Here is a 254,073-nt window from a genome sequence, read left to right on the forward strand (position 1 = left end):
TGCTGTTTTCTATTAGTGCTTTTGAAATTGTCACACTTTTATCATGGTACCTTCGCATTTTTTGTTCTCTCGATGTCAAAAGAGCAAATTCGTTTGGCACATTAAGTTTTTTTTTTTATATCTTTATATATATCTTTTTATATATAAAGCAATATCTACCTATGAAATCATAATGATGAAATTGGAATTTTAATAATCTCTAGCTTAGTTAGTCTCTAGAAAGTTTGTTTATTCATTCTTGTTATTGAATCATCTGATTGATAGTGTTATATATCAGGTTAAGACTAAAAACCAATTACTTACTTATTAACAGTAGGCTACACCCCTTTACCTGTACTAAAGATATGTTTCACTTATACCTTAGTTCAAAATTAGTTTAATGATATATTTATAGAAGGGTTAAAACAAAATTAACCATGAAATAAGTTTGTTATTATGGTTAATATAATATTAAGGCAAATATGAATCTAATTCAAGATGTTGAAAGTTTTTGTAAGAACATACATTGCATAAAACTTAGGTCCTATCCACTTTATCTAGACATTATAAGTGGAGACAATAACGAAAGCATAACCGCACCTACGGGAACAAATCAACAAGAAAAAAGCGGGAGACAACGTCGTACGAAATTGCTCGCGAATAAATGCATCGCTGGAACAATAAAATCTATCAAGAATCATATTATTGTGTTGCTATACAAAATGATTGTCAAGAGCGACGGTGGCGGGGGCGGGGCCTGTCTCACCACGCCCACCGCGACGCGATAAGGTCGGAATCAGTATGCCGAGCCGAGAGATTTTAGGCTTTAGCTTACAGAGAGCCGGTCTCTACCGAACCGAGTGTGCGATCGCCTTAATACACACGCGCGCCCCGTGCCGGCCGCACGTAGCGTTCGAACATTCCATTTTCAAAGTTCCAGTGACGGTTATGTTTTTGACGTTTCGGTTGTAATTCCAAATTCGAAATGGAAGTCAGTGCGATGCCGCCGATGCCGCTGGACTTTTCGATGGTGAGAAGCGGTGGCAATTCGCCGGGCGGGCTCCGGGACGGCTCGCCACGACCGGTCTCCAACAGCGCTTTCAGAGTCGTCACCCCGAAAGGTAAGTCCTAATATAAATTATTAATAACAACCTTATCTTACTAACCTAAGGAACCTAAACATAATCTGTTTAGCTGAGTGGGTTTCCAATTAGAATCTCTACAAGTCGCTTTTACTTTACTAAACTTTTAAAACTAATTAATAACTGTTAAGTAACTTTACCTATATGTCTTATCTACTAATCTAATGATGTAACTTCCGTTAACATCCACCAAATTGATTAATGATGATGGAGAAAGATCTGAAAGTAAAATATATAACTCTGCTTATTACTAACTTTTGTTTAAGCTTTGAAATTGATATCATAAACTTTTTATTCTTTTGATAAAATCATAATAGCCTTCTTTAGTTATGTAGTTGCTACATTAATATATTTCATATTCAAATTTTTATAATCAGAATGGAATAAGTTAAGTAGCGGCAACGCTGGTTAGAAATACATTCCTCAAGGAATATTGGTAATTTGAAATAATTTTATGCGATTTTATGTTTCACTTGCTTCTAAATAATAGATCATAATGAAATGCGTTTCCATCATTGCGTATTTTTTAATTACGACCCAAAAGAACTTGGTAAGTAAATTGACAGAGGAACAATTGTTTCTTTTTGTGGTACATAACTGTGAGCGCCATCTTGATCCTGAGGACAATGTTCAATGTTTATGTATTAATTAATTTAATTTTCTCTAAATTCATAAAATTATTATCTGTCAAGGTTAAGCATTCGATTCTTATCAATAAATAGGACCTGTCTAATATCTAGATACCTGAAAGTAAAAGACTCCCGGTTGAAAGAATATGAATTACCGCTGTTGCTGTATTCTGAATCACCTACAAAAATGGTTCAAATTCTTGTTTTCGCGGACCAAACTTAGCCAAAGTTTCGCATTAAACTATTTTGTTATGTAAATATTACAACATACATTATTTATGCTAAATTCTGTATAGCGAAAAGCTAAAAAGCTCCCTAATACGATGTAGCTTTTTCTTTTTAAAAGCTTTTTGTTTGTTATTATTCGGACCATAATAAAAAAAGTATTAAGTTCTACGTAATATGATTTTAAAAATTAGACTCTTAAGAAAGATAAAGTAAAATGTGCTCTAATTTGAAAATCTCACGAGATATGGTTATTTATAATCTTTATGTATTAGAGCTGCTATTATACCTTATTATTAAAATGAATATAAATGTAAATTTTAAATACATAGCTAAAAAATTAACAATTAGTGAAACTCATTTTTAGAGTTCATTAAATACGTTTTGAAAACTTTTGAAAGTTTACAGACGGACACTGGGACAGGTGAAAGTAAATAAAAGCCTGCATAGCGAGTTTTCGTTCACTAGTCTAATTGCATTAAAAAAATTAAAAACAAAAATAGGCGGTAGAAATCTTTCTGACTGTATAACGATTTCTTAAAGAAGTAGTAACCCTGAGTATATATTTTGTAATTATTTATTAAATCACACTAAATGAGTATATCATACATATATGAATTAAAAAGAATAATCGATATTACTGATATTGATTAATCATTCTAATTATCAATATTAGTAATATTGATGTGATAACAATGCAATGCGAAACGACTAGGAACGATTTCAGAGATGAGTTACAGGCAATGATGGTCGAGAGTGATCACCAAAACCTTAAATAGGTAAAAGCCTTCTTCAACTTCTGGATATAATATTTATCAATAACTAGAGGAAGTCAGGCGTATATTTTATCAAAGTACTTTATTTTTTTCATATGTTACGGTATATAGAACTAGCAGACGCAGCCGCCCATGGACATCTATAATGAACATCAGTTATGAATGTATTCCTGTCTGAGATCGGCCACAGATTCGCCGCTACCTCTGAGCACTAAGCTGGAACGCCTCGGAAAAGTATGTCTCTCTTACCACACCCTTCAAACCAGAACATAGCAGCGCTTAGCACTGCTGTTTTAGAGATAAATAGATGTAGCGGTGGTGCCGCCGAAGTCGAATCACAAAGACTTCTACTATCTTCAAACTTTGTTGACTGCGACCTTTTTTATAGACCACTGTTAGGCGCGTGTATCTCTTTATAATAGAAGATATAGTTGAGGTATAGTCTACCACGGTGCTCCAGTGCGGCTTTATTGCAAAAAATATATTAAAAATTATATTTATTATCCACGACGGTACGGGGACGGTATATGCGTTTGGGGCGAGAGGATGTTTATTGGTAAACCTATGTTAGCATTTATTTACAAAAAGGTCATTAAATGTATTTCGTTTCGTTGTTTTATAGTAACGTAAATTAATTTAGAAATATTTTATTTCTATGCTTATTTTTATTTATGTCGAAATTTAAAATATTGATGGCAGGCGACGGATTTTCTTGTATTTCTTGTTAAGTTCATATCCCTATGAGTTTAATACCTAGTTATTGCCACATCTACATCTTCGAGAACCAAATAGGTACATAGGGAAGTGCTATGAAAACGAATACTCAGTTGTTAATGTGCGACTCTCTGACAGATCTAAAAACCTATACGAAAGCTTATAAGAAAGTCGCTTTTTTTATATAGCACATTAATCAGCTTAATTGGTAAAATTAAAAGGTGGTGAGACACAAAATAAAAAAGCAGTGGTAGCCTAGTGGTTAAGAAACTCGGCCTCGTGATCGAAAGCCCGAGGTTCAAATCCTACGCGCACGCACCTCTGATTTTTCAAAGTTATGTGCGTATTAGAAATTAATTATCACTTGCTTAAACGCTGAAGGAAAGCACCATGAGGAAACCTGCATACCTGAGAAATCTTAAAAAAAAATGGTTTCCAAAAATAAATTCGCACTTGGGCCGCGCGGTGGACTATGGCTTAATCCTTCTTATTCTGTAAGGAGACCCGTGCCCAGCATGGGGACAGTAAAGGGTTGATGACGAGACACATCTATTTCTGTTTCGATTGAAGAGTGTGTAACTGTGTATGCCGGCTAATTTACATAAAAAGCAACCATCTTAGATCTCTCGAGGGGCAACATATAAATCTCCTATTTTGTATGTAGGTGGTTATAGATGTCAATGGGCGGCCGTGGTCACTTACCCACACATGGACTGCATGCCCGTTTGCTATTAATCTTATAACATTAATATAACAAGAAATACTCCAGTTAATGATGTTTCTCTTTGTAGTACTTTTTTTCTTGTAGGTCTTTTAGTTCTGACTTTTAGGATATTGTTACACAATTATTTTATCGGTTAGATTGATATTACCGCGAAATTTTATTATTTTTAGGATGAAACCGTATTTTATTCAGCCTAGCCGAGCCTCCCCATTCAGAATTCGTCTTAAAACCAATCGTAAATAACGGTATGCCGTTCAAATTCGGTAGCAAGTTCTATATCTGATTGTTCAAAGGAGTCGTTAGGACCTATCCCAACCCAGACACGGAATTGTACAAAGGAAGCTGTATCGATGCGAAATGCATCTGAAATATTAATTTTCAATTTCCACCTCGGTCTGATGAGCGCCATTTTTACGTTTCAACCCTTTCGTGCGGTCGATTTCGACTTATTAATGATTCCTTTGATTTTGAATTTACTGGCATTAGAACTGGGAATATGTGGTAAAAGAAATGTAATTACCCAATTCCGGAGGGTAATGTTCTTCGAGCGTCATTCTTTGAACACCTTGCAGCCTAAACGGGATATAATACTAGATATAAAAAACCCTTATTTTTTAACCGTTGAAGCAAGTAATTAATTACTTAGAAATAATTAATTATGGCTAATATCAACGTACTTAATTTTAAGAATACTTATTACAACATATATATTAAAGTGCCTACAATACAGTTTAAAAATACTTTCTTAAACTTTTTTGGTTAATATTCCAAAAGCTCAATTAACGTAGCTACAAAAATTGGCAAAAAGGGCAACACGCCCTTCCGAACTGAATACAATATCACATAATAAACCACCATGCGGCTTCGAACCCCACACAATTTACAATGCAACAGACCCCATATTCAATAAAAGTAGAAAATATTATAAACAGATTACCATAGAATAATACAGATACCTAATTTAAATTAAATACCTGTGTTTGTTATTTTTTTATATAATATAGGAGTAGCAGACGAGCATGCAGTCCACCTGATGGTAAGTGGCTACTGCCGCCCATGGACATTTATTATCAACCCCAGATAGGATTAGATATTCCTACCTGAGGTCGGGCACAGATGCGCCGCTACCCCTGAGGGCCAAGCTGGAACGCCTCGGAAAATTCTGTTTCCCTTACCACACCCTTCAAAACGGAACACTGCTGTTATTAGGTAGAAATAGGTGTGGAGGTGGTGTCGCCGGAGTCGAACCACGAAGGGTTCTACCACCTTCTAAATAATGAAAAAAAGGCTTACTACATTATGGTGTCGCAAACCCATTAGTCACTGTCCAAATGCTGGGCCTATTCTGCTCATAAAAAAGATTAGGCTATAGTCTACCGCGCTTGCCAATCGCGTATACCAATATGCAAACTTTAATTAAAGTTTAGAAATTAATTATAACTTGCTAAAACGGTGAAGGAAAACATCGTGAGGAAACCTGCATACCTGAAAAAAATATAAAAAAAAATCTCAAAGGTATGTGAAGTCTATTAATACGCACTTGTCCAGCGCGGTGGACTATGGCCTAATCCTTCTCATTCTGAGAGGAGACCCGTACCCAGCAGTGGGACAGTAATGGGTTGATGAAGTTTACCGGTAAAACTTCACATACCTTAGATAACATACTCAACTACATTTAACACAACTACAATTAACTTAACGAATAAACGTATATTAAAAAGATTTAAAAAACGAGCATCTTGGTATTCTTCTCAGAAAACTCTTGCATTTGATATCCATATCGAGGGGGGTAATAAAATAGTAGGCCCGCCATCATGGCACTACCACCATATTGGATTTAAAATAATTAAGCTAAACTGCGTAGGAAACTGGTTTAAAATTCAGTTGCAAGATCTAACCCACACATATATACTAACAATAATAATGACGTAATAAAAGCTTGTAATTATAAAATATTTAACAGATATAATTATATAAATAGGTACTGTATTATATCAATCTCTATATACTTCGTGAATATCGTACTGTTACCTAAACTGTTAGTTAAAATATTTAGGCAGCTACTAGCTTCCTTGATTCCGAGAAACGAACAATAGAACCTATTTTCCTTTATACTATATCAGTAGGTAACCTATTAGCTATATATAGAGGCACAAAAGCTTGGATTATTAAATTATTTTTTAAGTAAATTGACTTTGCTGCCTTGTTAAATTCCTTGATACTATGTTTCCTAATCAATGAAAAGAAGCTTTAAAGCTTATTTAATAAAAAATATACGTATATCTGTAGTATGTATACTGTTTGCGTTATTAAATATGACTTAAAAATAGAGCAACACTGACAGAGTTTTATTTCATCATTATTGGCCGTTATAGACATAGTTTTCATTTTGAAGTTCGTTAGCAGAGCTAGTCACACTGAAGTCTCTATCAGAAGTGTATCAGAAATGAGTTGCTAATTACTCATAGTGTATTCGATTACAGCGAATCCCTAGTCTACATCCAAAACAAAATCATAGACAGATTACTGCTAACAATTAATACAAGAGAAACGAATGTAATCCCGATAATAATTTCTCCGAAGCCGAGACATCTGATCCCGCTCATAATCCGATTTGTCGGATCGAACTGGCCGTTATTGAATTTGCCCATTATTTCTGTACGCGACTGTCCCGAGGACATTGATTTTTAATGGAATTGCATGCGTGAAGAAAAAACAGACTACTTACTGTTTTTTGGATGTTGGTTATATTTGGCATCAGTACAGGCTTTTTTATTTTATTGCAATACTAATTGAAATAGATTTGGGGCTTGTTATTTCAAATTGTGGGTGTAATTTAATTACACCCAGAAGTTGGTTTGTAGAGAAAATATAACAGCTATCTCAAATAAATTAAATTTTAAAATTGCGTGATTTCTTTACAGAAATATGATTTATTGTAATTCTTTCCAAACTACAAAAGCTAAATATTCAAAATACGAAAGCATGTCATAAATATACCGTTTTTTCAATTTAAAAATATAATTATTATTAAGCTTGTAGGAACCAAGCGTTTTCAGACCTGCCCATGAATGCCTCTTTATTTAAATCTTAAGATAATTATCGCACATGAAAATATATTATTAGGATTCGATAGGTAAAAAACAGTAATTTAGTCCATCCTCTCACATCTGTCTGTATCTCTGATTTGGTCATGCGATCAGTCATCATGGATAGAAATTAAATTTAGTCGTTCGAGGGTCATTCATTTGGTATATTACAGGCATTTTTTGACACCGTGCATAATAATAATATTCCAATAGGTGCATTTTATGAAAATAGATGGTACTATAACCATCAATAGATAAGAAATAAAAGAAACTGGTTAATTACAGTCAATGTGACTACTAAGATATTATTGTATTCTCTTTTGCTGGTAGACACATTTACCATTTTTATTTCCCATAACTTCCCCCTTTTATAAAAATTTTCATTAGCGCCAGGAGTTTTCACTTTTACTCGTAAATGAATATACTTATTATTATATACCAAGCAAATATTAATTAATATCTCAATTTAACCTGTTAACTTTTTGGATTACCCATTTTTAAATACTCAGTGAAATTTTCGTATACTGTAGGATCGTTTCGAATTAATATATTAAAATAAACATAATCTTTACCCATTTCCTTTGGTCTCATTTACCTCTTACTATTTCCATTTTCATCATCGAAAACTGCTCTAATTCCTGCTCATTCTACCTCTGATTTGGCCGGAGCCATCCATCATCACGGATGGAAATCCAATTTGTCGCCGGCAACTAGACGTCGCACCCCTAACCGAATTACGCCGACACGCGCCGCCACGATTAGTGGCTAACCGATTTATTCCTACCGGCGCTTTGTCGCGCAACTGTTCCAATGATCTTTTGTGGTGGATTTATTAAGGTACTAGTGATAGATAAAAGTTGTTGATCAGCATCAATTGCACTAACATGTTTATTTTAGACCTTACATAACAGTAAACATTGCGTATTTTCAAATAAAATGGAAAATCAAGAAAAACGTGAAGCAATAAAATTATAATAATTAAATACATTATTTAACATATGTTAATTTATAACTTTAGGAGTTAGTAATGTATCATTTATTATTGATGTAAATTATATATACCTATTTACCAATGCACTTAAAGTGGTTGGCAATATTAAGGTATTAGTATTAGTATTGGCTTTGGTAGCAAAACGCCGAAGTACCCAAAATATCTATTGAGCAATAGGTTTAATAAGCAAATTGCCTTCGTTACATGAAATAATAATTCTACACGTTAGCTTTTCTATGTTCCTTTCCTGCATCTTCAAACCAGAACACAACTTAACACTGCTGTCACGTAGATAGGGATGATCCGCCTACGTTGACAGGCGAAAAAGGTGGTAGAATCCTTTGTGGTTCGACTCCGGCACCACCGCTACATCTATTCCGGCCTCATACCAGCTGTGTTAAACAATGGTGTGTTTTGGTTTGAAGGGTATGGTAAGGGAGACCTACTTTTCCGAGGCATTCGAGCTCCTCAGGGGTAGCGGCGCATCTGTGGCCGACCTCAGATAGGAATATCTGAGATAACATGGGCGGCAGTAGACTCTTACCATCAGGTGGACTGCATGCTCGTCTGTTACATGTTAAATGTATATTATAAAAAAGGCGAAGTACGAAGTATTCTTCCGTGTGAATGAATGATTATAGTTTCGTATTCCCAATCCCAACTTGCCCAAGCCAGACGAACACATGTCGCCGTGACAAAACGAAGACAATCGTCCTTGGCTACATCCGACATCCGATTCTCACACTCCGCGAGATAAATCTCCATTTTAATTATATCATCGCCACCCGCGAATGTTTTTGCTTGACTGAGATCTGCGAATCTGATATTTGAAATTAACAGAGTATTAAATGTTAATTTTAAGCTAGAGTTAACTTGTACGAGCCAGGCTTAGTCCTCAGGAGTAGAAACACGTGTTCATATACTCGTATGTCACATGTCGCCCTGGGACACCTGTAGTCAACTTTGTGTGGTAAGGGAAACATTTTTTTTATAATATAGGAGTAGCAGACGAGCATGCAGTCCACCTGATGGCAAGTGGCTACTGCCGCCCATGGACATCTGTAATCAATCCCAGATATTCTACCGGACTAGATATTCCTACCTAAGATAGGCCACAGATGCGCCGCAACCCATGAGGACTAAGGTGGAACGCCTTAAAAAAGTATGTCTCCCTTACCACACCCTTCAAAATGGACACAGCAGTGCCTAAGACTGCTATTATTAGGCAGAAATAGGTGTGGCGGTGGTGCCGCCGGAGTCGAACCACAGTCGTCAAGTACTGTATTTCTCGTCTGCTATTCCAATATTATATATCAACTATATAGGGTTTCTATCTAAAGTCGATCACAAATTCATTGTCACTCCCTAACTAAGGTGGTATTTCGTATGTAAATAAGACGGCATCCACTCCTCTCCATCAAAATGTAAAAATAACTTTTACTAGAAGATGATGGTACACCTCCCCGATGATGGTGCACATCTTTGTAATTTGGGTGTTTCTGTTTACGTAATTCAGCAGTATCCAGTCCTTCTTCGCTTCAACCTTCATTAGAATTATCTAAAAATCCGAGTCACAATCAACTAATCATGCCCTCCGACCACAGCTTCAAAGGGCCCATTAATAATGAATTTGGGCAGTAAATCGCCTTTATACGACGAAGGGATTTGGCGGGCCGCCACGTGTGCTCCATTAGCCTAATAGCCGCTGGAATCTTTGGCTTTACCAACGCTATTGAACTTTTGCTAAACGGACGAGTCAGAAATCATTAATTTCGAAAAGTAATTTTAAAATACTCGAAACTGCTATTTTCTGAAATAATTATGTATATGCGTTATGCTGATGAGATCTTCCAATAATAACACATTGCTATTAGGTTGGCGATTTTATGATTCACTGATTTATTTTGAATTTTACTGGTTCATATTTTACGGGATTTTAAGGAATTAAAAAGGATTGAGATCTAAGGATTCTCGAAGGCATTTTTCAGCCTGAAGTATATGCGGTTATGGACTCGATCGCAGATATATCATATTAAGTCCTTACTGAGTCCTGTAAATTATATTTAAGTTCGACTGAACTGTAGCATTTTCTACAAATAAGAGTAGCTTACACAAAAGAATAGCTTACTTATATAAGTAAGCTATTACTTATATAAGTAAGCTTACTTATATAAGTAAGCTATTCTTTTAAATTGCATGAAGTCATATTAAATCCAAATCGTTATTTAATAAAAAAAAAACTGCTTTTCATCGCCACACCTACAATATAATATACGGTATTTAAGATCTATTCCAGAAATTTTATCCTATTCTCTCCGATCGGCATATCTATAGACTTCATAGTAAATACCTACATGCCCATTTTAAAACAATGCTCCAAGTCAGACACGTCACCGACTACATGACCCGGCGACTAAATCTTAACCCTATTAGAATCTTCCTGTCCACGAATTGTGTTGTGAAATGAGCGGTGCCTTCAAACGGCGGCGCTCGTGTGACCAATGACTCGGGCATGGTGAATCATTACTGCCAATGAAATTGATTGGAACTATCTCGTAATAGGCCCGAGTCTTTTTGCTACGTTGACAACGTTCTTGGTTTGCGATCAAAGTTCGATGCTGAAACTTAAATTGATTTTAGAAACGATTGGTTATTAAATTGAATGGTATATCTATTTGTGTCAGTTATCACAATTGGGTTGTATTTGTATTTAATAACACCACTTTATGTACTAAGAACTCGTTTCTATAAGAATGAGAAGAGTAAGATATAATCCGAGGAAATAACGAAAAGTAGGTTTGGTTTACTTATCAAAGAAAAAGGTCCCGGTTTTTTGAAAATGTTTTACTCTACCACAACGAATTCAATAAGTTAAATTTTAAATATATAATCAAAAGCTTTAGTTTGTTTAAAAAACAATTTATATAATCGATTAATTTAAAAGTACTGTCAGGTTCATTTTTAAAATCGACAATACCTCGATTTACCTATTTGGATTCATGTAAACCTATACAGTACTCCGAATGGCAAAACCATTAAGCGTCAGTTTTATGGAAAAAGTACTAAAATGTCACTGTTTGATCAAGATATGATCTTTACGTATGTTCGGACGAATGTAGGCAATTCTGTGCGTGTTATGACTTTGACCTCAATTCGCATTACAGTCTCACGGGATTTGGTTTCAGATATGATTTCATGAATCGAACACTTGCACATGAAGCCTAATTAGCATAATATCTGAGTGGGCTTATTAATATCTCGATTTCTATCATATCAAATAGTTATCGAATATTTTGACGGATTGACTCTCAGTCTGACTCTTTTCTCAAATTTTCATTCACCTTATATACGAAAATGTCTAAGTATTCGTTAGTTATGCACCTTTAAACAGCTCCGTGTAAGCCGAAATATTTTATCAATCGAGCTAGATATTAAGTTCTTTTAAATAAATGTCTGTTTACGGGTGCAACAATAAAATTACGTTAATACCTTACGTAAATATTTTGACATAAATAACAAACGAGCTTATGGAAGTAACTTCATGAATATAGAAATTTATTAAGTTTATTTATTATTTTAATATTCGGACGACATCCAATGCAGTGCAGACCGTCAATTTACATTAGCGGAACGCTCCGCCAAATACTAACAAACATAGAGCAAAATTTTAGAACCATTGGTTCTCTTATAAAAATACTCAGACAAACAATTGCGTCCAATTGAGATTCTGCCCTGAGAAAACATTCAATCTCGCACAATTAACACCTCTTAACCCGTTCCGCCGTTCGCACGACAATCAACCCGAACTGCAGCTCAATTTAATTGTTGTGCTGAAGTTTTGAGGGATTTCCGCTTTCAACAAAAATAACCCTAGGATTGGGTAGAATAATCCCTAACAAAGCGTGTTATCGTGTTATTCGAACGAGGTAATAGATTGCAACGGCCTCTAGTATTTCCAATGGACGTTGACAGTGTTGTGGAGATATCATGAGATATCAACTTGGACTTCGTGCCTGTTGTAAATGCATTGGAAATTTTGCTTAACTGCGCACTTGATTTAACTGCGGACTTACCACCACAACTGTAGCTGCCTTATTGCAATGTTAAACGCAGACTATGTTAAAGTTTAAGGTGTGATAAGGAAGAAACATTCTAATTCTAGAAAGGTGGTAGGGCCATTTAAGCATGAAGTAATTCTTCTATTCCGTGAAAGGGTATAAACGAAGGCTGACTTAAGTATAAGACGTCTCAGTCCTCAAAAATTATATCTTTTTGGATAAAAAGTGAGTTACTTAGTACGGACTTAAGGATTTAAGTCCGTACTAAGTAACTCAATATCTTCGTTAATTCTCACAGAATCAATCCATATATCCATTGGACTTTGCTCAGCTGAAATCGTTTTCGCCAAGACCACCTGATTCACTGACATCAAATTCACACAGCGCATTGATGAACCACGATTTAATTTACAACTAGATCTCTTAGATCAATTAGAGTAGCAGATGACAAACATCGCTATGACTAAGAACATGCGTAGGAGGCGTGAATCCGTGGGAACTGGCCCACGGGCAGAGCTGTGACTTGCGCTTGATTAGACGTAGGCTAGACGTTTAGAGGTTTGTTGATGATGTACTGATTTGTGCTGAAATGTTCGGCCTAAAAACTGTTTTGGCTTTAAATAGACACAAAAAGAATGTACTTATCTCAACGATAGATTTCAAAATGTCGATAGTCGATTCGAATGATGCGATCAATTCTAATGTCATTGAAGCTTTTCTAATTGTCTTAATTGACGTTACGAATTTTGAAGAAAATTAATTTTTGAATAAAACCAACTATAATTTGAATTAATATACATTCGAATCATAATTTTACGATATCAAATTGTTTTAACAACTTTTGGGTACAATTTTTTAAACACAATGGTAATTAAAATGCTTGGTAATGGTAATTAAAATGTGCATTGCAACACACATCACACATACATTGTCCAATCTTATCAAAACCTATCCAACAACTAGTTCAGGATTACATAATACGTCCCTAGGTATTTATCTTCATATGACTTGAAATACCAACATTCAAATATACATTTAACAACGTATTCATTTATCACAATTCATTCGCTTCTGTACGTAACACCAACGTCCGAGCCACCACGGCTATATCGAGGAATATTAATTAGAGTCAGCAATCAACAACTTCCTCTATTAGCACGATTGTGTTCACAGAAGAGATTAGGAACATTAATTAAAGCAACTTTGTTATGGAAAAAATATGATCCCAAGTCAGGAAGGAGCGACCTTAGTTAACCCCAAGTCGCGTATTTAGCGAATAAAAAATGGAGCGTTGTTCCAACAAAACACATCACTGTTACGGAACAGATAAAGATTCCTTGGTAGACTGCATGTCACCGATGATAAGAGAATAATGTCATCAGTCTTGACTCGGGAACTCGGAGGCCAATCTCGGCCTTATTATAAAAGCGTATGGCATGTAATAGGATAAAGTACTTAGGACCAGATGTCCGTATCTGTGTTACCTCCCTTAAGCATCTTACTGCGCCCATTAATTTTCATGGTCGATCGTCGTAATTATTCATCGTGTATTAACATTAATCCAAATAGGATTTGATAAATCGTATCTTTGTGGACAATACAAAAATGTGACCCTAAATCATAACAAAATAGTAGATGATGTAGTAACTATATTAAAGATAACTATGGAAATATATAAAAATATGTATCTACTTATAAATAATCACAAGAGATTTATGATTTTAGCAATATAAAAGATGTGACTTAAATCGATAACGCTTCATTTCTTTGAAAGGTAAGAGAATAAATATACTTAAACAATATAAAAAATAAGCACTTCCAAGCCAAATTAATAGGTAAGAGATGAATCATGCAACTTCGATGATATCTTTAACATAAAAATTCTGTTATAAATCAAAAGAATTATAGTGAAACAGCGGTCAGTACCAAACTTTAGCTTCCGTTGCATTTAGATTGTCCACAGTCAGTGTGTGCCCAATAATAATGCGCTGTGCGACCAGCGACCACCCAGCCTCGTGTAATTAGATACTTGGATTAGAAAACGGAATGTGGAGCTCTTGCAATTGAGTGCAACTCGTGAAGACGACGCTTGCATTGCAGAACAGAACCCCTTGTTAAAACACGCTACAATCATTGCTCTTGATGGAGAATAATACACTTTTGCTTAATTTACTTGATTTTGGATATCCATAAATGAACGAGTTTCTTGCAATTTTTAAATTCTAAAAATTCCTGGATTGTTGATGCCAATCCTCGCTTTTTCAGCATTCTTGGGTTTTTATAAGCGCATTGACTGTGGCCAATAATACAGCTCTGTGAGCGACCACCCGGCTTCGCGTAATAGGACACCGGGATTAGGAAACTGAATCTGTAGAGACAACTTTTGCATTTAGTTCTACAATTTTTTGGGAAATATTTTGTGTTACCATCGCAAAATACCGAACTAAATGTTTAGGGTGGGTTGCATCATGTAACTTTAACATTTACAGAAGCGTAACCAACCGTCACATCCATGTTTAAAAAAATTATTAGTTACACCATTTTAACTGAGGTTGAAATTACGTCATAACTAATACTTAACTTTAACCGCTCGAATTCGATCGGTTAAGTTACTGTATTTGTCAACTTCCCTATCTGTCAATGTCCACTAAAAAATGCGGTGACAGCGACACAAATGACGTTAATGAATAATCAATTGATGCAACACAGAATTTTTACATTCCATCGCTACCCTCAAAATTACCGTTATATTTAACTTTAACGCAAACTTTAACCGGACTTTCGTTGCTACCCACCCTTAGTATAGGAAATATTTTATAGCTTTATTGCAAATCTCTGTTAAAAATTTGACAATTTTAATTTAATTTATTTTCTACCTGTTACACTTTATGTACCAGATGTTACGCAACTGATTTATGTAGCCAACTGGTTTGAGGAATTTTATGTAGCTTAACAACCTCATTATTATAATTCCGATCTGTTATTAGTAGGCAGCTCCATACCATCTGCGTTCTTTAAAACGATTTGAACTACACTACCTAGTACTAACTACTGGTCATTGCTGCGATCATAGGATTTGAACATCTACACAAATGACAATAAGATATATTTTATTGCATAGTCCTTGTGTTTCTTGAGATTATCTCATTCTTCATGCATCAGCTAATAATAAATTGAACGATGAATGGTTCGGTTCCATTGATGGCGATGAAGGCTCGATTGTCTGATGACAACTAGAGTTAATTGAGGTTGAGCGGTCGCTTTGATACAGATAAGAGTGTGTTGGTGGCATTTCCTTTAACGGAAGCTTTATTTGATTGTTACGTTTTTCTTACACAATCATGTTATTTGTACGTTTAATAGAGAATATTGAGCGTATATTAAATAAGGTTTACGTTTTACTTTAAATTAAGGGATGTAACATGCGAGCAACAGTGAGCTACAGTTCATGTCGGTTAACCATCGCCGACTATCATTGACGGCCGTAGATTAGGGTCGTTTTCGGCGACCTTCAATGGTCGTTCGTCAGTCGCTGACGACAAGCAGCAATGGTCGGCGGCAGTCGTTGACGGTCGCTGAGGATCGCTCTCCTATCCTATAATTATGGGTATGATATTGACTTTTTTTTCGAATTTATAAAAGCCCTCGGTTCTGGATCTAGGTGAAATGTATGGTATCGAAAGGTTCCATCACATCCTATGGTACAATATCAGCATATTTCTATTGTCATCAAATAACACTAAGATATGGCGAATATTACATAATCAAAAAGCAGTTTTTGTAAAAAAAAATCTTAGAATATTTAAAAGCTATCGTTCGGGAAATTCCGTGTTTATCAAAATTTAAAAATAGACGGTTTTGTACATTTTGGCTAAAGTAATCTAAAATTAGAGTATGGACATTCCAACATAAATCATTAGGTTTGATAACATTTTGTATTTTTGTTAACCGCATAACATTATACAGTTTTCCTTACTGTATCAATAGTTTATATTTCATAATGCAAAATAATAACTCGAGTGACGAAATTATGTTAATAATTAGGTACATAAAATTTAATTAAGTGTTACGAGATTAAAAATATTTTTTACTGTGGTTTTTGGTATTTTATTATGACGCAAAACAATGTTTTATTACAAATGTTATTGCTTGTAGTAATATTATATTTTTCATATAGATAATATAGGAGTAGCGGACGAGCATGCGCAGTCCACTTGATGGTAAAGTGGCTACTGCCGCCTTTGGGCATATGTAATCTACCCTAGACAAGATTAGATTCCTATCTGAGTTTGACCACAGATGCGCCACTACCCTTAGGACTAAGCTGTAATGAATGTAATATCTACTTGATCTCATACTATATTATCGTCATCTTATGTATAAAATTCTCGTATCACAATGTTAGTTACCGTACTCCTCCGAAACGGCTTTACCGATTTTCACCAAGTTTTATATGCATATTCAGTAGGTCTGAGAATCGGCTACTATCTATTTTGCACATCCTTAAGTGATAAGGATTGTTCACCCTTAACATTTTAATATTTATGTGGCAACACAACGTTTGCCGGGTCAGCTAGTATTATCTAAATGTATATCATTTAGATAATACTAGCTGATTTATAACTTTAAACAAGCGTTACCTATTATAGTACGGGAAACACTAAACAATGGTGATACATTTCGTACAAATGTAAATACAACGATAGACTCGTCCACAATTTTGTGGGTCAAGGCAGCCGTTTCCGGCAACTTCCGCGGTTTCAGCGAAATGTGTTCATTCCCACCGAGCTGCTTTAATTAGCTTTTCAACTTTAGTTTTGGTCGTGTAACTCATGTTTCGAGTTTGGTCTAGTTCGTGAATTTATATCTGGTATCTCGTATATTGGTCCGTTTCGTGCATATATAAGTGCACGTTTGGTCTATTACTGTTAGACCTATTAGTTCACACATTTTATGCTGATATGATATTAGTTAAACATATTGCAGTAATTTATTGAATAATCGTAAGCTTTTGACTTTGAAGTATTTAAACGCATCTGAAAAAAAATTAAGGATCGTAATACCTCGATCATTTTCTAAATTAAGTACAGTCACAGTATTAACACTAATATGATCTTTAAATTAGGGCCTTCTAAGTCAGTTTGTAGGTTTCAGACTTATCTGAAACCTACAAACAAATCATATACTTATATATGATTTGTTTTAAAATAATATTAGTTTTGATGTCATCAAGGTTTTAAAAATAATATTATTTTCATCAAAGAGTCAAGTCAGGTTATCTTCCGCAACTCTACTAGAAAGCTTTATAGTTATATGGTATGTCTTCATAAGCTTAACCAAACAGTCTTAACTTGGACGACGTTTTTATTTTATAAGCTTGATTTTATTGCTATTTAGATTTTAATTTCAAATTTTAGGTTATATTTAGTTTAGATAATATGTATTCGATTTTTTTTATTATTGTACAAATAAATAAAGTTATTTGTCGAGTAAAAGCAAAACAAACAGTCTCGAATGGTAAAAACATTGCAATAGTCTAAACTCATTCGTACTTCAGTCGCCGCGGGAAGCCGGACATTGTCTATTGCGGAGGGCACAGGGCGCCCCGACCGGCGCCTCCTTGATCGACTGTCTTCATAAGACCTCATTATTTTATTGATCTTATTATTTCAATGTCGTTACGGTATTTGCTAACTCAGTTATAGTGTAGTGTGAAGTTATTTCAGTAAATGTGATAGTATCAATTAATGTTACGTATCAAAACGGAAATACCAGAAAATTCTACGCTACTAATGTTAATTACTACTTACAACTACAGTTGATTTAATGTTAGGTCATCAGGTCAATTAATAATTTTCTATGAGCGGAAATGACGTAAAATACCAACATACCCACCCATTATTATAAAAACCCAACTTCCTAAACACAATTAATTGAAAAAGGAAAACCATTAAGTAAAAATATGAATGTACAATTTTTGGTAATTTTTACGCAATTTATATTTGCTTCCAAAAACATTCCCTAAATAACGAGTTTTGATGCCTTTAATGAGAATAAGTAAGCTAAATGCTCGAGATTATGAGTATCAGATGATCGTCTGAACAGGAGACAACAGTTAAGCTTGAGAAATTTATGGCGGGATATGGACCCATTCTAAAGTCCTCTAGACCTCATTTCAATTTGGGCTCAGAGGATCCAGCACGCGACACTCGTAATACAGTGCAAGATATTGGATACGGCGACTTAACAATTTATTTCACACTTCCTATTTAAGATTATTGACAGACTTATTCGACTTACGAAAATTTATCGATTACATCAAAATATATTCCATTACTAAGCTGTTATAATGTATAGAGAAAATGACATATTTCACCGTTCGTTTACCGTTTTCTTACATTGGACTAAATGTATAAAACAAAACAAAATAAAGTTCTCTATACTGTCATTATTGATGATTAAAATATACCGCAACATAAACTTCATTGCTCTATTTCCGTACTTCACTGGGTTAACTATCATTGGTATCTAATAGCTTTCCATCAATCCGTATTATAACAGCGTGAACTTTACTTCCGGGCTCCCCTGTTAAGTGACTGGTCATCAACAGTGTACTAAGAGACTCATGATCAGCAGTGAAGCATACTGAGCAATAGCTATCGCCCACCGCCCTTACCTTGCACCACAAAGCAGCACAGGAAGCTATGATACAATTGGCGTTGTCAGCGACAAATTAGCGCTGCGCCCGCGCCCGGACGCCGGTCATTGATTCTTAAGCGTTGGCGCCATTCGGCCGAATGTTCCAACTTTTATCCATTGTCGTGACTCACGCACTTTTTTCATCCTCACTGACTCACAGATGCATTCAATTGAAAAGGTCGGTGTGTGAAGGCTTTTCTATAAATATGACTATTGTGATATTTAGATTCGTTGGTTCACTATTTCCTAGTTTTCTGTGAGCATTTTATATATATGTTTAAAAGCAGTTAAACGATGACGTGGTCTAATCTCTTCAGTTTGGATCTCAGGTGTAGTAAGATACGTTACTACTATGACCGAATTATCTTATTTTCAGTTGTTTATGACCAAACATCCATCCATCCATTCATCCATGACCATGTCTACTTACGATGAATGCGCAAAGAAATAGAATTAGTAAACATGCACATAGTCCAATTTGCTAATTCTATTTCATAGAAATCCTCTTTAGAGTGTCAGTCCTACAAATGAAAGTCATGTTGTGAATGCAATCATTGAATTTTACTTGTCCTAGATAAGACACAAATTATCTTAAGCGAAAGTGATAAGGTAGAAGTAAACTTAAATTTTGTCTCTGATGCATGAACCTTGATTAATTTATTAGTCACTTCACCTCTTAGAAACCCTGATGCACACGTAGTGGTTAGACTCTAAAATTGTTTCTCAATAAACAGTTATCAGTGAATAGGAGACCTAATCTAAATAATTATGATTTATTTAAATAGATGACAGTCGGTGATTCAAAGCACAAAGGTCAAGTGGAACTTCGCACCTTCGTTCCTACATCCTTAGTCATTCCCTTATTACGTGGTCGTATTACAACTTTGCTTGAGTTGAGATGACGATGATACGCTTTACTAATAGTTTCGTTAGTCAGCCTAGTTTTGTGAATTTTCAGTGTAATTCAATGCATCTGTTCATTGTCCAGCAGAGGAACAATAAAGGCTGAAGTGTTCATTGATTTAATTTGAATTATTTTTTTTCCATCAATATTTCATTATTTATTCATAATATCAATGTTTATTTATAAGATCTGTTTCCTTATAAAAATGAATGAAATTTTGAGGAGCAAGTATAGCCTATATACATTTTGGTTTAATTTTTGGGTTCATAAAATATTCCAACTTAATCCTTATATTACTTTGATTCAAGTCTTCAGAGTTCAGAGCTTCTACCAAATTTTGGACTCCATTTCTACTTTCACGACAAAAATTCAAAATAAGAAGCTCATAAGCATAAGACAAGTAAAGGTCACGGATCCCCATCCGAAGTACAAGTGGTCATTGAAGACAGGATAAGGACGATAAGAGGCAAGGACAATCAGTGCCGTCCGAAGGAAGAGAGCGATTCGGTGGCGCCACGGCGTCGTGACAACCGTAATGTGGATATATTAGATGCTTGTGCGGTGCTGACAATTGTTTAAAATGATTTTAGTAGGCCTTTGGCTGTGTGCTGAGATATAACTGGAGTTGGAATCGGATATCCAAATTGGTTACTCTCGCTTTGTTTGGTCGACAGGAGGTTTTACTAGGAACTATTAGATTAATTTAATATGGTCATGTCAGTAAAATATAGAATTTAGTTAATCACAATTTAAGAAATGTTATTTATTTTTTGTGAAACATCTCTGTTTCATTCATTTGTCAAAATAATGTTTTGATAATTTGTTACTTAACATCTTTTTGGTACTTATATATTTGTGAACGTTACATGCATTGTACATTGCCTACCTATAATCTTCTGAAACGAAGTTTTGGTTGTGTACTTAAAATACGTTAAATTAAACATCAAAGGACTTGCTTTGTAAAAAGTTTAACATCTTGGAAGGTGGTAGAACCCTTTGTGGTTCGACTCCGGCGGCACCACCGCCACACCTATTTCTACCTAATAACAGCAGTGTTAGGCGCTGCTGTGTTCCGTTTTGAAGAGTGTGGTAAGGCAGACAGACTTTTCCGAGGCGTTCCAGCTTAGTCCTCAGGGGTAGCGGCGCATCTGTGGTCGACCTTAGGTAGAAATATCTAATCCTGAAGAAATTATCCAATATCCATCAAATATGACACCCATCGAATGAAAAAGCCACGCAATTATAGAATTAAAAATGAAACACCAATACATTCCCCGCCGTTTCGCAACGGAACCATTTATCGTACAAATCTAATGACAAATTTCAATTTGTCTGACAGTACACTATCAAATAAACATGGTATTACACGCAATTATTTCTGATAAATGTAATTATACGGACATTATCTTGTATCGCATAGCAGTGATTACTCAAATTCGTTCGGATAAATGTACTTATCGAACAAAATTTTCACTAAAATCAATTTGGCTCGTGTACATTAATTGTTACTAGAATTTTATTTACACATCAAGCATCTATGGATCCTACAAGTACTATAACATCCATGGGTAAGAGTAATTTAATAATTAATTAATTAATATTTTATAAATGACGACCCGCGTGGCGGAGCGGTCACCACACACCATACAGTCTGACTCGCAGTGGGTCCCGGGTTCGATCCCCGGCTAGAAAGATATCTTAATGATGAATTTAGGTTACTGTTTCTCTCTCTGGATCTTTGTGTATTTGTGTGCGATACAGGGAATCCTCGTGTGGGGCTGTGAGTGTAAAAAGCGTTTTATTTATTTTATTTTATTATCTAATAGCAATCAAGTTATCATCAAAAATATAAATATTTTAATTAATTAAAAGGTTTAACTTACGATTTTGAAAGGGAACGAGACTCGGTGAAATACCTGTGGACCAATAGAATAAACCTGTGAGACAACCATTCAAACTTCATGAACTGTTTTACGTAGCACGGACGGACGGACTCCTCGTTCAAGAGGCCGAGTTTCTTCACCCGGCTATCACGGCTGCTTGATGCATTGTTACTAGCGTAACGGCAATGTATACCTACAGCGAACTAAAATTATGGTACTGTTGCCGAAAATGTGAGGTCCCCTTAGTTGTGTAGAATCAATTGTTTTCTTCATTATCTTTTTTATTGCACAAAACTGACTTACCACTAAAATATTTCCGGTACTTAAGAGATATGATAACAGAAGGGCACACCGAAATTAATTTACAACCGAATTTAATATAGGTAGGTACTTATTACTACATTTGAAGCCACAGATTATAAAAAAATAGATAAACAGACAACAAAGCAAACACGAACTTGAATAAGCTTCACAAAATATACAAAAAAATCTCATTTTTGCGAATATTTAAAAAAAAACAAATGTCACCGATTGTATACATCTTCTACAATTATTAGTTAAGGACCAGTATTTTATCATTGTGAAGTGTTTATTAGTAGTTTTTATTTTTTTCAAATCAATTTTTTTCCATTACAGATTTCCATAAGTAAGGAAATCACATTATCTGTCCATTTATTCCTTACGATTTTTCAGAATTATTTTGTTTGTTCCCAGGTGTAACAGCCAGCGAGGCACTCCGTAGTAGCCTCTGTCAGTCTCTATGGGGTGCGTCCACTGCTCGGTCTGAGCCACGGCTGGCATCTCCACCACCGACGCAGACACTCGACTCTTACCCTGTCCGAGGTAAGTAATAAAGCAGTGCCAAACATGCATATTCTTCCATACATTAATCTATTATCTTTCATCATTGTCTTTATACTACTGGACATAGGTCTACCTTAACAAGAGGATTTTGTCGTAGTCACTATTTATGTATATTGTATAGTGATGATCGCAGTAGGTAAATGAAGACATCTCAAGTAGAGATGTTAAAAAATAATCGATTTTTATTTTAATCGATTATTTTCTTATAATCGATTTTTACAGCAATATTAATCGCAATCGCAATAGCAATTTTTTATAAACCGATTATATAAATTACGCGCTTAAATCTATTTTTAGAAACAGTTCGTATCTATGCAACGGATGAAAAATTGCGAATTAAGTTCAGACGTAAAATTTGATTAAATTAAAACGGTGCCATGCCGGTGCCGATGTAATTTTTTTAATCGATTTATAAAAAAATGATTAATATTACTGTAAAAATCAATTATAAGAAAATAATAATCGTTTAAAATAAAAATCGATTATTTTTTTACATCTCTAGGCTCAAGACATCTAAGGAAGCGGTACCTGCTATTTAGACCATTATTTTTTTCTTATCTGATAGAAAACTATTTTATCTGATAACAATTAGTACTTACTACAAAATACTTGTAATCCTATAATGTAATTATATATTTCACCATCTTTTGTTGGATTTCAAAATAATAATTGAACCTTCTATAAACTTTCAGTAATAAAGTCTGACTTAGGCCAGCGCATTCACTCAATTTACGGTGCTATGTAAGTTTGTACTGGTTTCATTATCTGTATTCGTAATCACACCTGCGGCGTTTGTATTTGTATCAGTTTCGATGCCAACTTTGTATGTGTTAATACGATTAAATTACGAAGTACACATAGAAGTTCTTGAAAATGACTTGACTTGAAATACAAACATAGTTACATTTTTGATTATAATTTGTTTTTTGTCCGTTTGTTATCTAAGATACGTAAGGATTTCCTTCGGAATTCTAAATAACATAGGCAGTTTAACGACTAGAAAATAAATAGAATACATAAATTTCTCAAAGATTTATCAAGTGAATTTGAATTTTGAAGTCTAATACGAGTAGATATCATAGTACGATGATACTAAGATGTAAAGTTTTGGTTAAAAAGTGGCACCTTGTGAAACTTCTTCTAGACGTACGATCTGGCGATGTTTCAAAATTGTAGGACAAAAACAAATTCGTTACCTATGCCCTTAATGACTTATTTAAAACCCAAGCTTTCTCTATAACAACACACTATCGCGCAAATAAAACAGCCTATCCAGTGGGCGTTGTCGAACGCTGTAATGAAAACGAAAATCTCATAAACACCTACGTTCGCGTACAGTGCACGTAGCACAAAATTCCAATAACGGCGGGTTACCAAATCCCACGGCTACAGATTTCGGGTTGACATATCTTATCGCTCGACAGCGCCTATCGTTGGCGAAATTACGTTTGTTTTATGACTCTGATTTGTCGGCGAAGGCGACAAAGCGCTATCGCTTCATATCGACAGTTTAAACGCTCGCTCCGTGTTATGATGGCTGTAATTCATGTATCGAACACGAATTTTGTTATCGATAAGCGAGTACGGTTAGAATAACATGTTTTGCGTGAAATGGTTTTTCCTGTTTTAGGATACGTGAATAAAAATAGTAATTTAATATGTTCCTCTTACTAGAGTCAAAAGATTATAATAACCTGTTAAATATGAATGGCTAATCATAACTTAATTAAGGTGACTAGTATCAACAGATTTGAAAACCACCACCGCTGAGATTTGCAATGTTAATCTCAATTATACTAGTTTGTAGTTTGAAACACAGTAACTTAATGAAGCCTCTACCTCAACACTCCTTAACTTAAGTTAAGGAAGGTTGTGTTGAGGTTAACCTAAACATAGGACATTCGTATCTTTCTTTAATGGATCTTCTAAATTGTTTATCAAAAGGTACGTCAGAACGAATCCATTTTTCTTTTGCTAACCCTCCGACGCTTTCGTCTTGTGTCGTAAATCCGATTTGGACATGTGTACCCTGGAAAACAAACATTAGCTCGAGATAACGTTTTGTGTAATAACTGTTTGAAATGTATGGATTGTCTACCTTCGGGCAACTTCCAGGAATGTAATCCGGGACCAATGTATCAACAAATACTATCAAACTACATCTATCTATATTTTCGGATATTTGTTTTGATCTTGTTTTTGTCAGTAGATAGAGATCTACTTATTTATTAACAATAACAAAGAAGTCTGAAAACAATAGACGATTAAAATTTTCAATCCCTATTTGAGTTTTAACATTGTTTTCAAGTAGTGCAATAACAAAGTGTAACAATATCACGTACATGCAAGAATAATTTATCATCATCATTAAGTACAAAGTTCAAAGCGAAGAAATTACATTAATTGCCACCTCAAATACGTATACAAAGGCAACGTAACCGAGCACCCTCGAAACATGTCCAACAAACATTTGTTCCAAGCGAAGGTGACCACAATGCGCGATCAATCAAAGGGTACATTCGTGCATGGCAAGACTGTCAATATTTGCCAAGCGGCGGTCACGACACCACTGTTTACGCTATTATTCACGGCTCTATTTGACCAGGTCCGGCCAAGAGGGGCCAAGTCATATGCTTGTGTTTAAGCTTCGCGTGACTTACCACAGTGACAATTGAATTTTGCCGACCTTTGAATTTTTTATGATTTCGTGATTGTTCAGATAAGGATACTTTTTTAATTCTATGTTAGTGATTGGGTTGTTGATGTCTAATTTAAAATTTTCTATTGCCTCTTATTGTCTGGTATTCAACGTTGGTGATTAGTTTCTTGCTATCTAATTTCAATTTTTTGTTTTGTATTTGAATTTTTAGCGAGCAATTCCTAAGTAAGCTAATAAAAACCATATCGCGAAAAAAACGCCAGTCATCTTATGTGGCTAAAATGAGGCCAATTAAAATTAATCCAGAGAACAATTCTACCCAGACAGGATTTTATTTCAGACATAAATATAATTTTACAAATGAACAAAAAACTGCTTACATTTGGGTCTTTTACAAGCTCGTAAAGTCTTATTTATACAATTTTATTATAAATGAAACATTCTTGAATGCTTTATCACGGAGAGATCGAATCATATGAGACCTTAATCTGTGATATTGCATAAATAAAGAAAAAATATAAATATGAACTGATAGAAAATAAACAGATGCTCTTCATTTATTACGGCCACAGAAGTTGAACCATAAAACTAGGAAAGGTTATTTATGCAAAGATTATTTATGCGAATATCAAGAACCTGTGAATCGACTTCTCATGTGAAATTCGGGATCTCCAAAAAAAATTTGAATCTCACGTCTCAACTCATTAAAGAAACCTAGCAAACGGATTACAAATCTTGTCAACGGCTGGCAATCGTGAAGCCGAATTTAATCTCAAAGGCGCCGCGTGCGACATTTCGTCACTGTTTATAATCGCACAGTTAACTCGGAAACCAGGAAACGTTGTACTTCCAAACACAATCTTATTTCGTAGAACTAGAGGTTAATGATGCCGAAATGGTACTTCTTGATGAACAACCGTAAGTTGGTTAACAACAAACATAAGCATGCTATTGTTTCAGCAAATAATTCGTAGAATTTCGAGGAGAAATCGGGGCACACACAAAGGCGCCGCCCGAGATAATGTAGGATCCCCATGACCTCTGATTAGGTTAAAGTACGGTAACTAATTAAAAATTACTGCGTTCAAATTTGTAATCAGTACCGCTTCATTGATTATTTATTGGTTTGTTGTTAACGTTTATTATGAAATGATATAAAATGGAAGTGCATAGAGCAAACATACAATTTTTAAGGGTCATGTTATAAATAAAAATAAAGTAGTAAGCCAGTTTGCATCTGATGGTAAAATCTTAGGCTTGTGGTGCCATTACAGTTGAAGTATTGAAGGTATCACTGCCTTCAAAATCTGGCGAAATGAAAAAGTATTTAAAAGGAGATGTATTGGTTATGGCGTAGATTTATGATTCTCTAGATCATTTCAATAATAAACAAGAATAATATTTATCACGTTCACCATTCACTCACTTTGACGTGTAAATCCCAGTGATTGGTTTCATTGTCAAATTTTATCGAAAGAAAGTTAATACGTACTGTGACGTCATTTGACACCTGTAGTCGTATACATCACTTAGATTTGGATTTCCAAATTGGCACTGCGCAATCAATTTTCACTTTACAATCTCATTGTCACCTGTCAATCAAATCAGAGAAGGAATGCAGAAGAGAAAACTCTCATGTCGAGTGCATTATCAAGTATCAATGCGTTCCTTTCAAGATTTAAGGACCGACAAGATACGTTATCTTATACAAGTGACGTACTATAAGTGTCCGAAATCGAGCGTTAGGCGTGGTTACCCTAATCCCCCGATATCGTTGCCCTCAGATGTTGCCGCGTAAGCCCTGATTTATCATATTTATCTAAGAGAACGTACTGTCAATGTTAATGCACGCTTGAGACGGATGTAACGAAATGAGATTATGCTACGTAGGTCTAGATTTATTTAGTTCTGGAATCTACGTAACCGGTCGAAGCATTCACTTCCTTAACAGCAGTAGGGCTAATGTATTCTAGTTGGTTGAATGTTTCGGAGCGTTTCATTGTAGTTCTAACTGAGGTGGAACGCCTCCGTCGAACTATGTTGGGCAGTCTTGCTCCTATTTCCTCACGCCCTTGTAATTTCGAGATCGGAAGAGTGACAATTAAGGTGGACTGTTTGTTACTTCTATTGCTTGGAAAATAAACATTTTTCAATAACTTTGTTATTTATTTCTAGAATTTATCAATATTACTAATAAAAATTAAGTATTAGTATGATATTTATCTATTGGTAGGTTTTGTTTTTCTTTATACTATTACAAGTACTATTTCAAAATGTCACATACATTGCGAAAACTTTTCTATGCAGATATTGCAGACCATCTACATCATGTGCCGTTTTTGAAACTTCAAATCTTAACCCTCCAACGCGAACGGTACAAATATGCCCCACGCGTTATTAAAACTGAAATCAGTCACGCTCCCCATATATTCGGGTCATTATTTTACATTTTATTGGGACCTCTAATCCTGATTAACGATTGTATCGTGACTTCGCATCTTTACAACATCGTGTAATAATCTGGTGCTCTCATAATATCAATTGGTATTTAATTTTGTTCTACACTACATTCCTTTAAGTAATAATGTTTGAAATATAATGGTAGTCAGTAATATTGTTTTGAATAAATTATGTTTTTTATTTGTAGATAAATCTTATAATATGTTCCCCAATTATAAATATACTTTATGGCAATATTTTTATGTTTATTTGGGAAATAAAAAAGTCATGTTTTTATTGAAGGTTACGCTAGAATTGACACATTTCTGGCTATATATTCTATAGCAGGTTCACTATCGTTCGACTGATACCTACTTACGAATTAAAAAAATCGATATAACAGTTCACCACGCAGTTCAGGTAGGAGTTAGCTTAGTCTCTTTAAGTAATATTATGGAAAACTTACATATCCAAACCGACCTTAACAATTTTATAGAGTAGATAAAAGTTTGCTTGGTGGTAAGGTCTCTTCGTGGGATCTGCCTGGCTAGCTACCACCCTCAGGCCGGAGTCTACCGCTAATAACGACTCGTCGTGTTTCGGTAGTGCGCCTGGGAGCCAGTTCATCCCTTTATCCCCCCTTCCCATCCTCTTGTGGTGCTTCCGACGGCGTACCTCTCGGGTCCGGTAGGTCTCTTTAAGCGTCGTTGCTCCCGGGGGCGTGGTGTATTGGCGCGGGGGCCAGGGAGACCCGGTGAAACGGTTGTCCGCTGGCCGCCCGCCGGTTAGTTGGGGACCCGAACCCGGGTAACACCGTCAACCTCTGGCCCGGGAGGCTGTCCCGCCAACCGGCGAAAAATCCCGTGGCACGATTACCCTGCCGGAGTAAGAGACCGGAGTGGAGCCGGGTAGTCGTGCACGGGGGGGACCGGGGGCCCTTCCGTCCCCCGCGCCAGCATCCCACAGTACCTCTGTGAACACGCCGCTACGAGACCCGCACTTTGTCCCGTGAGGCGGCGACGGAGCACCGCAAATCCTTTCTAATTCCTACGCTCTTCAAAAACCACCATGAAACGGCAGCTAAAAAGGAAAAAGTTATGCACAGCGGCGACCTCCTCCACACTTACTGTGGACATGTGCAACATCAGGGGGCTCCATTCCAATCTGGATGCCGTCCATCACCACCTTGAGACGGCAAAGCCGGCTTTCCTCTTTTTGACGGAGACGCAGATATCGCCCTCGGGCGACACCTCGTATTTAGATTACCCCGGCTATAGTTTAGAACATGCCTTTAGGCGTCGAGCCGGGGTATGTGTGTATGTTCGGGGCGATATCTGCTGCCGCCGTCTCAGCTGCCTTGAAGACAAGGACCTATCTCTGTTGTGGGTGCGCGTAGATATTGGGGGGCAAACCCGCGTCTACGCGTGCCTATATAGGTCCTATAGCGGAGATGAAGAGACAACTCGATTATTCGAGCACGTCCAGTGGGCGACTGACAGAATGCTGCAGCAGTGTCCTTCGGCGGAGTTGGTGATTCTGGGTGACTTTAATGGCCACCACATTGAGTGGCTGGGCTCCCGAACCACTGACTTTGCCGGAAGAACTGCGTATGAGTTCTCCTTGGCATATGGGCTCTCCCAGGTCGTACCCGGTCATACTAGGGTACCTGATATAGAGACCCATACTGCGTCTTTGCTAGATCTTCTGCTGACCAACCGTCCCGAGGACTACCAAGTGATGGTCAAGGCTCCCCTTGGATCTTCTGACCATTGCTTGGTAAGTTCTTCTGTGCCCTTGTCGCGTCCCACGGGGGCTCGACCTCCGGGGAAGCGACAAGTTTGGCACTACAGGTCAGCAGATTGGGACGCGTTCCGGGAATTCCTGGCCTCGTACCCGTGGAGGCAGCTGTGCTTCGTCTCGGGTGATCCTAGCACGTGCGCTGACTCTGTAGCCGACGTAATACGGCAGGGTATGGAATGCTTCATTCCAAACTCTGTCGTGTCCGTCGGTGGACGGAGTCAGCCCTGGTTTGATGGGTCTTGCGCTAAGGCATCACGTCATAAGCAAGAGGCCTACCAAGCATGGGCGTCAGCGCACGCATGCAAGGATCCGAAGACCTCCGAGCTACGAACCGCCCTTAACGCTACCTCCCGATCAGCAAAGAAGCATATGGCCAAGGCGAAGTCTAGGCACGTTGGCAGAATTGGCGAGCGATTACTTGGTTACCCCTCCGGGAGTCGAGCCTTTTGGTCGCTAGCCAAAGCTGTTGAAGGTAATTTCTGTCGCTCCTCACTACCGCCCCTGCGAAAATCAGATGATTCTCTGGCCCATACGGCAAAGGGAAAAGCCGATCTTCTGGGCACTCTCTTTGCCTCAAACTCGACTCTCGATGACATGGGGGCCACACCGCCGACCATCCCGCGGTGTGAGAGTTCTATGCCTAATATACGCTTTACGCAGAAAGCTGTCAGGCGAGCTCTATTGTCCCTTGATGTCAAGAAGTCGAGTGGGCCGGATGAAATCCCCGCGGTGGTGCTGAAGACGTGCGCTCCCGAATTGACTCCCATCTTAACGCGCTTATTCTCGCTTTCCTATACCACAGGACAAGTACCGTCTTCGTGGAAGGTAGCCCTCGTTCACCCGATTCCCAAAAAGGGTGACCGCAGTGACCCGGCTAATTACAGGCCTATAGCGATCACCTCCCTGCTCTCAAAGGTTATGGAGCGTATTGTTAATACCCAGCTCCTGAGGTACCTCGAGGATCACCGGCTGATCAGCGATCACCAATACGGTTTCCGCAAGGGCCGTTCAGCTGGTGATCTTTTGGTGTATCTCGCACACCGATGGGCGCAAGCCATTGAGAGTAATGGTGAGGCTTTGGCAGTTAGCCTAGACATCGCTAAGGCCTTTGACCGGGTCTGGCACAGGGCCCTTCTCGCGAAGCTTCCATCTTACGGTCTTCCCGAGAGGCTGTGCACATGGGTAGCCAGTTTTCTGTCTGAGCGGCAAATCAAAGTCGTAGTAGACGGGTGCTGCTCAGACACGAAGCATGTTAACGCTGGCGTGCCCCAGGGCTCTGTCCTCTCTCCCACGCTATTCATTCTGCATATCAATGACATGTTGCAAAAAACTAGCAGCATTCATTGCTATGCAGATGATAGTACGGGAGATGCTGTGTATACAGGCCGTGCAAACACCTCTCGGACTCTCGTGGAGGAAAGCAGAATCCGACTTGTGTCTGAAATCGAAGACTCTCTGGAGCAGGTCTCGACATGGGGTCGACTTAACCTTGTTGAGTTTAACCCCACGAAGACACAAGTCTGCGCGTTTACCGCTAAAAAAACCCCATTCGTCATAGCGCCACGGTTCCAAGGTATTCCACTCACCATTGATAAAAGTGTGGGGATCCTGGGAGTTGACATATCGTGTGACGTGCAGTTCCGGGGTCATTTGGACGTTAAGGCCAAGTTGGCATCAAGAAAGCTGGGCGTCCTGAACAGAGCGAAGCAGTACTTCACTGCGGGGCAACTCCTTCTGTTGTATAAGGCTCAAGTGAGACCTCACATGGAGTACTGCTCCCATCTCTGGGCAGGGGCGCCCCAATACCAACTTAACCCACTTGACTCCGTGCAAAAACGCGCGATCCGAATCGTCAACGACCCCAGGACCTCCGATCGGTTAGAACCTTTAAGCTTGCGGAGGGACATAGGTTCCCTCTGTGTGTTCTACCGGCTTTACAATGGTGAGTGCTCCGAGGAACTATTTGACCTGATGCCTACGTCACCATTCCTCCATCGCACCACTCGCCGAAGGATGAAGTTCCATCCACACCAACTGGACCCGTGGCGGTCCTCCACAGTTCGGTTTGCACGGACATTCTTGCCACGAACGTGCAAGATGTGGAATGAACTTCCTCCTGAGGTATTCCCAGAGCGCTATGACATGGGGCTCTTCAAAAAAGGTGCAAAAAGAGCTCTCCTTCAAAGCCGGCGATGCATTGGCGACTCCTCTGGTGTTGCAAATGTTCATAGGCGACGTTGACTACTTTCCATCAGGTAGCACGTCTGCTTTATCGTTAGGCTCAAACATATAAAAAAAAAAAAAAAAAAAAAAAAAAGTAGATAAAAATCATAATCCCAAATCACCAAAATAACTGACGAAATTACAAAACGAACGCGTATAAATCAAATATTATCATTCGCTTTTAATGTCTTTTATCAGGAGTTATAATTTCATTAATCCTTTTTATCGGCAGGGATTATCCAAATCATGATCGTAAATGACGAAAATATGCCCGAAATGATATGTGCTGGCTCAAATGTGGCAGTAAACGTGTTGTTAGGATTTATTCGACACTTACAAATTCAATTTGGTGGTGCCATTTTTCCTTAAACGGGAGAAACGTTGTTATTAATGAATGAAACTAGTTTATATTATAAGTAGTTTCAGTTCGGCGCGTGTAAAAAATACATATTTTTAGTTTTATGCTCCATCCACATGCTTGGCATTTGCCGTAAATATTAAAACTCTACAGACACACAAACGTGTGGATACGCCGCAAGCGATTACAATTATGTAATTGCGTAACACACTTGTATTAATACACTTTGATTTGCAAAAAAAAACGATACTCCATTGGATTGGCTACAACCACTTGCAGACCTAGACAAGCCACGTCAAACTTTCTATGGGTACGGCTGAGAGTACTCTCAGGGTACGGACGCATCAATGCGTTTTCAGGAACCTTTTAATTGTTTTTAGTTAAATAACCATATATGGTTAAAAACGCTCCAAATTTACTAAAGAGGGAACAGACTTTTTTTATGTTTTAATGCCATAGTCCTAACCATAGTATCACAATAAAGTTAAACACAATGCTAAAATATAACGAAACTATTTTAGGTGTTTGTTTAATAAACACTTTTGTACTTAAAATTTTGAAGTTAAAAGTATAATCATTGTCAAAATACAAAACATTATTCTAATGGTAAAATTCATTTCCGAGAAATAAATTATGTATGAACAATGTACATAATACATTTTTCGTCATTCAAAACTAGATTAGCGGCAATGGTTTGTAAACTTGTAACTATCATGAAGCACAATAAAAAATCATTAAACATTATCGCAAACCTCGGGTCTAATCGCGCTGGATTTTTCACCACTAATCCATTTTACGAGGCATTAAAGTAATCAAAGTTATGTTGAAGGTCTAAGAAGGAGATTAGTATGAAATTATATCGATTACTTATCCAAATGTTGAGCCATTTATCTTTATGGCTTCGTTCGTGTTGTGACGTAACGAAAAAATATTTATTCACGTTTTATTGTTATGTAATCGTAAATAAAACAATAAATAAGCGACTTAATCTTTATTACAAAATACGCAGTAGACGAAAACGTGATGATAATTCTTAAAAACTTAAATGCATTTTGCTTCAATCATAGATAAGTGTAATATCTCACCGCCTTGTAATTGAAAGAAGCCATGGCTTAAGTGGCTGACAATTCTGACAGCTGTTTAATGGTTGTCATGGTGTAATTTACGCGGAATAATGCCGACATGCACAGTTAAGTGGTGCAAAAACACGAAATTGAAGAAAAAGTACGGAAAATATAGTTTCATTCGTAAATCATCTAAAAACTACATTTTTTTTATATTTTTCAAACACGAAAGTAGATGACAGTGACAATTTCAATTGTCAAAACTGGTTACATTTTCTTGTTAGGAGTGCGTAATCTTTACTAATCTATGGCTTCAATATGACATCCGTGTGAAAGTTATTTCACAATCATTGGTAATCACGAATTTATAACATGAAAAAGTATACTAGTAATTGTTTACATGATGCGAAAAAGTGTGCTATAATAATATAAATTATGTTTGAGTTATGTTATTTGATGCTATAGATTAAGAATATATATTTCTAGTAAATATTTATAATTAACAATCAAATAATGATTATTTATTACCTGCTCTTTACAACGTCTTAATAAATGCCAATGGCAATAGTATCATATTTCGGATTTCGACTCTACATTATCTTTATTCAACTTTGATTATCAATTTTTTCAAAGTACACTGAGGTGTTAAATGAGTTTGCTTAGAAATTTATCAATTAACCAATTTTATCGCCAATTTGTGATGATCTCATCTATGGTCTTTGGGATTTACATAAACTACGTTTCTTATATAATACTACCTCGCAACCCATTTCAGCCCAACCAGATTGGAAGCTCAGACAATAAGTACAAAACGCTCATAAATTTGCAACTACACTTACCCAAACGGTAATTGTGGGCACTGCACGGCAACCGGCGTATTTCTAATTTGTTAAAAGCACTCGGAAAAACAACAATCTGAATGCATTGGTGCAATTTGCCGCGCCTCTTATAATTAAAATTGCATTAGCACTGCAAATAGGCGGATAATGCCGCTAATGCGTCTGCTAGAAAAATGCAAACGTAATTGAGCTAAAGCCTAACTTGATAATGACTTGTTAGGCGAATGGTCGAAAAAAGCCTGAATATAGCGTGTAAACTCAAAAGGCATGTTATTAGGTTTATTAAAGCTAGCAGACACGCTGTTTTTTGTTTGTTCTTTTATTATATTAAATCTAACGATAAAGCAGACAGGATACTTGACGAAAAAAAAATTTCCACCAGAGGAATCACTAGTATTGCCGGCTCTATTGGAGAGCCTTTTGTCATACCTCTGTCAATTGCAATGATTAAAATAAAGTATCAAGATATTATTATATTTTTAATAAATACGATTAAAATATGTGGTTTTTACCGTATTACATAATATTCACCACTCAGTTTATCATGAAATCACTTTTTTCTTCAAATACTCTTTATATGCCACAAGGACTTTTAAAGTAATAAAAGGTCTAATAAATTAATGGAGCACTTTTAACAAGAGGTAGGCACTTAAATGCATATAACATGCATACTCGACGTAACTTTAGTAATTGAGGGCAAAGGGCGTAACTTGATAACGACTTGGTGGGCGAATGTTGGAAAAAAGACCTGAAAATATACAGGACTGTCATGTTTACGGACTAAAAATGGCAAACAAATGTGGTTAGGTTTACTTTTTAACATTATTAGGTTTTTTGAGGTATAATTTGATTGTTTTGTGGTGGATAGAGGATTATGCTTTGATGTTATAGAATGATGTCATATTATTTTGTTAGACAAATAATACCAAAGGATAATGATTTAAGCTCTTTAAAATTTTAATGTTGCGTCCATACGGAAATTCGGACATCTTAAATATAGAAAATATAGTTTTTTTTCTTATTAGAAATAGTTTGACTATGATCCAAATGTATCAAAATATTTTTATTGTATTCCAAAATGTAATTGAAGCATGGCCTGCGTAATCAAAACTGTAAATTACCGATATTATCTAATCACAAAACGGGCACAATGGGCACAATAATATCTGTCTTTATATTTCACCCCATTACCCTGAATAGAGTCCTATTGAAGGCCATGAATTCAAGCATACTGTCGGGGCGGAACAATGAATCTAAATAACCATTAATATGTAATAAATACTATGGGGTAATAAAACCGTGTAGGGAGCAAACAAACAAGTGCACAGTTCAACCCCAAAGCGCTGAGCGTTAGAGGTCCATGCGTGAAAATTTCGTAGGGGACAGAAACGAAGTCACTCCGACTTTTGCCGATAAAGCCCGATTGGTTCCGCTCCAAATGCCGACAGCTGCTGCATTTCAGATATAGGGGTCGCTCTTCATTAGTGTAACTTGTCTCGTCTCGAGATGGATGTTTGTTTTTGGACAGCGTGAGTTTTGTGCTGATGGTTTCTTGATGATCTATGAACTTTATTTATTAGGAGGGACGTGTGACGTGGCCGTTTTGTCATACTTAAACTTTGACACAGTGAATTAGAAGGTGTTGAAGATGTCACTTCTTCTAATATCAATCATAATTACAATAGTATACCTACTTGTGATACTATAACAATTTTTTGTGTACTTGTCTGTGTCTGTGATCTGAATCATTTCAATTCTTTTTCTTTTTGTTAATCATAGACTAAAATACCATGAATGAATGTATTCAAAAGTAATCTCGTTCTAGAACAAATAATAGCCTTTCCCATTCAAACCCCAGCGGGCAAATATTGTAACCTCGCAAAAGCAACAATACATCAAGGGCCGAACAAAACGAATTGAGTCGAGCGCAGTAGTTTCGTTTAGTCGCGCCCGCGGATTAGTGAATTGTAAAAAAGCCGGGGGTCGGTCGGACCCGACGTGTTAATTACTAGGGTTGGGCCGGAGGGTTAGAACAGATGAAAGTCAATTTGCTCCAGCGACATGATACGGCTCATTTCATCGGCGCGACAAGTGAGGCACCTGCGCTTTTTCTCTGCCCGGGGGCGTTTGAATGTCCTTTGTGCTTTCAACAAACAATCGCGAATTGCATTGCCCTTTTGTAAGGCCTATTTTAAAGTTTGTAAAGGACTATTCCTAGCTAAGCAAGTGTAACATTTGCTTATTGTCGCTTATTGCGGTAGAACTTGTTGTAATATAATAAACATTGTCGTATCCACAATCAACTTCACAAAGGTTTAAATTAGTAATTAACGGAAATAATAAATTTGACTTTAATAAGGTCATACTTATCAGCGCTGAATGAGTACCTAAAATTCCTTTACATGATCTAAATACGTGTTTTCTTTCAGATGAAATCAAGTTTGGCATCAACCGTTTGATGTCCGAAAGAACAGACGAAGAAGAAGAAGAACCCCACCAAAATGAGACAAGACACGAGGGAGTGTCTCCAACTTCTCGATGTGGAAGTCCATGTTGGGCACCATCGCCCCAATCACCGCGATCAGTCCGCTCCACATCTCCTGAACTTGAAGTGGACTCCCCACCGTCTTCTCCACGAAGACCTCCAGATACCTCGCCTCCATTAAAGCGATCGGAAGCCTTTTCCGTCAGCGCCCTCCTAAGACCAGACGCTCCAAGAGTGCAGCCACAAAGACCCTTCTTGTACCCACCGCTTCCATTCGCGGAGTTCCTGAGAGATGCTAGCAGCCTTGGCCTTCCAGGATGGGGCGGCTACAGTAACTTGTATCTTCACGCTGTCCAAGCTGCAGGTCCAGAGCTATTAAGATTGCGTGCAGCTGTGCTTGGTGCACCGAGTCCTCTATCCAGGCCGTTGCCTATAGGAGACGTGTACTCCTGCGTCAAGTGCGAGAAGATGTTCAGTACGCCTCATGGCTTGGAAGTGCATGCCAGACGATCTCATAACGGCAAGCGCCCGTTTGCTTGCGAACTGTGTAGCAAAACCTTTGGACATGAAATCAGCCTCAGTCAACACAGGTGAGTAACCAAAAATTTTTTTTCACAATTCTATGTTAGGTAAATTTTTCGTAAGGTAAGGTTTTTGTAAATAATTCCTGGAAATCCGATACAGTTTACCTACCCATGGATACTGTAGATCAACGCAATCAAGAGTAAAACTGTAATCAAACGAAATGTTATTTATATCCGTTTGGAATACTGTTTCCACCTATTGGAGCCGAAATTAAATGCTTCATGATTATTAACACTCTTTATCGCCATTCCCATTTAATGTTTTTTCGTAGTATATGAGTAGATACATTATCGCCCATTACGGAAATATTGACAAAATCCATCGAATATTCTAACGTTTTAAAAATCTTGTGATGTGCTTTACAACAGTCAAAGTGGAAAACTCCTATTTTTCTCAAAAAAATCATTGGCCGTGGAACAAAAGCAGATACAGATATATTGTTACATATTTATTTTTTACCCCCTTGTAATCCCAACCCTCCTTTCAGGGCGGTCCACAGCGTGGAGAAGGTCTTCGAGTGCAAGCAGTGCGGGAAGACCTTTAAGCGGTCCAGCACGCTCTCCACACACCTCCTCATCCACTCTGACACCAGGCCGTACCCTTGCCAGTACTGCGGGAAGAGGTTCCACCAGAAGTCTGATATGAAGAAGCATACTTACATCCACACTGGTAAGTACTTTTGAAATGCATTTTGGTTTACATGGACGTTTTAAAGCTATTTGAATTGTGACGTTTGCTTGTGGCGACCCAACAGCCACTAAATTGTATCTCATAACAGCAATAGTATGCGTCGGAAAGGTGTAAGAACAGCAGATATAATAGTCTAATGCGTTCAATCCTAGTCCTGATATTAATGAAAGGCAAAGTAAAGCACGTGTGATTGATTTCTGTTAGTATCAACGTTAGTAGAGTAGTACAAACGTGTTATACATAGTAAGCACTTAATTCATTTTATCTGAATTTCAAGTTATAAGTTAAATTGTAAGATTACTTAAGTAAGTTAAAAATAATCCTATAACAATTATTCCCTAAAATGATATTCAATAACTCATTATTGTATAATCAACAAAGTTGAACATTCGCAAACTCTCACCACAACAACAGCTTAATTGCGAAGATTCTGGAGATAGCTAGCCGCAGCGTCGGCTATAACTCAAAACAAACTGCTTTAGCCATTTAGGAGGCCACATAATTCAAAACCACTGTCAAAACATCTTAAATACAGCCACGGTAAGACACTTGCGCCAGTAGCAGCGAATAAGCGATAAGCGAACATTAACGATACTATTAACAATAGGTATATATTTCAAGGCTTTATTTCACAATAACAATAAACATATTATGACCAATATCTATTTAATATCTATATTGGTCATGATGATATTGGTGATCATGTTTTATCAGAGTATATCTATACTCTGATAAAACATGATCTTTGTATTTCCTGTTGTATACTTAGTGAGGTGTAGGATGTTAAAAAGGAAAAATATGTTAAGTAAGTAAATCTTAATTATACTCTAGGATTCTCTATTGGAGATCCTATTGAGTATAATTAATGAATTACTTTAAAACCAAAAAACGGACTGCTTAGAAATATAAGTTACTCCCATAATTTAAAAGAATCTAACGGCAAATCACAATATATTATGTTAAAACTCTGCAAGTCCACAAAATATGCTAGTAAGTGAGACATACATAGCCTGTAACATACATACAAACATTCGAAAAAAATTATGCATAAAAAAACTCGCTACTTACAAACTTACACTTGCTATACGCTATAGCTATTAGTTTTTCCTTACGCCTCAGACAGGTTTTCATTAAAACACTTATTAGTTTAACGCTTCGCTCGCTTCACGCCGCCACTCAGACAAGCGCTAAGAGGTCGTATAATTCAAAATGACTGTCAAAACATCTTGGGCCCCTCTCAGCGTAATTAATGCACATTAACACCTAAGACGGGGTAGGTGTTTCGTTAATGGGGCGGTTTGTGGCGCGTTATAACTTTATAAGGGCGGTTATGGTATTCATATGGATGTTAACGTTCTTTACTACTATAACTATACTAGACTAGACAGTTTTACACTTCTTGTAAGATTTAGTTTATTTTTGTTAATCCTACAAGTGATAGGGTTGTAATGTAAAAATGTGGTGTTGCTATACTGATCTGTCACGCAGACGTCCGGGTTTGATGCTCGGTCAGTCAAATGTTTAAGTTGTTTAGATTTATTTGCTGGGTCTGTGCGCGAAACATATATTTATCTTTATATGTATTCATGATACCCTGACACAGCGAATCGTAGGATAACGCTTCAATTGTAAAGTGGCTTTTAACTTAAAAAAATAAACGTGTCCTTTAAAACGTAGAAGACACAAACTTCAAAAGCACAAATAAAATAGACTCCCAACCTAAAGGCGCGTAATATAAATGAGAAAGGGTATAACACACCGACCGCAATCACAAGAGCGCTTAAGGGTTAACAGCGGCGGTCGGAAGGACCGACGAATCTTATCCGGCGAGTTAAGTGTTAGTGAGACTACAAGGCGACCGCACCATCTTATATTCATGAAGAACCCGTCTCTACCAATGTAGAGTATGTACACGGGGTTCTTTTATGCACTTGCTATATCTCTAAACGATATTTTTTATTTTCAAATATGGTACAACTCATTCGCGACTTGATCGGTCAATTGACCACCTGCCACTGTTCCGCCTTACCACAATGTAGCGCTACTGTACTTTGCTTTAAAAGGCGTAAAGCAGATTCTATTTTCGCTGTATTTTCGATTAAGCATATAACTCTGAAGGAACACATCGTGAGAAAATCTCCATATCTAAGATTTAAAAGGCTTGTAAACTACCAATTCGCATTTAGCATCGTATCTAGATTTTTAGATCCGCCGACTTTTTATCCGCCGGCGTAAAAGCTCAAACCTCAGGGATGGCACATCTGTGATCGACCTCAGTTAGGAATACTTAATCTTACCTGGGGTTCATTTCAGATGTCCACGGGCGGCAGTAGCCACTTACCATCAGGTGGAGTGCTCGTCTGCTACTCCTATTATAAAAAAATGAATCAATTTTCATAAAAAAAAAAAAACATTGTAAGTATACTCTTAACAGGAACAAGATAATTCCCAAAAGACAAAAGTCGATGCGAAACTTCAGACAATACGCTTCAGGTTAACCATTTACTTAAGGTGTCGAATGAATAATTTATTCAGACCCTTGTTCCGTTGATAATGACATCGGTTGATAGGGAGAGACTTATTGCCGGGAAGGTATAAACTTCGCCCGATAAATTGCTGTCAGCTATTAAATAACTTCGAAACCAATATTTTAGGGTAGTTGCTAAGGTTTTAGCACTATTTGGCTGTCAGCAATTTAGGTACTATGTAGCATCATTATCAATCTATTCCTGTTTAGAGCTAAAGTTAGTAAGATTTAAATAGAAAAGGAGCAAGCAGGTCACCTGATGGTATGTGGTCACTGTCACCTATGAGCATCTGTAACCAACTCCATATAGAACTGGCATTCTGCTTGAAACTGATCGCAATTGCTACTCTTAGGTACTAAGGATCTCGCCTCATATATAAGTCGGCCGGCATCTACTCTCTTCCACCAATAGACTGATAGTTTGAGAAAACAACTTCTATGTACGATGTAATATTATCTTGTTTGGATGATGATAGAAAATAAAATATGCTAAGTTATTTCACTAGACTTATTTCAAAATTTCCTTAACGTAAATAGCAAAATCCTCCAATTAATAAGCATGTTGGACGGTAATAAAAAATATGTTCAAGTTTTTTTAAATATAGCATTAGATAGGATTACACATTCCTACCTTACCACGCCCTTCAAACCAGAACACAGTAGCGTTTAACACTGCTGTTATGAGGCAGATATAGGTGTGGCGGTGACGCCGCCGAAGTCGAACAACAAAGGGTTCACCACCTCTCAACGATAAAGTGATAACTTATATTATATAAAACAAAAAATATTATAGTAACAACACCTACCTACTGGGCCATCAAAGAATCAAAACCGTTTACAAATATCCACAATACAAAATCTTTCTAGATAACAAGATATTTCAGGCTCCAAAAACCGTTCAACCTATCGGGATACCTACTAAACTCCCCAGTTCATTTAAAACGAGGGCGGGGGTTCTATCGTCCGTGATTCAGACGCATAGATTCGCCGTTTTCATTGCTTTTACAGTACGTAAGAAAGGGACAGCATAAGAATTGGCGATGAGAGTGACAAAGACGTATATTTAAGGGTTGGGTTAGTTATTGAGGCACATGTTTCTGTAATAGACGAACGTACCTAGCGATGGGAAATGGATGATTGTTACAAGTGAAAAGGTTTAAGGGATAACGGGTCTTGTTCAATGGATTACGAGTACAACATACAATACAACATTTGTTTTATATAGGAAAAACCTTAAAAAATTAAAATTTGAAATTGTAAATGGATGAAATTAATTAAACTGTAAATGTGATTATTTTTAATTGTATTAATGAACCACAAATAATTTGTAATATACAAAATTCTGTAACATTAAATTGAGTTTATTTTCCACGTAGGATTCAATTATAAAATGTATTTACGTCATTTATTTAATTAAGATCTTTTTTATGAAATATATGACATTAAAGTATTTTTAATTACATGCATTAGCAAAGTTCTTAATTTAAATACAGTACATATTTTTATTGGAACGCGTTACTTGGGTGTCTATTATTTTATATACTACTATACTATACTATACAACTTATAAGCAACAATATCAGATAGTGGAATAATATAGAGGGTGTGTTTTTTTTTCAAATTGAACTCGTTCGATTTCCGGCTAAGGAAAAAGATATTTTAAAAACTAATGATGCAGTTTTAGTTTTTATCAAAATCCTTTCAGCATTTTTCGCTAATCCTTATAGTTTCGGATTTGGCCCTGAAGGCCTATTTGAAACATTTATTCTGTATAACGAGTACCGACGGCACGAAATTTTTAATTTCATTTTTGCCGATATTTCCCATATATACACTAAACTAACTCTACATAATGATGAAATACATAACCGCAGAATTCTGTTAGCTAACTCTGTTCGTAACCACAGACAGACCACACCTGATCAACCCCACCCTCCCCATCCACGTGTAAATTATTAACAATATCAACTTGGCGAATAGTTACCCGAACAGCATTTTAATCAGTGTCCCAACTTCTTGATTAATGTGCCCCAAGACAATTTATCGTCGAAATTTTATTTATAATTGCGCTAGCTAAATTAAATGGCGGGCGATTAGTCAATGTCAAGACGTAGGACCGCGACCCACGATTTGTCACCTCTCCTGAACCAGTTTAATTCGACGCTAATTGAGCCCGGAAGTTTGTTACCCCTGAACTTCGACAGCATACCTGTTGTTAGTACGGCAATTTTCAACTTAGTAGTTAGTGTAGTTTCGAATTCGAGTAATTAATTCAAGTTTAAAGCGAATTATTCATACTATTCTAATGCAATTACGTCTACAAGTTGGTTATTAGTTTTGTAATTAATTTATCGAATGGACACAGAATCTACCTTTACGTACTACGAAGTAAATAGGACCGATGGACGTACCTTGGTACACCCCAACAAGATAAGACAGAAATAAAAATAATCTTCCGTTTAAAAATTCACCGTTGCAATTCAGAGGGAAAAGAAAAATAAAATTAAAAATTAAAAACGTGTACAATCATCTAAACGCCGCACCTCGTCTCGCTTTATGAATGTTTGATTTGCAGAATGTTTCGTTAAGGTATTTTTTAAAAACTTCCTTCTCTTAATTAGTCAGGGAATAAACAAGTGGCACATTAGCTCTCGGAATAATTACAACGGCTGTATTTCGACCTCCGTTTGCTTTATTTTTTATCTGCATTACTTCCCTTCTGCGGTTTGCGGTGAAGAATTTAGAAGCATTTACGAAATTGGTTTGCATTGTAATGCAATTATGTGGTTATTATGAAGCCGTCATGATCTACCATTCTGTTTCAAGAATTATTTTCTTTTACAGCTTGCAATAGACCTATCTAATCAATTACCATCTCTATTAAGTAATAGTTCATTGAGTAAGTACTTAACTTTTGAGTTGTACAATTATTATGTTTAGCCAAGAAATAATTTGCATTGGAAAAAGATTTCAAAGAACCAAATTAAAAGTATAAAACAGTTCATAATTGCGATTCCCGGGCCAAATGTTTCTAACTTTCCTTTCTGAGGCCCTCTGATTACTTTTTAAAAGGCTTTCCCGACTTAAACGTTACAAAGAGACATCCCGAGTTCTTTAAGTCGACTTGTAATTGCGTGATTTCGTCTGCCAAGCGCCGTTTGTTTTGGGAATGGTAGAATAATGGAAATAGGACGTAAAAAACTTGATTTACAGTTTCCAATTTGCGTAAGCGTTCTAATTTTTAAGTAACTAGACTTACAAAAACAGAAACAAAAACAAAACCTTATAAAACGCGTAACGTGAAAGAAAATGTTTATTAATCATTTGTTATCTGTAAATGTCTTTACTCAGAATAAAGTAAAGCAATCGCAGGAAACGACGAAAAACAAATATAAAACTTGGTGTCCAATCTCTCAAAACCAATTCTTCGTACAAGATTCCAGTCTTAAAGTATTCCGTCCACACAACCTAAGGGGTGGAAATCTAAGCGGTCCATAAGGAACCCCTTGGAACCCCCGTCCGAGCAAGTGGTGGGGGGCGGGTGTCTCTCCCGGGGGAACTGAATCAAGGAGTGCTACGTGCCTCGAGTTTAATTAAGGACTCTAGAGAGTCTTGAGATACTTCGATTTTAGTGGCGTTTTCTTTTAATTCTTTAAACACACCCTTATAGACTTGGATTGCTATTGTTGGAGTATTTTTTTGGAAATTGTCCTCTTTGTGGAATAATCGTTATTACCTTTTGTGTCAATTGTAGTATGCCTTTTTTCTTTCGCTTTTATGTGATTGTTTTATATGAACGTAAAGTTATGTGAGTATGTAAGACATTTATCCAAGAAACTAAGTGCAAGTGCACTCTGTGTATACACATATGTTCGAACAAACGAACTTGATATTTTGCGGACAGTTAGGTACTCAATGTTTCATAGGGGTTAAATTATAAAAATGGAAACAAGGAAGCCTTAAAAATGCGATATCAAAAAAGCTGAGATCTGTTAACAACATAACAAACAAAGAGAGACGTCGCTCCAACAGATTTCTTTATATTTTCTGCGATACACGTAACCTGATCCCGAATCTCACTGGGGATGATAACGGAGAAATCAGATTCAAGATTTTTTCTCACGCGAAAAAAGTGACAACTGAATTTGTATGCCGGGTGGCTGTCCGCTTCACTCCCATACAATATTAGAAGGACCCGAGAGAGAGGGCTAATTAAATTAATGTCCTCAGCCCTCCTTTTCCCGCGTTTCGTTTCCAGTAATTCGACACCTGCATTGTTTCCACTTAGAGACTCGGTGTTATGTTGCTCCTTGCTTTGTGAGTCAGGAGTAATTTCCACGAGACAATCTTTCACTTAACCGTAATCAGGATCTAGAGGAGGCCTTTAAATCAATAAACTGGTGCCTAACACGTATGCGCTTCCTTACAGTTTAACAGAATTGTAGCAACTACCAGATGAAGCTTCATTTTTGTGAGATTACCATATTATGTTTAACATACATCATCATTAACAAATTTAATCATTTTTAATTTTGTAATAATGTTACTGACAGTTTCTTTAAATAACTTTTCAATGAACAAAACCTATTGTAGTTATTTATATGTATAGTTTATTTATAGTTTCATATTTAAAGGACGAAGATTGATTGAGTAGATTATCTTCACATAATATTTTTAAATAAATCCAGTTTCTGTATTTAGCTCTATATCTATCAAATTGTTATTGTCTTTTTTTTTCGTTGGGTATGTACAGTGTACACCGCATCCGTTTAACTTCAAGCAGTGTCTTTTGAGAGGCAACTTTTGCTTCGCTCATCCACCTTTTTATCGCCTAAACTCAATCGATCACCCTTACGAGTGATACCACTTAACTTCCAACTGGAGTAACCCATGTGCAACCGGAGAGTGCCGCGTGGCCGACGCACGCGCCACCTAATTCAATAAACACATTATCGCGATTAGCTACTGAGCCCCCCGTCGTGCCGGAATGACCCGAGCTCCCCCGAACGTCCCCGAGCGTCCACGAAGCGCTCCCGATGGAATACTGTCAGATTTCCTCGCTATTCGCTGATATTAATCATTAGTTCTTTATTCAAATTGACCATTGGGGTCGGGATTGGGGTAGCAGGTATGTTAAAATCTTCTTCGTTACCTACACAGGTGGTAAGTAGAATTAATCTACTATCATTTTGCAGTAGTAAGGCCCATATATTTAGATTTTGTCAAGATTTTTTTCTTACCTTTAACTAAATACCTAAGTGATAATTTTTATACCTTCAGAACTTTCAATTTTACATATTAGCGATACCTTTACACCAATTCAGAAAAACCATATTATAGATATCAGCATCTCATCTAAATGCCTATTTAATAATTACAAATTCCAGAAACTTCCTTTAATACGTTTAATGCAGATAAGAAGATAATTGTTCATTCATAAAACAAAGTTGCGTATTTTTATCTTGAAGTACATTTCCGATGTGCATTATAGTAGAATAAATTAACATTTTTGTAGCAATAAGTAAATATTTGTTATTATAAGATTTTATCATTTTCGGTAAATTATGAGCAGTTGTTCACCTATTATAGTCTCACTGTGCACAGGGTTTTTCTATGAATTTACCTTAAAATCTGTTAAAGTCATATTCTAGTATTAGACATACTTTCGAGAACATGATTGGAAAAATTCGACATTATGTTTATACTTAATTTACATTTTTTTTAAATTCTCAAATGCATGTCTAAGATATTAATGGTAGACTAACACAAATAGGATGTCAAATTACATTCCATACGTATATTCCAGAATTCCAGAATCGAACCAGACTACAAGCCACTGGAATATCACTACTTAATTGTTTATCATTATTATTAACTTCATCAACACTGTCTGTCTGTATAAATACATCAATTGATGCAATCATTGTCTCACGGTCGCCACGCGGCGCACACGTGGCGGTGGGCTTTTTTATTTTTAATCCCCAATCATGGGTTTAAAATCTTCTGTGATAATACTCATTAACTAGATTGCTTTTTAACTAACTTAGTATTGAGCGGGAGTGGTATTTTTTAACATCATAATGGTATTAGTGGTCTTTGACCTTTTCAACAATTCTTTATTTCTTATTATTCTTTGCTTTTATTACTTTTCTATTTTTTGAAAATAATAGATATGTATGCCATAAGCATATTAGTTAGACGATAAAAATATTAAAATGTGGTATATGGATGTATTTATCATAACTTAATAACAAGTTAAATGTAATGCTGTCCAGTTATTTAGGTAAATTTATTTTTGTTGTTATTACCATAATACTCGTAGGTATTGTGTAACTGCATAAAGAAATGTATAATATTTTTATTAAAATGAAAAACGGCAGCTTTACTTGCCGTATATCCTGAAATATTTCTAAATCCGTTACAATATAACATTCGTTCAAATTTTTTGCATAAACAAACCCCAACTTTTATTTATGGATTTCAACTATTGCGTTGCGAGTGGATTTTCATAACAACGTTCGAACGTTCACACACGTTCATTTTCAAAACAAACCGCGCGTTCGATAATCAAATTACCGTGTTTTGATTGGCCGGCGCTCGCCGCGCGCGCTCTCCGAGTGTTTTGATTCGACGGCGCGACAATGGCGCCAGTTGTCAAGTGTTTTCTCAAACCGTCACTTTACTCGCACAAACATACCTTCTACTGCATTTGGACTGCATGTTCTTTATCCCATAGACAGTAAGACCGAAATTTCGTTGAAAATATTATTCTCGGTGATAATCTAACTTGGGAACTCCATGCAGGTCAGATGTGAAGCGGTGCAGTAAGTGTAAGGATAACACCGCCAAATGTACTCGCATTTGTTAGAATCACACGAAATCTAGTTAGCAAGCTGGTGCTAAAAAGTATGTCATGTGCGATGGGTAATGTAAACCGGTCAACTAAGAACAGAAGATGGTGTAATTTTTAAAATTTGGGAACACTTCATACGAATGCATGAGATGCAGTATTAAAAGCATGGTTAGTTTGCAATGTTTGAGAAAATTGTGCGAACATTTGAAGTTGAATATATGATTGAAAAAGTACATTTAAATACTTTATGTAAGCCATGTTACTCTTGTCAAACCTTTTATATATCATTTAACATTATCGGCATTTTATCGCTATGAAAACTTAGACAAAGGTCTTCTTTATACTCTCATTAAAGCAATGACCACAATGTTTCAGATCCACTAAAAACCTACCAAACAAGGTCCGCTAGCTTTCACCCTTTAAACTCCTAGAAACGGTAAACCGGAATTTTATCTCCAGTAAAAACCTAGATATTCCAACGCCCGTCCAGTCCGTTCGTTTCGGTGCTGGCAGGATATAAACGGTTAAAGAGATTTGCCGGTACCTCTGTCACGTTCCGTACGTGCGGCGGCAGATTTGCGGGCCGATGACCTTTGTCTGCAGGTATGAATACCTACACCTACTTTTGTGATTCAAGCTATATGTATGAACGTTTTAAATGTGAAGTGCCTTGCCCATACTTTCGTATTATTTAATAATTGGTTATATCCCATACACGCTGTTATTTTATAGGTAGTTGTTTTCACATTTGGTGTGCAGAATTGATTAGAAATTGGGTCGATTGGAACATCATGGAAAGGGCCTTATAAAGCAGATTTTCCCGGTGTAAATAAATACTTAAATTTCATTAAATATATAATACAGATATATATGATACAGAGGAAATTGAATATTCTAGAATATTCTTAACTTATTCGGATAGTGTCGCTTATAAGGATCACATAGAAAGCAATGTTATATGACAAACTTGCTGTATAAACATTAAATTTTAATAAGGTACTAAAATTCTAACATGTGCAGTGAAAAGGGTTGCATCAAGAGAATAATGTATGTATTATTGAAATCGGTGCTCTATCCATTAAATATTTTCGTCATAAACGCCACCTATCTGTCAGCCTAATCCCGCTTACAAGCGATTACACAGTCCGAATCTATTTCCGAAATGTATGCAAAGCTTGGCTGTCTCGTGTAACCGCGCCCTAATACGCGTCATGTTAGATTTATAACATTTATCTGAACGCAATATACTTTATAACATACGGCCACGATATTGAAAAAATAATTTAATAAAAATATTTAGTATTTTTTTTATTTTCATAATTTGTTTGGAAATGCATTAAAATAAATATATCAAAAATCAGAAATGCGTTACGTTTTATTAAATTGAATCGATTTGTTTAAAATATGTATTATCAAGTTTTGCCGATATAGATATTAATCTCTATCTAGATAGGTCTCTGATTTAAACAAATAAATTAAGTCATTCAGTCTAAAATAATTAAACACCACTAAATGCGTTACACGGGTGCAACTGAATTACGAAAGATTGTTATATATATTTGTATTTATAGATTTCCTTATGTTCTCACGTAAGTGACCTGTGATTTTTTAGAATAAATCTCTGTCTCTTAAACTAAAAACAATACGAAAGATCGAATGAAATAAAATTGTATTTTTTATATATACCATATACAATTGTAATGTTTCAATTCAAATCTAGAAACATATCGTAGTTGCGAAGTTGTTTAGCATCAACTTTACGAAAAGTTTCGCTTTAAACTTTAGACGTCGTACGACACACGACAAGTCGTCATGTCTAAACAGCCCCTAATATTGGCATTATCCGTAATCCGACAGAACGATCGCCCAACCCTTGCTCGCTGGAGTACCAATTTATATTGTCATCTTTAGTTTTATTGGATTCGATGCGTAATGGATAATAACCCGACGTTCGTGGTGTTATGTGTCACAAAATTGAATATTGTTTTATAGAAGGGTGTGTGATGGTTTTTCATCTTTAGAGCTTTGTTTATATTTTGAAGAAACTTAAAATATATTTAGGAAAAAATAAAAGAAAGATAAAATTTAATGACAGCCAAAATAAATAGAAAGGGAAATAAATTCAGTTCCTAAAAAAGAAATAGATAAAAATAGATAGGTAAATCGCATAAATATGTATCTACAAATATAATGTAGTAATACATTTTCACGCTGGCCCTGGCAAAAAGTACATAAACATTTATGTAACGGTAGCTTTATGAGAAATAAAACTGGAAACCTAACTCCCAAACATTGTAACCGGCAATGATTTCCACGCTAACATTTCTGAGCTCCTAAACCGGCCATTCAGATTGAGAATGGCTCCGGAATACCGGGACAAAACTAAGAGCATCAATTGTCACCGAGCAATAAGGGAGGTGACTAGCATTCCGCGCGTACCGCTTCCCAGTACTGCTTTGGGGACTGCGAAAGCTGTGGAGTCGAAAGAAAGTTTGACGACCCGCCACCCAAATGACTGCTTTCAACTGTTTACAATGTGATCAAAATTTATATTAAGTCGCATTGATCGGAACTGACTTGAATTGTACCCACCATACCGGTCTGACGCGCAAATGGTTCCGGGTTCGATAATGGCCGAACAAACATCTGAAGGATTATTTTGGATATCTGGAGTCTGGGTGCTTGCATATTTGTCATTATATGTGTCCATGTCTCCCACAACACAGGGAATTCTATTTATTTATGCACACAAAATATAATATATATTAGAGCTTATATTTTTTCTGTTGTGGGGCTGTAAATTTAGAAAGCGTTTTAATGCCCTCCATTATTCAAGTACTATCACTGACATTTTTTCCTGCTATTTATAACATTGAAACGAGGCGTTTCAACATAGTCATCAAAGGTACCCACGCATTTTGGAATTCACAAACAAGCAACTTAAAAGAAATTGTTTCAAAATTGAGAAACGTTATCCGTCGTCTATCTATTAGATATTGTCCTATTGCTGAGCACGGGTGTCCTCTCAAAGAGGGATTAGGCCATATTATATAACGCTGGCCAAATGCGAATTGTTCGACAACACGTTATGATTATTCATTATATCAGTTACACGTCAACCTTACATACCATTTTTATTTAAAAAAAACACGTCCAAAATTTCTTAGAATTTTTGTGCCAAAATCTTGCCTACTCCACCCTTAGTCCGAGTAATGTGCAAACGGCCGAAAATCCCGAATTCCCGTAACGGTCACAGTACATCGCAATAAGCGCAGTGACGGGAACATTCCCGGACTGTCCCGGAAGCAATCTGCCGCATTTCGTGCCCAGTGCCTTACGACCACTGACACTTGATTATGGGAAATAATTACGACTGGTGACCAGTACGTTAATTACGTTTAATCCATTGTTAATATTCAATCAGCCCAATTTTTGCTTAGGTACCAAAGATCAAAATTTGAAAATTGCTTGTAGGTGGTTGTCCAATAGTGATATTTGAAAACAGAACATTGGATTATTATAAACGGGCGTAAGTCAGCATGAACAAAATTTTATTTCGTAACACATACATAGATTGCTTTAACCAAGCATGACCAAAACCCTTACAATCATATTTACGAAAACTTTGCTTTAATGTCACTTCGCATAGTGTTATACCGATAGGTACGAGTAAAACTTACAAAGTTGTATGCTTAGGTAGGCAGCAATTAATTATCAATTTCTGAAATGGTGAAGGACAACTTCGTGAGGAAATCTATCTCACTTGGAAGAGACATAATCAGTAAGACAATAAGGTTGGCGACAAGAACGTATATTTTCATGAATTATAGTGTTTCAATATATACTGGTAGTTTTCTAAAAGTATTTAAATCCGAGGCTAACATTTCGCGTACATAAATTCACTAACTAGCATCTTAACAATTACCCAACCCAAAAACTAACAGTTGGGAGCACCGAAATTTACGGTCGGTAAAGCATTTTTCCGCAAGACCGAAGATTCCCGGCGAATTCTCCCGATCCCTCGGCTCCCTCCCGTGGAATTAACGAATTTGTCAAGTGTCAACGTGCGAGGGTCTTATTAGTTTTTCTAAGGAGGCCCGATGATTATTTTCACCGTGACCTGGACATACGAGTAGATGTTAGAACGTAACTGGGTTGGACACTCAATCTTAGATCGCAAAAACCTTTTTTCAAATAGAAAATATAGTTACGTATAAAACATGAAAAATATCGTAATAATAATACTAGCGACAAATCAAACTAATTCTCGTATTTTAAAATTGATTGCTTATCAACAAGAAACTTTAAAAAAGAGAGATTTATGAATAAGCTTACAAATAAGGAGGTACATATTTATTTTAATCGTTGACATTTTTTTATGAGAATCCATTTCTACGAAATAGCTTTATGTTATAAGCAATTTCTACTCAGAACAAAAGGACATACCTATCCTGTAAGAGCTATAAAAAGACAATACAAAGCTAATGCCGACCACCAAATATTTCGAATGCCAAAACTGTTCGTAAGTCCCAACGTAACCAAAATTTTAAACATAAAACGCATGAAAAATTCTATGGACACATCACGTAGAGCGGCCATATCATTTGATATACGATGGCTGGAGACGGACATATGTATAGTAGCCAACTCGATAAATCTTCCGTCTAAGTGGCATTTATACACAACACATATCTCTCCCGAGTAAGCAGCAAATCGTAAACGTCTGCAAAGCTCGCCGACCCGAACGTTTTGTGACCCTCCGCGAAAATCGTAAAGATACGGATAATCAAAGGAAAGAATGGAGGAAAGAAAGAAAGACGGGTAAGAAAGGTAAAGGGAGTTAAATGTAACGCTGCAAATGTTGATGTGATGGAAAGCTAAAAACAAATGAATATGTTCATCATCATCAACCCATTACTGTCCCACTGCTGGGCACGGGCCTCCTCTCATAATGAGAAGGATTAGGCCATAGTCCACCGCGCTGGCCAAGTGGGTATTGGTAGACTTCACATACCTTTGAAAACTTTTTTTAAGAATTCTCAGGTACGCAGGTTTTCTCACGATGTTTTCCTTCACCGTTTAAGCAAGTGATAATTAATTTCTAATACGCACATAACTTTGGAAAATCAGAGGTGTGTGCCTGGAATTTGAACCACTGACCCCTAAATCGAGAGGCCGAGTTTCTTAACCACTAGGCTATCATTGCTATATATATTAAAAATATCAATAGAAGAAATAAGTGATCATTCATAAAAAGTCAACAAAGTACCAATCTACATACTTATTAGTAAAAGCAAATCGATAGATTTTTGTTATTAAATCAAATGTCACTGTTAATCTAATTAAGCTAGTCATCATCAATTATCCAATCTTATCTAATTAATCTCATTAAAATATGAAGAAAGTAAGTTATGTAGTACTGTACTAATCATAGATTAGTAAAGATTACTCGCTCCTAACAAGAAAATGTAACCTTTTTACAATTGTCACTGTCAATTATATTCGTGTTTGAAAAATATTAAAAAAAATTAGTTATTAGATCATTTACGAATGAAACGCACTTTTTCTTCGATTTCGTGTCTTAACTGTGCATGTCGGCATTATTCCGCGTAAATTACACTATGACAGCCATTAAACGGCTGACAGAACTGTCAGAATTGTCAGCCGTTTATGTATTTAATGGCTTCCTTCAATTACATGGCGGTGAGATATCTATACTTATCTATGGTACTAAAGTAGAGTAAAATAATATCTTTTCAATATTAAATGTATTAAGTACTACCGTACTAAGGAAAACAAAATATTCTTCATTGGATTTAAAACTTGCGATACGGGTATCTTAAATTTGATCCATATTTTAGGAATACACGTTTGAAGGAAATGTTAGGTATTATCGAACTGTACTTTATTTACACGCATGATAATAATGACATAACAAAAATTTTATTATTGAGATATGAAATCACCTCTTTCCTATTCAGCTGACGAAATAGGCTTTACGTTAAGCCAATCACTCTTTTTTGATGGGTATATATCTCTTTCTTGAATCATATTGAGGAATATCTATGTTTATGATTAGGAGTATCTATATATCATCTTATATATGGAACTAGCAAATGAACCAACAGTGCATCTAAAGGAAAAAAGGCTACTGCCGCTCATGAACGTCTGTAATCAAATCTAAATAATATGGGAGTCGCAGCTGAGGTCGGCAAAATATGCGTAAATAAGTTTCCTTTAATGTGGTGTGCCATTCAAACCAAAATACAGTTGGGCTTAACACTGCTGTTATAAAATAGAAATAAGTATTGCGATGGTGCCTAAGGAGTCGAATTACAGAGTTCTACCATCTTCAGATATCATCTATAGTCCTTGATATATCTTATTTTATTTAATTCTATTTTCAACAATATCTTCATGCTTTGCAATATCACATTTACCAAGAAGCATTTTAATTTCGCAAACATCTTGTGAAGCAGTTTCTTGAGCAAAGAAACTACACAATTCATTTTTGTTATCCGATGGAGCTGTTTGCCAACCTCTCCAGTCAAGATTGCGCGTGGTACCAATTTTCCATTAAATTCGAGCGTATTATGATAGCAACAGACAAGATTGAATCGTTGTTCCGTTGGTTTACGTTAGAGGTCTTGGTTTGTTTACGGAGCTGAGTTCGCGAGATTGTCTTTTATAGAATTCCTGAGAGTTTCCCGAGTGTTGCTTACAAATAGTTGTTGAATGCGGCTAGTTTGTTACAGAGTAAGATAATTCAAACACTTATAAACGGTTTATTTGCTTTAAGTACTTGACATGCTATATTTCGTTTTGTAGAATCCAATCTAAAAAATCTCAGTCGTTTTCCTTAATATTTTAATTAGATATGGTAAATATACGAACTGACAATTTAACCCTCACAGCTCCATACTACGACTTTCTGTGTCGCCGATGCTGAAGATGTATACAAAATATATATAAAGAAATAATCAGATTTAGACGTTTAAATAAGTGTCTACCTGTTCGAGGATCGAACTCGGAATTCTGTTTGTCACATCGGGATGGTGACGTACGTGGTTACAAAATCAGACATTTTGTCTCGACAAGCCTTATAATCACCTACGTCTCCAATTCAAGATACACGTTACAAACTAAACCAATCTAGCGACAACAATTCGAAAATCAATAACGCGGGCATTTTTCACGTTGAAAATAAATCGAGGATCCGAGTGGACTATACCGGCACGTATATACGTGGTCCGCCCCCACCCGTCGGGGGCAAGACACGGCTCGTAAACCGGGATGCCGGGATTCTGGGAAATCCGCACTTCACTACCGTAAGAATCACGCCACCTCGCATGTGGATTTGTTGAAACGTATATGTGTTTGTGAGCCCTCAGACGCGGTTTCATATCGTGCTTTTATCTCGTCTATTTTGTTTAGATTGCAAGCTTTGAAGGTTTTGAACATGGTAACGCTCGGTTCGTTCGATAGTACCACTATACAGATTTTACTGCTGGCCTTGGGATGAAAGGCGCATTTTTACTCCTGTAGGCTGAGAAAATCGCAAAAAACTTACCACAGAAGACAGTAGCACTAAATTGCTGTTATAACTTCGAAATAGATATACCAAACCAATTTCAAAGCGTTCTACCATCTTAAAATATTGTTTTTATTTCGTGGTCAGGAAAACAATGAGAATAAGCCTGTATAATGTTTTGGAGATCTCTGAGTGTCTTCCACATTGTTCCTATGTTAGTTTTAGTAACCTATATACCTATAACTCTCCTTTTTGACAATTCCATAGGATACACGCCCAGCAGGCGGACGATAGGGTGATATTATAGTTCATAACAAAAAATAAATTTACAAACCGGTTCAACTTATACCGTATATTAAGTATTAAGTTCACCGGTTGTGATTGAATGTATCCGGGCAAGCGATAACCGTAAATCCCGGATGTGTACCGGGTATAGAGAGCAGGGCCGGATGGATATTTCAAAATTGTTTTGAAAAATTACTAGGAGTAGTATTTTTGTACTTACCACAATTGGTAATCTCGTTATTTATCTGGCAAAGTTACGAATTACTATAGTTAAATGTTTTAAAATTTGCAGAACAGCTAAAGATAATCCTTTAAAATGCTCCTGTATTTTTAAGCTAATACAGAATTCATGCAATTCGTTCATTCAAATCACAACATATAAAGTTTCACTCATAATATGAGGGAATAAAGTTAAGTTAGTCAAGGTAGAGTAGGTGGGTAGGTAGGTAGTCACTTAATTTATAATTTGAAAAAAAAATCAAACATATACCTACTAATTACTTTTTATGAGAAATTATGCGAAATACTCACTTCAGTTAAATTACGACGTAATCAAAGAAACTTCCCAAACTATTACAACTACTAACAATAACAAAATAATTACAAACAGGGCCACCGTTAAACTATCCATCCAATATCACAGATTGTCGTCGAAATCATTACCGCCCATTATCGGGGCAGTAAACTCGAGATTCGCAATAAAACAGACATTAATATAATTAAATTATCGCCAAATCCGTCCCTGGGCACCTCATCTGCACAGTATCACAGAGACGGATTTTTATGGCGACGTTCTTTAGCTGCTCGTGAATTAAATATACGGCGTACCCAACTTAAAGTGCTTCCGTGGTAAGATTTCGCGAAATATGGCGCTGCGGAGCCCGCTAGATGTATTTATGTTTGTGCAGGTGTTAGGGTATTAGCACAGGTTAAAACGGTGTAAATGCTCAAGCTTTTGGGTACTTATAAATTGAAGGTTTGTTACTAACTAATAATGGAACGAAATTATAAAAATGATTTTATGATATTAAGGATTTTAAAATCAATAACTAGACAGTCATTCATCGCTGTAGGACAATCGAGACAACCATTGAAGACATTTATGTAGTAAATATACTCTCGAAAATACTCTACCGAACTCGACCGAACTCTACCATACTCTACTATAGGTACTTCGCCATACTCTACCGTACTCTAAAGTAAGACTACTCTCAATAAACTCCAAGACCCATATTTATGGACTTTAAAAAAAGCGATCATTTTACAGTCCCATAACTTGAAGCAAAAGGAAAATCAAGACACGTTTCTAAACCAGGGGGTAGAGAAGCCATAACAATAATTTAGGCGACTACCGCGTAAATAATGTAGAGGCTTATAAAAAACGGGAGACGGGGGAGGTAGACCCAGGGCATTTACATGCTCATTGATAATTCACTTCACTCGGTCACAGAGACAAAGCGCGGATCGATTTGCTTTGGAGCATTTCACGTATGGTCACATTGGTCAACCATTTTTACAGTTAAACCTACAGTTAAATCGTGGGTGTTATAGTTACAGACGAATACACGAGTACACAGACGAATAAAAAAATATGGGCTATATAGAAATCTACATTAAGATATCTGTCTGGCCGGAGGTCGAACCTGGAACCCTGTGTCTGACAGACATTTATAGTGATCGTTCGGATATACCTATGTTAATAATTTTAATAAATCAATAAATGTAATAAAAATACAAACTCTCATTTTATACGTTTGCATACTTAAGCTATACATTTTTATATAGAGGACTAGTTTTTGCCCGCGGCTTCGCCCGCGTTTAAAAGAAATTAATATGACATAGGTACTAACAAACATAAAACTGAAAATTCGTAGCTTCATTGGAATGGCAGTGGCGCCATCTGGCGAAAATTGGTCGTACCAACTCTTTAACCTTCGTGGGCTCATGGACAACAACTTTACTAAAGATCATCACTTGCTCAAATGCATAGTTTACGATTAAATTCTTAATAATATCGATTAAAATAATCGATGTTTTTGTTCCAAAAGATCGATTCTCCGATTAATCGATCTTAGATCACCATCCCTACTTCCCATGGGATTTCCGGGATAAAAACTATCCTATGTCCTTTCTCAGGTCTCAAACTATCTTTGTACAAAATTTCATTAAAATCGGTTCAGTGGTTTAGGCGTGAAGAAGAGACAACCAGACAGACAGACAGACAGACAGAGTTACTTTCGGATTTATAATATTAGTAAGGATATGCATAGATACCTACGCTTGTTCGTGATATTATGTAGGTACACACAGTTTGTCTGCAGACTACGTAAGTGCAGTCAACGCTAATGACTGCACTTTTAATCCTGCACCTGCGTTTCGGTAAGTGCAGTGTGGCGCGGGATTTTGTAAACGTCTCCTAGAAAGTTATGTTATGTTAGTGTAGTGTGGACGTTCTCGCAAATTCTCAAGTGCACAGCCATATTTAGGATATAATATACATTGAAGGTGGTATAACCCTCAGTTTGACTTTTGCGACACCATCGCGACCACTATTTTTGCATAATAACAGCAGTAGTAAGGGAGACATACTTTTCAGAGGCATTCCAGCTTAGTCCTCAGAAATGCAGCGCATCTGTGGCCGACCTCAGGTAAAAAACTAATATTCTAAAGTTTATTATAGATGTGCATGGACGGCAGTAGCTACTACCATGAGGTGGACTGCATACTCGTCTGTTATTCCTACATTATAAAAAAAAATGAAAAAAAATATGTAGGTACATACCTAATTGTCCCTGTAGTTCCGGGACTAGAATAGGGCTACGGTATCCCCTGCCTGTCGTAAGAGGCGACTAAAAGGGGGCTTCCGGGGTTGCCGGCGGCAAGAGTGGAAGCTCGAACCGTTCAGTGAGCAAACCCGGGAAGGACGGCGGCATGTGTGGTCGCATGCCGTCGTAAACACCAGGTGTGCGGGAGGAGCGTAAAGTGCTCCCCCCAGGGCAGAGCCCGACCAGGGGCATCGCGCTCGGAGGACTCCGGTTGTGTTCCATTGGAGATCCGGGAGTTCTCCACCAAGCGCTGAGGATGGCCACCGGGGGGGTTTTAGTGCGGTAAAAATCCCACATAACCCGGCGTCGCTCCCACGTCGTCGGGTACCTTTTGAAGGTTTCCCCCTCGAAAACAAAAAAAAGGTACATACCTAATATAGATTTTTAGATACGTAATGTGTCCTTAACATTTTAGTAAGTTATTTAAATTTAGGTTAACTTAGTAAGTTGCACTAATCATCTTCAGAAATACTTTTAGAATATTACTAAATCAATTTTCCCGTCTTCATCTCACCCAATTTCTCAACGCTTACTAAAATCTAAGCCCCTAATAGGTCGTAAGGCGAAAAGCGAGCCGGATTACGAGAGAATATAAAAAATCTGTGAAACACTGAAACTGTAACTGAAACATCTAGTTTATACCCCATAACGCGGTAATGGCCTGTAGGATGAAACGGGAGCGGATTCAGCTCTTAACATTAGATATAAATAAAGATATACATATAAATATAGACTTAAATATCGATATCTGTGTTATTGGATGTATTTAACTTTAGAAAGAGGCAGACAGGGTGCCCTAAAAAACAACTGAAACGATTTTACCGAAGTTTTGTACCGAATACAACCCTATTTTTATTTTTACGAAATATTTTTTTTACAAAAAAGTCTAGTACAAAAAGCATAGTTATATTTAAACATAGATTTGTAAAAGTAAAAGCTATCTACACACCATTTCCAAATTAATAAGAATACTATAATATGATAAACTACACAACATTATATATTACAGTAGAAATACTAAATATTTCACCTTATCTATCTACATAAACTTCAACATTAATCAATCTAGCCACAATCAATAAACAGTCGATCTTCAACTCAGCGATCCCTCGGCACCCTTAAGCACCTAGGGGGGCCCTTAAACAATTAACGCCTCCCCACGACAATATCACCCCGTAATTACGCACTGAAGAGGAGAGACGCGAAGATTTTACGTACTCTCGAGTGATTTAGGTACCCGCGTTGTGGTACTTATTGTAACCCTAAAGATCCAGGTTCGGTGCTGGGTAAGGCTGAATTTGTTGATATTCTTTATATCTGGTATGAAACTAATGATAAATAGTTTATTATATGCTATAATAAACTAAACAAGTAACCAAAAACAATAAATATTTATGAAAGGTATCCCAAGAGGCTACGAGAAACCAAAAATAATTTAATCCATACTCTAACTCTATGTGCATTACACAATCAAACTGAAGACAATTTTACAAAACATTTCAGTTATTTATTTCAAAACAAAATGCACCCATGCACCCATGACTTATTCAACTTATTCAGTTCAAATCGATTAAACATTTCAAAACATTGTCCCCACAGAGATTCTGATAATAATCACAAACATAACTCTACCTTTGCACTAAATAACAATACAAATGGCTCACAAAATATAAAAAAGAATACACCTCAAAACACAGTCCCCGCGGGGCGCCTTAATAATTACACCCGCAGCCCAACCCTACGTCTTCCGTAATTACGCCGTAAAACGAGTGAAGATTTTACGCACTTAGTGATTTTACGCAACTCCGCGAAAGCTTTCAGTTTGTTAACGTCGACGCTTTGTTTACGTACTTTAGTAAATAAAAACGGTAAATAAAATTTACACGTAGTTTGCGTAGAAATATGTGTACTAGGTAATACTATTTACAATATTCAGCAACTAAAATTTACATTGCTTCTCCAGAAATCGAACCTGGATCTGATAATTCACGGCCTACGTAGCTACGAAGTAGCTACAGACGCGCTACGCAAGCAGCTAAACATCAAACTTTAAAATTAATACTTACCTTAAGTTTTAAGAATCTTATGTAAGGTAGAAAGTTACTTAGATATTCAACTAATATACAAGTTAGGCTCCACTAGATTTACAAGTTTGTAATATCAGACATTGCCAGGCTTACTTTAGTAAAACATCCTTTTACAAGTCCCAAAACGATCCGACTCTACATCATTACGTTTACTGCCGAAAGGGAGCATAAACAGGAATCGCAATCGGGAAGAGCATCTTCCAAAAATCTGCCCGAAGATGGGAGCCTGCTAACGAGCCCGGCCAACTCTGATTTCCAATTCAAAGGAAAATTGCGATCCATAACCCGGGGTGGGGGTGTTGGAGTGGGGGCCCCCCTCCCGTTGCTATGCGACGCGGGGAGGAGCTCCCGCAATCACGGCCCAATGGCACGACGGATATAAATTGGTCTCGCGTCGCGACACTGACGCGGGAGGGAGACGGACGGTGCCTCTCTTTCGCTAATGAAGTCGCCACTCCACGGACCCCATGATTGACGCAGTACGGGCCCTTTTTCGAAATGCTATACCTAATTGTTAGGTATCGGTGCCTTGCTGTGATTTGCTCGCGCCACTGCCGTATTATTGGCCGTGTTTTCCTGCCACAGTCGAGATTAGCGAGTAGGTACGACCGTAATTAAATAAATTTGTAACAGTATAGATTATTACGATTATTTACGCGTAGTTTGCCGCAGCTTAATTAATTTTGGGAATAATTAACAAACCCGTAAAATTGTGACAAACAACACCCAATCTAAGGTACCTACTAAATTAGACGCTTAATTAGGCAAATATGTGTGTTATTGAAATCAGTTTATCTTCACTGAAATAAAATAAGGTCGAAATTTTTTGAAACACTTATATTTTTTGAAGGTCTCTTGTAAAATGTTTGTAGGTAGGTATTTTTGTGTATAAAAATAAAATCATTCAAAATTTGGTATGAACTCCAAAAATAATCTTAGTAGAAACTGCTTTATCTGAAGGACAATAGCTATGTAATAAATATTATCCACCATTATTAAAGAACTACTTATATGGTATGTATAGTTTATCTGAATAAATTTCGTCTAGCTAAACCTATTTATACAGCATAGTTCGTTATTACAAAAACTGTCCATCCACTATCCCAGATAATTGAAAAATGCCAGCGTCGACAATCGCACAGCTCCAACATATTAAATTCCTCAGTCAGAATCACGCTACATAAACTAGCGGAGCTTTTCGAATACGTACGTGATATAGCGTCCGGCGCTGGTCCGGCATTATGATGCGGCGCGGACTTCGCAGAGATTACGCAACCGTATATGTAGGTATATACGTGTATATGGACTTGTCCCTCCAAGAAATACGTATTCATCGAAAATGTACTCTTTCAAATAATGTTCTTTATTTAAATGCAGAGCCATCATCGCACCATCACCGTACCCATTTACAGCACAAAGCAGTACTGCGTTTTGATATAAATAGAATCCCGGCTTACTTACATATGAGGCAATCATCTTACTACTTAAGAGTGGCAACGTTCCTATGTGTAATGGGCTTCACGAAGAAATATTTGTCCTACTACTGGGCTCGTGTCTCCTCTCAGAATTAAAAATACAGTGCCGGACAAATGCGAATTGATAGACTTCACAGACTTTTGAAAACGTTTTTAAGATCTATTAGGTCTATTAGGTGATCATTTGCTTTAACGGTGACAAAAAATCCTAAAGCTAGTGGTAATAAATTTCATACAAACGCGCTTACGATAAATATATCCGAATGCGTCTACTGTTCTAATATAATCCAATAATACATTTATTTTACCAGGAAAGACAGCAAGGAAAAAGGGCTGCAAATTAATTATAAACAGACAATAGCATATAAATAACAAACCAAGAAAAAATCATAAACAATCCGTAATTTCAATCACAATACAGGTACTACCGCAATGATGTTTAAATCTGTTAATTATAATTATACATTGCGGTGACGGCAGTTACGTGTCTTGTTTTTGGTAACTACGTAGAGGCTTAAATGAATAAGATAATACATATAAATATTACATAATAGTGGTCTCATATAATGCATACAGGATAAAGTCCATAGCCGTGACCTAGTGTGGTTTGATGTCTCATGCAGCCTAATAAAATGCCATGAAACCCATTTGACTTATGTAGTCAACCTCAAATAAGATTAGAGTCCTATCTAAGATAGGCCACTATTTATTTATGTCTACCTAATAGCAGTGTTAAACGCTAGGCTAATGTTATGTTTGCAATTATTACACGAAACGATAAATAACTTTCGGCCTATGTGTCTGTTTCAACCGATATGAGAAATATATTTACGAAAGGACCAAATAATACTCGTACTTATACACCCAAAGTGTAGGATTCGTGTATAAAAATTAAAAATCCGTACCTTCCCGGGGATAGCTCGCTAGCTATAAATTTGTGAAGTCCGGCAAGTTCGCGGCTCGCATCTCAATGCGGACCGAACTTTGCAGAGATTACGCCGACGTGTGTTACGATATCCCGGGTAGGGCTGCCTTACAGTTAGGAGTTACGGATTTTTTAGGATTGCCTCTAGAGTAATGGTTGCATATTTAATTATGGTTCCCACGAAAGATACGATTGTTTCTTTAGTTAAGGTTGGCACCAAAGTAACAGTTGGTTCTTTGGTTACGGTGACCAACAGAATTACAGTTAATTTCTTAGTTAGGGTTGACTCTAAAGATACGGTATATATCGTACATATTTATGTCGTATAAATGATAATTCAATAATTTTCTTTGCTATAATTTGGATATTATATTCGATACTATATTTTATCTTGGAGCTCATTCCAACATTTTGACACATTTATTTTCGTCGTCTAATATTACAATAACAAAACATATTCAAAATTTTAATTCACAAGTTGCCAACCCTAACTCGTTCCATCCTCGCACATGTCGGTCGACCGATACGCGGACCGGCGAATGGATTATAGGCACTCAAATCTGCTCGAACCTTTATTGATGAAATGTAATGAGCAGTTATTAACATGGCTGCAATTTTACGGTTCACTGCTGGGCACGGGTTTCTTTACACGGGTGTCTTTACATAACCGAAGCCTGGAATATATTTTATCAGTTAAGCCCAATGCGAATCGGTGGAAAATGGTATAGGTTATTAGCCAACTTATATTGGAAGTATAAACAAGCCGTCCAATAATAAGTGGCTAGTGCCATCCTTGGTAACATTTTTCTACCTATGATCGGCCCCGGATGTGTTGCTGCCCCTAAGGTCTGATTGAAACGGCTCGAATAAGCATGTCTCCCTTATATACGTGTGCAGTCTTCGGAGTCAAACCACAAAGCGTTTCATTTTCAAACTTTGATTAACAGTAGGTAATCTTTTTGTCCACAGGTGAAAAACCACACAAATGCCAAGTATGCGGCAAAGCGTTTAGCCAAAGCTCGAACCTGATCACGCACTCACGCAAGCACACCGGCTTCAAGCCGTTCGCATGCGAGTTGTGCGGCCGGGCGTTCCAGCGGAAGGTGGACCTGCGGCGGCACAGGGAAACTCAGCATGCGGACATGCGCGCCGCGCAGCATATGCCACCGCATACAGACGTGCATAGCGTGCATGCGCCAGAGATGCATGTGCCGGAGCATCGGATAGGTAAGCCGTCAGTTTTCGCTATACCAAGTTACCAACAAGTCGCTATATAGGTACCAGTTTAGAGTTTGACTTTTGCCACGAGGAAGTTAAATTTTGTTTGAGCAGTAAAGCAAAAGATCGTGTTACCTTTGGTGGTAAACAGGCAGTGAGGTTTCTTTTAAGCAAACTCTTTAAACCAGAACACAGGAGCGCGGAGGAGTTTAGGACAGAAATTCGTACGACAATGCCGCCGTAATAGTCGCTACCGTCTTTAAAACTAGAAAAGTAGGACCAATCTCTTCTATTCTGCCGTTTATGAGCTTAAATATCTTAAAGACTGACTCGTGACCGGTATAATTTAGTACTCAGTTTATAGTTGTAGATTTAAAGTTCTAATCCCCTTGCAGATCTCCGCCCGCCTCACCCAGATCTTCGCCCGCAGCCGGACTTCAGGAGCATGGGTACAGTGCCCCTGCAGCCGCTGCCCTCCTGAACCTCGACCGCCTGGCCCACCAGCTGGCGTCAAGGCAGTTACAACTGAACCTCTCAGTGAAAGACAACCAAAGACAGTAGTGTATGTGTCAGTGAAACCGTAGTCAGGAAAATCAAATAGTTGAGCAACTTTTGCATATTTTACCAAAGTGAATTTTACGTGTATGTTTTTTTTCATACTCTACTTCAATATAGATTTTTTAATTATTGAAAATATTGATAACTTAAACGGGCGTAACTAAATACTTACAAGATCTTTAAGAAATGTTGATTTTGCTTCATTGGTATCTAGTTTTTCAATTTCAATTTTTATTTTTTGCTCTATAATAAATTAAATGTTCTAAGCTGCTGTAGATTATGAAAAAAACATAACGAAATTTCCATTCACAGATTTTTTCATTCGTAATTAATCATTACATTATTAATTAAAACGCAATAAATTACCTTTACACCCTAAGTGATACACATCTGTATATACATTATATTATGAACGTATGTCAAGTGGAATATCATTAATTATATTAAACATCACTAAAAGTTACCCAGTTTCATAACATTAGATAATATTAGCTTAATTTACCGTAGTTAAGTACCTACCTATGTGAACTCTGTATCAAAGATGTTAAAAATTATTTAGTTGATTTTGTTATGTAAATCAAGTTTTTGATCTCAAGGTAAAGACGTTTTTGTAACTGTAATTATAAGCTTCAAATTACGAAACCAATATTACAATTTACCAAAAGAGTTTAACCAAATGTAAGGTAATGTAAGGTATATGCACCTGATTATGTCCCCAAAAATAATTTTTATTTTTAGGTTTTAAACAGCCCAGACTGACTGTAAGTCATTCCAAAACATAGTTATTTTAGGGTTATTTCGGTATGAAAATACAATTCCAATATTAAATTTAATTTTAAAATGTTTTGATATAGTACAAAAATCATTCCTATTTATGTTTGTGCAAATATTTACAATGTTGTTTTGTTTTAAATTATCTATTCATTTTGTAAAACTACCAAAAATATACTGAAGAAAAAAAGATACATTTTATCTAATTAAATTTAGACACTAAAACACTACATTTGTCACAAATTAAATTCAAGTTTTTTTTTTAATTTTTACAATATTAACTTAATTTCAAAATGGGCTACAAGCTGCAAATCCATTTTTATTATTATACCCTATTTTTAATTTACCTAGCCAAATGATTACGTTACCGGTTAGTCAAAATATTCTAACACGAGATTAAAACGAATACTCTAGTAATATAAGAAATTAAAAATAGCTTAAGATTCTCGTTTAATAACTTGTATATCACATTGTTTATGACTAATTATATAAGTACTTTCCAAAGAAAAATGTTTGAATGTTAACAATAGTAACCCGTCATTGCCATCACTGTCATTCGGGAAAAATGACATATCATAAATATGATTTAGAAAAATTTAGGATTTAAATTTGGAATAAGGCCGCTGTATATATTAATAATAAACTGTTAGTACATCACTTAAAAATAAGGAATAATATAATTATCCCGTAATTTTAAATAGTTTTGTATCCCACTGCTGGACATGGGTCTCTTCCTATAACTAGGAAAAACTTGAATGGTTTCATTATCACAAATAGAGGTTTTATTTTACTTACTAAATAAATTATGTACAAATAGTAAAGATAGGTACGGTGTCCGTCAGAGCTGAGCTTGACTAAACAGCACAAACATGTAGACTAAAATTAGTCAACGGCACTTTTTTGTCATAAGTGTTCATATAAATGTATCAAACACAGTGACACGTAAACGATGACATAGTGAACAGAGAGATCAACATGCGTCTGTCACACCTTAACATAACATGACATTAATATATTCAAACACTTTTTTATAAAAAAAATCTACTTTAATACTATTAGATCTTAATATTTAAAAAATATTAATCGACACAGATATCGGCCTTGTCGCATGCCGCGTGTCTGTGTCGCATGACGCGCGGTAGAGTCTTATATCGCGCGCCAGTGTCGCATGCCGCGGTCCGCTGTCGCATGACGCGCGCCAGTGCCGCATGTCGCGAGCCACTGTCGCATGTCGTGCGTCTCTTTAATATAACAGTCGTATGTCGATTTCATCACGTCGCGGTCGCGTATCACCCTAGGTTAATTATATTAAAGTCATAAGCCACCACACACAAATAACTTCATTAAATGTGAAATCCCTTATGCCAAAGATATATAGCGAAATGTAAATAGAAACATTACTTATCCCAAATATCGTCTGACAATGTAATTTTTACCATCAAAATTATGATTAAAATGTTATGTAAATATTTTTCGTGAAATTACAAAGTCAAATTATGTATACCCACTTAGAAATTGCAAAAAATAGACAATGTTATAATTAAAATTAAGAGTATACTCTTACTTACTAAAAATATGAACATTATTATTATATACTAGTTGTAAAATAATAATAATTTTCATATTTTTTAAGATTTTTCTGATTATTCTAATAATATAATTAATGTAATGTAAGTATGTAAAATATTTAATTGTATTTCGAACACTTATATCACGATTTTTAAAATTTAGAACAATGTTATGTAATTGTAAATAATGTAATATATTTTGTTAATAAATTAATTATTATCGTATAAACGACCCCAAAGACAAACGTGCAATCCTAACGATGTAACAATTATAAATTTTATTAATATTTAAGCACTTCAATAAATGATGATGTATAAAATAACTGTTGTTTTATTCACGCAAATACATTTAACCCCATTAAAATACAAGACAAAATTAATTACTTGCATATGATCAATTACCTAAAGAGCTCTTTGTGATTTTATTGAAGTTATAAAAACACCTACTTCTACTTGTTAGTAGTACTTTGTATATAAAGATAGCAGCAAGGGAGCATGCAATCCAGTGTTTTCAAACAACCAAAAAGGTCTCAGATCTCCTTAATAAGCGGAAGTTAGCTATCAGTTTAATATGCCTTCCGAAGCATAGAAATTCCTTTGAAATTTAGCCATTAGCGGTCACTCAGCTAACTCCAACACCTCCGTGCACGACACATAGAACATTTTAGATCAGTAAAAATCTGCATATGCTACAAGACGCTGCGCGCTTTGATCCTTATTTTTTAAATCACCTATGAACATTATCAACACCAAAAGAGTCGCCAATGTATTACTAGTTAGGGAAGAGAGCTCTATTTGCACCTTGTTTCAATAACTTCATGTTCATTCCATACTAAGGCACTTTCGAAACTAAAACAATGATGTTTTTATATATCATTATATATATTAGAAATATCAATACTACTTTAATAGTTCTGTTACTAATTACATACGTAACTTAACGCGGAACCCGAAAATTGGACCTACACTAATAGAGTAGAGCAGAAGATCGAAAAAGTGATCACATTATTTTTCTCATCCCTACAATTTTGTCAATATTGATTGAAACCGAACATAAAATCATTATTATGCTGATGAGACAACACGATCTCTCCATAATCCAATTCCGCCGGTACACGAGTGCTGTGAACTTGAGTGACTCCTCAGGTTACATGGGGTTCTGTTGATTAATTGTAATGTACAAGACGTAGCTGGTACTTACAATCGGTACAGTAAATTATACTTCACTTACAATGTTTCTGATACATAGAGATTAGCATAGGTGCGTAAAGACCATATTAGGTCTTTTTAGACTCGGCCAGATATATGGGATAAAAAGATATGGGTGAATTATCTGTTGGGCTTTAATCGTTAAGATGGTGTCTGTAAATTAAAAATAAAGGTTCGAATCACATTTTGAACTTATATCCGTTTTTTTTACAGGTAGCTTACTTTGACATCGTTAGGTACTTGTTATAAAATATATATATATATATATTTTTAATTTGGGTTAGTGTTACATTAATACCTTAAAATCAGATATTATTTTTTACGTACCTACCACATTGTAACGCATTTTCTGGTAAAATAGAATTCCTGAACCAATCAATAAAACCCCAGCGATTTGATGAAGTCTAAAAAAAGAATTAATCCACTAACTTGATTCCAGTTGCAGGCTTGTTTGTTCGCGATGTTTGCAGGGTTATGATCGATTGGTCATTAACCTAATAGCTGATCTATTTCCAAATGATACGATATGATCGATGTAGGGTTGTCACTAAAAGGAAAATTTAAAATAGTCTACGTAACTAAATAATTAATATAACATTCAAAAAACTCAACTGATAAAAAATATAGGCTGTGTTACTCCAAGTTAGACTCCTGATATGTTAAAATCCGTCAAATCGTTAGAGCGACAAGAAATACGCATAAAGAACGAGACATACATACAAACATAATGCTCGAAAAACATTAGCTTCCTCGGGCGGAAAAAAAAAATATTGTATTTGATATCACAGTTTACATTATAAGTAAAGATTCACTGTTATGTTAATAAGTATTGAATTTAAAAATACTGCGATTTTTAATAAACCAGATTTCATAGCTTTCAAGTTAAACCCTTTTGAAAAAAATGTAGCGTCGTATAGTAGTCGTGACACATAAATATCAATTCTTAAGGTGGTATGTGTTGTGGACGATCTTTTGGTCTAACCTAACGTTAAGTGTATGTAACATAGTACCTATATCAAAATTATACACACAATTCCACAGCATACCAATATACCTTAGAAACAGAATTAAACGGCCAATTTTGTCTAAAAAAGTGCTACTATAAGATAAGTAGGTACTTCGATAACTTAATCGAACTAAAGTCGTTTCGGGAAGTGGCAACCCTAAGTAAGGTATTTACGACCGTAAACTTTGGCGTGGACAATTAAAAATATTGAACATCGGTAGAAGTGCAAACGCAAATTAGATTGGCCGTGGAATTTCCCACTAAATACCTATTAGTTCTACTAACTTTTTTATAATATAGCATGCAGTCCACTTGATGGTAAGCTACTGCTACCCACGGACATATGTAATCCACCCCAGGTAGGATTAGATATTACTACCTGAGATCGGCCACAGATGCGCCGCTACCCCTGCGGACTAAGCTGGAACACCTCGGAAAAGTATGTCTCCTTTACCACACCCTTCAAATCGGAACGCAGCAGCGTTTAACACTACTATATAGGTGTGGCGGTGGTGCCGCCGGAATCGAACCAGGAAGGGTTCTACCTTAAAAACTACCCATTGATTACATTATGTGAGAAGCCGATTTATAATTTTGTACTACCACATGTCAAACATTAATTATCATATGGCTGTAATAAATATACCTGTAATCAGGAAAACTGATGAGGATTTTATCGATTCTAAGTTTCTACCAAAATATACCATATTTACAGACTAAAAGCAAAGAAGGGAAAATATTCGAACTAAATGGTTATGGTGCTCTACTTAGTAAATATACGAAAACGTTACACTTTCTCACACTAAGATTTTCTGTGCCATATGTCACGAACACACATACGAATACAAGAACACCCAGATACGGAACTAAAAACTAATAAGACATTAAACCATTAATAATTGACTGGATGAGAATCGAACCTGAAACCACAAAGAACAGGAACAAAAAACGTTGAAAAGTAATAAACTATCCTAATAACTTCCTTACAATAACATGATACCACCTTTTTTATTAAGGTATTCTAGTCTCCATAACTCGTATAGCGAAACATTGTTAGATTTGGAGAAACGCGGGAAGGTCCGGTCCTAAGGGACCGCGGTGGACCCTAAACGCCTGTTAGCACGCAGTAGGACCAACTGGACCGCATTTGGGGCACGCAATTGTTTGCGACAGATAAAGGTGTTTTCTCTTTATTTTGTGTAATATTACAAATTATTTACTTTTGTAAAGTGCAATATTACTAATTTTGATTTAAATAAAATGGAATTGTTAGATTTGGAGAAAAGCGGGAATGTCCGGTTCTTTAAGACCGCGGTAGACTTTAAATGCTTGTTAGCTCGTGTTAGCTCGCAGTAGGATCGACTGGACCGCATTTGGGGCACGCAATTGTTTGCGACTGATAAAGTTGTTTTTTCGTTTAATAGCACATTTTTTTTAATTGTATCGTCTTCATTCCATTAATGTCCCATTCCCTCAGAGTGAGATATGAAGTGCGAGTAGTGAAATATTATAAACTGTACGTATATTCTTTTTTTTTTATAATATAAGAGTAGCAGACGAGCATGCAGTCCACCTGATGGTAAGTGGCTACTGCCGCCCATGGACATCTGTAATAAACCCCAGATAGGATTAGATATTCCTACCTGAGGTCGGCCACAGATGCGCCGCTACCCCTGAGGACTAAGCTGGAATGCCTCGGAAAAGTCTTTCTCCCTTACCACACCCTTCAAACCGGAACACAGCAGCACCTAACACTGCAGTTATTAGGTAGAAATAGGTGTGGCGGTGGTGCCGCCGGAGTCGAACCACAAAGGGTTCTACCACCTACAATTCAATTAATTGAAGTGTGTGAAGAAAGCGCTTTCTTAATAGCTGATATTCAAAATGAAATTGATATAATTAATTTAATGGGAAATATTCGCAGCACCTCATAGACAACTGTAATACACTCTTAAAATTCTACCTGAAGTCGGCCACCATTGTGGCATAACAAAGACATCACAAAGGTTTATACTTCCAGTTACCATAAACTTGAAACAAGCTAACCATTTGGTGAATGCCATTGGCTAATGAGCCAATTGCATTTTATTATTCGTAAGAAAAAAATGTTTTTGTCTATGCAAGTAAAGCTACATTACGTCACATTTAGATATTTATTTATTTTATTTAATTATAGATATTTTTGGACATTTTTAAGAAACATATAACATCGAGTTAGTTACTCAGGTGATTATGTTCCCTATGGCAGGGTTTACTAAAAAGAATAGAAAACACAAAAAAAATGAGTTGATAAAAGAATAGTCTGAGCGACAGGTTCCACCGAGATTTGAACTCGGATCGCTGGATTCAAAGTCCAGAGTGCTAACCATTACACCATGGAACCGATGAAGAGTATTTCTTTAACTGTGAATACTTATTCATTAATAATTTGTAGGATATTTAAACAGCTGCAGAATATAATTGGACAATCTGTAGTAGAATATGAAGTTCTTAATTAAAGTTATCCTATATATAGGCATTGTAAATTAGATCGACAAAGTGAAAACTAAATTAACACTGAAAATAAAGAAGTAGTGAGAATAAGAGTAGTATCCAAGGTATACTTTGTACTTATAACTATTAGATTACTATATAATAATAAATAATGGATCACGATATATTATCTAAAATTAAAAGCCTTATGTAAAATTAAAAGCCGCGGGGGCCCTCTTTATCGATGTTAAATGTTGAGAACAACAGGGAAATGGGTATTCAATTTACACCGATAGAAGTGGCAAATACCATTAAGCAAATGACTAGAGGTAAATCCCCAGGTCATGATGGTCTCAGCTTTGAGCATCTACAATACGCAGGACCACATATGTCCAGGGTGTTAGCCATGTTGTATAACGCCTGTATGAGCCATAGTTTTATGCCTAGCGAGATGATGAGAACGATAGTTGTGCCGATTGCCAAAAATAAAACCGGTGATTTAGCTGATAAGGCCAACTATCGGCCCATATCGTTAGCTACGGTCATCTCCAAGGTGTTTGACAGCATGCTTAACTCACATCTGGATAAATACATCATTCCACATGACAACCAATTTGGATTTCGAACAGGATTGTCCACAGAAAGTGCGGTGTTGAGTCTTAAGCATGCTGTCACATACTATTCTAGGCGCAAGACTCCAATCTATACCTGTTTCCTGGACCTGTCCAGAGCCTTTGACCTGGTTTCATACGATATACTGTGGAAGAAGTTAGAAGAAGTGAATATACCGCCAGATCTTGTAAACATATTAAAATATTGGTATGGAAACCAGGTCAACAACGTTCGATGGGCAGGTGCATTATCGCGTCCGTATGGGTTGGAGTGCGGGGTGAGGCAGGGGGGGTTAAGCTCACCTACTCTCTTTAACCTGTATGTGAACGGGCTGATCGGCGAGCTCAGCAGCACCAGGGTCGGCTGCTACATTGATGATGTTTGTGTAAATAACCTAAGTTATGCAGACGACATGGTTCTGCTGAGTGCGTCGATTTGTGGCCTCAGAAGGTTGCTGGACATATGTGAGGCTTATGTGGGGAGGCATGGTCTGACCTATAATGTAAAAAAGAGTGTCGTGATGGTCTTTGAGGCCGATGGGAAAACGCCAAACCAAGTACCTCCCGTATTTCTCAATGGTACACAACTGGAGAGAGTGTACCAATTTAAATATCTCGGGCACATGTTGACCCCGGACCTCAAAGACAACGCCGATATAGAGAGGGAACGGAGGGCGCTGTCGATCAGGGCTAATATGCTCGCTCGCAGGTTTGCGCGCTGCTCGAAAAATGTTAAAATAACGTTGTGTAGAGCCTTCTACACCTGCAGCCTGTGGGCCGCGTATAGTCTAAAGTCGTACGGCGCCCTCCGTGTCCAATATAACAATGCGTTCAGGGTGCTGATGAAGCTGCCCCGATTTTGTAGCGCGTCAGGGATGTTCGCAGAGGCGCGAGTCGACTGCTTTTATGCGACTATGCGCAAAAGATGTGGATCCCTTGTGCGCAGACTGCGGGGCGGTACCAACAGCATCCTGAACATGATTGAAAGCGGATTAGACTGCCGATACGTGGGTCATTGCTGTGCCATTTCTAATGGAATGGCATAGCAATGAGAAATCATTGCTATGCCATTCCATTGTGAAAACAATATGTTACACTATAAGTTTTAGATTAAGTACTAACATAGGATAAGTCTATAATGTAATACTAACACATATGAGTCCTGTGGCTTGAAATAAAAAAGTTATTATTATTATTATTATGTGGTAAAAAGAACTCAACACTGAAGACAAAATATTCAATGTCTGATTATTGGCACTTTGGCAAACAAAATTAGTACCAAAAAATACAGGTTCCACCGAGATTTGAACTCGGATCGCTGGATTCAAAGTCCAGAGTGCTAACCATTACACCATGGAACCGTTAAACATGTTTTCTTTAACTATGGTTATAACGGAGAATATGTGAACAACTGCTCTATATTACGCCGTCTGTTCTTAATTAAAGAATTTCATAAACTTATTAAATATTTTCTTTTAATTTATGTGACAGATAACATATCGTTCAAAGTACTTGGTACTTAGTGTCCTTAGAAATTTGGTTCACAGATCCACTCTACTAAAAATTGACTTATGTTGCTCAAAATTAAATACATACTTGAAATATTACAATATTATTTATGACATTAAATAATCAAGTAAAATAAAATTATAATTAAATTAATTACCGCAATATTCGGTAAAAATTTTGAGTGCTTCCTACAATCTTAAGTTTTTCTATTTTATAAACACATAGATTCTGTTTCTTTTTATTTCTTTTATATTTAAATTGAACAGGTGTTTATTTATTCCATATATCCATATTTAAAGAAATAATATTCATCGGTTCCATGGTGTAATGGTTAGCACTCTGGACTTTGAATCCAGCGATCCGAGTTCAAATCTCGGTGGAACCTATATTTTTGGTGATTTTGCCAGACTACCATAATTGAGACTGTAGACAGTCGTCCCTTGAGTGAAGAGTAATTTTTGCCATATAACTGATAAGAACTTTAATTTCCAATATTATTTATATCTTAACATATTTTCAAAATATAAATATTTTACTATAAGACAGAATATGCATCGGTGAATTCGAAGACGAATTAGACATTTATAGACAGACAGACATAGCTCTCATAAATGGCAAGCTAAAGTGGCTATGCTCCGACCACATCACTTGGAGCACTTGAAGCGATAGAAAAAAAGATTATTCGCTGGGTTCTAACAAAAAGAGTCACCCTTAACTAAATGGAGTAACGGAATGAGTGAAAGACGTTGGATTAAAAACACACGGAAGCGATTGGAGTATCGCCAATTTGGGGAACCCTATGTCCAGCAGCAAACCTCAAAAAGCTGATAAATGGACAACTCTAGTCAGCAAACACCATCACAACGGATATTCAAATGTGCATAACAATGAATCATATAAAGTTTCTAAACAAAAAGACAGGTTCCACCGAGATTTGAACTCGGATCGCTGGATTCAGAGTCCAGAGTGCTAACCATTACACCATGGAACCGATGAGCATTGCTTCTAAACATCATCTTCATATTTACCGTATAAAGAAAAAAAACTCGTTTCCGTTAAAAAATCGACGTATATATTTTGCGATTTTAAGTTTATGCACGATGGTAAACTGTGCCGACATTTATATTATAGTGCAAGTTCATAATATAATTAAAGACAACGAAAGTTTTGTGATTTCTCTGCTGTTAATATTATTCGGGAGGTTTCTGGACATTTACTTTTAATTTGACATCATTCTTATTTGCAAATAACTAGAGTCTCTCATAAATAGCAAAGTATCAAACATTAGATAACTATATATTTCATAACTATTCTTTATTACAAAATAATCCATGTTCCTACATAATTGATGACCTACAAAATTGACGAAAATTGTTTGTTTCACTCACCGCTTTGTATGATTTTCTCAACTGAAACAAAAAAATATTGTTAGATTTTGGAAGTAAGTCGGGATAGAGACCGTACTCTCCTGGGAGAGTGGACGCTAAACGCTTGTTAGCACGCACTACAGGGCCGCATTTGGTGCTAACTACTTACATATATTGTTTTATTGTAGTAATATGTCACAAATAATAAATGTAACATAAAAGAAGATAATAATCATTTAAGTATAATTGTTACGGTTGCTTCTACACTCTAATAATAAAGATATTGACCATATTATAACCAAAATTAAAACATTTATTTCCCGTGTCCATAACATCTGATTTAAGTTTTAATATTTAAATTGAGCGATATTTTTCTGAAATGGTTTTAATTTTATCAACATAAAAACTAAGGTTCCACCGAGATTTGAACTCGGATCGCTGGATTCAAAGTCCAGAGTGCTAACCATTACACCATGGAACCGTTGTTTCTTAAGTCTATATTATACAATACGTTAAGACATAGTCGCAAATGTATTGTTTGAATATTATTTAACTTGGAATAATCGCCTTTATTAAAAAAGTGACAGCAACTAAATGCTGCTTATTAAGAATTAAACGCAACTATTTATGTTACAAGAAAAAGCTCCAGTTCCAGTCCCTAGCTAAAATTGGCGCAAATTTATAATTAAAAATCATAATAATATACAATAGTATTTTTCACAAAATATGATATTAAAACAATAAAAACAACAAAGTCACAGCAACAAGAAAAATCTCCAAGTCCGATCCCCAATCAGACGTATCTACAATTCTACATAATAATAATTAGAATAGAACAATAAATAGAATCACGCTCATTTTCTTCCAAAATACAAACATAAAAAACCTGTCACCATGAAACAACAACAACAAAAAAATCAGCTCCAAATCCGGTCCCCGGGCAGAATCGCCGCGCATATATAATTCAGAACGTCCGCGCGCGTCTCGGACGCAATCAGTATTGTGAATAATGTATGCGGACGATGATTGCAAATCGCCCCGCGATTGCGAGAATCGCGTTATAGGATTTGTGACGTCGTTTTTGAGTAGAAATTATTTTTGTAACGTGTTTTTTGGACTTACATTTTTTAATTATTTTTATGATATAAATATGTTATTAATATTTTCGGATATTATATGCTGGTTACACTCATAATAAAAAGTAATACTAAAGTCATTACTAAATACATAGTGGACAACAATTGTGTGTATACTTTCACAAAATATTTTTACGGTTAACTATCATTATAATATTATGTATATTCCGTATAATAAACTAGTTGATATTACTTAAAACTATAAAATACCGGCGTACTAAGATTAGAAATACCATACTACCAAAGACTACCATAGAAGATAGGTATGATGTGTTATAGAGTTTCTATCGCCGCTTTAAAAAAATCTATAAACAAAACACCATTCTAAGTTGTATGATTGGTATTTGTATTAAAATATTAATGTATTATTTAAATATTTTGATTTAGATGTTTTTAATAAAAATATGATCAGTACAGTAATACTATTCGTATTATAATGTTAAAATTTCCCATACGATTATTACTTAACATGTTCTCAAAGCAGCTTACAGCTCGTCTGCCTTTCACTTTCGTAATCGTGTGAAAACAACCTTACGTCTTGACGTCACTTAGTGAAAGGCTCATCGGCTGTCGTGGATATTAATTTAGGATACACAGATGTACGGTTCCATGGTGTAATGGTTAGCACTCTGGACTTTGAATCCAGCGATCCGAGTTCAAATCTCGGTGGAACCTATATTTTTACCTGTTGCTTTGGCAATAAGTAGAAAATACAGGTAATCCTTTACAAATGAAAAAGTAATACCTAAATTTTGGTACTATACAAAAGAAAGTAGGTTACTTTGTAAAGTAACAAAGTTTATTACAAAAATACGCGTCACTTTATTATATACATATACACCTTTTACAATTTATAATTATTTTTATTTTTAACATTAATAATAAATAATTTATAATATTAGTATAATTTTTATATAAAAGTAATATTTTTATATCAACTTTTAATAAAAATAAATTTAAACACAAATTAAAAATATATTTCATAGGATTTTTTTATTTATTTGAAAATAATATAATACATGTATGGTACCTGAGGCTAAAAAATGTTTAACAATTATGATATACAGTATTTCCCGGATAAAGTTGTAGTTCTACGAAATTGTTTCTTGAAAATTTCATATTTTAATAAATATTTTATAATAGTTTGCTCCTATTTTGAGTACTTCTAAAACTCTCTCAATTATTCATTGTCAAATACAGAAAATATACCTGAGGGTTGCGGTCATATTAACGTAGTTTTTTTAAATTACCAGAATTAGCAGTTTATCGATATAAATAAGCAGATAATTAATAACATATAGTAAAATACAGGTTCCACCGAGATTTGAACTCGGATCGCTGGATTCAAAGTCCAGAGTGCTAACCATTACACCATGGAACCGATGTTTAATAATAAGAAATTGCATATTATATTTTGTAAATTATATAAGATTAATACAATTATATAACATTACAAAATACAATACTATGTCACAAAAAGTACAAAGATATACGCTTTATATGCCAATAGCTGCACACTTAGATACTCTATCGTGGATGTCATTGACACTATGTGTGGCCGATACGTAAAATATACCGTACGCCTATAAAATATACGTTAAATTTGCGGTAATATTTAAATCATTAATCATAATTATCAGAATTAACTGACCTGCCCAACTACCTAAATATACCTAATTAAGCAGGTAATTAATAATGTCATAATAATAAAAGACAGGTTCCACCGAGATTTGAACTCGGATCGCTGGATTCAAAGTCCAGAGTGCTAACCATTACACCATGGAACCGATGACAAATTATAATAAATTTAATATTATGTTTTGTAAATTATTTAAGAATAATATAGTTATCTATGTCACCAAAAACAAAAGAAATGCGCTTTTTATGCCTATAGCCGCACACTTAGATACCCTATCTTGGGTATCATTGACACACACAAATCTATACGTAAACTATACCTTACGCATATAAGATATACCTACCTATGTACGTTAAATTTGCGGTTGTATTCAAATTATTTATCTTAATTATCAGAATAAACTGTCTTAACTATCTATCTAATTATAATTCAGTGGGTAATTAATAATATCATAATAGGTAACAAAAGACAGGTTCCACCGAGATTTGAACTCGGATCGCTGGATTCAAAGTCCAGAGTGCTAACCATTACACCATGGAACCGTTGACGAAAAGAAAACAATTGGCGCAGGTATCTTATTTTAAATTTACAATAATTTTAATTAGCTTTACCTAGAGAGAAACAAAGGCATTTTCTAAAATTGAAGCATTATATTAGGTTACTTGGTATCGTGGGTGTTTATTAACCAATATTTAGTCTGGGAACAAAAATATAAAAGCATGGTTTCCATATTTTGTTGGCCGGCAAACAAGCTAGGTAGAAACACTCAGGTTCGAAAGCGGGAGGCCCTACACCTTTTTCTATTGTGAAGCAGCTCGAGTGAGTTTGATATGAAGCTACTCGTACCATGTCAGTCCGCAGGAGAACTCGGCAGAACGTCTGTTTTATATGCAGTTGGTTATATATGGTCCTGGGTGTCTGAGGTTACAATAAGGTGGGCTGAATGATAATTTGCTATTTCAATATAAAAATCGAACCTTAAAGAAAAACAATAATAACTTAATTACAACAAGCTGAACACACTATATGTAACAAGTGTTCCAAATCTGTCAGTGTTATTAAATAAACAATGTTCTTAATTAAATCGTATTGTTCTCAGTAAATAAGATTTATGGAGCTCATATTCATGTAGAAAATACTAAAACGGTAACATATTTATTTTCATCTATAGATAGATTTACCTGCGACTTTGTACGCGGTCAAAGGTTTTGAAGTGAAATCATCTTTAGCGTCGTTCTGCACTTTTTGTGATGGGTATAAATGTTAAACTAGTTCCGGGACCAGAATAAGGCTACGGTATCCCCTAACTGTTGTAAGAGGCGACTAAAAAGGGTTGCGGGCGGCAAGAGAGGGAGCTCGAATAGCCTGGCCAGCGACCCTGGGAAGGACAACGATATGTGTGGTCGCATATCGTCGTGTACACCGGACGGTGTGGTGATTTAATCTCACCTGTGCGGAGCAAGACTTGGCATTGCGCTAAGAGGACTCCGGTTGCGTTCCTTTGGAGTTCCCGGAGTTCTCTACGCAGCGCTGAGGACGGCTACAATGGGGCGGTAGAATCCCACATAACCCCGTGCCGCTCCCACGGTACCGGGTACCTTTTGAAGGTGGGAAACCTTCAAAAGGTACCCGGTACCTCGAGAAGAAGAAAAAAAAAGGACATGTGACCTGATAGAAAATTCGTAAGATTGTCACGTTTATGTACGATAGCGCAACAAATGAATATTGTTTACCACATAAATTATAGTACTTTTATAGTGACAAAGCAATTCGTGAAAATTAATCCTAACCATTCAAGAATATCACAAATGCATAACGTTAACATTCAAGTTTTCTCATCTGCCGGCACTCCCGGAGTGCAACCCGTTGATTTTTATATATCTCTCATGAATGGTATTTTTTTCGGGATGAAAGGTACCCTATGTAGTTTCCAGAATCCCTAACCGGAATGTATGTACAAAATTTCATGACAATCGGTTATGTAAAGGCGTGAAAGTGTAACAAACGAACAAACAAATTGACATTCGCATACAACTCGGCGTAATATGCATAGTTTCTACAATTCTGCCACCATTCACTCTAACGATGCATATTATGTGCTTAAAAATGTTTTTATTGTATTGAAACAAGGATAATAAATTTATCTATAATAAATAAATAATAAATAATAGTGATAATAAATGATTTTATCTTTTTTACACTTGATTTTATATATCGTAAATTAGAAATAATTTGTATATATTTTAGCAATGATAATTTATTATGTGTTAATATTAGTGCAATAATATTTTGATTTTTATAATATATCATGTACCAAGTCAATCAAATGGTAAAATAAAATAAAATAAAAATAAAAAAAAATAAAAATCCATGGAAATCTGTAATTATCTGGGCTTAGAGTCCTACCTGTGGTCGGCCACATATACGTTGGTACCCTCAGTGGTAGCAACGAATCTACTAAGTTAAAATTCCGATGTCGAATTAAATAAGTATGACTCCCTTACCACAAAATTATGTAAAATGGCGTCAAGAACACAATTACTGCAATTACCTATTTATGATTTTGAGAACAACAGGGAAATGGGTATTCAATTTACACCGATAGAAGTGATAAATACCATTAAGCAAATGACTAGAGGTAAATCCCCAGGTCATGATGGTCTCAGCTTTGAGCATCTACAATACGCAGGAACACATATGTCCAGGGTGTTTGCCATGTTGTATAACGCCTGTATGAGCCATAGTTTTATGCCTAGCGAGATGATGAGAACGATAGTTGTGCCGATGGCCAAAAATAAAACCGGTGATTTAGCTGATAAGGCCAACTATCGGCCCATATCGTTAGCTACGGTCATCTCCAAGGTGTTTGACAGCATGCTTAACTCACATCTGGATAAATACATCATTCCACATGACAACCAATTTGGATTTCGAACAGGATTGTCTACAGAAAGTGCGGTGTTGAGTCTTAAGCATGCTGTCACATACTATTCTAGGCGCAAGACTCCAATCTATGCCTGTTTCCTGGACCTGTCCAGAGCCTTTGACCTGGTTTCATACGATATACTGTGGAAGAAGTTAGAAGAAGTGAATATACCGCCAGATCTTGTAAACATCTTAAAGTATTGGTATGGAAACCAGGTCAACAACGTTCGATGGGAAGGTGCATTACGCGTCCGTATGGGTTGGAGTGCGGGGTGAGGCAGGGGGGGTTAAGCTCACCTACTCTCTTTAACCTGTACGTGAACGGGCTGATCGGCGAGCTCAGCAGCACCAGGGTCGGCTGCTACATTGATGATGTTTGTGTAAATAACCTAAGTTATGCAGACGACATGGTTCTGCTGAGTGCTTCGATTTGTGGCCTCAGAAGGTTGCTGGACATATGTGAGGCTTATGTGGGGAGGTATGGTCTGACCTATAATGTAAAAAAGAGTGTCGTGATGGTCTTTGAGGCCGATGGGAAAACGCCAAAACAAGTACCTCCCGTATTTCTCAATGGTACACAACTGGAGAGAGTGTACCAATTTAAATATCTCGGGCACATGTTGACCCCGGACCTCAAAGACAACGCCGATATTGAGAGGGAACGGAGGGCGCTGTCGATCAGGGCTAATATGCTCGCTCGCAGGTTTGCGCGCTGCTCGAAAAATGTTAAAATAACGTTGTTTAGAGCCTTCTACACCTGCAGCCTGTGGGCCGCGTATAGTCTAAAGTCGTTCGGCGCCCTCCGTGTCCAATATAACAATGCGTTCAGGGTGCTGATGAAGCTGCCCCGATTTTGTAGCGCGTCAGGGATGTTCGCAGAGGCGCGAGTCGACTGCTTTTATGCGACTATGCGCAAAAGATGTGGATCCCTTGTGCGCAGACTGCGGGGCGGTACCAACAGCATCCTGAACATGATTGAAAGCAGATTAGACTGCCGATACGTGGGTCATTGCTGTGCCATTTCTAATGGAATGGCATAGCAATGATTTCACAATATGTTACACTATAAGTTTTAGATTAAGTACTAACATAAGTCTATAATGTAATACTAACACATATACTCATATGTAGCCTGTGGCTTGAAATAAAAAAGTTATTATTATTATTATTATTATGTAGTAAAAAGAACTCGACACTGAAGACAAAATATTCACTGTCTGATTATTGGCACTTTGGCAAACAAAATTAGTACCAAAAAATACAGGTTCCACCGAGATTTGAACTCGGATCGCTGGATTCAAAGTCCAGAGTGCTAACCATTACACCATGGAACCGTTAAACATGTTTTCTTTAACTATGGTTATAACGGAGAATATGTAAACAACTGCTCTATATTACGCCGTCTGTTCTTAATTAAAGAATTTCATAAACTTATTAAATATTTTCTTTTAATTTATGTAACAGATAACATATCTTTCAAAGTACTTGGTGCTTAGTGTCCTTAGAAATTTGGTTCACAGATCCACTCTACTACAAATTGACTTATGTTACTCAAAATTAAATACATACTTGAAATATTACAATATTATTTATGACATTAAATAATCAAGTAAAATAAAATTACAATTAAATTAATTACCGCAATATTCGGTAAAAATTTTGAGTGCTTCCTACAATCTTAAGTTTTTCTATTTTATAAACACATAGCTTCCGTTTCTTTTTATTTCTTTTATATTTAAATTGAACAGGTGTTTATTTATTCCATATATCCATATTTAAAGAAATAATATCCATCGGTTCCATGGTGTAATGGTTAGCACTCTGGACTTTGAATCCAGCGATCCGAGTTCAAATCTCGGTGGAACCTATATTTTTGGTGATTTTGCCAGACTACCATAATTGAGACTGTAGACAGTCGTCCCTTGAGTGAAGAGTAATTTTTGCCATATAACTGATAAGAACTTTAATTTCCAATATTATTTATATCTTAGCATATTCTCAAAATATAAATATTTTACTATAAGACAGAATATGCATCGGTGAAATCGAAGACGAATTAGACATTTATAGACAGACAGACATAGCTCTCTTAAATGGCAAGCTAAAGTGGCTATGCTCCGACCACATCACTTGGAGCACTTGAAGCGATAGAAAAAAAGATTATTTGCTGGGTTCTAACAAAAAGAGTCACCCTTGACTAAATGGAGTAACGGAATGAGTGAAAGACGTTGGATTAAAAACACACGGAAGCGATTGGAGTATCGCCAATTTGGGGAACCCTATGTCCAGCAGCAAACCTCAAAAAGCTGATAAATGGACAACTCTAGTCAGCAAACACCATCACAACGGATATTCAAATGTGCATAACAATGAATCATATAAAGTTTCTAAGCAAAAAGACAGGTTCCACCGAGATTTGAACTCGGATCGCTGGATTCAGAGTCCAGAGTGCTAACCATTACACCATGGAACCGATGAGCATTGCTTCTAAACTTCATCTTCATATTTACCGTATAAAGAAAAAAAAACTCGTTTCCGTTAAAAAATCGACGTCTATATTTCGCGATTTTAAGTTTATGCACGATGGTAAACTGTGCCGACATTTATATTATAGTGCAAGTTCATAATCTAATTAAAGACAACGAAAGTTTTGTGATTTCTCTGCTGTTAATATTATCCGGGAGGTTTCTGGACATTTACTTTTAATTTGACATTTCATTCTTATTTGCAAATAACTAGAGTCTCTCATAAATAGCAAAGTATCAAACATTAGATAACTATATATTTCATAACTATTCTTTATTACAAAATAATCCATGTTCCTACATAATTGATGACCTACAAAATTGACGAAAATTGTTTGTTTCACTCACCGCTTTGTATGATTTTCTCAACTGAAACAAAAAAATATTGTTAGATTTTGGAAGTAAGTCGGGATAGAGACCGTACTCTCCTGGGAGAGTGGACGCTAAACGCTTGTTAGCACGCACTACAGGGCCGCATTTGGTGCTAACTACTTACATATATTGTTTTAATGTAGTAATATGTCACAAATAATAAATGTAACATAAAAGAAAATAATAATCATTTGAGTATAATTGTTACGGTTGCTTCTACACTCTAATAATAAAGATATTGACCATATTATAACCAAAATTAAAACATTTATTTCCCGTGTCCATAACATCTGATTTAAGTTTTAATATTTAAATTGAGCGATATTTTTCTGAAATGGTTTTAATTTTATCAACATAAAAACTAAGGTTCCACCGAGATTTTAACTCGGATCGCTGGATTCAAAGTCCAGAGTGCTAACCATTACACCATGGAACCGTTGTTTCTTAAGTCTATATTATACAATACGTTAAGACATAGTCGCAAATGTATTGTTTGAATATTATTAAACTTGGAATAATCGCCTTTATTAAAAAAGTGACAGCAACTAAATGCTGCTTATTAAGAATTAAACGCAACTATTTATGTTCCAAGAAAAAGCTCCAGTTCCAGTCCCTAGCTAAAATTGGCGCAAATTCATAATTAAAAATCATAATAATATAAAATAGCATTTTTCACAAAATATGATATTAAAAAAATAAAAACAACAAAGTCACAGCAACAAGAAAAATCTCCAAGTCCGATCCCCAATCAGACGTATCTACAATTCTACATACTACTACATACATAATAATTAGAATAGAACAATAAATAGAATCACGCTCATTTTCTTCCAAAATACAAACATAAAAAACCTGTCACCATGAAACAACAACAACAAAAAAATCAGCTCCAAATCCGGTCCCCGGGCAGAATCGCCGCGCATATATAATTCAGAACGTCCGCGCGTCTCGGACGCAATCAGTATTGTGAATAATGTATGCGGACGATGATTGCGAATCGCCCCGCGATTGCGAGAATCGCGTTATAGGATTTGTGACGTCGTTTTTGAGTAGAAATTATTTTTGTAACGTGTTTTTTGGACTTACATTTTTTAATTATTTTTATGATATAAATATGTTATTAATATTTTCGGATATTATATGCTGGTTACACTCATAATATAAAGTAGGTACTACAAAAGTCATTACTAAATACATCGTGGACAAAAATTGTGTGTGTACATTCACGAAATGTTTTTAAGGTTAACTATCATTATATTATGTATATTCCTTACAATAAACTAGTTGATATTACTTAAAACTAGACTTAGTAATAAAAATAGGCATAAAACACTGTATAAAATACCGGCGTACTAAGATTAGAAATACCATACTACCAAAGACTACCATAGAAGATAGGTGTAGGAATCTTTATCCCTTTCTTAATAAAATATAAAACCTTGTCTATGCCATCATCCTTGTCTACGTCCTTTTTTCCCTTGTGTAAAATCTCCGTCTGTCAACCCACACATTGTGAACGCAAGAGAAAGTTTTGGACCTCATCAATCAACATCAAATACTTTCATGGAATGAAGAAAGGGTCGACCCTTGGAATTAACGAAGACAAGATAACAGGTGAGTGCGGGTTCCTTTCCTTCCATAATCAATGGTCCTTCGCGCCTAGGATTCCTATTTATTTTGGGGTTATTTTTGCAAGCCATGATATCTGCATAACATTAATTGAATTATTGCACATGATATCAAAACAATAATTATAACATTTAGTGTGGTCCATATAATATGGTATTACGGAATTTTCATTGTTCTCGAAACTGTCGATTCATTCATTTCCGTTTATAACATTGAGTTCCAAACTCCGCATCCGGTTAGGGTTGTAGCCACAGAGAGTATCAGGTTCAGGTCAAGTTTATTGAAATCATTCATTATCTATTACAAAAGTTGTTTATAGGTCAAGTTCATTCATTCAATTACTTATTCTATTTCCGGGGAAACCGGAGATAAAGACATCACTAGTGCAAACGTTGAGTTCTAGAAAAGTTTGCAAAAATTTTGCAAGTTGAATTGAATCGACTCGAATCAAAGTTAAAGGTGCGTGCAATACAAAGTTATAGTGCTATTTGTGATAAATATCGTAATAATAAGTGGTGATTAACAATATTTCGGGAAAATGAGTAACCATTTTCAAATAGAACATAGACTTGCAATCAGTTCTTTACGGGACATTAATGTCGTTGCTAATGACCCCGTGCTTAGTAAAACCAGACAGTTTTCGATTCGGTATCGTGATATTGAAAATATTAAAAGAAATTTCTTGAAATCACACGTTAAAATAGAGGATAAGAAGCCCAAGGATTTTGACCCAGAGATTCATAAAGAGATATATGATGACTTTATGAAGACCTACTATAATATAAAGGTAATTTATTCGGAGATATACGGACACGAGGAGTGTTCCTCACCTAAGTCCCAAGATCCTAGTCCTAAATTCGATATGTGTGGTCATAATGAGTTTTCATTGCCAAAATTGAAGTTGCCTAACTTTGACGGTCAAGTTACAAAGTTTCAAAGTTTTTTATCTGTATTTAACAGTTTAGTTCATTGTAATAATAGATTAAATTCCATTCAAAAAATGCACCATTTGATTAGTTGCTTGACTAGTGATGCAGAGGGTCTTATTAAACATTTACCTATTACTGAGGAAAATTATCAAATTGCCTATGATCTTTTATTATGTCGTTATGATAACAAACGTCTTATTGCTGACACACATCTTGATAATATCATGAGTCTTCCGAATATTGCAAGTAGATCAAACTCAAATTTGCGTTCGTTTGTTGATAATCTCAAGGAAAATATTAGAGCATTAGAAGCACTTGGCATGCCAGTTTCTGAATGGAGTTTTATTATTCTCCATATCCTCTTAAAAAAAATGGATATTGAGTTAAGAAATTCTTTCGAACTCCAACACGGTAATTGTGATATACCTGACTTTTCAGACTTATTGAGTTTTCTCGAATCACGTTGTAAGGCTCTAGAGGCTTCCAAATTACAGTTAAAATTTAACACTTCTAATAATCATCAAACTCAAAGGTCAAGGCAAGTCTTTGCTACAAGCTTGGAACCTAATCAATGCAAGTGTTGTACAGAACAGTTCCATAATTTGTATAGCTGTGATAAATTTTTGAATATGTCTATCGTTGCGCGCAGAGAATTTGTTAGATTGAACAGGCTATGTTATAACTGCCTCCGACCACATTTAAGTCGTTTTTGCAAATCTAAGTCTTCATGTAAGGAATGTGGCGGACTTCATCATACCTTATTGCATGATAATAGTTTGAGGAATGCATATAATACCAAGAGTGCTGCTGTCATACAGTCTTGTGAAGGTGATAATGAGGAGTTGCCAGAGGTTAACGAAAGTAATGAAGTGTCTGCTCTGAGCTCCACATTCCATGATAAACATATCAAAGACAAAAGAAATATTGTGTTGTTGGCTACAGCTATTGTACATATCCAGGATCGACATGGAAACTGGATAGAAGGTCGAGCATTAATTGATCCAGGTTCAGAGGCTACTTTTATTACTGAATCTTGTGTTCGCCGTCTTAATTTGAGTATAAGTCATGATAATACATTTGTAACAGGGTTAGGAGGAAGGTCCTCTAATCAGGCGCAAGGAAAGGTGGATTGTGTATTAAAGTCTCGTCATGAATACTCTCCTATAGTTACAACAAAGGCTTTAATATTACAACAACTTACAAAAAATCTACCATCACGCTCTGTGTCAAAGGATGTAGTTAAACATTTTGCAAACTATCAATTGGCAGACCCCACATTCCACATAAAGGGAAAAATTGATATTCTTATTGGAAGTGACCTTTATGATTCAATTTTATTAAATGATGCAGTAGTCAAGTCGTCTTTACCATTCCCTGGTGCAATAAAAACTATATTTGGGTGGGTACTGATTGGGAAAACTATTTCTGATGGAGAAGAATCTGCTCCAATATCTAGTTTTCATGTCTCTTGCGAATGTGGCCATAATATTTCTGACACTTTACAAAAATTTTGGGAATCAGAGGAACCTCCAGGTAGCACCACATTAAATAGTTCAGAAGACATACACTGTGAAAACCACTTTAAGGATACATACTTGAGAGATTCTACTGGTAGATTCGTGGTCCGTCTTCCCTTTAAGTTGGATCCAATCAAATTAGGAAATTCATATGATTCAGCCTTAAAAAGATTTTATGCTCTGGAAAGGAGACTCAGTCGAAATGCTACATTAAAGTCTATGTATTCAGATTTTCTAAAAGAATATCAAGAGTTAGGGCACATGTCTCTGGTTAAAACTCCATCGTTGGATAGTGGTTATACCATTCCTCATCATGGTATACTTAAGGATTCTAGTAGTACAACAAAACTCAGAGTAGTTTTCGATGCTAGCATGGTAACTGACAATGGAATTTCCTTGAATCATATTTTATATGCTGGACCAAAACTTCAACACAATATTTCAGATATAATTTTGCGTTTTAGAATTCATGAGGTTGTGTTCATTTGTGATATCAAACAGATGTACCGACAGATTGTATTACATCCAGATGATCGTAGGTTTCAACGTATATTTTGGCGTGATCATATTGGGGAGCCAGTACATGAATACGAATTAAATACGGTTACATATGGCATAACTTCTGCGCCGTTCTTAGCAATGCGTGCACTTCATCAATTAGCTTTAGATGGGGCCGTAGATTTTCCGCAGGTAAGCGAAGTATTGCTGAAGGATATATTTGTGGATGACATTGTAACGGGTCAGTCAGATTTAAATGCAGCGCAGGAACTAAAACTTCAACTTATTAATTTGCTTAAATTAGGAGGATTTGAATTAAGAAAATGGTGCAGTAACAATAATGATTTGTTAAGGGATTTGCCTCAAGAACATTTTGAGATTTCTCTCAATGGTGATTCCAGTACTGATTTTACTGTCAAGGTCTTAGGAATTAAATGGAGTTCTTCTAGTGATAACTTTCTCTATAATGCTGATCTGCAAGGAAATTCGCTGACAAAACGGGCATTATTATCCAATATATCAAAAATATATGATCCCTGTGGCTGGTTATCACCAGTAACGTTTACAGCAAAGTCTATGATGCAACGTCTCTGGATTTTACATATTGGTTGGGATGAGATACCTCCTGAGGACTTTATTAAGGAATGGCGGGAATTTTCAGAACAGTTTAGTTTGTTGCAGAGGGTGACCATTCCCAGACATGTCTATCCAAAGGGAAACACTGATTGTCAGTTACATGCATTTAGTGATGCTAGTGAACGGGGATATTCAGCAGTAGTTTATTTAAGAGTTGTTAATGCTGATCAACAAGTGAAGTTGCATTTATTGATTGCAAAATCTAAAGTTGCACCCATAAAAAAAAGACTCACCATTCCTAGATTAGAGCTAAATGGTGCATTATTGGCAGCAAAATTAGTCCATTATGTTAAGAATGTTATATCTGTTGCAATTTCTTCTACAACAATTTGGTGTGATTCTACTATTGTACTGGCTTGGCTTCAAAGGTCGCCTCATACACTTCGAATGTATGAAGGCAATAGGGTGTCTCAAATTCATGAATTAGTAGAACCACAAGTTTGGCGTTATGTCCCATCAGCCAAGAACCCAGCTGATGCTTCTTGTCGAGGGCTCCTACCCAAAGAGCTTGTAAATCATCACCTTTGGTGGGGTCCAGACTGGCTGCAAGACAATCATCATACGTGGCCAGCTCCGCGTGGTGCCACCACAACTGATTGTGATGATGATAAGGAAATTATAAGTTGCCATAGCACCCAAAATACTATTGCAGAATCAGAAAACTTATTATACCGTTATAATTCCTTAAATAAGCTTTTGCATGTTACGGCTTTATACAGACGCTTTATACATAATTGCAAGAATGTGACGAACAAAATCCTTGGCCCTCCCAATGGTGATGAATTAAAGCAGGCCCAACATTTATGGATTAAATTTGTTCAAGGTCAATTGTTTCAGAGGGAAATATTATCACTCAGACAAAATCAGTATTGTAATACTAGTCTAAATCGTTTGGCACTGTTCATAGATTCAGATGGCTTATTGAGAGTTGGTGGTAGGTTGAAAAATTCTCACCTGGACTTTGGCTCTAAACACCCCATTTTATTACCTCGATCACATCATTTGACAAATTTAATAGTAGACTGTTTTCACATTCGGTACCTGCATGTGGGTCCTAATACGCTCCATTCTATATTACGTCATCAGTTTTGGATATTAAATGGAAAACAGACTGTACGAAGCAGAACTTATAAATGCCTTACCTGTTTCCGATGTAATCCTCGAGTAGTAGCACCGTTCATGGGTGAATTACCAGACACAAGAGTAACACCTTCACGTCCATTTTCAATAGTAGGGGTTGATTTTGCTGGGCCAATACAAACTAAGTCCAGTAGTTTACGTTCAGCAAAATTTCAAAAGAGTTATCTCTGCATATTTGTATGCTTTAGTACTAAAGCAGTTCATCTCGAAATTGTTTCTGATCTCTCTACTAGTGCATTTTTGGCGGCCCTTGATAGATTTGTTGCAAGACGAGGTATATGTCATGATATGTACACTGATAATGGCACTAATTTTAGGGGTGCAAACAGTCACTTTCGAGAGTTGTATAGTATTTTATCAAAGTCCAATGGTGGCTTGACATCCCAATTAACTGAACGTAAGATAAATTGGCATTTCTCACCAGCTGCTGCTCCACATTTTAATGGAATATCTGAAGCAGTAGTAAAATCTGCAAAATATCACCTAAAGCGAGTTATTGGTCACCAATGTTTAACGTTCGAAGAATTATATACTTTATTTTGTAGGATTGAAGCTATTCTTAATTCTCGGCCACTTTGCCCACTTTCCAGTGACCCAAATGATCTCACAACATTGACCCCTGGTCATTTTCTTATAGGCACACCTCTTGTGTCAGTGCCTGAGTATAATCGCATTGATGATAAGATAGGATTACTTTCTCGCTGGCAATTGCTGCAAAAACTAGCACAAAGCTTTTGGAAACATTGGTCTAAGAATTATCTACATACATTGCAACAACGGCAAAAGTGGTTTAAGTGCACTGATAATTTGAAACTTAATGATTTAATTCTCATCAAAGAAGATGACGTTCCTCCACTGAGTTGGAAGCTGGGTAGGATTGTCAAGCTACATCCTGGGCAGGATAACATAGTCAGAGCTGTCACCATTAAAACTTCCAAAGGTCTTATTCAAAGACCTGCACTCAAGGTCTGTGTCTTACCCTTGCAAGAATAATAGAATCACTTTGTTGTCAATACTATTTCTAATTTTCTTTAATGTTTTTTTGTTAAATATCAAACCATATTTTCTAAAAATTCAATTTTTTCAATTCTTTCAATTAATCTTTCTGCTCTTTTCTATTGTTATTCATGGCTTTTGGAAGATCAGCCTTTTGCTGTCTTCGAGGGGGGTATATGTAGGAATCTTTATCCCTTTCTTAATAAAATATAAAACCTTGTCTATGCCATCATCCTTGTCTACGTCCTTTTTTCCCTTGTGTAAAATCTCCGTCTGTCAACCCACACATTGTGAACGCAAGAGAAAGTTTTGGACCTCATCAATCAACATCAAATACTTTCATGGAATGAAGAAAGGGTCGACCCTTGGAATTAACGAAGACAAGATAACAGGTGAGTGCGGGTTCCTTTCCTTCCATAATCAATAGGTATTATGTGTTATAAAGTTTATATCGCCGCTTTAATAATCTCCATAAACAAAACACCATTCTAAGTTGTATGATTGGTCTTTGTATTCGAATTAATCTGCTTGATTTTTTTTTTATTTCGATGTTCTTCGTAAAAATATAATTCGTGCAGTAATAGTATCGGCATAGTAATGTTAAAAGTTCCCATACGATTATTACTTACTTAACATGTTCTCAAAGCAGCTCACAGCTCGTCTGCCTTTCACTTTCGTAATCGTGTGAAAACAACCTTACGTCTTGACGTCACTTAGTGAAAGGCTCATCGGCTGTCGTGGATATTAATTTAGGATACACAGATGTACGGTTCCATGGTGTAATGGTTAGCACTCTGGACTTTGAATCCAGCGATCCGAGTTCAAATCTCGGTGGAACCTATATTTTGTACCTGTTGCTTCCGCAACAAGTAGAAAATACAGGTAATCGTTTACAAATAAAAAACTAATACCTAAATTTTGGTACTATACAAAATAAAGTAGGTTACTTTGTAAAGTGAAAAAGTTTATTACAAAAATACGCGTCAGTTACCTGTTACAATTTATAATTATTTTTATTTTTAACATTAATAATAATTTATAATATCAATATATTTTTTTTACCTAAACGTAATATTTTTATATCAAGTTTTAATAAATTTAAACACAAATTAAAAAAATATTTAATAGGATTTTTTTTACTTATTTGAAAATAATATACTACATGTATGGTACTTGAGGGTAAAAAATGTATAAAAATTATGATATACAGTGTTTCCCGGATAAAGTTGTAGTTCTACGAACATTTAATATTTTTAATTAATATTTTATAATAGTTTGCCCATATTTTAATTACTTCTAAAACTCTCTCAATTAATCATTGTCAAATACAGAAAATATACCTGAGGGTTGCGGTCTTATTAACGTAGTTTATTTTAATTACCAGAACTGACAGTTTATCGATATAATTAAGCAGGCAATTAATAACGTCATAATAGTAAAAGACAGGTTCCTCCGAGATTTGAACTCGGATCGCTGGATTCAAAGTCCAGAGTGCTAACCATTACACCATGGAACCGATGTTTAATAATAAGAAATTGCATATTATATTTTGTAAATTATATAAGTATAATATAGTTATCTATGTCACCAAAAGTACAAAGATATACGCTTTATGCCAATAGCCGCACACTTAGATGCTCCATCGTGGATGTCATTGACACACACACATGCCGATAAGTAAAATATTCCTTACGCCTATAAAGTATACGTTAAATTCGCGGTCATATTTAAATCATTAATCTTAATTATCAGAACTAACTAACCTGCCCAACTACCTAATTATACCTAATAAAGCAGGTAATTAATAATGTCATAATAATAAAAGACAGGTTCCACCGAGATTTGAACTCGGATCGCTGGATTCAAAGTCCAGAGTGCTAACCATTACACCATGGAACCGATGACTAATGATAACAAATTGCATATTATATTTTGTAAATTATTTAAGAATGATTTAGTTATCAATGTCACCAGAAGTACAAAGGAACATGCTTTTTACGCCCATATCCCCACACTTAGAGACCTACTCTATCGTGGGTGTCAATGACACACATATAAGCCGATACGTAAAATATACCTTACGCCAATAAAACATACGATAAATGTGCGCTCATAGTTAAATTATTTATCTTAATTATCACAACTATCTGACCTAACCAACTTCCTAATTATACCTAATTAAGCAGGTAATTAATAATGTCATATTAATAAAAGACAGGTTCCACCGAGATTTGAACTCGGATCGCTGGATTCAAAGTCCAGAGTGCTAACCATTACACCATGGAACCGATGACAAATGATAACAAATTGCATATTATGTTTTGTAAATTATTTAAGATAATATAGTTATCTATGTTTTTTTTGTTTACGAGGGGGAAACCTTCAAAAGGTACCCCATGCCGTCGGAGCGGCACGGTGGTCCTCGGCACTGCGTAGAGGACTCCGGGATCTCCAGACGAACGCATCCGGAGTCTACTTAGCGCGTTGCCCCGTCGGGCTCCGCCCCGGCGAGCGCGACGCTCGCCACACCGTCTGGTGGACACGTCGATATGCGAACACACATACGAGTACCGCCGTCCTTCTCGGGGTCGCTGGCTGGGCGATTCCTATGGAGTTGGTTACGTATGGCCCTGGATGGCTGAGGTTACAAAAAAGTGGACTGCATGGTCATTTGCTATTTCAATAATAAAAAATCGAACCATAAAGAAAAACAATCATAACTTAATTACAACAAGCTAAATACACTACTTGCATGTAACAGGTGTTCCAAATCTGTCGATGTTATTAAATAAACAATGTTTTTAATTAATTCGTATTGTTCTAAATAATTAAGATTTCAGGTGCACATACTCATGTAGAACATTTCTAAAGCGGTACCAAATTTATATTCATCTATAAATATGGTATACATAATAGCTTTACCCGCTACTTCGTACTCGTTCAGAGGTTTTGTAGTGAAAACTTCTTTAGCGGCGTTATTCATTTTTGGTGATGGGTAAAAAATGTTAAATTCGTGCGACCAGATCGAAAATTCGTAATGGTAGAAGATCCCGATATAAGACGACCTTCACCGAGCTGCATAATTGATGAAACGTTTTTTATATCAAATTAAATATGTCAAAAAGTATATTGAAAGTGGCTTGACTAAAAAAAATCAGTCAATTTGCAATATACTTTTTGAAATATTTAAGTTGATATAAAAGAGTTTCATCCATTAAGCAGCTCAGTGAAGGTCGTCTTATATCGGGATCTTAGTCCATAAGATTGTCATGTTTGTACACGATCGAACAATCCTTATCCTTACTTCCTTACTAATATTATAAATCCGAAAGTAACTGTCTGTCTGTCTGTCTGGTTGTCTCTTCTTCACGCCCAAACTACTGAATGAATGGTTTAGGCGTGAAAAAGAGACAACCAGACAGACAGACAGAGTTACTTTCGGATTTATAATATTAAGTAAGGAGTAAGGATTAAGTGGTAAGTACCTATTGCCGTCCATGGACCCTTGTAATTCTGGATAAATCTGGGCTTAGGAGTCCTACTTCAGGCCGATCACATATATATTGGTACCCTCAATGGTAGCAATGAATCTACTAAGTTAAAATTCCGATATTTAATGAAATAAGTATGACTCCCTTACCACAAAATTATGTAAAATGGCGTCAAGAACAAAATTACTTCAATTATGTATTTGAAATTTTTATAGCAACGATCACTGCATATCATTTCAGAAGTCTTAAGCAAGGAGTTTATAACATAATATTTTTTCACCTTTAAAGTATGCGAAAGCAAATTAATTTCTAAATAGCAAATACTCAAAAAATATAACACCTAGGATTTGAACCGTGAACCCAACATGACATCGGAATTCTACCACTAACCCATCCCTTCCTACCTCGTTCCAAAACAATAAAATAAAGTAGATTCGAGTGGAAGGCTTGATAATCCACAAGTCGTTGGCAATTTCATCACGAGAGTATCACTTACCGATCACCCCATCTCTCCACCCTTCCGGAACGCAGCGTCCCGATCTTTATTCAAATTGTATCCACTGTCGCCGCGTTCTATAGGGTTGCGCGTTCAAATTTTATTTTGCAGCCCTTCTAATACCGGCGATTCGCATTTGGAAATTGCATCGATGTCGAATTAAGTTTCGATGATTTGCGTTGGGTTACCGGTGTCGGTTATTTCTCCACTGGTGGGCACGGGATTCCTCTCAGAGTGAGGGTTTTAGGTCATAGTCCACTACGCTCGTTAAGTGCAAAATGGTAGACTTCACACACCCTTGAAAACTTTTATTAAAAGTAACATGTCTGCTGGGCCCTTTTGGTAGGTTATTCAATTTAAGGATGGTAGAATCTGGTGGCTTGAATATGGCAACATCACTGAATATACTTCCGCTTTTAACAGCAGTGTGGCCCGACTGTATTTTGGTTTGAAGTGTGGCAAGGCAGAAACGTAGAATTGTTCCAATTTAGACCTCATTTAAGTCTAAGTCTAAGTCTAGGTATGTACCTAGACTTAGGCTTAGACTTAAAGATTACACACATCTCATAAAATAAAGGAAACAATATTCAGTCATACAATATTTGAGTTAAAAAAAATACGATTATATTATAAAACAGATAGACTAATTTGTGTGTTCGTTTTTTCATCCTCTAGAGCTCGTAATAGCTTTTATACAAAAAAAATTAGTTATAATGTTGATTTACTTCACTACAAAAGTATATTTAAAAAAATATGATCATTTATTAAAAACAGTTAAATACAATACTGAGATAAATCCAAATGTATATAACTCAAAGGTGACTGACTGACATAGTGATCTATCAACGCACAGCCCAAACCACTGGACGGATCGGGCTGAAATTTGGCATACAATTAGATGTTATGACGTAGGCATCCGCTAAGAAAGGATTTTGATCAATTCTACCCCACAGGGGATAAAATAGGGGATGAAAGTTTGTAAAAATCTTCTTAGTTAATAATATTACTTCGTAACGCGAGCGATGCCGCGGGCAAAAGCTCGTTTAAAAATAAATGTTACAAAAAATTTTGCAAAAAGATCGACAGCCCTATCTGTCGCACCTGCTTTACGACTCCACATAGAAGAACCAACCGTGACACACAGACACAGGGGCGATAATCCTGTAACGACACCAAGTCTCAATTCCGAACCAAGAATATATGATTATGGATAGAAATTCTTATTCCACTCAAAATAACATCCGTTTCCTCTTAGCACAGCTTCTTGGTAACTTGCCGTGCGGTTTTAGCCTTACTGTACACACATTACGGGTGAAATTCCGTTGGCATGACTATGTCTTGGTAAGCAAATGGAGGTATCCTTTGTATCAACGCTAAAAGCCAAGAGACGTGATCTTCTAACTAAAATGCAACTAACTTTTGAAGTGTAGTGACAATCAAAACTTTTATTTTTTATTTTTGTGGAGGGTAACGTTTCTTGAACATATAGACGCTCAAACGGTTTGAGGGATTTTAACATGTGAGGTGTCGTTGGAGTCATAAACTGCGTGACATAGGCTTTTATTACCCTTTAAAGTCTCTATTGATAGCATAATTGTATCGGTTGTGGTCAGCTTTCACTTACCTCGCAAGATATTCGGGTCCATCCTGCTCTTCCAGCCCATAGTCATCTTGTCTTCACTTGCCTTAAAACTCACCACCAAAACATAATAGGTAAATGGCTTCTAGGGCCTACATCAACTACACAATTCAAATAAAATATCTGCCTTTAGTCTTTCTACACACTTATGTTATTTTGATTACACTACTGTTATTTTAATTTATACCACCAATAATAAGCAAACGACTTCCGTATAACAGTAAATTGCAACTAACCTCCCTCATCTCCCTTCCTGCACACAACAACACAACCACGAATTCACTAAACATTGTGCTGAAAAAAACGCTTTCTACACTCACATGCCCACACTAAGACGAATACACAAAAACACAGACCCAAAACAGGCATCCAAATTCATAATTCAGATGTATGTCTAGCCGGGAATCGAACCGGGAATCCTTTGCTAATCACACAAGTACCGCACCACCACGTGCATCGTCGCATTGTAAAATAGTACTGACCTACAGAAAAAAAATACCCATCATAATAAGCCAAAATATTAAGATGCAAGAGGGTAGATCACTAATAAAGATGATGATAGCTCACTGTAACCACAGATTAAGAAATAGTTACTACGTAACTGTAACACTGTAATAATAAGTATACCAAGTCAAACACCTATATAGTCTATAATATATATCTACACTATGATATAAAATACATAATATGTTTACTTTTAGTATTTATACTTCATCTAACTCTAATCACTAATATAACTTTTATAATAGATTTATTTTTTATTATTCCTATTAGTGATCGAGGTATTTGTACGATATTTTTATAATAATTATTATTAGTGAGTTAATAATCAAACATAATTTGTTACTGGAGCATCAAATAAACAGCGAGATAAATCGTAATTTTAATCGAATTGAAAATTTATTTATTTTGGAAATTATTTTTATTTTCTTTTACTCCCAGTATTAACTCCTCTCTTTCCTATCCCGCTTAGTTTCATGCAATATTTTGATACATGCGAACAATCCACCGAATAACTTGCCGATTATTGACAAGTACTTAAACGCTGCAGACAGGTAATTTTGAACAGATAATTGACAGGACTGGTGTATAATAAATTCGGCCATCCTGAAATAATTACAACTTAATACAATAATACAAAAGTTTATTTTTAATTCAGTGTCTACACTCATATTAAGAATTATATTAGAACTGATTAAATCTAAAGTCTGTATTGTGAGCTGGTAGAATAACAAAACATATAGTAGCAACACTGAGTTGCTTGAATACAGAAACCCAACCAATCAGAGGCCGTTACGTCACCAATAAGTCAATATTATTGGCGCAATGTGTTTGCGCGGGAAAAGTGACTTTTATGCAACCGGCTCCGTTTTATACGGACACATAATTTTAGTTCGCTTTGTTTTTTCTTATTTTCATGATAAATACTAGATGCAAAGAATATTTTGGGTTTAGAAAGTGTTTTTTTTTTGTATAAGTACAACATTGTAACCTAACCTAACGATAAAAACTTTATCCTTCATACTGATCTTCTTTTTCATTCATATTCTACATTCGATGCACACTTTAGCAATCCCATGCATGCATTCATAATAATATGTGCAATGTGCATTGTGTATGACTTCATGCTTCTTTATGCAGTTGGTAATCTCGATTTGATTAATTTTAAACTTTGGACTACTTACCAACTTATGCTTTAATAAATATAATTCTTATTTTCCTCTCTGCAAAACAAATAATAATTGTGTTTTTTTCTTTAGTAGGGTTGTCAATAGATTAGCAATGCGATAAAAGGTTTTTGATTGAAATGTGAAACTAAACTGAGACAGCTTTGTACTCGCCTTTAAAAATGTGTCTCAGTTACAATGATTTCAACTTTTCTGTTGAGGACGACACTTCTCTATTTTCAATCCTGTTTTCTAAGAATGTGCCATTCGCTACGCGGACCACTTCTAGTAGTGCTGCGGGCCGCCTGTGGTATATTGGGTCAGAAACGCTGACCTAGACATTATAAAAGCATATGCACGTCCATTCATTATTATATAATTATAAATCATTTGCACAAGTTAGTGTTATAAGACATTAAATTTGCATTGCAACTCGGATCTAAAATAATCCTTACAATTTTTCCAAAGATAATTACATTGTTAAACAGTTTTCCAGGTCTTACGACATTACTACAGTTTTGGTTTACATCGTATGTGTCATTTTCGTTTGACGTTATTGATGAGTGACGTCAACAACGCCTTCAATCGATCATAGCCTCATATCAGTGCTACCAACATCAAGCATTTTCCGTCGCACCAACTTCATGTCGCTGACCGTCGCAATAGAAGCTTCACTGTGATTGCTGCTAGCGCCGCCTTCAGTCGACTTGTAATCTTTACCCGAGACGTTACGCCTTTTTTGGGCGTTCTGCTATTGCTCAGAACTAAAGCCAGTCTTACAGTATTATTCGTGTTTGTCAATCGAAATATTAAATTTATTCCTTTATGTTCGGAGGTCATCTCACGGTTTTTCAATTTTTATTAGTTTGTTGCACATATTCTGTTTATTTAAAGCGATCTATAGTCTGGAAATAAATCTAAATCAAGTAGTGTTAATATCAATTTGTAAGTTGAGCATCAACCATTCAAGCAGTGCTGTAAAAATGGCTCCAGATAAGAAAAAACCCACAGATATAGACGAGGTTATCATCCAAACATACTTAAATAGCTTCAAAAATAACTCAGTGGAAGAGACAGAAACAACAAATACGGAAATGAATGTAGTTGGGCATGACAAAGCAGAAGCGGACGTTGCCACATTCGTTGATAATGAAAGGCGTTATTATTACCAACCAGCTGGTGATACTCAAAATTTTGCCGCATTGGCTGTTGCCGAAAATACAGAGAAAATGAGACAAGAAGACGCACACATGCTACTTGGTGGAAAGGAGTTCCATACAGTCCCGTTAGTACCGACTGAAACAGGTGAGTGTAAACTAAGCTATGTTAGCGTAGTACAGGAGGAAACAAAGACTGTTGTTAATATTAATAAAGAGGTAGAACAGCAGCAGGATAAGGTGAATAATGTAATAACATTCAATGAAAAAGACGCTACCATTGAGAAAAAAGAGAAACCACAACGCAAATCTAAAAAGGACAATAGTCAAAAAATTATAATAGAAAATAATAAAAAAGTCAAACCAAAACTTACATGCAAAATCTGCACTTATACATGTCAAAAAAGATCCACCCTGCAACGCCATATGACAAACCATGACGAAAGGCCTTACAAATGCAGCATATGTGAGCACACTTTCAAAACCCATGTATCATTGCAGAATCATGTTAATGTGCACAATGGTGTCAAACCATACGTTTGCGAGTATTGCAACAGCCCATTTACAACTCCAGGAGTACTGGCAAGACACGTACGTTACAAGCATACGTTCGAGAAGCCCCACAAGTGTAACGAGTGCGATTATGCAACAGTCGAGCTGTGCAAGCTACGACGCCATAGATTGAATCACACCGGGGAACGTCCATATCATTGCCCGCATTGTACGTACGCGTCAATCGACACATTTAAGCTGAAGCGGCATATGCGCATACACACGGGTGAAAAACCCTACGAGTGTGATGAGTGCAACATGCGCTTCACACAATCCACTTCGCTCAAATCGCATAAACTTAGGCATAGTATGACAGACAAGCCAGTGTTTTCTTGCGAACTGTGTCCTGCAACATGTAGCCGTAAAGCTGATTTGCGCATACATGTTCAAAGTCTGCACTTTTCCGACAAGCCCCTGGAATGCAAGCGTTGCGGAGAAACATTCCCTGATCGGTATACTTGGAAGATGCACAATAAGACCCACGAAGGTGAAAAGTGTTATAAATGCGACTTTTGTTCTTATACATCAACAGCGCTCCGTCATCTTCACTCGCATATGCTGATACATTCTGGTGAAAAAGCATTCTCTTGCGATTAATGCCAGCAATCGCTCCATCGTCGTCACAATCTATACCATAATCCGGGCTATATACCAATATCGCCAAAAGTAATTACAGAAAATTCTAATGAGAAAGATAGCAACACAAATATAATTATTTAAAAATGGACAACGAAATTGAATTGAAATACGGAGAGATGCTGACGGTGGTCAAAAACAGCAACGAACAGTATGTAGTCCTCGAGATCTGCTGCACTACAAAATGGTAAGGAAGAACAACAAGAACAAGTTATGAAATATACGATGACAAGAAGGAACTGAATAATGAAGGATAAGAAAGGTATTCTAATTGTATCCCGGATAAGACTCGGCTGATGGAATTTTGTTAGAATTAAAACTTGATGTCTGTTTTAACTTATTTTCTTTTAATTAGCCCCGTTTCCATAGAACACACTTCTCCATCTCCTATATGGCTTCACACACTCAACATTCCTTTCGATACATTACTCTAACATTTCTTTAGCACCTGAATACATTTTCAAAACAATATGTACTCTAATTACGATGAAATATAGAACAAACTGTAGAACATGATATAACAAATATAATCTCAATAAATTGTCTCAAACAAAACTAAACAACATTGTATTAAAAAAAACTTTCTAATAATATGATCGACTTCAATAATCACTACAGAGTGTAAAATAATTGATTAGAATAACTGTTGGTGGGATATAAATAATCATAAACATAAAAATAGAATTTTAATCTTCCACACAAACATAATTTCAAAGTACAACGTAAACATAAACCTTAATCTTAATCTTATTGAGGAATAATTGAAGGTGTTAGAACCCTTCCTGCTTCGACTCCGACGGCACCACCGCCACACCTATTTCTGCCTCATAACAGCAATATTAAGCACTGATGTGTTCCGGTTTGAAGGGTGTGGTAAAGGAGATATACTTTTCCGAGGCGTACCACCTTAGTCCTCAGGGGTAGCAGCGCATCTATGGCTAACTTCAGGTAGGAATATTCGATCCTATCTGGCGTTGATTACAGATGTCCCATATAATAAAAAAATCCAAAACCTTAGCGAGATCATAAATATAACGGTAAATATAATTTTAAATTTACACCTAAACACAAAAGTAAACGAAGATGTAAACCAAAACCTAAATGTAAGCTTAAGCTTAAATCGTAACCTAAGCGTAAAATAAAATATCCACCACCTCTCCTTACAACAACATAAGCGCTGAAAATGTACTGAAATATTTCCGGCCCATAGTTCAAAGCAGCAGCAGCACGGAAGCAGTGCAAAGGAGTATCCTTTCCAATTAAAAACAAAAAACTATTTGATTACTAAAGTTATTATATAGATAGATGGATATACTTTGGCAAAGGGAGATCTCCCGCCGGGCTAGGCGATCCCGGGGAGATGCCCGGAGAGCGGCCGTGCTCAATAGTGTCAGGTCGTTTCGTAGCTTGTATATATATATGATGTTGAAGAAACTTCGATAGCGTGATTTAGAATATATGTGGCGCCATATCTTGACGAGTAGCGGAAAGTCGCCACGATACAATTTTAGGCATAGATTTCCCTTCAGTGTGTCAGGACCGATCTCCTGAAGATGGGACCCCCAGCAAAACTGTCCGTTCGCACAAGTTGCTCAACGCGGTGGATTATGGCCTACTCTGAGAGGAAACCTGTGCAGCAGTTGCACAGCATGTGACTGACGGCGTGAAACTAGCTGCGTATAATGGCGTTTGAATATATCAGTCGGTTGGAGTATCGCGTCCGCGAAATCACTATACACAAAGAATAGATAAATAATATATTTTCTTTGGGAAGTCATTTAATCTATTTTGACGGGATGTTCACTGACATTTACATAGTTGATTTTATAAGGAGTCACTTAGGTGACTGTTTAACAAGCTTTTATTAGCTTGGGTTGTATGTATGTATGTATGTATGTATGTATGTATGTATGTATATATCTATTATGTATGCATGTATGTATGTATGTATCTAACTATGTAACGGAATCTTAGAACCCGATTTCTATCCACTTTGAACGTTCAGTTTAATTCAAAATTTTCAAGAATTATCAAAAACCGATGACAAACCACGATTTTAATAATATTGTACCATTGTCCTCATTATATTGTCCGTGTTTTTTTAGTTTTTTAAACTATATTTATATGTTAGAAAAATCACAAAGTAGGGGCTGCGAAAAAAAATAAAAATTGCTAGAAATTTTAAGGTTTATAACGCGGATGAAACCGCGAGGCACAAGCTCGTAGTAAATAAACAGACTTAGGTACTTGTCAGCTATATCTCTTCCTTCTACTCCCCAAGTCAACCTACGTACTTTGACGAAAAGGGGTGTTTTGTCAAAGCCCTTAAGAGAGACATCGAAAAAAGCGTTAACTCCGCAAATTACGTATCTCGCGTACATATTGAGTTGACGTCCTTATAAATCGACTTACATACGGTTGGTTCATTGAAAAAACCGTCACGACGCGAATGAGATGAAATTCCGCGTGGCACTCATCTGTTCAACTTTTAGAATCGACGTTTTTTCCGCGGAAAATAAGGCTGGTTATACGCGCAACGTTTTAATGCGAAAAAATTAAACATAAGTAATTTATTTCTCTCGTTCGTAGCAATATAGTAATAGCAAAGGTTGCAGATTCATACAGTCCATGTGAATAAATAGTCACTGTCGACATTAATTCAACCAGAAGTCGATTCAAAATAGGATTGAAGTTCTAGCTGAGCTTGATCACAGATGCATTTCTTCCGTAAGAACTAAGTACACTAAGAATCTCTTGCAGATCCAATTTCAAAAGGATAGCAGCCCTTAACACGCTATCACTTACTATATGAAATTTTTTGCGACTATGATGCCCTAGAGCCAAACAACAGAGATTTAAATTTAAATTAAACTGATTAGAGAAAACTGCAAAAGCATCCGTTGTAAATCCTGATATAATTTCAGATTAATATACGCCACCAAATTTCAATCATTATAATTTATATTCTTTCTCGGATTTTATGATAAAAAAAACTGTCTGTGTTCCAAATTAATATTTCTAGTAGTTTCGACGTTTTTTAACCGTCGAGTGTGTACACAGCCTTCGTAACGTAACGACAGTCGCAAAGTTATCGCTGAATTTACATAAAGATCGGCGGAGTCAGAGGCATTGGAATCGAGTTAGGGTTGCTTTAAACTGTCGCTTGGTTGACGCCCGGGCGATGGAGTTTCGCAACTTCGTAGTAGTAATGTGCGAGTTCTATATTATTTATCGATATTGAAACTTGAAATTCGAGTAATTTGTGTTGTCAGTGTTGATTTATCGAGTGAGTGCATTTAGTATTTTATTTTGACCCGAAAGTTCAACATTATGTTTGGTATTTCGCTGTGATAAAATTATATTTTATTTTTTGTTTAGATCTTGAATTCAATACATGTCGATATTCGAGAAACTCATATACGAACATAAGTTATTTAAATTTACCATGACAAACTAATATGTCGAAGAACTTAACCACTATGGTTAACTCTATTGAAACTAGCGTCGAGTAGTCAAAGGCTGAAGTAGCACCCACATGTAGGTAAAAGGAATAGAATGCGTCTTCTGACCATGTGGACTCATGGTCGGACAATGAATGACCGTTAGATGCTGACACAGAATCCATCTAACAGAAGCCTAATTTAGAAGTGGACAAAGGGTTTTCGATTGTAAAGAAAGTAAATGAAATTATTACACATCTACATACCATATTAAATAATTATATATTATGCTTATTTATGCTATACAGATTCAATGTAGAATCAACGTTTCTGTTAGGCAATTCTTTGGTCCATTCCATCTTAGACCTCAAGAGCAGCAGGACTATATTTTTGAATAAAAATATTTATCGATATCGGTACCTATATAGAGGGTCTTGCTTACGTCCGCCAAGTTGTCCAAGAAGCGTATCGAGTTACCTCTCGCTAGACCAATTTGATCCGGGAGCCGGGAACAAAAAGTTAAGCTTCTAAGTAACAATAATGTCTGTTTGTTAACTTGAAGGAAGATAGCCGTTGATAAGATACCTGCGTCTGTGAAGATTAACTTGGCATCAGCCTTTTTATGTTAAGAGAATGAAAAGTGGTAGTCCCAGTATGGTGAGACTAGGGAGGTGCCACCGCCCAGCTAGCGACCCCGGGAAGGACGGCGGTATGTGTTTTCGCATACCGTCATTCAGTCAGTCATACATTCCAACCCAGATAGATTTACGTATTCCTACCTGAAATCGGCCCCAGATACGCTGTTAGGGTAACAACTGAGGACTAAGCTGGAACGCCTCGGAAAAGTATGTCTCCCTTACCACACCCTTCAAACCGGAACACAGCTGTGCCCAACACTGCTGTTATGAGGCAGAAATAGGTGTGGCGGTGGTGCTGCCGGAGTCGAACCACAATTCTACCACCTTTTTATTTTAGATACATCATAATATGCTATAACTCTTTAACCTAAAAATCATGTTAGAAATCAAAACAGCTTACTTTGCGTGTACATACGAAAATGTAACACAGCTCTTGAGCTAATCGCGCGATTGAGCTATTACAATAACGGTAGCCATAACGCAATATCTCGATATCTACATAACAGCTCTCCTGTCGACACCTATTGTGTTGACGTTGGCATTTCCACTGAAACGGAGTGGGTATAAGAGAATTATATACTACTCGTAGCTACGACTACATAGAGCCTCCGCGACTCTACGTCGACTTCTTTAACTTTTACAAATTATAATGATTTTGTGTTATGATGCTCATTACAGTAATCTGTAGTTATTTATTATTGTCATCACCCTGACACCCTTTGACATTTTGTGGGACAGTTATTCCGCGACATTAAAGTTTAATAAACAATACAAATTAATTAAAAAAGTAGCTAATATCTACTCACATGTTTTAAATTCAATCAGTTGTTATGTGATGTTGTTTTAAAAGAGTTTAAAAGACCTTAATCAATTTCATGAACATTTAAGCAAACAAAAAATGAAAATATAAAAATATAACCCATTTCCATAAATATAGGTACTTTAATTAAACAATTCAAATACGAATAAACAGCGACAAAAATGAAAAATGTATATAAAAACAAATAATTGTAAGTATTGTAATTGTTTAATTGTAAATAATTGTAAAATATTGTAACAGAAAATCGACTCTGAACATGATCATAGTAATATTTAATTGTACCTGGAATAGATAAACAATTAGGCGTCTGGACACGAAAAAAAATTAAATATACCTAGTATAAGGAGACAACTCAAAATCGATCACGCCGATTTGATTTAGGGAATCGTCTCATCACGTCCATGGAATACCGATCCGCGACTGAGTTATATCAATTTAATCGTTCGCATTGAAATTCTAAAGGCGCCGCGACGAATCAATTACTGGGGGTCTTCAGGGGGTCGTCAGGGGGTTTCTGAGCATTCAAATAACGCCCTCCGCCCACCGCTGATAGAATTGTTATTGAAGAATGTGCGTGTGATAGAATGCCAGCCAATAAACTTGTACTAGTGCTCGTTCGAGCGCTCGAAGTGAAGTTGTCATGTTATTCATAACATTATCTAATTTCATTTATTTGTCGACTTATAAAAGTGAAAAATAATTGCAAAAACTATGTTAATTGACTTGGATATTTAAGTATCTTATAACTTATTACACCACGAGCCTTCAATGTGGATTGAAAAAGCGGGTGAACACGAAAATGAGGTTCAAACTTTGAACCAAAATTTTATTTCCAATATATAAATGAAATATATGTTTTTACACTTAATTTTCCTTATTAAACCTACTAAGATTTTCAATTATTAACGTGAAATATGAATTGTGGCAAAATCCAAAATTTCTAAATATGTTTTCATAGACAGTATTTTTTTTTGGAGGCACCAAATATGAAAAATACATCATATTATAAATAGCCACTTAATACCGAGTGTTTCTGAATAAAAATTCCAATAGATGACATTCGCTATGAAAAGTGATTACTGGTATAAAAGTCGAACACATAGGGTTTTATGCGCGATCATAAATACGACAAACCTTAGTATATTTACGACCAGCAATTTGATACTAAGTGATAGGACGATAAAATTTATTTCATCTTCACGTCAAACGCAATATTCTAATACGTGTTTCAGATATTAATATATATAACACTTTGGGTAAGCAAATAGGTTAGTACCTACGTAAGATAATATTGATTTATTCATTTCAATAATGCCAAAATTCACAGCTTGCAGGTGAACTCTTCGATTTCGACTGTAGAGGGTCTACAAGTCGACACCTGCTTTAAAAATTTTGTTTTTTATATTGATTGCAGAGTATGGTCTTGGTGTGTACCTAGAGGCGCTAATATAAGACATTCGTTTATCCTCGAGACCAACAACGTATAATTTAACCTTTCAAAGGACTCCTGTACCCTTACCATGAGTTTTTACGTTTCGACAAATATGACTGTTTTGGTATTTCTTAACGTATTTGCCCATACTATTTCCAATCAGCGCCCCTAGCGGATTATATCAGAACTTGGATGTACTGTCTTGATTAGAGTTAGTTACAGAAGTCTATAGAAGTTTCTACTTATCAGCTACATTAGCATTAAACCTGATACCCGTGACCTAATGGAACTCTAATAGATGCAGACAAAAAAAAACCTAAAGGGCAAATCATCCCACTTTTACCCTTTTATGCGACAGCCGTAAAAAAATGATTTTCGTGAAAGCCTTTCAAACTAGAAAACGCGTAAACCGGTCCATCTCTCCACTAGATCAGGGTCCATAATTGTCTCCTCTGGCAGGTATGAAAAATTCAAAATGGCGAACGAAAGGCGCACCCCCGAGAATCAAGATACGCATCTTACGGCGGCACAAAATTATGCAAAAAGGTTTGCTGGTCAAAAAAAACTCGAAGGGCATTTTACGATACTGCCACATCAATATTTTATGTGACACCTCTCTCGCTATATAAAATCAATCATTCCGCCTGTCTCTTTACATTCAGACGGGGTACCGTGTCATCATATTTTTATCTCGTATGTAATGCTAATGCTGAATTCTGACGATTTTCCCTATAACTTGTACGATCTGTGTTATATTAGCATAATTCGCTTTAGTGTTGCGAAACGTTTTTCTTGAAAAAATAGTAAAATAGCTTTGAATTGTGGGTTTGCTCATGATATCTTATTATTATAATTTATTTTATTAGTAGTTACTTAAAAGTAATGGTTAATTAATGCTGCTGGCCACAGCAATGCCTCAACTAAGCAATGATATCCTAGTCTTAAGAAAAGACTTGTTGGATTCATCTCCATTAAAAAATCGTTTTAGTAGACGTTAACCATAGCCGATTACGGTCTGGTAAAAAATTACCGGAGTAAAAATAATAAACTCAAAAACGGTCAAAAAACTTCGTAAAAGGTAATGTTTTTGAGCGTACGTACGTATCTATATATACGTAGATACATATACAGATACGTACGTACGTATGTACGTACATACGTATAAGACACATAGCTATGTGACTTTCATTCTTTGGCACGCTCTGCTTCACGGATTTTAACATAATGAGGTGGATTTGGAAAAATTGTGAAACTTACGTAGGCTATATTAAAGCAGTCAGTTTTTGATTTATAATATTTTCCTAGTACATTTCACAAACAAATCATATTGTCATCAAAATAACGATCCTCGTTTACGGTAACGTCGACTGCCTATTACCACACTACAAAACGCTATCAACAAAATCACACACCACATCGCATGACCGTGTATCGTAAGACCCATCCCTTGGGTATAGACCCATTTATTATTCCACCTAACAATAGTTAGTACTGGACTCTATACGAATTTCCATGCATATAAGTAGGTATACGTTTATCATAGGTATAAAAAATATTTTAGCTTTAGATGGCCTTTGATATACTCTTGTATTGAAAAATATATTCTTGTGGATCTTTTATGGTAACTTTCTATATATCACTGCTATGCACGTGTCTCCAAAGAAAGCCTGCTGCATTTTGATAGATACAGAGTTACGGATTGGTGGAGGAAGGCACTGGTTAGTGGACGACACGTGTCGGATATTTTTAAACATGTATGGTGTTAGATATAATTTTAATAATACTATGAAATGAAAACCACCAAGACAGATTTTCTTTCAGCCACTAGCAGTCACCCATTCACCTGCCAACCGAGACTAACGTTCCTTAACTTTATTGCGCTCTTGAGTTTTTGCTAATATTTTTAAACAGGAGTTAAATATGTTGGAATGCCCTTTATAATCAGAGTATACGAACGCCTAACTCTCAGACTTGACGGAAAATGGACAGAAATGTATAGCCCCTTTTTAATATTCGATGTGAAGGTGGTAGAACCCTTTGTGGTTCGACTCCGGCGGCACCACCGCCATACCTATTTCTACCTAATAACAGCAGTGTTAGGCGCTGTTGTGTTCCGTTTTGAAGGGTGTGGTAAAGGAGACAGACTTTTCCGCGGCGTTCCAGCTTAGTCCTCAGGGGTAGCGGCCCACCTCAGGTAGGAATATCTAATCCTATCTGGGGTTGATTACAGGTGTCCATGGGCGGCAGTAGCCACTTACTATCAGGTGAACAGCATGCTCGTCTGCTACTCGTATATTATAAAAAAAATTCGATGTATCAAATTTCTACCTAACAAAGATCAAAATTTGACAATATTTAGTAGTAGTTAGTTTTTTTCAATTAACATTAGGTGGCAACACATTTACGACTTCAATTAAATAAAAGAAAATATTTATTGCCGTTCTCAGCATCGCGTGCTCAGAGCCATCTAGCGGAAAACGAAGATTTACAGAGACAAGCATACAGTTGCTCTGCAATTAACCACATTGATTTGTTACAAACGATATAGGACTTTATAGCCTATTAAAATGCAGTTACCGTAGATCATATAGGTGGTCAGGTAATTATGGTGAATATTTTAGGGCTAATGCGAATAAGACTTCGAAAACAATTGCTTTATCGAAGAATAAAACAATATTGGAGCTATTATCTAGGTTTTAGAAGTAGTAAAAAGCACAATATATAATTATATGCTATTTTAATATTGAAATAGTGCAGTCCGCATGCTCATTTCCGAACTTATGGTTGAACTGCATGGATATTGCCGCCATTAACATAAGTAATCAACCCCAAATAAGATTGAACTCCAGGCAACCTATACGTTGCTACTCCTAATGACTTCGTTGGAATGCCTCGAAAACGTCATCATCATCATCAACCCATTACTGTCCCACTGCTGGGCTCGAGTCTCCTCTCAGAATGAGAAAGATTAGGCCATAGTCCACCGCCTGGCCAAGTGCGTATTGGTATACTTCACATACCTTTGAGATTTTTTTTTCGAAAACGTGTGTCTTCCTTACCACGCACTCTATTATTAGGCGGCAAAAGGTATTTAAATCTGGGGTCGAATCACAAAGGATTCTACTACCTTCAAATGCTACTCATGGACATCAGTAATATTACAAACCTAAGAATATTTGATAACGTTACTGAATAAATATTCCGCAAGAAATCTTGATGGGTGCAAGTGCAGTGATATGTTTATCAGGCGCTGTTCACCTTAATTTTATAAAACAATTTTCTTCGTTTTTATAGCCTAAATCCGTCTCATATTGAAAGGAAACCCGCGCAGATTGACAGTAAAGGGTTGTTGACAACGACGATAACGACAATGAAGTACGGAATACAGTATCTAAGTAGGTAGGTACCTAAATTTTTCAGTGTTCATAGAATCGATCTGATAGATGAGCGAGTTACTACATTAAAGACTATATATCCTTAAAGATATATTTACTAGCATTAGGTTCATAGCTTCTTAAACATTTCCGACCTTACCGATAGAAACCAATTCGTATAATGGCGCAACGTAACGACTAGCGACAAATAAAACTGAATTTACATCGCATTACCGTACGATAGAGCGATACATGTCGCACGACGCCCGCGGGTGTCGTCAAACTCGATATCGACGATAATTATCGAAAGGTTATCGCTTTAAGAAACGTTTTTATTGCAAACGACACGAGGACGATACGATTTGTCGTGCCACGATTAGTCACATAATTTACTAAGTGATGCCTTTGTCTTTGCTTACAAACTTTAGTTGCTTTTGATTTATCCAAACTTTAAATGTTATAAAACTGTCTGTGAGAAAAATATAAATATACTGTATTACCATCGTATTTGGTCAAAACAAATGCTGCTTTTTTTTAAATCTTTTCTATATTTTATCTTGCGTGAATAAAAATTTAAAAGAATAATTTTATGACTTACGTAGATAAAATACCTATGGTTTCAACTTTGAGTGAGTATATAAATCCAAGTGTCATATAAGGTAGAACTGACCAAAATATGGGGAGTTAATAATGTAACGCTCATCAATTAAAAAATATGTCGTATCGTACAGTATAAATGTTCCAGCTTGAACATAGGCAGTGGTCGTAAACATTTGTTACCGTGGGCCATACGGTTTAGTGGCACTTTGCATGGTACAGTTGCATCCAGTATGTCATCGTCTTGCACGATCTCTAATCTATTCTATCTATTTATCGTGACATCTATACCATCAGTTATTTAAAATCATTACTTTTGTTTAATTTTAATTTTGTGTCAAAAACTTATCTAAGTACTTAGATTTTATTCTTTAGAAATCAAATATAATGATAAAATATCTCAAAATCTTAATTTAATGTTTCACACATATTTATCACTGTTTCTTTATTCTAATTAATCTGACACACCTGAACAAATGTTGATAGTATATTGCTGCAAAAGTTTCTAAGGTACTAAGGTAATTAATTTATCATTTAATTTAAAGGCGTAGGAAAATATATCGAGTAAGGACTGTTAAAAAATCATACTTAAATGTATTAAATCTACTATTCCGCACTTGATAACCTATTGAACTAAAACTTAAGCCTTTCTTACCTTGCAAGGAGGTCCAGGTCCAGCAGTGGGACAGAAATGAGTTAATGACGATGAATCGAAAAAGACGCACAGGGGTGTTAGAAAGCAAAATTACGACCAATACACAAACAGACCAACATTTTACGTTTCATTTGGCAAACAACACCAATATGTGATCAAACCACCCCGGTTCTAAATAATCTCGTTATTAAGAACGCACAATGAGCAACGACAAATAAATAAAAATTCACTCAATGGACTTGCGCGACTCCATTGTTCTTTGAATAGACACTATTGAAAGTCCAAAATGACGTAAGCTCTAAAAATACCAACCAAAACTAAAACTTAATTCAAAACGCTAAAGATACAATATTGATTGAGCGAACTCTACGCGATTTTAACCGAGTATTTTGTCTCTACTACGAGCTCTATCACTTAAAATTTAACCTTACCTTAACATAATTGAGTGCAAATTCCATCATAATTGTTCAGCAGGGGTTAGACCGGGGGCTTGCAAAGCCGTAGGCCTATTTGTGTCGGTTTCACACTTACAACAATAGTGTCATGATTCGTGATCCGGGATTATCCGGGACAAGCCCGGGATTAGGTCGCGTTGCGGCAAACAAATAGACGAGAATGGATGACGGAACAAGTGTTACCGCAAGTGTCACTAATGACGTTCAAATTTCAAATTTAGAATTATTTTCGGCCAGTGATTACTTTATAAACAAAGATAATAAATATACTAATTTTGATGAAATTTTAATAATTTTAATTTTAAAATATGTGCTATAAAAATAAAGAAATAAAATGCTGAAAAGTGTACATTAAATAAAACAAATTATTTATTAAATAAATTATTGGAAATTACATTAAACATAATCATTTTCATCAATTTAAAAATGAAATTTAAAAATCTGTATAATCTGTACAGCAAAAGAAACTGACATACGAGTAAAGCAATTAAACATACATGGTCAACATTGTAACACCTTCAAGTGTTCACTATCTTAATTGTTTCTACACCCCATTTGAGAAACCACTTAAGAATGACCTCTCTTCATATATGAAAGACAGTGGCACAACAGTAAATCGAAATTATGAAGATTTACCTTCATATTCATATATCATATTCATCCATAAACAGTTTATAAACCGTTTGAATGAATCGGATTATAAAAAGAATTTTCTTTAACTTTTTATTTTCTGATTCTTAAAACTGATAACTGTAGTGTCTAGTCCAGACAAATAAAACATTAATCTACTTAACATTATTGCTACTTGGTTAATATGAAGATATATTCAAAAATATGTAATAATTTCTGATTAACATAAGAATATTCGATTAAGCAAATTTCATTTTAAGCGCCAGATTTCTTTTTATTAATAATTTATGTGTATGATGCTGCAGACGAAGACACGTTAATAGAAAAATCCATGAAAAAAGTAAGATTGTCACCGCGTCCCGATGGACGCGGTGACAAACTTACTTTTTTAATTATATTGAACTTCTATTTTGATATCTTTTTGATTATATCATTGTAGTATATATTTTTTTCTCTTTCCAGTAAATTATTTTTAAGTTGAGTTTCTTACCTACCTACTCGCGTTTTTTGTTTTTATAGTAATTTGTTTATTTGGCCATATTTATACATACATTATTGACGCATCTTACATAGTGACGATAGGTTTTTTTTCAATATAATATAGGAATAGCAGACGTGCAGTCCACCTGATGGTAAATGGTTACTGTCACCCATGGACATATACAATCAAGCCCAGGTATGATTAGATATTTCTACCTAAGGTCGACCACAGATGCGCCGCTACTCCTGAGGACTAAGCTGGAACGCCTCGGAAAAGTATGTCTCCCCTACCACACCCTGCAAACCAGAACACAGGAGCGCTAGACACTACTGTTAATAGGCAGAAATAGGTGGAGTGGTGCCGCCGGAGTTGAACCTCAAAGGGTTCTACATTATCTGGTTATATCAATGTGTCCTACACTAATTAATCAACCTGTACTCGCGTGACAGTCGGATTATGCTATTGTATCGGCTTTAAACGCGTTTGTTAGAGCTAGATATTAATTAAGCTATGGGTTATGGGTTTACGTGGCTATTAACGTGACGTGTGTTCTAATGGTTAACAGAAATGTGTAATCATTGTCGTGGGAGTTTATGGGAACGGAAACATTTTTTCTTTTTTTTTTTTGAGAAATTTATTTAAATGAATATTATTTTGCACGTTATTTTTTTATTTCACACAAATGTAGACATATTAAGTTAAATCACATACTAGCATAATAATTAGTAGAATTGGCATAAGTAAAATATTTCAGTAAAGTTATTAAAGAATATTTACTTATCCCTGAGTTACATCGTGGACTCGGTAGGCTGGGCATAGGAATCCGAGATCTACCCTAAGCAGTCGTATTAAGTAATAAAAGTAAATGTATGTCCTATTTTGGTACTTTTTGATTATGCATGGCTCTATGTATAGAATCCACATTCCACACCCCTAAAGATGATCCTACTTGGGAGGTATAAATGAAAATCAGTATATACTTCATGTCAAGTCACCAATCTTTCTCATTGTTGGTGGCGGATGCCCAAAGATTGATCTAAACTCTGGCTGAGTGAATGTGACACGAGTGTCATTTGTCGTACAAAAGCACACATAGTCACTAACACACACATCTACAAGGAAAATCTCAACAGAAACCCCGAGCAAATTAGTAACAAATCACCAAGAGGCTCGGCATCAGCCCAAGGAAACCGACAAACAAATCCCATTCTATTTACTCCAAAAAGAACCCAGAATAAATTCGCATCGCCGATTTTCCATTACTGCCTGTCTGCTGAAACCGCTAACGATCCCAGCGTCCTCTGCCCCGTCTCTTTTTAACTCGTTACGTAAATATACATCCGTCCCTTTCGCACTCTAGTGTGAAATCAGTCCGACAAATTAAATCCCGCCTCAGATTATTACATAGCTCAGTGACTGTTCATAAATAACCCGTAGGGAGGAACGCAGCGAAAATGTACTGAAAGCGCCCGTTTCGAGCAGCAATTTGAATTTAGAATAGAATTTTTATTATGCTAGCGGAAATTGTTTTACAAAGCACCTTTCGCAATAAAACGTTTAAAGTAACTGTTTTATTTCTATGTTTTAAAAAGTATCACTTAAAGTCAATTTTAACAGAATTTTGTGTGGAGTCGATTGAATATAGGGTTAGAATATACCACAATAGGTTAGGGTCTTCTAAGCCGTTTAAAACAGAACACAGTAAGTCGTCCAAATAACACCACGGCAGAAACAGGGTTGACTTTTTTAAAAATAGAATAATACTTAACATTGTGTTTCATCATATCTTTGTCATCTATTTCAATGGAAATTAAAAAAGTGAGGACTATTAATCGGTAACTATACGATTAGGTAACAGGTACGTCACGATACTCATGATAACCTTTAACCTTTGATACAATCTAGTATAACCTTTACCCTTGACAACTTTTCGGTTCTGAAAATTGCATATAGGAATTGTCAATATATTTTTGCTCAGTTAAAAAAAAACAATATATTTACTGACACTGAGTTGATAAAAATTACTATACGCAAGTCGCAGTGAAGCAGTGATATCCTAGTGGTTAAGAAACTCGGCCTCTCGATCGAGGGGTCCCAGGTTCAAATCCCAGGCACGCACCTCTAATTTTTCAAAGTTATGTGCGTATTAGAAATTAATTATCACTTGCTAAACGGTGATGGAAAACATCGTGAGGAAACCTGCATGCCTAAGAGATTAAAAAAAATTATCTCAAATGTATGTGAAGTCTACCAATACGCACTACGCCAGCGCGGTGGACTAAGGCGTACTCCTTCTCATTCTGAGAGGAGACCCGTACCCAGCAGTGGGACAGTAATGGGTTGTTGATGATGAAGATGATACGCAAGTAGCAGCAGATGTGGAAGTTACTACTCGCACGTCGGAACGGTCACCATACCTAATCCAGAACATAAATCTAAATTCATTATTTAATTACTTGCCTAATCGAGAATTGAAACCGGAACCCTCTTACAGTTCAGACCGGCTGCCTGGCCGGGAATTGAATCCAGAACCCTTTGCAGACTGGTATTATGGTCAGAATGTCTGTTCCACTTTGTCGTCAAGTTATAACATTAGATATCTGGATATCATGTAGGATCGACCGTTTCCAAAACAACTACCTATAAAAAATAGACTCCGAATTTGCCCATTCGTGATATTCGAGAGCCCCACATTGGGGCGGATTGGGGCTCCGGGGCGTGCATACCGGGGCGACGCGACGACGCGCAGTTATATTATGTCCGTGATTTATTGCATCGAATTCTCGCCGGTAATTAGTGCGTGCCCCGTCCCGGTGGCACGGAAGCTTAATCGGGGGTTAACTTTATTAAACAATTAACAATGGTTAACTTTTAATACATCGTGTAGAAGTGAATGCTGTAGTTTTTTGTAACTAATTACACTTATTTTCAAAAGTACTAGTATGTTTTGGCGTAAAGTTGTATACGATAGAGATTTTCCTATATACCTACGTAAGTTCTAACTTATTACGAACAGAAGGCTATGCTTCTTAAATAAATATAAATAAATAATTTTAAATATTAAGTTTATAATTTTATGCATTAAAAACACACAAAATTGTTGTGTGTGAATTTTGGATTTCCATTGATTGTTTGCCTTAAATAATACCTCTGACTGACTACTAGGTATTCGTGTGACTGAAACATAAAGTTCAACGACGTCGTCAATCCATTATTATCCCACAACCTAACTAAACACGGGTCTCCTCTCTGAATAATTAAATACAAGGTGTTTCTGGGATCTATACATCAGAGCCCATAATTGAGAGGTGGAGTTACAATCATCACGCTATTACTGCTTTTGAATTATCTGTACATCTTTATTCAAATAGAACAGCTGTTTTTTTCACGCTTATCTTTACATCATTATTCGCCATCATTGAACTCTTGACCATGTACCGGCTTGTCAAACATAGACAACTGTGTCACGCTGATTAAACACCCGTTTAACAATAACAAACCATAATCAGTGAAACCGGACCCCAGATTACCGGATTGAGTTTAATCGGACGCCGGAACGCCATCAATAACAGAGTGCGTTAATTGAACTCCTAGTTGCCGGGTATATTTCAAATATCCGGGCTCCGGTTAAAGCGACGTGCATTAATCTACTGCGGTTCAGCTGATTGTGGAACTATTAAAAGGTAGAACTACTTATCACTTCAAGTCATCACTTACTGAAGTTGATAGAAGCATTTAAGTTTACACTTCGGTGGTACCACCGCTACCTGTATTTCTGAACTAAAATATCAGTGTTAAACGCTGCCCTGTTATTGTAAAAAGAGAAGAAGTTAGCAAGACGTGTATGACTAGACAGTCCATTTTAGTTATCAGGAATAACAAAGCATGATTGTATAGCCGACCTCAACAACCTATCTGCAAGGACTACATGCTCATTTGCTACTTTATCATAAAACACACACGTTTCGATATCAAAAATAGTTTTTACCTAGGTATCTTTATAATTGTTAGATTAGGGGCATCTGTTCCAAATTAATTAGTTGCATGTTATGTCAAATTAACATAGAATTTTATTATACTAGTCCTCATGTGTGGAGCTTCCCAAAATAACTATAACTAGTAGATTAAACAAAATTATGGCATGGGCTGAGGGTAGTCCGTTTTACGGTTTATTATGTCGCAGCGCGTTACCCTCCCTATATATTAACATATGTTTCTAGTATTATAAGAACTTGTTTTTTTATGTTTATGTTTTGTTTTACTTCTTATTTTTTTTAGTCATGTGTGTGCTGCTATGTATTCCTTGAATAAAAACATATTATTATTGTTATTCCAACATTTTCGTCTCTACCTTAACGGAATATTAAAATAAAATGGGTGTTAGTATTTTAAACAATATTTTACTTAACCGTTGATGTGCTATGTACTACTTGAAAACATTTCATTATATCCATTACCTCTTGGGAAATTGGCAACGGAGGCTGTCACTGCGAGATGAAGCTCTCCAATACATCGCCGCCAAATCTTAATCCAATACACCGCGACAGCGAATGATTTATACAGCCAGCGATCTGCTGATCAATGCCGCTAAAATACTGCATGCTGTGGTCTAAAGACCATTAGGTATAGCATAGCATACAGCATTAACTAATATAAAAAAATAAAATAAAAAATAATTACTTTATTTCAGGCAATTAAGGATCCATAATATGTGTTAGTAACAGATTACTTAGAAGCTATGTTAGTATTATAAAAGCCACTTGTAGTCTGTAGGTATGGAATTGGGTTAATCACGCTGATGGTCCGGGGTTTGAGACCAGGTATGCATTTAAAATTTTCGTTATGCGCATTAGATTTTAATTAATATATCGTGAGAATATCTTCATCGCCTACATGACTGGTGGTGGTGGAGCAGTGGTAGTGGGTGATTGATACAAATATGGTAAAAGTGAAAAGGTACTTATGAAATGGTTCATCGTGGTTCTTGGGAGAATTATTTTACATTTAAAATTTTATGTTAATAAATAGGTTTCTTTTTTATTTAGACTTTAATTCAAAAGCCTGTATTGATTTAATACTTATAAGAGAAATTCAATATAACTTAACCTATATAACTTAACTTACAACTTACATATAAACTTCAAATGTCAATTCATACACTCGAGATTTGTTATCGATCAACAAAATAGCGCACTAGCTAGCACGCTGTTCCGCCGCCCACACTAGTCACAAGCAACATTTTAGCGCCCCAGCGTTAGCAATACACTCTCCGTGTACACCTGAGCGCAATCACATTATGCCGCGCTCCGACGACTAAAGGATTTTTATCCCATCCTCGATATTGGTTCGATGTGTATGTTACACATGTTGCAAGGTTTTGTATATCATAGATCATAGAAAACGTCATCTACACCCATAACTTCATGTTAAGATTCGCTGCATACGAAGTGTCGCAGTCGAATCTCCTCCTCCTCCTTAACGCTTAACCTCCGAATTTGATTCAAAGACAAAAGAAGAATAAACAGAAATAGAAGATAGATTTTCTTATGATGCCAAGCAGGAAATATTATTAAAATGTTTATAAAAATATATACATTTTCATAAAACAAATATTTTCATAAAAAGACAGAACGCGAATCGATTTTCATTTTCTCTGCCTGTAATAATGTGTTATTTCTACCTAATAACAGCAGTGTTAGGCGCTGCTGTGTTTCGTTTTGAAGGGTGTGGTAAGGGAGACAGACATTTCCGAGGCGTTCCACCTTAATCCTCAGGGGTAGCGGCGCATCTGGGGCCGACCTTAGGTAGGAATATCTAATCCTATCTGGGATTGATTACAGATCTGGTGGATTATCTATATACCTATTTAAACTTTAATCACATACCTACAAATCAAGCGAAGTTAGAAAATTAAACCAGTAAAACCAAACCAAGTAATAGAAGTTTTTGTAAATTACCAAAATAAAACAAAACCCAATTAGTTTTATTAAAACAAAACTCATAAACAAAAAGCTAAAGAAAAACGCAAAAATTCGAGAAAGGGGAGTCAACTGTCCAAACCCTTTGCCAATTCATTGTGCGAAAAAAGACAGAAAATAATGGCAAGAAACAGTCAGGTCCGACGATCATTTGTCGTTCAGCGGGTAGATTACGTTTGAAATGAAAAGTGGGTAGTTTGGAAACTTTTTTCATCGTACTCTCGGTGTCTCGGTCGTAAATACTTGTCGGGGGTAGGATGACCATGTTCGACTTAAATTTTGGGCTATGTAGTCCTTTACCGTCTTACTAATATTGAAAAAATAGTATGTAGGTATTATCATCAACCCATTACTGTCCCACAGCTGGGCTCTCCTCTCATAATGAGAAGGATTAGGCCATAGTCCACCGCGCTGGCCAAGTGCGTATTGGTAAACTTCACATACCTTTGAGATTAATTTTTTTACAAATCTTTCAGGTATGCAGGTTTCCTCACGATGTTTTCCTTCACCGTTTAGCAAGTGATGATTATTTTCTAATACGCACATAACTTAGAAAAATCAGAGGTGCGTGCCTGGGATTTGAACCTCGGACCCCTCAATCGAGAGGCCGAGTTTGTTAACCACTAGGCTATCACTGTTCTCACTGGGCTATAACTGTATATAGTTAAATGACAAGTAACATAAATCGTAAAAAGTAACTAACTGCTGGGTAGGCCACAGTCCATAACTAAGTCAGTGCCAGTAACTAAGTAAGCCTTATGCCATAAGTCAGAATTGGTACACTTTACACACGTATGAGATTTTCAAAAACTCTCAAGTGTTTAGGTTGCGTCACGTTGTTTTACTTCAGCGTTAAGATGGAAATAATTAATTTCCAATTCTCACATAAGTGTAAACAATCAAAGTTGCCGGAATTTCCCACCACGCGCATCCCGAAACTTAGGTATGAACCGTATAGGTGTTAGGGCAGAACATACTCAATTTCTAACGTCATTATTAAAAAAATAAATTATAATAAGAAAGCTTTTTTACCTTTTCACAGACAATATAAAAAACGAATTTAGATTTCTGTTCTCATTTTAGATATTTATTAAAATAAACAAGTAAATTAGGGTCCATTTAACACTATTTTCATGGGGAACCTATTTTGAAGGGACGAAGATAGCTCGCGACAACCCTTGACTGATTTGCATTGCTGACAGCGCCACCCTATTGCGTTGCGGCGTTATTATGAACTGACACAAGATACTCGTGGCGCCCTCTGTACTGTATCCTGCTGTAAATTCAGGTATATAGAGATTTACAATGTCAAAGCTTTAAAATTCCTTATTTAAGTAGGCACTTTGTATTGTAAGGAATTTTTCAAGGATTATTTCCACAAATATAGATAAACATAAAATTGTTTCACTTCTATAGACTATTAAGTTTTTTTTTTTTTTTTTTTTTTATAATATAGGAGTAGCAGACGAGCATGCAGTCCACCTGATGGTAAGTGGCTACTGCCGCCCATGGACATCTGTAATCAACCCCAGATAGGATTAGATATTCCTACCTGATGTCGGCCACAGATGCGCCGCTACCCCTGAGGACTAAGCTGGAACGCCTCGGAAAAGTATGTCTCCCTTACCACACCCTTCAAACCGGAACACAGCAGCACCTAACACTGCTGTTATTAGGTAGAAATAGGTGTGGCGGTGGTGCCGCCGGAGTCGAACCACAAAGGGTTCTACCACCTTCAAACTGCGAACATGGAAGTAATGGTAAGTAAGTACATGGTTAAATAATAAATGGAAACGAGTATACAATACGGGTGCCACTGTTGCCCATGGAGATCTGCAATAAATACCAAACAAGATAGACGATCTACCTGAGGTCCGCCATAGATGCTCTAATTCTAACGACAGCATATCTATGCCTTACCAACGTATCTACGTTATTCAAACCAAAACACAGCAACACCTTACAATATTGACATAATGTAGAGACAGGTGAGACGGAGGTCGCGGTGTCCCTGTAGTTCCGAGACCAGAAAAGGGCTACGGTATCCCCGGCCTGTCGTAAGATGCGACTAAAACGGGGCTTCCGGGGTTGCGGGTGGCAAGAGTGGGAGCTCGAACGGCCCGGCCAGCAACCCCGAGAAGGACGGCGGTATGTGTGGTCGCATACCGCCGTGAACACCAGATGGTGTGGTGAGCGTCAAGCTTACCTGGGCGGAGCCCGACGGGGCTACGCGTCAAGAGGACTCCGGTTGCGTTCCGTTGAGGATCCTGGAGTCCTCTACACAGCGCCGAGGACGGCCACCGGGGGGTTTTAGTGCGGTAAAAATCCCACATAACCCTGTGCCGCTCCCACGGCACCGGGAACCTTTTGAAGGTTTCCCCCTCGTTAAAAAAAAAGGTGAGACGGTGGTGGCTATGGATTTAAATCGATGACTACATTTTAACGTCTAATAAATTTACTTAGAATGCCTTGCCGTAACTGCACTGAGATCTTAAATAAATAAATAAATACATTTACCTATTAAGCCCTAAGCACCCCGCGCAAACCAAACACAATTCGTTTTTTCACCGACAGTTGGTGAACAAACGATTTGTCCCCCGTCGCCTATATTGCGACAAGACGAATGGTTTGTTGAACAAGTCGCTACATAAAATATTCACATCGAATGAGATCTGTGTTTTGAAATAGTTTTACCGTTGTTTTACAATGTTTTTTTTCATATACTAACAGATTATGCGTGCGGTTTCAAATAACTTTGAGCAGTGTGTTATTAGTGTTACTTTTATTGCTTAACGAGCTTTGTTAGTTTCTATGTATACCTGTTTGGAACATATCTTGCACTTAAACCTTAACAGGTAAAGATTATCATCCCTACTAGTAGCAATCGAGCATGCAGTCCACTTGATGGTAAATGACTACTGCCCATGCAAAAACGAACTACAGATAGTTTCCAGTTAGACTCCTACGTGAGTTCGGCCTCAGGTGCTTTGCTACCCCTGAGGTAATCCTCCCACATAACCCTTATTAGTTAAAAAGCCTCGGGTGAGTATGTCTTCCTTACCACACCGTTCAAACCAGAACACAACAGCGCTAAACATTGTTGTTATTAGGCAGAAATAGGCGTGGCGGAGTCTCCGGAATCAAACAACGGGTTTTACCGCCCTCTTTCATGTAAATGGATACGGATCTTTCGATTCCGATTGCAAATATAATGCTGTTGGAATTCCCGGCATATGTAATTCCCCTCTCATTTAGGTAACCTATTGCATTCTGGGTCAATGAATGTTTTATTGAGTCAGAATTGTCAGAACAGTGTCCTATCTTGCAACAGAACTATGTCAAGGTATCATCTTTCAACTTGAGCGTACTTTTCCTCAAATAAGTGGTAGGTAATAAACTAGTATTATGTACTTGAGAAGTGACAGTTCTGTGGTATAGGTACTTTTATAATATACCTCCTCTTCGTCACCGTCTCTTACGAAAGAGAAATTAGTTGTAATAAAAAGAATTGCGTAATTGTGGAGTTAAACTTTTATGCGAGGTCCGGGACGCACTTGACCACCTTTTGATGCTTTCTCTCAACTATTTTAGTCAGCTGTAGTTATCATTTTGATATCTTGTAACATGTAGAGCAAATCCCGTAATTAATAATCAATCTATTCTATTTAACGATCAAATTTTAACAATACGACTAGTTTGAAGAAATTGACAAATGTAAAGAATAATTTGATAGATGATAATAATTAATAACGGGTAATAGTGAATTACTTTTACAGGTGAAAGGTAGAAAGTGATTGTAACTATCACTACAGCAGACAAGCGGTTCCATGGTGTAATGGTTAGCACTCTGGACTCTGAATCCAGCGATCCGAGTTCAAATCTCGGTGGAACCTGCATTTTTATGTTTTAATTCTTCTATTATCTACAGAAATATTATAAAAGTTTGAAAATTAAATAGATTTTATATAAACAATTAATATATATTTTTATAATAGTCGTTGTTAAGCTGACTTGCATGGTTATGAAAATTACTGTATAATATAAAACGAATAATATAAATATTCTTAAATCATAGAAAATTTAGTAGGTTTTGTATTTACAAATATAAGGTAATAGAATAATAAAACATACTAGGTACCACTTCGCAACATTTCTTTCATATTAGTAGAAGTATGTGGAAGAGATATCTAGGCTTCTTATAAATCTTGAGGAGTTAATTATAAGATTCCATATAAAGCTGGAAAACATAGGGGTCTAGGCGATTTTGAAAGACTACCATAGCAGCGAATGATTAGACCTTAGAAAAATATTTTACTACAAAACAAGGTTTTTGTTTTGATTTTGTATTTGCAAAATAGGTTTTACGTAAAATTTTCAAAATACTTCGTTTTTAATGTATTTTATACTAAATTTAATACAGATTTTCCGCCATTAGTTATACCACTTTTTAGTTGTATTACATATATTATATTTTTTCTTTTTTTTTGTAACAAAAATGGCATTACCTGAAACAAAACATAAATACGCGTGGATAATGAGACAAGTGTCTCATAGTCCTACGGTGACACAATTTACGTTTCAGATCCCAGCATCCATTACCTGTATCTTTATCTCCGGCGCAGGGCACTCCTCGGGTATTGGTGAGAAACAATATTTTATACCGGCCGCTAAGCGGTCGCCTAAATGTATGCAGCGCATGTGAGCATCGATCTGATGTAAACGGTGTTATGTTGTAGAGACTTGTCTGACGATTTTCTTTTTCACATTTATTATTTAATTAATAAGAACGGTTAAGCGAGTTTACTAAGTAATGAATAAATAATAAATTAAACTAATAAAAATGAACACTATTAAACTAACGTAGAATAAGGTTTAAAAATAAAAATTAATTATAGACTAATCTGCAACTTAAACTCAATTTGCTTTATCCTATTGGAGCGCGTATTTTACTATGGAGGGATAGGAGAATCAGAATCTCTAAGCTAAACCCGATAGGCCTACTATAAATGTATAATTATTTAAAAAAAAATGGTCGATAAGTACAAATTGAATCTAGAATTTACAATGCAAAAATACTTGCATCTCACATAGATAGATCAGTAGTAATAAATATACTTAATCTAGTATTTAAAAATTACATATACTTTTCAAATTATGAGCTATTAATTTTCTCGATATTTTTTTATAAATTTAAATGCTAATAAGATAAGATGCTTAACAATGAACTCCAAATAAGATTAAGTCTAACCTGAAATCAGCAACAGACGCGTTGCTTCCATTAGGAGGAAATCATTACACCCCATATAACTGGAACGTAAAGACTTTACCACACGTTTAAAATTTAAAAAAAAAACAATAGTGCAGATATATGATAACATCATAACATGTGGCGATAATACAGCCGCTGTCCATTCCCGAAATATTACAACACCTTTAAAAGTAACTAGATATAAAATTCTTAAGCCAAATGTACCTATATCTTAAGATAAATATCAAAAAACTATATCGTCTGTACCACCCATCTTTCTGGGCATCACATTAAATATTGACAAAATAAAATGTAGAATACGGACGCGTTATGGCGACTTCGGCTAACCGCCAAGGAGCCATTCCATTTTCGAATGTTTCCCAATAAATATCTTATCGGGTTACAATGAGGGATAAACAGGGAACGCTTGGGACCGCTGCGCCACTCTCCAAATATTAAGTATGCTTCGACCGCGACGATGTTTGTCTATAAATATTTTTATGATTTTAAATTTTTATGATTTTTGCATAGATTAGTAAAGATCGCTCACTCTTAACAAGAATATGTACCCATTTTTGAGAATTGAAATAGTTGCGTAAAAAAGTTTTGCCACGTCTCCGTGCTGAAATGTCCCAAAAATATTTGTAATAATTTTTTATTTATTATGTAAATTACGCAGTATTAGTTATTTATTCGTAAATTTTCTGTAAAAATGTTTTAATTTGTCAAGAATTCACAAAAATAACTTACTAATAAGCCGTTTGTGGCTTCATTCAAATTCAAGGCGGCGAAGTATCTTTACTAATCTATGGATTTTTGTAAAGTGTCTATTAAGATAGACGTGACTCTCGATTCTTATTAAAGTTAATTTATTTAATTATCTTTGGAAAGAATCACATTAAAAAAAATGCAATGGTTTGTGATTCGGTAGGTACAGATTAAAATATAACATCATTTTTTTTAAATATTTTTACATAAATATTTTTTTTATAATTGTAATGTACAAACAACATTTTAAACTTATATTATGTTTAATACCTTTATCGATGTCCGAAGTTTTAAATAAAATATTGGGTTACTTTTTTGTTGGTTGTAACTCTTGTAACTTATGTTGTCTGTTACTATTTTGACATCTATCAAATTATGAAGACGTAGGTGTCCGATTAGAATTTTGCTTATGCCGTTCTTTTAGGTTTCACCCATCTTTCTGTCCTATACTAGAAGTGCTGGTACTTTTAAATTGAAATAATATATTGAAAATTTCACATAGGTAATATAGATAAATCGGATATTATGCGCCTTTTGCAAGACATCCTAATAATAATAATGAAACACTGAAAGGTTAATAATAAGCGGCGCTTGAAGATAAGGCTTTTTAAACTTGGTGTGTGAATCTTCGATGAAGCAACTTGCTTCATTTTCATCTCTTTGATTAAAACAATAATTAATAATAAAACCGGCCAAGTGTAGCTCAATATTACACTAAAAATTATGCTATTATAGATAATAAAACATTGAAAAACAATGAAACAGAGGCAAAGGGAAAATAATTGTTTTTAAAGTTTTATTAAAAAGAAATTAAGAAAAATAACATTACAATTATAACAATAATTATTCCCAAAAGAAAAGTGATAAAAAGCAAAAAGACAGGTTCCACCGAGATTTGAACTCGGATCGCTGGATTCAGAGTCCAGAGTGCTAACCATTACACCATGGAACCGTTCGCGTTGGAGTGTCAAAAATATCGTATCTATTTGTAGGGAAGCTCTTGGCAAACGTTTAATGTCGTGTTTAATTTTATATTTTTTGGCACATTAATACATTCTTTTTTTTTTTATTCGCTTATTAAAAACAATATGTAAGTAGCTAATGTATTAATTTAAGAAAGAACAATTCAAATGAGACTTATCTCTTTCATAAAAATAATTTATTGTTTAGATACCTAATAAATATGATGACGACATTATGAATTTATATGTAAAATAAAAAAAAAAAACATTAATATATTTGTGCCCGAAAAATTAAAAGAAGCCGTTGTAAACGTTAATTAGATAGCACTTGGGTAGGTAGGTAAATTACACAAGTAAAAATATGATGAATATTTAAAATTTCACCTGCATCAAATAAATAGGATCATCATACTGTAGCTAGAGCAGCTATTGGTCTGATACAGAAATTGCATTAAAATCAAAAAGTCACGCGACATCCACCAGTGATTTTGAATTGCAGCCTATTGAATTAACCCATTTTCGACCCCAAACTAGTAATAATGTTATTTAAAAAACACCCAATTTACGTCACTCAACCGTCAAACCCCGCCTAAATTAACCCCAAACAGGTGAAAACCCCGATAACCTAGTAAGGCAAGGCGGTCTCCAGGGCATACTAAACTTTAATGAAAAAGCATCAAATTTCCTAATTGACGAGAGCGTGCCACCGTGCCTTGCCTTCGGGGAGTCACAATTTATTAATCAGAAATAATAATTCACAGGTAATGGGGATGTGCGGTGGACAGATAAGCATCGCACTCGCAATCGGAAGGGTTAAGCTCAGTGCCACTGACACTGATCAAACGTGACTTAATGCGTTGTCAAGGTAAACAAACGTCAAGTCATGATTAATAATATTGTTTACGATAACGTTTAAAGTAGTATAGTAATGTCAAAAGGTCTGGATACGATTTACAATAATAACTCATATCCACGCATATTAATTATCTATCCGTATATCTACTCATATTTATCGACACGCGAAAAGCAACGATAATATAATGAACGGCTAGATATACATATTACATACACGAGATGCAGGGGTCAATCTACAGGCCGGTACAAACCTAATTATGATTTATTTATTACTGGTTTTGAGCGTGACCTTGTTGCAATTCAGTCTGTGCTAATAAAAATGATTGTGTAAAACATCTGTTATGAATTCAATACTTTTTATTACACCTGTAAATCAATGTATATAAAGATATAGAAGTCTGTGTATTTTGACGCACCGGAACTATTCCCTAACCTATATAGGTAATGAACCTATATAGGTTCATGTCACTTTTCAGTACCAAATGTTGATTTATCTATCTATTCGTCTCGGATATGATTTGTCAAACCATAAGTTAAGCTCTGTTTAAGTTGTGCCAGCGGGCCATTTGGATTTAAAACACGCTACAGGTCCCAGAGCGCATCAACTACTGCCTGCGAAAGAGTTGGAGGTTTTTTAATTAAACTAATCAGTTAATTCGTATAGGTGCGCCGTTACGCCTCTGTCTAGGTAGTAATTAATGAGCTTTTCAGTTAAAACCTTTGAGTATTGAATAGACTATTACTACTTGTTATTGTTCAGAGTTGCTGTTGATTTTCTAGCGTATATTTGGATTTTCAAATACCTGCGTGATATAGAATATAGATCTAGCCAGATATATATTGTAGGTGGCAGAACCCCTTGTGGTTTGACTCTGATTACAGCAGTGTTGGGAGTTGAGAGTATGGGAAACATACTTTTTAGAGGCATTCCAACTTAGTCATTGATTGATTGACTTGGATTGATTACATATCAACACAGAACAGCAGAAGCTAACTAACTACTAAAAAGACAGCGGATTGATCGACCGATAGAGTAAAATTTTCTTTTTTAGAATTCGAAGTCATTAGATTTTTATTAGCTATATATTTATATAAAAACAGATTTAATAGCAAAATATAGAAAAAAAAACAATAAAGAATATATTATTATATGGAAATAGCATTTTACAAATTATAAAATTTATAATTTTTTATTAGGTAAGATTGTAAATTAATAAAAATTAAGCGGCCTCTCGGAACAATTAATAAAAAAAAACTTGAAAAATCCTACTTAATTAAATAAAATATAGAAAAAACACAATAGCATTAAAATAATAATCATTTAAAGTAAAATAAAATATAACAAAAAAAATCCCGACCTGCTGTTAGATCAAGGTTCCACCGAGATTTGAACTCGGATCGCTGGATTCAAAGTCCAGAGTGCTAACCATTACACCATGGAACCGATATCGCTTCTTGTGAAATTTCTGTACTAAAACTACAGTATATTTAACATCTTATAATTTTATTGAGTTCTATACTATAACATAGTATATTTGTAAAATAATATTGCTTTTCGTAAAATTTAAATCACACAAGCTCTATATTATATTAATTCGCATTATCTGACATTTCACAAACAAGACCACCGCATTTTAAAAACTTTTTTAAGGAAATACCTAATGACCAAAAATTATATTATTTTATAATTATGTAGATACAAGTATTAAGATGTTTATGAGTAAATTAATTATTATACTGCTTAAAATATTATGATACCGATTTTAAAGAAAAAAAAATGATATTCTGGATAGTTAATGTAACTTGACTAATAATGTTCAAATAATAAAGATACATCATCATCATCAACCTATTACTGTCCCACTGCTGGGCACGGGTCTCCTCTCTCTGAATGAGAAGGAATAGGCCATAGGCCACGCCGACCAACTGCGATTTGGTGGGCTTCACATACTTTTAAAAACTTTTTTTTTAAGATTCTCAGGTATGCAGGTTTCCTCGCGATGTTTTCCTTCACTGTTTAAGCAAGTGATATTTATGTAATGATTGAAACTACTTCGCAACAATCCCCTAAATATATATATATAAGCCCGGGCTGTATATATATATATATATATATATATATATATATATATATATATATATATATATATATACCATGCAGTATGTAAAAATATAAAATATATACCATCATACATATTTGTAGCTTGTAGTTTTAATTTAATTAATAGCATGAATTCCGCAAAGTAACGCCTGATACAATTAACTAAGTGATAATTAACTTTTGATACGCTCATAACTTTCAAAAATCAGAGGTGCCCGGGATTAGAACCTCGGACCCCTGGATCAAGAGGCCGAGTTTCTTAACCTCTGGGTTATCATTGCTTTTTGACCGCTAGAGCCGTTAACGGGAATAAACTCCTAAATATCTTTCCTACGTAATAATCACTTCATCAAATAAATACAGATCGATTATGTATGCGTAATGTTTTTAGATAAGTGGGCATTTATTTTATCAGCTTCTTAATTATGTCATACTTATTACTAATATTATTACTTTAGAAGTAAACAACGTAACATAACATTATCTGACATGATAATCATGGTATATATAAGTCATTTAATAGGTATATTACCTTTGACATTGAATCTAAAATTATGTTAGGTACTTTTTATAATCTAACGATAATTACATGTTTACGTATTAAGTAACAGCTAACGATAATGTACACCACTTGATATTAATTAATACTCATGATAATATAATAATCGACTTTGCGTCATATTCATAATATATCTTATATATATAAAATTCTCGTGTCACAATGTTAGTTAACGTACTCCTCCGAAACGGCGTTACCGATTTTCACCAAATTTTATATGCTACCTAGCTAGCCGACCTCAGATAGGAATCCTATCTGGGATCGATTACAGATGTCCATGGGCGGCAGTAGCCACTTACCAGCGGACTGCATGGTAGTCTGCTTTTCCTGTATTATAAAAAAAAGAATTCCTACTTGAGGTTGACCACAATCGCTTTATTACCCCTAGGGACTATGTTGGAACCCTTTCCAATATAAGTCTTAAGTACCTAATGTTTATACACAAAGCCTACTAGGATTTCTTAAATAAAACTATTGTAGAAAACATTTGTATTTGTTAGAAACTCCGGCAAAGAATTTTGCTTATCAGACATAAATTTACTTTTTAAGAGAAAACTGCAGTCAATGTACATTTGTGAACAATTATATTACCAGATTAGTTTATTAACAGTTTTCAGGGGATAAAAATAAGGGTAATAAAATATAAGTATATATAATATAAGTATACAATATTTCTGCAATTTTATATATACGTTTTAATAAATATTTGCTCATTTTATTTCTTTGCCTGTGTGTATGATTACGTATTATTGTGTGAGATTCTATAATGAACGTCGCTTACTCACTGTTTTGTTAACTTTTATCTTTTTCTTTTATCTGTTACGATGATCGACAGGTGGATAACACTATCTGACTTCCGCTGTGTTCAGTTTAGCGCCAGAAGATAGGTCGAAATTGTTTTCAGTGGTGAAATATATTTTTATTATGTCATATGATGTAAGTCTATTTATAAGTAGTAATGGACCAACCGACACCTGATTGTAATGAGTTACTGTCGTTCCGTCCCTTGTATCTCTGTGTGGCGACTTCTCACTACTCGTCAAGAGATGGCGCAACAAGTATTCTGAATCACGCTATCGAAGTTTCCTAAATATGTTGCATATATACAAGCTCCGAACTGAGACTGTTGGAGCACGGCCGCTCTCCGGGCATGATCACCTAGCCCGGCGGGAGATCTCCCTTTGACAAATCTGTTTACAATCTGCCTATGTTAAGGGTGGTCTCCCCCCTTTTACATGCACCAGTTTAGTTTCCAAATTTATGTACCTTGTAAATTTATGTACACCTGTAGTGTATGAGAAGTAATATGAAGGTTCTGTTGTTTCACGTGTACACGCCGCGAGCAATGGTATGGTGTGAGCAGGGCATGATCCCCCTCACTCTCCTGGAAGCTACGGTGTAAAACTGACGTGCGTGCGGTGTGTACAGCAATGAGCCGATATTCTAACAAGAGGTGAAACACAAACAGTACAGTACCTATGTGTATATGAGAAAATTAATGATCACTTGGTTTAATGTTGAAGGTAATATAATATACGTTACCTTACGTTTCAAACGTACCATAACGTTTTCAAAGAAGTTTTCTTATATAGGCATTAGGCATGCGACCACAATCTCACGAACCGGATGCGGTGAAGGTAGCAGGAATGCCTAGAAAATGGTTATTGCCCTATGCCTTCATTTGCCTTGAACAATTCTAGCTAATAATCGCCAGGAAATAGACTAGTAAAGTTAAATTCTTAGGTACGAGTAGTATTGATAAGAAAGGAAAAAACATTGCTTTGTCCAATGAGAGGGAGTATCTACCATACAAGATTGGTATGCCTGATGTCTAAGTAGATACGTTTAAAGTCAATCAAACCAAACTAACCTACCTAACCAAGCAGTGACTAAAGCCCGGGCTGTCAGTAAGGGGACCAAGTTTCGTATTAAAATTAATTATCACTTAATTAAACGAAGAAGGAAAACATCGTTAGAACATCAGCGCACCTGATTCTTACCTGATCTGTGGCGCTTTTTAAAATACATATTCTTGAATATGTAAGAATTATACTAAAACCAATTCGCAATCAATGTGGACTATGGGTCAGAGAAAATACCTATGTCCAGAATTGAACAGTACCCAATGGATAACGAACCCGCACTTAATTAGCTTTTTCATTGGTAATGGTTTTTAATATCAGAAGTTAGTAGAGCCTTTTTCTGCACCAGTTTCTGACTACGCAATGTTAAGCGCTGCTGTGTTCTGATTGAAAACTGTACGAGATACACAAATACCTATACCAGGGGTTCCCAAAGTGTGCGCCGCGGCGCCCTGGTGCGCCGTAGAAAGTAAAGAGGGGCGCCGTGAGTCGATCCTCTAATTATTGTACACCACAAATATTGGCGTTTTGGTTCACGTTGATTTGACTGAATAAATATCGTATTTAATTTTTGTTTTTTCTCAAGTCTTTCTTGTTGTTTTCTGTTTAAAGTATCTTATAATAACATATTGTACAATTTTAATATTGTGGTGCTTTAATTTTCGTTTAGATCAACCTAACGTAACTACTATTATTGTACCTATTTCTTTCGACTGTCTTCTTCAAATAATTAGCTAGGACAGGGCGCCGTGAAAAAATATTTAACTTGTAACTGCGCCGCGGGTTACAAAAGATTGGGAACCCCTGACCTATACTGTTCTGATTAAAGACTATTCATTATTAAGTAATAGACATACAATTATACTAGGCGGTCCCACTTTGTCCTTAGGCGTATATATTTTCTAACTAGGTGGAACTCCAATTCTATCCGGAGTTTATTACAATTGTTTTTGGATGGTATTGGCCACTGACACTCATGATTATTTGCTTCTATATTAAATAGATATCTGTTAAACAGTGACTTATTTACTAGCCACATGGTCATCTAAATTACAAAGATTAGATTATAAGATCGCGTAACATACATTTCTCATTGCACTGTTAGCAGGGGATTTCCACTCAAACGGATGTAATTTTTCTGTTATGTACCTACTGGTATTGTTAACTTTGTTTTTGAAGAGTAATTACTGTATATGACTGGTCAGAGTTTCGTATATAATGATGAAACAGTAGGTACCATTATATCATCAGTGTCGTCTATCTCTTTTGTATCTATTGGTTAAAAAGGTTAAAACATTACGAAGTACCAGCCTAAGGTGATGTAAAAATAGAATCGTTATTCCTAAGAAGAAAAGTTATAAAAATTAATGTCTTCCAAAATTTTGATCTATTTTCATGATAACTTTGAACATTTTGCTTCTACAATAAACGTTTAGGAAGAAATTTGTAGATAGTTCAATTTGAGTCTAATTGTTCTTATATGTTTTCTGTGGGACTAATACCACAGTAGAAATATGGATATATCCATATTTGTACTGTGCTAATACTTTGTTTTATAGAGCGCGAAAACGACCCCTTTTTCAAAATGGCGAGGGGATAAGAATTGCGACTCCACAAACTAGGACTTGGCGTCGCAGGAACCCTCCTTGACATCCAAAAATAAAAAAATGTATGTAAAATAAAAATCGGAAAGGTCTTAAGGATTCAAAACGGATTAAGGATTCAAAATTCTCTAATCAGTAGACTAAATCTAAGTAGACTTTGAAAATATCTATTACCGAAAAGATCTCTATCAGATAAGATGCATGGTCATTTAGAACATACATTAAATAAAAAATTCCCTGAAAACGACAATGGGGATTCCATAATAACGAATCATCCATTACCCATCAATACAGTTGACGTATGTATTTCGAGATGTTCTATGCCATGCCACACGATACTATCCCTTTGCACTCATGTTTTAAGGGCAAAAATTGCTTGGTTGTTCGTAATAGAATTGTTATTCAGAGCAATCAGTGCTCTACTTGAGCCAATCTAATCTGAATCATGTTAGCGTTTTGAAGTTTCCTCTCTAGATTGAGTCATGTTCAGGTAAAAAACACATTTTTCGAATTTAAGCGTGAAATCTACATAAACATGTCATTTATAATTTTTCGGATAAAAATTATATATTTGTTGCCGCGGATATCGCCCATCTTCGACTCCAAATCGGCAAAAGACCTAAGAATTGTATATCTATTTTTTAAATAAGTATTAACCTTTTTACTAAACCACTATTTATAAATAGTAGAAGATGAGGATTAGAAACAACATCCACCCATCCGCTCAACGGATAAAAAGTGTCTTCATCCCCTATTACACATATATTAAAACAACAATTTGTCTAATTTTAGTATGTGCTCTACTATTTTATAGAAAATACAGGTAATTTGTCGATAAAATTAACCACACTTTACAATACAGGTGACCAGACACCCTGTATACACGTACCTACATTCAAAAAAAAAATCCTTTGTGGTTTGACTCCGGCGGCACCACTGCCACACTTATTTCTGCCTCATAATAGCAGTGTGTTGCTGTGTTCTGGTTTGAAGGGTGTGGTAAGGGAGACATACTTTTCCGAGGCGGACCAGCTTAGTCGGCAGTAATTAGGGGTAGCAACATATCTGTGCCCGACCTCAGGTAGGAATATATAAACGTATCTGGGGTTGATTACAGATGTCCATGGGCGGCAGTAGTCACTTACCATCAGGGGAATTGCATGCTCGTCTGCTACTCCTATAATATCATTACATAAAATAATGTTATACAGCAGTTGGGTAAAAATATAAAAACCGTGTAAGTAATCTTTATCAGCAAATATTTTGTCAGTTCGTTTGCTTTATTAGTCATGCTTTTAACATTTCACTATGAGGCCGTAGTATGACGATTGCGTATCAAATATGTCAATATTTGTCATGACGAATACCTTATGAACGAATTTTACAGTTTAACATTATTATTTCCAAGAATATCATGAAGAATAAATAATTTTGTAGATTATATCATATTTGTCATAGCTAACATTGAACTTTTTGGTTTGTTTTTTACTGATTTACATATTAAATTATGTCATAGTACCCACTTATTTTAAATTACTATTTAGTATGGTAGGAGTGACTTTCAATTGCATAGCTATAGAGAGTAGCCGTAAAAAATCATTTCAGGAATTTCCCAGAAACGTTTAAACATGTTATTTAAAACCCTGTATAAAAAAGTGTATCATAAAACTAGTGATTATTTGACGGACAAAATTGGGTGGTCTGAAGTAGCTCCAAAGGTAAGGTGATATGGTGGTGGTGATATGTGTTTTTTTAATATGTATTTTATCGAGTTTCTTTGCCGCTTCTCCATAACGGAGAAGCGTCACGACACGTCACGTCAAGCGTTCTTCACCATGCGAAGTGGTGGTAATAAAAAATCTGCTTTGATATTTTCATTTCATGAAGATTAATTTTGCTATTACTACCATATACCAGCATAAAGTAGTAGAAGTTCTTCGTGATCAAAGCTTCATTATTTCGAGTACTTGCGTTTCGGTAGAAGAGTGTGAAAGCGGGCTGACTTGCGTATGAGGCGACGAAGTGGCAACGCGTCTGTAATCGACTCCAGGAATCTGATATGAAGATGAATACAGATGTTCACAAGTGGCAGTAAACACTTATCATTAAGTGGACATATCCTTCCATCAAAACGCAGAACTTCTCGTTAAAAATGGGATCTTTTTATAATATAGGATTTGATATTCCTAGCTGAGGTCACTCACATATGCGCCGCTGCCCCTGAGGACTGGCTGGAAAGCCTCAGAAAAGTTTATCTCCCTTATCACACCCTTCAAACCAGACCAAAGCACGGCTTAACGCTGCTGTTATGAGTCAGAATAGCTGTGGCGGTGGTGCTGCCAGGGTCGAACCATAAAGGGTTCTACCACCTTCAAAAGTCCGTCTATTAGGGGTGCCTCCCCGAACCATACTAACTTAATACCTTTATGTAGGTACATGTTTAGATGCATAATTAAGAGCAGCACGTTTGTTTGTCCTGTCAGTTTACGGTGTAATTGAACAAATGTGTTAACCATGACTTCAAATTGGACCCAGTCACGAACGTAACCGATAGACGTAAGTGGAGCCGATAATAACAGCGTATCTTTGGCCAGAGAATTAGCAAATGGACATCCAATCTAAATTGGATCTATGGAATAGAAAATGGGTCGGTTTTTTAGCTTTTATAGGTAACATAATTAGTAGTTATGAAGAATTGTATGAGAAGCTATATTGAGTTATATTCATGGGTCAAAAATGTGAATGACAATAATACTTCATCTAAATGTTAATAATTTGGAGCACCTACTCCGTATTACGAGTACCAATCCTTAATGGAACTAAAAACGTTAAACTAACTACTTAAAATAATACTTTATTTTATAAAATTTCTAGAGAGTACCAAAAAACACGAAAATATATGTCAATATTTCTTCGGAATATTCTCGATGTACTATTTGATTCCTGACACATTTAATTGACCACAGATCCAATGCAGAGAGTTTGAGGTCATAATAATTATAAATGAGACTCAATTGTGGAAGTGTGGCCGCCACGCCCACGCCTCCGTCTGACTTTTTATTACTCGAAGCATCAAATATGCAGTGCACCTGGTGTTAAGTACTCATAAGATAGGACTCACCAACTGTAAACCAGTGTAATGCAGTATAATAATTCAATACATGACGTTGCTGTCATATTATGAAATGATATAAAAAGCATGAAGGTAGCGCCACTGCAGTCACTCTGCAAAGAGTTCCAACTACATATAATTCAGGTTCAGCGATTATGGCAATAACATTTTACTCCTAATGTCCCCAATAATGAAAAGTAAACAGCATAAATGTTTTCAGAACTTATTGATTGCTTCAAAAGGTTATGTTGTATTTTCATATTGTCGGTTTAATGACCCAAGTGTTTATATCCTCTGTGTTGCTGTAAATATAGACAGGAAAATTAAATTCGCAAATTTTCTGCCGATTTCAGAGAATGATTCAATCGAATGCACAAATTTATAATGAACTAGCTGACCCGGCAAACGTTGTGTTGCCATATAAATTAAAAAAAAAATTTAGGGTTGTAGGTACTACCCCTAACATTTAGGGGGATGAAAAATAGATGTTGGCCGATTCTCATAGATACCGGATCAGCACAATCGGTCAAGCCGTTTCGGAGGAGTATGGCAACGAAAACTGTGACACGAGAATTTTATATATTAGATATAGCTACCTACTGTCTTTGTACAGGTATTTCAAATTTTGACTGTCTGTAAAAGTATTTACAGAAAAGTATGTTGTGGAAAGTGATGGTGACTATTTTATCATAAACATAGGTCTTTTACTGCAATTATTTTCTAATTATACCATTTTTAATTATTTTTATCAAATAATTACATGGGTTATCTTATCTTAGTATCTATAAGGTTTGATTAATTGGTAATTACACCTATTGTCTAATTAATATTGACAAATTTCAGTTCATATTAATGTAATATATATACTGTATATTATTATAGTAATTGTTTAATGCAAATTTGTACTCCTAAATTAAAATTAATTCCATTGTTGAGTTGGCATTCCTGAAATATCTATGTAGATAAAATAAAGTGTGTAGGGTGTGTTTATGAAAGGTATGTATTTACTATGGATAGAAAGGGATGATTGGATCTAATTATTTGGATCCAATTCCATTTTGATTATTTATACGAATTTGTGATAAGTGCTCTTAGTATATTTAAAGTCCTCGAAAAGTTAAATCAATAATGCATTATCATGTCGGATTTAATTAATGTAATTTTTAAAATTATTGTTACTAAAACCAATTGTAATGTAAGTACACAAAATACTTTTCTTCAACTATTCCAAATTCCACATTAACAATACCTCTTTGTTCGTTGTTTGATATTGATTGAATATTTATTAGATAACAGAATCACAGACATTATATAAATATGCTAATGATATTAATATATTCGGGTGATTTAAATTTCCGACTAAAACCAGTTTTATAATAGTAACCGGACATCACCGTTAGGGGACTTTACCTGGCAGCGGTCAACTTGCTAGTTAAACATTGAATCTTATTGCACTAGAATAAGAATTAGTATTGACAAAGTGACGGATGTATAGAGAAAGAATGTGTTCATCAAAGCAATTTAATGGCACAAAAAAATCATATCCGCAAAGTTCATCAACCGCGGGCTCCACAATATGAAAGCGTCCGTAGAACCGGATTGGCACATTCTCTTCTCAGAAGAGATTCACAGCACAACACTATTCTTCACCATTGTTCCTCAACGCATCACGAAGGTGAAGATGGAGTCGATGACGTCATCCAGCTCCTTGCTGAACGGCGACAGCTGGGCTTCGTACGACGGCATCGGCTTCTCCTTGCCGTCCACTTGGAGGTGGCAGTTCGGTCCAACCAGCGTCACTCTGTCGCCTTTCCAGCGCTTGGTGACTGTGACGAGACCTCCACTACCGACAAAGTTGATCGAACCGTAGTTATCTTTCACTTCCACGCGGCAATCGTTGCCTATCACTTCGATGTCTCCCTGATTGTTCGTCACTCGAACGATACAATTGTTCCCAATGACTTTCAGGCGGGTTTGGTTTGTCTCCATGGTCACCCTCTTCTTGTTGCCGAGAACTGAGTATTTCTTCATTTTGATTTTTATTTTTATAAATATTTCAGATTATTCAAGGCGCGTGTAGCTTCAGCGAGCGTTAGCGTGAGAATGGTTTGAACTTAGAACACGGCTGGTATATAAGCCGCCCGGTGCGCACGCGACGCGATAAGGAATCCCCTCGCGATGCGTCACTCATTCATTCAAGCGCCGAAGCAATAGCTGTGATTTCGTTTTACACGGAAATTAAGCTTCGTCTATTATAGTTATTCCCCCGAATTTGACAGAGGTGAATTACTCTTTAATGGCCTTTATAAAACCCTTGTTATGATTGCGAGAAACAGGTTTTCCGCCATATTTGTTTTGATGTTTTATAATATTTGCAGTTTTGTAAACACTTGATATTGCATATTCAGTTATCACATATTTGTATCACGTTTCTGAGAATTTATTAATTCATTGTTTATAATAATAGTATAATCAACTGATATAGGTTGTGAATGGTTTTATAACGGAAACTTTAACAGCGGGGTTTAACCGAATGGATAGAAAGCCGAGAAAGGTTCAAGTTAATAGTTTTTTCATGTCTTATACTAGATTTTAACCGTGACTTCGTTCTTATAGTTATAAATTACGTGAGTGGTTGTCATGTGGCCAGTTAAAGTAAATAAGATTGTAAAAATCATTCTACTAATCAAAATCATTCTACATGAAAAAATACTTAGATATGCCCAGCTTGATCGGTTAAACGGTTTTGAAGTTTAACTGTTTCATAAGTTAGTACCAATATATACTGCTTACACTGGAATAATGATCGTAAAACATCATATAATCTAGAATTAGTAAGTAGACAGGTATATGTAGGTACCGTTTGAAAAAAATAGGGCTATAGAATTATACTCCGGGCTTCATCAAGATTTAATAAAAAACTTTTAATTGACGATAATTTACTTTTCTTAGGCCCGCGCCAGACATAGCACAGACATTTGAACACTTATTTGAACACATGTAAAGCACAGGTATTTGAGTATTTGTTCAAAGCTTGTTTCAAATGTCTGGCGCCGGGGTCACATGTGTTCAAATGATTCTGCTATGTCTGGCACCGGCCTTAGAACAATTTATTACCAATTGGTACTAAGTCCTGTACACTTTTTAACTTATGTATCGTGAACTGCAAATGTGTTCCTACCTAAATCTAAACCGTATAATGATGCTTCGCAAAAAACAAAGCATTTTAAAATATGTTTGTGTATTTTAAATGTGTTTCAAAGGACAATTGCTTTTAAATTAGCTTTAAATTGACGGAAGAATGTCATTAGTTGTATGTTATGTAAATGTCGTCATTATAAATATTATAATTATTTTTTCGTATCTTATTGTTCGCGTCTGAGTGACAATTATTATACTTTAGAACAGAATCATCTTCATTATTGTTTTACTGTGAAAATACGTAAGCATTATTTTTAATGAAGACGTATTAGAATATGGTCACATGTTTTAATGATGCAGGAAAACAGTGTAAGGAAACTTCTTGTAATAACATTCTTAGCTCATTATTAATTATCTATCTATCTTATGTTTTGCCTACAAAACTTTGTCATTTGGTAGAGTCACAAACACAATAGATTATAGTTAATTTCACAGAGTTCAACAAATATATAATTATGCGTAATTGGGACCTAAATATCGCTATTACGTACTTTATCTAAACAAATATAAAATATATGCCTACTTATGAAGATAAGAAGAGATATTTAGATATAGTTGAAAGTAACCATAGTCTAAAATAATGAAATATGGTCTCTACCGCTAGAGTCAGGATAACAATAAGGCAATAACCTCTTTTTAGAAAACTTTGATAGTAGTGATACAAAATTTCCTTTTTGGTAGAGCTATTCGTGGTTCGGTGTACCAGTACACCGACATACTGACAAATTGCTGCATCGTAACAGTGGTGTAAGTTGCTGTGTAGTACAGCTTTAATGGTGTGATAATACTCGTAGTGGTAATACTAGTGGTTGGTGTGATACTAATACCAGACCCAACTACCCTCAGGGATAGTAACGTATATGTAGCCAATCTTAGGTAGGAATCTAATCTTATCTGGAGTTGATTACAGATGTCCATGGGCGGCAGTAGCGACTAACCATGTCTACTGCTCCTATAATATAAAAACCCACTTAAAAGACGGACAACACGCTCATATGTAACTTTAAGTTCATATAGGTATACTATGTATAACGATATACATAATATATTGTTTAATTCCACAACTTCCTTTAATTAAATACAATCCGTCACGCATTTTTCCTCTTATTTATTCTCGTGTAGAACGGTAAATAACTCTAAATGGGAAGAACACATTACTCAGTAGTTATTTAACATAATGTAATGTGACTGACAAATTTGGATTGACAGGAAATAAATATAATTTGCATAATGTATTAGTTTAACGCCCGTTATTAATAAGTAATCTATCGAACGTCTGTCCACTGACAATCGACATTTGTTATTTTTAAAGGCAGTTGTCTCATTTTTATTAGTTATAAGTTCTTATTGTCTAAAAATAAAAGTGGTTTCATAGGTAGTAGGGCTCCCCACGACGGGCACAAGAGGTTCGAATGATGTTCTGAATGATTTTTCACAGAAATAATTACTAGGACTAAGTTGGAACGCCTCGGATAAATATGTCTCCTTTGCCACTTCCTTCAACACGGAACACACCTGCGCTTAACAGTGCTGTTATTAGGTGTTAGGTGGAAATGGGTATGGCGCTTCCTCCGGAGTCGAACCACAAAGGTTTCTGCCACCTTCAAACGTACATAAATGATTTCTAGAATATATTATATTAATATCATCTATTATCCAAATGCCCGGTCATCTGTGGTTAATAAACTCATAAAAATACCATAAACCGATAGTGTAAATAGTGATAAACCATATAACAAATATAGAGTCATAAATATTTAAATTATATAAAACATCAACATGAATGTATAAATTACATTTAAATGTTTAGACTGCTGATGAAAATAATCCATAATGTACCTATACCCACTATAATAATTATATTTATGAATCTATATCTTATATATAAAATTCTCGTGTCACTAGATTAGTTACGGTAACTAGACTCCTCCGAGACGGCTTTACCGATTTTCACCAAATTTTATATGCATATTCAGTAGGTCTGAGAATCGGCTACTATCTATTTTTCATACCCCTAAGTGATAAGGGTCGTTGACCCTTAACATTTTTTTATTTATATGGCAACACAACGGTTGCCGGGTCAGCTAGTACATAAAATGTTCATTATAATCAATATTACTTGTATCTATCTGTGTTCAAACATGAAGCAATAATCATCTAAACAATTATAATCGGAGTTATTGCACCAGACCGGAATTATTACAATAAGGATAAAATAAACACGCCCACAATTTAGACGAATCCAACGACACCTCATGTTAAAATGCGTCAAGCCACTAGGGCTACAGGGGCCCCACTACCATCTCTTAAAACAACATTATTTTAATCATACATTAAAATTTCGTACCACGACCTCGTTAAAGTAGGATCGTTTTTGTAATATACAATAAGCAATTTTGAATGATGTGGTCGAAATTATCCATTCTTTTTTTTGGCAGTAAATTTATTTTTTAAGCGAATTATGACAATTTCAAATGGTTTATACAATGGATAAGCGAAAATGAATAAGAGTTTAAGTTTACATCGCTCAACAGGAATAAAACAAAACTGTTTTAAGGAGGTCGCGGTACGAAACAAAATAATGTTGATGCAATATTGAAAGAAACCTTTCTCGAACTATGATTGTTTTTAAAAGATGGTGGTAGGGCCCCAGGACTCTTCAAAGAATGAGACATACAAAAGTACATACGTTAAAAACATTATCCATCATAATCCGGTAAAGAATGTTTTATATAAAAACCTCTTCTACAACAGTTATATAAATACAATATTAGAATGTAAACACGGATACAGTTATAACATCGTGTTAAAGACCTTGTGTTCAAGTCTCTAGGATATGGGCGTACCTATTATGTAATGTGCGCTCCAAAAACAGTGTTGCTATTTAAAAATAAAAATCCCCGAATTAAGGCCGGCTGTGACTGACCTTTGAAAGTGTTAAGTAACCGTGATTAAGTCATTTTAACTCCATTCACAAGTTCAGAATGTTTGGTATTATAACTTGAGTTTGTATGACTATTGTTTCTATTTTCTTATGGTACTGTACAGAGTAAATTCGAGTAAAATGTTGACAGACTAAAAAAGTTACATTTTATAATTTATCTAGCGATATACAAACCCAATTTAGATAAAAGATTACATCCTCTTATAATTGGGATAATCGTAATTAACTGCATCATGAAGGAGAATAAGCCATCAATCATCTTTGGGAAAGACTTAGGCTCCACCATGCAGGCCAAGCACTTTGGAGTTAACACCTATGAGAACTTCTTTAAGAACTCTCAGACAGGTCCAATATTTCCTTTATCTTTGAGACAGGTATATTTCTTTTAACTCACAGGCTTGTACATGTCTTTTACCTCTAACGCATGTACCTACATTTCTTTAACTTTCATACATATTATGCATTTCTTGAATTTTTTAGACATTTACTTATTCAATACATTTTCTTATATCGCATAAGCATCGATCGTATCGCATCAATTTATCAAGGCTCTAAGAATAAATACTCATAATACGATATCTTAACAGGCTTGTAAACTAAGCAATCTCGTTCACCTTTGTTTTTCCTCATTCGAATATATTTCCTCGGCTACTTCCTATTCTTATCAATTTCCTACTATTGTATCTACTTAAATATTTTCTTGGAAATAGCAATGCGTGAGCAATGAAAGATTAGGCACACGTGTAATTTGGTAAATTGTATTACACTGTTTGATATCAATGGTTGATTCATTTTTGTGTCAACATCAAAATGCATTAGCTACCCGTTTTAAAATTGATAATTTTACTTTCTGTACTCATAGCCTACTTATATTTTTTTATACATATTTTGCAATGTTAAAGATATTACAACTACGCCTCCTCTTAACGTAAAGCAGTTCTTCCCTTACAGTGGAATTCCCTTCCCCTCATTGTGAATGTCAGTCGACTTATAATGCATCTGTTATTCTTTCCTTTACTACTTCCATCTATTTACTCCAAATATTAATGGGCGGGTGCACGCCCAGATCAGAAATATATTTTTTTTATTTACATTTTTGCCTGACCAAATCTAAACAATCTTTTGCATATAGGCTAACTGCAGTAGTCATAATTTATTATAATAACATCGACCAATACCCTATTGTTGGTTTTTCCTTGTAATTAAAACGATTATAATATATTTTAAACTACTTCCTTCCTCAATACTTGTTTAGATAGTTCCTGTTATAATCAGATTACTAATATTTCTTTTATCTTTTCAGCGTAACAAACATTAAGTAGTAGTAGTATGCCAATAATCCGAAATTCGAAGGCATGTACCTCTGCTTTTAATTTTTTCATAACATTGAACTAGCAAGCTTTTTGCTCAGATCATCTGATGATATGTGGCTACTCTCGTCCACGGACGTCTGATAAGGTAAGAGTCCTAATTGAGATCGACTTTGCTACTCCTCAGTATACAATTGGAACGCCTCGGAAAATAATATCTCCCATCAAACCAGAACAGCTCTAATATTAGACAGAAATATGTGTGGCAGTGACATTTGCAGGCCCAAGAAATCTATAAAATTCTTAAAGTACAAGAAATCCACGTCACAGCGTTGCAAACTACATAAGTCCTACTCATTTCAAGAGAAAATATCCAGCAGGTGACAGTAGGGATTATTTAATTTTCAGAAATCTTGCTCTACTTCTTAAATAGCATTGTCACTAAATCTGCGTCAACATTGGTTACACATAAACACACATTACGTATCAAAATTATGCTGAAGTTTTGATATCAGACACGTAATATCGTTTTACCCTAACGTGACATTTTTGTAAGACCATGATTCATGATTCACAAGCAACTCTTACCAAATTGATATAATCGGTCGACGAAAGGTGAGTCATATGCACACATAGTTGCGCAGACGCATGGGCTGGTTATTTGGGCAAAGATTAAAGAATTGGTGGGACAGTAGAACCTGCCATCATGTGCCTAATAAAATAAACATTTCTTAATAGTATTTTAATACGATTTTTTGGGTAACAAATATAAAGAAAGATTTGGTAAGATGTATATTGAAGGCATTAAAAATACGTAAACCTGCAAAACCACATCTAATTCTGCTTTATAATTGCAACATTATGTATTGTTGTTTTCTAATTTAAAGAGTGTACAGGACCACACCTATTTCTTGTAATGGCAATGTTAACTGTTGTGTAGGTACCTACTAATTTGAAGACACTTAAGTACATGAAGCATATTAGTCCTATAGGGTTAGGCGATAGCCATGCGTCTGGCTGACCTCAAGTAGTATTTAAATTTAGTTTGGGTTAGGTTGATTACAGGGACAGTATTTACTCACTGTCTGGATAGTATGCGTGACTGCATGTCTGCATAAGTATTTGACCGCATACGTCTACAAAAAAAATATTACTAAAACCGTTCACCCTACGAGTAACCTAGTCTCGTCTGTTCTATTTCTAGTCATTGAGCGTGGCGAATTGAATGAAATGCGCGTCCGTTCGTGCTGAGGAAAAAAGTCGTGACTCATGCGTAGGCGCAGACCCGTTCCTCAAAGTAAAAAGAGGAAACTCGGGTCCCGAGAAAACTGTTTTTATTTGTGGGATGCCGCAATAGATAGGATACCATTTATGTAACATAGTAATTACCTGATCCAAATTTGGTTTGAACGTTCTAGGTTCTTAGTCATCAGGTGTATTTAGAACTTTAATTTATTAAGAAAACAAGCTTGAAGTTTGTTGCATAATAAATGATTACTGTTTTAAAGTTAAATATCTGTCCTTCCTTCCTTCAGTCGTTCACTCACAGCTGAGCATCGTGATGACCAGCCTCGGTCTTTTTTCGTACGAGCTCCCGCCAATTGTGGCGGTCGGTGGCATAGTGCAAGGCGTCGTTAGCCTTGGCATCCAGTTGCTCGAATATCTTATCCGACCTCTCCAGGCCCCGCTCCCTAGGTCTCTTGCCTTCGACCTTTCCAGTTATGATTAGTTTCTCCAAGTTGTAGTTGTCAAAGATCTGTAAGCAACGCCAAATAGCACTTTCTTTACCTTACAACGCCAAAATATCAGAACCGGCTAATTTACATATGGCGACCATTTTAGTCCTCAGGATATCAACGCATTTATCGGCTTCAGGTAGAACACTTCTTATATATAAAGTTGGTCACAGATGACCATGGACAGCAGTATCTTGCCATCAGGCAAACTACATACTCGTTTGGTACTACAACCATATCAAAAGAAACACATCAGCATTTGACGCTACTTAACAATGTTTTAATAAACTTAATAACTAGTAAGTAATTCACAATAAGTGACATTAATCATACATGTAATGAGTAATCTTTATGTTGATTAATCTGATATATATTTTGCTTAATGATGATAATATAATTAGTAATCAAGAATGCCCTGCTGATACAGCAATGTTGTTCTCACTGTAGATGCATATTATAGAAATAACGGTCGTTATTAAAAATCAATCTATCCAATGTCTTGTCTCTCAAAGATCGAGATTTGATAATAGGTTCCTACTAGAAATTGTTATTTTCAAAATCTGGTAGGGAAAACAGATAGATTGACTATTAATGACGAGTGTGTTAGACAGATCGTTTTTAAGCCTTAAGTATATTATTTTAAGGTAACTCTACTTACTTGTTACATAAAGTTATGTTAGTAAAATTTAAGAACTTTGAAAAGTTGAAGAAATAATATGGCTCATGGTGCAGTTCTCCGTTTCCGTTGAAAGAGGCAGATGTACCTACGTACCTGGCGACCATGTTAGTCCTCGGGAGTAGTAGCACATTAATGGTCGGCTTCATATAGAACGCTTCTTCTATGGAGTTGGTCACTGGGAGTCCATAAGCGGCAGTGACCATTTCCATCATGCAGACTGAAAGAACGTTTAGTAATTCGCATAAAAATTAAGCAGTATCAAGCGCCACCGTGTTCCTATTTCAAGGGTATTGTAAAGAACTAAAATGAAGCGTGACTTATAAATCAATCATAATTATTATGAATCTTTAGGCTCATTAATACGCTTTTTTTAAGACTTATCTTTACACTTGATTACATATGTCCATTGAGAAGTGACCACGTATAATAATTAGTACGAGCGCATACTCTTTGTTAAGTTTTGTGTACAGGAAAATGTGTGCGAAGAAATGGTCTAAAAATAAAAGATCAAGAAACACAATTTAGTTTTTATCGGAAAAGTATTCGTGTTTTATTCGGATAAGCATGACAGTATGCGGAAATTTAGATTTTCGGCAAACGAAATTGGGTGACACAACTAAAATAAACAGTTTGTTCTGTTACTCGCGGATAAAAATATCTACAGAGTCATAGATCGCTTTATATTTATTTTTTCTTTTCGAACGTAGTTACTAATACTTTCGGAATATCAATGACTAGTCTTCCACGCTTTTCTTACTAAACGTTTAGGGGACCTGTTTTATGTCCCATTGCTGGGAATTGGGCTATGCACATTACTAGTTAAAGGCTTTTTTAAAGATAAATGTAGCAAATGAGCATAGGTCATCTCTAATCAAGCCCAGATAGGATTAGATATTCATACCTGAGGTCGACCACAGTTGCGCCGCTACACCTGTGGACTAAGCTGGAACACCTCGGAAAAGTATGTCTTCCTTGCCACACCCTTTAAACTAGAACACAGCAGCGCTTAATACTGCTGTTAATAGGCAGAAATACGTCTGGTAGTGGTGCCACCGGAGTTGAACTATGGAGAATTCTACCATCTTTTAACCCCAGATAATATTGAGAGCCCCTGTGGTCGGCCATAGATGCTTAACCCGTTAGGATTATGTCAAACGCCTCTGACAAGTATTATCTCCCTGACCATACCCCCAAACAGAAACTTACTACACCTTAACACTTTTATTATTAGGCAGAAGGTATGGCGGTGTTGTTCCGGAGTCGAATCATATAGGGTGTCCCAACTAAGAATAGGAGGACACGGGGTTACGTGGGATTTTTAACGCGCTAAAACCCCCCCGGTGGACATCCTCACCGCTGCGAAGAAGACTCCGGGATCTCCAACGGACCGCAACCGGAGTCCTCTGAACGTGTTGCACCATCAGGCTCCGCCCAAGTGAGTCCAGGCGCTCTCCACACCGTCTGGTGTTTACGGTATGCGACCTACCGCATGCCGCCGACATACCGCCGCCCTTCCCGGGGTCGCTTGCTGGACGGTTCGAGCTCCCACTCCTAACGTCCGCAACCCCGGAAGCCCCATTTTAGTCGCCTGCTACGACAGGCAAGTGATACCGTAGATACCGTCTTGATACTACAGGGACAAAGAATATGAGTCCTACCAACATCGATCTCACACGGGTTATTACCTCACCTAGTCTCCTTTGCAGTTGCAGACAATAATGCGTTCATGATAAGTAGTAATATAATACGAGTATATTCCTAATAATTATTTCTTGTCCACAACTTTATATTCGTAGTCACCATATAAATTACGTACTCGTATATGTATAGGTAAATAACCTATACAGTTATTTCTGCCAGTTGTATTGACTGGTATACAAGTGACTGTTTATGTATTAAGTACATTACAACATTCAATGTTTATATCCTAGGTATTTTATCAGGGTTACCTATGTATTAATTGCCTATTATCTAACTCTACATTGTAACGGTAAAAACCCCTATAAATGATGAAACTACTAAATTAGCAACCTTAAATATAAACAGATGTTCATAATGTAATAAGTAACTTTCAAAGGCGCTAGTACCGTTGGTAAATCAGTCACCACTTAGGGTCCGTTCACACAGACCGGCTCGGAGAGAGCAAATTTTTATCACGTTGGAAACAGAGTTTTGAGTACCTACTTGTATTAAGGTTTATTTTTGCATGAATCTCTTATTCCTGTTACGCTCTGCTGTTTAGAAAGAATGATCTTTATTCATCGAAGTCTCCCTACTCTATTTCTTGTTCCAGATATCCATGAGCCGCAAACTACTTACCAAATACGAGTATTAGGTAAATTGCATACGTACCTATTTTCTACTACATTTCCATAAAAGCAAAAAAAAAATTCACAAATCTAAGCTGTTTACAATCACCTGTTAAATAATAGGCAGATACGCTTTAACTACCTATTTTGTTTAATTTTACAACATTTAGGTATTATACTTATGTCTAGACGTCGATGACACCTTTTGATTAAAGGACATTTGAAATCAAAATATAATTTAAACTCTGCGCCATTTTATTTAGTTTCAAATTGGATCGATTTCACTAACATACTTGAATGTTATTGGTGACTTTGAAGAGGTGGTAAAGTTCTGATAAATGTTAGGTTCTTTCCGGGCTTCAATAACCCTTCATCATAATCATTGGAGGATAAGACAAGTTATCACTCATTTAATCATGTCTCACTGCATGTGATAAATTACCTGGTAACTTCCTTGATATAAAGATAATAGGGTCAAGATATAGGGTTATAAGTGGTATTTAAACAAAGATCCTTATTGTGATACTCATTGTGATATTTGCCAGAGTAGTCATCGTCAATTCATTATGGTCTCACTGCTGGGTCCACTAGGTCTCGGATTAAGCATTTAACCGCACGGACCAAGTGAAAATTGTTAAACTTACACACTTTGAGATTTCTTTCATAAAAAGTTTCAGGTTTGTTAGATTCCTTATGATGTTTTTCTTCGTCGTTAGCAAGTGATAATTAATGTTCAATTCGAATCTAGGGTCATCGGCTAAAAGGACGAGTTTTAACCACTAGGCTATAAAAGTTTCGGCAAAGTAGAGCTAGCCCGAAAAACTGAAAATGAACTTGACAGTTTGACATTAACATATTGAATAAAGCAAAAAATATTTTAATAAACTGTCCGTCGCCACCTTACATCTTGTTTCGATGTATTAGGTAGTAAACAGATTGTCCTTGTAGTTCCGGGACTAGAATAGGGCTACGGTATCCCCTGAATTACCCTGCCTGTCGTAAGAGGCGACTAAAAGGGGGCTTCCGGGGTTGCGGGCGGCAAGAGAGGGAGCTCGAACCGTCCAGTTAGCCACCCCGGGAAGGATGGCGGTATGTGTGGTCGCATATCGTCGTAATCCCCAGATGTTGTGGGAGGAGCGAAAGCTCCCCCAGGGCAGAGCCCAAACGGGACATCACGCTTGGAGGACTCCGGTTCTGTTCCGTCGGAAATCCCGGAGTTCTCCAACAAGAACTGAGGACGGCCACATTGGGTTTAGTGCGGTAAAAATTCCACATAACCCGGCGTCGCTCCCACGTTGTCGGGTACCTGTTGAAAATTTCCCCCTCGAAAAGAAAAAAAAGGTAGTAAACAGCTGGACACCCAAAATATATTATACATAACAGCAGCGTAAACATAACAGTTGGTCCCTACCTACACAAATTCGAAAAAGTTGGTTCTTCATACTATGTTAAATCGCGAAGCGATCTCCTTACCAAGAGTAAAACAAATGAAGCTAAGATTACCATCATAACATAGTTCTACCATGGTTCTACCTACTACCTTATTTTAGAAGTATCTTCCTTGATGACTTAGAAAAAAAACTGAATTAATTATAGAAATTGCTTAAGACTGAAAATAAAAAAGAATTTAAATGCGTAGATTCCGATGAGACAGTAAATAATGCCTACAAGATAAGGGCGAGACGTCTGCCGTTACTTTAGGTAGGTACCTACCAAAAGAGGTCTTACTGATCCACGGGGAGTCCCCGAATTTTTAAAAATACATTTTATTGCAAAAAATTGATTGCATGGAAATTCTTTGTTTACGTAATGCCACAGATTATACCTACTATCAATGTTTAAGTTAGACGCCTCTGTCAGATCAATTAAAGGCTGATTTGTACACCTTTTGAGTTATCATGAGTATGAGTATGTCTTGCTGTGCTCAGGGTTAGGTAGGGCAAGGGAGATACTAACTACACATGAGAAGTATATCTTACCGCCTTAGCTAACTAAGTAACTACATTTATAAATAGTGATTGGCGGTTTGGCAATTATCTCGAAGACGCATCGTGTTTTAGCAACTTGATGGGGTGCGATCGCGATATCGTAAACATGCAATTTAACAATTCATCTGCATCGTGCCTTCCCGTTCAGTTTCGTCCCGCTGTCCAAAGCGTTTGAAACTAGATACGACAAGCACTGTGCGGGGTTGTAGCTTCATGACTGCTAGCTTCTAAGAAGCAGTTAACCCGTCAGTCGTCGATACTACCAAAAGCACGTATGCTCGTATGCAGAAACGCTTCAGTGGACAACGCCCGGCAAAACTCCAAATCTGTTTATGGTTGATTATGTTCATGAAAAGCTGTTCCTAATCATCAGATAGATTATATTATACAGGTACTAATTTGGTATAAAGTTAAGCAATGTCTAGCGCGGTCGTCACTAGTAACTAGATTTCACGCGTTCTTCCTTTCTTCAGAATTTGCTTTGAACGGTCCTTAATGTAAACATCATAATAGTAGTCAAGTTCGAAGCGACTATGGGCTTATGGGTACTAAAACATTTACCACTTTACCGACATCAATTAACCACCAACCCGTTCTTACCTTCCTACACCAATCCACATTGAAGCAGCACATGTTTCAGGTTTGCCTCAGTTGTGAGTGAACCATACCCAGCAGTGAGTCATAGTAAACCAAATCAAAACAAAGCATTCGGGCGTGGCAAACGTGCAAATCACATATTACTTCATTCAGTATGACGTTCGATGTTAAAAGTGACTTATCAAAGGAATTCCCTCAAGATAATAAAGGAATCAGATAAGAGATAATAATCGAAAGGTTATGAATGTAAATTAATGACTCAGAATTAGGAGAGCCATAAGTTAAATAAATAATCCAGGACAAATAGAGAAAGGTAAAGATATCTGAAGTGCAAATAAATGAAAGAAATGCCTATTCTTAGGAAAGTAAAATCGAATGGACCTCAATTAGATATGTAATGCAAGCCTGGGACACAAAAGGTTGCCTAATAAAGTTAAAAATTCAGTAAAGGAGGATCTTTTTAAATTTATTCGCCATGCTATTTTACTAGTTATACTTAATGCTTGCGTACACTTAATAACAAACAATTATTATAAAAAGGAAAACCGGTTCCTTTAAAATAAATTATTTACTGAAAAGGGATGTAATGTAACCTATGTCATTCCCACAATTCAGACGAATCCACCGACAACTCATATGTTAAAATCCGTCAATCAATTTACGCTGTAGGTACAAGACAACACACATACGTGGCAAGAAAGAATCAATACATGGGTATAGGTAACCTACCCACATACATTGGAAAAACATTATCTACCCTCCTCGGTCGGGTAAATTCTTGTTGTGTACTATTTTTATCGCCATTGGATTAATTTTACTTCATAATCCATTCCAAAGCTTTGCATAATTTATCGGTTCGAGTTTTCCGTTAAATTGCACCGAGGGTCATTAAGGAAGCAACACAACAAGAACAAGGAAACTGTTATTATTTTGCGTGTCCAGATAATAGAAAGAACCTACGGATAATTAGAGGAATTTGTCGTAAGTGGCCTTATCGGGCCTACTTGACAATACTTGTCCTTATCTCTTGACGCACATAATGTCGTAATTATTGATTGTATATTTTAACATTGCGTTTAAGTAACGTACCTTTGTTTTTGTTATCGTTAGTAACAAAATATTTTTTGCATAAATCTTTTGTCCTAAGAACTTTTTTGTGGTTCGACTACATTTACAATAATATGAATGCTAAAAAACCTAGCCAAAAATATCTTATGTAAAAGGAAAAAGCAGTGATAATCAGACGACAGTGGTTAAAACTACGTCTCTCGATCAACGGGTCTGAAGATCAAATCCCAAGCATGCATCAAAGTTATATGCATATTCGAATTTAATTATCACTTGACGGTGAAAGAAAACATCGTTAGGAAACCATACCTGAGAAATCTTAAAAAAAAAGTTACTTTAGCTACATGCATTTGCCTTATCCTTCTCATTTATATATATCCTTATCATACATTATCCTTCTCATCCTATCCTCTCATCCTCTGAGAGGAGACCCGTGCCCAGCAGTAGGGCAGTGATTGGTTGACGACAACTACCAACGCCTTTCTCAATCCTTAAAACATAGCACACAAACAAATCATAGCACAAAAATTTCATACAGAATTATATTATAAGTTACTCTTAAAACACGTTTTCAAGTGCTTAGACACCATAAATTGCACGTGAGTTTAAGAAGTTGTAAAAATTGCATACACAGAAATCTTTATATTACTATAGTGATTTTATTTGTATGATAAGATATAATTTTATCGTTCATTATAAAATACGAGTACAAGGAGTTTACTACCTTGACTTAAAATATTAAATTTCAAGACCGTCTCGGCACTTGAAGGGCATTTTAAGGTTATTAGTCAAATCAAATGAAATCAAATCACGTTTCACCATTTCTTAGATATTTACGTAAATAAATGAAAAACATAATCACGGTATAAAATTGTATTTAATAATATCATAAGACCACGACTAGATAACCTATGAGCTAAATACAGCCAATTCTTGTAAATGCTATACGATTTTAAAACTCTACAATGTTTAAACATACATTACGTTTACTCCTTAAAAATAATTACATAGTTATGACTATTACTATATTCTAAAGAATGTAGTAAAATCCACTGTAAAAACAAGTTAATTGATTCATAAAGAATGTTTCTAATACTCACACACGGTAGAGAATGAAAAAAAATGGTTTTACCATAATTATTGGAGCTTGTTTTTCAGTAGTAATATTAAAATGCATCAAATAAGTGAGATTCCATATCCCTCCAAAAGGATTCAAAATAAAGATCAATAAGAACATAAATTAAAAATAACTTGCAAAAATACATAAAACACGTCTTTATATGAAATGATATTAAAAATATCGAAAATTACGTTCATTATATTATAATTCTGAAAAATTAATTAGTGAAATTCTATCTATATCAGATAATATTTGTATAAATTGACTACTAAACTAAACTTTGAAAATCACGGTTTTATCCATATATCGTGAAAACTCTCTTACAGAAAAAATATAAAGTATGTGCGACGTTACTTATGTGCAAATTCACGACCTGTGTTATCCTTATAGTTATAGTTAAAATATTCTAGTTTAAAATAATGACACAATTTACACATTTCATATTTAGACAAAAATGTAATGATCATAACAAAAGTTAATAATGGCTATAAATTTAAAACTTAATAAAATACCTAAGTATATTTTTAAACAATGTATATTATTAATTGACTAATGAAAGCCTCAAAGAAGAGATTCTAAAACGTAGATTTTTTTGAACTAAAATTCTGATTGTTTAATAATTCAATATAACCTTTACTGAACATAATCTTACTTTACAATTCATAGCCAAAAACCATATTTAAATATATGATTCATTATTTAATAAAAGTAATTGTGAAGTTAAGTTATCATTATTTTAGGATAATCTTTTCTTATCACTGGTTGAATATGTTTTCTAAAATCTCTCTTATAAAGAGGCAGTTCGTTTAAAATTAGCTAAAATTTGCTATTAGTCGCTAAGTTAAAAATAATTATCTACTGTAACTGTTTTTAAATATGTGTTCAATTTTTCTCATTTCAAAATTTGCAAGGACGTTCTGGACTATTCTATTGCTTAATTGGCACGTTTCATATTTCACAGTGAACACATTGGTTTTATGCTTACTTACTTGTACGCTATGTGAGACCTATCTTGTGCGATTATTTTGAAGATAGGCATACTTGCTTATAAATATAGACGTTGTCTAAGTAACTATTGTTAGAAATGTTGACAAGATATCATAATCAATACGCTAATTTCTCTCCTGTTATTATAAATACAATTTGGTTTAAATTATTTGCAGCAATGTTGACTTACTGAATAACTTATTACGATAATATTTTTACCATTTTCTGTAGCGAAATTTAACATTATTGAACAAAACGCCATTGTCAGTCTGAATATTTGGAAAATATGCGTGCTGTTGAAGTATTTATAAAACAGAACTGTATTTATAAAACAATATATTAACTGTTCCTTGTTTAGACAATTGGCGTTCAGTTGTGGTACATACTTCACTTGTCTCACATTTAATTCGGTAATTTTTGGCGCAGATTTCATAAAAATTATTTCGTAAGACGATGAGGTAAATGCCTCTATTCTTAATCATAAACTCATTGACAATGCTTGTTATTCTAACTTAGTGTCTGTATATAACAAACCACTATAAACCTTTATAAACCTTATGAGAATACCAATTAATCCAAATAGGGTAGTAGGTAGTCGTCAACAATGCTCACATTCATATGCCAATTGAAATGGTTTATCCCGGGCACAGTAACCACGTGCAAACGACCACTGTCGTCCAATGTCTTCAGGCCGATTTTGTCCTCAGTGTAAATGTCTTGTCCCTTCATTTCTACGATGGTTTCATTCGCGTTGTAGTACCCGAATTGGCTGAAAAGTTAAATAAATTGTTATTAATATCTGCAACATCGTTTGGAGCAACTTGCTACGGTATTTAAAGGGCCAAACTAAGTGGATTAGTTAACTTTTAAGAACCGCTATATTTTTATTACAGCCACTAAGAAAACGCAAATAAAGATTTCTCAAAAATTCAATTCTTCAAGTCTAAGATGATCAAATTGGTCAATTTTTAAATTACGACAGGGATTGATTTTGAAGCAACTATTTTTGTGATATTATATTATGTAACGGGTACTCACGATATGCGTATATTAAAATTTATATGGTGAGTACCAGTTACATAATAAAATGTCTCAATTCCGCCATAATTTTAGTCTAAAATCATAAATTTTTGTGATGTTTGTACTGTCAAAATATTTGTAGAATATTGCTGGTAGGGCTCATAAGTTTTATAAATAAACAAAACCATATCTAAAATTTACATTTCTAAATATTCCATTGACGCAATCCTAGATTAGATTATATAAAATTACCTAAACTGATGACATACATTGAGTAATTATTTGACAACTTTCTTATAGTTCGGGTTAATACCCAAAATCGTCCAAAATAATGATTGTATTACATATTGGTAAAAAGATAACATACATATCATATATTATCAACATGATATCTTTTTATAAATATGCGTAATTAGCTAATGCACAAGATTAGGAATTAAACAATAAAAGATAGAAATCTCGTTTGCATTATATTTTTATATATAACAGATAACTTGATAATAGCCGGATATATTTTTATTGTGTAATGTGAACATCGACTACACGCCTTCGGGTTGTTTGATTGATGTTTAAGTTTTAATAACATATTTGTTAGGAGTAAAATACCACAGTATGTAGTAACTATTCCTTTTAAAATTATTTTCAAAGAAACAGCACAAAATATGTTATTCCATACTGCAAGCAACCTAACAGAAAAAAAAACATTTCTCCTAAGGCCAAAAATAATAATCATAAACACAAATTTTAAATAAACATATTTAGTACCACGATAGAAGTCACGTCACGGTAGCCAATAGTTTTCTTCTTACCTGCTTTGCCACGGCGTAATAACATTGTCGTCAGGTCCGCCGATCAGCACCAGTCTCTTGAGCCGAAGTAAGTTGGACTTGAAATCATCGGACTTTGCTGAACTGGAAATAAATAAGAAAATATTAGCCCATTTTTAGTGCTTTGCAAACATAAAAAATGAAATCAGCGCCAAAACGTGATTTGGATATAACGCCATCTAGTGGACCTATACGAATCTATTAGCGACATCTATGCAACATCTATCAAACACAATAGCATATTTTTATATTTTTTAATAGATGACTCTGGAGTCCTGTTAAAAGGAATTCCTGGATATTTACATTAAATTAATTCGATATAGTTATAATGACAAGTTTACAATATTTTTCTTTTCTTTTTTATGCGCGCGTAGGCAGTATAATTATAAACTAAAACAAATATTTCAATTAAATTATACATAGAAATTAATATTTAAACATTTAATAAATTAATAAATTTATTAAATTATATGAAAAGGAAATGTAGTAGTATTAGAAAAAAATGTAATAGTATCTTTTAGTGTATAGTCTGTTATTTTAAATTTTAACGCTAGCTTGTATGTTCTTTTAGAACATTTTTATTAAAAAAAAATTAAAACTACGCATTTTTTCATAAAAGAAATATTTCGTACTTTGTAAACAAAAAAGAAAATAAATTTAGCTGAAAATTTACAAAAAGGCAGGTTCCACCGAGATTTGAACTCGGATCGCTGGATTCAGAGTCCAGAGTGCTAACCATTACACCATGGAACCGCTTGGACGTAGTAGCGAAATTATGTTATTCATTCAAGTCTGACGCATTCATATGAAAATATATTTTTTTAAAATTCAATGCACAAGTTTATATATACGTGGTTTTGAATTTTGTACAGAAATGTATGATCCTTAATTATGTAGCAACATTTTCTTCGCTGTGTTTTAGAAAATGCTCTTATGAAACTGAACTACTAGTTCCATTCTACAACTGAAAGTATACTGCTAGACAGGCCTATCAGAAAGGGGCGTTGTGTTGTCACCCTATTTTATTGTAGTAAATAATTGCAAAAGATCATTCATTATACAAGAAGATACTGCTGACCATGTCCTAGTACAGTGTTCCGTAAACATTTTGTGTTCAAGGTGCATCTAGAAAATCTAAAAATACACCACAAATTAAACATTACTTTTTAAGTAATATTAATCAACATTTATTGCAACCAAAGAATTAGATGAACGAAACAAAACGCCTCGCTCGTGCGCTCGCGTGATTTGTGTAGGTATTGTACTTACCCCTACTTACTAATATAATTTTATAAGATAACCTTATTTTTCCGCGGCACACCAACTAATGATCACGGTACACCAGTGTGCCGCGATAAACACTTTGCGGAACACTGCCCTAGTATATACCCTTAGCATAGAGTAGTACTAATCTATGGCTCTTAGTCACCTCAGGGAGTGGTGCAAAGAGTAGGTTCATACCTTATTACATATACAATTTGGTGCTTACCTTAAATGATTATTGATGTAAGGTAAGAAAACACTGTATGATTCATATAGGGTTTGGTGGTATGGGTCATTCCAGTAATTCCCCACAGATGTATGCTGTCCTACTCTTGAGTACAGGAACTCATATGCTGTATCCTTGACTAACCCTGGAAAGACGACGTGGAGGAATCCAGCTGAAATCAGAATTTAAATATTGTTTAATTTACTATAATGAAAAATAATTTATTATTTAAATACTTAAAGTATAAGTATTTATGCTATATTTTATTAAAGCAATTTTACAAGCCTTATTTAAGTAAGTCTTAAGTTACAAAATTTTATTTGTTATTTCATATACCTACAATATATGTATATTATATTATACATTGAATATTTTTTTCAAACACAAACCTAATGTACACTATAAAATACAGCAAGATATAAAACATTTTACATTTGCAATGTACAAATTAAGTTACATGGAAGATCATATTGTCACTGCAAAGACAAAAACACTAACATGCAAAGGAACCGCTTAGCATTTTAGTATTTTTCTTTGCAGTGATGATATTAATTTATAAAAGAAAAATCAAGTATTATTAATTATATTATCAGAGTCTGCCTGTCAGACAATTGTTAAGTATATCGTGATATTACACCTTTTTAAACTGTTTTTAAGTATGGAGTATTTTTTGGAGTATGATGCTGATATTACCTCCATACTGGCCAGCTTGTGGTGAACTCAGTGATATAAATGTACTGACAGAGACATTGGAAAAGGTTTGCACTATGCCTCTAGCCACTAATCCACCTTGCGAGTAACCTGGAATGGATTTGTTTGAATTATTAGAAGAATAGTCACATCTGTGATTTTTTTAACATGAAATAAGTATAAATACAATAACAAAAATACCTATAAATTACATATTAACAATTATTTTATAAATAATCCTTTGTATTGATACATACCTATTTAGTATAATTATAATAAGAAATAGTATAATTTGATGAGGAGTACTGTATCTGTATTCAAAAGTTTTTGTTGAAAATCTTGAAATCAGGGTAACCTTAACTGTAGCGTGTGGGAAAATTTAAAAACAATGCTTTGAATGTATGGAATAATTACATTTATGAAATTATTTTGGACTATGTAAATACACATTGTGTTTACATAGTTTGTGTTGTCTGGTTCTGTGTGTGTACTGCCAAGTTCTACTAACTACTACTCACCAAAATTAATTAATTTATCTACTTCATTTCATACTGTATTACTATACACTATTTGTTAATTACGAAAATAATGTGACAATACTAACTTTGATTCTAATAATTTAATAAATAAGCACAAGCTAACAAAGGAATTGTTTTTAATTGAATTAAATTAATTAATATGCATGTCATTTATCTTAATGGTAATACCCTATGTATGTTAGTCACAACTGTTTACAATGACTTATTACTCAATACAAAGTATATATGAACCATAGCTCCTTTGTTGTCAATCCATTAATGTTTCAAATGACATCATAGAGAGTTAGAGGGAAGGTGGTAATTGGTACATTTCAAACACGTTGAGAACTTTTAAGGCCTTTTTAACTTTTAAAGAATTATAAGGCCTATAAGTTTAACTACCACAGCAGGTGATCATTAATTATATAATACATACACAAAACGTAAAAAAAAAACCAAGGGTAAGATAGGCAGAGTTATTCTGATAGTTTCTTGGATGTGGACCCTTAGAAAAGGGTGTCTATCACAATTATTACTTTAGTTTCATCAACCATTACAATACAATAAATGAATACCTTGGCAAGAAGGTCCCATCTTCACACATTCCCTAAATTGATTAATTTTAAATTAAGTATATACACAAAGTTACTTACCAATTAAATTAATACCATCTGGATATTTGCTAGAAATGTTTGCCACATCAGTGCCTATTTCTAGGACCTGATGCCACAAGGTCTCCAAGCTTGACCAGCCTTCAAATCTGTTCACATTGTAAACTATTGTGCCTGGATGTTTCTGGAATAGCATGGATGAGGATTAAGGAACTTATAGTTACAACAAATGAGATATTTCATATGTTACACTTTAGTGAAGTACTTATATTTTATGCATGAATTGAAATTTAAAAAAAACCTGGATATAATTTAATGTAAACAAGGTAACTATCATACTTTTAAATGATAATAAGAAAGCATTTCTTCATAAGAAAAAATATTTAACTAGATTTTATTTTTAAATTAGAGTATAGAGACATAAATGTTAAGATTATATGTAAAATAAACGTATTCCTTAAAAACATTGGCGAAAACTGTAATTACCTCATAACAATAAAAACTAATTAATTGAACATTGAACAATTAAAATTAATGAATTATGTAAACCTAGGAACAAAGTTCAGTCTTAATTATAAATGTTTTTGCGATCTAATTCTTAAAAAATATATATCTACCTCTTGAATCCTATGGCTGATCATTTCCATACTGCCACTCCCCGTCATAATACCATGAATTAAAACTACCGGTTTATAACATAAACCGTAACTTACGAATAATGTAAGAGCAAATATAACAATATTGAACGACATTTTCACCATGATTACGAATTTACGAACAAAGAACTTTGGTTTATACACGACGTTTGTGAATAAAACGCAATTTAATACTGACTGCTTGGTTTCATCATTTCAAACACGCTAGGGTGATTAACGTCATTGATATCGATTCAATAACAAGAGATATGGCCATTAAAATGCAAACATTATAAACAGATGGATTGTTGTCATTGAAAAATGAAAATACCAAACAATAAATTCATTGTCATTAGTCATGTCATGAACAGCTGGACAGGGATGCGTTCAGTGTCTACGCTCAAGGACCAATGTGAGCATTATTATAAAAATGTTAATTAAAATAAATAAACAACTAAAATTAATGGATGAGAAAATCCTTATATCCATATAATACATTGAAAATTGAAATTGCGTCCAACGGCTCACCTTAACACTTTTTTGAGTTTTGTACATCTTTTTACATTTCATTATTGGTCGCAAATTCTAAGCCTCAAATAAATGTGCAAAATTATTTTCTACACACTATGCCTACACAATGTATTATAAAAAATAATATTAAAATAGCAATATCAATATTACAATATTGATTTTAAAACTTTGACAAATTGACATTGGCAATATTGGCATTTGGCATTGTAAAATGTAAATAAAATCTGTCATTTACACGTGAGCTTAATAGGTCCCGGGAAGTATGGATGGAAGTATTCAGTAAATAAAGATAATACAATACGCCGAAGATAATAAATCTTAGCATACGTTCCCGCTAAACCAATAAAGTAAGTTGATTCGATCTATTATATAGTATTATGAGAATATTCAAGGCTCGATCGCGAATAGGTTATGAAGAAACATTATTGCATTGAGATTATTTCAAATTTCAGGTGTTAATACTGTGACTGCGCCACCATGGCAGCTACATCACTAGCTGAACAGCTTCAAAAGTTGTCCGTACCGCAGACATCTATTTACAAGGATGACAAGAAACGAGCGTCGCTACTCTTTGATCCTAAGGAAGCAGCCCTAAAGGATCGAGACACGTTCTACGAGATCGGTATAAGCGGGCTGACGGAATTAATAGCTCTTTATGAAGGCTTTCGGGTGTTTGAAGATACCTTGTACAGTGTTTCTTCCAAGGACTTTGAAAGGGCTGTCCAAAGCAAGGAAGTGAATAAGAATCTTGACCAGACTATCGAAAAATTTCTCCTACAATTATCACCATATTTCCTCCTTCAATCAGCTCACAAAGCATTAGAATGGCTGGTCAATAGATATCACATACATGAGTACAATCAGGACGCTATTATGGCTTTAATACTGCCTTATCATGAGACTAAAATATTCATCAGGTTCATACAACTGTTTAATATTAAGTCCAATTCCAACAGGTGGAATTGGCTTCGTTCAGTCCAAAAAAATGGTATTCCTTTAACTAAACAGGTACTACATAATCAGTGTGTCTCAAACACATCCACTCTGCAATTTATTGCTGATGCAACAATAAAATATATTAATGAGTTTGGCGAGCGAGCTACACAACTGAATACCGTTTTTGCATTCTTATGCTCCACAGCAATTGGTACTATAAGTACTAGTAAACGTGTTACAGAGTCAATCATCAGTGTCCTTTTACCGACTGTCGTGAAGGGGCTTGAATCAACGATCATTGATTTTCGATCATCTGCTTATGTCATACTTGGATTTCTTGTAACGAAGACAACAATAAAATACAAGACATTACAGGATATTATTGATGTTATTTTATCCACTGAATTTGATCTAACACATGACTCTGTGTTACTCATTAACTTGATTTACACAAATCAAACCCATCTCAAAAAGATGACGGATAGTATTCTGGATAATATCACGGTTTCTGTCATGAATACAATTTGTATGCATCTGAAGAAGTTAGTAGAATGCAAAATCAGTATACAGGCATTCGTAATGGCGTTCCTGTCTGGAGTTTTGCCACTCATTCAGAAAGATATGGAGGAGTTTAGAAAGTTCTCCCAATTCCCGGAAATATTAATTGATGAGGTTGATTTGAAGAACCAACAACCTGAAAAAGTTATCAAGTGAGTATAATTTGTTACCTATTTCTACCTAATAACAGCAGTGTTAGGCGTTGCTGTGTTCCGATTTGAAGGGTGTGGTAAGGGAGACAGACTTTTCTGAGCCGTTCCAGCTTAGTCCTCAGGGGTAGCGGCGCATCTGTGGCCGACCTCAAGGTAGGAATATCTAATCCTATCTGGGATTGAGTACAGATGTCCATGGGCGGCAGTAGCCACTTACCATCAGGTGGACTGCATGCGCATCTGCTACTCCTATATTATAAAAAAAAAACAATTTTTTATATAACACAAGTAGGAAAGAAGCATAGCAGTCCTAATCCTAAGTGGCCGCTGATGCCTATTGACATCATAGCTGTAATCAACCTCCGATAATATTAGTCTTACCTGAAGTTGGCCACAGATGTGTTGCTAATTCTAGTGATTAAGTTGGATCCCTTCAAAATAAAATACAATTATATGCAACCAATGTGTATGAAGTCCACACAATGTTACTTCGCATCAAATTTACATCTCAAGCCGAGATATTTTAAATACAGATGATTAAATAAAGGTGCAAGCTTAAAAGTTTGTTTTACAGAATAGATAATCATGGACTGTGAAAGTTTCATCTTATTATGGAAATAAAAGCAAATGTGTAACATATTGACATTTTATAATACTGATGAAGGGATAAAATAAATAATGTTTAAAATTGCATGTAACAGAATTATCTTTTTCTTTTTTCAGATGCATTTTAAATGCATTTCAACACCAAAAAGAAAATAATGCTGATGACAACGGAAGCGATGTAGAAATAATAGAGGATGTTGATGTTGACAGTAGAATTTTACATTGGTACTCAACATTCTTACGAAATGTGGAGCACAAATACCCTGAAGCATTTGACAAGGTGGTGAAGCATGAAATGAGTTCAGATAGCAAAATAAATAACAAGAGAAGGACACAACTTTCAAAAATTCTTGGCTTCAAACCTTCAGTTGCACATAAAATAGGAGGCACATACCTTTTCGAAAACCTAAATCATGTGAACCCAGAATTGCGTGTGGAAGCTGTAAATTACATTGCAAAAGAATTCCAATCATTGAAAGCAGAAAATATAGATTTTGTGAAAGATTCAATAGTAAACAGATTTAATGATGAAAATATTAATGTAGTAATTGCAGCTTTGGAAATCCCAAATGAATATCTTACCGAAGTTATGAATGAAATAGATTTGGCGAATGCTTTTACAACCATTGTGTCTAAAGGTGCAAAGAAATGGAAGCCTGTTATTGAGAAAGTCATCAGCAAATTTTGCTCACTTGAATGTTTACCTGTCAATCATGAAACAATTATGGCAATAGTACCACTTCTGTTTCCTAATGATTCAACATCCGCTGACATTACTTGGCAAATAATAACTTCACCTTGGGGTAAGAAGTTTGGACTCCTAAATAATATAACTGATTTAAATAAATCAATGCAAGATAATCCAGAAGTGTTAAAACAGAAGATATTTAAAATTTTGTTCATTGATCGAAAATTCACTTTTAGTGATAAATTGGATATAAACTTAGTGAACAAAGAAAGCACACTTGATCTATTTATGTACATACTTCTTAAATCTTGCTCATTTAAACAGGCTTCAACAGAGGAAATTATTAATGTATTAGACATACTTTTAGAATCTGTTGTGAATAGAGACATAGTATCTAGTACTGAAAATTCTAAATTTTCTGGAGACATTGTTGTAGAGTTTATTAAAGTTTCGAGAAGAAATAAAATATTGTTTGAAATAATGGAATACATCTGGTCTAGAATAGTAGAAGATATTAATGTTAAAGAAATAACAAAACCTTGGTGCAATGTTTGTGCTACAGTGGAAACTGTTCTCATCAGGAGATTATATGAGATATTTATAACTGGATGCGGTATTATTACGTATTCCGATAATTACGCTAAACTACTTCAGACACTTTTAGATAAATCCTTCAACTCGACAGAAGAGAAATTTAATTTCGTCGCTAACATTGCTTTTGGACATATTTTGTATGCAAATGATCCGAAAGATATTATAAATCCAGAGTTGCAAGTAAGAAGCCTAAAGTTACTTTCAAACTTCTTTGTAGTTCAAGAAAATGCGACATGGGCATATGATTCTGATGTTCTAATTACAACTTTACTTTTTGACTTAAATCATCCTATTACTCTTATTCGACAGTGTACTATAGATTTGATAGCAATTATATTAAGAGAAGACCCTGACGATAAAAAGTTTATATATGTAAAGTTACTGAAAGAATTGATGTCCCACAAGGAAGAATTGTTGTTGGATCATGAACAGTTGCCTCAAGTTCTTAAAACGATTTTGACAGACCAAACACCAGGAAACAAGTTGTTTCGAAAAAATTGTCTTCTACGACTCACTAGAATAATGATTTCGGATTCATCATACATAAATGCAGCATTAGCTAGACTTTTAGCTCATATCAACAATGCAAATACGTTTTCTCATGTATTACCATCACTCAATAGCCTTGTAAACAAGTTAAAGCAAAATGAAGCTAACAAAAAATTTGTATTTGATATTTATGAATCAAATCTAATGAAATCTGTGCTCGGTCTGATAAATGAAACTACTGTGACAACCTTCACAAAAGATCAAATTTGGAATTCAATCGAAATTGCCTTAAAGGAGTATAGGGAATGTGTTGTGCAAGAAGATCAATCACTGACTAGTCCCTGTGTGCTAGTAATGAAGGAAATTGAGGAAAATGTTTTCGCAAAAGTCCCTGAAGAAAGACGCAAAGATTTGGTTTATCTTGTAACTTCTGCTGGTGCTTTTAGTAATAATCCTGCTATATCGAGTGTAGCGTCTAAAACAATGAAGAAAATTCATATCAATTTCGATCACTTTAAGCCTATTTTGGAAAAAATGCTTAACGTCATGGACCCTGTTGCCAATGTGACTAAGAAAAAGAAATCCACTATGTCAATGATTTCTCATCAACTGGCTGAAACTGACGAATGGCAATTAGGTGTAATCCTATTGGAATATGTTCAAAACAAGAAGAGAATGTCAGTGGATAACTCGTTTGTAAATATCCTATTCCAACTTTTGAATAAATGTTTAAGATTTGAAGAGCAGTCTTATGTTGAATACACAAAACAACTTATTCTGTCATCGCTTTGGTATTATTGTAAGAAATTCGTTGATGATAAAGATAAAGAGCAACTTAAGTCATTGAAAAGCATGTTCGATGTGGAGACAGTTGTACAGTGCATTAGAGGTACTCAGAATCCCCAAACTCAACACCATGCACTAATTTTACTTTCGCATGCTGCATATATGTTACCAGAGCAAGTCCTTCATCATACCATGGAAATATTTACGTTTATGGGCTCTTCAGTTCTACGCCACGACGACGCATACAGTTTTCAGATAATTACAAAAATAATTGAAACTCTTATTCCAATATTAGTGAAATTGGACAAAAGTATTGAAGATTACACAGAAAAAGAACTCCAACAGCTACAAAAACGAGTAGTTCCGGTTTTGCGTATATTTGCCGATGTCGTTCTTCATGTACCCGAGCATAGAAGATTACCATTATACAAGAAGCTTATTGAAACTCTGGGCCCAAGCCAATTCCTCTGGGTTTTCCTTGCTTTGTTGCTCGAAACACATGTTGCTCATTTCAACGAAAGCAAAAAGAAAGATAAATCACAACAAAGAACACTAGCTGATCAAGAATCACCAATCAATCGACTTGATTTCGGTCAAAGTATTTTACTGGAATTTGCGCCTGAAATATGCCTAGAGAACTTCATAAAATTAATGACTTATATTAAATCTCTGCCCTTACAAAAAGATGAAGATGAAATGGAAACAGATGTAGATCCTGGCGATATATTCAGCGTAAATGGACACACAGCTATTCAGTTGAGACATTATAAATACGTTATAATTACGTTTATGAATACTTGCCTAGCATCTTCAAGATTTATCCAACATAGCAGTCAGGCCACTGATATTAAGACGATGGAGAACCATTATAAAACATTCATTATCAATATCTTGACTTATATTCAAAGCATTTCTAAAATCAGCGATGAGAAAACTGCTAAGTATTGGCGTGTCATGATGCATCACAGTTATGATTTGTTAGATCACACGAACAATTTGCTTTCTGCTCCGATGTTCCTGTCTGTAGTGAGAGGATTGATGAAACATACTCTACAAACTGTACGAAGGAAGTCTATGGAGTTATTGAATTCTAAAATACAGTTTAGTTCAGAATTATTCAATGACATAGATTTGGAATTACTTTTCTCATTGTTACCTGTACTATTGGATATTGTTAAGACTGTTGAAACTAATGATGAAAATCTTAATGAAAGTGCCGCGCAGGAACAGGAATTGAATCAACAAACAGCATTACTATCTTTAAAACTACTTACCAGAATGTTAGCTTCAGAAAATCCAGAACCATTCAAACCTGTTTTAGAAGCAGTTACCGATTACACTTGCAATCAAAATATTAGTGGAAATGTCATGGCTTCGATTGTTCTTTGTTTAGCTGAATTATGTGGAAACTTAAAGGCTCATGCATTAGCTAGCCTGCGGAAATTCATGCCAGCTCTAATCAAAGTATTGAAGAAACAGCGTAAAGCAGACACTCCCGAATTGGTTCTATTAAGTACTGTGACGGCAATATCCAAGATAGTGGAAAGTTTGCCGCTTTTCCTTAGTCCGTATCTCCAGAAAATTTTATACGAGTACTCAATTTTGCTAGCCAAATGGCAGAATTACGACCAAGAGTGCAGCAAAGTGTCAGCCATCGTGACTAAACTCACCCACATTAAGAAGAAGATTGCTGGATCCATACCGCCTAGAGTTTTGATACCAGTAACTAATGAAACTCATCAACTACTTATCGAGAAAGAGAATTATGATGCCATTGGCCCAGTAATGTCACTTCTGGCCGATAGCTTTGCTAATGTCACTACAGCCGACTTTAATGCTTTGCAACAAGATTTGACAACATTCTTCTTATCAGCTCTGCAACTAAGAAGTGATGCTGTTGAGAAGAACATCAACGAAAACGTAATAGACAGAGCTGAAGATGAAATAGTCAATGCTTTAGTATGTCTTGTTCTGAAATTATCTGAAACCAATTTTAGACCATTCTATTTCAAGATTTATGATTGGGCTATCAGAACAAATGTTGAAGGACATAAGGACAGGACTATAACATTCTATAGGTATGTATATCATCTGAATACCAAGTTTTCTAATTTATTACGTATTTTATTATGTATTACTTATTATATTAATTTTTTACATTTTCAGATTGAGTAGTGCAATCGCAAACAAACTTAAAGGTCTCTTTGTACTATTCGCGGGACATTTCATCAAGAATGCAGCTGAATTACTTGACGCTTGCAACACTAGTAAAACCGAGAACCTCTATTTTGATTCGGAGGCCAAATGCTTATCCCTCATCAACTACATATTGAAAACACTGCATGTCGTTTTCCTTTATGACAGTCAAAGTTTCTTAAACAAGGACAGATTTGAAACATTAATGCAGCCAGTTGTTGATCAACTCGAGAACCCACTTGGTGGTATCGCGACCCTTAAAACGAGGGCAGAGGGGACAATAATTCCTTGCGTATCACAATTCGCGGTGGCTACGGACGACGATTCCCTGTGGAAGCTTCTTAATTATCAGATATTGTTGAAGTCTCGGCACAACGATCCTGAAATAAGGTAAACATGTTAAATTTTGTTTTTAATGCAATTTTACACAATAGGTTTTTCTGAAACAACTAAAATGTGGTAAATACTTCGCTGCATATATTTTATTTATTCCTACATGTTTTTGTATTGTATGTTTTTGGTCTTTCAAAATCGAAAATTATGGAGTCAATATAAATTGCGTTGCAATTAAATAATAAGTATATAATGTGTATTTAAATGACATGATTTCATAGAAACAAAATATCTACAAAATGCCTACAAAAATATTTTTAATTTTCATTTTTAGATTAATAGCTGTTGACTGCTTGGTATCCATGGCATCGCAACTCGGCAGCAACTGGTTACCTCTTCTAGCAGAGAGTGTACCGTTCCTTGCAGAACTTCTAGAAGATGGTGATCAGAAGATAGAGACTGCTACTAAGGATGCTATTAGGAAACTCGAGCAGATACTAGGGGAGCCGTTGGAGAAATATTTCTAGAAATCAAAGTTATTTTAGGGAATTATACATTTTGTATTCATTGGTATATTAATAAATAAAACTAATATTAAATTTGAATTTATTAGTATCTACCCTAAAAACTTCTCAAGACGTGGATTAATAATAAGTAAGGTTTGTATATTAATACAAGAAGTCTACGTAATGTTTAGGTTGCTGCATTTAATAGTTTTCTACTTTCAAATGTCCTGGACATATATTACAAGAGATAATTATAGATGTTTTATCACACCCTTCAAACCGACGTAATATCAAACAACCTTGCTCCGTGTTTGTACTGATTTTACTACGATTTTATTAGCTTGATCTGTATGCACAGAACACTTTTTTTGGCTACGAGGGAAACCTTCAAAAGCTACCAGACGACGTGGAAGCGACGCCCGGTTATGTGGATTTTTTACTGCACTAAAACCCCCCGGTGGCCGTCCTTAGCGCTTGGTGGAGAACTCCGGGATCTCCGGTGGTACACAACCGGAGTCCTCCGAGCGCCATGCCCTATACTCCTAGTATGTATCTAGATATGTAACGGAATTGAACTCAATTATGCCCACTTTGAACGGTCAGTTTAATTCAAAACTATGAATAATTATCAAAAACCAATGACAATAAACGACTTCATATTAACCTAATAAAAATCATACCTCTATGCCTAGACTACTGAATAATCTACATCTCACTATCGTTCTACGAGGCTTTGTTCGCTTCCACATTGTGTGTACCTACATATGAAAGCCTTATCAGCTTCGTGGATGGATGAAATTCAATTCCACAGAGCCTGCGGACGACTCGGGAACATATCCGGTTTACAATGGAGCCGGCTTGATGATGTGAGTTGATTAAAATACATTTTAAATTAAACCTAAATGAGCCTTAAAGAAGAAAATTTGTCATGTTACGAGTAAGTGAAAGATGTAAAAGGTTACGTAGGTAAGTAGCTACCTACCTACGTACCTACTTATTGCTTTTTTACTAATAGGTACCAAAACATTTTTAACACGCTTTTATTAGCTTGGGTTGTATGTATTGTATGTAACTAACAAGTAACGGAATCTTTGAACCGATTTCTATTCACTTTGAAAGTTCACTTTAATTCAAAATTTTGAAGAATTATTAAAAACCGATGACAATACACGATTTTAATAATTTTGTATCATTTTCCTTATCAACATCCTCAGCATTAACGATTTTCGGGGCGAGATTGTTCAAGCGCCTTAGAGAAAGTCCATCGCAAAGTTACTACATTGCAACAATTATTTCTTTTTAGTTTCAATAACTGTTATAGCGTATTTTTTAGTTTTGAAAATAATAATGTTATTTCCCTATAACTCAAATGTTCCGAAATATATCTATAATGCCCTCTTGTAAAATGATTTTTAAGATTCCGTACACAAAGTGTAAAACGAAACCCTCCGCTGTCTGTTCGTGTGTCACAGGGCTTTATCTCTTAAACCGTAATAGATAGACGCTTGATTTTTTACAAACGATGCATAATGGTGGTCGCTGTAACAACAAATACTAAAAATTAATAAAATAAATATAGTCCAAAAAACTAAAAAACACGCTTTTATGATAAAATCAACAGGCGTGGAGTGCTCCACTTAGGGGCCGTTCAAGTATTACGTAACGCAATTTTTGAAGAATTTTGACCCCCCCTCCCCCCCTTGTAACGCACCGTAACGTTTTTCTATACCCCCCCCCCCTCTCTAAACGTTACGTAACACTCAAGTGTCCATTTTTACCCTAAACTCGCTAAATAGTTATGTTATAGTTTTTATCCTTGGGCGTGTTCAGCCGAACTAGGTCTCCCGAGTATTCTAAGTTAGTTTAAGTATAGTCAAAGCATACATACTGCTATACTGTACTATACTTAGTCTAACTCAGAATACTCAGGACTTAGTTCGGCTGAACCCACTCATTCAAGGGATTCCCCGTAAAACTTAAATGAAAAGGGTTGCCAATTTAGGAGTTTTAATTCTCTATTTTTTTATTAAAAAATGTTACGTAACGTGTATTAAGAAAGACCCCCTCCCGCCCCTGTAACGCACGTAACGTTTTACAAGACCCCCCCTCCCCCCCAAATTGCGTTACGTAATACTTGAACGCCCCCTTATCAATTTTCGAAAAGCACCCCACACTTTTTTCACAATTATACAATTTACTGTTCCTTAATTGATTCCTAGATTGAAAATTATTTTCTACTTGTTAGTTAATTTTATCATAAAAGCGTGTTTTTTAGTTTTTTGAACTATATTTATTTCTAATAGGTACCACAAAATTTAGTTTTTATTTTGTGTAGGTACTTACATGTCATCATGAGGCATAGGCTACATTTTTAAGTACCTGACTAGGTAGGGTTAATAGGGTTTTTTGTTTTTACAATCATTCTCTATTTATTCAAGTGTAGGTGTCTATAGGTAGGCATTTATCCCTTATTTCGATTTAATACAAATGTATTGACGGCTATTCATAATTAAAAACAGTCAATTTCCCAAAAAGGAAATTTTTGAAATTCGCCTAAAAGATAATGTAACATTAGTTTATTTTAATTAGTTAAATGCATTAATAAAAAAATATATCAAATACTAGTACGCCCATATCTACTTAGTGTGTCAGTATATAAACTATCCTTAAAATTTCAGGTTCATTAGAAATCTTAAATTACTTCAAACTACGTAGGTAGGTACTTATATTTACTCTCGAAACAAAAATAATCCCTTTTCTTTTAAAACTCACTTAAAATGTCTGAGAAGATTACTGGAGCTTCGGATATCTCGATTTCTTTTTCTTTTCAATTAAGCACATCGAAGCCGGGTTTAACTGCGCTTCAATTCGATCTTCGTTTACCGATCGTCGGTTTTGTCTTGAAGAAACTTTATTCAATTTTTATTTCGTAGATAATAGCTGTGGTTATAAAGATAGGTCTCTAGGTTTGTGGTCTCTACGCTTTTTAAGACTATCGTATAACATTCTAGGATCCGTTGTCAACTTAGCAAAATATAATTTCATAGTTATGGCCGGAACTGAAATCGAGACTTCAAGCATGGCAAACTGGTATGATGACTATTGATCAGAAATACTTTTGGGCGTGTAGATTTAGAATGTCTCATAATTAATTTATTTTGGCTACATTAATTTAAAGTCATTGGATACAAATTCAAAATATGATCAATACTTAGTATACCTATCAGGTCTGTCGTTGCAAATACTCCCTCCAATGCATACCATATATGTAGTACATATAATTTGAAATCTCAGACATTATGGTTTTTAATTTAAGTACTTGTTATAGTAGGTACATTTATTTTATGAAGTCTACGTTTTTCTACTGTGCATATCTCGTAATATAATCGTTACTCGCTAGCAGTGAAGTGTCACCCTAAAGTAGAGAGAGGCGGTTCTTTTCAGACATCAGACTGCGGAATATTTCAACATCCCTCTTCCAGACCACGGCAGTATTTCAACCCCTTTTCAGAATTTGCAGTGCATTCACGCCTGGAGTGGCTCTCGACAGGTGACAAAAGGTAGTGGATTCAGCTTCGTTGATTTTCAACGACAATTCAAACAGATATTGGATCTGCAGCTCCATTTGAATTTTGTCTATGCAAGAAACTTAAGCCTAAGTACACTCATGGAGAGTTCTGCAGCGAGAAGAGATTTCAATAGTTAGTTTTTTTCTCACTTAACGTTTTTTGAATTATAGGCATTTCTTTGTTTATTTTTCAAATTTCAAACAGTAATTAGCGTAGAAATTCATTGATGAATTAATAATTTTTTTAAAGCAATGAGTGGGTTCGCTTATTTAAAATAACTAGGCAAGTACCAATTTTTAAAATTTTTGAGTAGGTAAGTAGAAAATAGGCTGAGAGAGACAAAACACGAATAATAATAAGGAGGTGCTTACAAAAGGTACTTTTCTTATTCGTTGGTACGATATCCTCAAAACAATAGCTGACAGAAATTTCAGATATAGGTAAGTACGTAGGTATAAATATAAAGACCCATTCCTTTGTTTGTAAGTATTATTTAATAAAAAAGGAATTTTAATCTATTCTCTCACTAAAGGGTAAATTCTTATATCTTAATTTTTGCACGCAATTTATTGGATGCTATAATTACTATACCTATAGGTACTTGGTTCTATTTTAAGGGAAAATATTTTACGTACCTATTCCTTATTGGAAGATAAAAAAGGCTTTCAAATATAATAAAAGGTTGTTCAAAATAACACTGATTTAAATAAAAAATTAAACCTTTTGCATCTATATATAAAAAAATATGTCGATCATATGGCTAAGTAATTGTTATCGTTATTGCTAAGTCATCGTTGATAATGAACACCTATTTAAATCGATTGAGTTGATTTTATTTCAATTGTCCCAGACATGCCATTATAATTACACCTGAGTACCAATGATATGTACCATGTATGCTGAGTATCTACCTATAATTTTTGACACAGGTATGTAAATGTCGTAGATTTTTTAAACAGAAAAATATTTTTATACGTTACTCTGGACGCAAAAGCTTAATAAATACCTATATTACAGTCCAAGGCAGATTAAATATGTGTCTATTACTATTTAATAATCGCTAAAAGACGTCATCATCATTTTTCGCGATGCCGCGACCTATCGACATGATTCAAATACCATTGTATTCGGCTAGTCGAGTATTTCTTAACCAATTTAAATTTCCTTTTTTTAATATGAAAGGGTGATTCATTGCTGTACTCTCGTATCTTTACATAATGATTATCTGATGATTCGAACTTTGAGTTATGGGGTGAAACTTATCATGAGTTACCCCTGTTTTTTACATATTTTATGATAACTCACCTTCTGCCCACCCAATTCTCATGATACTTACAATAAACATTGCATTTTTGCTTCGTGAGGTGGTTTATTTGATGAACATTATCATCACATATTTTCATATAACCTGCCAATAGTCATATATTTATGTTTGTGACTGTACCTACGCATACAATGCAAATCTGGCCGATTATGTTAATTATTATAAAAGAAAAATTAAAATAAGTCGTTACGTTTAGTTCATGGATTCAAAGCTTGGAGTAAAAATTAATATATCATCCTGCGTCATTTAAGGCTCCCTCAGACAGACTGCAACTTTGCAGTCGATATTAACACACACACACACATTTTGTGTGCGGTAGATACCGATTGCATGCGGCGACTGCATTGCATATAGTGTAGAACAAAGTATCCGACAACATGCAGTCCAAAACAGATTGCATGCAGCTGTTAACATAATAAATCAAATGCAAAAATGCGGTCCGTCTGAAGGAGGCCTTACAAGCGCAAATATAATTCGTCATTAAAATCCGCATCGTCCGTCATTTTCACGGATATTTTTATGGCCCACAAAGTTACTCACATCATCGTAAACCCATTACAATCCCACTGCTGGGGACGAGCCACCTCTCTAAACAGTGTTTTAAGCCACTGTCCACTGCTTGCTTGCTAAGTGCAAATTGGTAGTCTTCACACAAATTTTAGTGTAAAATGTCCTTGGAAACAATATTTAAAGAGGATTTGTCTTCCATTTTTTGGTCTGAGATTTTCAAATAAGTTTCAATTCGATTCCTCGTAAAATTGCATGTCTTCGAAGTTCGCCGTCCACTCGTGCTAGCGCTCAAAGTATTATAGACTTGGGTCTTAATCTTACTCGTTACAAATGAAGGAAGTTTAAGAAGGAAAGAATGGACGATGAATCTTTTGTTTACTCTTCAACAAAGTAATGTTGATCAAATGTTATCCACGTAAGAACTCAAATGTAACAATAAAATTTGGACCGCTCGTTTTATGTGTCTTTTGAAACTCGAAATGAAAGATAAGGATTTTATATGAAATATTAAAGTAATATACAAATGAATAATTACGTACTGACATAAATTTATACATAACATACAAAGTATTTATCTATGTATATAATGTACTTAAGATTTATAAAGCCAGCATCGTTAACTCACGAAATAATAAACTAGGTCAGATTGTTCCTTGTCCCTGTAGTTCCGGGACTAGAATAGGGCTACGGTATCCCCTGCCTGTCGTAAGAGGCGACTAAAAGGGGGCTTTCGGGGTTGCGGGCGGCAAGAGTGGGAGCTCGAACCGTCCAGTATGGTACCCCGGGAAGGACGGCGGTATGTGTGGTCGCATACCGTCGTAATTACCAGATGTTGCGGGAGGAGCGAACGCTCCCCTAGGGCAGAGCCCGATTCGGGCATCGCGCTTGGAGGACTCCGGTTGTGTTCCGTTGGAGATCCCGGAGTTCTCCAACAAGCGCCGAGGACGGCCACCGGGGGGGTTTTAGTGCGGTAAAAATTCCACATAACCCGACGTCGCTCCCACGTCGTCGGGTACCTTTCGTCGTCGGGTCGGTACCTTTTGAAGGTTTCCCCCTCGAAAAGAAAAAAAAAAGGTCAGATTGTTCCGGGGTTTAACTAATCATTATAAGTGTGAGTAACTCTTTTGTAATTTATCTTTACTTAGCTTAGCTTCTGTATTGGATAACTTATCATATAAATAGATGCAATAGTTGGGTATGTCGTGAATCCGTGAGTTATTGTAGTTTTAAACCGACTTCGACATAAACGGACTACATACATACCTACGATATCTAAGTAGGTTTGTAGAACAAAATAAAAACTAAGATATATGATCAATCTATATTACATAACTTAACCTATACACTTATTTTCATGCATTAGTATTTGATTTTCATGGAATTATTTTTTATTGCCCATTAAGGCGTTATCACATAGAGTGCTTTCGTACTCAAAACAGTTTTATCTATGCCTAATGAAACTATTTTATAAAAGTAAAATAATTTTATTACAGTAAAGCACTATTACCTACATTCAAAATTGGAGAAACTTAGATCGGAAATATAAGTAGTATTATACCATTAGGTACTATGGTATTGTAAGAAACATCGAAAAAAATGTACAAGAAATTTAAAAAAGAAAGAGGGATCAAAACTAGTGATATAATAGTCTGTACAGATCAGTTACCAATGTTACTTCATTTTCGGTTATCGTGAAGAACGCTATACACTTTTCTCAGAAAAATTGCTGCCCGTTTGCGAAAATTTAGTAAAATAATAATAAGTTACTTTTGAAGTAAAAAATATATCAAAAAACAAATACTGTTGGCAACCCCACTTTCTAGCTAAAATTTGGGTGAACGAATCGCAGAATCGCAGATCGCATTATGATAAGGCCTTTAGGGTGAGATAAATGCATTCCAGGGTAAGTTTCCGTCCCATTAGAGAGGGAGGTAGACGAGTGCATTAGCGCAATTGGATTGGGCAGGTATCTCCATTCTCCGTAACAGCATGTCTGCCAGTAAAATTAATTAAAAGTACTGCCAGTATGTGTAACACTATTGTATTATTTGCCGTGTTGTGGTGAATTTTAGAGTTACGTAAAGCTACAAGGAATTAGGAATTAGACCGCCCGACTACATTGAAATTTGTCTTTTGAACCGAATTAGGTTTCATAGAGTAGGTATAATATGATGTGGCTGATATTTAAAGAAACAATAAAATGATGAAGATTAAATGGAGCCTTCAAGAAATGTGTTCTTATTTTATAATTAATACGTACATTGAAGCCACAAAAACGTTTGATTATGTATTCGACTGAGCTACTCGTTGAATTGGGACACACTGAAAATCAGTGGCCGTGGTTCGTCGCGGTGAGGCTGAGTGTGGACTGTGGACCCTTTTGTTAAATTTTACTGCAGCAATGTTCTGATTTGAGAATCATGTTTACTATTATTTATGCCATATAATGTTGTAGTATTATTTACAAATAAATAAATATTTCTTTCTTTCTTTCTTTCTATTATGATCATATGCATTTTTAATACAAAGTTAAGTATATTTAAAAGTTTCAAACGAGCGTCGTCGTATGTCGTCCACATAGGCAAAAGTATCTTAAGTAATGCAATAAAAACTTAATATCTGATTTATAAAAATAGTAAATAAGAATTTCAAACCGTATTTTGCAAATATTAGCTCAGGTCGGAATGAAGAAAATGAAATGATAATGATATTTACTTTTATGTAGTACTCTTTGATAGCTCTGAGTAATAATACTCCAGTCTACGAAAGATTTAACAAGGTCATTTTGTAAGTAATATATTTACATTTTCTATGAGAGCTTGCCAAATTATATTTCTAGATCAAAGCGAAGGCATCGCGGCGAAAATGGTACGAATTTATTAAGATAATAAGTGAAGAATAAAAAGGTTGTACAATTGTCGAATCGAATTCTTCTGATATTATTTATAGTGTCATAGTTTCTTTACCTTTTTGTTCATGGTGTTCAGAGAATAAAAAATTGAAAGGTATCCTTTAAAGGATAAAAAGTAGTTCGATCCACCTTTATTTTTTTTTGCAAAAACTAATTTTATATAGGAAAATAGTCTTTTCATCCTAACGCCTCTCACTTCTGTTTCACTGCATCGCGATGATACCTACATTCTACAAATGTGCATTATAATATGAAATATCATCGCGTGGTGGCTTGAGATATGATGTCATATGGCGTATGATACCATAGGTAAGTGGCGGGAACCCTTTAAAAACGTACTTAAGGTACGACACCTCGACACACTGCGTATTAATATAAATAAATATAAATGCTTTCTACACTTACAGCTCCACACTAGGATTCCCTGTATCGTGGATGCCATTCACACATACATATACAAATACACAAACACCCAGAAACGGACACTTAAATTCATCATTTAGATATCTATTTGACCGGGGATCGAACCCGGGACCCACTACGCGTCAGACCGGTGTAGTGCTGCTCCACCACGCGGGTCGTCATTAATATATACATAGTATACATAGTAGATAAGTATATTTACCTATTTACTTTGTAAAGATTGGACGCGACCAAACAATGCTTTGTAATCAAAGACATAATAATATTTAATCTCTTTGTTTTAATATTTAAGATCCTCTACGATATACAGAAAGAGAACTTTCAAGTATTTTTTAACACGTTACCTACTTCACGTGCGGACTAAGATAGAATGTCTCACGTAACTCTCCCAGACCCTTTCAACATGTCCCTTTAGTACCGGGACCAAAATAGGGCTACGGTATCCCCTGCCTGTCGTATACTTATACTAAAAGGGGCTTCCCGGGTTGCGGACGGCAAGAGTGGGAGCTCAAACCGTCCAGCAAGCGAACCCGGGAAGGACAGCGGTTTGTGTAGTCGCATATCGCTGTAATCACCAGGGGATGTGAGTGGTGCGTAAATTGCTCCCCCCAGGGCAGAGCCCGATAGAAGGGCATCGCGTTAGGAGGACTCCGGTTGTGTTCCGTTGGAGATCCCGGAGTTCTCTACCAAACGCCGAGAACGGCCACCGGGGGGGTTTTAGTGCGGTAAAAGTCCCACAAAACCCGGCGTCACTCCCATGGCGTCGGATACCTTTTGAAAGTTTCCCCCTCGTTAACAAAAAAATACCCTTTCAGCAAAACAAACTTACACGTATAAGCATAAAGAATATGGCAGTAGTGTCACTGCGTTCGAACTACGAATAATTCTATCGTCTTCTAAGTTTTTATCAGTCTTTATAATACCGTTTAACAGTCCCCTGTAGCTTCCTAAAAGTGTCTGATACCATTTACTAAATAGAAATTTAAAACACCGTACTGCCTCAGCGAAATGTTTTAATTTGCCTGTCTCAATCGATCTTATAAGATGGATGGCCGGCAAGAAGGTTCTAGTTGGTAATCAGTCCCCTGTCATTTTCAATCAACGAGAGGAAAACCCTTTAAAAGTGATAAAACTCAAGATCTATTCAGATTTGTTCGTAAATGTGTTCTAAATATAGTAAAAGTAAATTAGAGTTGTCTTGGGTGCTAACTTTGCTTAGATACGCATTTTTACAAGCTTCTTTTATTCTGTCCATCTACTGAATGAGTTGTCATCATGCGAATTCTCGTGGATTTTTATTTTTCGGTTCCGGTGTCATTTCAAAACTGTCGTTCGGCACTTTAGGCTTACTGGGCGATATGAAAACTCCTGAAATAAGTTAGGGCAAGTATTAATTCATATTTGGTTTACTATTCCACGTCATTAGCACGTATATTTAAGATATTACTTGTAGAAAAAGACCCAATCCCTCCCATTAATTTTTTTGCATGAGGCAAATTATGCAGACATTATGCTATTATGAATATGATGGTAGATTGTTGACGTTCAAAGAAGTTCTGTTTGAATCAATTGTAAATAAAAGAGAATCGAATTTGATATTGAATTCCATTGAATACAGTACCCTTATTATGAGTTTTTACGTTTTTACAAAAATGACTGTTTTTATTTATTTATTTATTTATTTATTTATTGCACCTCTATAAAAATAACAGATACAATAGGGCAAAACTTAATGCCTGATGGCATTCTCTGCCAGTCAACCCTTGGTGAATGGAGAAAATGGAGGCAGGTGTTAATTATATATACATGAAATTAATTATGTAATTTATTATAAATACATAAATAAATACATATACTTCAGATATATATCAAAATATATAAACAAATACATACATCTATATATATAAAAGAGATTTCCACGTATATAGTCACTCATCACGATATCTCTGGAACCATTAGAGCTAAAGACTTGAAATTTGGTAGGAATATTCTTTTCACCGAGTAGAGGTCAGCTAAGAACGGATTTTACGAAATTCCACCGTTAAGGGGGTTAAATGGGGGTTGGAAGTTAATATGAAAGTCCGTCAGTTTTAAAGCAAACTAGATGAAAATTGGTATTTAGCTTTCTGATTTAAAGTAATAAAAATCGAATCAAAGGGTTTTTCCAAAATCAACCCTAAAGGTGGTTAAATAGGGGTTGACAGGTTATTTTAAATTTTGCCATTTTGGAAGCCAGCACTATGAAAGTTAGCCATTGCTTTGCTGGTTAGATATAAAATAACTTTAGTTCTACCGTTTTTGGAAAATCAACCCCTATGTGGGTTAAATAAGGGTTGTAAGTTTGTATAGAATTCCCCCAGTTTTGATGTAAACGCTATCAAAATCGGTATTTAGGTTTTCGATTAAAAATAATTAAATACCTATTTCACCATTTTTGGAAAATCAACCCTTAAGTTGGTAAAATAAGGGTTAACAGCTTATTTTAAAATTTGCCAATTTGAAAGCCAGCACTATGTAAGTTAGCCATTGGCTCACTGGTTAGCTACAGTGGAACTATAATTCTACCGTTTAGAAAATGAACCCTTATTTGGGTTAAATAAGGGTTGTAAGTTTGTATGAGAGTCCCCCAGTTTTGATGTAAACTGTATAAAAATCGGTATCTGGGTTTCGATAGAAAATAATTAATCATCTATTTCATTGTTTTTGGAAAATCATCCCTTAAGTTCGTTAAATGGGGGTTGGAATTTTATTTCAAACTCCGTTAATTCGGAAGCAAGGACTATAAAAACTTGCATTTGGCTTTCCTGTTAGAAATAATAGAACTTTTTAACACCATTTATGGAAAATCTACCCTCAAGAGGGTAAAATAGGGGTTGTAAGTTTGTATGAAAGTTCTCCAGTTTTAATGTAAACTGTATAAAAATCGGTATTTGGGTTTTCGATAGAAAATAATTAAACACCTATACCATTATTTTTGGAAAATCATCCCTTAAGGTCGTTAAATGGGGGTTGGAATTTCATTTCAAACTCCGTTAATTCGGGAGCGACCACTATGAAAAATTATCATTACAATCAATGAAGCATCTGAGTCACGGTTTTTTTTAGATTTTTAGATTAACCCTTAAGACTGCTATAGAAGGGTGTATGCATTATGCCTTTCTGTTTACACATCTGTTTCAGCATTTTAGCAACTCAACAATCAACCACCATTAGGGTACTATTTTTTTTATACTATAAAAGTAGACGACGAGCATGCAGTCCACCTGATGGTAAGTGGCTATGGACATCTGTAATCAACCCCAGATAGGATTAGATATTCCTACCTGAGGTCAGCCACAGATGCGCCGCTACCCCTGAGGACTAAGTTGGAACGCCTCGGAAAAGTCTGTCTCCCTTACCACACCCTTAAAAACGGAACACAGCAGCGCCTAACACTGCTGTTATTAGGTAGAAATAGGTGTGGCGGTGGTGCCGCCGGAGTCGAACCACAAAGGGTTCTACCACCTTTAGAAACCTATAAGTAAAGGAAGATTCTTTAAAAACCGTTGTTGAAGTTACTTCCTATGGCGTGTCTGGAAAAAGAACAGAGTGCAGAGAGGTTTAGTGTAGGGTGAAATTCCACGGGCCATCGTAACATATATTTTTAACATGGGAATGTATTACGCGTGTTGAAGTGCACATCGACGGTTTTTTAGGGTTCCGTACATAAAGGATAAAAACGGAACTCTATTACTAAGACTTCACTGTCTGTCCGTCTGTCCGTGTGTCACAGGGCTCTATCTCTGGAACCGTAATAGATAGACATTTGAAATTCTTACAGAGGATGCATAACGGTGGCCGCTATAACAACAAATACTAAAAATAAAAAAAGTTGAAAACAAAAAGGGGTCCCCATACAACAAACTGCTATTCGATATTTTTCCAACTAACTTTTAAACCGGTAGAAGTAGACAGTTGAAACTTTCACAAAATGTGTAAATAAAAATTTTAGTTGTACGGAATGCTCAAGGTGCGGGTTGGACTTGCACTTGGTAAATTATTAGTAACGCGCAGACCCGCGGGCCACAAGGAAAAGTCGCGGGCCATACACCACCCGTGGGTGTCGGCTTGCCGACCGCAGGTGTTGAATTAGCTTTCAGAAATTTGATGATAAAGTATTTATTGATACATATGTACATAGGAATGTTTTTGAAATTCTACTAAGGAGGTAAAAGAAGTGTTATATGTATATATACGGGAATCTTTTAAGTTCGAAGTTAGAAACGTAAAATTTCAGATAACGTCTATTCAGACAAAATAATATATTTTAATAAATTTCAGGTTTATTGTAAAGCTAAAACTATGAACAATGTGTTTTTTGGATTTTAATTTACGTTTCTAATATACAAAATTAGTGATCAAAAAAATTTTAAAACTATGAAAATAATAACAGTATAAAAATAAGAATAATGCTAAAATAGAAAATGCTAGCAATATGCTAAAAAGTTCATAGCTTTAAATTTATAACCAATGTTTATTTAGAATTAGTTAATAAAAAAGATATAAGTTAAATTACTGTCTTTTTATTTAGAACGACAAAGTATTAATGCCTAGGCTTAAGTTGTTTATATCCGATCTATATTTATATAGATTTTATATGTGTAACAAATTCTAAACTTGATGGCATTGACACTCACGTCGATTCATGGTGTAGGCCTACTGGGGATCCCGCCATGTAAAATAATAGGAACGCATCGTACGACACAGTACCTCCATGGTGATGTGGAAAGCTGTATTATTTATTATTTTAATTCATATAAATCGATAAGACCCTAAGTAGTTAACGGTGTGTTGATTTCGTAAAATCCGTTCATGATAAATAATTAGGCAGCTAGATAACACAATTTAATATTTCTTTTACTTGGCATGTATTTTATGCCACGCGAAGCGGGCGGGTAACGGCTAGTATTATATAAAATAAACAATACTGATGATTAAGATATTGACGAGGTGTTAAGAAAATGCTCTCGGACAAGTTTTTTAAATACTGCTTTACTGGGTGCCTTCCTGATATGCACGGGCAGAGCGTTCCAAAGCAGTACTGCCTGAATAGTAAATGAGAAATGAAAAAAGCCGCTCGTATGCAGTGGAATATCTGCTCTTAAGTTATGAGACGACCGAAGCATTTTGTCATGGGTTAAGAACCTATACTGGAAGTAATCCTTGAGGTAAGGAGGAGTATTAGTATCATTCAAGATAGAGTAAAGCTGAAAAAGGATCCTAGAGTTACGCCTCTGACGAATAGTAAGCCAGTTGAGTCGGCTACGAAACTGAGAAATGTGATCATATTTACGAAGGCCAAATATGAATCTGATAGAATTGTTGAGAAGGCGCTCTAGTTTATTCAGAAGTGCTTCGGTTAGATCTGGGTAGCACACGTCTGCATAATCAATGATGGGAAGGATGAGGGAGTTGACCAGCATAAGTTTGGTCTTAACAGGCAGGAAATGCTTGAGACGGTATAAAGATCGCATAGTGACGTTGACCTTCCGGGATACTTCGGTGATATGCGGATTCCAGCTTAAGGAGCTATCGATATGAAGGCCAAGGTTCTTCACGGATTCAGAAAACGGAATTTTTGTACCATTATAAACGATAAGTGGTACTGAATCACGATCTAGCTTGGCCAACAGTCTCGAACTACCAATAATTATGGCTTGACATTTGGCGGGGTTGACCGATACTCCATAGCGCAAAGACCAGTTCAGGAGAGCATTTAAATTATGATTTATCTTATCAATTGCGCTATGTAGATCATCCACGTCAGCTTGAGCATAAAGCTGTAAATCATCGGCATACAGATGATACGAACAGTTGAAAACATGTGTGATGGAATCAATAAATAAAGAAAATAACAATGGAGAGAGAATACCGCCTTGCGGGACGCCAGAATCTAAATCAGCCCAATCCGAGGAAGTGGTTCCAATCCGAACGGACTGCTGGCGCCCGCGAAGATACGAAGAGAACCAATCCAAGGCGGTACGAGAAAACTGTAAGTGGTTAAGGATGGCAAGGAGAATATCGTGGTCGACTGTGTTAAAAGCGTTTGAAAAGTCAACAAGCACCATCACCGTGAGCTGTCTGTCGTCCATCCCGTGTCGGATATCATCACAAACTCTAATTAATGCGGTGGTGGTACTGTGACCGGAGCGGAACCCAGACTGATAAACATTCAGCAGGTTATGTTTCGTTACATGAGCGGAGAGTTGCTTATGCACACAGGCTTCCAGAATTTTAGAAAGGAATGGAAGTATAGATATTGGACGATAGTGATTAGGAAGCAATGGATGGGATATTTTGGGAAGTGGACGTACAAAAGCTTTCTTCCAGATAGAGGGATACTGTCCGGAAGAAAGGGAAAAATTAATGATGTGAGTAATGGCGGGAAGAAAGCTGTCAATGACATTGACTAGCATTACTCTACTCACTTCATCACATCCTACCGCCTTAGATTGGATACTGTGTAAAATAATGTTTACCTCATCCTGATTAACGGGAGAGAGCTCGAAGGTAGGAGTTAGAGAAGATTGCATTGAAGCAATGGAAGCTATGGTGTGCGACCGGATTGTATTGTTTAAAGAAAACGTGGATTCCAATCAGTTCTGATGAAGTCCGCTAGTGACGCTGATTGGAAATGTATGGAAAATACGTAAACAAATACAAAAACAGTAATTTTTCAATAATGTCAAAAATCATACTAAGGGTACAGATGTTGTATAAATGAAAACAGCAGGTACTAACTATATACAACTATATGTACCTATAACTACATAAACTAAAGCGTCAATCTCCTTTCTCTGGCCTAGTAAGGTAAACTTTAAGTTGCAGTGTGAAACGCTTAAACTTTGAGTTTAGCTACAGAATTGAACATAGTTTGAAACTTAAACTAATGCAACTTCCATTGTAACACCGAGATAAACTCGAGAGCATGAGCGGACTGTAATTGGATAAATCTTAAGAGTATGTGTTGATTCTTAAGAAAATAGGAGAGACTTTCATAAATTATTTTAAAAGCTTTTAATCCGATAAGTATATGAAAATAAATAAAAATGAATTGTTTAAATACTTTGATTTCATCATGTATTATCTTAAATAATTATTTTAATTCATAGATTCTTATTTGATTATATATTTATCAAACGACTCAAAACTAAATGTGTTACAAAAACCATACATTCTTAATTATTAAAGTCTAATCTATTCTTACATTTTACTATAGATTGCATCTATTAAGCCACAAATATTTTGGACAAAGTGTAATAAAACACAAATCAATAAATAAATATGTCTTTTTTTCTTAACGAGGGGGAAACCTTCAAAAGGTACCCGACGACGTGGGAGCGACGCCGGGTTACGTGGGATTTTTACCGCAATAAAACCCCCCGGTGGCCGTCCTCAACGCTAGTTGGAGGACTCTGAGATCTCCGACGGAACACAACCGGAGTCCTCCAAGCGCGATTCCCCGATCGGACTCCGCCCTGGGAGAGCAGTTTTCGCTCCTCCCTCACCATCTGGTGTTCACCACGGTATTCGACCACACATACCACCGTCCTTCCCGGGGTCGCTTACTGGACGGTTCGAGCTCCCACTCTTGCCGCCCGCAACTCGGAAGCCCCCATTTAGTCTCCACTTACGGCAGGGGATACCGTAGCCCTATTCTAGTTCCGGAACTACAGGGACAAATAAATATATACCTAGATCGATATTGATATTGCACTATCATTAATTAATACTATAAATTCTCTACTACGTTACCTTATAACACGGGTCAAGAAAACTTTCTTCTCAAAGGGATACCTTTTACTTCGAGGAACTTAATTAGGTACTAAGGGTAGTTAGAAGTTGCACCTCGCTTTGGAAAGGAAGGGTTAAGTTAGGAACTTTCCGTGTCTGATAACGGCAATACAAAAGTGTAGCATGTTTAGATTTATTCTGCAGGCTACACACGAGTTAGTGTGTTTTGTTCACTTTGCAGGAAGATGGAACATGTCAATTACACGTTAAGTTTATTTCTACGACTAGGTTTTTCATAAAATAAACATTTGTACATATTAAATAATAATTAAAAAAAACTATCACAAAGTAAATTTGTACAAAAAATAAAATATAATTTTGTACGTTTGTACGTATTGTGACAGTTGATTTTTTTAAATTATTTTTCACATGACTAAAAAGTCACGATTATAAAATGACTACTTGCTCACTCCACACTTTTTTGCAAAGTTTAGAGCGTTAACCCTTAGTTACTTCTGTAACTAATTACAAAAGCACATGTTCCACAAGTTCGACACGTTGCACGCGCTAATTTGCGGCGGCCCTCAAAGGCTCACAGATTCGCAGTGGTTGTAAACTATTCCAGAGGTTGTAAACTAGCTCGCTAGTTGGTTTCACGAAGTTTGTTGTTTGTAAATGTTAAATATGAGCGGTTTGACGTGGTTTTATTGTAGAAAAGTTCATAAGTAACGCAAGATAACTTTTACTGCATTATATTTGAAACATATTCTATTATGCGAATTTTTTATCCCACTGCGGAAGGTTTTGCACAACTCATGATGCGAAGCATCAGAGAGTGCTTTACGATCGAAAAATTTTTTTCGCTTCATTTTGGAGGCTATTTTTATTATTATAGCCTTGATAGTTCACAGAATCAAGATATTTTGCATACTATTGTCGAGATAATTTAATGGAGATTAATTCCATACTTTTTAAAAATTGATTTACTGCAATAGAATTGGAAAAAAACACCAAAATAGGTCAAAAAATTTTCCTGTCCGTCATGTGTGAAACCTGAAAACACTGTAACTTGTGAAAAAATCCATCATTTGAGTTAATTTTTTTTTTTTTAATTCTAATCGACGATTGTAGGTCACTGAATGCGAATGATTAATTAATTCAGTGTCGTTTAATTGCAATTAATAAAAAACGAAAACTACAAGACCGTATATCTATAGATATTATGTACATTTATTCCACCAGGGGCGCTTGTGCAGTACCTTCTTCCTACTACAGCTGTTTTTTCGGCAATTAATTTTGAACGACTTAAGTTTTTTTTTTATATATTTCATAATTAAATGAGCATTATGAGTCGTGCACTTTTGGATTTTCCAAACTTTTTCGACTGTGTATGTACTCGTATGATTTTATTATATGAGCGCGAGCACCTGTCGTTGGATTGATCTAAATTGTCGGAGTGACATAGGCTCCATTTTATAAGCAGTCAGGATTTCTGGTTTATCTAATAATTTTCAGTTATTTAATTAAATTTGTTTTATATTTGGTGTAGTATTATGGTGGAAGGACATCTCTTGGTTCAGACTTCAGACACCATCGCCACACCTATTTCTGCTTAATAACAACAGAGTTTAGAGCTGTTGTTCTGTTGCAAAGACGTGGTAAGGATATCTATACGAGGCAAACTTATAATTTTCAACTTATTCCGCCTTTAGTTTCTCGGAATTTGTAGTATGTATATTTGGCCCCATAGTTTGTATATCGAGGCCAAATGAGTATTGGCTTCATAATGTTTTACAAACACAGATTTAAAATAGAGTCTATTTACAAACAATAACGAAGTTTCAAGAGCTTGTCCAATTAATTTGCTTCGCTTCCCGCCGACATTTTACTAACGACTTGGGTTGTTCCGTTCAAGTTGTATCTGATACGCTAATGCTAAAAACACCATTGCCTTTTTTGTTCACTTTATTTATTTGTTAATTGTTTGAGTTGTTGAATTGACTTCAAGAGAGAGATTGGTGAAAGTAATACAAAAGTACGGGCGCGCGCTTTTACCTGCTATGAACTACTATTGGCGACCCATCCAAGCCCCAACCGCACTTTGTAAATCCTGATCTACAAGAAAATCATCGTTTTCTTAAAAGGATTTTTTTTTATAATATAGGAGTAGCCGACGAACGACCGTCGACTGCATGCCTGCCTAAGGTCGGCCACGGATACGCCGCTACCGCTGAGGACTAAGCTGAAACGCCTCGGTAAAATATGTCTCCCTTACCACAACCTTCAAACCGGAACACAGCAGCGCTTTACACTGCTGTTGCGAGGTAGAAGTAAGTGTGGCGATGGTGCCGCCGGAGTCGAACCACAAAGGGTTTCACCACCTTCTAAACCTTGTAACACATTGTAACACCTATTAAAGTAACTTTGTAAGGTGTAGACATGTTAATGTTGTTTGCCGGGTAAATTACGTCGTTTATCGCCTCTTCGCGGCAACATGCCGAAGAAGTTTTCGAATAACCTGTAATGACTGAAATCAACAAGTTAAATTTTTAACTCAAATTTACTTATTAAGTACTTAAATTAACTTATCTTAAATTATTATCTCTCTTTTAATCTAACACTGTAATTTGTAACACATGTGTAATCTTTAATGTTCAATAACTGCTTATTTTACAATGTGGTGTGGGGGTAGTGACATTAGGTACTCGTATATGTTAATTTATATTACTTTATCTACTTATTACTTTTTTGTAGTTAAGTTAGTAGTCGTGAAGTAGGTATAGTGCTTCGTAACAATAACTCCGTCCACCAAAAAAATATATAGACAAATAATATTCCGATATCAACGTGTTTGTAATTGTAAAACAATTATGTAATTAAAAGTGAACATGGAAAAATCAGTCTGTCCTTCTACAGGTCATTTGAGTTATAATAGGCCTTATAATGGATAATCGATATTTACTATAGGTAGCTTATTGATAAATAACGTACCTCTGTATTTACTTATATTTAAGTAATTTACAAGTTTAGTTACATTTATTCCTATTTTTCTTAAGAACTTGTAGTACTTAGATGTTATGTACCATAAGACGGTAAATCTTGTAACAAAACCAAAAAAGAAAGCAAGCACAGTTAGTAAGTAAATAACACATTCCCTGCATCCCTCAGAAATAAACACAACGGCACGAAGTACTGTAGAGATAAACCGTTACTTCCGCCATAAACTTTTCCCACTTCTATACAGCGATACTTAATTAGAACAACAAGTACACAAGTAAGGGATGGCAATTTTTTCCGAAAAAGATCGATTCGAATCGAAGTGTAATAAATAGATTCACAATAAACGTCATCAGCACTTCCGAGACTAGAAGGGCTACGTTATCCCCTGCCTGTCGTAAGAGGCGACTAAAAGGGGCATTGCGCAAGAGTGGGATCTCGAACTATCCAGTAAGCGACCCCGGGAAGGACGGCGGTATGTGTGGTCGCATACCGACGTAAACACCAGATGTTGTGGGAGGAGCGAATATTCCCCCAGGGCAGAGATAGATCGGGACATCGCGCTTGGAAGACTCCGGTTGTGTTTCCGTCTCCGGTTGTGTTTCCGTCTCCGGTTGTGTCCGAGATCCCAGAGCTCTCCAACAAGCCTTGAAGACGGCCACCGGGGAGGTTTCAACGCGGTAAAAATCACATATAATGCGGCGTCGCTCCCACGTCGTGGGTACCTTTTGATGGATCCCCCTCGTATATAAAAAAAGGACCAAAGAAGCAGTAAATACGTATCCGCCAGCAAAAAATGTCTATAACACATTCAACCAACATCGACAAGATCGACTTTCGATTTTCTAAGACGAAAGATTGTTTCACTGAATCGGTCCATTACTGGAGATCGATTAAGATAATCGATTTTTTTGCCTAAAAGATCGATTCTTCGATCAATCGGTCTCAGATCGCCATCCCTAACACAAGTTAATGTGGTGTTTCTTTCGAATTCCGCCATTTACCGCCATTTTGGGGCGAAAGCCGTTGAAAAACTTTTCTAATAACCAACCCTAATGACTACGGAATCAACCAGGGTAATTAGATTCTAATTCTTTAAGGATAAGTACTTTTAGCTTCTGTATTATTCAGGAAATATGTAATGAGATCATTCTTGGCTTCAACTCTAGTTCGTTCCTTTGTTTGTCACGGGGTTGACACTGACGGAGGGGAAAATTTTCCACTGTACCGCTCTAATGCGAATTCTTGGAGGTGTGGGGTTGAAGCTAATATGTGCTGTTATTTTAGATTCCTACCTGAGGTTGGCCACAGGTGATTAACCTTGCCCTAAGAATAGAGACACGAAGGTGCCAACGATACACATACTTAAATAATTTTTATTATAAAGCTCTTAGTTTCAGTAGGAGGTTTTGTGGATGCTAGCTGATTAAGATATGAGGCGACTTTTGTGCTTTGAGTGGAAAAGCATCTGTGATCGGCTTCAGCTGTTTTTTTTTGTTTGTGTTGGCCCTTTTTTTTTTCGAGGGGGAACCTTCAAAAGGTACCCGACGACGTGGGAGCGTCGTCGGTTATGTGGGATTTTTACCGCACTAAAACCCCCCCGGTGGCCGTCCTCGGCGCTTGTTGGAGAACTCCGGGATCTCCAACGGAACACAACCGGAGTCCTCCAAGCGCGATGCCCGAATCGGGCTCTGCCCTAGGGAAGCGTTCGCTCCTCCCGCAACATCTGGTGATTACGACGGTATGCGACCACACATACCGCCGTCCTTCCCGGGGTAGCATACTGGACAGTTCGAGCTCCCACTCTTGCCGCCCGCAACCCCGGAAGCCCCCTTTTAGTCGCCTCTTACGACAGGCAGGGGATACCGTAGCCTTATTCTAGTCCCGGAACTACAGGGACCCTATGTTGGCCCTAGCGAACTGTACAGTTTCACCGGGTTTTGGAGGCGAGCCCAAGGCTCAGCCGGGACAAGAAGACTATGGGCTGGAAGGGGGGGTAGCTTTGGTCGCCGTTGCCGGTTCCCTAGACCATGCACCTTCGCTAGAGGGCGAGAAGAGTGGGTCGGCTTCAGATAGAACTCTTGTGCTATATATACCGGGTCACTGATGGACAGAAGTGACTACTTACCATCATGTGGATTGCAAGCTCATATGCAACTTCAGTCTAGTAATAAAAAAATAATACAGAATCAAAACTTTTAAAACATACTGAAAACTTCTATAACATAAAAAGCAATAAAAGCTCAGAGTTGAGGATGTTCCGGAGAAACAAGCTGGGTTGGGATTAATATGAACTTTGCTCATTAGCAGCTAATTATTATAGCGACTAGTTTCTAATGCAAAACGACTAATTCGTTTAAAAAGTTCATTTTAAGTATCTAATTTTAGCCTCTTGATGCATACATTTTTTTAAATGTTTTAGGGGCGGTCATATCTACTCAAAAAGTGTTAATCAATAGTAGATTTAATCACAATAGATATCAAAATAATAGTGTATGTACTCATTTAAGTGATACATCATTTATTTATACATTTTACTAAACATATGAAGGTGGTAGAACCCTTTGTGGTTCGACTCCGGCGGCACCACCGCTACACCTATTTCTGCCTAATAACAGCAGTGTTAGGCGCTGCTGTGTTCCGTTTTGAAGGGTGTGATAAGGGAGACATACTTTTCCGAGGCGTTCCAGCTTAGTCCGGTAGCGGCACATCTGTGGCCGACCTTAGGTAGAAATATCTAATCCTATCTGGGGTTGATTACAGATGTCCATGGGCGGCAGTAGCCACTTACCATCAGGTGACAGCATGCTCGTCTGCTACTTCTAAGTTATAAAATAAAAAAAAATAGAGATTATTTTAATGAAGTCACATGAGCATATTTCTGTAATTGGTACAGTCGGTATTTCCGTATTAAAGCTATTCAAGTGTTTTAGTTTTTTTTCGTCGTTTCGTATAATATCACCTAATACAATACACTTATTTATCTTTTTATTCGTGCATTCATACTTAAGCCTTTGGAAGTCACTGATTGAGTCCGGCCTTTCCTATTAAACGCTTCTACGTTCTTCCGTTCCATATCGTCCTCTAAAACAGTGTTCCGCAAATTGTTTGTGTTCAAGGTACATCTAGAAAACTAAAATTTTTGGAGGTACACCACAAATAAATATTAATGATAGTCATCTTGAAGGTCTTGAAGGCGTGTAATCTTATAGTCACATAAAAGGTACATAGTAACGATATAATAACTATACGTAAGTAAGTTCACACTAGTCATTAAAAGTATTATAACTACACAAGTATCTCCGATATTCGACTGCTCTTGCTGAAGTCTCCGACCAGAATGTCGCTCTCTGTTAATTCGAGCGCCGCCAAGGTGTCGTCCCCACTTCACCTACCCGCATCTGTTTTTAAACTGTAGTATCCAATGAGTCACTAATTACTTTAATGTAACGTTATAAAAATGTGATATCGTTAATATCCAAGCTTCTTATTAACGATGATAACATAAAAAAAATAGTTTTTAAGTAATATTAATCAACATTTATTAAAACCAAAGAATTAGATGAACGAAACAAAACGCCTCGCTCGTGCGCTCGCGTGATTTGTGTAGGTATTTTACTTACCCTTACTTACTTACTAAAATAATTTTATAAGATAACCTTATTTTTCCGCGGCACACCAACTAATGATGACGGTACACCAGTGTGCCGTGGTACACACTTTGCGGAACACTGGTCTAAAACATAATTATATCTATAAGTACAAAAGCTTAAAAGCATTAAAATGAAATCATTGTACTTTCATAAAACATTCTAAGGCCTTTCAACAAAACTTTCTTACGCAATTAATCTAATCTATCATTATTAACGTCGAAAGATCAGTCACATCTATAATTGAGGGAGGAACTAATTTTATTTCCGATAAGACGGCTCAAGGGATCAAAGTCGGAATGGATTTGGAAAGTTTATTTGTAGAGCAAAGTTTAAATTAATTTTTAGCCGACATTCTTTTGTCGGATTAGTTTTGTCCCCCGGCGATAAGGCGGTGTCTCACTACTTACCTACTATACTATTTCCATTTCTTTATTTTTTCGATGACAGTTCTTTGTAGTATTGTGACCAAATAAGCAATGATATCAATCGCTTATATTTATTATATGTATTTTGAACATCAAATTATGATTAAAATAAATAAATAAAGATTACCTGTGGTAATAATTATTGTCGAGTACCTACCTATTTTACAACAGCTTCGAAAATTTTAAAGAAGTAGGCATTATCAATCAAATATTTATACGTGTAACATCTTGTAATGAAATATAATATTATAAGTATACGTAATATAATATTATAGTTAATAAATTTGTACAAACGTATCCGGCAGTAGTTTAGTTTCTTACATTTTGTAAAAAAAATCTATAGTAATCATTATGTGTAGCACATTACTACCTGTCCATCAAGTACATTATTATCTGTGTGACATCTTAACATAAACAACACAAAATAACATGGGCGTCGATCTGTCATCGAGAAAATAAAGAAATGGAAATAGTATAAATGAGAAATATTGACGCGAGAAAATAGTATTGAATAGGTAAGATTGAATGTGTCGGGTAAGAGGCCTTGACGATGTCCTTACAACTAAAACTAGTAGAGACATGGCATTCCGATAGTCATCAGTATCAATGCCAATACAGTCAGTAATCATTTAATGTCTAATGCTAGATATCCGCAGATAGGTCTCAAGTGAAGTTTGGTAGTGTAGATTGCAGAAAAGTATGAAAATAGCTCAGATTTAGTGTCCCTGCGATGATTTCTTTTGCTGTTGAAGTGAAGAAATAAGTATATTATTTTTACTTCACTTCAACTTATTTATATTATGTATTTTCTGAAGATTATCTTGGTAAATTAGTATGAAAAGTATCACTTGTAGCTTACTGGTCAGTAATATGACAAGTCACTAACAACTGGTCCGTAATTTCAAAGTTAGGTTGTTGGTTTATAAATAGTGCCTCGCTAATTAAGACTTAATCTAAAGTTTGAAAAGATCTGTTTACCATAGCAGTCTGTTTACCATAGTAGGAAGTTCTCTACGATAACGATAACTAGCTTGAGAATAGACTTTGCTTTTGTGAACTCTACAAATTACTCTACATTTTTTGTTTGCAATTTTGCCCAAGACGGTGTATTGGTGTATTGTTTTCTTTGTAGATTAGTATTTGAACAGTTAATTGCCAATCATGGTATAATAAAAGAAAAACAATAGCTCGAGTTAAATATTATGTACTATTTAGAAGGCTATGCTTGAAACGCAGAACGCTTTTTTGAAATATTGAAAGATTTTCAACATAATTTACGAAAAAATATTTTTATGTAAATACATTATATTATATGCATATATCATTGTATGAATAAAAAAATATTAAAAATTAAACTAGGCACCTACGTGTACCTAGGTATATTGAAGGTGTTAGAACCCTTTGTGGTGCGACTCCGGCGGCACCACCGTCACGCCTTTTTTTACTTAATAACAGCAGTGTTAGGCGCTGCTGTGTTCCGTTTTGAAGGGTGTGGCAAGGGAGACAGACTTTTCCGAGGCATTCCAACTTAGTCCTCAGGGGTAGCGGCACATTGTGGCCGACCTCATTTAGGTATATCTAATTATATCTGGGTTGATTACAGATGTCCATGGGCGGTAGTAGCCACTTACCATCAGGTGCACTGCTTGCTCGTCTGCTACTCCTATATTATAAAAAAACCTAGGTACAGACTAATTTAGACATAGTACACGAATGTCGGAGGAATTAACAACACACCTAATGGTTTAATTATTCTCGCTGTAAGCTCAGAATAATTTCAGTTTATCGTCGGTACAGAATTCAAATTAATAACGTCTGAACCAAGATGTCTTTAATAAGGCACTTGTCTCACTAACTATTAAAAGCGAAAGTCAAAAGTATCGAAACAAACATAGTTTTATTGATTTGTGGATAATTCTGATTATGACAAAGTTCTGAGCCAATAGGACAATGTTGACATAATTTATAAATAATATTGACTTTCATTAAACTGAATACCGAAGCAAATATTTGTTTAGGTGTAAAATAATTGTCATACGGATAAAAATATGTGAATATGATCTGCATACGGGGAAAACTGGAATCCAATTAAGTAAATGGCATGCCACATACCAACTGTTACATTTTAAATAGATTATTCTCCAATACGAGTATTTTCCTTTCAGGTTTTTTTACTTATGCAACAGTCATTAGTCGTATCACATTTTAGGACTTATTTATTTAATAGTCTGTCACAGTACGTGACAGCTGCAATTTAATTACTTAATATTCCATGCCTCACACTGACAATAATGTCCATTGTGTTATTATCGCCGCAAATTATATCTGAGTTTGATTTATTGACGTATGATGGCATGCTATAAGCATATCGTTTACCGCTCATAGTACGACAGATCAGTACGTGCTCAGCGTTCAAAGTAAATTGATACAACGAGACTATTGACTTAATTCGACTGTATTCAATGATTCTTTGTACGGTCTTTCAGAGGCATTCTTTGTTAAATTAAATATTGTTATGGGATTCATTGCGAACATTTTTCTCAAATAACTTTGTGGACTCTGTGGCTAGTAATTATTTATGGATATGGAGTTAGATGGGTGGCCTTTAGATGCTACATTTCATGAGCACTTTTGTGTTCCAGAGGCACGTCAAACCGTTAAACCCAATTATTTGATAGGAATTGTTAGACTTTGTCAGAGGCTTAAGGATCGATCTAAAACATCTTACACGGTTGTCTACTAACCATTATCTTACATCACCAATCTGTATTGTTGCTCTGTTTTTGTTCTGGTTTCCACTTTTGTGTAATAGCTTCGTAGAGAGAGAAAAAAATCATTAATACTCGTCACTCGCTGTTAGTTTGGCAATTACCTTAACACATCTGCAAAAACACAACAGAAAGTAATAAAGCGTACGTCACATGTCACGTATGATGATATGAAAAACTGCAATAATGTCACACTTTTCCTCACGCGAAAATGATTGTTTCCCAACTGAGGATATATTTTTATGATATTTCCGCCGTCTGTAAGACTGTTTTTCCCCAACCGATGGTCCTAAAAACTTTTTCCATATAACCACTGACCTCTCCAAACCTTTGAGATTGTTATTGAACTCCTATTTGTAAGGTTATCATGTGTTTTTCGATTTATTATTATTTTTTATTATATTTTCTATCAAATAGGAATAGGATAAGTCTTGAGATCAGCAATGAATGTATTCGCATTAGTATTCATTAAGCGGGAACCTCGAATAAGTAACTCCTCCTCACCACACTCTTCAGAGCAAAACACAGTATTTGAAGTGAAACTATGAAAGGTTCTCCATATTTGGAGGAGGCCTGCAACATACTCAACCACGCTGCTCCACAGGGAATTGATGAAGGAATAGGTTAGGTTAATTTTATAATTAATGTAATTAATTCTCGACTGCTCCCAACATTACTAGACTGTGTGTATGATAAATGATCTCTGTAAATCAGGAGGCTATGAACGCATCCATAATCCTGGTAGAGGAGTCACACTTAAATATCTAAACGTCCCTAAACGGGAATCGAACCATGAATAACAAAACGCACGGCGTAGTATACGAGACGTTTCAGCGTTTTTTACCCCTCTCAAATCTTCGATATCTCACCACTTAAAGTAATGGATTAGTATGTAAATGCACACCAATGTATTCTAATACGAATAACGTCAATTCACTTTAAATAATAATATGCTTATCTTTAAGTACAACTAAGTAAACTCAAGTTTACGGCACAAGACTCCCGCTATAAAACTCGGGGAACTAGTAAATTTGTCACAGACGGAACTTTCGTAGTTTGGTAGTTATCTTTTATGGATGAATGATCGATCAGGCATAAATTCAGAATTTGGTCGGTTCGGTGGCTATAAAGTTTCCCTCTTGACCGAATTCGGGATGACTACCGAATAGTAGGTTAATAAGCTTAAGATAGAAAGATCTACGATCTAGATAAATAAATAAATAACTCTCTACCCTAGTCTATAGATTGTATGTATTTATGGGTGTTATGTACACTCTACACATACAACAACAAGTACGTGAAAACTCAGAACCCAAGCTATGGTATCTCAATAACTTATACTTGGATACGGGATTGAACCCTGATTTTACATAAATTTCTATATTTTGTCGTTTTCGATCCTATCTCGTATTGACAAAGAGACGAAATACCGCACTTTGCTCTTTAGAATCATACTAAAAGTAAAAAAGGTTTTGTACTTCTCGGGCATTAAAAGTAAACAATACAAAAAATGCTTGCGTGCACAAGAATGATTCTTTATGGTGATTGTGATATTATACTTTTCGTGGTTCGACTCTGGAGGCTCCTTCACCGCGCGATACAAGTCTAAGAACAACAGTCTTAAGCGCTGCTGTGTTCCGCTTTGAAAACCAACCTCAGGCAGGGAAATTTTATTTGCGGTTGATTACTCATTCATGGTCACGGTTCATGGACTGCAGTGGTCACTTATCCTCAGGTGGACTGCGTACTTATTTCCTACTTCAAAATTAAAAAAAAACATATATAACCAAAATAACATAGAATCTCCAATAATGAATCTTCGAATCCACAGAGAAAGCATTTCCCTCATTTTGGCTACTTCATAAAACCCCAGTGCATGACCAACAAAACCAATATTTCGTTTATATTTAGCTTATAGTCTCAAACTTGCGTACTTGACCCATTTTGATGGGACGCTGAAAGGAGGGTACGAAGGAGATATTTCGATAAATGTCCACTTGAATATTGAGGTTGGAACCCTATCCGTGTATTGCTAACCATTTTGGGTACGCTCTTCGATATAGATTTAGGGAAATGTAATTTGGCGTGAAGCGTTCGAGGTTCTGAGAAAAATCTGTCATATGAATAGGTACATCATATGAATAGAATGTATTATTTATTGATATTACTATTGATATATGTACTACAAATTTTACCATACAAAACATTCCTATGGCCCTTACCCCATAACCCTCCCTAAACCTCCCTAAATGTAGGTTACTATACAATTCGTTCAATTTTGTGTTACTTTTTTAAATGACTATTAAAATAACTAATTAAAATAAAAAAAATCTAAAAGCATAGATCTACATATAAATATACTAATAAGAAATATCGGCAATAAAGAAATTAAAAAACGCATATCGTGTGTACCCGTTACATAATAAAATGTTTCAATTCCGCGATAATTTTAGTCTAAAATCATATATTACTGTGTTTTCCATTTGTTTTCCGGCTGATATCATATTTTTCCTTTCTTAATTTAAAAACCGAAGGTACCCCATATTACTTATCCACTTCAATTTCTATAGTGTGTACTTGTGCCATAATAAGAAAGCCAAATCTACCATTCTGGATTACTTTCTCTATTGAAACAACTTCTAACCACGCGAACGAAGCCAAATAAAGAAAGATACCTACTAAGTTATAAATGCGGAAACACTTTGAAATGTAAAGTGGGAACATTACCAAATCAAGTCTAGAAAGTTTTAACAGTAAGTCCTTTCCGATCTGAGAATTAGGTGTAAGAAGTTATTCCGATAGAGGCGGAACACGTCAAAAGTCCCATCTTTAACTTTCCGGGAACGAACCCGCGGAAATCGCTACGTTTGGCATAAATCAAGCATTGGGAAGAAAAGGTGCGTACATATACTCTCCTAACCTAACCTAACCTATCCAACCCGCGGAAATTGCTACGTTTGGCATAAAACAAGCATTTGGAAGAAAAGGTGCGCCTGTATACTCCTTATACTAAAGTTTAGATGCATTAGAACAGTAAATAATCTTAACACTACTAAACTACTTTTGTATTTTATTTAATATTTTTGGCTATTCTTGGCTTATTATTTTTGTCGATATCAACAAATAATAAAAATCTTGATAAAATATATAAATGAAGAAAAATACAAATGAGAAAAATGTAAGCATAAATGTTGTACTTTCACAAAATTACAATTTTTGAGTTACTAAAAGGTCCAAAGCCAAAATTATAATAAGGTATAAGTATAAGGTATATCTACTTTAAAAATATATAATTAATTATTTATAAATAAAACAATTTTATGTGGGTGACATATTACACGCTTTATATTTTATTAACATTTTTAAAACAAATAATAACCTGCAACTCTATAAAGGCACCCGTACACCCAAAAACTTTGTAACAAATAACGACTTCATTTGTTACGTACTTCAATCCATTTCATCCAGAATACGGTTGCAGAGTTGCGATCCATTAAAACTTATAATTATCATGTAATGGGTAATTCAATAAAAATGAGTAACAACGTCTTGGTTTCAAATTTGCCTCCCAATCTGGGTGTACGACGTTCGAATCCCATTTTTTCCAAATTCGAAGTTCGAATACAAAATTTTCAAAATTTGAATCCAATCAACCTCTGACTTTCATATGATCATTATCATCAACCTATTACTGGCCCACTGCTGGGCACGGGTCTCCTCTCATAATAAGAAGGATTAGGCCATAGTCCACCGCGCTGGCCAAGTGCGTATAATAATAATATAATATAATAAACGCTTTCTATCCTAGTATTCCCTGTATGCTATGGACACACGCAGAGACAAATACACAAACACCCAGACCCAGAAACAGAAATCTAAATTAATCATTTAGAAATCTGTCTGGCCGGGGATCAAACCCGGGACCCTTAGACGTCAGACCGGCATGGTGACCGCTCCGCCACGCGGGTCGTATTGGTAGACTTCACGTACATTTAATTTTTTTGCAGGTATGCAGGTTTCCTCACGATGTTTTCCTCCATCGTTTAGTAAGTGATAATTAATTTCTAATCTTTTTAGTTTATTTTCTTGGCCAGCACTGTGTTTATTGCCTGAACCCTTCTTACTTTAAGAGCTACACCCGTGCCCAGCAATGGGATAGTTGGATTGACGAGAATAAAACTTACAAAGGTAGTTGGGTTAACTTTTATTTATTTTAATGTCTACCCGACTGCGGAGGGTAATGTTTCTTGAGCGCATGTATTATATATCTTATATATAAAATTCTCGTGTCACAATGTTAGTTACCGTACTCCTCCGAAACGGCTTTACCGATATTAACCATATTTTATATGCATATTCAGTAGATCTGAGAATCGGATACTATCTATTAATACCCCTAAGTGATAAAGGTTTTTCACCCTTAACATTTTATTATTTATATGGCAACACAACGTTTGCCGGGTCAACTAGTATGTATATAAAAGTCTGGTTCTTTGGTCTGTTAAAATTCGTCAAGCCCAGCTTCGGCTTGACTAATTTTATCATATGAGTAGTCGTTAGATTCGTCTAGATTTTGTTAGTGTAATAGATATACTATTAGCAATCGAGTTTTGTTCTCAAAATAATTGCTAGTTAGTTGAATTCATACGTTCATTAGTATTTTCCAATTGTGTGGTATGATCGTTCATTTTACCGTTCGAATACATTCGCTATCGGTTTTAATTATGTTTGAACTTTCAGTTAAATTAACAGCGGCGCTGATTGAGAAACCTGAAACAATAGTCTATTAATTCATTAATTCAAGTAATTTTATATTGTTAAATATATAAAATGGTAAATGTGCTTATTTATGTGAATGCAAGGTTTATTATGATATTTTGATAAAAAACTTTTACATTAATATCCTCCAAATGTGGTAAAAGCCTTTGTGGGTCGACGGTGGCATCACCGTCACGTCTATTTCTAGCTTATAAAATTACTGTTAAGCGCTGTTGTGTTTTAGTTGGGTGTGGTGAGAGAGATATACTTTTAAAAGGTATTCCAGCTTAGTCCTCAGAGGTCTGCGGCCGCATCCAGCTGTGGTCGACCTCAGGAGTTAATCTGTTCTTTTCTGGGGTTCACTGCAGATGTTCTTGGGCAGCAACTACATAACATCAGATGGACTTCATGCTTGTCTGCTATTGCTATATTATATATAATAATAACCACCTTCCTATCGAAATAAACTAATTAATTTACGCTAGAAATAGATGAAGTGGTGGTATCTACTTGGGCAAAGTACGTTCTTGATACTACAACATTTTGGAAAAATCTGCCATATAACCCCAATGTCTAAAGATACAGAGGCTTGATCCAAGAATCAATGCATTCAAATGCATTCTGTTCAGTATTCGGGCGGGATTGGAGTCAGGCCTTGTGATGCAAATTGAACTACAGAGAGGAACGTAATTGAAAATGTGGCGATTCATTGCGGCCGTGTAACGAATGGAGGGCTCAGGCGTAGTAGAAGTCGTTTCAGTAATGATTGTAATCTAAAATGTCATTTTTACTCTCTCGTTCTTCATGTAAGTGAGAAAGTACACGAATGACGCCATTTTGCCTTACTTAGTTATTGAAATAATGTATGTTAGTTTTGTAAACGCATTGACTTATATGTGTTTGACGCGCATGACAAGAAAGATCCCAATGAAACGATAGGACGCAGGGCGCTTTTTATTGTGACGCGTGTCCACGGCCACACGTGCATCCCCACACATGCGCCACTTACAACATATGGCTTTATACGCACACGCATGTGGGTCCCAAAGAGACTAAATCTAGTTACGTCATGTGCGTGTGTTGGTTGCATGTGCGGGCGTAAACATGCGTCATAGGAAAAGCTTACTCATATGAATTGTGACTATGGGAGTGGGAGTATTTTTGTAGGTTCCTATTTACTTTATTATTTTAGGTATTCTTACGGGCAAGATGTTAAGAGTACTCCCATCCTATTAATTTCAGCCTTATTAAAATTCATTAAATGTAACAACATGTTACAGACAGTGATGACATCTTAACATAAATAGGCCTGCATTCTTTTCTGATACTTAAATTTCGTAAAAAGAAATGAAATTGCAGCTAACACACCGCCTACCACAACCAGAATTGGTTATAACGCTGGTGACTATGATAGTCTAACCACAAAAAGTTCAACCACTTTAAAACCTTTATCGGGGTAATAACAATTAGTACTCCAGCGTACCCCATTCAGATCGCGAGCGATTTCGCGCACTAAAGGGAGAATAGTCTTTGCCTCAACAAAATGGAAGACTCACAAAGGTGAATGGAGACAAAAGGGACGCTAGTTCATCCCCAGCCAGTTTGAATAGCTAATGTATGTAATGTAGCTTTCACACTCTATTTAACTCTTTAGGATGATGAATTTTCAAAAACCCTTTCTTAGTGCTAATTCATGTTATATAGAGTGGCGCAAAATTAAGCATCTAATTTTGTTTTTGAATAACTTTTGTAATGAATAAAAAAAAATATTTTGAGTAATAGAAATCTTTACCAGGTCCTGTAACTTTTTTACTAATTAGAAAATATGATAGCTGCCAAGTGTCTTCCATCAGCGTTGACACAAATTAGGGCCCTTTTTTATCAATTTTTCCACGACTTTCCTTAAGATTTCCGCCGTAACATTTCCAGTCGAATATTCTCCTTAAGAGTTGCGATTGTCTGAGTTGCTATTTTTGAGATATTCCATCTACTTAAAGTCACTGTTTGGTGCGGGAGGAGTGATTGGGTCGGCAATACTGTGACTGTTACTGGCGAACGCTATAGGGTCATGATAAACGATTTGTTTCTACCGGAATTGGGTGATCAGGGCTTGAAGAACATGTGGTTTCAATAACCGCACACACGGCATACATGACACTTACAAACAACTGCAGTGCAAAATTTCATTCTATCATTAAACATTATTTTCTATAACAAGTGTGTCGTTAACAACAACAAATGTAAGAGCACAGAGAATCAAAATACTGTTTTAAATTTATTATTTATTTGTATGTTTCACCGGTGACTGAATCTAGAACCTGAACCAGCTTTCTACATCTTATGATAGATGTTCCCTTGAAATACTTTTGTAAATTTTGCAACAAACACGAAGTCTTTACTCTATATATATATATATATATATATATATATATATATATATATATATCTACTGATATATATATATATATATATCAGTAGAAAAAGCTTAAATTAAAAAATAGTCTCTTGTACATTTTTTTTTCTAAAAAAAGAATGTCGCTTGGTCATCTTGGTACCCATTAAACTGACGACCTACCCCTTTTATTAACCGGCTCCATATTTTTCTAAACTGTCACAAACCCGGAAAATATTACCGTACTCCCCGACGTCCCCTCCTTGCAATCCTTCGTGTTTTCTGGAAGACATTCTTTTCTACCTAATTTGACATTTAATTAAAAATGCGAAGAGAAATATTGTTATATTCTAAAATTTCAAGTTATTTGAGTTTGTTTTTTTTGTCATGAATTAATTTTCTTAATAATTTGAAATATTTCCATTATTCAAGTGCCGACGACAAATATAGTCTACTTGTATGCTTGTCTTCAGAAAAATACAGTGTATAATATGTTTTTTTATTTATAAAATCTAAAAAATAAAATAACACTGAAATTCGAAACAAAAAGAAAACCGATTATCATTAAAATAACGCATTAGTTAAAAAAAATATTAAGAAAATGTTGTACGTGTACACGTTAAGAAAAACGTGTGACATAAAATAATAAATAATAAATTTTGTAGCGTCATAAAAATTCTTCATAAGTATAAAGTTAATAAACATAATACTGAATACATAAATACAAAAGCACTAAATAGTCCTCCCATTGCTCTTATAAATACAAAAAGAAAAGGCGAAGAAAAAAGATTTAAAAACACACCCTACGCTAATCCACCTGGCTGCAAGAGCCGAAAATACTTTAAATTCAGTTAACAACAGAGGGATTATTATATTAATCAAACCGGAATGGCCGATTTTGAGGATTACAGAGTATTCAAGACTTGGGAATGAATACGCCTTTACAATGTAATCCTCTTTGATTAACGTTGATCCCGTAAAATTTGAATATAAAAGATTAAAAATACTTTTTCGCGGGAACTTCTCGCAATATAAAGGGAATGGGAATTTACGGACGCCATTACCATATTCAGCGCCTTTAGCGTTTGGGCTCAGGAATGATGAAATACAGGTGAGGAGTATTTTCTTTTTATAGTTCGTAGGTGGTAGGTAACTTTGCAGTGTAACTTTTTGTATGGATTTGAAGTAGAAGAAGCAAATTAGCATCTGTACCATCTGACGGTAAATATCGTTGTCGCCGCTAAACACGTTTTACCATCATCGACCACTTTTTTCCACAACTGAGCATTAGTCTCCTCTCAGAAAAGTGTAACCCATACTGCATCAAAGATTTTCCCAAATCACATATTTTTCAGAATTCTCAGGCGTACAATTTCCTCACGATGTTTCGCTTTACTGTTAAACAAGAGATTATTAATAGACAAGCCATCAAACTTAAATAGCGCAGAACTACTACCTGCGGTCGGTCACAGTCACTTTTCTAAATTTTAAAATCAAATCAGAATGTCGTCTATATAGGTATTTCTTCCTTACCATATCCGTTAAAATAGAACAGCAACCCCTACACTGCACTGTCGTTACATATCAGATATTCCGATCCGGTAGTAGTTTAAGAAAAATATTGTAACTGACAATTTGTAAGTGCCGCCGTTGGCCTATACAAAATAAATATATTTCATTTCATTTCATTGGTCCAGGGACATATGGCAAAGAGCCAAGTACCTACAGCACCCATAAACAAACTTAAGGAAACCGGAAGAAATATCTTAATGAATTAATCGTCAATATAAGCCATATAATGATGCGGAATCGATGCCGAATCTACATAACAGACAATACCTATAGTGTCAAAGCAGTAATGCCAATAAACCCTATGTCACTCATAATGCAATATTGGCCACAAAGCAACCACATTTGTTCCACCCTCCACCCCAGTGCAATGGGCAATTAGTCCGCAATTGGCAAAGGGCGCCTAGGGCACTCGAGTGACGTAACGAAGTTTTGTGAGCTTGTGTAAGGGTTCTATACCCTTCGTTAAACATTTAGTTTATTTGTGTACAAGCTGTACGATATAGAAGTATCAAATTGAATGAACGTGGTAGAACCCTTTGTGGTTCGACTCCGGCGGCACCACTGTCGCACCTATTTCTACCTAATAACAGCAGTGTTAGGCGCTGCTGTGTTCCGTGTTGAAGGGTGTGGTAAGGGAGACAGACTTTTCCGAGGCGTTCCAGTTTAGTCCTCAGGGGTAGCGGCGCATCTGTGGCCGACCTCAGGTAGAAATATCTAATCCTATCTGGGGTTGATTACAGATGTCCATGGGCGGCAGTAGCCATTACCATCAGGTGGACTGCATGCTCGTCTGTTACTCCATTATTATAAAAAAATATTAAAGAAATAAACCAAATTAATGAAGGTAAAACTCTTTTTGTTTTAACTTCAGGTGCGCAACCGCCACACCTGGTTCTGCCTTATAACAGCAATCATACGCGCTGCTGTGTTCCTGTTTGAAGATTTTGGTAAGGAAGAAATATTTATTCGTGATTCTCCTTCACCATCTTATGTGAGCTTGATTACAGATGTCCATGAAGGGCAGTGGTCACTTACCATCAGGTGTTCTGCACGCACATCTTTATATATATATTTCTTATGTGTATGTCACTGAACTCCTCCTAAACGTCTGGACTGATTTTGATGAAATTTGTTGTGTGTGTTCAAGGGGACTTGAGAATGTTTTAGATTCACAATTTAGTCCGTGGGAAAAGGATTTTTAATTATTTTTTAATTCGTAAGTAGTTATAGAATCGAATACTATGCATTTGATCAAGTGATGATCTTTAGCAAAGTTGTTGTCCAAGAGCCCACGAAGGTTTGGGAGTTGGTAAGACCAATTTTCGACAGATGGCACCACTGTCATTCCAATGCAGGTACAAATTATCCGTTTTATGTATGTCATATTATTTCTTTAAAATGCGGGCGAAGCCGCAGTTTCATAAAAACAATATAATAGAAAATTTGTGTCATATTATGAACGACTCAATTAAGAGGTAAGTAGGACTACGCCTAAGGGTACCCACTAAATGTGTCGAGTGCGGTCCACTTTTGCGCCCGATGTATCACGTCATAATATGTTCACATTTTGCTGCTTTTTATCTTTTTTATATTATATAGTATTACCAAATGAGCAAGCAGTCCATCTGATGGTAAATGGCTACTGCCGCCGATGGACATCTGTAATCTACCCCAGATGGGATTAGACCCCTACTTAGTTCGGCCACAGATGCGCCGCCACCTTTGAGTACTAACCTGGAATGCCTCGGAAAAGTATGTCTCCCTTACACCCTTCAAACCAGAACACAGCAGCACTTAACACTGCTGTAATTAGGCAGCAATAGGTGTGGCGGTGGTGCCGCCGGAGTCGAACCACAAGGAGTTCTTCCACAAAGATTATCTAAATCTCGCATCAATTGCAAATGTTATTCTTTCACTATATTTCATAGCGATGGAAACTAATGATATTATCTATATCTTGTGAACAACTCAATAAGGAGGTAATGTAGGTAAGCTTGATGGTGCTTGAGTACTAAAATGTGTCGAGGGCTGTCCTCATAACGTCCTAACGTGTCACTTGACATACTACGTTCAGTTTAGAACGTAGTATTCCATTTTTTAAGGATTACATTTATGAACATATCTCGTATGTATATGTATATTTAATGCTCAATGTAACAACGTGGTCGTCAATGAGTTTTGTCTCATTGCTGGGCACGGCTCACCTCTCAGAATAAAAAGGATTAGACCATAGTCTACTGAGTGTAAAGTGCGTATTGGTAGACTTTACATACCATAAAGAACTTTTTTTAAATACCAAATGTGCAAGTTTCCTCACAATGTTTCCCTTCACTGTTAAATCTCATGATAATGTCTAATCAGCATAAAATCATAAAAGATCAGAGGTACGAGCCAGACAATCGAGTTTCGGACCAAGTTTGAGTTTCAACTACTGTTTTTGTGCTGCTCAATGTAACCTAAGAAAAAAAAATGAGATTCCGGTATAATAATTGTCGAAGTTTACGGAATTGTGCTGATTTGCGTAACGCATTGCATATGTGCACAATGCATGCATTATGCACATATGCAATGCAAATCATTCCGATTCAGTTCAGTACAATGCAAAGCTTGGTTAATTCGACGTTATACAATTTACGACGTTATACAAACGCTGGGAAAATAAAATTCATTCGTCTTTTTTAAGTGGACAAAAATAATTTATGAAAGTAATGTTAAGTTATTCATTATCATCGACTCATTTTTGTCCCACAATTGGGTTAATCCCTGAAATAAAACACTACGCTGTCAATAATGTTGGGAATATTAATACCAATGTTATCGTCGTTAATAAGAAGCTTGGATATTAACGATATCACATTTTTATAACGTTACATTAAAGTAATAAGTGACTCATTTGATACTACAGTTTAAAAACAGATGCGGGTAGGTGAAGTGGGGACGACACCTTGGCGGCGCTCGAATTAACAGAGAGCGACATTCTGGTCGGAGACTTCAGCAAGAACAGTCGAATAACGGAGATACTTGTGTAGTTATAATACTTCTAATCACTAGTGTGAACTTACTTACGTATAGTTATTATATCGTTACTCTGTACCTTTTATGTGACTATAAGATTACACGCCTTCAAGACCTTCAAGATGACTATTATTTAATATCAGAAGTGCTCGTGAAGAATCCAGCTCGCAATCATGAACGGCGATTCGTAAGTACGAACATCCTTGACACAGGACTAAAAACCGTGAGTTAAAACATTATTTTGTCATATGTGAGTTCAATCTCGGTAATAAGTAAAAATGAAGGTAGATAAATGTCTTTGATGTAAGGGCAAAGTATTTGAATGGATAGATTGAGACTAGTATGTTGAAAACAAGATATAATTGATTAATATAATTGTTGTTGCTATTATAATTGGAGGCTCAATTTAAAAATATATATATATAGTACAATTGTGCATACCGATAATTCTTAATACTGGAACGAATTGTCCTAATTGTTACATAAATTAACTAATAATTAAATGATATGTTAATACCCTCTGAAAACAATACAAACTTTACTCTTCTCAAATTACTTGTTAACATTATAAACTGGAGAGTTTACTTCAAAATAAGTTCATTTTCTGTGAGTGTCAAAAAAAAAAAATTTTGCAAAGCAGTTCTTGTGGTAACTCTGATCATTTGGCTATAGTCTGTGGTGTGAAAAGTAAATCCTAATTGGTCTAAAGGTACACCTACTTATGAAATATATATAAATACACCAACTTATGAAAATATTTTAAGGGTCTTTATTCTTAAATGTCAGGCTGTATAGATATAGAGAGGCATATATGGGAACCTAATGGTTGTTAATATAGGCTAATGTACGCCATAAATTGCATACAGATTAGACTTGTATTTATTTTTGATAACTTTTAATGTTGAATCAACTAGATTTACGTATATGCGTTTGTTATTATTGTATGGAAGGGACTATGCGGTAACAACAAGTGCAGTTACAGAGTACAGTATACCTACTTGATATAACTGACACGTTTATTAGGTTGCAAAATTTTGATTATTCATAATTGTACAGAAATATATAATATCTACGTGGTAAATATTTAACTGGCTGCAAATAAGTATCACGACCACCGTATTGAGTGGCTGATTGTACCCACGAGGGAAATGGTTAATGAGTTTAAGGTTTTATGTTTATATGGATATAAATTGGCTTTATTTAAAAATAAACTGGCATTCACATCTACATTGTTCACATTTTCATTTTATAGATCAATGAAAGTTTCCTTTTCATTTCATATACTTGATACGTATTTGTTATGAAAGAAGCAAGGAGTACGTCGCCAAATTAGAGCTTTCCATCAATTCTAGGCGATCTCGCGCAGTACTGTGTACTACTGTGTTTTGACACCCATAAAGTATAAATGCACATCAGTTAATGATCTATAAGAAAACTGAGAAACTTATACGCTGCGGTCTTTGGAATATAATATTTAAAAAAAAAAGTCTCCCATTCTACTTCTGACTGACTCACTTATACAGAATATTAGATGTCTATTTTAAATTAATTATGCAACGCTTCGTTTTGTATTAATATTTCATTACATCTCTTAATTTGAAAACTTTAAATTTGAATTTGAAACATTACACGTCCTTTTTGTTTGAAAATTGGGCACTATCAAATACTGGTAAATGAAGTTTTGTACCTTAAACGTTGAGACGCTTAGACTATCGATATTATCAATTATGTGAGCCACTTACGAAATGATAAACGGGATCCACTTTGTAGGGGATTCAGAATAAATAATTTTAAATAAAATAATAATAATAATAATAAATTGATGCTTTTATAACTTGCGCTTAGTTCTATTTACAAGTAACAGAAATTAAGTTATTATACGTATTAAGTGAGAAACGGTCACTGAAGCCTACATAAATTTAGATAGCCTCTTGTATACCATATTTAAAATGAGTCTTGCCTGCGACTTTGTTCATGTGGATTCAGAATATAATTTGAATTGCATTTTTAAAACGAGTCTTGCCTGCGACTTTGTTCATGTGGATTCAAAATATAATGTGAATTATACAATGCCGTCTGTCAAGATCACGGAGTACGTTGGTAATTTGGAATACTCCATTACCTGGTCATATAATGTTTAAAAAAATGTATACTTTTGATATCAACTTCGTAGTTTCGGTTTTAATGCATTTTCAAACATACAAACCGACAAAAAAAAATTCTTTTTCAAATATATTCGATGTAAACACGTGAAGATTTCATTCTTATTATAGGTATATCATAGCCAAATGAATAATAATGTTGTTTAATAATATAATCAAATAAAAGCATAGGTACATTTCGATGGGATTTTCTTATACAATAATTTACTTTTCATATAGATTTCATACGGTTCACAATTGCGTCATGTCTAGGTTTTCTCTATAGATACATCGAGCGTCTCTTTGAGAGTGTTGGTTGTAAATGATACATATTATATTAATATAATATATACAGATATTACGCACTAATATAATTTTTATTACAAACTATATAAAAGTCAGGTGAAGCCGAGGCGTTTGAAATATATATAATAAGTATGAATTGTTCGGTAATAAGGTGCATCATAAGATAGTTTGACTAACTGTTTGTTTGGCTGGCTGGTATAAAATCATGATCAACTTTAAAATACCTTTTTCAGGTCATAGAAATTTTAGGTTGTGATTGATAAGGAGCCACATGTTATGTAAAACAGTTATAGTTTTAAATCTGACGATCCTGATGAGACAAAATTAGAATTGGACAAGATTATTAAAATCATGTCATGTCATAAGTATTCAAAAATTTTAAATTAATCAGACCGTTCAAAGTAGGTAAAAATCGGATTCAAATGTTCCGTTACATACATACAGGTCAAGTTAATAAAAGCGTGGCAAAAATAAAAGCGTGTTTAAAAAAATATTTTATCAGTTGTAGACACAAATAAGTATAGTTAAATAATGGCCGGTTTTTGAAGTCATTTTTCTTGGTAGGTAGTTTACGAGTATGTATTCAATAACACTATCCGTTTGATAACTACGGAAAAAAATCCGCTTCCGAGGAACTCAATGTAAGACAAGCTCTGTTTAAACTCCGTTTAGATTAACGAACCATTTTAATGTGTTTATTCTTTCCATAACATTATTTGATATTTTTTTTAAAAAAAAAAACGACGTTTACGTAAAGTCTAGCAAATCTTTCTTAGTATAATGCATAACTTTTACAATAAAATAGCCCCCAAACCATAATTTCCTTATGGGAATATTAATTTAAAACTTTTGGTGAAATAAAAAAAAAAAAAAGTTAAGTAGTTAAGATTATTGCACAATTGACAAGTATGTCGTATGCTTTGTTAATTAAATTTTGAAATTCATGTAATAGTATGTATTATTATAACCGAATATAAATTCAATTTAATGTATGAAATTTTCTTTCTGACTTTCAAGTGGGTTATGTAGCCCTACTTTGAAAGAAATAATTTGAATTTGTGATAAATAACGTAAAAAAAATGGGTTCATACAACTTATTACGTGTTATATTGTGTGAAATTCATGGTTTACCATTATTTAGTCTTTAACTTTAATATAATTCATTTCAAATATAAACGATATATTATTATTTTGATACTGGTTCATCAGTTGATAAAAGACGTACGTTGGAAAGGCAACTATTTGTATAAAATAACATTGTAATAATTAAAAGAAGTACTAAGTAGTAATATAATAATGTTATAATAGTATTTTGAGTCGCACAGATTCATTTAGTGGCCAACTATATATCTATCTATCTATCAGTATAACAGTTATTGAACAGGTTGTTGAGCATTCCGAAATGCACTAATAAGATAAACGTCGTTATTCTGATGCGTAACTTTATCGAATCAATAGTTGTTAGAGATTTAACTATTGGACTTAGAATCCAGGCATAAATAAAGTGGGCAGCTAGATGTTGTCATTACTGTAGGTGTAGGAAACTTGTGGTTTGATTTTTATTTATCTGGAGTTAAGATGGATTAGTGCAGATGCCTCGAGCAGTGTGATGTTCGCGGGTGTCTCTTGGTGATTCATATGGTTGGGTTGACCCAAGGCATTGAGTACCTTGAAGACATTAAGTGAATATTGCATTTTTAGAGTAAATTTGAGTTGAGCACTGGCCGAATGTTATCGTAAGCAAGGTATAAAAACTGCGGTGATACATGACTAGAGTGATCCTATATGAACATCACCTAGTTATAACCGTGTTTTTTAATATTTAACAATGGTCTAATGCATTCGCTTCAATACCTGTCGCGCATATGACATTTATGTAAAGAGTCCTTATGAACTATGCCTGCAACAGAAATCCGTGGTGAACACTGTTGGGGCAGATTTATAACCTAGGTAATACACAACTAGTGTGATTCTATATGAACATCACCTAGTTTAAGCCTTGGTTCGGATCAACAGTTCGGGCCTTTTACATGCGAGTCGGTATTGCAAGAAAATGCGTATAGTTAAAGCCATGTTTTTGATAAACATTTCGGGCCTCTTACGTGCGAGTCGGTATTACAAGAAAATGTGTAACTCTTCTGGACTTAGGCATTAAACAACTGGTTTTCTTTTGCAGCTCTTGCATCAGACCATACACGATCGAGGACGAACGTGTGAGCAGGACGGCCGAATGTTATCGTCGTTAATAAGAAGCTTGGATATTAACGATATCACATTTTTATAACGTTACATTAAAGTAATAAGTGACTCATTTGATACTACAGTTTAAAAACAGATGCGGGTAGGTGAAGTGGGGACGACACCTTGGCGGCGCTCGAATTAACAGAGAGCGACATTCTGGTCGGAGACTTCAGCAAGAACAGTCGAATAACGGAGATACTTGTGTAGTTATAATACTTCTAATCACTAGTGTGAACTTACTTACGTATAGTTATTATATCGTTACTCTGTACCTTTTATGTGACTATAAGATTACACGCCTTCAAGACCTTCAAGATGACTATTATTTAATACCAAGTATTGCCATTAATCTATATTTTTACTAGCTGACCCGGCAAACGGTGTGTTGCCATATAAATAAAAAATGTTAAGGGTGAACAACCCTTACAATTTAGGGATTCTGATTCTCGGACCTACAGAATATGTATATAAAATTTGGTGAAAATCGGTAAAGCCGTTTCGGAGGAGTACGGTAACTAACATTGTGACACGAGAATTTTATATGTAAGATTTCACAATAAACGTTTTTAGAAAATATTTCAAGAATAATTGTTTCCTGATACAAAATAACTCTTACTAAATATGTAATTAAATACATAAATAAAATAAACAATAATACAGTTCAATGCTTTTTAAGTCTTACATAATAATATCATATTTTGTGCAACTACCGTTCCTTTCAAAAGTGACGGTAGTTGTATACATATACAACCTGCGCGCTTGAAGAAGTGTTACTTCAAAAACCTACGTAAAGTTAATGAGGATACTTGTCACGGTGACAGATCCCGAAAACTATCTGATATTCGATGAACTGAAAACCACACAGGATCCCTTTGTAGGTGTTTGTGAGTTTCCTTTTGTGACCCCTAGATTGACGGGAGTTGAGGGTAGTTTAGGATATCGTTATTCGTGCGGAAAGGTAGTCTCATCAAATTGGTCAAACAGTTCGTTATTGTTAGTGCTTTTAATAATGTAATTTCTAAGTGTTAAAGTGGTGTTGTTTGATAATTTTCCGACAAAAGTATAGTTACTTAAAGTAATGTTAAATTTAAACATGTTTAAATTGAAAATATTCCTCAATCTGAGGACAAGTAACCGAATGTGTAGTGCTCACTAATCATATGAAATTAAATTAAGTAAAATACAGTATATGGTTTTGTACCACAGTTATAAGTAAATACAAGAACAAGAAATCTAAGATCTTCACGGTATGTATAACAATATTATTTCATCAGTACTTAGATAGGTTTTCGCTGGGGGGAACGGTTTTTCACAATTATATGAAATCTCTGAACTAAATCAAGATGTACGTCTTTTCAATATTCATATAGAGAAGCATAAATTATTTAATTAGCTAGCTGAAGCGACAGTGGTCCGGCCACATCGCTCGGAGGGCCGATAACCGATGGGGATGAAAGGTTCTCGAGTGGACCACGTGTAGGCAAACGGAGTTCAGGCCGCCCCCCAATTACCCTTACCAGGAGTTTTTACGTTTCGACAAATATGACTGTTTTGGTATTTGTTTACGTATTTGCCCATACAAATTCCAATCAGGGCCCCTAGCGGATTGTGTCAGAACTAGGAAATCGTATTGGCCCATTGGCCAATTAGGGGAGGCCTATGTCCAGCAGTGGACCTCAAAAGGCTGATGGATGGAAAGTATTTAATTAATTTCAAAACATTCATTAGAATGTATGTATGCCTGGAGCGCACTTCAATATTTTTACGGTTCGAATCAGAATTCTCCCTCACCGTACAAGTTACATACTCGCATAAACTCTGCAAAAACACGTTCTATGCGGAAATGGAGAACAATGTGTATGAGATGTTGAAATCTTAACTAACTTTATAATGAAACATATAAAATTTTCGCGAATACAAATTTATAATTAAGTTAAGAAACTGCTGAATGGGCGTCGCGAAATCACGACTCCTACCTTGAAAACTTTCTTTTCATCCGAAATTTAAACATAGGGGTGGAAACTACCCAATAAATGTGGCGTCTTTTAGAAAAGTATCATTTTATGCTAATAATAACTTGATCTACTCATGAACAACACCTATTATTATACTGAAATCATATATTGATGTCCTAATTATTCTAGATATTCTAGACTCAAATGTCAAAAAATTCATGCACGCGTACGTTTCGTAATATCGAAATAAATTTCAAAATTACATAGCATTTTATCTAATTTCTTTGAGTGGACCACAAAACTTTATAATAATCGTGCTGGGAGCATTTGTAAAAAACGTAGCGCTCCCATGTCATATTTCCTCCCATATGTTTTTAAGTCCCTCGCAAAATAATTCGCCATTGTAGCCAAGTTGACGTCTCATCCCTCAGCGGGGACCGTTCGTTATTAATCGATTCTTCCAGAAAATAATATTCTCATCTTTTCAAGTATCGGGGTAAGGTTAAGTGGTTTATTACCCGACGTATCCGATCGCCAAAACCAATACTTATTGAGACACTGAGTAATGAAGTCTGTGGGTATCTTGGGACCTTTTGTGCCGACAAATGATAAGGTTTATATTTTACATGGGGAAAGAATGACTATAATATACTTGTACGTATCTGAAAGTATTTATTTTTAGAAATACAAATGTTTCAATCCTTACTAAGATTTAATAGCTTTTTGTATTATTATATATATTTTTAATACATTCATTTTCTCTAATATGATGGTCAATACTTTGTAAAAAAAAAACGCTAACTTGGAAGTTAACGTATTAATAATTTGCATAGCGACTCATAGTTGTTAGTCTTTTTATAAATTACTAGCTGACCCGGCAAACGTTGTGTTGCCATATAAATAAAAAAATGTTAAGGGCTAACAACCCTTATCACTAACTAACATTGTGACACGAGAATTTTATATATAAGATAATACGATATATAAAAAACTAAAAGTTTGGAAAATCCAAAAGTGCACGACTCATAATGCTCATTTAATTATGAAATATAAAAAAAAAAAAACTTAAGTCGTTCAAAAATAATTGCCGAAAAAACAGCTGTAGTAGGAAGAAGGTACTGCACAAGCGCCCCTGGTGGAATAAATGTACATAATATCTATAGATATACAGTCTTGTAGTTTTTTATTAATTGCAATTAAACGACACTGAATTAATTAATCATTCGCATTCAGTGACTTACAATCGTCGATTAGAATTAAAAAAAAAAAAACTAACTCAAATTGTTAGGAATTTACGAGTATAAACTGCACAATTTTTAATCTGTTTTTGTTACTTGTCAAAACTGTCAGATGTTGTTGAAATGTATTTCCATTCAAAGAATTAAAATCTTTATATATAATAGTAATCGAGTGTTATTTTGGCCCTAACCCATCAGGTTATGGGCCCAGGAGACGCAATTAATAAAAGTACACAAATAGTGTCGTCCTCAAGTTTGAAAAACACAAGATGTCAAAGAAAGACGATGTTCCATTGTTACCGGCGCCTTCGGCTTCGAGTTCCGGAATATCAATAAATTTTGAGAAGCTCAGTGGCATGTCCAATTATGCAAATTGGAAGTTTTTAATGCGAATGTACCTAATTCACGAAGACTTGTGGGATTGCATTGAAGAGTCCGCGCCTGGTGTACCCAAAGTCAATGACGACCGTAAGCAACTACGAGCACTTGCAAAAATATGTTTAATGGTGCAGCCGTCGTCATTTTCCCATGTACGCAACGTAAAGACTGCATTTGCAGCATGGAATAACCTCAAAATTGCATATGAAGATAAAGGGCTGTGTAGACGTCTTGGTCTCTTGCGCACACTGTTTGGATTGAAACTGGAACAATTTAATGATATGGAAACGTATCTTTTGAAGATCACGGACCTTGATCAGCAACTTCGAGACATAAATGCTCCTTTAGATGATGATTTTCTCTCAGTATTAATGTTGAGCGGCTTGCCGCCAGATTACGATCCTCTTATTATGGCATTGGAGAATTCAAACATTAAATTGAGTAGTGAAATAGTGAAAAGTAAATTACTACAGGAGAATTTACGAAGAGACTTTGACAAGTGCGAAGAAGGTACAATGTTTACCAACCGTGCTACAAAAGGTTTCAACAAACATTACAATAAAGTTAAATGTTTCATATGTAAGAAACCGAATCATTATGCGCGAGATTGTCCAATGAGAAGTAACAAAAATGAGAAACAGAGTGAAGAATGTGAAAAAGCATGGAATGGAACATTACTGACCGCATTAGCTGTTGATATTAAATCCGATGCTTGGTATGTCGACTCTGGTGCTACTTGTCATATGACAAACAACAAAGATTTACTACAAAACTATGTTGTGGATGCTCCACGGTTAGTGACAGTGGCCAACAATCACAAAATATATAGTGAGGGACACGGTGAAGTGGAACTGTTGTTAGATGGACACACTCAAACTACTAAAATACACGATGTTATTTATGTGCCCGGATTGGCAACAAATCTTATTTCTGTTGGGAAGATGACTTCAAAAGGACTTGAGGTGCATTTTGATACACAGAAGTGTAACATCTACTGTGGTGAAATTGTAGTTGCCAGTGGCATGAAGATCAATGGTGTCTACCAATTAAATACAGCAAGTCAACAGTTGACGAATGAAAACAACCTTACTACATTGTGTCAGTCGGTGGCTTTAGTTGAGTCAGAAAGCACGTCTAGGAATAAAGAACATCATATCTCATCATATTAGCCTTATATGTTGATGATATTCTTATTTTTAGCAAAGACACACAAGAGAAGAAAAACCTGAAGGAGACACTAATGGAAAAATTTGAAATGAAAGACCTTGGCCGAGCTACACTTGTGTTGGGAATGAAATTAAGTCAAGAACAAAATAAAGTTACTCTTGATCAGAAATGTTACATACAGAAGATATTAGAGCAATTTAATATGATTGATTGTAAGCCTGTTATTACACCTTTAGAAAATGGTATGAAATTTGAAAAAGGAAACGAAACTAGTGCTGATTCTGAGTACAGAAGCCTTGTTGGATGTATTATGTACCTAGCCGTTTGTACTAGACCAGACATTGCATATGCAGCAAGCTTATTGAGCCAGTTTAATAATTGCTACTCAGATGTGCATTGGAAAGCAGCTAAGCGGGTCTTACGATACCTAAAGGGAACTATGGATTATAATATAGTGTATGAAAAATCTTCATTAACCATTACAGGATATGTAGATGCAGACTGGGCATCTAATCACCTGGATCGACGTTCTTACACTGGTTACGTGTTTACAGTCGGCAACTCTACAGTGTCTTGGGAGAGCCGTAAACAAAGGACAGTGGCTCTATCGAGCACAGAGGCGGAGTACATGGCTTTGTGTGAAGGCGCAAAGGAAGCCATATTTATCAGAAATTTTATTTATGAATGTGTTGGTAGATACTTATCAGTCACTTTGTACAATGATAGTCAGTCAGCGCAGAAAATTTGTAATAGTCAAGTTAACCATCGCCGTAGTAAGCACATAGACATTAGACACCATTATATAAGAGAAATTGTAAATGATGGGATTATTAAATTAGAATATTTATCTACTGAACTGATGCCTGCAGATATCTTAACAAAATGTTTAAGTAAAGATAAACATTGTAATTGTGTTTCTTATCTAGGCTTATGTGTTTAGGTAGAGAATATTGAAATAATGTTTTAGTTTTTTGAGTTAAAATTGTTTTGTTTAAGGGCGGGTGTTAGGAATTTACGAGTATAAACTGCACAATTTTTAATCTGTTTTTGTTACTTGTCAAAACTGTCAGATGTTGTTGAAATGTATTTCCATTCAAAGAATTAAAATCTTTATATATAATAGTAATCGAGTGTTATTTTGGCCCTAACCCATCACAAATGATGGATTTTTTCACAAGTTACAGTGTTTTCAGGTTTCACACATGACGGACAGGAAAAATTTTTGACCTATTTTGGTGTTTTTTTCCAATTCTATTGCAGTAAATCAATTTTTAAAAAGTATGGAACTAATCTCCATTAAATTATCTCGACAATAGTATGCAAAATATCTTGATTCCGTGAACTATCAAGGCTATAATAATAAAAATAGCCGCCAAAATGAAGCGAAAAAAATTTTTCGATCGTAAAGCACTCTCTGATGCTTCGCATCATGAGTCGTGCAATACAATTCAGAAGATAGACGATATTAAGCAGTCTGTGTATAAACAAACCTTAGCCCTATCGCGGAAAATCGTGTTACGGTGGTAGAACCCTTTGTGGTTCGACTCCGGCGGCAACACCGCCACACCTATTTCTGCCTTATAACAGCAGTGTTATGCGCTGCTGTGTTCCGGTTTGAAGGGTGTGATAAGGGCGACAGACTTTTCCGAGGCGTTCCAGCTTAGTCCTCAGGGGTAGCGGCACATCTGTGGCCGTCCTTAGGTAGGAATATCTAATCCTATCTGGGGTTGATTACAGATGTTCGCGGCAGTAGCCACTTACCATCAGATGGACTGCATGCTCGTCTGCTACTCCTATATTATAAAAAAAAAATCTCTGCCGAAATTGCCGAAACACGGCGGTGGCACTATTATTAATTTACAAATTATATCGCGTGTCCGCGTGTTTCAACCTGGGTCCACATATGAATGCGTGATTTCTCACGCTAAGTGTGTAGTTATTTTTAACACTTCTTGTGGTTCAGAATAAGAACCCAAAACTAAACAAATCAAAAGTTAAAATAAATATCCATATTTAAATACACATACATATTATAGGTAATTTATATATGAAAGTATTATTTTATAGCAATTTTATTATATGTTTTAGTACGTCTGTAAAAATTTAGTCTATGAATAAATATGGTTTGCGTCTTTCAAAATTAACCACCAGACATAAATCCCAGTAAAAGCCTACTACATGGTTTCAGGACTTAATTTTTCAGGTAAACGTCCCGCTTTAGACGTACACGCGTTTAATATTAAAAAATTAAACAGTTTTACGAGCGGACGAGGTGCGCGCTGAAATATTAAAACGTTACATTCACGCGAATTTAACGGACAGACACTTTCGTGGAAAATGTTTCTGGTTTTACGTATATACTTGTGGGTAACAGTGTATTAAAAGCTAATTATATGAATCCGGCTGTCTTGTGCATATTTTAATCTTTTACGCGGTCAAATTAGTGAAAATAATTCTCTATACTCTCTATGCTATACTCGTAAAAGTTCTAACAGATAGTTAGACAGAAATCAATCTAATATATAAAATTCTCGTGTCACAATGTTAGTTACGGTACTCCTCTGAAACGGCTTTACCCATCTTCACCAAATTTTAATTGATAAGGGTTGTTCACCCTTAACATTTTTAAGCTATTGCATAGCTTTTATCGCGGGCTTTGAGCGCGGCGACCGAATCGAGAAATTCCGTAACGAAAATAAGTAACACCTTTTAACAACTCGGTTGCCTGGAGACTTGATATCCAACTATCAAGTCTCCAGGCAACCGAGTTGTTGACTGTCAATAGAAAAATATGGATATAATTGAATAAAGTATTATTTTACATTCCTTATTATTTTATTTGATATTGGCGACGAGATGTCGAATGAACTAAAAAACAATAAGGAAATACGAGCCACATTACGTGGGTTAATGAAACAAACCGAAAATTACATTTCGGGAATAGAAAAAATTGACATTGAAGAAATAAATATACGACTGAATTCTTTACAAGAAAATTTGAACAAATTCTACGCGATTCAAGAAAAAATTGAATGGCTTACAGAAGAAGAAAATTTAGAAGAGGAAATAAAATACAGGTACGAATTTGAAGAAATATATACAAAGCTAAAATTTAAATTTTTGAATGTACAAAAAGAAAATAATCGGCTAATACCTGAATGTTCTTTTATATCAGCAAGAGCGGAAGTTTATTTGATAAACTGTTAACTGTCAAGGCACGCTTGAGACGTACACCTAATCCAAAAAGTTATCACCTTATCAGTTAATGTTCGGCAGAGAGGTAAGAACCTATATGCCTGCCTTATTTAAGAAATCCGCCCCACTATCCAGATTACATTACAATGCACCGCCAACGCAGGAGTTCCGACAAGGTGATAAGGTACAAGTCCGCAGTTACACCAACCCAAGAGTTAAATGGGAGTTCGGAGTCGTCATCCGAAGATTAGGTAGACTCCATTATGAAGTCAGAACTGAAAATGGCATACTGGTGCGCCGTCACCTTGACCAAATGCTGCCGGCGCCCCTGGTGGTGTAAGTGAAAATAGCGGTGGAGGACTGTTGGATATCAAGTCTCCAGGCAACCGAGTTGTTGACTGTCAATAGAAAAATATGGATATAATTGAATAAAGTATTATTTTACATTCCTTATTATTTTATTTGATAACCTTAATTCGTCAACTTGAACACAGATGGCAGTAATACACATTTTTTTATAATCCGTGCAGAAATCTTAAAATTGCGTGAAGTATATTTTATATTCCCATTATAAAATTCAAAATTATATTACCATATTATCCAAATAATATGTTTTATCAACATAAGCTATGTTGAATTCTGGATTGATAAAATAACGTAAAAGAGTGTTTGTTATTTTTAAACGTACAATTACAACTGACAGACTTGACAGCACAAAATCAAAACGCCATTATGATTTATGGTACAAATAATTTGTGTACAAAGTGTTTTAAATATGAATAAACAAAGTGCATTTATTAATGAAAAATGCGATGTACCTGTAACATTCGGCCAAATGTCACAGGCACATCGCATTGATCCATTTATATTGCTGGTTGTTAATACTTTACGTCACTTATTAAATACTTTTCTATTTTATATTTTAGAATGTTCAGTCTTGCTTGGAGTTATGAAATGTTAGCTAATATTTGCAATGTCTTATATAATAGAGATATGATAAAATAGTGGATAAAGATGTATTAATGTAAATGTTGATGATTATGGAAGAATATATTGTATTTCTGGAATTCCTTCTGAGCGTTTTCATAGCATAAAAAATGCTATGCAATAGCTTTACCGCGGCAGTCTCCGAGTGCCACACGTATTTTTTTTTATTTATATGGCAACATAACGTTTGCCGGGTCAGCTTGTATTTAAATATATATTAACCTATTAATGCGTCTGTCGAAATATTTTCCGAGGTTCCTACATAGTTACGTCGGATACTCAACTAATATTAAACGTAGAATCAACGCTTCAAATTAATAGAACATCCAATATCGTTTAGTCAAATTAATCTGAAACATTCCTTAGCGTATATTCGCTAGAATTAATATCCCTTTGTACCCATTTGAGCTGACAACCACTAATAATATTCATCAAAGTGTCAAATTGTATTGTGCTTAATGCAAGGGATTATAATTAGCATTTAATATGAATAGCTGATTCGACTGCATTTACGAATACCCGTCCGTTATAAAAAACAATATCTAGTAGACAGAAAATGCAAAATCGATTTTAGGTATACAAAACATTGGATAGATTGGTTATTAATAATGGACGCTAGTTATATCGAGTTTAATATGTCTGAAAGAACCAAAGAGCTTATAAGTCAATTGTCAATTTTAAGTCAATTTGAGATTGTGTTGTCAATATTGTATGTAATTTTGTAATTCGATATTAATGTTATTTATTTATTTCAAATAGGTATAAAAATGAGATGAACTTTTAATTATTAATGTAGTTAAAGTCATATAAGGGCGTAAATTTTATAAAATTCAGCAGAAAAAAAATAAATTTAAAAGCTGTGAGCTCATTATATGTTTAAATGTAAAAGAAAAAAGAAAGGACAAGAAAAAGCAATGTTTAGGCGGGTATTCTTAGACCAAAGATGTAAATTTACGAAGCTGACTGGATGAGCTATCAACATGATTATGCACTACAGTGAATTTGTAACAATGTACACTTGGCCACGCAAGTTTGTTTTTACAATAAAATAAATATCAAACATTATAATTTCATTTATTTATTTTAAAATCGATTTGATTATGTTTGTTCTTTCATGGAAATTATATAAACAATAATATTGTAAATTTTAACATATTTGGGCTCTCACGCTTAATATTAGAGATGTCATGGGTATGAATTTCGGATCTGGATGTGAATTTCATGTATTTCTTAAAAATACTGTATCGATTTCAGATAAAGGATTATTTCGGAGTACCTGATATTTTCGGATACATTCATGAGCGTATTCAATGGTGTGTCATGACTCCGTCTCTATCTAAAATGATTCGAAACTTTCATATAGGTTTTGGATATATTTTATTTTTCATATCCTCTAGATTCGGTTACGCTACGAATCTCTAAGTATCCCTGCTTTATTTCGACAGTTACAAATGTCTAACGTTAAGTTAGATATATATCTATGTCGCCAGTTGTACAGAACTCATTTTATATTGAACGTAAAAGCGGTTTACGAGTCGACTTCGATGGCAGCTTGATACGACGTCCTTAAATTCAGACTTAAATGTTACAGCCATTTTAATATGTTCCTACTATTTGTTTTGTTGATTGTACTACGTTGTAAAAGATTTGAAAGTCAGTCATCTTAAGATGTATGATTAAGATCGTAAATAAAATAATAATGTATTTTGCGTTATTTAGGTGTAGAATTATTTTGAATTTCCTCTGTAATGATTAAGATCTTAGCTTAAGTTTAAGAGTTATTTAAGGTTTTGAAATCCCAAAGAATGTTTCAATTGATACGTATTTGCTTTGACCTTAGAAAAAATAATTTAAGGAAACCTGCGTGTCTGTTAATTCTTGCAATTTGAACAGTTTGAAAAAAAAAATTAAAGAGATGTCTTACTTATATTTTTATTAAGTCTTGTCTTTATCATTATCATCAGCGTCCATTATTAACACTTAATCCAAATATACCGAACATTGAAAATTGTTCAATTATAGTTTAAATAAATTATTAATTATCGTTAGAAAAAGAGACATTTCTAGAAAAACAGGATACTACTGAATTGTTGGTATCAGTTAATAAAAAGAGATGTTACTCTATTTCAGTAAATACTTTGTCCTAGATGTGTGACCAAGAACCTACGTATCCTGCGATGTCCAGCCGAATGGTCACATCAACGGCATCTGGTAAGTGCACCATGTTAGTTTGGCTTGTGCAAATATGACCAAATTAGGCCGAATATGGTCCAGTGCGCTTGTTTTCAAGCTGCCTACAAGCACAGCTGCGTTATTATACTCATGTGATATACGAGTATTTATTCGTAGATATAAGGTCCCTTATTGTAGGATAATAAATTCAAAAATAACGTAAACTAATACGAAGCTTTATTGGTAGAACAATTAAAAGCGTTAAAAAAGCGAAAAAAGTGGAAAAGCGGCGTTATTGTCAAAGATACTTGAATGAGACGATGAAAATATTTATTGCATACTCAAGAGAATTGCTATATTTATTTTTACGCTGTAAAATAAACGTTTTTATTCGTGTAACTGTGTGTAAATCAGGTTTGTATATTTACATATTTGCTTAATTTAGTTACGCCCCAATTACAAGTTTAAAGTAAACAAATCAAAATTCCGACTTCTACTCATTTGTCTGTACAACAGTTCCATTGGAAACTGATCAAGCAGTGTGTACGGACCGTAATGTACGGAGCTAAAGAAGATATAATTTGAGATTATCCCACTGAATTAATAACATAAACTATTTTCTTGGTCCAATTTACAACTTTTATTATTCCCGCGTAAAATACAAGTCTCGCGCCAAGCGCGTTCTTTTTTTTTATGTTAATGCACATAATCGTATAACCCATACAGCCAGTGACTATATAAATGAGCACTTATTATTATAAAAATAACACATCATGACATAACATAAAATAATTAATTTAAATTATACCATAATTAAATAATTTGATTATATTGCTAACAATAATTAAAGTGATACAACACGATATTAGTATGAAACTATGTGGGTTTATTGCTGGAGATATTGGAAAATTTGGTTAATACATAATATAAGTTATAATTAATATCTAATTATTATATTGTGTTATAAAGAAAAGGCAAACTATTTTGATTAATTGGCTCTTTGACATTATTGATATACCTACAATTAAGTAGATAAGCCAGTCTGGAGGTTAGAATCCCAGCCAGACGGGGATTTCAGTGATAATTTATTTGTAATACCTACGCAAATTAATTTAAAAGTAGTAGTTTTTAAAATTTAAGGTATAAATTTAAGATTGTTCAAAATTTGGCTACAATCGGGGGGTTTGACGTTCGAGTCTTAGCGTCCACTTCAGATTTTTGAAACTTATGTGCGGATAAGAAATTTATTATCATTTCCTATAACTGTGAAAGAAAATCCTTTGAAACCTACAAAGTTCATTCTTTAAAAAACTACCACTTACCAATTCACACTAGACGAAAGCTGTCGACTATGTTCTGAGGCGTTTTCATTCTTAGAGCGTTTACCCAGCAGTGGGACAGTGCTTTGTGGGCACTGGTACCCTGGTGTGTGGCACTGGCACTAGTGGCTGGTGTAGAGCGATCAAATTTCAAATTACTACACTATCACTTTTTCCCCAACTAAACTTTATATTCACATTTTTACTCAATTTGTGTAAAATGTAAGAGGATTTTCAGTTTATTCTTTACCTTTTTCATATTTTACGACACCTTTAATATACACACAAATCAAGAGGGTGGCTGGCAGGATAAACGAGGCGTGACGCCGATGAGCGAGATAAGGGATGTTTTAATCTTTCATCCCCTCACGAATAACTTTCAATGTATGTTCAGCTTTAATAGAAATCATTAATTGACTAGGTATATAGTTTATTAGTGAGGTTTTCTGCCAGCAAGGGAGACAGACTTTTCCGAGGCGTTCCAGCTTAGTCCTCAGGGGTAGCGGCGCATCTGTGGCCGACCTTAGGTAGGAATATCTAATCCTATCTGGGGTTGATTACAGATGTCCATGGGCGGCAGTAGCCACTTACCATCAGGTGGACTGCATGCTCGTCTGCTACTCCTATATTATAAAAAAAAAATAAAGCTACCGATCTATGTCGATGGCTTTGATATAACAGAACTAGTAAAGATTATTTAATACTGGTGGTGGACCCAGTTTGTTTCGACCGGGGTGATACCTCACCATCACGCCTATTTCTAGCATGGAGCAGTTCTTTTGTTTCGATGTAACATCTGAAGAATAAGATTATCGCCTTAATATAAGTCAATCAGGTGCCGGCGGACTTATACTTAAGGTGACTATTTAAGTCCTCAGATGTGATCAACTTCAGGTAGAAACTCTGTTCTACATGAAATTGGTAACAGATGTACATGATCTGTAGTGACCACTTACTCACTTACGAAGGTATAGTCCGCGCCAAACTTGTAGTACGCTCTGAATTTGTTGCGCGCACGTTTAGTTAGCATATAATCCGTAACGTAAGGGCACACTAACGCAGCTATGTACGCGTGGGCGAGAGCGGGCAGCGGACGGGTGCCGGGGGACCCCGCACTGTCTTCGTCCTGCTAATATCTGCAATTTGTTATTGCGACGCGACTCGTTTTTATATTCGGAGCGGATTAGCAGTTTGGCGCGGACTGTAACATAGGAGTGACAGTGAGGTAAAAACACGGTTCTGTTACTGGCTGTGATCGTCAGTGGGTGGTGGCGGTTGTGTGCGTGGCTTGTCGCTCGTGTTAGGTACACTATATTTGTGTGTTAACTCCCTTATATTTGTGTCATAAATACTTACTTTAATACATAGTGACACAACCTTCACTTCAAAAATAAATTCCGAAGAATAAATGTATGGGCGTATCTGATCAGATCAATGTCCCAAGGTAATTTAAACTATCAATACAACCACTAGAATCAACTTTGAGATGATAACAACGCCTTATTACTTATCTACTAAAGTGCTTTTCCATGTTTTTGCAAAAACGTTTCTTTGTTCGTCAATCTTTGTTCGTAGACTATCTGTGTCAATGTAAGAAGCAAAGTTACGAACTATTCTCATATCAGACGAAAGTTTTAAAGATTTGCAAACGTCAACTCGCGAGTTTCGATCGGAAAATTGAAATCTATCATTGCAAACACAAGCATGCATATTTCATGACTCGTATAGACGAGAGTTTTGAGTAGGGCGTCCGAGTTCTGAGATTCTTAGAGGACATTCCTATTTTTGGCCAAATCAAATTTTACAGTAGGTATGCCGCGAAACAAATAGGGACACGTTAATTTTAATTTTAAATTGTGTACGTAATATTTACTTATACATTTTCTTTCCTTTTAAAGCAAAGCTTGTTTACAATATTACCGCTACTTTATGTTTAAATCAAATTTTTGTTTTATGTTAATGGGTATGACTTTATTTTTGTAATATAATGGCTCTCAAAGAAGTAAGTCAATTGACTTTTACCTTTTTATTAGGTATAGGTACATGATTTTAAATGAGTGTTACATTCATATATTCTTGAACGAAATTTTATTAGAAAACCAATGATTCAACGTATAAGGCATTACACGTTCGCTAAAATATAAGTAAGGAAATAAAAAACTACTTTTAACTGATATAAATTTGAAATCAAACACCAAAAGCTGATTAAACTTACAGAACATTTGAATGCTGCAAAGGTTCCATAACTTGTAAACAAACTCGTTATTAAACAGGACTATCCCGATATTTATACAAATTATTGTCACACTATTCTACAGACTCAACATACGGAGATGTAATATGAAATATTATAGGAAGTCTGCGGCGATCTGAGATCGATTCAGTGAATCGATCTTTCGCCCCTTTACGATTCCAAAACGTGGGCGAAGCCACGGGCAGCACTAGTCTAATAATACTCCAGTAATAGCTCAGTTGGTAGCCGGGTGAAAATTGGGATCTGATTCTGAGACATTTACACGAAGTATTCCGTCTTAGGCCTCACGGGCAGCAACGCATGTGTTGCCAACCTCAGGTAGGAATCTAATCAGGGGAGTTAATTACAGATGTTCATGAGCGGCAGTAGCTACTTAAAATCAGGTGAACTGCATGCTCGTTTGCCACATTTCATTTCATTTCGTTTCGTTTCGTTTCGTTTCGTTTCGTTTCGTTTCGTTTCGTTTGGTTTCGTTTCGTTTCGTTTCATTTCATTTCATAGAAATCATATTTTCATAAAAGTTTCCACATATAGACTTAATTTCAAATAATAAATAAAATAGTTTAATAAAAAAACAAGTCAGAAGACATAAGCTTACTAATATTTCTTTACCAAATGAGTTGGTAAAGAAATATTAGTCAGCTTAGATTTAAGCTGAAAATCGTTGGTATGGAATATCGTTGGTTGGTATGGAACAGTCAACAGTAGGTACGAACAATTTCATTGAATGATCTGCAAGATCGCGTTAAAGATGAATTTCAATTCATCTTTTCCGCGATCTTGTTTCTCTATCTATCTATCTATATATATTTTCGTTTTACAAGTTTTACAAGTGGAACTGACAGAAGATCATCAAACATCAATATTATAAAACCGTATCTACCACACTCTTATCAAACCCGAGTAAACACGCCTAATACCGTTCTCCTAAAGTTTTTATCAAAAATATTCAATACTTGTTCAGTTCCTTGGCAAGAAAAAACAATAGCTATTTTTAGAGCGCTCAATACTTCGTTACAATTTAGATTCAAATGAATATCGCCGGACTAATTGCTCGAATGAAACAACGCTCGCTCTCGCTTCATGAATAAACAAATCCACGGAACTTGAATAAAATCGTGATGATTTATACGTCTATACAAATGAATAAATAAAATGTCTTTCTGTTATTTGAAAAATTTGCAATTGGCAAATGTCTAAGCTAAACGTGTACCGTGTTAAGGGTTCCGGACTCAATGGGTAAAAACGGAACTCTATTACTAAGACTTCGCTGTCTGTCCCTCTGTCACAGGGCTCTATCTCTGTAACCATAATATATAGACACTTGAATTTTTACAGAGAATATATGACGGTGGCCGCTATAACAAAAATACTAAAAATAAAAAAATATATTATAAAAAGGGGGACCCCTATTTATAATCAATTTTACAACAAACCGGTATTTTTCTAACCGTTTAACCGTTATAGGTAGACAGTTCAAATTTTCACAACGTATGTTCTTAAATGGCTGCTATAAATGCTAAAAATTAAAAAAGAGTAAAAATTTGGTGGTACGGAACCCTCCGGTTGCCAGTTCGACTTGAACTTGGCCACTTATTCGATGTAGCAGCCTGACATTGCTGAAATGATTTTGACAGAGCTTTCAATAACATTAGTAGAAGATTTATTGGTAATTTCATACGCTAATTATTAACGTCCAATATTCTTAAAAACAACATTATACAATTAAAACCTGTATTTAATAATGAAATTACTAAAAACAATATTACATTTATATTTTTAATACTTATAACATATTCAGGGCACTTAAGTATTAAAATACCTATTAACATTTATTCGTTTCGTTGCTTATGTTTATTAATAGGTAAACTTCATTTAAATTTAAATTATATTACTAGAGGAGTGTGGTAGGAACAATGCTTAAGATTATTTTAAAACATTTATAAACTTTACTCTAATAATAAGTTTGATTGGTACATAAATGCAATACAAGCCTTTAAGTTGTAATATTAAAAGTGTATTAATTACTTTGGTGCATCCGCTGCTCTTATACATATATGACTAAGGAAGCTAATACACGAGTGACAACCGCTCCGGCGACTGTCGTGTTATATCACGGAATGTCGCGTTGCCAACGAAGACGAGTATCGTCGCAGGGTCTGACGGCTGTATTTAGCTCATTGTCGCTCGTGGTTACCTCCCTAAAACATGAATAACTTAGTCAACGTATGCCTGACTTCAGGCATTTGTTTTTTATTGTTAGTTTTACTATCAAGCGTGTAAGTACTATACTCGTACGCAACGTTCCGGTTCACAGCGGTGGTGATGTAGTGGATGTCCTTATCTTCATAATGGTCCTCGATTGCTTTACAAAGCTCTTGGATGAGGAAAGAGCCGTTCGTGTTTCGGAAGGAGTAGTAACCTGAAACAGTTTTTATGGTGTAACTATTGATTTCTGCGCTAGAGTCAGGATATGGGAGAATTAGAGCATACATTTTAGAAGAAAACTACTTTGATATTATTATGGTTAAAAGCAACGAGTATATGACAAATCTTGGTAGAACTTCAATCCAATTTGTGATTGGTTTCTGTTGTACATGGACATTATTAAAATTGCATTTACCTTCAACAGAAGATCGTACGAAAAGAAAATCAGCAGAAGAGGGCAAAATCATGGTTCGCCCACCTCCGTCAGTTTCTACGGTTCTGCCCGCATCAAGACCATCGCCACGACAAGCCTGAAAGATAAAGTAAATAGAAAATCAATGAGTTGCACTCTGGGAGTGCCGGCAGAAGTGAAAACTTTCGAAACCTAACCAGAATAATACTTAAAATATAATTAATAAAAAATGAAATCAACACCCATTGACATATTTGTTCTATGCTGACACCAGCTGACATCTTGATTTTTGTAGTTTGCTTTGCCGTCTTTCGAATTTTCAATCAGGCCACGTGTCCTGACGCAAGTTTAAAATCTTTTACCCATCACAAAAAGTGCATAACGCCGTTAAAGAAGTTTTCACTTCATAATCCGTCACAAATGAATATCAAACTGATAATTTGACAAACTGATACTTGAGGAACATTATGATTATGATGATGACGACAGTAATTTTGACGGGGGGTTTTGTGTTTTTCAAAACGTTGAAAGTAGTGATGGTGATGATAATCATCATCGTGATGACGATTATGTTGACAATGTCAATAATAAAATTATTGCGATGAAGTTGTTATAAGTAATGAAAATCTTAAAGAAAATAGTAAATAGGTTTTTTAAGGGACCAGTCTCATTAAAATCGCATCAAGGTACCATTAGGCGAAATTAAATAAAATCCCTACCACATGATAGATACCTGTATAAAGAACAGTTTTGGTTTTCCAACCAGGCCTTCATGCCCGTTCTCCAATTTCACGGTGATGTCCCGCAAGCTGTAGGGCATGTCGGCTGCGAACAGCTCTTCGTTCTTGTCTCCGTGGGTCAGGATCGCAATGCACAAACAGGCGGTGTCGTTATGGTTCTGGATGCTAACTAAAATTTGGAATCAAATTATTTCTATAAAAAGTTGCTGACACTGTTGAATTAACAGGTTTACTGAATATGATAGTGAATTGGTTGAGACCCAACTTTAATTTTTAAGCTGAATACGATTTTAATTTTGTTTTAATGCATCTCAAGCAGTTGCCTTTTACATGATGTACCTAAATATGGAATGTTTAGTCTTCTTAAGCATTTATGTAAGGTATAACTTAGATATGGAATAAAAATATGGAACGTTTAGAATTCTTCAATTTAAGATAAGTGCCGCCATCTCTTATTTGTGACAGGTGTGTAGTACTCACTGGTTTTGATTATTTTCATAATATTTTCATACTCCAAATCATTGTGAACGAGTACCTTGTAGCCCATCTTCATGAAGACTCTCTTGAGTTCAACTACGTCCTGTTCTGTTCCCTTGCGGTCCGCAGGGCGTTTGTTCCTAGAAGTAATACAAAAATAACGTAACATCATCACTTAATATAATCCCATCATCAGACCCGAGAGTCTCCTCGGATTAAAACCTTTTCCAGTCGCACTTGTTAAGATCTAGGATCATAGATTATGGTACACACATTTTTGGATCCTACATATGTATAAAAACACAGTAAGTATATACCATTTTCTTGAATTTTCAAAAACATTACTCCATAGTCTTCGGGAATATCACTATCGATTTATATATTATAATTATAACTTATATATTATAATTATGTAACTTAGTAATCTAATTAGCTATTAGCTTTTTCCTACTTACCGGAAATATTTAGTAGTCTTGTAGGTATAGTGGTTAAATATTAGTAAATATTTTTCACCGGACATGTCGTAATATAATTCATTGGGGTTAAATTTTGGAACAGAATCTTTCCCATTATTTACTTGCGTTTCACTGAAAAAAAAAACAATAATATTAACAGGCATTCCAAATATCTTGTCGATAATTGGACGTAGTTATGCAAAATAGATCCAACCACAAAAACTAGTTTTTAAGAATATAGATCTATTAGTAAAAATTACATTGCTCAATTTATGGTTCGTATCACTGATATAGATCTGTATATTTCAAAAGATAAAAAATGTACCATGCTTGAATATTTTACATATACATTTCAGTTCATGTGGAGATGCCATTGTGAGAGTAACTAAAAAAACGGTTTTTGTGGGTTGGATCCATTTTGCATAACTAAGTCCAATTTAGCGTAGTCTACCTACTCAATATTTAAGGTAAAATTAGTGGCAAATATTGTCATTGCGTCTAAAAGCCATGATTAAACTGTGTCTTTTTGATAAATAAATCTATAATAGTAACTGTAGTAGTAGAATCGTCCACTTTTATATCGGAGTTTCTTATATAATGTATACGAGCACGAATAAATCAAATTAATTTGTTTTTTTAAATAAGTTTTTACAGAGCTCTTTTTGACTGTCAATATATCTACCGCCATTTCACAAGATGTTTCGATATGACAATGGGTTCGTTATTACAATGGGTAAAAGCTTTTCTAGAGGCTGCGACTAAAGCTCCAACATAGAGGTAGAAATATTTTGGTTGTGGCTAAACTGTGTAATTTTGTTCAGTTGAAATTTATAACAGCAAATAACTTACTTAAGTAAAAAAGAACACTTTTTTATTACATATTTTTTTACTTTCTCTTTAGAACGCATGTATAGTCCGCGCGAAACTTCTAGTCCGCTCTGAAGTTGTTGCGCGCAGATTTAGTTAGCATATCGCTGCTTCAATTCAAAAGTACCACAATTAAAAAAATATATCAAAAATGTTTTTATCACAAAAATGCAATCGTAAGCCTTTATACTCGTATTTTTATATTTGAAAAAGACTTCCATTGATTTTGCATTTTCGATTGTATTACTTATAAAAATATTTTATAGATAGAGTTTAAAGAAACACACACACTTTCACTTGATAAGACACAAAGACATAAAACACACAGTTTTCGTTTGAACTCACCTAGACTGAGAAGAGTTGGTAGCAAATGGAGAAACATCCGCGAAGCTTTCCGGCAAATTATCCATAATGCTGCCAAAATAATATATTTTTATACAAGCAAATAAAAACACAGGACTTTTATTTAGCGTGATAAGTGTGGGACTGGCTGACTAAACAATAGATATGACTGTGTTATCGACGAATATCTGATATCAGTATTATATCTCGTATTATCACTTCTACGGTTAAGCATTAATATTATGTTCCTAAGAATGACGTGTGGTGACACTGATGGGGATCACCTACTGTGTTTTTTTTTATAATATAGGAGTAGCAGACGAGCATGGAGTCCACCTGATGCTAAGTGGCTACTGCCGCCCATCGACATCTGTAATCAAACCCATATAAGATTAGATATTCCTACCTGAGGTCGGCCACAGCTGCGCCGCTACCTCTGAGGATTAAGCTGGAACGCCTCGGAAAAGTATGTCTCCCTTACCACACCCTCTAAAACGGAACACAGCAGCGCCTAACGCTGCTGTTATTAGGCAGAAATAGGTGTGGTGCCGTTAGAGTCGAAACACAAAGGGTTCTACCACCTTCAAAAAAAAGTAATAAATTCAATTAAAGTTATAAATTCGATTTCATCATGCAGCTACTACGTAAATTGAATCTCTATCAGTGAACTCAAAAATCCTTGCAATGGCAACTTAGTAGCCGGGGAATCCCTCAATATCAAAAAGTCTGTCCTCCACTGACACATATTTACATTGCAATCTATTTTCGTCTTTATTTAAATATACGAAGGAGTGAATTTGGTAAATGTGATAGCTTAATGAAGCAACTCTACTTTGTTTTTGTTTCCGTGTTTTGGTCTTTTGGTTGCGTGCCACACCTCACAAACACAGAGTAGACAAAATAGTAGTGAAGTAATTAAAATTTAATCTTAAAATAATAGTCATTTTAAAGTTATTGTAGAGATTTGAAAGTCTTAAGTTTAAGTTTACAATGGAAAGTGATACAGAATGTTATGATAGCGACACAAAACCAACTTGTTGTACCAAAATAGCTAGAATGGGAGTAAGAAGAAAGCACTATAAACAAAAGTTTAAAGCATAAAGGTGCAAAATAAAAAAAAAGTTAAAAAAGGATCCCAAAGACGAGTATGAAGCAATTTGTTCAATTTTTAATACAAGTATCTGTGCATAAATTAATATTATTAAGAGACATGGTAGCAACACCAAACATGAACAAAAAGAAAACTTGTTAGTGAATTCAACTTCAAAGTTATTAACTAAACCTACCCTGGAAAGTGTATTTAAAAAGGGCCGACAACGCTTGATGAGAAATGTAAAGTAGAATCATAATCAGAATATATCGGATTTTTGATGCAGTTTTTTTTAATGGACAGAGTGGTTAAACAGGAAGGTTAACATGTATAATACATACATAACATGGTAGAAAAACACTAATATGTATTTTTACAGATTTCGTAAATAAACACATTTTTGGGGCTTACATTGCAAACGCTGGCTGAACCCTACGAGATAAATCAAAATAATGTTCTAAAGTATTGTACACCTTAAGAAGGTCTACAAATAAGCCAGCGATGGCTTATTATGTCTATCTTTGTGCGTACTCCACAATAACTGTTTTTGTGATTTAAAAAGAAGACAAAAATTAAGTTCACATTAAAATCGTTTTAATAGATACCAAATATTAATCCTTATCAAAATAAATTGTTTCAAAAACCAAGCGTTTAAAGTAGATAAAATTAGCTTTTTATAGCATGTAAATTGGACTTATAGTTTAGCAGATCCTATGAGTATAACATTATGCAGGATGAATATATGGAGGCACGTGCTATCAATACAAACCATAACAAAGTAGATATTGTTGACCGGTTTCCTTAATTATCAAAGTGGAAAACGAGGATGCATTATACCTGAAAAGTCGTCACTGCCGCCCATAAGGAACAGTAACCAACTCCGTATAGTACATATAAATTTGGGGGTTTTACCTAAAGGCTATCAAAGACGCGTAAACACACTCTTGTCCTCGTGGGTAGCATATGATTGACTTCAATACTATCTGTCTTTGATAACCTAAGGGCAGCAGTGACTGCCTACATAGGTATCCAAGATTTCTTATATATAAAAAAAAAAAACTTTTAATTGATGACATATATTTTGCGAACATTTTAATAAGTTTTTAATTATACTACTTACTTACTTACCAGCAATTGACTCTCATCAACAGTGAGTCAATTGCTGGTAAGTAGCAATCTAGCAGGAAACTACATAAAAAAGAAAGAAGGATATTAAAATATTATCAGAATGAGATGTCATAGAATGGATTGTCAGAGAAAATATAGAATGGAGCTGTTATTGAATATTTTGTTAAGGTTATTTTTTATTTTCTGCTCGCCATATTTTAATTAATAACGTTATTTGGACAGACAGTTGGATGTTGTAGGATCGTAAATAATAATATGAGGTCAACTCACACGGCTCGCGGACCGCAATAAAGATAGGTGTGGACGTGATGGATACTGCTGTTAATCATGAACGTGCGTTTGGATCGATGAAACTAGATGGCGCTGTTCGTGTCGAATTGTACGTTGACGTTTTTAACCGACTTCAAAAAATAAGTTGTTTTTACAATATAGGAGTAGCAGACGAGCACTGTCCACCTGATGGTAAGTGGCTACTGCCGCCCATGGACATCTGTAATCAACTCCAGATAGGATTAGATATTCCTACCTGAGGTCGGCTACAGATGCGCCGCTACCCCTGAGGACTAAGGTGGAACGCCTCGGAAAAGTAAGTCTCCCTTACCAAACCCTTCAAAACGGAACACAGCAGCGCTTAACACTGCTGTTATTAGGCAGAAATAGGTGTGGCGGTGGTGCCGCCGGAGTCGAACCACAATGGGTTCTACCACCTTCATTCTGTTTCTGTATTCGACCGCTTTGTAGGTATGTAAGGTATGTATATTTATATGTCAGCGATTTTCTCAAAAAATACTAATCCAATTTCTGATTTGATTCCATAGGGGTTTTGGTTAATTGATTTCGATTAGCGAGAATAGGATTTTTGGAAAACTGGATTATTGCGTGTAGTTTTCATAACTACATAAAGGCAAGTGGCTTCTACGCTCTGTAATTGTATCTGTAACCAATCCCAGATAATGTTAGACCCCTACCGTCTCCCGTTTCAGTAGATAGAATATGTCCAAATTTAAATCGGTATTTTATGATTAAAAATTTCGGTTGATTAATCGTAATAAAAATGTGATAAATTATTTAAAATACCTAAATATTCTAAGCCGTTGGATAATTTAAGTCCAGCAAATTAAGGAGATGATAATTATATTTTTTCAACCCTCTTGTCAGAAGGGCGCCATGGTAGGGAGTGGCACACGCGTCCTATTCCCACGCTTAACTAAGATGGCTGCCGAAATAGAAATAAAATATTAATTGCCTACAGACGGTGCCATCATTCATACCATCTATAAATAATTGTCTTTAGACAAATTAAGTAGCTACAGAATCATACAATATCATGGCTGATATTTTTTAATCCATACATTGCTGCTATTAAGTAGAAATAGGTGGGACGGTGGTGCCGCCAGAGTTTAACCACAGAGGGTTATACTATCTTCATCTTATTGCCAATAAGCAATTGTGTGAATAAAGGTGGGCTTACAGCTGAATATTTTCAGGGATGCATGTATCCTCACACCTATTTCTGAGGTGAAACAGTTCTTGTGTTTCAATGGACGGTTGTGGATGAAGACTAACTTAGACAAGAGGCGACCATTGGAGGCCTTCCGAGTGGCAACGCATCAGTGACTCTATGTAAAGTTCGTTAAAACAGATGTGCATAGGCGGCAGTGACCACTTACCATCAGATTGACTGCACGCTCGTTTGGTACTTCAGTCTCAGTAAGTAGCAAACGATCTCGAGGATGCAGGAAGGCAGTGCTATAATATAAACGAAAACGATAATAGCAGTAAACAGAAAGAAGACAAGTGTGAATGAAAGAGGAATATATAAAAAACAAACAGTAAATACATTTCAAAATTTTACTAGCGTGCTATATTATGTGTCAAATCGTGTAATTGAAGCGTCAACAATAAAATTACAAAATACGATTATAAAGTAAATTCGATAATATTGAAAAAAATCTGATAATCTACTCGTATGCTGGCCCTAGCAACTTCAAGTAAATGAGGTAAAAATATTATGAAAATTCAAATTTTCAACTTATGAAAACATGGAAGGCATTGTTAATTGTCCTAAAATTTAAATGTTTCTTCAAAGAAACAAACTTCGCTTAACTTAAAAGCCAGTATGATACTAGTCCCTTACACATACGTTCACAATACTTTCAAGCTGTTTACTGAAATACAAAATGATAGGCTTATGGCTTTAAATGCCATAAAATATATCTGATAAGCAGCAATGGCTAGCAGTAATGGGCCATAATGTTTTATGGTATTGACTGTTATGTTATAAGAGTATTTTGAGGAAATCAATAGCTTGAAGACAGTTTTGGTTGATTTAGCTGAGCTTTGGAAATAGTAATAAAAATTAAAGGTCTCCAATTCGTTTAGATAGCTAATTTAAAACTGATTTTAAATTATAACAATGTTCTTTAGTAGTAAAAATCAAACAACATGTAGTAGGTACCATCTGATGGTAAGCGGCTACTTCCCCGAAGACATCTGTAATAAACCCATGATAAGAGAAGTCCTAGCAGAAGTCTGTCACAGTTCGCGTTCGAACTAAGGTTGGAACGTTTGGATAAGTATGTTCTCCTTACCATACCCTTCACAGAATATAGCATAACACCGCTGTTATTAAATAGATATAAGTGTTGCGGTGGTACCACTGGAGTGGAACCACAGAGTGTTCTAATATAATACCTATTTGGGTATTTGCAGTTATTGCGTTTCGATGGAAACATCGGTAGATAACAGCTTCATATAAGACGAATTTAGTACCCACTCAGGAATAGCAACGCCGCTCTGATCAGCTTCAGATCAGAATCCATATATATATATATATGGAATTAGTTATAGATGCAAATGCTGTACAGAAATATGATCAAACATAACTTCATTCGCACATTGAATAGCAGACCAGGCGATATTTAATTAAATAATAAATGGAAGTTCAGTATCAGTAAGCTCTCTTCCGAACCGAAAACTGTTGTGCCATAATTGAAACATATTTTTATATTTCAGTAACTTCCAAATAGTATGTTGGGTCATAATATATCTCCGTTATTTCTTTTTGCGTGCAAATAGTAGGGAGATAAGTAAGTGGTAGAATGCTGTGTGGTTCGACTTCACCATCGCTACCTCTATTTCTGCCTAATAGCAGCAGTGGCAGCGGCGAAGGGTGTGGGGTACTCAGAGACAGCAACGCATTTGTTGCCTACTTCAGATAAGAATCGAATGTTATTGGGAGTTAATTACACATCTCCATGGACGGCAACAGCCCCCTACCATTAGATGGACTGCTACTCGTATATCGAATAAAATCGTGATGATTTATACGTCTATACAAAAAATAAACAAAAATGTATTTCTGTTGTTTGAAAACAATTGCAAATTTGTAAGGTAGACGTATAGTCATCACAATTGAATAGGCCCATTTTGACACATGCCAACCCAATGTTTTTAATGTCTTAAACTAACTTTTTTAGTAGCAGATTACGACCACGTGACGGTTAGAGCTTGCGGCTTCAAAGTATTCGGAAGAAACCATAATCGATTAACTTTCAAATAATCGAAACTTAGGATTACCAATAATAAATTATTTATCCCTTTTTTATCATAACAACAATACAATAATCAAAACTTTGTTTCTTAGTGAAAGATAAAAACAAAATACAGTTTACGGGCGATGCTTTATTTAATCTTCTAAAAATCATAAAATTTTAAATTACACTAGAATTTATTTTCTTTTCTTCTTTTTATCGTATATTTACATGACTGTATAAAAGTTGACGTTTCTGTCATAACACACATTGTACGGACAGTCGGTATTCGGATTTCGTCACGGGACGTATAATATAATTTATATTTATTACGGGGTCCTGGGGACCTATTTGAGAGTCGCGAGTGTGTGTGTGCATCACGGTCGATCGGTCGCCGAAGGGTGCACCGCACCACTACGGTATTTATACATTTATTCACCTATACTATCGTCACTAGCGCACAAGGATTCCAAATTATATTTCGAATCAACCAGCGACCTAAAACTCTACATGTAGGTTTTTACAGAGATGTTTCACAAGATGTTTCTATATGACAGTGGGTTCGTTAATACAATAAGTCAAAGCTTAGATGCTGCGACTAAAGCTCCAGGATAGAGGTAGAAATATTTTGGTTGTGGCTAAACTGTATAATTTTGTTCAGTTGAAATTTATAACAGCAAATAAAGTAATCAATACAACATACATTAAGTAAAAAAGAACACGCTTTTTACTGCATATTTTTTTACTTTCTCTTTAGAACACAGCTATAGTCCGCGCCAAACGTCTAGTCCACTCTGAAGTTGTTACGCGCAGGTTTAGTTAGCATATACTCCGTAATGTAATGGCATACTAACGCAGCTATGTACCAGTGGGCGAGAGCGGGCAGCCGCTGGGTGCCGGGTGACGGGAGGGGTCCCGTCCTGTCTTCGTCCCGCTAATATCTACAATTTGCTATTGCGACGCGACTCGTTATTACATTCAGAGTGGACTAGCAGTTTGGCGTGGACTTTACAGTTATATTAGGGTTTTGCATTCTATATACTGACCATAATCATAATACGCCCTATATAACTTGAAATCGAATACATTACTTATAAAAATATTTTATAGATAGACTTTAAAGAAACACACACACTTTTTCTTCATAAGACACAAAGACATAAAACACAGTTTTCGCTTTGACTCACCTAGATTGAGAGCTGGTAGGTAGAGGTGGAGAAACATCCGCGAAGCTTTCCGGCAAATTATCCATAATGCTGTCAAAGTATTATATTATTTATACAAAGAAATAAAAACACAAGAGTTTTATTTAGCGTGATAAATATGGGATTGGCTGATTAAACAATAAATATGACTGTGTTATAGACGAATCCGATATCAGTATTATATCTCGTATTATCACTTCTACGGTTAAGCATTAATACTATGAATAAATAATACTAAGAATGACCGTCGAAAAAACAAAATGTAAAAGGAAATGACACTGATAACGAAGAAGAAATACCTTTCAAGAATGCAAGGGATAAATAAGAAGTAAAACATGCCACGAATCATTAGCGCGACGACGAAGACGCTTCCCAAATTATTTTGATAATTTATCATTCTACGATGCCATCAGTACCCTTCTGGTATCTACAATAATCTTTCTGAAAATGCAGCTAAACAATAAAGCGAATAAGGAAAATGAAAGGCTTTTATGCAAATAAATTAAGAGTACTTACAATAATACTTAAAGTATTACATCATTTTTCATCATTTACTTTTTTGCTTTAATATTTTACCAGGTTTTATCGATATTAAAATTAAAGCAAATTAGACAAGCCACAATATTGGACTTGAAATGAACTTTATTGTGGGAGGTAAAATTACTTAGAAAGAACAGAAAAAAGACGGACAAAAGAGATAAAACAATGACCCAATTAGATAGATAAACTATGATATTGAAGATAGATTACTGAGATAATACAAAACGATACAAAAACCGAAGTTATGAGGGGGAAATATTGTATACGGAGCAAAGACTCGCGGAGGGTAGAAACAAAGTATGGAGGGACGAGAAAGTATATAAAGTACTTCATCAAAATAATACTTATCGCTATGAAGAATGAGCTCAGCTGTCAGTAGAAAGAAAAGGGGAAAGAAATGAAAGTAGCTTTCAAACGATAAAGGGGAAGCAACAATTCGTCGCAAGTCATTAGCGACGAGGAGGCTTCCGGTTTTCATAATTTATCACAACTTTACGATGGCATTTACACTCAAATAGTGACTATGCGTTCTGTACCCTTACCATGAGTTTTCAAAAAATTCCACAGTTTTACGTTACGTTTTCTCAATCCATTATTCTGTTCCGTTTGCTTCAGTAGACTGATTAAACGTAACAATAAGTAAGTGCTCAAGTCTTTTTGTCTGCCTCACATGTTCGCAAAAAAGAGACACAAAACATAAAGCGCCATTTTGTCAATATAGACATTTAATGTTAAGTTACTGACACTATAATTGTGATACAATCCGCTAGGGGCGCTGATTGGAAATTGTATGGGCAAATACGTAAACAAATACCAAAACAGTCATATTTGTCAAAACGTAAAAAAATGGTAAGGGTACTGGATTGTTATGAAACGTGATGCTACAAAGGATACATATTCAACTAGTAAAATCTTATATAACATGAATATTGTTGGCTCTTTCGGTAATATCAATTTTTAGATTATTATACGCTTGCGATGTCCGTTGGCTGGCTTTAAACATTACCACTATGTTTAGTTCGCTATAGTACCTGGTTAAGGTCGTCTTGCAACATGATAAAACCCTTTATTTATTCGATTACGAAGGCACCACTGGCACACCTATTTTTGTTTTACTGTTGTTACTGTTGTACTGAACAGCTATATTATCTGCTGCTTATTATATAAGATAAGACAAAAAATCTTGATCAACTTATTATGTCCAAAATTCATAAGAGCTGCGTTTCACCGTAAGATGATCTTAAATAGTTATGATTCCGAAGATGAAATTACTTACGGATTCATGTTTCAAGGGTTCTTATCCTTAAGGGACTGCCATTCCCATATGTAAAATAAATTAAATATATGTATATCATACTATCATACAAATATATGTATAATTTCACGGTACGATTACACAGTAATGGGAACGAAACGAACGTTTTACGGTACCGTTATTAGAGAAAAAATTTTAACTTTTTACTATTCTTTTAGATCTTTAAGTCTATTTAATATATGTTTCATTTACTGAAGTTTTCCCCTTTATTTATTATATTTTAAATTATATAGAATTTGTAATAACATTGTTTTAATTATAATTTGTTAGATGTGAATTAATTTTGTGTTTTGTCAGATTTTTCTTGTCTATTCAATCAGAAATAAGCAGATGGAGTAACATGGTCTATCCAAAAAATCTGTAAGGTTCTCCTTGAATTTAACCGAATTCTACAGAGAACCTTCCTGTAAAATATCTTAATGGTGACCTCTGATCATCAAATGGAAATAGAGTATATATCTTCCTCATAAAATGAATTAAACATAATTATGTCTATTACGAGTGTTTTTAATTAAATTGAAACTTTTGAAATTTTCAAATAAATATATAATAGTATTTAGAATTAACGACTGAGTTTTAAGATCCGCTTTGTGTATCTAATTGAATTGATTAATTAATGATAATATTACTAAAGTACTAAAGGGAACGCCCTTCCTATTTAACTGGAGTAATTAAAAGGCCTTTGATGTAACGAAAAATGGTAAGTAATTTATACAAAATGAATACTATTTTGATAGGACTCGCTTGTAATGATGTTTTTACGTCATAATTAAAGGTGGGATATAGCTCAGTGGTGTGAAATTTTTATTTATTCTCCAGTACCTACTGAGGGTCCGGAATTCGATTTCCGGATATTTAAATTATATTACGCGTATCAGAATCAAATTATTATAATAATTATAGCAGGAATACGAAAATATTATAAATGAACCTATAGAGAGTCTCAAAAATTCTTATACGTATGTATGTTGTCGGCAGGGCCGGATTTAAGGGATGGCAACCGGGGCGGCAGCCCCGGGGCCTCCACGAAAGAGGGGCCCCCACAATAGAGACGTCGGATTTTTTTTTTAATTCCGACTAGTAAATACTAGTAAAAAATATATTTTCCTTTGTTATTTTTTTTCGCTGTTTTACCTTTATCTACAGTACTTTGTACAAACATGAATACTAGAAGAATCTACCTGCGTTTCGCAATAAAATATTTATTGAAAAACTCAACTGAAAAAATTGTTCATTTTATTCGGAAAATAATTTGGGGCCAGGGGGCCTCTACTCCTTTGTTGCCCCAAGGCCTCTAGACTTCTAAATCCGGCCCTGGTTGTCGGTCAATCACAACTGGTCAAATATCTGCTCAACTTAGGTCTAACACTGCAAGGTTACTCCCTCTAAAGTACCTCAGGATTGTATTAGAAATCTGCCTAGAACACCTTGTGTTTCTTCCTTGCCACACCTCTTAAACTAGAACACCTGCTGTGTTCTAATGTTGCTAAACATTGCTGTTATTAGATATAACAACATTGTTATTAGTGTGCCAGTGATGCGTTCGTTCTCGCACTACAAACCTTATAAAAACGCGGCCAATTCGTCGCGGCAAACTGTTATCAGTGCCGGCGTAAAGCGTGGGCGACGTGGGCCACCGCCAACGGCCTCGCAACACAGGGGGCCTCGTGCCTCTAGCGGTCAACCAAAAAGAAAAAACAGGTCGCCGGAATGAACCTGTAGCGACTCCGATTCCGCTACTCGTTAAGAGATGGCGCTGCTGAATCACGCTATCGAAGTTTTTTAAATATCTTTCATATATACAAGTTCCGAACTGAGACTGTCGGAGCACGGCCGCTCCCCGGGCATGATCATCCAGGCAGGATATCTCCCTTTGCCAAAAACCCATCACTGAAATACGTATTTGTCGGCGAATAAGTCTATGTGACATTTGTAATTTTGTAAAATCAAATCTACTTTTTAGACTAGGGGCCTCCGACGACCTCAATTCGTCACTGTTTATATTGTATTGTAGAGGGCCCCGCAAAATGTATTTTGCCCACATAAAATTTAGGTCTCATGTCGCCACTAACTGTAATTACGTAATTCTAAATAGTTTAATTCGATTAGATTTATTAGTTAAATGTATTTATTACGCTTCATTTTCAGGATTGCGTAATTAAAATTAATTCGAATTGTTACCGAGGAGGACGGTAATGAAATGTAAATACCGATCCAAAGATTTTAAGCCGCGCTGAGCGCACAACTGCTGTTGACGTATAACATAAATCTGTATTGTTTTGTTTACAATACTGAATATTTATTTATGTTCAATTAATTCATTTGTTTTTGAAGCTATAGTTCTTTACGTTACAACTACATTGTTATACTACACTAGCTGTGACCGTTAGAATTGCCGGTCACTACCCATATTTTACATCGAAATAATTACTAAAAGTTGCTACCTAGTTGCTACTAGTTGCTATTAATTGCTACTAATTGCTACCTTCGATTAAAAAAAGATAAACTACTTTTTAAGGTGACCGGTCACCTATCCAGTGAGAAGAAACTGCGCAAATGAATAGAGGTTTTTTTGGAATCAATAGTTGGTAGCAACTATTGATTCCAAAAAAATTGCTACCTTCAAATGCATCGTATTGGACTTCATAGCATAATCATTGCTGTTTATTTACTTCACAGGTGGATTATTGTGTCATAGAAATGTATTGTGTCAACGACTAAAACGTTCTTACACGTATTTATTAAACAATATTGTTGATTTTATGTCAAAATATACGTTTGGTCATACAATCTTCGCTATGTACTGCCTTAAGATATTCTGTATATTCAAGTTCGTCAAATAACCAACAACAACCAATGAAAAAAAATGGAACTGTAATAATAAATACTGTTTATTTTTACTCATAATAAAGAAGTGTAACTACTGATATACACAAGCCTCAACTTGACACGTACTTTCATCGCTGGCAACTAGTTTCATACAGGATAATAAAGTCAATTCTCAACGTTTCCCTGCCTCCCACACATAAACTTAGTTCTATACATATTCTTCCCAAAACAAGGATAGAGGAAACCAATTTGCGCTTAAACTTCCGCCTGGTTCACTACTTACGGAATCCTCTTATCTCCGCATGTTTTGTTAAGCGGTATTGTTGGCTATAAATAAAGTTGGGCTCGTCAGTGATATCGGTTATTACAGGCTTTTGCGTAACGAGAACTGGATGACAATGGCACGATACTGTGTTCTGGTTTAAAGGGAGACAAATTTATTTCTCTCACAAATTTATTACTCATGCACGCTAGTATTATGAAGTTTTCATAACGCGATATAGTTTTTTTTTATATTTAACCTAACGATAAGGGAGACGGGCTACCTGATGGAAAGCAGTCACCGTCGCCTATGGACATTTGCAACACCAGAGGAGTCGCCAATGCATCGCCGGCTTTGAAGGAAAGTTCTTTTTACACCCCTCTTGAAGAGCCCCATGTCATAGTCCTGATGGAATACCTCAGGACTATTTATGAAACGTTAAAATTCAGTTCATAAGCCACGAGAAGTTAAACTTCTTTTACATTAAATTTTATAAACTTTAACCTTACCACTTTATTCAAACACATTCGTATGATACTCGGATATGTACTATTACGTTATAAGTAGTATCAAATTAAAATAAATTTCATCTTTTCTCTTCAGCGAAAAATCATGAGGTAGTAACAATTTAAACTGAACAAAGGAGCAGGAACAGGAGATAACAAAGTAAACATTTAAAACCATTATGTCAGCTCCATTGTCACTGAAATATGTAACCCCAAGTCACTATACATGAAAGGGTATGACCCGAGTGTAAGCGTTTTAATCGTATATTAATTACTAATTTTAATTACAACTTAATTACGTTGTTTTTTATTTTAGTTATAATTTTCTTACTTACATTTTAACAGCGTTGTTTCCATATTTATTTAGTGTTAAGACTCTTGAGAACCTATTATCTCAATTGATTGTTCATTTTAAAATATTTTTAAAACACATTCGAAAATGAAAACATACAAAAATAATTTTATTATCAATATACATATATTTATGTTAATATTAATATAGCACAATCATATTCATTTTTTTACAAGATTCGGATGTTCTGTAGCTCGTCATTAAAGTACTATTAATTTTCTTGTCGATTTTAATATTTTTACTTTTTGTTGAACCCGCTAACAGTGTCACCATTTAATTCAGTGAGGTGGCAAAAAACATTATCTCTATTCAGCTGTTCACCGCCATTGTCTCTGCAGTTTCAGCGGTCGCATTGTAAGGGCATTTGCATTCACTATCCTTGAAGCCCTTTAACCACGTATACTTATTACCCGACTGCGGAGAGTAATGTTTTTCGAGCGTATATACGTACAGTCACCAGCATAAATATATGACTATGGGCACATTAGCAAAAACATCTGACTCAAGAACGAGTTCAGTAATATCTGCCTGCACGAACGCACCAAAAATTTCTGACATTAATAGTCAGCAAAAATATGTGATGATAATGTTGATCAAATAATTGTGACTATCTCACGAAGCAAAAATATGTGACCACATTAATCGAAAATGATATGGCATGTGACGTCAACTGATTTGCAATAATATCTGACATAATTTGTAAACATCTTTAATGTAGATATATTAGGTCAAAGGGGCCAATGTATTTTGCCGGAGAAAGAATTTGAGAAAAAACACGTTATAAATATTTTTTAATATTTATATTATATATCATGTTATATATTATGACAGTATTAAGCAATCAAAGAATGAATAAATTAAGTATAAAAACAACATAGTGAAAGGATTCTCAAAAATGACCCAGTACTATAAGATTTATTTATATTTTCAATAAAATACTGCAGACGGCCATATTGTCTGTAACACTAATCGGGGCGAATGACGTCATTTTAGGTGTGTCACTAAATTTTGCATGGAAGGTCATAGTATGACATACCCGCGATCGTTTTCGGGCTTAGGTATAAAAAGTGCTATTATTTTCGTTAACGCTGAATTTATTGCTGAAATAATACGATTTTTCGAATCAGTAGACGTAGAAGGGTTTTCAAAGTTTGCCACCATGTCCATCGTCGTTGTATTAATCTAAATCCTGCTTTTTTTTATCGCAATTATCTAGTGATTTTTGTTGCACAATTCACTTAAAAATAAAGGCATACTAGAAGCCGATATTTCGGAGGTTTATTTATGTAACCTTTATAGGTAACACTTTAAATTATCACAATGAATTTATATAGTTGTTATGATAAATAACATTAAAAATAAAAGCGAAGTGAATTTTTGTGATGCGCAACCCCGCGTGTGTGATTACGATGTGCGATTTTTTGTATATAATATAGGAGTAGCAGACTAGCATGCAGTTAAGCAGCAGCGCCTAACACTGTTGTTATTAGGTAGACATAGGTGTGGCGGCGGTGCCACCGGAGTCGAACCACAAAGGGTTCTACCACCTTCGATGTTATTACGATGTGAATTACCTAAATGGTAATTTATTTATATCAAAGAACTTTCAACTTTATTAATAAACAACAATTTTCAAGCACGTAGATTTCTTCATATATTTTCAGTTAAATCATGTGTTAATTAATTTCGAATTCTAAACCCTGCGAACAATATGGCACATATTATACAGCTAGGACCCAACTAATTACCAGAGTTGAAGTTGAATTATGGCATTCGTACATCGTGACTGAAACGTGACGGGCCGTTTTATTGAAATTCATAACACGCTACTATCGAAACTCGTATCACGTAAAGTTTAAACTCGATTTGTGAAAGTAGATGCTAAAACCTCAATGTCCTGCTAATACCAACTATTGTGTTATAAATACTGATCTTGTCAACTGAACTGTATTTTTAGTTGGTAGAGGCAAACAAGTCTGTCTTATGCTAAGGGGCCACTGCCACGAATTGTAGTCAACCCTATTAGAATCCTTCCTGAGGTCGGCCACAAATGGACTAAGGTGAAACGCTTCGAATAAGTATGTCTCTCTTACCACATTTTTGAAACCAGTATATAGCAGCACTACACAGTGCTGTTATTCGACACACATAGATGTTGCGGTGGTGTCGTAGAAAATACTAGGTATTTTTATACAAGAAAATACCAGTTATTTAGTTGTACATAGATACGAGTTAAGCAGTGACAGCCTAATGGTTAAGGAACTCGGCCTCTCGATCGAGGGGTCCGAGGTTCAAATCCCAGGCACGCACCTCTGATTTTTCAAAGTTATGTGCGTATTAGAAATTAATTGTCACTTGCGTAAACGGTGAAGGAAAACATCGTGAGGAAACCTGCACACCCGAGAGATTTATAAAGACAAAAAATCTCAAAGGTCTGTGAAGTCTACCAATACGCACTTGGCCAGCGCGGTGGACTATGGCCGAATACTTTTCATTCTGAGAAGACAGTGCCCAGCAGTGGGACAGTAATGGGTTGATGATGATAGATACGAGTTATCGAAAACAAAGGTTAGCTCTTCGTGTGATAACTTTGCTTTTGAATCATTAGTTCCGACCAGTGGCCCGCGAAAATTAAAACACGGGCTATTGAGTATTTAAAAGCCAGTTGACGTAATTATTTACCGTAAACCCAACGACTTTACTAAGTCATTCGTCAGGTTTTGACTAACTTAAATAAAACCTATAACAAATGCGAATGTGACTTTGTTTATTACACTTTCACACCGTAACTACAAAACTAATTGTGATGAAATTTTGTACACACGTTGTCAGGGCGTCAGAAAAGGACAAAATACCTTTAATCCCTAAAAAGTACCGAGGGGTAGATAAAAACAAAAGGTGCCACTTGCTAATCGACACAATCTACCAGGCAGCACGCGAAGTCGGTAAAAGCTAGTAACAATATAATTAAACATATTCATTTGAAACGTATTGATATTCATCGTTCGATCGCATCCCAATATTGATTGGATATTGCGGTTCCCGGAGCCGGAAACGCGGATCTTATTCAAATCAAACACGATTATTGCTTAGTTAAATATGCAGATTGGTGTACGAATCTATGTATATTATCTTATATATAAAATTCTCGTGTCACAATGTTAGTTACCGTACTCCTCCGAAACGGCTTAACTGATTTTCACCGATTGTTGCCAAAGCAAATTATATGACTACACCTGCTCGCAACAACTTCAAAGCGGACTAGCAGTTTGGCGCGGACTATAAGGGTAAACATATTCATTTGAAACGTATTGATATTCATCGTTCGATCGCATCCCAATATTGATTGGATATTGCGGTTCCCGGAGCCGGAAACGCGTATCTTATTCAAATTCACGGTTATTGCTTAGTTAAACATGCAGATTGGTGTTGAGGAATCTATATACATATGTAGACATTAACACTGTAACAATAATCAGATTGCCTCATGAGATAGAATTCACCGTTTTTAGGGTTCCGTATCCAAAGGGTGAAAACGGAAATGTTTTACTACTCCTGCGCTGTCTCTCCGTCTGTCAAGGGGCTTTATCTCTGATGAATGAATTTACGTCTATGACTGCTATTAGAAATACTAAAAATATACAAAAATACTAGCTGAACCGGCAAACGTTGTGTTGCCATATGTTAGAATAAAAAAATGTTAAGGGTGAACAACCCTTATCACTTAGGGGTATGAAAAATAGATAGTAGCCGATTCTCAGACCTACTGAATATGCATACAAAATTTGGTGAAAATCGGTAAAGCCGTTTCAGAGGAGTACGATAACTGACATTGTGACATGAGAATTTTATATTTAAGATGAAAGTTTGGTAGTACGGAACCTGGCCAATTTTTTATTTTCATACAATTGGGCAAACAAGCATGCATTCCACCTGGTAAATAGCCGCTGCGTGTGTGACTTTTCAAATTTTTAAAAAGAAAAGTAAATCTCCCTTACCACACCCTTCAAACCAGAACACAGCAGCGCTTAACGCCGCTATTATGAGGCAGAAATAGATGCGGCGGTGGTGCCGCCGGAGTGGTACCACATAGGGTTCTACCACCTTCAATAAGTGTGGCGGTAGTACCGCCGGAGAAACTTTTCAGCAGCAAAATAAATAAAAGTAAGAAATCCGTAGCTATTATCTAATTACATTATTTTCAGGACCTCGGGCTAAGATGAATCACGGATACTTAGTGTCTTTTCAGGTTTTTAGAAAATCCTTCAGCTTAACGTTCATTATAATTCTTCAAAGGGTCTCTTAAAGTATTCAGCCCAAGGATTTAGAATTTCAAAATAGATCTTATAATCTAGGGCTTTCTTAGGGTCTAGGTTAAACCCGACTTAACATTATTAGAATAACAGTCGCCCTTTTTATTTTATTACAAAGGGCTGTAGATAATTGTCCTGTAATAACTTTTCTATCATAATAAAAACCCAGACCAAATACTTTTGACTTTTGTTTGTTTTCTCTAGACAATACTAATTATGTTAAAAAGAACTAAAGATATAGGTACTCGTATATTTGATATCTCAATATTGTCTTTTCAATCATAATATGATACATATAATGTATATACATATTATTCAATACAAAATCTACCAAAACAATCTACCCAAAACTATCATCATTTTTTTTATAAACAAACTGATAAAAACACAAAAGTTTTCAGGTCTTGCGAATAGTCGCTCAGAAAAGATAAATTATTTTCAAATAATTTACATATAATAGAAAGCTGAATTTCATTTATTCGTAAATTCCACAATGTTCAGAGTCAAAATTATACCACATACGACCTAAAACAATATTAGGGCCAGCCTCTAGAGAAATTTACGAGATGTCATCGTTCAGCTCAAAATGTACGCGCAGAGGTCTAGCCTAAATTGAATTGATGTAGTTTGTGTCGGTCTAGAGTGTCGACCTTTGCAATACACCAAGTATAATATGTGGAATGAGAATTACGACATTGTCAAATTAAATAAAATAATTGGTAAAATTGTTGGTTCCGTACATTACATTCCGTATATTAGTTCGGTACATAAGGGTTCAAGAGATAAAGCAAAAACACCGAAAAATAGTGGATTTTTTATGAGGACCTCTTTTATATTCACCTGTGTAGCGGGGGCCGCAGGGGGTATGGTGCGGTGCGAAGAGATACGCCGTGGTGATGTGAAGACAAGACTTTATCTTCCTTCACAAATAATCCTTATCACTACGCGTAGAATCCGTTTTGGCCCGGTCCGAGACCGCATACGTAAACTCGCGTCAATGGCAATTGGCAACACTGTAAGATTCGTAATTAGCTCGGAAATCCGTAACTAAAGCGTATACATACAGTATCAACATCTACCTCTTCTACAAAATAACGAAACTTATCCGCCCTACTTATACAAGCTACACGATACAAACGATAGCGTGATTCAGCCCTTCGTACAACGCCATCTCTTAGTCGGTACGGTAACTACATGCATTGCTCGCCATCGCGGATAGTGGCTGCGCTAGCGCTTTGATTCTGTTGGTTACACCTTCTTATTTTTAGTAGTTGTTGTTATAGCGGCCACCATTATACATTACAGAGTATGTAAATTGTAAATTCAATTGTCTATCTATTACGGTTCGTGAGATAGTGGCCTGTGACAGGCAGACAGACGGACGGACAGCGGAGGCTTAATAACGGGGTTCTGTTTTTACCCATTTGGTACGGTACACTTACACTTACACGATGTATTCTAAATTAATCCTCACGTTGCAATTCCCTGACCGATCTCAAGCAAGATTCCAATTTAATTGGGAGTTGACCATATACCATATACTTTTTTTAAAGGACTCTCAGGGTTTTCTCACGATAATTTTGTTGACCGCTTAAGCAAGGGATAATTAATTTCTCATGCTCGTTAATAATTTATCAAAACAGAAACAAGCAGTCCAGACCTCTACCCTTACCATGAGTTTTTACGTTTCAACAAATATGACTGTTTTGGTACTTGTTTACGTATTTGCCCATACGATTTCCAATCAGCTCCCCTAGCGGATTGTATCAGAACTATAGTGTCAGTATCGTAACATTAAATGCCTAAATTGACACAATACCGCTTTATGTTTTGTCTCTCTTTTTTGCGAACATGTGATGCAGACAGAAAGACTTGAGCACTTATTGTTACGTTTACTCAGTTACTGAAGCAAACGGAACAGAATATTGGATTGTGTAAACGTTACGTAAAATTATGGGATGTTTTGAAAACTCATAGTGAGGGTACTGTATGCTCGTATACTCCACCATTCAGTTGCACTGCGGCTTAGTGGAAGTGCTACAATGAAACTCTTTTTAATCTTAGTAGAGCACTTACAAAGTAATAGTAAAATAGTTAGTAAATAACAGCAGTAAACTTCTATTTTGGTTTAAAATTTCGTTACCACAAGTAGCATTAAATACTTAAAAGAGTGTTAAAGAAACTTCGCAATTTACCACCTAATTCAGGAATTGTCAAACTTTATTATAATGGGCTCATAATACTGTGGCCGATTTATGAACCATTAATTCTTATCTCCACTATAAAGCGTAATCACTTTGTTTTGACGCAACTATCTACGTGGTATGCTTTGTGGTTTTGGGGGCACGTTGTCGCTCCCATTTCTGACGTGATTAGTTGTTGAAAGTTTTCGGAGGATTTATGAGAGATTTAAACCACTTCTAAATCCGAATTTTGATATCGAAGGGTGTGGTAAGGGAGACATACTTTTTCGAGGCGTTCCAGGCTTAGTCCTCAGGCGTAGCGACGCATCTGTGGCCGACCTCAGGTAGGAATATCTAATCCTATCTGGCGTTGATCACAGATGTCCATGGGCGGCAGTAGTCACTTGCCATCAGGTGGACTGCATGCTCGTCTGCTACTCCCATATTATAAAAACAAATCTTCGTCAACCCATTTGTCCCACTACTGGGCATAGTCAACCGCGCAGGCCAAATGCGAATTGGTAGACTTCACATACTTTTTGAGAACTTTTTTTTAATTTCTGATATGCAGGTTTTCTGTCGGTAAAGCTAGTCGTGCTATTCTAGTACCAAACAATTAACTAAATATTTATAGTTCTACGACTAGATCCTAATTGAACTATCGATTGTTGTTATAGCCAGGATTAATTAATGAATGACTGTAGTTGACAGGCCGCAATTGCTCGGTAGCGTTCATAGTTATAGTTGTTATTAGATAAGTTCCCGGAGGCTTGTGTTATTCAGGAACTTGTTTTGACATCTGAGGGTAATGTTTTTCGATTCTATGTTTTTTTTTTTTATAATATAGGAGTAGCAGACGAACATGCAGTCCACCTGATGGTAAGTGAGTACTGCCGCCCATGGACATCTGTAATCAACCCCAGATAGGATAAGATATTCCTACCTGAGGTCGCCACAGGTGTGCCGCTACCCCTGAGGACTAAGTTGGAACGCCTCGGAAAAGTATATCTCCCTTATCACACTCTTCAAACCCGAACATAGCAGCACTTAACACTGCTGTTATGAGGTAGAAATAGGTCATCATCTACTCATAACCTTCATTATGTATATTGGCGTGGGTGTGGCACATTCGACAAACATTGATATGATCTGTTTACATATTTGCCGTATCGTTTAAAATGATTATTCGTTAGGCTAAAATAAATTAAATAACAATGTTTTCACATAACACTCGTTATCACAGCCTCGACAGAGCATTTCGGATTGAAATATAAAATTTAATTAATTAAATTTTACTCGCTGTGATGAATAATATCAGCGCTACGGTATTGAGTACAAACAAGTTATTTTTATGAAATCGAAGGTAAATGAGCACATTGTTCATCTGATGGTAAGTGGTCACTGCTCTCCAAGAAAATATAATTAAGTATGTTAAGAACTTCTAATGCAACATACAAGTTAGCCTTTTTTTTTTGTTTTCGAAACCTTTGAAAGGTACCCGGTGCCGTGGGAGCGACATAGAGTTATGTGGGATTTTTACTGCACTAAAATCCCCCGGTGGCCATCCTCGGCACTGCGTAAAGGACTCCGGGATCTCCAGATGAACGCAACTGGAGTCCTCTTAGAACGTTGCCCCGTCGGGCTCCGCCTAGGTGTGCATGTCGCTCGCCACACCGTCTGTTGTACATGACGGTGTGCGACCACACATACCGCCGTCCTTCCCGGGGTCGCTGGCCGGGCGGTTTGAGCTCCCACTCTTTCCGCCAACAACCCAGGAAGCCCCTTTTAGTCGTCTCTTACGACAGGCAGGGGAAACTGTAGTCATTCTAGTCCCGGAACTACAGGGACAAATTTAGTCTTACCACACTCATTAAACTTCAACATAACACTACTCAACACTTCTAATATTATAATTTAATCGAATCGTACTCAATACTACACTACTGATTATTGTCAAAAATAAAGTAAAAGTAAGATTATCGTTTTTCATGTCCTTTTTTATATCCTGGCGACAAGAGTACATAAAGCCCGTTTGAAAAAGCGTGTTTACTCAATTCTTTTCCCGTTTTATTTGTATAAGGGCATCTTCGGATGACAAACGTTAAGCGTGTTACGTTTTTTTTGGTGTACAGTGTACATACATGTGAACCATCTATGTCGTAAGCCTGTTGATTCTTTATTTACCAAAATTTTAGTGATTATAGGGGTTTTTCTTCAAAATGACTCAATTTGAAACAATAAGTCTTAACATGTCAATAGCAACTGAACATAGTATGGAAATGGCAAACATATAGTCCTGCGCGTCTAAATGCACATGGATCAAATGAACAACTTATAGCAATACAAGATATGTAATTTGTATTCGCTTTCTTTGTATTCGCCCCTGGGTGCACATAGAAGCACATTAATAAAAGTATTGCTACAAAGCAGTATCAAACTCACATTGTCACGTGAACACCTATAGCTTAGGACCAAAATTGAAGTTGAAGTCGTGAAGTCATATACGCGAGATTTGAAGCTCGTTTAACGCCCGTTGTCTGAATACACCGTAATCCGGACAACCAATTGGTTGGAAAAAAAACAGAACACTAAAAGGTATCGTGTGTTATACGGCGCAAATACGATGTATGTAAAGTAATTCATATGTATGATACCATTAACGTCCGAATGTTATTATGAGGCAAAAGGCAAAACGTTGTTATAAAATGATATGAAATATGTTGTATTGATGAAAAAAGTTCAGATCAATGCTTTTTGTTGTTTACAAATTAAGTGCAGTGGCGTAGAGTGGTTAGAATTGAGTGAGTGATATGAAAGATATATTTTTTATAATACAGGAGTAGCAGACGAGCATGCAGTCCACTTGATGGTTACTGCCGCCCATGGACATCTGTAATCAACCCCAGATAGGATTAGATATTTCTACCTGAGGTCGGCCACAGATGCGCCGCTTCCCCTGAGGACTAAGCTGGAACGCCTCGGAAAAGTCTGTCTCCCTTACCACAGCCTTCAAAACGGAACACAGCAGCGCCTAACACTGCTGTTATTAGGTAGAAATAGGTGTGGCGGTGGTGCCGTCGGAGTCGAACCACCTTCAAATATTATTTTAGTCATGGAACACTAAATCATTAAGAGTAGCAACACATCTGTAAAAATACTCGTAACTTCAATATGACTTGTCGTGTGAGGATTCGAATGAGGGTTAAATACACATGCTACTGATAATGGCCACAAACACTTTTATTTTTCAGTTGACCATATTTGAAAGCAGGTATTAATGTGTACCTACAAAAGTCCGCGCTACCATTAACGCGTTAACCCTACAAATGACGTAGGTAACGGCATTTAACAAATCCATTTATATCTACATAAAAACCTCTTTAAAGCCAAAGCGTTACATTAAGGTGAAAAGCCCAAAATATTATCAGCAATGTTCGTAAACAACAAAAACATTCAAACGTATTTTTTCCAGCGCTAGGAAAGCGAAGCTAATCTCGTTATGAGGCGTAATTTCGTTGAATTATGGCCGCCATCTTGTCAAGAGAGCATTCATTCTGTTGACTTACGGTTCGCGCTTTTGTTTAACCCTCAAACAGTAATGTAGCTTGAGCTCTGGTGTTAAAGGCCAAAGTTGCTCGCTAATTAACCCTTTGCATGCAGATCATTACAATGTAGAGTGCAATTGAGCCAAAATATCGCAGAGGTTTTGTCTATTATAATTGCTGCCAAAACCGAATAAGTGTTTTGTGCCTGGCGGTTTGTGTTTTGATTCGGGTCGTTACTCTTGATAAAGTAACACGTTTAAACACTGATAAAGCAGTGACTATTAGTTTATGAAATTTTATCATTTGAACTTTGCTGTAATTATTTAATAATTTATCGTATTATGTAGGTAAAGTCGAGGTTATTGACATTCAAAAAGATTTCTATAAAAATGTACTTTGAACAAAACGTTTGACTATTATTTTTGATTCGAATTTACCTTTAAACTTGTTCACAGTA

The 254,073-nt window shown here is 35.5% G+C and overlaps 7 protein-coding genes and 21 non-coding genes across 29 annotated transcripts; 9 read left to right on the forward strand and 19 right to left on the reverse strand.

The window, feature by feature from the left end:
- The first annotated feature begins 837 nt into the window (after positions 1-837).
- On the forward strand, positions 838-66,765 carry sens-2 (zinc finger transcription factor senseless-2). Of its 2 annotated transcripts, none has more exons than XM_073080204.1 (6): positions 838-1,100; positions 22,528-22,656; positions 36,489-37,134; positions 37,617-37,798; positions 63,297-63,554; positions 63,941-66,765. In XM_073080204.1, the coding sequence occupies exons 1-6, from the start codon at positions 965-967 to the stop codon at positions 64,024-64,026; spliced, it is 1,437 nt and encodes a 478-aa protein (XP_072936305.1). In that variant the 5' UTR covers positions 838-964; the 3' UTR covers positions 64,027-66,765. The 2 variants fall into 2 exon arrangements, with proteins under 2 accessions (XP_072936305.1, XP_072936306.1); XM_073080205.1 differs by having other exon boundaries at positions 37,629-37,798.
- A 4,203-nt stretch (positions 66,766-70,968) lies between these two features.
- On the reverse strand, positions 70,969-71,040 carry TRNAQ-UUG (transfer RNA glutamine (anticodon UUG)). The gene has a single exon. It is a non-coding gene; the product is annotated as a tRNA-Gln (tRNA).
- Positions 71,041-73,029: 1,989 nt separating this feature from the next.
- Positions 73,030-73,101, reverse strand: TRNAQ-UUG (transfer RNA glutamine (anticodon UUG)). The gene has a single exon. It is a non-coding gene; the product is annotated as a tRNA-Gln (tRNA).
- Positions 73,102-73,562: 461 nt separating this feature from the next.
- TRNAQ-UUG (transfer RNA glutamine (anticodon UUG)) lies at positions 73,563-73,634 on the forward strand. The gene has a single exon. It is a non-coding gene; the product is annotated as a tRNA-Gln (tRNA).
- Positions 73,635-74,168: 534 nt separating this feature from the next.
- Positions 74,169-74,240, reverse strand: TRNAQ-CUG (transfer RNA glutamine (anticodon CUG)). The gene has a single exon. It is a non-coding gene; the product is annotated as a tRNA-Gln (tRNA).
- Positions 74,241-75,025: 785 nt separating this feature from the next.
- TRNAQ-UUG (transfer RNA glutamine (anticodon UUG)) lies at positions 75,026-75,097 on the reverse strand. The gene has a single exon. It is a non-coding gene; the product is annotated as a tRNA-Gln (tRNA).
- A 1,258-nt stretch (positions 75,098-76,355) lies between these two features.
- TRNAQ-UUG (transfer RNA glutamine (anticodon UUG)) lies at positions 76,356-76,427 on the forward strand. Its single transcript has one exon. It is a non-coding gene; the product is annotated as a tRNA-Gln (tRNA).
- Positions 76,428-77,061: 634 nt separating this feature from the next.
- On the reverse strand, positions 77,062-77,133 carry TRNAQ-UUG (transfer RNA glutamine (anticodon UUG)). The gene has a single exon. It is a non-coding gene; the product is annotated as a tRNA-Gln (tRNA).
- A 334-nt stretch (positions 77,134-77,467) lies between these two features.
- Positions 77,468-77,539, reverse strand: TRNAQ-UUG (transfer RNA glutamine (anticodon UUG)). The gene has a single exon. It is a non-coding gene; the product is annotated as a tRNA-Gln (tRNA).
- A 322-nt stretch (positions 77,540-77,861) lies between these two features.
- On the reverse strand, positions 77,862-77,933 carry TRNAQ-UUG (transfer RNA glutamine (anticodon UUG)). The gene has a single exon. It is a non-coding gene; the product is annotated as a tRNA-Gln (tRNA).
- A 2,790-nt stretch (positions 77,934-80,723) lies between these two features.
- LOC140747848 (uncharacterized) lies at positions 80,724-81,356 on the forward strand. The gene has a single exon (XM_073080465.1). It carries the CDS (start codon positions 80,724-80,726, stop codon positions 81,354-81,356), a length of 633 nt encoding a protein of 210 aa, XP_072936566.1.
- A 222-nt stretch (positions 81,357-81,578) lies between these two features.
- TRNAQ-UUG (transfer RNA glutamine (anticodon UUG)) lies at positions 81,579-81,650 on the reverse strand. The gene has a single exon. It is a non-coding gene; the product is annotated as a tRNA-Gln (tRNA).
- Positions 81,651-82,111: 461 nt separating this feature from the next.
- TRNAQ-UUG (transfer RNA glutamine (anticodon UUG)) lies at positions 82,112-82,183 on the forward strand. The gene has a single exon. It is a non-coding gene; the product is annotated as a tRNA-Gln (tRNA).
- A 534-nt stretch (positions 82,184-82,717) lies between these two features.
- On the reverse strand, positions 82,718-82,789 carry TRNAQ-CUG (transfer RNA glutamine (anticodon CUG)). The gene has a single exon. It is a non-coding gene; the product is annotated as a tRNA-Gln (tRNA).
- A 788-nt stretch (positions 82,790-83,577) lies between these two features.
- TRNAQ-UUG (transfer RNA glutamine (anticodon UUG)) lies at positions 83,578-83,649 on the reverse strand. Its single transcript has one exon. It is a non-coding gene; the product is annotated as a tRNA-Gln (tRNA).
- A 7,677-nt stretch (positions 83,650-91,326) lies between these two features.
- On the forward strand, positions 91,327-91,398 carry TRNAQ-UUG (transfer RNA glutamine (anticodon UUG)). The gene has a single exon. It is a non-coding gene; the product is annotated as a tRNA-Gln (tRNA).
- Positions 91,399-92,002: 604 nt separating this feature from the next.
- TRNAQ-UUG (transfer RNA glutamine (anticodon UUG)) lies at positions 92,003-92,074 on the reverse strand. Its single transcript has one exon. It is a non-coding gene; the product is annotated as a tRNA-Gln (tRNA).
- Positions 92,075-92,385: 311 nt separating this feature from the next.
- Positions 92,386-92,457, reverse strand: TRNAQ-UUG (transfer RNA glutamine (anticodon UUG)). The gene has a single exon. It is a non-coding gene; the product is annotated as a tRNA-Gln (tRNA).
- A 317-nt stretch (positions 92,458-92,774) lies between these two features.
- Positions 92,775-92,846, reverse strand: TRNAQ-UUG (transfer RNA glutamine (anticodon UUG)). Its single transcript has one exon. It is a non-coding gene; the product is annotated as a tRNA-Gln (tRNA).
- Positions 92,847-98,453: 5,607 nt separating this feature from the next.
- LOC140747673 (uncharacterized) lies at positions 98,454-100,532 on the forward strand. The gene has a single exon (XM_073080206.1). The coding sequence runs from the start codon at positions 98,835-98,837 to the stop codon at positions 100,155-100,157; it is 1,323 nt and encodes a 440-aa protein (XP_072936307.1). The 5' UTR covers positions 98,454-98,834; the 3' UTR covers positions 100,158-100,532.
- A 21,985-nt stretch (positions 100,533-122,517) lies between these two features.
- On the forward strand, positions 122,518-122,589 carry TRNAQ-CUG (transfer RNA glutamine (anticodon CUG)). The gene has a single exon. It is a non-coding gene; the product is annotated as a tRNA-Gln (tRNA).
- Positions 122,590-125,592: 3,003 nt separating this feature from the next.
- On the reverse strand, positions 125,593-125,664 carry TRNAQ-CUG (transfer RNA glutamine (anticodon CUG)). Its single transcript has one exon. It is a non-coding gene; the product is annotated as a tRNA-Gln (tRNA).
- Positions 125,665-127,901: 2,237 nt separating this feature from the next.
- On the reverse strand, positions 127,902-127,973 carry TRNAQ-UUG (transfer RNA glutamine (anticodon UUG)). The gene has a single exon. It is a non-coding gene; the product is annotated as a tRNA-Gln (tRNA).
- A 9,301-nt stretch (positions 127,974-137,274) lies between these two features.
- Positions 137,275-137,864, reverse strand: LOC140748036 (uncharacterized). The gene has a single exon (XM_073080718.1). It carries the CDS (start codon positions 137,796-137,798, stop codon positions 137,427-137,429), a length of 372 nt encoding a protein of 123 aa, XP_072936819.1. The 5' UTR covers positions 137,799-137,864; the 3' UTR covers positions 137,275-137,426.
- A 14,828-nt stretch (positions 137,865-152,692) lies between these two features.
- Ppt2 (palmitoyl-protein thioesterase 2) lies at positions 152,693-159,847 on the reverse strand. The gene is made up of 6 exons (XM_073080717.1): positions 159,479-159,847; positions 158,904-159,045; positions 157,736-157,843; positions 157,043-157,214; positions 155,536-155,637; positions 152,693-154,475 (listed from the first exon to the last, which is right to left on the reverse strand). The coding sequence occupies exons 1-6, from the start codon at positions 159,620-159,622 to the stop codon at positions 154,277-154,279; spliced, it is 867 nt and encodes a 288-aa protein (XP_072936818.1). The 5' UTR covers positions 159,623-159,847; the 3' UTR covers positions 152,693-154,276.
- Positions 156,235-156,306, reverse strand: TRNAQ-CUG (transfer RNA glutamine (anticodon CUG)). Its single transcript has one exon. It is a non-coding gene; the product is annotated as a tRNA-Gln (tRNA).
- A 369-nt stretch (positions 159,848-160,216) lies between the features above and the next one.
- On the forward strand, positions 160,217-167,964 carry l(2)k09022 (HEAT repeat containing 1 homolog l(2)k09022). The gene is made up of 5 exons (XM_073081248.1): positions 160,217-160,374; positions 160,480-161,673; positions 162,397-166,914; positions 167,003-167,422; positions 167,700-167,964. The coding sequence occupies exons 2-5, from the start codon at positions 160,505-160,507 to the stop codon at positions 167,890-167,892; spliced, it is 6,300 nt and encodes a 2,099-aa protein (XP_072937349.1). The 5' UTR covers positions 160,217-160,374; positions 160,480-160,504; the 3' UTR covers positions 167,893-167,964.
- A 58,741-nt stretch (positions 167,965-226,705) lies between these two features.
- Positions 226,706-231,689, reverse strand: ICE (protein). Its single transcript, XM_073081179.1, has 6 exons — positions 230,819-231,689; positions 229,607-229,738; positions 229,155-229,291; positions 228,668-228,843; positions 227,938-228,052; positions 226,706-227,736 (listed from the first exon to the last, which is right to left on the reverse strand). Exons 1-6 carry the CDS (start codon positions 230,881-230,883, stop codon positions 227,516-227,518), a joined length of 846 nt encoding a protein of 281 aa, XP_072937280.1. The 5' UTR covers positions 230,884-231,689; the 3' UTR covers positions 226,706-227,515.
- Positions 231,690-254,073: the final 22,384 nt, after the last annotated feature.

The sequence above is a fragment of the Epargyreus clarus genome, unplaced genomic scaffold, assembly GCF_041222505.1.
Source record: "Epargyreus clarus isolate Ecla_fem2 unplaced genomic scaffold, WU_Ecla_fem_2.2 ptg000015l, whole genome shotgun sequence".
NCBI classification, from domain to species: domain Eukaryota; kingdom Metazoa; phylum Arthropoda; class Insecta; order Lepidoptera; family Hesperiidae; genus Epargyreus; species Epargyreus clarus.

What these genes read in the sequence shown, in the direction of transcription:
- LOC140748036 (XM_073080718.1), bottom strand. Translation starts at nt 137,798, where the DNA reads ATGAAGAAATACTCAGTTCTCGGCAACAAGAAGAGGGTGACCATGGAG.
- LOC140747848 (XM_073080465.1), top strand. Translation starts at nt 80,724, where the DNA reads ATGGTTCTGCTGAGTGCTTCGATTTGTGGCCTCAGAAGGTTGCTGGAC.
- Ppt2 (XM_073080717.1), bottom strand. Translation starts at nt 159,622, where the DNA reads ATGGTGAAAATGTCGTTCAATATTGTTATATTTGCTCTTACATTATTC. An exon ending in AGATGGTATTAATTTAATTG is followed by an intron (nt 157,844 to 158,903) that starts GTAAGTAACTTT and finishes AATCCATTCCAG; the next exon opens with GTTACTCGCAAGGTGGATTA. An exon ending in ATTACGCCGTGGCAAAGCAG is followed by an intron (nt 154,476 to 155,535) that starts GTAAGAAGAAAA and finishes TTAACTTTTCAG; the next exon opens with CCAATTCGGGTACTACAACG.
- LOC140747673 (XM_073080206.1), top strand. Translation starts at nt 98,835, where the DNA reads ATGGCTCCAGATAAGAAAAAACCCACAGATATAGACGAGGTTATCATC.
- ICE (XM_073081179.1), bottom strand. Translation starts at nt 230,883, where the DNA reads ATGGATAATTTGCCGGAAAGCTTCGCGGATGTTTCTCCATTTGCTACC. An exon ending in ACCAACTCTTCTCAGTCTAG is followed by an intron (nt 229,739 to 230,818) that starts GTGAGTTCAAAC and finishes TTTTTTTTTCAG; the next exon opens with TGAAACGCAAGTAAATAATG. An exon ending in TATGAAAATAATCAAAACCA is followed by an intron (nt 228,844 to 229,154) that starts GTGAGTACTACA and finishes TCCAAATTTTAG; the next exon opens with TTAGCATCCAGAACCATAAC.
- sens-2 (XM_073080204.1), top strand. Translation starts at nt 965, where the DNA reads ATGGAAGTCAGTGCGATGCCGCCGATGCCGCTGGACTTTTCGATGGTG. An exon ending in CGACTCTTACCCTGTCCGAG is followed by an intron (nt 22,657 to 36,488) that starts GTAAGTAATAAA and finishes GTTTTCTTTCAG; the next exon opens with ATGAAATCAAGTTTGGCATC. An exon ending in GCATACTTACATCCACACTG is followed by an intron (nt 37,799 to 63,296) that starts GTAAGTACTTTT and finishes TTTTGTCCACAG; the next exon opens with GTGAAAAACCACACAAATGC.